The sequence below is a fragment of the Mytilus trossulus genome, chromosome 12, assembly GCF_036588685.1.
Source record: "Mytilus trossulus isolate FHL-02 chromosome 12, PNRI_Mtr1.1.1.hap1, whole genome shotgun sequence".
NCBI lineage: Eukaryota > Metazoa > Mollusca > Bivalvia > Mytilida > Mytilidae > Mytilus > Mytilus trossulus.
The window spans coordinates 27,802,127-28,090,484 of record NC_086384.1 but is presented as its reverse complement, the minus strand read 5'-3'; the positions used below and the strand labels follow the sequence as shown (position 1 = coordinate 28,090,484).

At 32.8% G+C, this 288,358-nt stretch overlaps 4 protein-coding genes and 1 long non-coding RNA gene across 6 annotated transcripts; 2 read left to right on the top strand and 3 right to left on the bottom strand.

The window, feature by feature from the left end:
• Nucleotides 1-53,436: 53,436 nt before the first annotated feature.
• LOC134692337 (uncharacterized) lies at nt 53,437-56,975 on the bottom strand. The gene is made up of 5 exons (XM_063552792.1): nt 56,624-56,975; nt 55,914-56,008; nt 55,115-55,286; nt 54,583-54,684; nt 53,437-53,591 (listed from the first exon to the last, which is right to left on the bottom strand). The coding sequence occupies exons 1-5, from the start codon at nt 56,973-56,975 to the stop codon at nt 53,437-53,439; spliced, it is 876 nt and encodes a 291-aa protein (XP_063408862.1).
• A 19,226-nt stretch (nt 56,976-76,201) lies between these two features.
• LOC134693091 (uncharacterized) lies at nt 76,202-180,405 on the top strand. Of its 2 annotated transcripts, none has more exons than XR_010102334.1 (3): nt 76,202-76,275; nt 177,757-177,844; nt 180,013-180,405. It is a non-coding gene; the product is annotated as an uncharacterized LOC134693091 (long non-coding RNA). The 2 variants fall into 2 exon arrangements; XR_010102333.1 differs by lacking the exon at nt 76,202-76,275 and adding an exon at nt 177,118-177,340.
• Nucleotides 119,260-121,031, bottom strand: LOC134693486 (uncharacterized). Its single transcript, XM_063554321.1, has 3 exons — nt 120,728-121,031; nt 119,913-120,088; nt 119,260-119,505 (listed from the first exon to the last, which is right to left on the bottom strand). The coding sequence occupies exons 1-3, from the start codon at nt 120,852-120,854 to the stop codon at nt 119,260-119,262; spliced, it is 549 nt and encodes a 182-aa protein (XP_063410391.1). The 5' UTR covers nt 120,855-121,031.
• A 15,626-nt stretch (nt 180,406-196,031) lies between the features above and the next one.
• On the bottom strand, nt 196,032-200,032 carry LOC134692336 (ATP-dependent helicase wrn-1-like). Its single transcript, XM_063552790.1, has 3 exons — nt 199,946-200,032; nt 198,680-198,821; nt 196,032-196,504 (listed from the first exon to the last, which is right to left on the bottom strand). The coding sequence occupies exons 1-3, from the start codon at nt 200,030-200,032 to the stop codon at nt 196,032-196,034; spliced, it is 702 nt and encodes a 233-aa protein (XP_063408860.1).
• A 13,394-nt stretch (nt 200,033-213,426) lies between these two features.
• Nucleotides 213,427-278,807, top strand: LOC134692335 (uncharacterized). Its single transcript, XM_063552789.1, has 8 exons — nt 213,427-213,518; nt 217,500-217,577; nt 219,253-219,455; nt 229,727-229,803; nt 238,449-238,517; nt 248,960-249,086; nt 277,476-277,546; nt 278,254-278,807. The coding sequence occupies exons 1-8, from the start codon at nt 213,427-213,429 to the stop codon at nt 278,506-278,508; spliced, it is 972 nt and encodes a 323-aa protein (XP_063408859.1). The 3' UTR covers nt 278,509-278,807.
• The last annotated feature ends 9,551 nt before the right edge of the window (nt 278,808-288,358 follow it).

Here is a 288,358-nt window from a genome sequence, read left to right as displayed (position 1 = left end):
CTAGATAGAGTTGTAGCTTTTCATCAAATTAAGCAGCAGCTTAAAGTGTTGCTTTGAAATGCAATGATTGCCACCTTTGATTGATACCTTTTCTGAAACTGTTGACAGTAATCTGCTAAATGATAAAATACAAAATGAGTTTCTTTCGCAAATAGGGGAAGGACACGACTAATTCATGGTCCCATTACTTTCTATGTTAAATTCCTCCGTTCAAACCCTACCAGCAGGCACACCTCTTGTTTTAAGTTCAAATAAAGTGGCAATCATTGCATTTCAAAGCAACACTTTAAGCTGCTGCTTAATTTGATGAAAAGCTACAACTCTATCTAGCTACTGAGAAGTGATACAATGTTTATATATAAGCACCACATAGACAGTAACAAGAAAGGCTGATAACCTGTGAACTTTTAGACGGCAGCAATTTCAATATTTAGACTTATTTAAATGTTTTGACTTTTGAGCCTCCTCACTCTCAGTTCGTACAAGTTATAGCAGATACTAGTATGTGATACGTATGGTAGGGGACGTTTAATCTATACCTATAAAATGCATCGGATCGGAGGTATAGTAACTGTGAACCCTAAACACAGTGCCAAGCTTAACTTCACCATACGTATCATGAATAGTATCCAACTACTTCCTGTAATTGACTTTTAGGTCAATTTAAGTTTGTCCCGTTCAATAGTTTGTCCCGTGCATAATTATGTCATATTGCATGCAACTTTAAAATACTAGAATACAGCTTAATTGTATACTTACTGTTTAGACTTGACGTGTATTTTCTGTCTTAACTACTTTCTTCATAGACACAAAAAATGTGGTGCAAACTAGAATTTCAATGCCTTTGATTGATACCTTTTCTGAAACTGTTGACAGTAATCTGCTAAATGATAAAATACAAAATGAGTTTCTTTCGCAAATAGGGGAAGGACACGACTAATTCATGGTCCCATTACTTTCTATGTTAAATTCCTCCGTTCAAACCCTACCAGCAGGCACACCTCTTGTTTTAAGTTCAAATAAAGTGGCAATCATTGCATTTCAAAGCAACACTTTAAGCTGCTGCTTAATTTGATGAAAAGCTACAACTCTATCTAGCTACTGAGAAGTGATACAATGTTTATATATAAGCACCACATAGACAGTAACAAGAAAGGCTGATAACCTGTGAACTTTTAGACGGCAGCAATTTCAATATTTAGACTTATTTAAATGTTTTGACTTTTGAGCCTCCTCACTCTCAGTTCGTACAAGTTATAGCAGATACTAGTATGTGATACGTATGGTAGGGGACGTTTAATCTATACCTATAAAATGCATCGGATCGGAGGTATAGTAACTGTGAACCCTAAACACAGTGCCAAGCTTAACTTCACCATACGTATCATGAATAGTATCCAACTACTTCCTGTAATTGACTTTTAGGTCAATTTAAGTTTGTCCCGTTCAATAGTTTGTCCCGTGCATAATTATGTCATATTGCATGCAACTTTAAAATACTAGAATACAGCTTAATTGTATACTTACTGTTTAGACTTGACGTGTATTTTCTGTCTTAACTACTTTCTTCATAGACACCAAAAATGTGGTTCAAACTAGAATTTCAATGCCTTTGATTGATACCTTTTCTGAAACTGTTGACAGTAATCTGCTAAATGATAAAATACAAAATGAGTTTCTTTCGCAAATAGGGGAAGGACACGACTAATTCATGGTCCCATTACTTTCTATGTTAAATTCCTCCGTTCAAACCCTACCAGCAGGCACACCTCTTGTTTTAAGTTCAAATAAAGTGGCAATCATTGCATTTCAAAGCAACACTTTAAGCTGCTGCTTAATTTGATGAAAAGCTACAACTCTATCTAGCTACTGAGAAGTGATACAATGTTTATATATAAGCACCACATAGACAGTAACAAGAAAGGCTGATAACCTGTGAACTTTTAGACGGCAGCAATTTCAATATTTAGACTTATTTAAATGTTTTGACTTTTGAGCCTCCTCACTCTCAGTTCGTACAAGTTATAGCAGATACTAGTATGTGATACGTATGGTAGGGGACGTTTAATCTATACCTATAAAATGCATCGGATCGGAGGTATAGTAACTGTGAACCCTAAACACAGTGCCAAGCTTAACTTCACCATACGTATCATGAATAGTATCCAACTACTTCCTGTAATTGACTTTTAGGTCAATTTAAGTTTGTCCCGTTCAATAGTTTGTCCCGTGCATAATTATGTCATATTGCATGCAACTTTAAAATACTAGAATACAGCTTAATTGTATACTTACTGTTTAGACTTGACGTGTATTTTCTGTCTTAACTACTTTCTTCATAGACACCAAAAATGTGGTTCAAACTAGAATTTCAATGCCTTTGATTGATACCTTTTCTGAAACTGTTGACAGTAATCTGCTAAATGATAAAATACAAAATGAGTTTCTTTCGCAAATAGGGGAAGGACACGACTAATTCATGGTCCCATTACTTTCTATGTTAAATTCCTCCGTTCAAACCCTACCAGCAGGCACACCTCTTGTTTTAAGTTCAAATAAAGTGGCAATCATTGCATTTCAAAGCAACACTTTAAGCTGCTGCTTAATTTGATGAAAAGCTACAACTCTATCTAGCTACTGAGAAGTGATACAATGTTTATATATAAGCACCACATAGACAGTAACAAGAAAGGCTGATAACCTGTGAACTTTTAGACGGCAGCAATTTCAATATTTAGACTTATTTAAATGTTTTGACTTTTGAGCCTCCTCACTCTCAGTTCGTACAAGTTATAGCAGATACTAGTATGTGATACGTATGGTAGGGGACGTTTAATCTATACCTATAAAATGCATCGGATCGGAGGTATAGTAACTGTGAACCCTAAACACAGTGCCAAGCTTAACTTCACCATACGTATCATGAATAGTATCCAACTACTTCCTGTAATTGACTTTTAGGTCAATTTAAGTTTGTCCCGTTCAAAAGTTTGTCCCGTGCATAATTATGTCATATTGCATGCAACTTTAAAATACTAGAATACAGCTTAATTGTATACTTACTGTTTAGACTTGACGTGTATTTTCTGTCTTAACTACTTTCTTCATAGACACCAAACATGTGGTTCAAACTAGAATTTCAATGCCTTTGATTGATACCTTTTCTGAAACTGTTGACAGTAATCTGCTAAATGATAAAATACAAAATGAGTTTCTTTCGCAAATAGGGGAAGGACACGACTAATTCATGGTCCCATTACTTTCTATGTTAAATTCCTCCGTTCAAACCCTACCAGCAGGCACACCTCTTGTTTTAAGTTCAAATAAAGTGGCAATCATTGCATTTCAAAGCAACACTTTAAGCTGCTGCTTAATTTGATGAAAAGCTACAACTCTATCTAGCTACTGAGAAGTGATACAATGTTTATATATAAGCACCACATAGACAGTAACAAGAAAGGCTGATAACCTGTGAACTTTTAGACGGCAGCAATTTTAATATTTAGACTTATTTAAATGTTTTGACTTTTGAGCCTCCTCACTCTCAGTTCGTACAAGTTATAGCAGATACTAGTATGTGATACGTATGGTAGGGGACGTTTAATCTATACCTATAAAATGCATCGGATCGGAGGTATAGTAACTGTGAACCCTAAACACAGTGCCAAGCTTAACTTCACCATACGTATCATGAATAGTATCCAACTACTTCCTGTAATTGACTTTTAGGTCAATTTAAGTTTGTCCCGTTCAATAGTTTGTCCCGTGCATAATTATGTCATATTGCATGCAACTTTAAAATACTAGAATACAGCTTAATTGTATACTTACTGTTTAGACTTGACGTGTATTTTCTGTCTTAACTACTTTCTTCATAGACACCAAAAATGTGGTTCAAACTAGAATTTCAATGCCTTTGATTGATACCTTTTCTGAAACTGTTGACAGTAATCTGCTAAATGATAAAATACAAAATGAGTTTCTTTCGCAAATAGGGGAAGGACACGACTAATTCATGGTCCCATTACTTTCTATGTTAAATTCCTCCGTTCAAACCCTACCAGCAGGCACACCTCTTGTTTTAAGTTCAAATAAAGTGGCAATCATTGCATTTCAAAGCAACACTTTAAGCTGCTGCTTAATTTGATGAAAAGCTACAACTCTATCTAGCTACTGAGAAGTGATACAATGTTTATATATAAGCACCACATAGACAGTAACAAGAAAGGCTGATAACCTGTGAACTTTTAGACGGCAGCAATTTCAATATTTAGACTTATTTAAATGTTTTGACTTTTGAGCCTCCTCACTCTCAGTTCGTACAAGTTATAGCAGATACTAGTATGTGATACGTATGGTAGGGGACGTTTAATCTATACCTATAAAATGCATCGGATCGGAGGTATAGTAACTGTGAACCCTAAACACAGTGCCAAGCTTAACTTCACCATACGTATCATGAATAGTATCCAACTACTTCCTGTAATTGACTTTTAGGTCAATTTAAGTTTGTCCCGTTCAATAGTTTGTCCCGTGCATAATTATGTCATATTGCATGCAACTTTAAAATACTAGAATACAGCTTAATTGTATACTTACTGTTTAGACTTGACGTGTATTTTCTGTCTTAACTACTTTCTTCATAGACACCAAACATGTGGTTCAAACTAGAATTTCAATGCCTTTGATTGATACCTTTTCTGAAACTGTTGACAGTAATCTGCTAAATGATAAAATACAAAATGAGTTTCTTTCGCAAATAGGGGAAGGACACGACTAATTCATGGTCCCATTACTTTCTATGTTAAATTCCTCCGTTCAAACCCTACCAGCAGGCACACCTCTTGTTTTAAGTTCAAATAAAGTGGCAATCATTGCATTTCAAAGCAACACTTTAAGCTGCTGCTTAATTTGATGAAAAGCTACAACTCTATCTAGCTACTGAGAAGTGATACAATGTTTATATATAAGCACCACATAGACAGTAACAAGAAAGGCTGATAACCTGTGAACTTTTAGACGGCAGCAATTTCAATATTTAGACTTATTTAAATGTTTTGACTTTTGAGCCTCCTCACTCTCAGTTCGTACAAGTTATAGCAGATACTAGTATGTGATACGTATGGTAGGGGACGTTTAATCTATACCTATAAAATGCATCGGATCGGAGGTATAGTAACTGTGAACCCTAAACACAGTGCCAAGCTTAACTTCACCATACGTATCATGAATAGTATCCAACTACTTCCTGTAATTGACTTTTAGGTCAATTTAAGTTTGTCCCGTTCAATAGTTTGTCCCGTGCATAATTATGTCATATTGCATGCAACTTTAAAATACTAGAATACAGCTTAATTGTATACTTACTGTTTAGACTTGACGTGTATTTTCTGTCTTAACTACTTTCTTCATAGACACCAAACATGTGGTTCAAACTAGAATTTCAATGCCTTTGATTGATACCTTTTCTGAAACTGTTGACAGTAATCTGCTAAATGATAAAATACAAAATGAGTTTCTTTCGCAAATAGGGGAAGGACACGACTAATTCATGGTCCCATTACTTTCTATGTTAAATTCCTCCGTTCAAACCCTACCAGCAGGCACACCTCTTGTTTTAAGTTCAAATAAAGTGGCAATCATTGCATTTCAAAGCAACACTTTAAGCTGCTGCTTAATTTGATGAAAAGCTACAACTCTATCTAGCTACTGAGAAGTGATACAATGTTTATATATAAGCACCACATAGACAGTAACAAGAAAGGCTGATAACCTGTGAACTTTTAGACGGCAGCAATTTCAATATTTAGACTTATTTAAATGTTTTGACTTTTGAGCCTCCTCACTCTTAGTTCGTACAAGTTATAGCAGATACTAGTATGTGATACGTATGGTAGGGGACGTTTAATCTATACCTATAAAATGCATCGGATCGGAGGTATAATAACTGTGAACCCTAAACACAGTGCCAAGCTTAACTTCACCATACGTATCATGAATAGTATCCAACTACTTCCTGTAATTGACTTTTAGGTCAATTTAAGTTTGTCCCGTGCATAATTATGTCATATTGCATGCAACTTTAAAATACTAGAATACAGCTTAATTGTATACTTACTGTTTAGACTTGACGTGTATTTTCTGTCTTAACTACTTTCTTCATAGACACCAAAAATGTGGTTCAAACTAGAATTTCAATGCCTTTGATTGATACCTTTTCTGAAACTGTTGACAGTAATCTGCTAAATGATAAAATACAAAATGAGTTTCTTTCGCAAATAGGGGAAGGACACGACTAATTCATGGTCCCATTACTTTCTATGTTAAATTCCTCCGTTCAAACCCTACCAGCAGGCACACCTCTTGTTTTAAGTTCAAATAAAGTGGCAATCATTGCATTTCAAAGCAACACTTTAAGCTGCTGCTTAATTTGATGAAAAGCTATAACTCTATCTAGCTACTGAGAAGTGATACAATGTTTATATATAAGCACCACATAGACAGTAACAAGAAAGGCTGATAACCTGTGAACTTTTAGACGGCAGCAATTTCAATATTTAGACTTATTTAAATGTTTTGACTTTTGAGCCTCCTCACTCTCAGTTCGTACAAGTTATAGCAGATACTAGTATGTGATACGTATGGTAGGGGACGTTTAATCTATACCTATAAAATGCATCGGATCGGAGGTATAGTAACTGTGAACCCTAAACACAGTGCCAAGCTTAACTTCACCATACGTATCATGAATAGTATCCAACTACTTCCTGTAATTGACTTTTAGGTCAATTTAAGTTTGTCCCGTTCAATAGTTTGTCCCGTGCATAATTATGTCATATTGCATGCAACTTTAAAATACTAGAATACAGCTTAATTGTATACTTACTGTTTAGACTTGACGTGTATTTTCTGTCTTAACTACTTTCTTCATAGACACCAAAAATGTGGTTCAAACTAGAATTTCAATGCCTTTGATTGATACCTTTTCTGAAACTGTTGACAGTAATCTGCTAAATGATAAAATACAAAATGAGTTTCTTTCGCAAATAGGGGAAGGACACGACTAATTCATGGTCCCATTACTTTCTATGTTAAATTCCTCCGTTCAAACCCTACCAGCAGGCACACCTCTTGTTTTAAGTTCAAATAAAGTGGCAATCATTGCATTTCAAAGCAACACTTTAAGCTGCTGCTTAATTTGATGAAAAGCTACAACTCTATCTAGCTACTGAGAAGTGATACAATGTTTATATATAAGCACCACATAGACAGTAACAAGAAAGGCTGATAACCTGTGAACTTTTAGACGGCAGCAATTTCAATATTTAGACTTATTTAAATGTTTTGACTTTTGAGCCTCCTCACTCTCAGTTCGTACAAGTTATAGCAGATACTAGTATGTGATACGTATGGTAGGGGACGTTTAATCTATACCTATAAAATGCATCGGATCGGAGGTATAGTAACTGTGAACCCTAAACACAGTGCCAAGCTTAACTTCACCATACGTATCATGAATAGTATCCAACTACTTCCTGTAATTGACTTTTAGGTCAATTTAAGTTTGTCCCGTTCAATAGTTTGTCCCGTGCATAATTATGTCATATTGCATGCAACTTTAAAATACTAGAATACAGCTTAATTGTATACTTACTGTTTAGACTTGACGTGTATTTTCTGTCTTAACTACTTTCTTCATAGACACCAAAAATGTGGTTCAAACTAGAATTTCAATGCCTTTGATTGATACCTTTTCTGAAACTGTTGACAGTAATCTGCTAAATGATAAAATACAAAATGAGTTTCTTTCGCAAATAGGGGAAGGACACGACTAATTCATGGTCCCATTACTTTCTATGTTAAATTCCTCCGTTCAAACCCTACCAGCAGGCACACCTCTTGTTTTAAGTTCAAATAAAGTGGCAATCATTGCATTTCAAAGCAACACTTTAAGCTGCTGCTTAATTTGATGAAAAGCTACAACTCTATCTAGCTACTGAGAAGTGATACAATGTTTATATATAAGCACCACATAGACAGTAACAAGAAAGGCTGATAACCTGTGAACTTTTAGACGGCAGCAATTTCAATATTTAGACTTATTTAAATGTTTTGACTTTTGAGCCTCCTCACTCTCAGTTCGTACAAGTTATAGCAGATACTAGTATGTGATACGTATGGTAGGGGACGTTTAATCTATACCTATAAAATGCATCGGATCGGAGGTATAGTAACTGTGAACCCTAAACACAGTGCCAAGCTTAACTTCACCATACGTATCATGAATAGTATCCAACTACTTCCTGTAATTGACTTTTAGGTCAATTTAAGTTTGTCCCGTTCAATAGTTTGTCCCGTGCATAATTATGTCATATTGCATGCAACTTTAAAATACTAGAATACAGCTTAATTGTATACTTACTGTTTAGACTTGACGTGTATTTTCTGTCTTAACTACTTTCTTCATAGACACCAAAAATGTGGTTCAAACTAGAATTTCAATGCCTTTGATTGATACCTTTTCTGAAACTGTTGACAGTAATCTGCTAAATGATAAAATACAAAATGAGTTTCTTTCGCAAATAGGGGAAGGACACGACTAATTCATGGTCCCATTACTTTCTATGTTAAATTCCTCCGTTCAAACCCTACCAGCAGGCACACCTCTTGTTTTAAGTTCAAATAAAGTGGCAATCATTGCATTTCAAAGCAACACTTTAAGCTGCTGCTTAATTTGATGAAAAGCTACAACTCTATCTAGCTACTGAGAAGTGATACAATGTTTATATATAAGCACCACATAGACAGTAACAAGAAAGGCTGATAACCTGTGAACTTTTAGACGGCAGCAATTTCAATATTTAGACTTATTTAAATGTTTTGACTTTTGAGCCTCCTCACTCTCAGTTCGTACAAGTTATAGCAGATACTAGTATGTGATACGTATGGTAGGGGACGTTTAATCTATACCTATAAAATGCATCGGATCGGAGGTATAGTAACTGTGAACCCTAAACACAGTGCCAAGCTTAACTTCACCATACGTATCATGAATAGTATCCAACTACTTCCTGTAATTGACTTTTAGGTCAATTTAAGTTTGTCCCGTTCAATAGTTTGTCCCGTGCATAATTATGTCATATTGCATGCAACTTTAAAATACTAAAATACAGCTTAATTGTATACTTACTGTTTAGACTTGACGTGTATTTTCTGTCTTAACTACTTTCTTCATAGACACCAAAAATGTGGTTCAAACTAGAATTTCAATGCCTTTGATTGATACCTTTTCTGAAACTGTTGACAGTAATCTGCTAAATGATAAAATACAAAATGAGTTTCTTTCGCAAATAGGGGAAGGACACGACTAATTCATGGTCCCATTACTTTCTATGTTAAATTCCTCCGTTCAAACCCTACCAGCAGGCACACCTCTTGTTTTAAGTTCAAATAAAGTGGCAATCATTGCATTTCAAAGCAACACTTTAAGCTGCTGCTTAATTTGATGAAAAGCTACAACTCTATCTAGCTACTGAGAAGTGATACAATGTTTATATATAAGCACCACATAGACAGTAACAAGAAAGGCTGATAACCTGTGAACTTTTAGACGGCAGCAATTTCAATATTTAGACTTATTTAAATGTTTTGACTTTTGAGCCTCCTCACTCTCAGTTCGTACAAGTTATAGCAGATACTAGTATGTGATACGTATGGTAGGGGACGTTTAATCTATACCTATAAAATGCATCGGATCGGAGGTATAGTAACTGTGAACCCTAAACACAGTGCCAAGCTTAACTTCACCATACGTATCATGAATAGTATCCAACTACTTCCTGTAATTGACTTTTAGGTCAATTTAAGTTTGTCCCGTTCAATAGTTTGTCCCGTGCATAATTATGTCATATTGCATGCAACTTTAAAATACTAGAATACAGCTTAATTGTATACTTACTGTTTAGACTTGACGTGTATTTTCTGTCTTAACTACTTTCTTCATAGACACCAAAAATGTGGTTCAAACTAGAATTTCAATGCCTTTGATTGATACCTTTTCTGAAACTGTTGACAGTAATCTGCTAAATGATAAAATACAAAATGAGTTTCTTTCGCAAATAGGGGAAGGACACGACTAATTCATGGTCCCATTACTTTCTATGTTAAATTCCTCCGTTCAAACCCTACCAGCAGGCACACCTCTTGTTTTAAGTTCAAATAAAGTGGCAATCATTGCATTTCAAAGCAACACTTTAAGCTGCTGCTTAATTTGATGAAAAGCTACAACTCTATCTAGCTACTGAGAAGTGATACAATGTTTATATATAAGCACCACATAGACAGTAACAAGAAAAGCTGATAACCTGTGAACTTTTAGACGGCAGCAATTTCAATATTTAGACTTATTTAAATGTTTTGACTTTTGAGCCTCCTCACTCTCAGTTCGTACAAGTTATAGCAGATACTAGTATGTGATACGTATGGTAGGGGACGTTTAATCTATACCTATAAAATGCATCGGATCGGAGGTATAGTAACTGTGAACCCTAAACACAGTGCCAAGCTTAACTTCACCATACGTATCATGAATAGTATCCAACTACTTCCTGTAATTGACTTTTAGGTCAATTTAAGTTTGTCCCGTTCAATAGTTTGTCCCGTGCATAATTATGTCATATTGCATGCAACTTTAAAATACTAGAATACAGCTTAATTGTATACTTACTGTTTAGACTTGACGTGTATTTTCTGTCTTAACTACTTTCTTCATAGACACCAAAAATGTGGTTCAAACTAGAATTTCAATGCCTTTGATTGATACCTTTTCTGAAACTGTTGACAGTAATCTGCTAAATGATAAAATACAAAATGAGTTTCTTTCGCAAATAGGGGAAGGACACGACTAATTCATGGTCCCATTACTTTCTATGTTAAATTCCTCCGTTCAAACCCTACCAGCAGGCACACCTCTTGTTTTAAGTTCAAATAAAGTGGCAATCATTGCATTTCAAAGCAACACTTTAAGCTGCTGCTTAATTTGATGAAAAGCTACAACTCTATCTAGCTACTGAGAAGTGATACAATGTTTATATATAAGCACCACATAGACAGTAACAAGAAAGGCTGATAACCTGTGAACTTTTAGACGGCAGCAATTTCAATATTTAGACTTATTTAAATGTTTTGACTTTTGAGCCTCCTCACTCTCAGTTCGTACAAGTTATAGCAGATACTAGTATGTGATACGTATGGTAGGGGACGTTTAATCTATACCTATAAAATGCATCGGATCGGAGGTATAGTAACTGTGAACCCTAAACACAGTGCCAAGCTTAACTTCACCATACGTATCATGAATAGTATCCAACTACTTCCTGTAATTGACTTTTAGGTCAATTTAAGTTTGTCCCGTTCAATAGTTTGTCCCGTGCATAATTATGTCATATTGCATGCAACTTTAAAATACTAGAATACAGCTTAATTGTATACTTACTGTTTAGACTTGACGTGTATTTTCTGTCTTAACTACTTTCTTCATAGACACCAAAAATGTGGTTCAAACTAGAATTTCAATGCCTTTGATTGATACCTTTTCTGAAACTGTTGACAGTAATCTGCTAAATGATAAAATACAAAATGAGTTTCTTTCGCAAATAGGGGAAGGACACGACTAATTCATGGTCCCATTACTTTCTATGTTAAATTCCTCCGTTCAAACCCTACCAGCAGGCACACCTCTTGTTTTAAGTTCAAATAAAGTGGCAATCATTGCATTTCAAAGCAACACTTTAAGCTGCTGCTTAATTTGATGAAAAGCTACAACTCTATCTAGCTACTGAGAAGTGATACAATGTTTATATATAAGCACCACATAGACAGTAACAAGAAAGGCTGATAACCTGTGAACTTTTAGACGGCAGCAATTTCAATATCTAGACTTATTTAAATGTTTTGACTTTTGAGCCTCCTCACTCTCAGTTCGTACAAGTTATAGCAGATACTAGTATGTGATACGTATGGTAGGGGACGTTTAATCTATACCTATAAAATGCATCGGATCGGAGGTATAGTAACTGTGAACCCTAAACACAGTGCCAAGCTTAACTTCACCATACGTATCATGAATAGTATCCAACTACTTCCTGTAATTGACTTTTAGGTCAATTTAAGTTTGTCCCGTTCAATAGTTTGTCCCGTGCATAATTATGTCATATTGCATGCAACTTTAAAATACTAGAATACAGCTTAATTGTATACTTACTGTTTAGACTTGACGTGTATTTTCTGTCTTAACTACTTTCTTCATAGACACCAAAAATGTGGTTCAAACTAGAATTTCAATGCCTTTGATTGATACCTTTTCTGAAACTGTTGACAGTAATCTGCTAAATGATAAAATACAAAATGAGTTTCTTTCGCAAATAGGGGAATGACACGACTAATTCATGGTCCCATTACTTTCTATGTTAAATTCCTCCGTTCAAACACTACCAGCAGGCACACCTCTTGTTTTAAGTTCAAATAAAGTGGCAATCATTGCATTTCAAAGCAACACTTTAAGCTGCTGCTTAATTTGATGAAAAGCTACAACTCTATCTAGCTACTGAGAAGTGATACAATGTTTATATATAAGCACCACATAGACAGTAACAAGAAAGGCTGATAACCTGTGAACTTTTAGACGGCAGCAATTTCAATATCTAGACTTATTTAAATGTTTTGACTTTTGAGCCTCCTCACTCTCAGTTCGTACAAGTTATAGCAGATACTAGTATGTGATACGTATGGTAGGGGACGTTTAATCTATACCTATAAAATGCATCGGATCGGAGGTATAGTAACTGTGAACCCTAAACACAGTGCCAAGCTTAACTTCACCATACGTATCATGAATAGTATCCAACTACTTCCTGTAATTGACTTTTAGGTCAATTTAAGTTTGTCCCGTTCAATAGTTTGTCCCGTGCATAATTATGTCATATTGCATGCAACTTTAAAATACTAGAATACAGCTTAATTGTATACTTACTGTTTAGACTTGACGTGTATTTTCTGTCTTAACTACTTTCTTCATAGACACCAAAAATGTGGTTCAAACTAGAATTTCAATGCCTTTGATTGATACCTTTTCTGAAACTGTTGACAGTAATCTGCTAAATGATAAAATACAAAATGAGTTTCTTTCGCAAATAGGGGAAGGACACGACTAATTCATGGTCCCATTACTTTCTATGTTAAATTCCTCCGTTCAAACCCTACCAGCAGGCACACCTCTTGTTTTAAGTTCAAATAAAGTGGCAATCATTGCATTTCAAAGCAACACTTTAAGCTGCTGCTTAATTTGATGAAAAGCTACAACTCTATCTAGCTACTGAGAAGTGATACAATGTTTATATATAAGCACCACATAGACAGTAACAAGAAAGGCTGATAACCTGTGAACTTTTAGACGGCAGCAATTTCAATATTTAGACTTATTTAAATGTTTTGACTTTTGAGCCTCCTCACTCTCAGTTCGTACAAGTTATAGCAGATACTAGTATGTGATACGTATGGTAGGGGACGTTTAATCTATACCTATAAAATGCATCGGATCGGAGGTATAGTAACTGTGAACCCTAAACACAGTGCCAAGCTTAACTTCACCATACGTATCATGAATAGTATCCAACTACTTCCTGTAATTGACTTTTAGGTCAATTTAAGTTTGTCCCGTTCAATAGTTTGTCCCGTGCATAATTATGTCATATTGCATGCAACTTTAAAATACTAGAATACAGCTTAATTGTATACTTACTGTTTAGACTTGACGTGTATTTTCTGTCTTAACTACTTTCTTCATAGACACCAAAAATGTGGTTCAAACTAGAATTTCAATGCCTTTGATTGATACCTTTTCTGAAACTGTTGACAGTAATCTGCTAAATGATAAAATACAAAATGAGTTTCTTTCGCAAATAGGGGAAGGACACGACTAATTCATGGTCCCATTACTTTCTATGTTAAATTCCTCCGTTCAAACCCTACCAGCAGGCACACCTCTTGTTTTAAGTTCAAATAAAGTGGCAATCATTGCATTTCAAAGCAACACTTTAAGCTGCTGCTTAATTTGATGAAAAGCTACAACTCTATCTAGCTACTGAGAAGTGATACAATGTTTATATATAAGCACCACATAGACAGTAACAAGAAAGGCTGATAACCTGTGAACTTTTAGACGGCAGCAATTTCAATATTTAGACTTATTTAAATGTTTTGACTTTTGAGCCTCCTCACTCTCAGTTCGTACAAGTTATAGCAGATACTAGTATGTGATACGTATGGTAGGGGACGTTTAATCTATACCTATAAAATGCATCGGATCGGAGGTATAGTAACTGTGAACCCTAAACACAGTGCCAAGCTTAACTTCACCATACGTATCATGAATAGTATCCAACTACTTCCTGTAATTGACTTTTAGGTCAATTTAAGTTTGTCCCGTTCAATAGTTTGTCCCGTGCATAATTATGTCATATTGCATGCAACTTTAAAATACTAGAATACAGCTTAATTGTATACTTACTGTTTAGACTTGACGTGTATTTTCTGTCTTAACTACTTTCTTCATAGACACCAAAAATGTGGTTCAAACTAGAATTTCAATGCCTTTGATTGATACCTTTTCTGAAACTGTTGACAGTAATCTGCTAAATGATAAAATACAAAATGAGTTTCTTTCGCAAATAGGGGAAGGACACGACTAATTCATGGTCCCATTACTTTCTATGTTAAATTCCTCCGTTCAAACCCTACCAGCAGGCACACCTCTTGTTTTAAGTTCAAATAAAGTGGCAATCATTGCATTTCAAAGCAACACTTTAAGCTGCTGCTTAATTTGATGAAAAGCTACAACTCTATCTAGCTACTGAGAAGTGATACAATGTTTATATATAAGCACCACATAGACAGTAACAAGAAAGGCTGATAACCTGTGAACTTTTAGACGGCAGCAATTTCAATATTTAGACTTATTTAAATGTTTTGACTTTTGAGCCTCCTCACTCTCAGTTCGTACAAGTTATAGCAGATACTAGTATGTGATACGTATGGTAGGGGACGTTTAATCTATACCTATAAAATGCATCGGATCGGAGGTATAGTAACTGTGAACCCTAAACACAGTGCCAAGCTTAACTTCACCATACGTATCATGAATAGTATCCAACTACTTCCTGTAATTGACTTTTAGGTCAATTTAAGTTTGTCCCGTTCAATAGTTTGTCCCGTGCATAATTATGTCATATTGCATGCAACTTTAAAATACTAGAATACAGCTTAATTGTATACTTACTGTTTAGACTTGACGTGTATTTTCTGTCTTAACTACTTTCTTCATAGACACCAAAAATGTGGTTCAAACTAGAATTTCAATGCCTTTGATTGATACCTTTTCTGAAACTGTTGACAGTAATCTGCTAAATGATAAAATACAAAATGAGTTTCTTTCGCAAATAGGGGAAGGACACGACTAATTCATGGTCCCATTACTTTCTATGTTAAATTCCTCCGTTCAAACCCTACCAGCAGGCACACCTCTTGTTTTAAGTTCAAATAAAGTGGCAATCATTGCATTTCAAAGCAACACTTTAAGCTGCTGCTTAATTTGATGAAAAGCTACAACTCTATCTAGCTACTGAGAAGTGATACAATGTTTATATATAAGCACCACATAGACAGTAACAAGAAAGGCTGATAACCTGTGAACTTTTAGACGGCAGCAATTTCAATATTTAGACTTATTTAAATGTTTTGACTTTTGAGCCTCCTCACTCTCAGTTCGTACAAGTTATAGCAGATACTAGTATGTGATACGTATGGTAGGGGACGTTTAATCTATACCTATAAAATGCATCGGATCGGAGGTATAGTAACTGTGAACCCTAAACACAGTGCCAAGCTTAACTTCACCATACGTATCATGAATAGTATCCAACTACTTCCTGTAATTGACTTTTAGGTCAATTTAAGTTTGTCCCGTTCAATAGTTTGTCCCGTGCATAATTATGTCATATTGCATGCAACTTTAAAATACTAGAATACAGCTTAATTGTATACTTACTGTTTAGACTTGACGTGTATTTTCTGTCTTAACTACTTTCTTCATAGACACCAAAAATGTGGTTCAAACTAGAATTTCAATGCCTTTGATTGATACCTTTTCTGAAACTGTTGACAGTAATCTGCTAAATGATAAAATACAAAATGAGTTTCTTTCGCAAATAGGGGACGGACACGACTAATTCATGGTCCCATTACTTTCTATGTTAAATTCCTCCGTTCAAACCCTACCAGCAGGCACACCTCTTGTTTTAAGTTCAAATAAAGTGGCAATCATTGCATTTCAAAGCAACACTTTAAGCTGCTGCTTAATTTGATGAAAAGCTACAACTCTATCTAGCTACTGAGAAGTGATACAATGTTTATATATAAGCACCACATAGACAGTAACAAGAAAGGCTGATAACCTGTGAACTTTTAGACGGCAGCAATTTCAATATTTAGACTTATTTAAATGTTTTGACTTTTGAGCCTCCTCACTCTCAGTTCGTACAAGTTATAGCAGATACTAGTATGTGATACGTATGGTAGGGGACGTTTAATCTATACCTATAAAATGAATCGGATCGGAGGTATAGTAACTGTGAACCCTAAACACAGTGCCAAGCTTAACTTCACCATACGTATCATGAATAGTATCCAACTACTTCCTGTAATTGACTTTTAGGTCAATTTAAGTTTGTCCCGTTCAATAGTTTGTCCCGTGCATAATTATGTCATATTGCATGCAACTTTAAAATACTAGAATACAGCTTAATTGTATACTTACTGTTTAGACTTGACGTGTATTTTCTGTCTTAACTACTTTCTTCATAGACACCAAAAATGTGGTTCAAACTAGAATTTCAATGCCTTTGATTGATACCTTTTCTGAAACTGTTGACAGTAATCTGCTAAATGATAAAATACAAAATGAGTTTCTTTCGCAAATAGGGGACGGACACGACTAATTCATGGTCCCATTACTTTCTATGTTAAATTCCTCCGTTCAAACCCTACCAGCAGGCACACCTCTTGTTTTAAGTTCAAATAAAGTGGCAATCATTGCATTTCAAAGCAACACTTTAAGCTGCTGCTTAATTTGATGAAAAGCTACAACTCTATCTAGCTACTGAGAAGTGATACAATGTTTATATATAAGCACCACATAGACAGTAACAAGAAAGGCTGATAACCTGTGAACTTTTAGACGGCAGCAATTTCAATATTTAGACTTATTTAAATGTTTTGACTTTTGAGCCTCCTCACTCTCAGTTCGTACAAGTTATAGCAGATACTAGTATGTGATACGTATGGTAGGGGACGTTTAATCTATACCTATAAAATGCATCGGATCGGAGGTATAGTAACTGTGAACCCTAAACACAGTGCCAAGCTTAACTTCACCATACGTATCATGAATAGTATCCAACTACTTCCTGTAATTGACTTTTAGGTCAATTTAAGTTTGTCCCGTTCAATAGTTTGTCCCGTGCATAATTATGTCATATTGCATGCAACTTTAAAATACTAGAATACAGCTTAATTGTATACTTACTGTTTAGACTTGACGTGTATTTTCTGTCTTAACTACTTTCTTCATAGACACCAAAAATGTGGTTCAAACTAGAATTTCAATGCCTTTGATTGATACCTTTTCTGAAACTGTTGACAGTAATCTGCTAAATGATAAAATACAAAATGAGTTTCTTTCGCAAATAGGGGACGGACACGACTAATTCATGGTCCCATTACTTTCTATGTTAAATTCCTCCGTTCAAACCCTACCAGCAGGCACACCTCTTGTTTTAAGTTCAAATAAAGTGGCAATCATTGCATTTCAAAGCAACACTTTAAGCTGCTGCTTAATTTGATGAAAAGCTACAACTCTATCTAGCTACTGAGAAGTGATACAATGTTTATATATAAGCACCACATAGACAGTAACAAGAAAGGCTGATAACCTGTGAACTTTTAGACGGCAGCAATTTCAATATTTAGACTTATTTAAATGTTTTGACTTTTGAGCCTCCTCACTCTCAGTTCGTACAAGTTATAGCAGATACTAGTATGTGATACGTATGGTAGGGGACGTTTAATCTATACCTATAAAATGCATCGGATCGGAGGTATAGTAACTGTGAACCCTAAACACAGTGCCAAGCTTAACTTCACCATACGTATCATGAATAGTATCCAACTACTTCCTGTAATTGACTTTTAGGTCAATTTAAGTTTGTCCCGTTCAATAGTTTGTCCCGTGCATAATTATGTCATATTGCATGCAACTTTAAAATACTAGAATACAGCTTAATTGTATACTTACTGTTTAGACTTGACGTGTATTTTCTGTCTTAACTACTTTCTTCATAGACACCAAAAATGTGGTTCAAACTAGAATTTCAATGCCTTTGATTGATACCTTTTCTGAAACTGTTGACAGTAATCTGCTAAATGATAAAATACAAAATGAGTTTCTTTCGCAAATAGGGGAAGGACACGACTAATTCATGGTCCCATTACTTTCTATGTTAAATTCCTCCGTTCAAACCCTACCAGCAGGCACACCTCTTGTTTTAAGTTCAAATAAAGTGGCAATCATTGCATTTCAAAGCAACACTTTAAGCTGCTGCTTAATTTGATGAAAAGCTACAACTCTATCTAGCTACTGAGAAGTGATACAATGTTTATATATAAGCACCACATAGACAGTAACAAGAAAGGCTGATAACCTGTGAACTTTTAGACGGCAGCAATTTCAATGTTTAGACTTATTTAAATGTTTTGACTTTTGAGCCTCCTCACTCTCAGTTCGTACAAGTTATAGCAGATACTAGTATGTGATACGTATGGTAGGGGACGTTTAATCTATACCTATAAAATGCATCGGATCGGAGGTATAGTAACTGTGAACCCTAAACACAGTGCCAAGCTTAACTTCACCATACGTATCATGAATAGTATCCAACTACTTCCTGTAATTGACTTTTAGGTCAATTTAAGTTTGTCCCGTTCAATAGTTTGTCCCGTGCATAATTATGTCATATTGCATGCAACTTTAAAATACTAGAATACAGCTTAATTGTATACTTACTGTTTAGACTTGACGTGTATTTTCTGTCTTAACTACTTTCTTCATAGACACCAAAAATGTGGTTCAAACTAGAATTTCAATGCCTTTGATTGATACCTTTTCTGAAACTGTTGACAGTAATCTGCTAAATGATAAAATACAAAATGAGTTTCTTTCGCAAATAGGGGAAGGACACGACTAATTCATGGTCCCATTACTTTCTATGTTAAATTCCTCCGTTCAAACCCTACCAGCAGGCACACCTCTTGTTTTAAGTTCAAATAAAGTGGCAATCATTGCATTTCAAAGCAACACTTTAAGCTGCTGCTTAATTTGATGAAAAGCTACAACTCTATCTAGCTACTGAGAAGTGATACAATGTTTATATATAAGCACCACATAGACAATAACAAGAAAGGCTGATAACCTGTGAACTTTTAGACGGCAGCAATTTCAATATTTAGACTTATTTAAATGTTTTGACTTTTGAGCCTCCTCACTCTCAGTTCGTACAAGTTATAGCAGATACTAGTATGTGATACGTATGGTAGGGGACGTTTAATCTATACCTATAAAATGCATCGGATCGGAGGTATAGTAACTGTGAACCCTAAACACAGTGCCAAGCTTAACTTCACCATACGTATCATGAATAGTATCCAACTACTTCCTGTAATTGACTTTTAGGTCAATTTAAGTTTGTCCCGTTCAATAGTTTGTCCCGTGCATAATTATGTCATATTGCATGCAACTTTAAAATACTAGAATACAGCTTAATTGTATACTTACTGTTTAGACTTGACGTGTATTTTCTGTCTTAACTACTTTCTTCATAGACACCAAAAATGTGGTTCAAACTAGAATTTCAATGCCTTTGATTGATACCTTTTCTGAAACTGTTGACAGTAATCTGCTAAATGATAAAATACAAAATGAGTTTCTTTCGCAAATAGGGGAAGGACACGACTAATTCATGGTCCCATTACTTTCTATGTTAAATTCCTCCGTTCAAACCCTACCAGCAGGCACACCTCTTGTTTTAAGTTCAAATAAAGTGGCAATCATTGCATTTCAAAGCAACACTTTAAGCTGCTGCTTAATTTGATGAAAAGCTACAACTCTATCTAGCTACTGAGAAGTGATACAATGTTTATATATAAGCACCACATAGACAGTAACAAGAAAGGCTGATAACCTGTGAACTTTTAGACGGCAGCAATTTCAATATTTAGACTTATTTAAATGTTTTGACTTTTGAGCCTCCTCACTCTCAGTTCGTACAAGTTATAGCAGATACTAGTATGTGATACGTATGGTAGGGGACGTTTAATCTATACCTATAAAATGCATCGGATCGGAGGTATAGTAACTGTGAACCCTAAACACAGTGCCAAGCTTAACTTCACCATACGTATCATGAATAGTATCCAACTACTTCCTGTAATTGACTTTTAGGTCAATTTAAGTTTGTCCCGTTCAATAGTTTGTCCCGTGCATAATTATGTCATATTGCATGCAACTTTAAAATACTAGAATACAGCTTAATTGTATACTTACTGTTTAGACTTGACGTGTATTTTCTGTCTTAACTACTTTCTTCATAGACACCAAAAATGTGGTTCAAACTAGAATTTCAATGCCTTTGATTGATACCTTTTCTGAAACTGTTGACAGTAATCTGCTAAATGATAAAATACAAAATGAGTTTCTTTCGCAAATAGGGGAAGGACACGACTAATTCATGGTCCCATTACTTTCTATGTTAAATTCCTCCGTTCAAACCCTACCAGCAGGCACACCTCTTGTTTTAAGTTCAAATAAAGTGGCAATCATTGCATTTCAAAGCAACACTTTAAGCTGCTGCTTAATTTGATGAAAAGCTACAACTCTATCTAGCTACTGAGAAGTGATACAATGTTTATATATAAGCACCACATAGACAGTAACAAGAAAGGCTGATAACCTGTGAACTTTTAGACGGCAGCAATTTCAATATTTAGACTTATTTAAATGTTTTGACTTTTGAGCCTCCTCACTCTCAGTTCGTACAAGTTATAGCAGATACTAGTATGTGATACGTATGGTAGGGGACGTTTAATCTATACCTATAAAATGCATCGGATCGGAGGTATAGTAACTGTGAACCCTAAACACAGTGCCAAGCTTAACTTCACCATACGTATCATGAATAGTATCCAACTACTTCCTGTAATTGACTTTTAGGTCAATTTAAGTTTGTCCCGTTCAATAGTTTGTCCCGTGCATAATTATGTCATATTGCATGCAACTTTAAAATACTAGAATACAGCTTAATTGTATACTAACTGTTTAGACTTGACGTGTATTTTCTGTCTTAACTACTTTCTTCATAGACACCAAAAATGTGGTTCAAACTAGAATTTCAATGCCTTTGATTGATACCTTTTCTGAAACTGTTGACAGTAATCTGCTAAATGATAAAATACAAAATGAGTTTCTTTCGCAAATAGGGGAAGGACACGACTAATTCATGGTCCCATTACTTTCTATGTTAAATTCCTCCGTTCAAACCCTACCAGCAGGCACACCTCTTGTTTTAAGTTCAAATAAAGTGGCAATCATTGCATTTCAAAGCAACACTTTAAGCTGCTGCTTAATTTGATGAAAAGCTACAACTCTATCCAGCTACTGAGAAGTGATACAATGTTTATATATAAGCACCACATAGACAGTAACAAGAAAGGCTGATAACCTGTGAACTTTTAGACGGCAGCAATTTCAATATTTAGACTTATTTAAATGTTTTGACTTTTGAGCCTCCTCACTCTCAGTTCGTACAAGTTATAGCAGATACTAGTATGTGATACGTATGGTAGGGGACGTTTAATATATACCTATAAAATGCATCGGATCGGAGGTATAGTAACTGTGAACCCTAAACACAGTGCCAAGCTTAACTTCACCATACGTATCATGAATAGTATCCAACTACTTCCTGTAATTGACTTTTAGGTCAATTTAAGTTTGTCCCGTTCAATAGTTTGTCCCGTGCATAATTATGTCATATTGCATGCAACTTTAAAATACTAGAATACAGCTTAATTGTATACTTACTGTTTAGACTTGACGTGTATTTTCTGTCTTAACTACTTTCTTCATAGACACCAAAAATGTGGTTCAAACTAGAATTTCAATGCCTTTGATTGATACCTTTTCTGAAACTGTTGACAGTAATCTGCTAAATGATAAAATACAAAATGAGTTTCTTTCGCAAATAGGGGAAGGACACGACTAATTCATGGTCCCATTACTTTCTATGTTAAATTCCTCCGTTCAAACCCTACCAGCAGGCACACCTCTTGTTTCAAGGCAATCATTGCATTTCAAAGCAACACTTTAAGCTGCTGCTTAATTTGATGAAAAGCTACAACTCTATCTAGCTACTGAGAAGTGATACAATGTTTATATATAAGCACCACATAGACAGTAACAAGAAAGGCTGATAACCTGTGAACTTTTAGACGGCAGCAATTTCAATATTTAGACTTATTTAAATGTTTTGACTTTTGAGCCTCCTCACTCTCAGTTCGTACAAGTTATAGCAGATACTAGTATGTGATACGTATGGTAGGGGACGTTTAATCTATACCTATAAAATGCATCGGATCGGAGGTATAGTAACTGTGAACCCTAAACACAGTGCCAAGCTTAACTTCACCATACGTATCATGAATAGTATCCAACTACTTCCTGTAATTGACTTTTAGGTCAATTTAAGTTTGTCCCGTTCAATAGTTTGTCCCGTGCATAATTATGTCATATTGCATGCAACTTTAAAATACTAGAATACAGCTTAATTGTATACTTACTGTTTAGACTTGACGTGTATTTTCTGTCTTAACTACTTTCTTCATAGACACCAAAAATGTGGTTCAAACTAGAATTTCAATGCCTTTGATTGATACCTTTTCTGAAACTGTTGACAGTAATCTGCTAAATGATAAAATACAAAATGAGTTTCTTTCGCAAATAGGGGAAGGACACGACTAATGCATGGTCCCATTACTTTCTATGTTAAATTCCTCCGTTCAAACCCTACCAGCAGGCACACCTCTTGTTTTAAGTTCAAATAAAGTGTCAATCATTGCATTTCAAAGCAACACTTTAAGCTGCTGCTTAATTTGATGAAAAGCTACAACTCTATCTAGCTACTGAGAAGTGATACAATGTTTATATATAAGCACCACATAGACAGTAACAAGAAAGGCTGATAACCTGTGAACTTTTAGACGGCAGCAATTTCAATATTTAGACTTATTTAAATGTTTTGACTTTTGAGCCTCCTCACTCTCAGTTCGTACAAGTTATAGCAGATACTAGTATGTGATACGTATGGTAGGGGACGTTTAATCTATACCTATAAAATGCATCGGATCGGAGGTATAGTAACTGTGAACCCTAAACACAGTGCCAAGCTTAACTTCACCATACGTATCATGATTAGTATCCAACTACTTCCTGTAATTGACTTTTAGGTCAATTTAAGTTTGTCCCGTTCAATAGTTTGTCCCGTGCATAATTATGTCATATTGCATGCAACTTTAAAATACTAGAATACAGCTTAATTGTATACTTACTGTTTAGACTTGACGTGTATTTTCTGTCTTAACTACTTTCTTCATAGACACCAAAAATGTGGTTCAAACTAGAATTTCAATGCCTTTGATTGATACCTTTTCTGAAACTGTTGACAGTAATCTGCTAAATGATAAAATACAAAATGAGTTTCTTTCGCAAATAGGGGAAGGACACGACTAATTCATGGTCCCATTACTTTCTATGTTAAATTCCTCCGTTCAAACCCTACCAGCAGGCACACCTCTTGTTTTAAGTTCAAATAAAGTGGCAATCATTGCATTTCAAAGCAACACTTTAAGCTGCTGCTTAATTTGATGAAAAGCTACAACTCTATCTAGCTACTGAGAAGTGATACAATGTTTATATATAAGCACCACATAGACAGTAACAAGAAAGGCTGATAACCTGTGAACTTTTAGACGGCAGCAATTTCAATATTTAGACTTATTTAAATGTTTTGACTTTTGAGCCTCCTCACTCTCAGTTCGTACAAGTTATAGCAGATACTAGTATGTGATACGTATGGTAGGGGACGTTTAATCTATACCTATAAAATGCATCGGATCGGAGGTATAGTAACTGTGAACCCTAAACACAGTGCCAAGCTTAACTTCACCATACGTATCATGAATAGTATCCAACTACTTCCTGTAATTGACTTTTAGGTCAATTTAAGTTTGTCCCGTTCAATAGTTTGTCCCGTGCATAATTATGTCATATTGCATGCAACTTTAAAATACTAGAATACAGCTTAATTGTATACTTACTGTTTAGACTTGACGTGTATTTTCTGTCTTAACTACTTTCTTCATAGACACCAAAAATGTGGTTCAAACTAGAATTTCAATGCCTTTGATTGATACCTTTTCTGAAACTGTTGACAGTAATCTGCTAAATGATAAAATACAAAATGAGTTTCTTTCGCAAATAGGGGAAGGACACGACTAATTCATGGTCCCATTACTTTCTATGTTAAATTCCTCCGTTCAAACCCTACCAGCAGGCACACCTATTGTTTTAAGTTCAAATAAAGTGGCAATCATTGCATTTCAAAGCAACACTTTAAGCTGCTGCTTAATTTGATGAAAAGCTACAACTCTATCTAGCTACTGAGAAGTGATACAATGTTTATATATAAGCACCACATAGACAGTAACAAGAAAGGCTGATAACCTGTGAACTTTTAGACGGCAGCAATTTCAATATTTAGACTTATTTAAATGTTTTGACTTTTGAGCCTCCTCACTCTCAGTTCGTACAAGTTATAGCAGATACTAGTATGTGATACGTATGGTAGGGGACGTTTAATCTATACCTATAAAATGCATCGGATCGGAGGTATAGTAACTGTGAACCCTAAACACAGTGCCAAGCTTAACTTCACCATACGTATCATGAATAGTATCCAACTACTTCCTGTAATTGACTTTTAGGTCAATTTAAGTTTGTCCCGTTCAATAGTTTGTCCCGTGCATAATTATGTCATATTGCATGCAACTTTAAAATACTAGAATACAGCTTAATTGTATACTTACTGTTTAGACTTGACGTGTATTTTCTGTCTTAACTACTTTCTTCATAGACACCAAAAATGTGGTTCAAACTAGAATTTCAATGCCTTTGATTGATACCTTTTCTGAAACTGTTGACAGTAATCTGCTAAATGATAAAATACAAAATGAGTTTCTTTCGCAAATAGGGGAAGGACACGACTAATTCATGGTCCCATTACTTTCTATGTTAAATTCCTCCGTTCAAACCCTACCAGCAGGCACACCTCTTGTTTTAAGTTCAAATAAAGTGGCAATCATTGCATTTCAAAGCAACACTTTAAGCTGCTGCTTAATTTGATGAAAAGCTACAACTCTATCTAGCTACTGAGAAGTGATACAATGTTTATATATAAGCACCACATAGACAGTAACAAGAAAGGCTGATAACCTGTGAACTTTTAGACGGCAGCAATTTCAATATTTAGACTTATTTAAATGTTTTGACTTTTGAGCCTCCTCACTCTCAGTTCGTACAAGTTATAGCAGATACTAGTATGTGATACGTATGGTAGGGGACGTTTAATCTATACCTATAAAATGCATCGGATCGGAGGTATAGTAACTGTGAACCCTAAACACAGTGCCAAGCTTAACTTCACCATACGTATCATGAATAGTATCCAACTACTTCCTGTAATTGACTTTTAGGTCAATTTAAGTTTGTCCCGTTCAATAGTTTGTCCCGTGCATAATTATGTCATATTGCATGCAACTTTAAAATACTAGAATACAGCTTAATTGTATACTTACTGTTTAGACTTGACGTGTATTTTCTGTCTTAACTACTTTCTTCATAGACACCAAAAATGTGGTTCAAACTAGAATTTCAATGCCTTTGATTGATACCTTTTCTGAAACTGTTGACAGTAATCTGCTAAATGATAAAATACAAAATGAGTTTCTTTCGCAAATAGGGGAAGGACACGACTAATTCATGGTCCCATTACTTTCTATGTTAAATTCCTCCGTTCAAACCCTACCAGCAGGCACACCTCTTGTTTTAAGTTCAAATAAAGTGGCAATCATTGCATTTCAAAGCAACACTTTAAGCTGCTGCTTAATTTGATGAAAAGCTACAACTCTATCTAGCTACTGAGAAGTGATACAATGTTTATATATAAGCACCACATAGACAGTAACATGAAAGGCTGATAACCTGTGAACTTTTAGACGGCAGCAATTTCAATATTTAGACTTATTTAAATGTTTTGACTTTTGAGCCTCCTCACTCTCAGTTCGTACAAGTTATAGCAGATACTAGTATGTGATACGTATGGTAGGGGACGTTTAATCTATACCTATAAAATGCATCGGATCGGAGGTATAGTAACTGTGAACCCTAAACACAGTGCCAAGCTTAACTTCACCATACGTATCATGAATAGTATCCAACTACTTCCTGTAATTGACTTTTAGGTCAATTTAAGTTTGTCCCGTTCAATAGTTTGTCCCGTGCATAATTATGTCATATTGCATGCAACTTTAAAATACTAGAATACAGCTTAATTGTATACTTACTGTTTAGACTTGACGTGTATTTTCTGTCTTAACTACTTTCTTCATAGACACCAAAAATGTGGTTCAAACTAGAATTTCAATGCCTTTGATTGATACCTTTTCTGAAACTGTTGACAGTAATCTGCTAAATGATAAAATACAAAATGAGTTTCTTTCGCAAATAGGGGAAGGACACGACTAATTCATGGTCCCATTACTTTCTATGTTAAATTCCTCCGTTCAAACCCTACCAGCAGGCACACCTCTTGTTTTAAGTTCAAATAAAGTGGCAATCATTGCATTTCAAAGCAACACTTTAAGCTGCTGCTTAATTTGATGAAAAGCTACAAGTTGTATCACTTCTCAGTAGCTAGATAGAGTTGTTACAACTCTATCTAGCTACTGAGAAGTGATACAATGTTTATATATAAGCACCACATAGACAGTAACAAGAAAGGCTGATAACCTGTGAACTTTTAGACGGCAGCAATTTCAATATTTAGACTTATTTAAATGTTTTGACTTTTGAGCCTCCTCACTCTCAGTTCGTACAAGTTATAGCAGATACTAGTATGTGATACGTATGGTAGGGGACGTTTAATCTATACCTATAAAATGCATCGGATCGGAGGTATAGTAACTGTGAACCCTAAACACAGTGCCAAGCTTAACTTCACCATACGTATCATGAATAGTATCCAACTACTTCCTGTAATTGACTTTTAGGTCAATTTAAGTTTGTCCCGTTCAATAGTTTGTCCCGTGCATAATTATGTCATATTGCATGCAACTTTAAAATACTAGAATACAGCTTAATTGTATACTTACTGTTTAGACTTGACGTGTATTTTCTGTCTTAACTACTTTCTTCATAGACACCAAAAATGTGGTTCAAACTAGAATTTCAATGCCTTTGATTGATACCTTTTCTGAAACTGTTGACAGTAATCTGCTAAATGATAAAATACAAAATGAGTTTCTTTCGCAAATAGGGGAAGGACACGACTAATTCATGGTCCCATTACTTTCTATGTTAAATTCCTCCGTTCAAACCCTACCAGCAGGCACACCTCTTGTTTTAAGTTCAAATAAAGTGGCAATCATTGCATTTCAAAGCAACACTTTAAGCTGCTGCTTAATTTGATGAAAAGCTACAAGTTGTATCACTTCTCAGTAGCTAGATAGAGTTGTTACAACTCTATCTAGCTACTGAGAAGTGATACAATGTTTATATATAAGCACCACATAGACAGTAACAAGAAAGGCTGATAACCTGTGAACTTTTAGACGGCAGCAATTTCAATATTTAGACTTATTTAAATGTTTTGACTTTTGAGCCTCCTCACTCTCAGTTCGTACAAGTTATAGCAGATACTAGTATGTGATACGTATGGTAGGGGACGTTTAATCTATACCTATAAAATGCATCGGATCGGAGGTATAGTAACTGTGAACCCTAAACACAGTGCCAAGCTTAACTTCACCATACGTATCATGAATAGTATCCAACTACTTCCTGTAATTGACTTTTAGGTCAATTTAAGTTTGTCCCGTTCAATAGTTTGTCCCGTGCATAATTATGTCATATTGCATGCAACTTTAAAATACTAGAATACAGCTTAATTGTATACTTACTGTTTAGACTTGACGTGTATTTCTGTCTTAACTACTTTCTTCATAGACACCAAAAATGTGGTTCAAACTAGAATTTCAATGCCTTTGATTGATACCTTTTCTGAAACTGTTGACAGTAATCTGCTAAATGATAAAATACAAAATGAGTTTCTTTCGCAAATAGGGGAAGGACACGACTAATTCATGGTCCCATTACTTTCTATGTTAAATTCCTCCGTTCAAACCCTACCAGCAGGCACACCTCTTGTTTTAAGTTCAAATAAAGTGGCAATCATTGCATTTCAAAGCAACACTTTAAGCTGCTGCTTAATTTGATGAAAAGCTACAACTCTATCTAGCTACTGAGAAGTGATACAATGTTTATATATAAGCACCACATAGACAGTAACAAGAAAGGCTGATAACCTGTGAACTTTTAGACGGCAGCAATTTCAATATTTAGACTTATTTAAATGTTTTGACTTTTGAGCCTCCTCACTCTCAGTTCGTACAAGTTATAGCAGATACTAGTATGTGATACGTATGGTAGGGGACGTTTAATCTATACCTATAAAATGCATCGGATCGGAGGTATAGTAACTGTGAACCCTAAACACAGTGCCAAGCTTAACTTCACCATACGTATCATGAATAGTATCCAACTACTTCCTGTAATTGACTTTTAGGTCAATTTAAGTTTGTCCCGTTCAATAGTTTGTCCCGTGCATAATTATGTCATATTGCATGCAACTTTAAAATACTAGAATACAGCTTAATTGTATACTTACTGTTTAGACTTGACGTGTATTTTCTGTCTTAACTACTTTCTTCATAGACACCAAAAATGTGGTTCAAACTAGAATTTCAATGCCTTTGATTGATACCTTTTCTGAAACTGTTGACAGTAATCTGCTAAATGATAAAATACAAAATGAGTTTCTTTCGCAAATAGGGGAAGGACACGACTAATTCATGGTCCCATTACTTTCTATGTTAAATTCCTCCGTTCAAACCCTACCAGCAGGCACACCTCTTGTTTTAAGTTCAAATAAAGTGGCAATCATTGCATTTCAAAGCAACACTTTAAGCTGCTGCTTAATTTGATGAAAAGCTACAACTCTATCTAGCTACTGAGAAGTGATACAATGTTTATATATAAGCACCACATAGACAGTAACAAGAAAGGCTGATAACCTGTGAACTTTTAGACGGCAGCAATTTCAATATTTAGACTTATTTAAATGTTTTGACTTTTGAGCCTCCTCACTCTCAGTTCGTACAAGTTATAGCAGATACTAGTATGTGATACGTATGGTAGGGGACGTTTAATCTATACCTATTAAATGCATCGGATCGGAGGTATAGTAACTGTGAACCCTAAACACAGTGCCAAGCTTAACTTCACCATACGTATCATGAATAGTATCCAACTACTTCCTGTAATTGACTTTTAGGTCAATTTAAGTTTGTCCCGTTCAATAGTTTGTCCCGTGCATAATTATGTCATATTGCATGCAACTTTAAAATACTAGAATACAGCTTAATTGTATACTTACTGTTTAGACTTGACGTGTATTTTCTGTCTTAACTACTTTCTTCATAGACACCAAAAATGTGGTTCAAACTAGAATTTCAATGCCTTTGATTGATACCTTTTCTGAAACTGTTGACAGTAATCTGCTAAATGATAAAATACAAAATGAGTTTCTTTCGCAAATAGGGGAAGGACACGACTAATTCATGGTCCCATTACTTTCTATGTTAAATTCCTCCGTTCAAACCCTACCAGCAGGCACACCTCTTGTTTTAAGTTCAAATAAAGTGGCAATCATTGCATTTCAAAGCAACACTTTAAGCTGCTGCTTAATTTGATGAAAAGCTACAACTCTATCTAGCTACTGAGAAGTGATACAATGTTTATATATAAGCACCACATAGACAGTAACAAGAAAGGCTGATAACCTGTGAACTTTTAGACGGCAGCAATTTCAATATTTAGACTTATTTAAATGTTTTGACTTTTGAGCCTCCTCACTCTCAGTTCGTACAAGTTATAGCAGATACTAGTATGTGATACGTATGGTAGGGGACGTTTAATCTATACCTATAAAATGCATCGGATCGGAGGTATAGTAACTGTGAACCCTAAACACAGTGCCAAGCTTAACTTCACCATACGTATCATGAATAGTATCCAACTACTTCCTGTAATTGACTTTTAGGTCAATTTAAGTTTGTCCCGTTCAATAGTTTGTCCCGTGCATAATTATGTCATATTGCATGCAACTTTAAAATACTAGAATACAGCTTAATTGTATACTTACTGTTTAGACTTGACGTGTATTTTCTGTCTTAACTACTTTCTTCATAGACACCAAAAATGTGGTTCAAACTAGAATTTCAATGCCTTTGATTGATACCTTTTCTGAAACTGTTGACAGTAATCTGCTAAATGATAAAATACAAAATGAGTTTCTTTCGCAAATAGGGGAAGGACACGACTAATTCATGGTCCCATTACTTTCTATGTTAAATTCCTCCGTTCAAACCCTACCAGCAGGCACACCTCTTGTTTTAAGTTCAAATAAAGTGGCAATCATTGCATTTCAAAGCAACACTTTAAGCTGCTGCTTAATTTGATGAAAAGCTACAACTCTATCTAGCTACTGAGAAGTGATACAATGTTTATATATAAGCACCACATAGACAGTAACAAGAAAGGCTGATAACCTGTGAACTTTTAGACGGCAGCAATTTCAATATTTAGACTTATTTAAATGTTTTGACTTTTGAGCCTCCTCACTCTCAGTTCTTACAAGTTATAGCAGATACTAGTATGTGATACGTATGGTAGGGGACGTTTAATCTATACCTATAAAATGCATCGGATCGGAGGTATAGTAACTGTGAACCCTAAACACAGTGCCAAGCTTAACTTCACCATACGTATCATGAATAGTATCCAACTACTTCCTGTAATTGACTTTTAGGTCAATTTAAGTTTGTCCCGTTCAATAGTTTGTCCCGTGCATAATTATGTCATATTGCATGCAACTTTAAAATACTAGAATACAGCTTAATTGTATACTTACTGTTTAGACTTGACGTGTATTTTCTGTCTTAACTACTTTCTTCATAGACACCAAAAATGTGGTTCAAACTAGAATTTCAATGCCTTTGATTGATACCTTTTCTGAAACTGTTGACAGTAATCTGCTAAATGATAAAATACAAAATGAGTTTCTTTCGCAAATAGGGGAAGGACACGACTAATTCATGGTCCCATTACTTTCTATGTTAAATTCCTCCGTTCAAACCCTACCAGCAGGTACACCTCTTGTTTTAAGTTCAAATAAAGTGGCAATCATTGCATTTCAAAGCAACACTTTAAGCTGCTGCTTAATTTGATGAAAAGCTACAACTCTATCTAGCTACTGAGAAGTGATACAATGTTTATATATAAGCACCACATAGACAGTAACAAGAAAGGCTGATAACCTGTGAACTTTTAGACGGCAGCAATTTCAATATTTAGACTTATTTAAATGTTTTGACTTTTGAGCCTCCTCACTCTCAGTTCGTACAAGTTATAGCAGATACTAGTATGTGATACGTATGGTAGGGGACGTTTAATCTATACCTATACAATGCATCGGATCGGAGGTATAGTAACTGTGAACCCTAAACACAGTGCCAAGCTTAACTTCACCATACGTATCATGAATAGTATCCAACTACTTCCTGTAATTGACTTTTAGGTCAATTTAAGTTTGTCCCGTTCAATAGTTTGTCCCGTGCATAATTATGTCATATTGCATGCAACTTTAAAATACTAGAATACAGCTTAATTGTATACTTACTGTTTAGACTTGACGTGTATTTTCTGTCTTAACTACTTTCTTCATAGACACCAAAAATGTGGTTCAAACTAGAATTTCAATGCCTTTGATTGATACCTTTTCTGAAACTGTTGACAGTAATCTGCTAAATGATAAAATACAAAATGAGTTTCTTTCGCAAATAGGGGAAGGACACGACTAATTCATGGTCCCATTACTTTCTATGTTAAATTCCTCCGTTCAAACCCTACCAGCAGGCACACCTCTTGTTTTAAGTTCAAATAAAGTGGCAATCATTGCATTTCAAAGCAACACTTTAAGCTGCTGCTTAATTTGATGAAAAGCTACAACTCTATCTAGCTACTGAGAAGTGATACAATGTTTATATATAAGCACCACATAGACAGTAACAAGAAAGGCTGATAACCTGTGAACTTTTAGACGGCAGCAATTTCAATATTTAGACTTATTTAAATGTTTTGACTTTTGAGCCTCCTCACTCTCAGTTCGTACAAGTTATAGCAGATACTAGTATGTGATACGTATGGTAGGGGACGTTTAATCTATACCTATAAAATGCATCGGATCGGAGGTATAGTAACTGTGAACCCTAAACACAGTGCCAAGCTTAACTTCACCATACGTATCATGAATAGTATCCAACTACTTCCTGTAATTGACTTTTAGGTCAATTTAAGTTTGTCCCGTTCAATAGTTTGTCCCGTGCATAATTATGTCATATTGCATGCAACTTTAAAATACTAGAATACAGCTTAATTGTATACTTACTGTTTAGACTTGACGTGTATTTTCTGTCTTAACTACTTTCTTCATAGACACCAAAAATGTGGTTCAAACTAGAATTTCAATGCCTTTGATTGATACCTTTTCTGAAACTGTTGACAGTAATCTGCTAAATGATAAAATACAAAATGAGTTTCTTTCGCAAATAGGGGAAGGACACGACTAATTCATGGTCCCATTACTTTCTATGTTAAATTCCTCCGTTCAAACCCTACCAGCAGGCACACCTCTTGTTTTAAGTTCAAATAAAGTGGCAATCATTGCATTTCAAAGCAACACTTTAAGCTGCTGCTTAATTTGATGAAAAGCTACAACTCTATCTAGCTACTGAGAAGTGATACAATGTTTATATATAAGCACCACATAGACAGTAACAAGAAAGGCTGATAACCTGTGAACTTTTAGACGGCAGCAATTTCAATATTTAGACTTATTTAAATGTTTTGACTTTTGAGCCTCCTCACTCTCAGTTCGTACAAGTTATAGCAGATACTAGTATGTGATACGTATGGTAGGGGACGTTTAATCTATACCTATAAAATGCATCGGATCGGAGGTATAGTAACTGTGAACCCTAAACACAGTGCCAAGCTTAACTTCACCATACGTATCATGAATAGTATCCAACTACTTCCTGTAATTGACTTTTAGGTCAATTTAAGTTTGTCCCGTTCAATAGTTTGTCCCGTGCATAATTATGTCATATTGCATGCAACTTTAAAATACTAGAATACAGCTTAATTGTATACTTACTGTTTAGACTTGACGTGTATTTTCTGTCTTAACTACTTTCTTCATAGACACCAAAAATGTGGTTCAAACTAGAATTTCAATGCCTTTGATTGATACCTTTTCTGAAACTGTTGACAGTAATCTGCTAAATGATAAAATACAAAATGAGTTTCTTTCGCAAATAGGGGAAGGACACGACTAATTCATGGTCCCATTACTTTCTATGTTAAATTCCTCCGTTCAAACCCTACCAGCAGGCACACCTCTTGTTTTAAGTTCAAATAAAGTGGCAATCATTGCATTTCAAAGCAACACTTTAAGCTGCTGCTTAATTTGATGAAAAGCTACAACTCTATCTAGCTACTGAGAAGTGATACAATGTTTATATATAAGCACCACATAGACAGTAACAAGAAAGGCTGATAACCTGTGAACTTTTAGACGGCAGCAATTTCAATATTTAGACTTATTTAAATGTTTTGACTTTTGAGCCTCCTCACTCTCAGTTCGTACAAGTTATAGCAGATACTAGTATGTGATACGTATGGTAGGGGACGTTTAATCTATACCTATAAAATGCATCGGATCGGAGGTATAGTAACTGTGAACCCTAAACACAGTGCCAAGCTTAACTTCACCATACGTATCATGAATAGTATCCAACTACTTCCTGTAATTGACTTTTAGGTCAATTTAAGTTTGTCCCGTTCAATAGTTTGTCCCGTGCATAATTATGTCATATTGCATGCAACTTTAAAATACTAGAATACAGCTTAATTGTATACTTACTGTTTAGACTTGACGTGTATTTTCTGTCTTAACTACTTTCTTCATAGACACCAAAAATGTGGTTCAAACTAGAATTTCAATGCCTTTGATTGATACCTTTTCTGAAACTTTTGACAGTAATCTGCTAAATGATAAAATACAAAATGAGTTTCTTTCGCAAATAGGGGAAGGACACGACTAATTCATGGTCCCATTACTTTCTATGTTAAATTCCTCCGTTCAAACCCTACCAGCAGGCACACCTCTTGTTTTAAGTTCAAATAAAGTGGCAATCATTGCATTTCAAAGCAACACTTTAAGCTGCTGCTTAATTTGATGAAAAGCTACAACTCGATCTAGCTACTGAAAAGTGATACAATGTTTATATATAAGCACCACATAGACAGTAACAAGAAAGGCTGATAACCTGTGAACTTTTAGACGGCAGCAATTTCAATATTTAGACTTATTTAAATGTTTTGACTTTTGAGCCTCCTCACTCTCAGTTCGTACAAGTTATAGCAGATACTAGTATGTGATACGTATGGTAGGGGACGTTTAATCTATACCTATAAAATGCATCGGATCGGAGGTATAGTAACTGTAAACCCTAAACACAGTGCCAAGCTTAACTTCACCATACGTATCATGAATAGTATCCAACTACTTCCTGTAATTGACTTTTAGGTCAATTTAAGTTTGTCCCGTTCAATAGTTTGTCCCGTGCATAATTATGTCATATTGCATGCAACTTTAAAATACTAGAATACAGCTTAATTGTATACTTACTGTTTAGACTTGACGTGTATTTTCTGTCTTAACTACTTTCTTCATAGACACCAACAATGTGGTTCAAACTAGAATTTCAATGCCTTTGATTGATACCTTTTCTGAAACTGTTGACAGTAATCTGCTAAATGATAAAATACAAAATGAGTTTCTTTCGCAAATAGGGGAAGGACACGACTAATTCATGGTCCCATTACTTTCTATGTTAAATTCCTCCGTTCAAACCCTACCAGCAGGCACACCTCTTGTTTTAAGTTCAAATAAAGTGGCAATCATTGCATTTCAAAGCAACACTTTAAGCTGCTGCTTAATTTGATGAAAAGCTACAACTCTATCTAGCTACTGAGAAGTGATACAATGTTTATATATAAGCACCACATAGACAGTAACAAGAAAGGCTGATAACCTGTGAACTTTTAGACGGCAGCAATTTCAATATTTAGACTTATTTAAATGTTTTGACTTTTGAGCCTCCTCACTCTCAGTTCGTACAAGTTATAGCAGATACTAGTATGTGATACGTATGGTAGGGGACGTTTAATCTATACCTATAAAATGCATCGGATCGGAGGTATAGTAACTGTGAACCCTAAACACAGTGCCAAGCTTAACTTCACCATACGTATCATGAATAGTATCCAACTACTTCCTGTAATTGACTTTTAGGTCAATTTAAGTTTGTCCCGTTCAATAGTTTGTCCCGTGCATAATTATGTCATATTGCATGCAACTTTAAAATACTAGAATACAGCTTAATTGTATACTTACTGTTTAGACTTGACGTGTATTTTCTGTCTTAACTACTTTCTTCATAGACACCAAAAATGTGGTTCAAACTAGAATTTCAATGCCTTTGATTGATACCTTTTCTGAAACTGTTGACAGTAATCTGCTAAATGATAAAATACAAAATGAGTTTCTTTCGCAAATAGGGGAAGGACACGACTAATTCATGGTCCCATTACTTTCTATGTTAAATTCCTCCGTTCAAACCCTACCAGCAGGCACACCTCTTGTTTTAAGTTCAAATAAAGTGGCAATCATTGCATTTCAAAGCAACACTTTAAGCTGCTGCTTAATTTGATGAAAAGCTACAACTCTATCTAGCTACTGAGAAGTGATACAATGTTTATATATCAGCACCACATAGACAGTAACAAGAAAGGCTGATAACCTGTGAACTTTTAGACGGCAGCAATTTCAATATTTAGACTTATTTAAATGTTTTGACTTTTGAGCCTCCTCACTCTCAGTTCGTACAAGTTATAGCAGATACTAGTATGTGATACGTATGGTAGGGGACGTTTAATCTTTACCTATAAAATGCATCGGATCGGAGGTATAGTAACTGTGAACCCTAAACACAGTGCCAAGCTTAACTTCACCATACGTATCATGAATAGTATCCAACTACTTCCTGTAATTGACTTTTAGGTCAATTTAAGTTTGTCCCGTTCAATAGTTTGTCCCGTGCATAATTATGTCATATTGCATGCAACTTTAAAATACTAGAATACAGCTTAATTGTATACTTACTGTTTAGACTTGACGTGTATTTTCTGTCTTAACTACTTTCTTCATAGACACCAAAAATGTGGTTCAAACTAGAATTTCAATGCCTTTGATTGATACCTTTTCTGAAACTGTTGACAGTAATCTGCTAAATGATAAAATACAAAATGAGTTTCTTTCGCAAATAGGGGAAGGACACGACTAATTCATGGTCCCATTACTTTCTATGTTAAATTCCTCCGTTCAAACCCTACCAGCAGGCACACCTCTTGTTTTAAGTTCAAATAAAGTGGCAATCATTGCATTTCAAAGCAACACTTTAAGCTGCTGCTTAATTTGATGAAAAGCTACAACTCTATCTAGCTACTGAAAAGTGATACAATGTTTATATATAAGCACCACATAGACAGTAACAAGAAAGGCTGATAACCTGTGAACTTTTAGACGGCAGCAATTTCAATATTTAGACTTATTTAAATGTTTTGACTTTTGAGCCTCCTCACTCTCAGTTCGTACAAGTTATAGCAGATACTAGTATGTCATACGTATGGTAGGGGACGTTTAATCTATACCTATAAAATGCATCGGATCGGAGGTATAGTAACTGTGAACCCTAAACACAGTGCCAAGCTTAACTTCACCATACGTATCATGAATAGTATCCAACTACTTCCTGTAATTGACTTTTAGGTCAATTTAAGTTTGTCCCGTTCAATAGTTTGTCCCGTGCATAATTATGTCATATTGCATGCAACTTTAAAATACTAGAATACAGCTTAATTGTATACTTACTGTTTAGACTTGACGTGTATTTTCTGTCTTAACTACTTTCTTCATAGACACCAAAAATGTGGTTCAAACTAGAATTTCAATGCCTTTGATTGATACCTTTTCTGAAACTGTTGACAGTAATCTGCTAAATGATAAAATACAAAATGAGTTTCTTTCGCAAATAGGGGAAGGACACGACTAATTCATGGTCCCATTACTTTCTATGTTAAATTCCTCCGTTCAAACCCTACCAGCAGGCACACCTCTTGTTTTAAGTTCAAATAAAGTGGCAATCATTGCATTTCAAAGCAACACTTTAAGCTGCTGCTTAATTTGATGAAAAGCTACAACTCTATCTAGCTACTGAGAAGTGATACAATGTTTATATATAAGCACCACATAGACAGTAACAAGAAAGGCTGATAACCTGTGAACTTTTAGACGGCAGCAATTTCAATATTTAGACTTATTTAAATGTTTTGACTTTTGAGCCTCCTCACTCTCAGTTCGTACAAGTTATAGCAGATACTAGTATGTGATACGTATGGTAGGGGACGTTTAATCTATACCTATAAAATGCATCGGATCGGAGGTATAGTAACTGTGAACCCTAAACACAGTGCCAAGCTTAACTTCACCATACGTATCATGAATAGTATCCAACTACTTCCTGTAATTGACTTTTAGGTCAATTTAAGTTTGTCCCGTTCAATAGTTTGTCCCGTGCATAATTATGTCATATTGCATGCAACTTTAAAATACTAGAATACAGCTTAATTGTATACTTACTGTTTAGACTTGACGTGTATTTTCTGTCTTAACTACTTTCTTCATAGACACCAAAAATGTGGTTCAAACTAGAATTTCAATGCCTTTGATTGATACCTTTTCTGAAACTGTTGACAGTAATCTGCTAAATGATAAAATACAAAATGAGTTTCTTTCGCAAATAGGGGAAGGACACGACTAATTCATGGTCCCATTACTTTCTATGTTAAATTCCTCCGTTCAAACCCTACCAGCAGGCACACCTCTTGTTTTAAGTTCAAATAAAGTGGCAATCATTGCATTTCAAAGCAACACTTTAAGCTGCTGCTTAATTTGATGAAAAGCTACAACTCTATCTAGCTACTGAGAAGTGATACAATGTTTATATATAAGCACCACATAGACAGTAACAAGAAAGGCTGATAACCTGTGAACTTTTAGACGGCAGCAATTTCAATATTTAGACTTATTTAAATGTTTTGACTTTTGAGCCTCCTCACTCTCAGTTCGTACAAGTTATAGCAGATACTAGTATGTGATACGTATGGTAGGGGACGTTTAATCTATACCTATAAAATGCATCGGATCGGAGGTATAGTAACTGTGAACCCTAAACACAGTGCCAAGCTTAACTTCACCATACGTATCATGAATAGTATCCAACTACTTCCTGTAATTGACTTTTAGGTCAATTTAAGTTTGTCCCGTTCAATAGTTTGTCCCGTGCATAATTATGTCATATTGCATGCAACTTAAAAATACTAGAATACAGCTTAATTGTATACTTACTGTTTAGACTTGACGTGTATTTTCTGTCTTAACTACTTTCTTCATAGACACCAAAAATGTGGTTCAAACTAGAATTTCAATGCCTTTGATTGATACCTTTTCTGAAACTGTTGACAGTAATCTGCTAAATGATAAAATACAAAATGAGTTTCTTTCGCAAATAGGGGAAGGACACGACTAATTCATGGTCCCATTACTTTCTATGTTAAATTCCTCCGTTCAAACCCTACCAGCAGGCACACCTCTTGTTTTAAGTTCAAATAAAGTGGCAATCATTGCATTTCAAAGCAACACTTTAAGCTGCTGCTTAATTTGATGAAAAGCTACAACTCTATCTAGCTACTGAGAAGTGATACAATGTTTATATATAAGCACCACATAGACAGTAACAAGAAAGGCTGATAACCTGTGAACTTTTAGACGGCAGCAATTTCAATATTTAGACTTATTTAAATGTTTTGACTTTTGAGCCTCCTCACTCTCAGTTCGTACAAGTTATAGCAGATACTAGTATGTGATACGTATGGTAGGGGACGTTTAATCTATACCTATAAAATGCATCGGATCGGAGGTATAGTAACTGTGAACCCTAAACACAGTGCCAAGCTTAACTTCACCATACGTATCATGAATAGTATCCAACTACTTCCTGTAATTGACTTTTAGGTCAATTTAAGTTTGTCCCGTTCAATAGTTTGTCCCGTGCATAATTATGTCATATTGCATGCAACTTTAAAATACTAGAATACAGCTTAATTGTATACTTACTGTTTAGACTTGACGTGTATTTTCTGTCTTAACTACTTTCTTCATAGACACCAAAAATGTGGTTCAAACTAGAATTTCAATGCCTTTGATTGATACCTTTTCTGAAACTGTTGACAGTAATCTGCTAAATGATAAAATACAAAATGAGTTTCTTTCGCAAATAGGGGAAGGACACGACTAATTCATGGTCCCATTACTTTCTATGTTAAATTCCTCCGTTCAAACCCTACCAGCAGGCACACCTCTTGTTTTAAGTTCAAATAAAGTGGCAATCATTGCATTTCAAAGCAACACTTTAAGCTGCTGCTTAATTTGATGAAAAGCTACAACTCTATCTAGCTACTGAGAAGTGATACAATGTTTATATATAAGCACCACATAGACAGTAACAAGAAAGGCTGATAACCTGTGAACTTTTAGACGGCAGCAATTTCAATATTTAGACTTATTTAAATGTTTTGACTTTTGAGCCTCCTCACTCTCAGTTCGTACAAGTTATAGCAGATACTAGTATGTGATACGTATGGTAGGGGACGTTTAATCTATACCTATAAAATGCATCGGATCGGAGGTATAGTAACTGTGAACCCTAAACACAGTGCCAAGCTTAACTTCACCATACGTATCATGAATAGTATCCAACTACTTCCTGTAATTGACTTTTAGGTCAATTTAAGTTTGTCCCGTTCAATAGTTTGTCCCGTGCATAATTATGTCATATTGCATGCAACTTTAAAATACTAGAATACAGCTTAATTGTATACTTACTGTTTAGACTTGACGTGTATTTTCTGTCTTAACTACTTTCTTCATAGACACCAAAAATGTGGTTCAAACTAGAATTTCAATGCCTTTGATTGATACCTTTTCTGAAACTGTTGACAGTAATCTGCTAAATGATAAAATACAAAATGAGTTTCTTTCGCAAATAGGGGAAGGACACGACTAATTCATGGTCCCATTACTTTCTATGTTAAATTCCTCCGTTCAAACCCTACCAGCAGGCACACCTCTTGTTTTAAGTTCAAATAAAGTGGCAATCATTGCATTTCAAAGCAACACTTTAAGCTGCTGCTTAATTTGATGAAAAGCTACAACTCTATCTAGCTACTGAGAAGTGATACAATGTTTATATATAAGCACCACATAGACAGTAACAAGAAAGGCTGATAACCTGTGAACTTTTAGACGGCAGCAATTTCAATATTTAGACTTATTTAAATGTTTTGACTTTTGAGCCTCCTCACTCTCAGTTCGTACAAGTTATAGCAGATACTAGTATGTGATACGTATGGTAGGGGACGTTTAATCTATACCTATAAAATGCATCGGATCGGAGGTATAGTAACTGTGAACCCTAAACACAGTGCCAAGCTTAACTTCACCATACGTATCATGAATAGTATCCAACTACTTCCTGTAATTGACTTTTAGGTCAATTTAAGTTTGTCCCGTTCAATAGTTTGTCCCGTGCATAATTATGTCATATTGCATGCAACTTTAAAATACTAGAATACAGCTTAATTGTATACTTACTGTTTAGACTTGACGTGTATTTTCTGTCTTAACTACTTTCTTCATAGACACCAAAAATGTGGTTCAAACTAGAATTTCAATGCCTTTGATTGATACCTTTTCTGAAACTGTTGACAGTAATCTGCTAAATGATAAAATACAAAATGAGTTTCTTTCGCAAATAGGGGAAGGACACGACTAATTCATGGTCCCATTACTTTCTATGTTAAATTCCTCCGTTCAAACCCTACCAGCAGGCACACCTCTTGTTTTAAGTTCAAATAAAGTGGCAATCATTGCATTTCAAAGCAACACTTTAAGCTGCTGCTTAATTTGATGAAAAGCTACAACTCTATCTAGCTACTGAGAAGTGATACAATGTTTATATATAAGCACCACATAGACAGTAACAAGAAAGGCTGATAACCTGTGAACTTTTAGACGGCAGCAATTTCAATATTTAGACTTATTTAAATGTTTTGACTTTTGAGCCTCCTCACTCTCAGTTCGTACAAGTTATAGCAGATACTAGTATGTGATACGTATGGTAGGGGACGTTTAATCTATACCTATAAAATGCATCGGATCGGAGGTATAGTAACTGTGAACCCTAAACACAGTGCCAAGCTTAACTTCACCATACGTATCATGAATAGTATCCAACTACTTCCTGTAATTGACTTTTAGGTCAATTTAAGTTTGTCCCGTTCAATAGTTTGTCCCGTGCATAATTATGTCATATTGCATGCAACTTTAAAATACTAGAATACAGCTTAATTGTATACTTACTGTTTAGACTTGACGTGTATTTTCTGTCTTAACTACTTTCTTCATAGACACCAAAAATGTGGTTCAAACTAGAATTTCAATGCCTTTGATTGATACCTTTTCTGAAACTGTTGACAGTAATCTGCTAAATGATAAAATACAAAATGAGTTTCTTTCGCAAATAGGGGAAGGACACGACTAATTCATGGTCCCATTACTTTCTATGTTAAATTCCTCCGTTCAAACCCTACCAGCAGGCACACCTCTTGTTTTAAGTTCAAATAAAGTGGCAATCATTGCATTTCAAAGCAACACTTTAAGCTGCTGCTTAATTTGATGAAAAGCTACAACTCTATCTAGCTACTGAGAAGTGATACAATGTTTATATATAAGCACCACATAGACAGTAACAAGAAAGGCTGATAACCTGTGAACTTTTAGACGGCAGCAATTTCAATATTTAGACTTATTTAAATGTTTTGACTTTTGAGCCTCCTCACTCTCAGTTCGTACAAGTTATAGCAGATACTAGTATGTGATACGTATGGTAGGGGACGTTTAATCTATACCTATAAAATGCATCGGATCGGAGGTATAGTAACTGTGAACCCTAAACACAGTGCCAAGCTTAACTTCACCATACGTATCATGAATAGTATCCAACTACTTCCTGTAATTGACTTTTAGGTCAATTTAAGTTTGTCCCGTTCAATAGTTTGTCCCGTGCATAATTATGTCATATTGCATGCAACTTTAAAATACTAGAATACAGCTTAATTGTATACTTACTGTTTAGACTTGACGTGTATTTTCTGTCTTAACTACTTTCTTCATAGACACCAAAAATGTGGTTCAAACTAGAATTTCAATGCCTTTGATTGATACCTTTTCTGAAACTGTTGACAGTAATCTGCTAAATGATAAAATACAAAATGAGTTTCTTTCGCAAATAGGGGAAGGACACGACTAATTCATGGTCCCATTACTTTCTATGTTAAATTCCTCCGTTCAAACCCTACCAGCAGGCACACCTCTTGTTTTAAGTTCAAATAAAGTGGCAATCATTGCATTTCAAAGCAACACTTTAAGCTGCTGCTTAATTTGATGAAAAGCTACAACTCTATCTAGCTACTGAGAAGTGATACAATGTTTATATATAAGCACCACATAGACAGTAACAAGAAAGGCTGATAACCTGTGAACTTTTAGACGGCAGCAATTTCAATATTTAGACTTATTTAAATGTTTTGACTTTTGAGCCTCCTCACTCTCAGTTCGTACAAGTTATAGCAGATACTAGTATGTGATACGTATGGTAGGGGACGTTTAATCTATACCTATAAAATGCATCGGATCGGAGGTATAGTAACTGTGAACCCTAAACACAGTGCCAAGCTTAACTTCACCATACGTATCATGAATAGTATCCAACTACTTCCTGTAATTGACTTTTAGGTCAATTTAAGTTTGTCCCGTTCAATAGTTTGTCCCGTGCATAATTATGTCATATTGCATGCAACTTTAAAATACTAGAATACAGCTTAATTGTATACTTACTGTTTAGACTTGACGTGTATTTTCTGTCTTAACTACTTTCTTCATAGACACCAAAAATGTGGTTCAAACTAGAATTTCAATGCATTTGATTGATACCTTTTCTGAAACTGTTGACAGTAATCTGCTAAATGATAAAATACAAAATGAGTTTCTTTCGCAAATAGGGGAAGGACACGACTAATTCATGGTCCCATTACTTTCTATGTTAAATTCCTCCGTTCAAACCCTACCAGCAGGCACACCTCTTGTTTTAAGTTCAAATAAAGTGGCAATCATTGCATTTCAAAGCAACACTTTAAGCTGCTGCTTAATTTGATGAAAAGCTACAACTCTATCTAGCTACTGAGAAGTGATACAATGTTTATATATAAGCACCACATAGACAGTAACAAGAAAGGCTGATAACCTGTGAACTTTTAGACGGCAGCAATTTCAATATTTAGACTTATTTAAATGTTTTGACTTTTGAGCCTCCTCACTCTCAGTTCGTACAAGTTATAGCAGATACTAGTATGTGATACGTATGGTAGGGGACGTTTAATCTATACCTATAAAATGCATCGGATCGGAGGTATAGTAACTGTGAACCCTAAACACAGTGCCAAGCTTAACTTCACCATACGTATCATGAATAGTATCCAACTACTTCCTGTAATTGACTTTTAGGTCAATTTAAGTTTGTCCCGTTCAATAGTTTGTCCCGTGCATAATTATGTCATATTGCATGCAACTTTAAAATACTAGAATACAGCTTAATTGTATACTTACTGTTTAGACTTGACGTGTATTTTCTGTCTTAACTACTTTCTTCATAGACACCAAAAATGTGGTTCAAACTAGAATTTCAATGCCTTTGATTGATACCTTTTCTGAAACTGTTGACAGTAATCTGCTAAATGATAAAATACAAAATGAGTTTCTTTCGCAAATAGGGGAAGGACACGACTAATTCATGGTCCCATTACTTTCTATGTTAAATTCCTCCGTTCAAACCCTACCAGCAGGCACACCTCTTGTTTTAAGTTCAAATAAAGTGGCAATCATTGCATTTCAAAGCAACACTTTAAGCTGCTGCTTAATTTGATGAAAAGCTACAACTCTATCTAGCTACTGAGAAGTGATACAATGTTTATATATAAGCACCACATAGACAGTAACAAGAAAGGCTGATAACCTGTGAACTTTTAGACGGCAGCAATTTCAATATTTAGACTTATTTAAATGTTTTGACTTTTGAGCCTCCTCACTCTCAGTTCGTACAAGTTATAGCAGATACTAGTATGTGATACGTATGGTAGGGGACGTTTAATCTATACCTATAAAATGCATCGGATCGGAGGTATAGTAACTGTGAACCCTAAACACAGTGCCAAGCTTAACTTCACCATACGTATCATGAATAGTATCCAACTACTTCCTGTAATTGACTTTTAGGTCAATTTAAGTTTGTCCCGTTCAATAGTTTGTCCCGTGCATAATTATGTCATATTGCATGCAACTTTAAAATACTAGAATATAGCTTAATTGTATACTTACTGTTTAGACTTGACGTGTATTTTCTGTCTTAACTACTTTCTTCATAGACACCAAAAATGTGGTTCAAACTAGAATTTCAATGCCTTTGATTGATACCTTTTCTGAAACTGTTGACAGTAATCTGCTAAATGATAAAATACAAAATGAGTTTCTTTCGCAAATAGGGGAAGGACACGACTAATTCATGGTCCCATTACTTTCTATGTTAAATTCCTCCGTTCAAACCCTACCAGCAGGCACACCTCTTGTTTTAAGTTCAAATAAAGTGGCAATCATTGCATTTCAAAGCAACACTTTAAGCTGCTGCTTAATTTGATGAAAAGCTACAACTCTATCTAGCTACTGAGAAGTGATACAATGTTTATATATAAGCACCACATAGACAGTAACAAGAAAGGCTGATAACCTGTGAACTTTTAGACGGCAGCAATTTCAATATTTAGACTTATTTAAATGTTTTGACTTTTGAGCCTCCTCACTCTCAGTTCGTACAAGTTATAGCAGATACTAGTATGTGATACGTATGGTAGGGGACGTTTAATCTATACCTATAAAATGCATCGGATCGGAGGTATAGTAACTGTGAACCCTAAACACAGTGCCAAGCTTAACTTCACCATACGTATCATGAATAGAATCCAACTACTTCCTGTAATTGACTTTTAGGTCAATTTAAGTTTGTCCCGTTCAATAGTTTGTCCCGTGCATAATTATGTCATATTGCATGCAACTTTAAAATACTAGAATACAGCTTAATTGTATACTTACTGTTTAGACTTGACGTGTATTTTCTGTCTTAACTACTTTCTTCATAGACACCAAAAATGTGGTTCAAACTAGAATTTCAATGCCTTTGATTGATACCTTTTCTGAAACTGTTGACAGTAATCTGCTAAATGATAAAATACAAAATGAGTTTCTTTCGCAAATAGGGGAAGGACACGACTAATTCATGGTCCCATTACTTTCTATGTTAAATTCCTCCGTTCAAACCCTACCAGCAGGCACACCTCTTGTTTTAAGTTCAAATAAAGTGGCAATCATTGCATTTCAAAGCAACACTTTAAGCTGCTGCTTAATTTGATGAAAAGCTACAACTCTATCTAGCTACTGAGAAGTGATACAATGTTTATATATAAGCACCACATAGACAGTAACAAGAAAGGCTGATAACCTGTGAACTTTTAGACGGCAGCAATTTCAATATTTAGACTTATTTAAATGTTTTGACTTTTGAGCCTCCTCACTCTCAGTTCGTACAAGTTATAGCAGATACTAGTATGTGATACGTATGGTAGGGGACGTTTAATCTATACCTATAAAATGCATCGGATCGGAGGTATAGTAACTGTGAACCCTAAACACAGTGCCAAGCTTAACTTCACCATACGTATCATGAATAGTATCCAACTACTTCCTGTAATTGACTTTTAGGTCAATTTAAGTTTGTCCCGTTCAATAGTTTGTCCCGTGCATAATTATGTCATATTGCATGCAACTTTAAAATACTAGAATACAGCTTATTTGTATACTTACTGTTTAGACTTGACGTGTATTTTCTGTCTTAACTACTTTCTTCATAGACACCAAAAATGTGGTTCAAACTAGAATTTCAATGCCTTTGATTGATACCTTTTCTGAAACTGTTGACAGTAATCTGCTAAATGATAAAATACAAAATGAGTTTCTTTCGCAAATAGGGGAAGGACACGACTAATTCATGGTCCCATTACTTTCTATGTTAAATTCCTCCGTTCAAACCCTACCAGCAGGCACACCTCTTGTTTTAAGTTCAAATAAAGTGGCAATCATTGCATTTCAAAGCAACACTTTAAGCTGCTGCTTAATTTGATGAAAAGCTACAACTCTATCTAGCTACTGAGAAGTGATACAATGTTTATATATAAGCACCACATAGACAGTAACAAGAAAGGCTGATAACCTGTGAACTTTTAGACGGCAGCAATTTCAATATTTAGACTTATTTAAATGTTTTGACTTTTGAGCCTCCTCACTCTCAGTTCGTACAAGTTATAGCAGATACTAGTATGTGATACGTATGGTAGGGGACGTTTAATCTGTACCTATAAAATGCATCGGATCGGAGGTATAGTAACTGTGAACCCTAAACACAGTGCCAAGCTTAACTTCACCATACGTATCATGAATAGTATCCAACTACTTCCTGTAATTGACTTTTAGGTCAATTTAAGTTTGTCCCGTTCAATAGTTTGTCCCGTGCATAATTATGTCATATTGCATGCAACTTTAACATACTAGAATACAGCTTAATTGTATACTTACTGTTTAGACTTGACGTGTATTTTCTGTCTTAACTACTTTCTTCATAGACACCAAAAATGTGGTTCAAACTAGAATTTCAATGCCTTTGATTGATACCTTTTCTGAAACTGTTGACAGTAATCTGCTAAATGATAAAATACAAAATGAGTTTCTTTCGCAAATAGGGGAAGGACACGACTAATTCATGGTCCCATTACTTTCTATGTTAAATTCCTCCGTTCAAACCCTACCAGCAGGCACACCTCTTGTTTTAAGTTCAAATAAAGTGGCAATCATTGCATTTCAAAGCAACACTTTAAGCTGCTGCTTAATTTGATGAAAAGCTACAACTCTATCTAGCTACTGAGAAGTGATACAATGTTTATATATAAGCACCACATAGACAGTAACAAGAAAGGCTGATAACCTGTGAACTTTTAGACGGCAGCAATTTCAATATTTAGACTTATTTAAATGTTTTGACTTTTGAGCCTCCTCACTCTCAGTTCGTACAAGTTATAGCAGATACTAGTATGTGATACGTATGGTAGGGGACGTTTAATCTGTACCTATAAAATGCATCGGATCGGAGGTATAGTAACTGTGAACCCTAAACACAGTGCCAAGCTTAACTTCACCATACGTATCATGAATAGTATCCAACTACTTCCTGTAATTGACTTTTAGGTCAATTTAAGTTTGTCCCGTTCAATAGTTTGTCCCGTGCATAATTATGTCATATTGCATGCAACTTTAAAATACTAGAATACAGCTTAATTGTATACTTACTGTTTAGACTTGACGTGTATTTTCTGTCTTAACTACTTTCTTCATAGACACCAAAAATGTGGTTCAAACTAGAATTTCAATATATATGGTTTAGGGGTGGGGATCTGGAACGCTTACAAGATAATAGCATATTCTGAAAATGAAGGGGTGGGGATGACCCCCCAGGTACTCCCCCTATATTTCATATGATTTGTTTTATTGTCCTATAATTATTTCTGAAGACTGCATGTATCTATCAATTACAGTTTTCAAGTTATATTCATTTGAAAATTTTAGAAAATAAAATCCCATAGGGTTCTATAGTAAACCACTCCCTCCTTTCTACCCCCCAAAATACCCCTTAATAGACCCCAATGCACAAAAGAAAGATTGATGGCTCACCTAGACATATTAGTCTACCATTTTATGAAATCCTAAGTCAATCTGAAAACGGTTTTGGAGAAATGCTGCGGACAAGTTCATTTTTTAAAGTGGCGGAAGAAGAGGAAGAAGAAGAAGAAGAAGAATTATAAAAATAATAAGAACTGAGCAAAAACAATAAGTCTCCAAACTTTGTGACCCTAGGGACTTCCCTTTGATTTCATATGATTTTTTTTATTATCCCCTAAAAGAATATATATGGTTTAGGGGTGGGGATCTGGAACGTTTACAAGATAATAGTACATTCTCAAATAGAACCGGGTAAGGGCGACACTCAGGAACTTTCATTTAATTTCATGTGATTTGGTTTGTTGTCCCATACAAGAATTTATATGGTTTAGGGGTGGGGATGTTGACTGTTTACAAGATAGTAGCACATTCTCAAATTGAACGGGGTGGGGATGACCCCTCGGGGACCTCCCTTTAATTTCATTTGATTTGTTTTATCGTCCCATTCAAGAATATATATGGTTTAGGGGTGGGGATCTGGACATTTACAAGATACAAGCACATTCTCAAATTGAAGGGGTGGAGATGACCCCCAGGGACCTCCCTTTTATTTCATTTGATTTGTTTTATTGTCCCATTCAAGAATATATATGGTTAAGTGGTGGGGATCTGGACCGTTTACAAGATAAAAGCATATTCTGAAAATGAAGGGGGTGGGGATGATATTTTTGAAATTTTTGGTGTAGTATCCATGGCAACATAGCAGTTCCAATGATTGCCAAAATCATCCTTAATTTTTTCACGATTTTTCTGTTTCCATGGTGATGGCAGCCATTTTTTAGTTCCAAAGTCAAAAAGTCTAAAGGAAAATCAGGGTTCCTTGTTATAGTGCACCATCATTCTGATTGGTTCCTTTGGCTCTGAGAAAGGGGGCGGACAAAATTAGGTGGAAGAAAAATAATAATAATAGGGAAAAAGAAACAGAGGAAAAGCAATATGTCACCCGACATTGTCGATCGGGTGACATAATAATAAGAAAAAAAGAAACGAACAATAACAATATGTCACCCCAACTCCGTTGAGGGTGCCATACTCCGTTGAGGGTGCCATAATAAAAATAATAAGAACTGAGCAAAAACAATAAGTCTCCAAACTTTGTTTGGGAGACTTAATAAAAGAAAACAGCAAAGAGGTTGTTTCTGTTCTGTTATATTATTCAGTCTCATTTTCATGTCCAATTTTTCAAGTTTTGTCGATCCCATGAAAAACTGGAAATTGTTGTTTTTTCAGATTTTCAAAATTGCACACAGGTTAGATTTAAAACTATTTTTTATTTTAGTTGCTTCATGTATAATGATGAAGTAAATTAAAAAAAAAATTGGGGAAACTTGACCTTTTTAGTAATAAAACCCATCAAAAATTGGGAAAAACTAAAAAAAATCTAAAAATCACATTTTCCAAAAATGACAAAATAAGGTAAAATATATGAAAACAGAAATTAATGCAGGTACTATTTGCCATCTTGCTTATCAATAAGCTTAACTTACAGTGCAGACCTTTCATTCAGAAAAAGACATAAAAATAAACAAAATTTAGTAAAAAATGGTTGCCATAGTAACAAAAATGAAAAAAAAAAATATTTAAGTTTTTTTTCTAAATTTTATCTGTGTTTGTTTTAAAGTATGATGTTCATATGATATTTCTGCATGAGATTTGCACATATTATGGAATTGTTTTATGATTGTTCAAGGCTATCAATATCATAGGGTAATTGTAATTAGAACATAGAGTGGGGCGCCCATATTCGCCGGGGACACAATTTCGTTGTTTTATGATTTTAAGGTGTAAAAAAATCAAAGGATGGCTGAAATGAAAAACATATACCAGTAAATGATATTGTGTAACAAATATGATTATTTTCTAAAACTGAGACAAAATTGCGGCACCTCCAGAAAGGACAGAAAAACGGACAAGGATTTTCGGCCAAATTCCTGAAGAACTAACACGAATTCAAAGAAGCATTTCTTAGTAATTTTTTGACTGAATGCCCTAAATTTCAGTTCTTTACACCTTTGAAATGTCTGCTATTCATCTATAATAAAGAAATTGATTTAATCAATGTTTTTAAAAGCTGCAGTTATTTGGTTTTAAATAGATGTGTAAAAACGGCGAATATGTGTCCCCCATTGACAAAAAATCAGGAAATTTCAAACACTCTTTAATCTAACTTTTCAGATGATTGTATTCAAACAAACACGTTTTCAAGCTTAAGAATATTTTGCATTTGAAGTTATCTTCATATAGAAATATCAGTATACTTCAAAAACATTTAGACCTGAACATAAACTGTAGAAAACATGAAGATGTTGGGAAAATGAGCACCCCACTCTAAACAATGAAATTGAAAATGAAATTCCTTATGACACGCCCTTTTACAAAATAACATAACTAAGTTATTTGGGTCAAGTGATAACCTTATCTCTAGTAGATATACTTTAACTGGTTTTCATCACCATGTGGTTTTCTAAATCAATTTTCATCATTATTGGCAGATTCTGTAGAGGGTTGGTGAGATCAGGGCTAACCGGTATGCCCTCAACCCCCCATAAAATATCAAATAAAAAACATGTTGGGTTCACATGATCAGAATTTTTTTTAAATATTTTGCGTTTATAATCAAGCCACTACCTTACACCATGGAATAACTCTGGAACATTTTGTTATTGATAGTCAAACTGAAATACCTTAAACCCCATATCATATATTTCAGGTATTCAACAAGTCCCCATCTTGAAAAATGGACTCTCCTTACCATTATTATCGAAAACAACCATATAAGTTAGAAGAGTATATGATTTTATTTTTTTGCACATAAAGCTAACAATGTACAAGTCAGATATATTTAAAATTTCCTGACTTGTATTTACTTTAAAAAATTTGACAACATATTACATAGGTTATTTATGTAAACATGTAGGTCAAAGTGACCAAACATTTGATATTTGTCTAAAATGTGTAACCGAAAATTCGTCTGTCTTATACATTATTCATATGATTCTGACTTTTAACTTTTCAAGTGGGCCAAGGAAAGCATGAAATGCCCATACATATACTAAGTAAAATTTCTTCAAAAGATTAAGGCATTTAATTCAAAGTTTGTAAAATAGCATTGTTAAAAACTACCATGAAGGAATTAAAATATTTAAGGAATAACTAATATTTTTTCTGTCTATGAAGAAATAACATAAAAAATTGGGTGCACACTGAATAAAGCGCATAGCGGGTTATTTATCAGTGTGGACCACATTTTTTTATGTTATTTTGAATAAGAAAAAAATATTACAGTTATTTCTTATAATTTAATTCTAAATTCCATTTTAAACTGTAGAAAACCATGAAAAAACGTTGATGATGTCATGATCAAATTACTAAATTATGTCTATGAGTTCATAACAAAATAACGTCAGCCAATCAGAAGACGCCTTACATCCAAAATTAAATTACATGTATTGCCTAATAAACAATTTCTTCCCTGTATATAATAACTAACATTCAATCATGTGCAAAAAATTAAACCTAATTTTGATTAGGTTTTAACAAAATGACTAAAAAATTAATTTCACATTTAAAATTTACAATCTGATTAAACCAACAAGCATTCTGTGTGAATTGCATGGCAGTACATAGTCCCCTACCGAATTAAAATTCTTTGTAATGAAAAAAAAAATAAAACTTGATAAACTGCATATCAAATATAAGGTTTATATTTTTAAGCATGAGTGGAAAACTGATTATTTAAATTATTTTTTTTAAGTTCAAGAATCACAACTCTGAACAAAACCATCAGTTGATCAGACCAGAACAAAATTTGAATTTGATCAGTAATGAGAAATCAACATACCTAATATCAAATCATTATCCTCACACATAACATAAAAAGGTGAAAACTGATTATATGACTGAAGTTCAAAAACCATAACTCTGCTGAAAATCGTTAAACCGGAACAAATTTCAAATTTGATCTGTAACTTGTCATGATAAAACAATATACCAAATATCAAATCAATATCTTCAATCATAAAGAAAAAAGTGTGGAAAACTGATGTGCCAGACTGACAGATAGACAGACAGACAGATGGACCGAGTGCAAAACTAAAGTTGCCTTGCACTTCTCCAGAAGGGGACTAATAACATGCATTTACAAGGAATCCATTTTTTAAATTACACACATTTTCAAGTTATATTTGTCATCTTCATTTTGAGAAACTATAATGTCCTCTTTACACATTTTTCTATCCTTTTGAGACAGCCTAGAGAAATAACCAGAAATCTGGGAGCCAGTTAGATATTCAGATTTCTTAAATCTTCTCTCTCCATTTTTTACTTCCACCATCATTAACTTAGCTGCCTCAAAAGGATCAACCTTCCTGCCAGTGTGTTTGCCTATATCAAACTGGTCTTGCATGAACTGTTTTTGTTCAACATTAAAAATCGTTTTCTTTTTCTTCATTTTTAGAGCCCAACCAATTTTTATTGCATTTGCTGTTTCAGAAGTAGTAGAACATGAAATATTAACAGTTTATCCAATTGAACACTTCACTCTGATTTTGATCTGTTCATCAATGACTGCTTTTTCAACTGATAGTTATAATTTCCTAAGAGATTGTTCTAGACCACTATTATTTTTGAACGACCTGTCACAACCCTCTATAGGACAACTGTAAATATTTCCTTCAGATTTTGCTTTCTTTGCTGGTGGCTCACACTCTTCCACTTCTTCTTCTTCCTCTGTGATATCATCTGAAATGCAATTATGAAATCCCAAAGGAGTATGTTCGATAAGGTCCTAAAATGGCCCCCATTTTTAGCGTAAATTTCAAACTCAGATTTATCGACCAATATCACGATAAATTACTGGTAATACATTGACTAGCTAGGATATAAACCATTTTGTTGAAAATTTTACGTTTCTGCGTTTCATTATGACGTCACAAGTTGTACTCATATTGATTTTTTACTAAAAAATCAATGAAAATGGGTAAATTTCTATAGATCATTGGACAGGAAACATAGAGCGCATACGTCGACAACAAAGATCTTTTAAAATAATGTTTGTGAAGACATATAGCATGTCTTATTTGAATCCTAAGCTTGTCGACGCCTGCACTATATGTTTCCTGGTCCTTCATTTGGTTGAAATATAGCTGATTTTGTCAAATTTCACCAAAATCCCTTATGTTGACTTTATTTGGAAGTAAAAATCAAAGTGTTAGAATTAAACTTTGACAAAAACAGTTCAGTTCAACTTCCTAACATGTCTTAAAGGCAACTTAAAACAGTTATTGTCTTGTAACTATGAACTTTAGAATTGGGGCCAAATATGGCCCTTACCGAACTTACTCCTTTTAGAGAAGTTGATTGCAGAGAAAATTTTAAGAGCTTCATATTAACGTAGGCAACTGCCACCAAGAGAAGTACAATCTATGACAAACTCTGTTATACAATGCATGATATGATTTATTTATGCACTCCATTGCAGGTTTTATTTTGGAAAAATGCATTAAGTAAATTAATTAACATAATTAATTTAATATAAAAATCCAAACATGTGATTTGAATTCCACTGAGACAAAATTTTCAATAGAGACCAAAGTATGATGATGAAAGCATCTATAGGGCCACCATATATCCTTTAACAATGGCATAAACATACTGTTGGTAAAGCACTAACATTATATTTCTGTAATAACAGGGTTTTTTTATCACAATTTTTATGTACACATTATCCTACCTGCAGAAAATACATTGCAAGATTTCTCCAACCAATTTTGAACTGTTTTCAACTGGGAAACATTCATATCTTGACAGATATCTGTCCATGGAATTAATTTCCCTGAAATAAAGGTTAAACAAAGTACATACATATGGTCGTATAAATTTCTATATTTAAAACCACAATTTAACATCTTTTCTGATAATTTTATCATAAATTTGACATTATAAAAACAAGTGAGGACACACAATAATGTCACAAACGTGTTTTATGTTCCTATCGTAAAGACTCTTTTTCCATACTTTTCTATACTTTTTCACCTACAAGAACTAAATAATTTCTAATCAGACATTATTAAATTTATGTTATTATTGATGATTCCTGATGTGGGATTTTAGAGATGGAGTTATTGTTTTTCTAGAAGGCTGTTTCAGAATTTATTTAATTAAGAGTATTTGAGGTACTTCTTTTATATATAAAAAAACACTTCTGTGAGCGACTCCAATCCTCTAATATAATTAATTTTGGATTATCATTTGATATATTTTACCTGCTCCTATTCCATATGCTTTCCACACTCTCAAACACGAATCCTCAAATTTGAAATTATGCAACTGTGATATTCCTGGTATTGATTTAATGATATTTTGAACAGGATCTAGGTCAATTACAGGAGTTACCACTTTAACTCTATAGTTGAAGTTCTTTTTCAAATCAATAGCCTGAAATCAAACAAATATAGACATAACCCATATTGATTCAACTACTAAAAAATAATGTCCTTATGGGAAAATAGGATAATCCACATATACCTAAAACTCTTTTAAGATTTATGACTTATACCAAAATAAATACAATAGGTGGATTTCTTCAAATGTCAAATTTAAACTTGCCCAACCAAGATGTCAACATTAGAGATATAATTTGGTGAAAGCACTTTGCTAATGCAATATATTTCAATTTGTTTTGTTGAAACCTTCTCAAAAAATTAAAAAGATAACTCAAATTTCTTATTTTTACATTACCAAGAACCATAACTCAGGAATAATGAACAATAAAAATACTTTAAATAAAAAATCTGCTTGTGCTAAATGGTCTGTCACAAAATTTATGAGCACCAAATAATTTCTCGATGGATTTATGATGCTCAAATCATTGAATGCAAATCAATTTGCCAATGTCTACATTTATGTAATGAGAATGTAAACTGAATGACATCTATGCCTTTTTTTGTTAGGATATATTACATTTAGCAATAATCATTTTAAAAATTAAAAAAAGAAATTAATTAGAATTGTAAACCCTTATATTGTAATATTATATTTGACCACAAACTATGCAATACAAACCCTTTTCATCTGTTCTGCTGTTACTACATCATTTCCTTCATTCACATATCTCTTAATGATCGACTTTAAATGTGATGCTCTACGATCACAAGGTCCTACAGAAAAAAGCAAAAACATCCTGGGTAATCAGTAATTTCAGGACTGACATTGACTTGCAACATGAACCCATTCATATTTGTTAATATTGTCATTATTCTATTTCAATGCATGTCATAGCTTACTTTATAATATGGAATTTTGCTTATTCTTAATGGCCATACAGAGATACTAATCAGAAAGTTGTCTCATTGACAATTGTACAAAATCTCCCAATTTTTACATATAAAACATTCTCTTCATAAATTTGGCCAATAGTTTTCTTGTTTGAATTGTTTTAGATTGTCATTTCAAGGCCTTTTATAGGCTTGCTGACTATGCTGTGTAGACTTTGCTCTTTTGTTGAAGGCCAAACGGTGACTTATAGTTAGTAATTGGTGTATTTTAAGGTTTCTTGTGGAGATTTGCCTCAGTTGCAATCATACCACATTTTCTTTTTTACATCTAATCATCATCTTGAATTGGCAGCTGTCTTTTCTTATTTATCAAGATTGTGTGAAATACTTTTGCTTTCATGGTGATTAATTCAGGCAAATTTTCCATTACATCAAGGGTTATTGAATCTGTCGTAACAATTTCACAGCTAATAATCATGAAAACAGAATGAATATTACCTTTCCCATCTTGTGCTTCACAAAAGTTATAGGTTTTGATTGTCCCTTTCAATGTTTGGTGTAAGGCAGCTATGGTATTGGTACTTTTGTAGCAGCCTGCATTGTCAGAAAACAAATGTACATTTGGAAGACCTTGGTTCATTTGAATTAAATCTTGGACAACATCAGAAATGATAGAAGATGTGACCCATGAATCTTCAGTAACAGTTGAAGAGAACAAATGTACATGAGTGATAGACTGATATGTGGCAGATGGTCCTTTCATCAGTGTAACACTGATATGCCAATTTATGCCTCGTTTTGCAAACCAATCTGTTTGCCCTTCTCTGAATTTGTGAGGCACGAACTTCATTGCCAAGTCTATGGTTATTTTAGGTTAACATTTTTTTTTTTCTTCAAAGATTTCCAGAGTATGCCTCCTTGCCTCTTCCTGATTTCTTGAGCATAATATGTGTCCTTTCCACTCACTAATGTCATCAACTGCTTTTTTTATCTGTGTTAATGAAAATAAAGGTGATTATATTTCAAATAAAGCAGTCTATATGTAACAAATACTCACATTATCTTAAAAATGTAAGAATAATAATAAATTTTGATCTTACACTTTATGTTACGAATATCGAAAAACATGTTTATTGAAAACAAAACTGTTCCTTGGAAGGACACTGTAGCCAGCTTCATTCTTTTGATTTATTGCATTCAAATTTTAGGAATTAATTAATAGGTGAAAAAGACTACAATTTTAAGTTGATCTAAATTCATAAACTAGTAGTAGTCTTGAAATATTAATATAACCATTTCAAATAAACTTTGATTCTAATAAATCTCTACAACTATCTCAAATAAACATTGACCCTACAAAATGCTAGATTATTTGATAGTTTGGTTTTGTTCCTGTCAAAAATTGTGCATTAAGTAATAGGTGAATAAACACATTGTCAGTTCTAACTGTAAAATTCAGATGGTAACCATAATAAATGTCTATTCATTTTTTTCTGGGCGTAAAAAAAGGATCAGAAACAAAAATGTCAAAATATCCATTATTTTTACCGGGGTTCAGAGATTATGGGCATATGCAATGTTTTTAAAGGTGAGATTTATCATATAAGTATAAAATACCTTATAATCAGACTTTAAGTATATTTTAACTTCAAGAAGATCAGCCTTCATCTTTTTGATATCCTCATCTTCACATTCAAATCCTTCCAAAATTCTTCAATATCTCTAAACACTCTTCCCCCTTCAGCCACATAATAGTCCAACCCTTCCACAATATGTCTTACAGAAGCAGCACATTCTTCCAGAATCTTATACATTGTGCTTGTGCCTGAAATAAACAATTCTACATTATTATTTAGAAATTTGAACATGTTGTTTGATTAGTCATTAAATAATATTATATGTTTATCATGTTAATGAATTAAGATTAAGAACTCTGCTTTGTATAAGACCAACCCACACGTTGAGCCAGATTTTTAACATGCTACTTCACAGGGTAACAGTCTGCAAGAAAACTGGTCACCTGACTCATACATTTTCTTCTGACTCTGAGCTGACCAGTCTTTGTTCTTACTCCTTAATTCCACATGTTTAGCAGAGAAGCAGCATATACCAACTCTAAATGTGTTCGAACCAACTTTGTAATATAAAATAATTTCTCTTAATTTCAAAGCAAACAGGATAAATCTGGTAAAATAAAAACTAGAGGCTCTGTCACTCACCTTGGTATATGTGAATTAAACAAAGGAAGCAGACAGTTCATGACAAAATTGTGTTTAGGTGATTGTAATGTGTTTATACATCTTACTTTACTGAACATTCTTGCTGCTTACAATTATCTCTATCTATAATGAACTTGTCCGTGTAGTTTCAGTGGAAAATGTTAGTAAAAATTTAAAAATTTTATGAAAATTGTTAAAAATTGATTATATAGGACAATAACTTCTTAGGGGATCAATTGACCATTTTGGTCATTTTGACTTATTTTTGAGTCTTAAAATGCTGTACATTGTTGCTGTTTACAGTTTATCTCTATCTATAATAATATTCAAGATAATAACCAACTAGAGGCTCCAAAGAGCCTGTGTCGCTCACCTTGGTCTATGTGAATATTAAACAAAGGAAGCAGATGGATTCATGACAAAATTGTGTTTTGGTGATGGTGATGTGTTTGTAAATCTTACTTTACTAAACAGTCTTGCTGCTAACATTTATCTCTATCTATAATGAACTTGGCCCAGTAGTTTCAGTGGAAAATGTTAATAAAAATTTACAAATTTTATGAAAATTGTTAAAAATTGACTATAAAGGACAATAACTCCTTAGGGGGTCAATTGACCATTTCGGTCATGTTGACTTAATTGTAAATCTTACTTTGCTGAACATAATTGCTGTTTACAGTTTATCTCTTTCTATAATAATATTCAAGATAATAACCAAAAACAGCAAAATTTCCTTAAAATTACCTTAAAAGGGGCAGCAACCCAACAATGGGTTGTCAGATTTATCTGAAAATTATAGGGCAGATAGATCTTCATCTGATAAACAATTTTACCTCATGTCGGATTTGCTCTAAATGCTTTGGTTTTTGAGTTATAAGCCAAAAACTGCATTTTACCCCTATGTTCTATTTTTAGCTGTGGCGGCCATCTTGATTTGATAGTCGGGTCACCGGACACATTTTTAAAACTAGATACCCCAAAGATGATTGTTGCCAAGTCTGGATTAATTTGGCCTAGTAGTTTCATAGGAGAAGATTTTTGTAAAAGATAACTAAGATTTACGAAAAATGGTTAAAAATTGACTAAGGGCAATAACTCCTAAAGGGGTCAACTGACCATTTCGGTCATGTTGACTTATTTGTAAATCCTACTTTGCTAAACATTATTGCTGTTTACAGTTTATCTCTATCTATAATAATATTCAAGATAATAACCAAAATAGCAAGATTTCCTTTAAATTACCAATTCAGGGGCAGCAACCCAACAAAGGGTTGTCTAATTCGTATGGAAATTTCAGGGCAGATAGATCTTGATCTGATAAACAATTGTACCCAATGTCAAATTAGCTCTAAATGCTTTGATTTTTGAGTTATAAGCCAAAAACAGTACTTCACCCCTATGTTCCATTTTTGGCCGTGGCGGCCATTTTGTTTGGTGGACCGGGTCACCGGACACATTTTTTGAACTAGATACCCCAATAACAATTGTGGCCAAGTTTGATTGAATTTGGCCCAGTAGTTTCAGAGGAGAAGATTTTTGTAAAAGATTACTTTAATTTAAGAAAATGGTTAAAAATTGACTATAAAGGACAATAACTCCTTAACGGGTCAACTGACCATTTCGGTCATGATGACTTATTTGTATATCTAACTTTGCTATGGGCGTCAAGTTGGTTACCTATTCCCTATTCCCTATTCGTTACCTATTCCCTATTCCATATTCGTTACCTATTCGTTACCTATTCCCTATTCCCTATTCGTTGCCTATTCGTTACCTATTCCCTATTCCATATTCGTTGCCTATTCGTTACCTATTCCCTATTCCCTATTCGTTGCCTATTCGTTACCTATTCCCTATTCCCTATTCGTTGCCTATTCGTTACCAATTCGTTACCTATTCCTTATTCCCTATTCGTTACCTATTCGTTACTTATTTGATTTTTAATATCCTTCCCCCTTTTTAATTATGGCATGGCATAGTTTAATATGGCTGCCGTTACCATGGAAACGGCACAATTTTGAAAAAAATCAGTTTTTGTTTTTTTGTGAACTGTTTGGATATGCTTCAACTCAGAATCATCATATTTTAAAACAATGTAGGTGCCCACTATGTCAGGTGTTGGATGATTTTGGCGATCATTGGAACTACTATGTTACTATGGAAACTACACCAAAATTTTCAAAATTCGAGTCTCTTGTGGTAACAATGTGTTCTTAGAGATGAAATGACCATATAAGCGCGCATGTACCCGTTCCAGCGCTCGGTAAATAACCTGTTACCTGTTCGTTACCTATTCGTAACCTATTCACTTTTATTATGTTTGTTGTACGTTGCACCTTTTAGAAAAGGATTTTCAATTGTGACATAAGTCTGGTGGTAACAATGTGTTGAAATGACCCTATTAGCGCGCATGTACCCGTTCCAGCACACGGTAAATAACCTGTTACCTATTCGTTACCCATTTGTTACTTATTCACTTAAATAAAACGTTTGTTGTACGTTGCACCTTTTAGAAAGCAATTTTCAATTGTGTTCGTGTCTCTGGTGGTAAAAATGTGTTCTTAGAGATGAAAATACCCTATTAGCACGCATGTACCCGTTCCAGCGCTCGGTTAATACCCTGTTACCTATTCGTAACCTATTCGTTACATATTCACTTATGATACGTTTGTTGTACGTTGCACCTTTGAGAAAAGGATTTTCAATTAAATTCATATCTCTGGTGGTAATAATGTGTTCTTAAAGACGAAAAACCCCTATTATCGCGTATGTACCCGTTCCAACGCTCAGTAAATACCCTGTTACCTATTCGTTACCTATTCGTTACCTATTCACTTATAGAACGTTTTTTGTACGTTGCACCTTTTAGAAAAGGATTTTCAATTAAATTCATATCTCTGGTGGTAATAATGTGTTCTTATAGATGTAATACCCCTATTAGAGCGCATGTACCCATTCCAGCGCTCGGTTAATACCCTGTTACCTATTCGTTACCTATTCGTTACCTATTCACTTATAATACGTTTGTTGTACGTTGCACCTTTTAGAAAAGGATTTCTTAATTGTGTCCGAGTCTTTTGTGGTAACAATGTGTTCTTATAGATGAAATGACCATATAAGCGCGCATGTTAACGTTCCAGCGCTCGGTAAATAACCTGTTACCTATTCGTTACCTATTCGTAACTTATTCACTTTTAATATGTTTATTGTACGTTGCACCTTTTAGAAAAAGGATTTCCAATTGTGACATAAGTCTGGTGGTAACAATGTGTTGAAATGACCCTATTAGCGCGCATGTACCCGTTCCAGCACACGGTAAATAACCTGTTACCTATTCGTTACCCATTTGTTACTTATTCACTTAAATAAAACGTTTGTTGTACGTTGCACCTTTTAGAAAGCAATTTTCAATTGTGTTCGTGTCTCTGGTGGTAAAAATGTGTTCTTAGAGATGAAAATACCCTATTAGCACGCATGTACCCGTTCCAGCGCTCGGTTAATACCCTGTTACCTATTCGTAACCTATTCGTTACATATTCACTTATGATACGTTTGTTGTACGTTGCACCTTTGAGAAAAGGATTTTCAATTAAATTCATATCTCTGGTGGTAATAATGTGTTCTTAAAGACGAAAAACCCCTATTATCGCGTATGTACCCGTTCCAACGCTCAGTAAATACCCTGTTACCTATTCGTTACCTATTCGTTACCTATTCACTTATAGAACGTTTTTTGTACGTTGCACCTTTTAGAAAAGGATTTTCAATTAAATTCATATCTCTGGTGGTAATAATGTGTTCTTAAAGATGTAATACCCCTATTAGAGCGCATGTACCCATTCCAGCGCTCGGTTAATACCCTGTTACCTATTCGTTACCTATTCGTTACCTATTCACTTATAATACGTTTGTTGTACGTTGCACCTTTTAGAAAAGGATTTCTTAATTGTGTCCGAGTCTTTTGTGGTAACAATGTGTTCTTATAGATGAAATGACCATATAAGCGCGCATGTTAACGTTCCAGCGCTCGGTAAATAACCTGTTACCTATTCGTTACCTATTCGTAACTTATTCACTTTTAATATGTTTATTGTACGTTGCACCTTTTAGAAAAAGGATTTCCAATTGTGACATAAGTCTGGTGGTAACAATGTGTTGAAATGACCCTATTAGCGCGCATGTACCCGTTCCAGCACACGGTAAATAACCTGTTACCTATTCGTTACCCATTTGTTACTTATTCACTTAAATAAAACGTTTGTTGTACGTTGCACCTTTTAGAAAGCAATTTTCAATTGTGTTCGTGTCTCTGGTGGTAAAAATGTGTTCTTAGAGATGAAAATACCCTATTAGCACGCATGTACCCGTTCCAGCGCTCGGTTAATACCCTGTTACCTATTCGTAACCTATTCGTTACATATTCACTTATGACACATTTGTTGTACGTTGCACCTTTGAGAAAAGGATTTTCAATTAAATTCATATCTCTGGTGGTAATAATGTGTTCTTAAAGATGAAAAACCCCTATTATCGCGTATGTACCCGTTCCAACGCTCAGTAAATACCCTGTTACCTATTCGTTACCTATTCGTTACCTATTCACTTATAGAACGTTTTTTGTACGTTGCACCTTTTAGAAAAGGATTTTCAATTAAATTCATATCTCTGGTGGTAATAATGTGTTCTTATAGATGTAATACCCCTATTAACGCGCATGTACCCATTCCAGCGCTCGGTTAATACCCTGTTACCTATTCGTTACCTATTCGTTACCTATTCACTTATAATACGTTTGTTGTACGTTGCACCTTTTAGAAAAGGATTGCTTAATTGTGTCCGAGTCTTTTGTGGTAACAATGTGTTCTTAGAGATGAAATGACCATATAAGCGCGCATGTTAACGTTCCAGCGCTCGGTAAATAACCTGTTACCTATTCGTCACCTATTCGTAACCTATTCACTTTTAATATGTTTGTTGTACGTTGCACCTTTTAGAAAAGGATTTTCAATTGTGACAAAAGTCTGGTGGTAACAATGTGTTGAAATGACCCTATTAGCGTGCATGTACCCGTTCCAGCGCACGGTAAATAACCTGTTACCTATTCGTTACCTATTCACTTATAATACGTTTGTTGTACGTTGCACCTTTAAGAAAAGGATTTTTAATTAAGTTCATATCTCTGGTGGTAATAATGTGTTCTTATAGATGAAATACCCCTATTATCGCGTATGTACTCGTTCCAGCGCTCTGATAATACCCTGTTACTTATTCGTTCCTTATTCGCTTTTAATGCGCGGGGTAAACATTGCACCTTGATATACATCGTTTTTTAATTGTGTTCATGTCTATGGTGGTAATAATGTGTTATTAGAGATGAAACGACCCTATTAGCGCGCATGCACCCGTTCAAGCGCTCGGTTAATACCCTGTTACCTATTCGTTACCTTTTCACTTATAATACGTTTGTTGTACGTTGCACCTTTAAGAAAAGGATTTTTAATTAAGTTCATATCTCTGGTGGTAATAATGTGTTCTTATAGATGAAATACCCCTATTAGCGCATATGTACTGGATCTAGCGCTCGGATAATACCCTGTTACTTATTCGTTCCTTATTCGCTTTTAATGCGCAGGGGTATACGCTGCACCTTAAAATAAATCGTTTTTTAATTGTGTTCATGTCGATGGTGGTAACAATGTGTTCTTAGAGATGAAATGACCCTATTAGCGCGCATGTACCCGTTCCAGCGCTCGGTGAATACCCTGTTACCTATTCGTTACCTATTTGTTTCCTTTTCACTTATTATCCGTTTGTTGTACGTTGCACCTTTAAGAAAAGGATTTTTAATTGTCTCCATGTCTCTTGTGGTAACAATGTGTTCTCAGAGATGAAATTACCCTATTAACGTGCATGTACCCGTTCCAGCGCTCAGTTAATACCTGTTACCTATTCAGTTGTAATACGTTTGTTGTACGTTGCACCTTTTAGAAAAGGATTTTTAATTGTCTCCATGTCTCTTGTGGTAACAATGTTTTCTTAGAGATGAAATCACCCTATTAGGGCGCATGTACCCGTTCCAGCGCTCGGTAAATACCCTGTTACCTATTCGTTACCTATTCGTTACCTATTCACTTATAGAACGGTTTTTGTACGTTGCACCTTTTAGAAAAGGATTTTCAATTAAATTCATATCTCTGGTGGTAATAATGTGTTCTTATAGATGTAATACCCCTATTAGAGCGCATGTACCCATTCCAGCGCTCGGTTAATACCCTGTTACCTATTCGTTACCTATTCACTTATAGTACGTTTGTTGTACGTTGCACCTTTTAGAAAAGTATTTCCAATTAAATTCATATCTCTGGTGGTAATAATGTGTTCTTATAGATGAAATACCCATATTAGCGCGCATGTTCCCGTTCCAGCGCTCGGTTAATACCTTGTTACCTATTCGTTACCTATTCGTTACCTATTCACTTTTAGTACGTTTGTTGTACGTTGCACCTTTAAGAAAATAATTTTTAATTTTCTCCATGTCTCTTGTGGTAACAATGTGTTCTTAGAGATGAAATGACCCTATTAGCGCGCATGTACCCGTTCCAGCGCTTGGTAAATAACCTGTTACCTTTTCGTTACTTATTCGCTTTTAATGCGCGGGGTATACGGTGCACCTTGAAATGAATCGTTTTTTAATTGTTTTCAAGTCTCTGGTGGTAACAATGTGTTCTTAGAGATGAAATGACCCTATTAGCGCGCATGTACCCGTTCCAGCGTTCGGTTAATACCCTGTTACCTATTCACTTATAATACGTTTGTTGTACGTTGCGCCTTTTAGAAAAGGATTTTTAATTATCTCCATGTATCTTGTGATATCAATGTGTTCTTACAGATGAAAATACCCTATTAGCACGCATGTACCCGTTCCAGCGCTCGGTAAATATCCTGTTACCTATTCGTTACCTATTCACTTATAGAACGTTTGTTGTACGTTGCACCTTTTAGAAAAGGATTTTCAATTAAATTCATATCTCTGGTGGTAATAATGTGTTCTTATAGATGAAATACCCCTATTAGCGCATATGTACCCGTTCCAGCGCTCAGTTAATACCCTGTTTCTTATTCGTTCCTTATTTGCTTTTTATGCACGAGGTATACGTTGCACTTAATTTGAAATAAATCGTTTTTTAATTGTGTTCATGTCTCTGGTGGTAACAATGTGTTCTTAGAGATTAAATAACCCTATTAACGCGCATGTACCCGTTCCAGCGCTCGGTTAATACCCTATTACCTATTCGTTACCTATTCACTTATAATACGTTTGTTAAGTACATTGCACCTTTTAGAAAAGGATTTTCAATTGTGTCCATGTATGTGGGGATAACAATGTGATCTTAGAGATGAAACAACCCTATTATCGCGTATGTATCCGTTCCAGCGCTCGGTTAATACCCTATTACCTATTCGTTACCTATTTGTTACCTATTCATTACCTATTCGTTACCTATTCACTTATAATACGTTTGTTGTACGTTGCACCTTTTAGACAAGGATTTTTAATTGTGTTCATGTCTCTGGTGGTAACAATGTGTTCTAAGAGAAGAAATGACCCTTTTAGCGCGCGTGTACCTGTTCCAACGCTCGGATAATACCCTGTTGCCTATTCGTTACTTATCCGCTTATAAAAAATGTATTATAAGCGAATAGGTAACGAAAAGGTAACGAATAGGTAACAGGGTATTAACCGAGCGCTCGAACGGGTACATGTGCGCTAATAGGATCATTTCATCTCTAAAAACACATTGTTACCACCAGAGACGTGGACACAATTGAAAATCCTTTTCTAAAAGGTGCAATGTACAACAAACGTATTATAAGTGAATAGGTAACGAATAGGTAACGAATAGGTAACAGGGTATTAACCGAGCGCTGGAATGGGTACATGCGCTCTAATAGGGGTATAACATCTATAAGAACACATTGTTACCACCAGAGCTGTGAATTTAATTGAAAATCTTTTTTCTAAAAGGTGCAACGTACAACAAACGTATTATAAGTGAATAGGCAACGAATATGTAACGAATAGGTAACAGGGTATTAACCGAGCGCTGGAACGGGTACATGCGCTCTAATAGGGTCATTTCATCTCTAAGAACACATTGTTACCACCAGAGACATGAACACAATTAAAAAAACGATTTATTTCAAGGTGCAACGTATACCTCGTGCATATAAAGCAAATAAGGAACGAATAAGTAACCAGGTATTATCCGAGCGCTGGAACGAGTACATATGCGCTTATAGGGGTATTTCATCTATAAAAACACATTGTTACAACCAGAGATATGAACTTAATTGAAAAATCTTTTCTAAAAGATGCAACGTACAACAAACGTATTAAAAGCGATTAAGTAACGAATAGGTAACGAATAGGTAACAGGGTATTAACCGAGCGCTTGAACGGGTACATGCACACTAATAGGGTCATTTCATCTCTAAGAACACATTGTTACCACCAGAGACACGGACACAATTGAAAATCCTTTTCTAAAAGGTGCAACGTACAACAAACGTATTATAAGTGAATAGGTAACGAATACGTAACAGGGTATTTACCGAGCGCTCGAACGGGTACATGCGCGCTAATAGGGTAATTTCATTTCTTAGAACATATTGTTACCACAAGAGACATGGAGACAATTAAAAATACTTTTCTAAAAGGTGCAACGTACAACAAACATATTATAAGTGAATAGGCAACGAATAGGTAACGAATAGGTAACAGAGTATTAACCGAGCGCTGGAACAGGTACATGCGCGCTAATAGGGTCGTTTCATCTCTAAGAACACATTATTACCACCAGAGACATGAACACAATTAAAAAAACGATTTATTTCAAGGTGCAACGTATACCTCATGCATTAAAAGCAAATAAGGAACGAATAAGTAACCGGGTATTATCCGAGCGCTGGAACGAGTACATATGCGCTAATAGGGGTATTTCATCTATAAGAACACATTATTACCACCAGAGATATGAACTTAATTGAAAATTCTTTTCTAAAAGGTGCAACGTACAACAAACTTTTTAAAAGCGAATAAGTAACGAATATTTAACAGGGTATTTTCCGAGCGCTGGAACGGATACAAATGCACTTATAGAGTTATATCACCTCTAAGAGCCCAAATCTTCCACCAGAGACAACAAAACAATTGAAAATGATGTTTTAAAAGGTGCAACATAAGATACTCGTATTATAAGCGAATTATAAGCGAGTGATGGAACGAATTAAACAAGGTAATAGCATGCTCCGAAACGATGTACACCCTGCTTACATGTTTAACTCCACCACATTATGTTAGTATGTGCCTGTCCCTAGACAAGAGCCTGAAATTAAGTAGTTATCTTTGTTTTTGTGTTACATATTTCCGTTTATTTTTTTGTATATGAAAAACGGCCGTCAGTTTTGTTGTTTGAATTGTATGAGGTTGTCTTGTCTGGGCCTTTTATAGGTGACTACACGGTTTGGGCTATGCTCATTGTTGAAGGCCGTACAGTGAACTATAGTTGATAATTTCTGTGTCATTTTGGTCTAATGTGGAGTGTTGTCTCATTGGCAATCATACCACATCTTGTTTTTTATGCAAGCGCTAACACGGTGATTTCATCCAGTCGAACCAAGATCCATCTTCAAACATACGGACATAAAGCAGTTAAAAGGTAGAACGTATAAAAAACAAGTAAGGAACAAATGCGTATCGAACATGAAGTAAAAGGATCGGTTGAGCACAAACACATATAAATAGGTCATAAAAAGATCATTTTACCTCAACAAATTTAGAACTATTACCATATGTAAGAGTATTAACAACTAGATTTGTAATTGCTAGCAATAACGGATGGCACCCTTCCCCCTATTACCAGGAGAGCGGAAGCCATTTTGACAATTCCAAAGTGAAAGAGAGCATCTACAGATGTCTAGTAACATTTTTGCAAAGTTTCATTAAGTTTGAACATTTTGAATTTTTTTATATTTTTGCTGTTTCCATGTTTACGGCGGCCATTTTGAAAATTCTAACTTCAAAATCCAACTCTGCCTATGCCAGTTACCATCCCTGTAAATTTTCATCCAGTTTACGCAAAATTCTTATTTTTGAAATTTTTGACCTTTTTGCATTGTTTCCATGGTAACAAGACCTATTTTGGAAATTCCAACTCCAAATGCCACATCTACCAATGTTGCTCATCATTACTGTGAAGTTTCATGAAGTTTTGAGCATTTGGAGAATTTTGAAAATTTTGGTGTAGTTTCCATAGCAACATAGTAGTTCCAATGATCGCCAAAATCATCCAACACCTGTACATAGTGGGCACCTACATTGTTTTAAAATATGATGATTCTGAGTTGAAGCATATCCAAACAGTTCACAAAAAAACAAAAACTGATTTTTTTCAAAATTGTGTCGTTTCCATGGTAACGGCAGCCATATTAAACTATTCCATGCCATAATTAAAAAGGGGGAAGGATATTAAAAATCAAATAAGTAACGAATAGGTAACGAATAGGGAATAGGGAATAGGTAACGAATAGGCAACGAATAGGGAATAGGGAATAGGTAACGAATAGGCAACGCATAGGGAATAGGGAATAGGTAACGAATAGGTAACGAATAGGGAATAGGGAATAGGTAACGAATAGGGAATAGGGAATAGGTAACGAATAGGGAATAGGGAATAGGTAACCAACTTGACGCCCATAACTTTGCTGAACATTATTGCTGTTTACAGTTTATCTCTATCTATAATAATATTCAAGATAATAACCAAAAACTGCAAAATTTCCACAAAATTACCAATTCAGGGGCAGCAACCCAACAACAGATTGACCGATTCATCTGAAAATTTCAGAACAGATAGATCTTGACCTGATAAACATTTTTACCCCTTGTCAGATTTCCTCTAAATCCTTTGGTTTTTGAGTTATAAGCCAAAAACTGCATTTTACCCCTATGTTCTATTTTTAGCCGTGGCGGCCATCTTGGTTGGTTGACCGGGTCACGCCACACATTTTTTAAACTAGATACCCCAATGATGATTGTGGCCAAGTTTGGTTCAATTTGGCCCAGTAGTTTCAGAGAAGAATATTTTTGTAAAAGTTAACAACGACGACGGACGACGGACGCCGGACGCCGGACGCCGGACGCCGGACGCCGGACGCCGGACGCCGGACGCAAAGTGATGGGAAAAGCTCACGTAATTGGCCCTTCGGGCCAGGTGAGCTAAAAACAGCAAAATTTCCTCAAAATTTCCAATTCAGGGGCAGCAACCCAACAACAGGTTGACTGATTCAACTGAAAATTTCAGGGCAGAAAGATCTTGACCTGATAAACAATTTTATCCCATGTCAGATTTCCTCAAAATGCTTTGGTTTTTGAGTTATAAGCCAAAAACAGAATTTTGCCCCTATGTTCTATTTTTAGCCTTGGCAGCCATCTTGGTTGGCTGACCAGGTCAGGCCACAAATTTTTTTAACTAGATACCCCAAAGATGATTGTGGCCAAGTTTGGTTTAATTTGGCCCAGTAGTTTCAGAGAAGAAGATTTTTGTAAAAGATTACTTTAATTTACGAAAAATGGTTAAAAATTGACTATAAAGAGCAATAACTCCTAAACGGGTCAACTGACCATTTTGGTCATTATTGCTGTTTACAGTTTATCTCTATCTATAATAATATTCAAGATAATAACCAAAAACAGCAAAATTTCCTCAAAATTACCAATTCAGTGGCAGCAACCCAACAACCGATAGACAGATTCATCTGAAAATGTCAGGGCAGATAGAAATTGACCTTATAAACATTTTTACCCCATGTCATATTTGCTCAAAATGCTTTCGTTTTTGAGTTATAAGCCAAAAACTGCATGTTACCCCTATGTTCTATTTTTAGCCGTGGCAGCCATCTTGGTTGGTTTACCAGGTCACGCCACACATTTTTTAAACTAGATACCCCAAAGATGATTGTGGCCAAGTTTGGTTTAATTTGGCCCAGTAGTTTCAGAGGAGAAGATTTTTGTAAAAGCTAACGCCGGACGACGACGGACGCAAAGTGATGAGAAAAGCTAAGTTTGGCTTATAACTCAACGATAGACGCAAAGTGATGAGAAAAGCTCACTTGGCCCTTTGGGCCAGGTGAGCTAAAAAAAGGGACACAATTAAATTCAAAAAATATTTTCATCAACTTCTAAGAAAATATAAAATCAAGGATTTGTATAGTTAGACTAACTACACATCCTTGATAATATGGAGAACTATATAAATTGATATTTTGAACAATATCTTTTAAGTTTTAGATCTTGTGTTGTTGATTAATTTAGCTCTTAAAATTTCTGTTATTCTATCAAAGTTAGAAATAATAATAATATGAGGCAGGTATTACATGTGAAAGAGGGTGAAGTCTATATAAATTACTGTTAGAATTGAAACATCATTTAAATTTTTGAATCTGTTGAAAATGAAACCAAAATACTGAATCATTTCTGATATTCGACCTGTTGTTGGGATTATAGTTGTCAGACGCGGATCCAGAGGGGCGGTTCCGGGGGTTGGAACCCCCCTTTTTTTTTGGACGATCAATGCATTTGAATGGGGACATGTAATTGGACCCCCCCCCCTTTCCCCCCTTTGTCCTGGGTTAGGAACCCCCATTTTTAAAATGGCTGGATCCGCCCCTGGTTGTGACATCATTTACAAATGTGAACAAAGTAACGCAATCATCAGGTATTGATGTTTTGTTTTTTTTTCATTTTATAGAATTATCAAATTATCATTATTGTCAGCTCATTAGTAAATTGGATTTTTTTTATTAAATTTTTCTACTTCAATTCCAACAAGAAGATTACAAAAATACACCTAAAAATTGTTAAAATTAACTATAAAAGGCAATAACTTCTTAAGGAGTCAAATGAAAATTTTGGCAATAGACACTAATTTTTAGATTGTACTTTGCTAAACAATTGTCTATCATAGTTTGTCTCTATCTATAATAATATTCAAGATAATAACACAAAACAACAAAATGTCCTTAAAATTACCAATTCAGGTGCAGCAACCCAACAATAGGTTGTCTGAATTGTCTGAAAATTTCAGGGCAGATAGATTTTAACCTGATAAACAGTTTTACGCTGTCAGATTTGCTCAAAATGCTTTGGTTTTAGAGATATGACCTAAAAACTACATTTTACCCTATGAGCTATCTTTAGCCATGTCGGCCATCTTTGTTCACAAGCAGGGTCATGGGACACATTTCTTGAACTAAATACCCTAACAGCGATTGTGATCAAGTTTGGATAAATTTGTCTGAACAGTTTCAGAGAAGAAGATTTTGACGGGAATTTGCCCCAAAGTGGGTCAACAGGTGCAAAAAACGTCAATTTTGCCGATTTTTCACCCCTTCTCTTGACCCAGAAGACCCAGGGTTGCTGGTTAAGGTATCCAGCTGTAGCCTGCGTGTAGAGTGGACCCTAGTGAACAAATTGACCCCAACAGTTGTTAGGGTGGAGTGAATCTGATCTTGATTCATCGGTCTACAGAAGGTCATTTGGACCCAAAATACCGAATTTCACGATTTTTGACGATTTTTGACTTCGAATGAACCCACAACCCGAAGTAGTTGTTTCCTATGCGTATTTCAATAATAATAATGATCAGTAGTTATATGGCTGTGGGTTTGCACTATCTTTGCCAGTTTTATGCCTCTGAACTTCTTGTGTAAGATACAGATGTGAAGCCTACCCCTCCAGAAAACCGAGTTTTAGCCAATTTCAATTTTCCAAGTCCGTATTTGTGCTCAAAATGCTACTTATACATGAGAAACGTGAATATGGATAGCCTAAGGTTGACAGAACATGCATAACTTTTAAAATAAGTATCATAAAGTGGACTTCTAAAAGTATGGAACGCCATTGGAGCCAAATAACTGTTATTAGGGTCCGCCCGTCAAAAGACGGGTACCGCATGGTAAGGGTTAAAGGGCAATAACTCCTTAAGGGGTCAACTGACCATTTTGATCGTGTCAACCTTTTTGTAGATCTAACTCTGCTGAACATTATTGCTGTTTACAGTTTATCTCTATCTATAATAGTATTCAAGATAATAACCAAAAACAGCAAAATTTCCTTAAAATTACAAATGCAGGGGTAGCAACCAGCAACGGGTTGTTCGATTCATCAGAAAATTTCAGGGCAGATAGATCTTCATCTGATAAACAATTATACCCGGTGTCATATTTGCTCTAAATGCTTTGGTTTAAGAGATATAAGCCAAAATCTACATATTACCCCTATGGGTGCTATAAACAGTTTCGTATAAACAAGAGGCTCTCAAGAGCCTGAATCGCTCACCTTAATTCTTTTGGTTAAATCTCTCATCAATGATTATGTTGGCTTTTCAATTTATTTACCGGTAAATGTTCTTTGGATCCTCCTATTTTCTTCAAAAGCAAAAAAAAATCATTTTCTCCTATGTTCTATTTTAGCAATAGGAGCTATGTTTCTTTACATACAAGGAAATAAAATTTATACTAAATACTCTGAAACTCATTTAGCCTAAGTTTAGCTGCAGTTTCAAAGGAGATTTAAAATAAGTCAACATGATGAACAAATTGTAAAAAAAGTCTTTAAAGGGCAATAACTCCGTAATGGTTCAATTGACAATTTTGGTCATGTAGACTTATTTGTAGATCTTACTTTGCTGAACATAATTGCTGTTTACAGTTTATCTCTATCTATAATAATATTCAAGATAATAACCAAAAACAGCAAAATTTCCTTAAAATTATAAATTCAGGGGCAGCAACCCAACAACAGAATGTCTGATTCATCTGAAAATTTCAGGGCAGATATATCTTGACCTGATAAACAATTTTACCCCCTGTCAGATTTGCTCTAAATACTTTGGTTTTTGAGTTATAAGCCTAAAACTGCATTTGACCCCTGTTCTATTTTTAGCAATGGCGGCCATGTTTGTTGATAGATCAAAATTTCGGATACAATTTATAAACTAGATACCCCAAGAAACATTCAGTTAAAGTTTGGAAGTATTTGGCCCAGTAGTTATAGAGGAGAAGATTTTTGTAAAAGATTACTAAGATTTACGAAAAATGGTTAAAAATTGACTATAAAGGGCAATAACTCCTAAAGGGGTCAACTGACCATTTCGTACACGTTGACTTATTTGGAGATCTTACTTTGTTGAACATTATTGCTGCTTACAGTTTATCTCTATCTATAATAATATTCAAGATAATAACCCAAAACAGCAAAATTTCCTTAAAATTACCAATTCAGGGGCAGCAACCCAACAACGGGTTGTCTGATTCATCTGAAAATTTCAGGGCAGATAGATCTTGACCTGATAAACAATATTACCCCCCCGTCAGATTTGCTCGAAATGCTTTGGTTTTTGAGTTATAAGCCAAAAACTGCATTTGACCCCTATGTTCTATTTTTAGCAATGGCGGCCATGTTTGTTGATAGATCAAAACTTCCTATATAATTTATAAACTAGATACCCTAAGGAACATTCAGTTAAAGTTTGGAAGTATTTGGCCCAGTTGTTTCAGAGGAAAAGATTTTTGTAAAAGATTACTAAGATTTACGAAAAATGGTTAAAAATTGACTATAAAGGGCAATAACTCCTAAAGGGGTCAACTGACCATTTCGGTCACGTTGACTTATTTGTAGATCTTACTTTGCTGAACATTATTGCTGTTTACAGTTTATCTCTATCTATAATAATATTCAAGATAATAACCAAAAACAGCAAAATTTCCTTAAAATTACCAATTCAGGGGCAGCAACCCAACAACGAGTTGTCTGATTCATCTGAAAATTTCAGGGCAGATAGATCTTGACCTGATAACCAATATTACCCCCCGTCAGATTTGCTCGAAATGCTTTGGTTTTTGAGTTATAAGCCAAAAACTGCATTTGACCCCTATGTTCTATTTTTAGCAATGGCGGCCATGTTTGTTGATAGATCAAAATTTCGGATACAATTTATAAACTAGATACCCTAAGGAACATTCAGTTAAAGTTTGGAAGTATTTGGCCCAGTAGTTTCTGAGGAGAAGATTCTTGAAATAGTTTACGACGACAGACGACGGACGACGACGGACGCCAAGTGATGGCATAAGCTCACTTGGCCCTTCGGGCCAGGTGAGCTAAAAACTAGGGGTTATTCTCCGACTAAAAATAACCATGGAGGGAATCCCCTGTTTATTAACTCAATTCGTGCAAAAGTATCATGTTTTTTGTGTTTGATTGTAAAAAATAGTTAATTAGCTTTCAATTAAAACAGGTTGAATGATTGAAATATTTTCAAAAATTAAATTAACTTTACATGTTTTGAGAGGAGACAACTTTGTTAACATCCTGTTTTTTTGGCAGTGAAAATTGAAAACTTATTTGCAGCTACTGTAGCTCTTTTCGGAGCAGGAAACCGTACCCTGAAACAAGATTTTTTTGAAAGGCCAGGTAAAAACCTACAAATTACATACAGTTTTGATTATGAAAAATGTGCATGGATCATGTCTTCACGTCTGTGCACATGACCTGGTTTCAAGTTTTTTCTGTCAAAATTAGAGCTTTTTCCCCCCATGTTCATTGGATGGAATGTTTTTAATATATTAAAAGTACACATTATTTTTATTTCATTATAAACTAGAGAACATTCTGATTCCAGTGATATCAAGTTTTATACAAGTATCTTTATTAATCAGTCCACCACTAAGGGTCACTTATGCATGGTCCCTAAAAATGTGACGTCATAGAAAAAAACTGTTGATTGCACCCTATGTTCTATTTTTAGCCATGGCGGCCATCTTGGTTAGTCGGCTTGGTCACCGGACACAATTTTTTTAAAAAGATACCCCAATGGTAATTGTGGCCAAGTTTGGTTAAATTTGGCCCAGTAGTTTTAGAGTAGAAAATTTTTGTAAAAGATAACTAAGATTTACGAAAATTGGTTAAAAATTGACTATTAAGGGCAATAAATCCTTAAGGGGACACTGACCATTTCGGTCATGTTGACTTATTTGTATATCTTACTTTGCTGAACATTATTGCTATCTATAATAATATTCAAGATAATAACCAAGAACAGCAAAATTTCATTAAAATTACCAATTCAGGGGCAGCAACCCAATAATGGGTTATCTGATTCATCTGAAAATTTCAGGGCAGATAGATCTTAACCTGATAAACAATTATACCCCCATGTCAGATTTGCTCTAAATGCTTTGGTTTTAGAGATATAAGCCAAAATCTATATTTTACCCGTATGTTCTACTTTTAGCCATGGCGGCCATCTTGGTTGGTGGGCTTGGTCACCGGACACAATTTTTAAAATAGATACCCCAATGGTGATTGTGGCCAAGTTTGCTTAAATTTTGCCCCGTAGTTTCAGAGGAGAAGATTTTTGTAAAAGTTAACTAAACAGTAAAATTTCCTTAAAATTACCAATTTAGGGGCAGCAACCCAACAATGGGTTGTCTGATTCATCTGAAAATTTCAGGGCAGATAGATCTTGACCTGATAAGGGTGCTATAAACAGTTTCGTATAAAAAACTAGGGGTTTTTCCCCCCGACTATAAATAGACGTGGAGGGAAGTCCCTTTTTATCAACATAATTGGTAAAAAAGTATCATGTTTTTTATATTTGATTGTAAAAATAAGTTAACTGGCTTCAATTAAAACAGGTTGAATGATTAAAATAATTTTTAAAAATTAGATTAAATACACATGTTTTAAGGGGAAACAAACTGTAAACATCCTGTTTTTTTGGCAGTGAAAATTGCAAAACTTATTTGCACCCAATGTAGCTCTTTTCGGAGCAGGCGAACGTAGCCTGAAGCATAATTTTTTAGAAAGACCAGGTAAAAACCTATGAAATTCATACAGTTTTGAATATGAAAAATGTGCATGTATCATGTCTGCATGTGTGTGCACATGGCCTGATTTCATGTTTTTTATGCATAGATTAGGCAATGTTTTCCCCATTTTCTCTGGATAAAACTTTTTGGTACTATTAAAAGTACAATTCATTTTTATTTCATTATAAACTAGAGAAAATTCTGATTCTAATGATATCTAGTTTTATACAAGTATCTTCATTAACATTAACACCACTAAGGGTCAATTATAGATGGTCCCTCAAAATATGACGTCATAGAAAAAAACTGTTGATTGCACCCTAAACAAAACCCGGTCAGATTTGCTCTAAATACTTTGGTTTTAGAGTTATAAACCAAAAACTGCATTTTACCCCTATGTTCTATTTTTAGCCATGGCGGACATCTTGGTTGGTCGGCTTGGTCACGGACACAATTTTTAAAATAGATAACCCAATGGTGATTGTGGCCAAGTTTGGCCCAGTAGTTTCAGAGGAGAAGATTTTTGTATAAGTTAACGACAACAGACGCGCCAATTGATGAGAAAAGCTCACTTGTCCCTGTGGGCCAGGTGAGCTAAAAATGGTTAAAAATTGACTATAAAGGGCAATAACTCCTAAACAGGTCAACTGACCATTTTGGTCATGTTGACTTATTGGTAAATATTACTTTGCTGAACATTGCTGTTTACAGTTTATCTCTATCTATAATATTATTCAAAATAATAACCAAAAACAGCAAAATTTCCTTAAAATTAACAATTTTGGGGTAGCAACCCAACAACAGGTTGTTTGATTCATCTGAAATCAGGGCAGATAGATTTTGACATGATTAACAATTTTGCCCCGTCAGAATTGCTCTAAATGCTTCGGTTTTTGAGTTATAAGTTATACTGATCACAAAACACAATTTTTAAACTAGATAGCATAATAATGATTCTGGCTATATTTAGTAAAATTTGGCCAAGTAGTTTCAGAGGAGAAGATTTTTGTAAAAGTTAACTAAGATTTATGAAAAATGGTTAAAAATTGACTATAAAGGGCAATAACTCCTATAGGGGTCAACTGACCATTTTGGTCATGTTGACTTATTTGTAAATATTTGTAAATCTTACTTTGCTGAACATTATTGCTGTTTACAGTTTATCTCCATGTATAATAATATTCAAGATAATAACCAGATGCTCCGCAGGGCGCAGCTTTATACGACCGCAGAGGTTGAACCCTGAACGGTTTGGGCAAGTATGGACACAACATTCAAGCTGGATTCAGCTCTAAATTTGGACTGTGATTAAATAGTTGGCACAGCATTGGTTTCTGACACAGAATGAATGTGGTCTAATGAACTTAAAATTTTTGTTTTGCCTTTGAGCAATTCACTATGCTGTTGAATATTAATCCTCTCAAAAAAATGTTTGAAAAATTTTCTTTTTATTTATGAAATTTCAAATGAGAAAAATTGAACCCCCCCTCCCCAATTTTTTTTCTCACATCCCCCTATCCTTTATTCCAAAAACGATCTCAATTCAAATTTCTAATGGAGTTTGCAACAATAATCACTCATTTAAATACATCATAAAATATCAAAATGTAAAAAAAGTGCTTGTTATCACTGAATGGTAAAGATTGTTTTAATTTATCAGTTGGTAGTAAAAGTGAATATACATTGTATATTGTATAAAACATTGATTTAAGTTGATTCAACTACTATTCTGGACAATGATATTTCTTGCTATTGTCCAATACTGTGCAATTGAAAATACTTGCTATTGCACAATACTGTGCAATTGAAGATTTCTTGCTATTGCGCAATACTGTGCAATCGAAAATTTCTTGTTATTGCTGAGTACTGTGCAATTGAAGATTTCTTGTTATTGCTGAGTACTGTGCAATTGAAAATTTCTTGCAATTGCACGATACTGAATATAATAATTTTCGATCCTGATTTGGACCAACTTGAAAACTGGGCCCATAATCAAAAATCTAAGTACATGTTTGGATTCAGCATATTAAAGAACCACAAGAATTCAATTTTTGTTAAAATCAAACTAAGTTTAATTTTGGACCCTTTGGACTTTAATGTAGACCAATTTGAAAACAGAACCAAAAATGAAGAATCTACAAACACAGTTAGATTTGGCATATCAAAGAACCCCATTTATTCAATTTTTGATAAAATCAAACAAAGTTTAATTTTGGACCCCGATTTGGACCAACTTGAAAATTGGGCTAAAAATCAAAAATCAAAAATCTAAGTACATTTTTAGATTCAGCATATCAAAGTACCAAACGGATTCAATTTTTGTCAAAAACTAAGTTTAATTTTGGACCCTTTGGACCTTAATGTAGACCAATTTGAAAACGGGCCAAAAATAAACTTGACCTGACCAACGTCGACTCTGCACTGACTAATGTCCTGATCAATATAGAAAATGTTAACTGCTTTTTTGTTATTGAAAGAATTGGACTTAATTATAGAATCTTACCCAGGGAAATTATAATTTTCATAATAAAAGTTTATGAAAAAAAATTTTGTTATTTTTTTAAATGTAAGAAAACTTGACCTGACCAGCTTGATCTTTATATCATGATGAATTTCCTGATCGTTCAATAACTTTTTTGTTATTGAAAGGGATATAATTAAGTTTAATATCACTGAGAAAAGTGATATGTCACTATGTGATTAGAGATGCTGTAGATATTATAAGTTATCTACGTTCATATCCGTAGATATGGATATTTTAACACCCTGAAGTACCCCAGTACACCATGAGGCGCAGCCGAAGGGTGTACAGGGTACTGAAGGGTGTTAAAATATCCATATCTACGGATATGAACGTGGATAACGAATTTATCCCCGGTCTTAGTCCGAATCGGGCGAGTTTTATGGAAATTCGGGTACAAAGTGTAACGTGAAAACAACGTTTTTTTCATTATCTAAATTTTTTTTATTGAAATTCGGAAATTTTACCTTTTTTTTACGGGGTGTAGGGTACTACCTATGGTAGAACCCTACAGGTAGTCAAATATAAGACGTTTTTAATACGGAGACAGAGAAACTGGACTAAGTCGAATATGGCGGTCAATGTTGTGAGAGTTACGTCATAGATGGTGTGACGTCAACTTGGGTCATTTGCATAGCAAGGTCAGTAGTCCCAATCCTTAAAAATGTGGAGTCAAGTGATGCATTTAATGGAATGAGTGTAAATGATCGGCATAAGACAAAATCGTTAATGAATTAAATATTTAATTACAAACATCATGGATAATCTACAGAATTAAATATTTAATTACAAACATCATGGATAATCTTCAGAATTAAATATTTCACAAGGAGCAAGCATGGAACTTAGGAAAACTTGCGTGAAGTTCCCCGGGATAATGGTTAACAACGTCCGGGGATATGGGTTAGCAACACCCAGGGGCTATGGGTTTTGTAACGACGTGCGTTAACCAATCAAAATCCTAGATATATACTAAGCCGGGGATAAAATTTGAGTGTTTACTTAACTATATTTTTCTTATTTATTTCACTCATTTTTTGTTGTTTAGTTAATGAGGGATTGAACATGTCAAATAACATAAACATGATAAATAAGGACAGGAAATGGGCTTCTTTTGATGTCGATATATTGTTTTTACAAGCATTCAAAGTAAAATTATGTTAGAATCACACAGAAATATAAATTTATTATGTCACTGTCTTTTGCCTTTCTTATACACATATATTACGAATAATAAAAAGTGCATCCAAGTTCTTTCTTTACTATGTTTAAATAAAAAAAAATATCAATATGATTTGAAGAATTAAGTATATTCTGTCTTTAGAGAGAGAAAAAAAAACAGTTTTATAATATTTGTCTTTTCTTCATCAGTCAGAACATTGCAAGGAAAGGTAAACATTGGTGATCGGTCACGTTTAAAATATTTTTTTACATGCTTATAGTAAGTGTTGTAATCTTCCCCGATACCTAACTTGGTAGTATCCCAATAAATAACAAAAAGGTTTATTATTGATATCTTTATAACGTTCGGGAAATTCATCATGAATTTACCAGGAGTGTCTCTCACAAACAGGGCTCGACATTACCGTTTGTCCGATTGTCCGGGACAAGTGGAATTAGGTGTCGGGCAAGTAGATTCATCATACTACTTGTCCGATGGGACAAGTGAAAAGATCGGTGTCAGATGTTAATAGATCAAATTCAAGACTTATACATTCCTAAAAATATGAATGATTGTTTTATTGATCATACAAAATGAAATAAATATTCATTGATTGAACCAGAGACATATAAACTTGTATATTATGTCTCTGATTGAACGTTTTGAAAATGCTGGCAGCCATTGACCAGGGGAAAATAAGTAAGGGGAAGGAAACCAAAGCCAAAGGTAAATGTTTCTTCTTAGTATAAGCCTCTTGAATTAGGAGCACCTCCATTTGCATCATATGGAGTTTTACCTTAACTTTAAAATTTTAAATTAAAGTTTGTATCATTTGATTTTGTTTTTAGGCATAACATTAAATTAAAAAAGGTATTATTTAATAAGATCTATAGGTTAAAAAAATAAGTTAAGATGGAAAAATGAGATAAAATCTAAAAGGGCAGATTTTTTACTAAAATGTTTTATGTACTTCATGATCATATATCAATGTATGTAAAAATCAAGACAAATTGTAAAATCTTGTTTGGCACCATCATTGAATTAAAAAGGTTTATTTGCAAACAAGGTGCCAGGTATATTTAAACCATACCACCACTTCAGAATGAATATAGGTCCATGAATAGGAGAACCTAGTGGTATGGGAAGAGATATGATTTAATGAACGACACATGATAGTGACAATGTGCACAGGAATCTCTACGAGAAGCTCTATTGATAGTCGACCTTATTATTTACAGAATTTTATTGATAGAACTTCCGATTCCTGTGATCTGACAGTCACAATGACAATGTTGACTAAAATTCCATGCGAAAAGACAAGTTGAAGTTCAGCTATGAAATTCCTGTATCTTCTTCACGGTAAGTTTCTTACTCTTTGTTTAATCGAAGAATTAAAACCATTTTTAAAAAAGAAATGTTATGAAACGGGCTTTTCTGTACTGGTCCTGTTGTAGTATGTGGATAGCTGTATAATTTTGTATCCGAGACTCGAAGACTGTTCTTGAATGAAGTTGCCTTTATAGTTGGTTAATAAAAGTATCAATATATGGACTTTTTCATATTGGCCCTGTCAGTAGGACAACCGGATGTGCCTTTTAGGCCAAAATGTGATTCGGCGGCGCTCAGTAGTCCTACGCCGAAAATTGGACTATTTTGCGTCGGCCGACGTCAACTGAAAAATGGCGCGCTTTTGTGTATTTTGTTTTATTCGTTTGCGGCAAAGTACTGATGATAAATACGGTCGTTTGTAAGCATATTTTTAATCGAAAATATATAAGTTTACATATTATTTTTATTTTTGAACATTGAAATATAAGGAAATCTTTTTTTTTTGTATCTGAACATAGAATTTCGGATTTTGATTTTCGGCACTGTATGATTAAATGACTATGTCAAAAATGGGAACAAAAAAATACCTATCCTTCGATTTGCTAGAAATTTTTACATCATATTCGCGTGAGCTTTTGGCGTCGAAATTCGTAAAGAACACGGGTGTTCAAGCCAGGGCAAATATTTGTTCCCATTTTAATGCCGGGGTCTCATTTTTTAATCTTTTTCATAGCAAGTGCGGTATATTTTAGAAATTGTTAGCGTTTTAGTGTAAATATGAGTTATTTGATGCACGGAAGTGAAATGAGGAATCCTTAGTAACTAGTGTCCTTGAAAAAAAACATATTTATCAAAAAAAATAATTAAAAAAAAATATTTCTGGAAATAGTTTTCGAAATTTTTTCCCCCCTTTTTTTCCCTAGCGTTTCGGCTCGCCCTCATTAATTAGCAAATTCAAAAAATCGGTCGCCTCAAATTTTTTCATACATTTCGGTAATCATCTTGGGTATATATTGCATGCTTTTTTAAAATTTTAGACAATTCTATCGATTAGATATAGAGAAAAACAAGATTGATTTATATAGTGTAAAGTTCACAGTGGGGTGACACTGTTTTTCATCTTTTCATTTAAAATAAAATAAAAAATAAAATTCTTCGCCTAAACTTTTTCCAATTTTATTTTCTTGGTTCTAAATATATAGAGATAATCTGGTTTAAAATTTTTCTAATTCTACTGAGTAGAAAAAATGTAATGACAACATGAAATTAGGATTCCGAGCAGTCACACACGTAACGTAAGAAGGGGGCGGCGGTCGGACCTGATAGAAGACGGACACTGCTGTGACATTCCAGCTGCATATATTTTTCTTCTGTTACAAATGTTTAAAAATATTAAATTAGCTTTCCTTTAAAGTTTCCAAACTATAATAAATTGTACTGCTATAAATAAACCGGAATTATTTGGTATTCGTACCGCAAGAGAACTGCATTATACTTTATATTTAATATACTTCGTTTCCGGTAAATAAAAGTTGGTGGCTCGATGTTGTTTATAATCGAATCATTGATCATCATTAATCGATAGTACTATCCTGAACTTCCTCATTAAACCCAATCGATCACACTAACACCTGAACTTCCTCAGTAAAAAGAACGCTACACGTAATTTGTCAACAGCGTTCTTTTCTGACGTACATTTTATCTGGCATAATCTGCTATCGATTGTTGGTTGCTCTCAGACTTGTAAAATTTTCTCTTTAACTTTCATCTTTTTAAAGAATTGAATACGTTTACACTTACAAATGTAATTCAGTTTTAAAATACTTCATTTACGAAAATCTGATCGTATACATATATCTGTGGTTTTAATTTTGCTTTTGGGTTCATTTTCTTTATTCTATCTTTTGTCATTTGTATATCATTAAGAATTAATAATAATCATTGTAACAAATTGTTTGTATAAATTATACTGCTCTTTTCGGGCGTCCTTGATTGACAATAAAAATATTGTATTGTATTGTATTGTATAATGTGGTTTTAAAGAAAGTTCCTTTAACTCAAGTATTAAAAGAAGAACAGTTTTGATACTTTTTTTCATCATCATTGTGTGTGTGGTTTAATATTTTAATTTTGTTTTGGCTCTGATATGTCTCTGTTATGATATTATGATATAATTCTATTTTATATTAAATGTAAAATTTGATACTTCTGTCCTGAAATACCATTTTTTTTTGTTTAAAAAAAATACCTATTGACTATTTAAAATGCAATTTCAGTTCAATGTGGAAGATTTTCCACCCCTCATAAACCCAGTTGACAAAATGGGCATCCAGAAATCTCTTAATAATTTTAAATTTTCATCCAATAAGTCAACAACAAAAAATATTGATACTAAATTAACTGAAGCAGTAAATACTTCAATTTCTAAAACAGAACATTACAGAAAGTCCAAACAAATTTTGAGACCAAAGGCTAAACATTGTAATAATGTCAAGGTGTGTCCAGTTTCTAATATTGGTAACAGCTTAAAATATGTTCCCAAAGCCAACCAGAATAATTTTAGTAGTGAGTCTGAATTTTACACAGTTTCTACAAAAAATTCCTTTAATTTACTATCCATCTCTGAGACTGACAAGAAAGAAAAGTGTAATGATGATAAAATGTATGAACCTGGAGAAATTCCTCATGAAAAGAAGATGATAATTACAACTAATCATAATAAAAGAACAAGTATTTATATCCAAGCTTTTGGCAAATCTCTTACATTTAATACATTCCATAAAACTATATCAATATCAACCCTGAAATCATTTGTGGAAAAACATACTGGAATAAAAAAAAAACAGCAACATTTCAGGTTAAAAAATGGTCTCACATTATCCATCATGAAGCCAGTCATCTGTGAGGATGGTCTGAAAATAGATTTATATCAACCTGGTTTGGGGGGTGTTAAAGGTTCAAATGTTCACCCTGAAAGAGAATGTGGTCCATGCAGAATATGCAAAAAAAAGAGCATTTATTCTTATCGCCATTTGTTAAAAAATGATCCATCTGATATAGTTATGAATTATATACAACAAAAATATGAACTTTTTGAAAATGATTGTATCTGCAAGGCTTGTTTTCTTAAGTCAGAGAGGGCAGCCAGTACCAAGAGAAATGAGCAAGATGTACCAATTATTAAAAAGAAAAAGGTTCTATGTACATTACATTCTCTACAGATGTGCTCCCCTGACATATCTCATTTACGTCCCTCACCCATTTCCCTAGATAAAATAAATTCTATTTTTGCTACAAATATAGCTCATTATGAAGGATGTAAGATTTTTCTTTGTGATTCTCATTTTTTGAAGGCTACAAGGTTTGAATCATCACATGACAAATGTAATATATGTAACTCTATTTTAAAGAGAAAATACAAATTGAGGTTGGAAAAGATGGACAAATTACCATACTACTTTCAAGACAAAAATTTGACCCCTGTTGATTTATCTAAAATTTCAGATATATGCAAACAATGTTTTTCTTCTGTTACAAACTTTTTTGATAGTGATGCTTTTGTTGAGATATTAAGCCGTGAAAAAATTATAGACCATTTTGACAAAAGCCACTAACAGCTCTCTTCCAATTTATTTAGATATTGATAGCACCCAATGTTTTGATATACTCATTACTAAAATTTGCAATGATCTTTTAGAAAGAAAGGCACTTCTTATTTCAGACATTGTGCAGTTTTATACAGATTTAGGGGGGAATTTTATCTCAGATCAGTTGAGAAATCAAAACCGTTTATTATGTCACAAATTAAACACATTATTCGGTGATTCCATCAACTGCAAATACGACCGAAATGGTACTATAATACTCATGAAAGGAATTAATATTGTTTCTTGTCTAATTGACTCTTTGGCTGAATTAAAGAAATTTAAAACTTGTACTTCACATGAAGGAAATACACTCCAAGAAAAAGTCGAGACTGATGATAATATTTGCCTCATCAATGATGAGGCAAATATTTTGAAAAAAGCTGCAGAAATGATCAAATCTAAAATACAAACATCTTGTAAAAATATTAAAAATAGTTCCAATAGAAGCTTGTCAAATTTTAAACTTCACCACTTTATAGAGAATTCTATTGACCCAATATTGTGGAATTTCTTGTGTTCCTTAATAGGACAAGAAATACAGCTTCCTTTCGGGGAGAATTCATTAAGTGAGGATTCTGTTCAGTTTTCTCAAATTTTTAATATTTGTTGTTGTTTAATTTTCAATAGAGATTCTAAATGTAATAAATTTCAATTGTTAATAGCTGACATAATTGACAAGTTTACCAATTCCTCTACTGAATGCTTTAACCTTTTAAATAAATTTGGTATATGTGTTTCTAAGCAGACTTATGAGAGATACCAAACTCAAATTGTTGAAGAAAGGAAATCAAATTCAATTAATTCCTCAAAATGTCAATTTCAAATAGCATCTGTAGATAATATTAACAAAAGATCATCTTATGCTGCTGTTAAGTCTACAGATGCCCATCGTGGTTTTGATGGAACCTCTATTCAATTGGTTATACCTAAGCCATCAATAGAGTTATTGCCTGAGGAAAAGCAACAATATTTAAAAGGGCATATATATTCATATGGTCAAGATGAGTATCGTTCCATCAATTTATTTTCAGATAATGATTTTAAAGTTATTTCCCTTTACAAGTCAATTGCAATTTTAATGAATTATGGTTTACTCACATCTGAAAGAGATAATGATGGTATTTGCAATTCTGATATTGAAAAAGTTATGGAAAATTGCCTAACAAATACTGTTATGGATCAATCTCTGAGAGAAATATTGTCAGATCCTTATTATTTAAGTGATGAAAACTTTTCTAAAGTTTCAAAATTTTCTCCAGATGAGCACATTAACCATGAATTATATCTTTTTAATACTAGAAGAGAGTCAGATTTAGTAGATTTAGCCGCTGTATCTTTTGCTACAGGATGTTGTATTTATATTTATGAAATAAACACAAACCATCCCTTAAACCAAAATCACTTACTCCTTAAGAAGAAAATAAATCCCATGTTTTTTTCTAATCATTCTTTCCACATTATGGAGATTGATGGAAAATATTGTCCTTTAATTAATCATAGGTTATACTTTAATAGTGGTATTTTTCTTATGTCAAAAAATATAACTGATGTTTCAGATTTCAGAAAGTAATGGTTTTCATAAAAAATTGTCAAGTATTGCAGCCATTTGCACAGAAGTAATGAAAGAATCAGAAATTCAGCAATTTGCTCGAAACCGAAAAAGAAAGCCAGAAGATAATTATTTCTCTGATCAGTCTATACTAAATTTAGAAAGTTTTGTTACTAAAGTTACTATAGAACATCCAAATAGTAACAGACAGGAATCTAATTTAAAAAAAAAATTCATTGTGAATGATTTTGAAAAATCTGATTCTGAAATTACAGTGGCCCAAAGCTGTGCTTCTACTTTATTTGAATACTGTTTTTGTAAACTGCCCTGTCCAAATAGCCATTCCCAATCCCCTGGTATTCAAGATTTTATAAGTAAAAAAACTAACAATACTCTAATTGAAAAATCTGAGGTAAAATATCTGTCTTTGTTGGATGAACAATGTGACAACAAAGATACCGTCAAACATTCATTAGAGATATTGCATCAAAATTTAAATGTTGGTCAGGATATCAACCATTTAGTTGTTGTTGGTGATGGAAAGACATATGACCTCTTAGTAAAGCTAAAAGAGGAATATGGATCAGAACTTGATTGGGTCCTCCCTTTTCCAGGTGACTGGCACATATTAAAAAATTATCAGAGGATGATTATGAGGTTGTATCTTGATGCTGGTCTCAAAGACTTCATTGAAATTTTCCATCAAGGTGCAACTGCAAATTCAGTTATACAGGCTTTGAACTTTGATAAAACTCATAATTTCTTGTTGCAATTCTGGGAATCACTTTTTCGTTTTCAAATAGAAACTGTTATTAAATATTTTCATTTTCATTATGACCAAACTGACCATTTTATTCATATTAAAAGAGTATCTGACATTTTATCAGATGATACACTTTCCCCTTTAGAGAAAATACAAAAACAAATGAAATTTTTCCAAAATTTTTCATTCGAATATGAAGAATTATTAGATCAGCTTTGTGCGGAAAATGAAAACTGGAGATTTTGGAATACTTTCTTAAGTAAGCACTGCTTCACTTATATTTCATATTTCCTTGCTATACGTTCTGGTAACTGGGAACTTCGTAATTTTTGTATAAAAGAAGTGACCAAAATCACCCAAATCACTGAAAGCAAATATTATGCACGACTTTTACCATATCATATAGCAGACTTGAAACATTTTCCAGCTGGCATTATTAAAAAGTTTGAAGAGGGTGCTTTTGTTGTAAACATATCTGGCAGAAACATTCATAGTCAGGGATTGGATGAAGCCCACGAGAGTTGTATCAACCGTGAAGTAAAGGGTGCAATGACAACTTTTTCCTCTTCTGCTCTGTCAAAACTAGTTCATTATCTTCCTCACAGAGCTAAAGTGTTAACCAATTTAAAAAATGAACTTTCATTCGTTAAGCCAGATCGTCACAAAACTGCAGTTACTCGGACAACTTTTGAAGAAGAAAATATACTTTTATATATACATCATCTCAGGCAAAGCAATTTAGTGCAATTTGAGCATAAAACCTTATCACATTTTTTCAATGATAAAATAATTCTAACAAAATTACAAAAAGATGACTTATTATCATATGAAAATGTAGCCACTACTCATTTGATGACCTACATAAAATCTTGTATGACTGACTTTAAGTTTAGACATAATAAAACCAAAAAAATTACTGGTTTTTCATTTAAACCACAAACTGTTTCTTATGTTAAAAAAGAATTAAAAGACCAACGTTTAGAAAATTCATTGCTTAGGAAACAAATTTCCTGGTCCAAAAATCAAAACATACCAGTTTCAGATTTTCAACAGTTTATTGCTTTACCCAAAGCCATTGTGGACTCTGATGGCTTACCATATAAAGGTGACAAATCAAAAACTTTAAAGATTTTCCGTACACGATACCCAGATTCCTTCACAAATATTTTAACTGAAACCCCTCAATGTGTGGTTATAGATGGAATGTTTTTTTTACATACCAAACCCTTGTTATCTCCACATAAAACTTTCACTGATTATATTATTTACCTTTACAAAAAATGCATATTTCCCTATTTTGATAATAATACTACAGTTGAAGTGCATCTGGTTTTTGATGATCAGTCCCCTCCACTTTCCCCGAAGGACATCGAGAGGAACAGACGTGATTTAAAAAATGAAAATACCTCTTGTGCTTCTTTTACCAAATCTTCCAAACTACCATCAGATTGGTTGAAATTTTTGGCAAATAGAAACAACAAAAAACAATTGGTTTTATTAATAAGTGAACAGTTTTTATTACTGTCACAAAATGCAATCAAATTGAACCAAACATTTGTTGTTGGTGGTGGTTTTGACAATTCTTCTTTATCAAAATGTGTTGTCAAAAATGAGATAAGAATAATTAAGAATTTTCAAACTAATATATCAGAGGGGGACAGTCGAGTATGGTTACACACTGAACAAACTTTGTGTGATACTGTACTTATTTATTCGCCAGACAATGACACATACAATATTGGTTTACCATTTATACAAACTTTAGACAAACAGGTTTTTGTTCAACTTACTTTTAAGAAAGATGTCATATATTTAAACATGAATAAGCTTATTCAGTCCATGAAAAATGATCCAGATTTACAGTGCCTTTCAAACGACAATCTTGACGATATACCATCAATTTTTCAAATGTTGTATATTGTTACTGGATGTGATTATGTATCTTTTTTTAGGGACCATGGTAAAACTTCTTTCTATCAGATATTTTTCAAATATCCAGATTTTATTACTTCCAATAATATTGTAAAGGGGTGGTTGGGAAAATTAAGTGAAAGTGATAACAGAGAAAATACTGGATTCCTTGCTTTTTTACGTTTAGTTGGTTGTGAATATTGGAGGAAATGTTCCTCTGCCTTCTTAAAGGATAGAATCGACTCTCCCCATTATTTATTTCAATCTGCTTTTGTAGAAACATTAAGCCCGTTAGAAAATCACTATATTTGGCTTTCAAAAATTAGAGATGCACTGTACTGTAGAGTGCCATCTGAAGAATTTTTCCTGCCATCTAATGATGCATTATTTTTACACTGGAAAAGGTCTTGTTGGGTTAAACTTGTATGGCAACAAGCTAATAAAAATTTTGTGCATTATCCAATTTTGAATGACCATGGCTGGAAGGTTGACAAAAATGTACTAAGCATTGTTTGGGACTCTGATGAAAATTTAGAAAAAATTTCTAACAATGTAAAATTATGGACAGCTGGGTGTGGGTGTATAAAATCAAATTGTAGTGGCAATCAGTGTGGATGTAGGAAGCAAAGAAAGTCGTGCGGTCCTGGATGTAAATGTGGACAGTCTTGTTTAAATTCAAATGGCCCTACAATGTTACCTTCAGGTGATGCAAATATCCAACAACCAAACGAGAAAACCCAAGATGAACCCCTTTATGACTCTGAATCAGACACTGACACCGACTCAGATAATAATATATTTAATGATTTTTTTCTTGAATTTGAGAATCTTGGCATTAATTTAATTGAACTGGATGAATCAAATTTACAAACTGTCATCACAGATTTCAATACACATGTTTGAAATAATTCCATTCAAATACTATTTTTACATAAACAATTTTAGTTCCAAATATCCCATATCACATGTATTTAAGTAGGTTGTAGCTGTACACTTGAATTCATCTGTTTCCACATTCTGAAAGCAGAATATGTTCAAATATAATGTTCAGTGAGAAATCTTTTTTATTTACATAATACAGTAGAAGTTTCGACTTAGCTGGAAAAAACAATATCGGTTGTATAAGTTGAATTGGTGAGAATCGTATAAAAATATAGATACAGTATGTGTTGTGTTGTATGCTCATATTTAAAATTATAATGTAAAATTAAATTACACTTTTTTAATAAAAAAAAAAATCTTCTTACATAATGAAGAAAAAAAAAAAAAAAAAAGGTTGATAAATGGGTTAATTTGACCAAGTCCAAGTCACACCTCCACGCGGTATCAACTGGAAACTCTTTACTTAGTAAAGTGGCCAACGTGACAGGGCCATATTTTATTTAAATATTTCATTTGGGCTTTTGATGTGCTTCGTGTTGAAAGTTGTATCAAGTAGGGTTTGTGCTACATGTTAAGTTTTTTTCAAGCAGTTTGCCTGCTTCAGATTGACAAGTGTTTCTCAAATAGTTATGTGATTCATATTGGCAAGTGTTTCTCAAATAGTTATGTGCTTCATATTGACAAGTGTTTCTCAAAAAAATATGTGCTTCATACTGACAAGTGTTTCTCAAATAGTTATGTGCTTCATATTGACAAGTGTTCCTCAAATAGTTATGCGCTTCATATTGACAAGTGTTTCTCAAATAGTTATGTGCTTCATATTGACAAGTGTTTCTCAAATAATTATGTGCTTCATATTGACAAGTGTTTCTCAAATAGTTATGTGCTTCATATTGACAAGTGTTTCTCAGTTTCTCAAATAGTTATGTGCTTCATATTGACAAGTGTTTCTCAAATAGTTATGTGCTTCATATTGACAAGTGTTTCTCAAATAGTTATGTGCTTCATATTGACAAGTGTTTCTCAAAAAAACATGTGCTTCATATTGACAAGTGTTTCTCAAATAGTTATTATTGACAAGTGTTTCTCAAATAGTTATTATTGACAAGTGTTTCTCAAATAGTTATGTGCTTCATATTGACAAGTGTTTCTCAAATAGTTATGTGCTTCATATTGAGTGTTTCTCAAAAAGTACAGACTCTGGTACAAATCTATCTCATTAATCTCATTGGCAATCATGCCACAGGTACTCTTTCATTATTGTAAAATATTAAGGAAGTTACCAAGTTTGAATGAAATCAAATCTTAGGCCAATGTGTGGCTGCGTACTTATACATCCCTCTTTTGTTATATGAATTGACTCTTGGTACTCAATTAACGAACTATTTTTTTCTTGGTATTGTTTTCTTCAAACACTATTTATCTGAAATTTTATACAATTTATTTGATTGTAAAGCAAATCTTGTAACAATTAATATGAATTGAGGTATACTTATTTCCGGATGGAAATTATCACAATAAGTCTGTCATAATTAAAAAGAACTATTTACCCTTTCAAATATTTCCTGTTTTGGACTGTATTATCGTTTTCTCTTTATTCTAGTGGTCCGAATGTATGCTTTAATGTAAACATCTTTTGATATGTTCTTAATCACCTTGTAATACTTGCTGCTGAACATTGTCCAATATGAAATAATAGCTTTATCTATAAAACATTAAAATAAAACAAATAGAGACATATTAGAAGTATAATATAAAGGTGCCAGAATTTGATATAAATTATAACTAAGAAAATAATATTAAACCACAATCTGTAAGCAAGTTTTTTCCAATAAGAAATGCTTAAATCAGTATCCCTGATGAAGAGGACAAGAGACACTTAAAAGTACTAATTTAAAGCACTTTGGTCTCTGGTACAAATCTATCTCATTAATCTCATTGGCAATCATGCCACAAGTACTCTTTCATTATTGTAAAATATTAAGGAAGTTACCAAATTTGAATAAAATCAAATCTTAGGCCAATGTGTGGCTGCGTACTTATACATCCCTCTTTTGTTATATGAATTGACTCTTGGTACTCAATTAACGAACTATTTTTTTCTTGGTATTGTTTTCTTCAAACACTATTTATCTGAAATTTTATACAATTTATTTGATTGTAAAGCAAATCTTGTAACAATTAATATGAATTGAGGTATACTTATTTCCGGATGGAAATTATCACAATAAGTCTGTCATAATTAAAAAGAACTATTTACCCTTTCAAATATTTCCTGTTTTGGACTGTATTATCGTTTTCTCTTTATTCTAGTGGTCCAAATGTATGCTTTAATGTAAACATCTTTTGATATGTTCTTAATCACCTTGTAATACTTGCTGCTGAACATTGTCCAATATGAAATAATAGCTTTATCTATAAAACATTAAAATAAAACAAATAGAGACATATTAGAAGTATAATATAAAGGAGCCAGAATTTGATATAAATTATAACTAAGAAAATAATATTAAACCACAATCTGTAAGCAAGTTTTTTCCAATAAGAAATGCTTAAATCAGTATCCCTGATGTAGAGGACAAGAGACACTTAAAAGTACTAATTTAAAGCACTTTGGTCTCTGGTACAAATCTATCTCATTAATCTCATTGGCAATCATGCCACAGGTACTCTTTCATTATTGTAAAATATTAAAGAAGTTACCAAATTTGAATGAAATCAAATCTTAGGCCAATGTGTGGCTGCGTACTTATACATCCCTCTTTTGTTATATGAATTGACTCTTGGTACTCAATTAACGAACTATTTTTTTCTTGGTATTGTTTTCTTCAAACACTATTTATCTGAAATTTTATACAATTTACTTGATTGTAAAGCAAATTTTGTAACTATAAATATGAATTGAGGTATACTTATTTCCGGATGGAAATTATCACAATAAGTCTGTCATAATTAAAAAGAACTATTTACCCTTTCAAATATTTCCTGTTTTGGACTGTATTATCGTTTTCTCTTTATTCTATTGGTCCGAATGTATGCTTCAATGTAAACATCTTTTGATCTGATCCAAATCACCTTGTAATACTTGCTGATGAACATTGTCCAATATGAAATAATAGCTTTATCTATAAAACATTAAAATAAAACAAATAGAGACATATTAGAAGTATATTATAAAGGTGCCAGAAATTGATATACATTATAACTAAGAAATAAATATACTTTAAACCACAATCTGTAAGTAAGTTTTTTCATGCTTGTATCAGTATTCCTGATATGTGGACAAGAGACACTTTTCAGTACTCATTTAATGCTCTTTGGTCTCTGGTACAAATGTATCTCATTAATCTCATTGGCAATCATACCACAAGCACTCTTTCATTATTGTAAAATATTTGAAAGAAAGTGGCATCAAATCTCAGTCAGCCCAATGTGTGGCTGCGTACTTATACATCCCTCTTTTGTTATATGAATAGACTCTTTATACTCAATTACCAAACTTATTTTTTCTTTTTATTGTTTACTTCAAACACTTTTTATCTGAAATTTTATACAATTTATTTGAGCGTAAAGCATATTTTGTAATAATAAATATAAAATGAGGTATGCTTATTTCCTGATGGAAATATTCATAAATTTATTTCGTCATCAGTATATTATAAAAAAAATACATTGTATTTAACAAAGAAATGATTACCATGTTTACCCTTTAAAATATTTCCTGTTTTTCACTGTCTTTCCTTAATCTCTTTATTCATGTTATTCTATAAGTCGGAATGTGTGCTTCAAGATTTACATCTTTTGATCTGATCCAATCACTGTAATACTTGCGGCTGAACACTGTCAAGTTTGAAAATAATAACTCGACCTGCAAAACATTTTACATAACATATTTAGAGGTTGAGAATTGAAACAGATGCCGTCATTTTCATTTTTGACAAAAAAACATCTCAAAAGTTATATATCATGGCATATTTGATAATTGTTTCATATCAAACCTAGCCCAAATAATTAAGACGTCTTGAAACGCTTTAACATTTTTTTCTTTGACGCTTCGAAGTAAAGTGTCAAAGAAAAAAATTATAATAGCCTTTTAAGACGTCATAATTGTTTGGACTTTGTCAAAGCTTGAATTTGAGCATCTTTTATAGCTAAATCAGTTAAAATCTTTCATATATGAATTAATTGAATCAACTATTACAATGTACTATTAATTAAAAGTCAATGAATGTATAGACACTTAAATTTTGAAAGTGTTTTATAAAAGTGGCCAAAATATTTCATCAATTAAGATTAACCTGAAGATTGAGACAAACATCGACCCTTGCTCCTTTTCTTAATATATGGTCCCTTCCTTCCAATTTTCACTTTTTTGAACATATATTAAAAATTGAGAATGGAAATGGGGAATGTGTCAAAGAGATAACAACCCAGCCAAAAAAAAAAACCACAACAGCAGAAGGTCACCAACAGGTCTTCAATGTAGTGAGAAATTCCTGCACCCGGAGGCGTCCTTCAGCTGGCCCCTAAACGCCATACTAATTTCCAAATTGTACACAAGAAACTAAAATTAAAATAATACAAGACTAACAAAGACCAGAGGCTCCTGACTTGGGACAGGCGCAAAAATGTGGCGGGTTAAACATGTTTGTGAGATCTCAACCCTCCCCCTATACCTCTAACCAATGTAGAAAAGTAAACACATACAATATTGATCATGTTGATATATAATATAAATTTGTTTTACTAACCAGTTCAATAAGAGGACAACTTAAAATCAGAAAACAAGTTAATGTAGCTGATTGCTTATTGATAAATGACATAATTGTAAGGTTAAAAAAATATGTGAGTGTTTCCTGTTACATCTTTGAATACAATGTAAATTTTAGGGAATCCAGGTCCGTCCGCCCTGATTCTGGTTCGCCCTAGTTTATGTTCGCCCTAATACCTGTTCGCCTTGAGTCCGCTCGCCCTGATTTTATTTGTTAGTATAGTATAGTGTTACGTTGTGTGTATATAATTGAATGTGTTGAAGTAAGTCTACAATTTCGCCAAATATTTACGATGTATCATGTTAACTTGTCTAAAACTAGCTGCTACTAGGTTATAAGTTTTTGTACAATTCAGTAGTACAAGATATTGCGACTTCAAGCTGGGAACAGTGTCAATATATATGTTCCTGCTTCAAGGTATTTGCAGGACCAAGTTTGTATCTGTATGTAATGACGTTACTAGGAAAATATAAGTTTCTGTGAATTTCAGGCTGCAGTATTTTTAAATGTAAAACAACTGAAGACTAAGTTATTATGTTGTCTTGCTGCTACGAGGATAAGTTTTTGTGAATTCAAATTAAAGTATTTGACATAAAACAACTAATCAGCAATCAAAACGCAATCAACAGTAATTAAAAGTTTTTATTTCGTTCATTGATGTCATGGATGTAAGATATACATAACATATACATATCATAGAATATAGGGCGAACGAACCTAGGGCGAACCACTACCAGGGCGAACAAACTCAGTGCGAACGAACCTAGGACGAACATGTAATTAAGGCGAACGATCCCGATACCATCCATTTTAGGTACATGTAGGTAGGAATTTTTTCTTTCATCTAGACCATTTTTTTTTTTATACATTGACTGATTGGGTCTATTGGAGGGACATTATGACTTTAACATTGCGTCAAGAAAAATTAAACTTCAAGTAGACTTTTTTTCCGCTTAAAGAAATGGAAGGTAGGTTTTTAGAAAAGTTCAGACCACGCATGTTTTTTGTTTGGCCTATAATTGTCAATTCACCGGGATCATAATACATATTAGAGACAAATTGCAGTGGTGCCAGGTGTTAAAAGTAATTCTTGGTATGAACGGATCCCATATGGATTTTAATCTCACTCACTTTGTTCAGTATTTGGTGTTTATCTTCCAAGATAAATTCAAGAAATAGAAGTGCCATGTGGGTTCAACTCTGGAAAACGGATGTCTTGTGAATTGGTTTATCACCGGAGTCAAACACGGATAGCTTGAGTTCCAATCCGAATTTTATCTTTTTCATGTTGGTGGTTTACGATGAATAAAAATGAAATTAATGTTATTTCCTGCATCAAGTCTTTTACACGTCGGTTTGAACATATTTTTTTTTCAATTTTGCAGTCTGTAAATTTAGATGAACGCACTTTCTTGTAAAATATTTTAGCTAAAATTATAAAGTAAGCCATTCCTTCTCAAGTTATCGTGTATAGTATAATGTTCAAGCATCAAATTATGATAACATTAACTTATCAGCCTGAAATGCAAAAATCAACGTAAAGTTCTGGCCGCCATTACGTGTTGACAACGTCGTCTAGTGAACCGTATCACTGAGCGCCGAAATCCTTACTCAGGCGCTTCCGGTTGTCCTACTGTGTAACATGCCCTTGATATTGATAGTTGCCTCAGGGCCATTACAACCGTCCTTGGCCATTATCAACACCTCGGGCATGTTACAGGGCCAATATGAAAAAGTCCATACATTAATACTATAGTATTTAAGGTAAAGTTATTGTCGAGGCAGGGCCGTAGCGTAATGGAGGCAAATGAGGCAAATGCCTCACATTTGAAACGACGATCAAACTTTAGAAGTGTCATTTTTTTTAATTTCATATATTTTACATTATCAATATGCGAGTTTCGAGTTTCAAACTATCTACCGGCACACTTCATACAGTGTTTCCAATCTGCAGCAGCGATTTTGAATATAATTATTTTACCATAGCGGTGACGGTAAAAAAAAATAAGTGTCCCGATTACAAATCAAAATACAAAAATTGAAACAAATCTTATTTATGTCGTTACAAAACTGGTTGAAGACGGGTTCTTTAAAGAGAAAAAAGATGAAAAGGGAAACTCATGAGTATGCTGGCTTATAACTTTCTTGGTTTATTTTTGAATCTACCAATGTTTACACACTGAACAACAAACATGCTGCAAATGAAAATCGATAAAATAATTCATTGACCAAAAAATATAATGATTATTTATAATTGATTTACTGAACAAAATCACGAAGCGCCGTTTTCATAAATATGGAAGTCTTTAATGTATAAGGCAATTCATGATTTTTATTTATTTTTAATAAAAGTATGAAATATATTTTTGGTATTGTTTGAAAATATTTTTTTCGTGTTTCTTTTTTTCTATTATTATTATTAACATTGTCTGGTTGTATGCTAGCGTGTTCCAATGATTCTATTGTGGTAGGCCTGGAGTTCGAACCCCTAAACGGTAGGTCAGACTAATGACTTAAAAATTGGTAGAATAATGTGTCCAGGTAAGTTGACATGTCTTCCAGTGGAATGTTTACATTTTTACAGATAAATTGTGATCACTTGTGACATTAGAACGTCAAACATCTGGTTTAGTAACAATGTTGGTCTAGTCTTCTCTGTACCTATTCTTATGGTTAATGATTATGTATAATAAATGTATCCTAATTGCTGCTTATAATATGTTCTCGTCTTTTATAACTTGCTGTTGGAGATAAATATATATGTATACACATCAGAAGGTGTGTTGAAGCTTTTTAATAGTACAAATCACAGGAGAATCGTAAAGTTTTGGTTGACCAACAGAGATTAACTTTAATATTGAAACTCGTTTTGTTACTTACTAGGCTAGCTAATAAAAAAAATCCGCATTTCTGTTATATTTTTTTGTTTTTTTTTATTATAGATAGTAATGCTGAAATAAGCTTCTTCCGTTTCATGCATCCGAACCCCCCTAAAAAAAAAGGGCCCAAAATTTTTTCGCCTCGCTCCGCTCGGCGAAATGCCTCACTTTAAAAGGAGATGCGCTACGGCCTTGCGAGGTGGAAGCAAATTGATTCCGTGACTTATGGTAGCCATTGTAGAGAATATCGGATCATATAATAAAAGATCAATCGATGCAAATCTTGAATGTTGAACGTAAAAACGTACAGCATAGTGCCATAAATAAGTCAACTTTTTTAATGGCGATTGATTTTCGTTGTCCGACCTTTAAGAATGTCATTATCGATGTTGTGTAAAATCAATAACATGTGTTCAAAGGGGAATTACTCGAACTAAACTTTTTAAATACAGATTTTTAAACTGGAATCGTAGCGAAGTTTAGCCATTGTTGATATCAACAAAAATAAGGGGTTAAATGTTAAAGTTATTTTTAGAATAACACTTTTGCATCTGTGTGGGCATCAATTACGTCTCTTTATTGTAGCGAAGTTTGGTCTCTGTATATGATTAAAGATATTACAAATCTAGAGTCAAAATATTGGTCATTGGCTACCATCATTTGAAGTCCAAATTAAATTTGCAAAAACTTTAATTGGAGTAAATAAATCAGCTGTCAATTTAGCAGTACTAGCTGAACTTGGTATGTATCCAGTTTTTATAGAAGCTTTAAAACTGTCAATTGGCTTCTGGTTGCATGTCATAAAATCTGATAACAATTGTTTACTAAAAGATGTATATTGTTCCAACTTGCAATTAACCAATGGATTTGCTAAAAAGATTGAAGTTACTTGCTACATTAAATTTTTCACATGTTTGGAAAAATCATGATACTATTTCAAAAAAGCGTTTATTATATGCAATTCATACCAAACTTAATGATAGATATCTTAATTATTGGAAAGAAAATATATTTTGTGATAATAAATCAGTACATGGTAATAAGCTGAGAACATATAGACAGCTTAAAGAAAATTATAAATTGGAAACCTATTTATTGTTAAATATAGACAGAAAAGTAATAGGCCATTTTGCTAAAATTTGTATTAGTAATAGTGTTCTTAGAATTGGACAAGGGCGTCACACTAAAACCCCTGTAGAAGAAAGAATTTGTCCTCTGTGTCTCTTAGAAGTAGAAGATGAATTTCATTTCACTTTAAAATGTACAAAACTAAATATAATTAGAGACCAACTGTTTTCCAGAATTAGTGAAATAGTTCCCTCTTTTTTCAATATGACTAATGAAGCAAGATTTAAATTTTTGTATACGTGTGTTGAGACTGATTTAATTAGAATTATTGTTAAATTTATAAGCGACATGTACATTTCTAGAAATGCTCTATTAAGCACTAAATAACTTTGTGGTACCACCTCCGCATATAATGTTTATAAATTTTGTATGATATATATATGTTTGTATGTTTGTGTATAACAAATTTGTATTGTCTTGGTATTTTGGATTTTAAACCAATAAAAATTACTTACTTACTTACTACCCAGATACAATAATATCTCAAAGAAAGTCATAAATTGACTTTTCTATAATATAGTTACTTCAGAGTGCAGTTTTTGAGCGTCACTTTGTATAGTTTTTCTTTAAATCTTTTAAAAAAATGTGAAATTTTGCTTCGCTTTCTAGTATACAACATATATTCCGCTTTCTGAATTATACCCTCCCCCTTTTTTTTTTTGGGGGGGGGGGGGGGGGTATTTTGGAACTGCCCCTCCTTTTTTTTTACATGATACAGATATCATTCAAAGGGAATGTTGGGTCAAACCTAGCTATATAGCAAGCACAAGTTAACCTGCCACTTGTATAAATTTGTTATCTTTCTATTTTTATATAAAAACAATGATGCTTCTAAAACTGATGAATTTAAGTTATTTAAGTTATTTCAGGGAACCCCCCCCCCCCCCCCCCCCCCCGGAAGTTGGTCGCGGGAACCGGGAGTAAAAGGGTGCGGGCAGACGGGAGCCGGGAATAAAGGGGTGCGGGGAGACGGGAACAGGAAGTTGGGGGCGGGATTCAATATGGCCGAACAAAATAGGCGGAGAATGTATACAAATGGAAATAATTAGATAATAGTGTTAAGGAAATGAATATTCAAACATAAGTAGGTACGTCATATCCTAGAAAAATATCTAACGAAACGAACTAGATATATTGACAAGCTTTGCATGGATTATAAAGAATAAATTTTAGGGAAATAAGTGCGACCTGAACCTGGGTCGCAATTCCGAACGTTTTGAAATAGGAAAAATCCGTAGCTCTATGGTCCGTAAATAGTCAAAAAATAACAAAAGGACCTAAAGAGCTACGATACCGCAGCTAGGTCGGTGCATGTAAATCTTTATTTTTAGTGAGAGACTGTTTCTTATAAATGTATTGAGGAACATGTGAAAAGGAAATTTCTTAAGTACAAAAAGACACACTTTGATAAATATTTGAAATATTACTTTCCGATGTATAACTAAATGAATACCGGCATGTCGTGTCGTTGTGAACCTTCAACAGTGGTCGCCATTTTGAAAATATTGATGAGGACTGCCAAAATATGAAATTCAAACAAACTTCGAAGCAAAAAGTTTAATACCTGAACTGATATGGTTTGGGATTTACATTAAATAAATATGTTGTCGATCTTTTTAGGGGTTTGAAGGATATAAGCAACAATAAATTAGTTGAGAAAATTGATTTTACAAAAAGGTCCCATTGCAATTTTGTCAATTTTTTACGAAGATGTCAACGGAGGCTGTGTGGCTATGTCACCTCAATTTTCAAACTTTTTTCGAAGCACGAAATCATATTTCTGAACTGAAACTTAAAACATATTAAAAGTCATATTTAATTGTAAAAAAATATAAACTGTAAAACGCAGGGTTAGAAGGAAAAATATACATTATAACAAAAAAGTTATGACCGTTTTATTTAGGCTGTACCCGTTCACTTTCATGGATAATCTGTCGGCCATTAATAATATACATCTTAAGGGCATACGATACAGTTACAGAGAAGGTAATGACGTTGCTAACGTAATTTGTTATTTTCGCGACGTCAAACTGTGACATATCGGGAAAAGATGCATTTTTCGACTGATATTTATCATTCAAACTGATTTAATTTGAAAACGAGTTCATGGACCCCTATTTTTCAAAACGGCATTTGGTCTCATTTTGCAGGGAGATTACGTGACCTAAATTTTATAAAACTGTAAATAGAGGATTTTTTTTAATTGTGATAAACATGCAGTAAAAAATTACGTTTTTTCCTCAATTCGTAAACATTTGATAAATTTGAGTTATTTCTGAATAAAAAAATGCATATTTTTTAAAGATATTTATAAAATACAGAAATTACCGATTATTTAACAAAAAACAATTTGTTTTTATCTTTTGTAACAAAAAAGTTATGTCTTTCTTTCGAAAAAGAAATTACAGCCACAAATCTGAATTTCGAGCAAATATACAAAATTTCGACCTCATTTAACTCAAAAAGTAGCACATGAAGGTATATTTTTTATGACATATTTGATTTAATCAGGTAAAAAATAGCCTATATGCAAATTTTCATGAACTTGTAAATACAGGATCAAAACTGTATCGTATGCCCTTAAGGGCATACGATACAGTTACAGGGAAGGCAGTGACGTTGCTAACGTAATTTGTTATTTTCGCGACGTCAAACTGTGACATATCGGGAAAAGATGCATTTTTCGACTGATTTTTATCATTCAAACTGATTTAATTTGAAAACGAGTTCATGGACCCCTATTTTTCAAAACGGCATTTTGTTTCATTTTGCAGGGAGATTATGTGACCCAAATTTTATAAAACTGTAAATAGAGGATTTTTTTTAATTTTGATAAACATGCAGTAAAAAATGACGTTTTTTCCTCAATTCATGAACATTTGATAAATATGAGTTATTTTTTAATAAAAAAATTGCATATTTTTTAGGATATTTTTAAAACACAGAAATTACCGATTATTTAACAAAAAACAGTTTGTGTTTATCTTTTATAACTAAAAAGTTATGTCTTTCTTTCGAAAAAGAAATTACGGCCACAAATCTGAATTTTGAGCAAATATACAAAATTTCGACCTCGTTTTACTCAAAAAGTAGCACATGAAGGTATATTTTTATTACATATTTAATTTAATCAGGTAAAAAATAGCCTATATGCAAATGTTCATGAACTTATAAATACAGGATCAAAACTGTATCGTATGCCCTTAACAACTTCCGAAGCAAGGTTGTCGGCTCTCCGAACTTTCCCGAAGTCCTGCGTTTGATTGCCGAGTTTATGAGCTTCGGTCCTTGCTTGGAAGTTGACATCTTAAGTGTAAAAGTCACGTGATGACCGAGATAGTTGGATATGTTATAAGCAGCTGCAGTGTTTTTAAGATACATGTACTAATAATTTAATTTTGGATGTAAGATGTCTTTTGATTGGCTGACGTTATTTTGTTATCAGCCCATTTACATAATTTAGTTATGTGACCTTGACATCATCAACATGTTTCATGGTTTTCTACCTTATAATTAAAAGAAATGATTGTAATATTTTTTCTGTCTATTCAAAATGAAATAAAAAATGTGTACACTGTTAAATAACTCGCTACGTGCATTATTCAGTGTGCACGAAATTTTTATTTTATTTCTTCATAGAAAGAAAAAATATGACAGTCATTCCTTAAATAACCTATTATAAAAACAATCATAATAACCATAATTAATAGTATGCGGTGTGTCAGTGTAAGACAGAGACCTAACACTGACACACCAATTCTGAATGGGATAACTATTTTACATTCCAGCTCATTCAGATTAGAGAAAAAAACATTTTCATTTACAATTCATAAGATCTAGTTTAGAATGCCACACAACCATTAAAATATACTTTATATATTACTAGGATGAAATTTGAAAAAAATAGGCACGACAGAAGTTTTGAGTAAAAAAAAAAGGCAGGATAAGACACTTGCAAAAAAAAGTCAGGACGTCAATTTAGTTAAAAAAAAGTCATGATAAACTTTAAAAAAAAAAAGGCAAGACCAAACAGAGTGAAAAATAAAAAGGCAGGACAGAGATTACAACTAAAAAAAATGCAGGACAGAATTTTTCATCCTAGATAAGGATTTGAATCAGATAAAAGAGGGACGAAAGACACCAAAATGATTGCCCATATTGCATGAAACTGGCAAAACTTCCAGTGAATAAACTTAAAGACAGACTAGCTGAGGTTAACAATTATTATTTCTTTTAATAACAATATTCTAAACATGCTAAATAGTATATCTGATGAGTTAATATTTTTAATTCTAAGTTGCTTAGTGAGTAGTTTCAAGTCATGCACTAGTGATTGTCTTCATGGACCAATGAGTTAGGTTTGTTATAACCGTTTAGGTTTTACAAGTTTGGGGTATGACAACTCTCTCTTCTTTATAATGATTGGTTCATTAAGTCACATGTCTTTTTGGGAGGGAAATTCTATTGTCTTGGTTAGAATTTGCTTATATCTTGAACTGTGGGGTGCTGATATAGTTTGTACTCATATTTAATGGACATCTTTGATTTTATAAATAAAAAAGGTAAGTTTTCTATAACATGTTATACATTTGTAATATGTCATATTTCAACATATATAACTAATATGATTTTATTGCATAAAATGGTCAAAATGAAAGATTCTAGATATTTTGAAGGTTAAACATGTCAGAAATAATTATCAATTTGCCAAGTTTTGTAAATCAATTACATGAATTGTGGAGAAATGTCATATTTCTGATATTGGGTCCATTCACCCTGAGTTCGTTCGTTCGCCCATTTTTGTTTGGGGGGGGGGGGGGGATAAAACTTTAAACATGCTAATCATTGAAAAAAAATATTAAAAACAATCATTTTGTTAGACAAATTACATTATATATCTCGGTTTAAAAGTGTATAAACAAATTTAACTTTTAGCAGCAACAGTCATGATTATGTTTTTATTGCAGATATTAAACCAGGCTAAGATTGTACATGATGTAGTACCACAAGGGTTCCAGAGTTTTGTTTATACAGGACATTTGTACCTCATACAAGGTAGGTTTGCATTCTGTTTATTGTCTCGACTTGAAAATTATATAAATCAATAGTACTGACGTCACGCTATGTTTCTTTTAATTCATATATTGATGATCAATATGAAATTCTAATGCAATTATTTTTAAACGAGTGTTTTCATTGGCTGTTGTCGGTAGTCAATTCCACAGTTGACCTGCCCCGGGAATGTGTATATTACTACGCAGTCTTGCGCACTTGTTTATTTTGTAAACAATGGCTGACCCAGATATTGCCGATACGTTCCAGTACAATGATGAAGACAATGCATTCCTATTAATCCCTTTAATATTGCCGCAATTTGAACTGGAAGTAACATATCCAGACACAGCATCAGAAGATGAAGAGAATGGGACAAACCAATTAACTAGGACTGCAGACATCAGTCGTGAACCAGATGAAGCAGACGATGACCATCTTGACCAAGTTGTGCTTGCCGAAGTTGAACCACAGGAGGTTGAAATCCTATCAATGAGGGTCTATAAATATGTCAACTCGACTATCACAGTAGAGCTTCTCTCGTAGAGAGAAGCTTCTCTCGTAACTGTGATAGTCGAGTTGACATATTTATAGACCCTCATTGATAGGATTTCAACCTCCTGTGGTTGAACGTACGTTGAAGGATACATTCAATGAACAAATTAAAGTGCATACAGCACACGGCAGCTATACCCCTGTCCATTCCTTTATCAATCTATCTGTACACATTAATTACTCAAACACAGAAAATCTTTCATTTCTATTTTGAAAGAAAAAAGAGGGTAGGTTAAAAAAACACATTTTAACTTATAAAAACTCTGTTTTCAAGGCCGTAGCGCATGTTCTTTTAAAGTGAAAAATTTTTGGGCCCTTTTTTTAACGGGGTTCGGATGCATGAAACGGAAGAAGCTTGTTTCAGCATTAGGCTACTATCTTAAATAAAAAACCAAAAAATATATAACAGACTGAATGCGTTTATTTTTATTAGCTAGCCTAGTAAGTAACAAAACAAGCTTCAACTCTGTTGGTCAACCAAAACTTTCCGATTCTCCTATGACCTGTACTATCAAAAAGCTTCAACACACGTTCTGATGTATATATATATATATATTTATGTCCAACAGCAAGTTATAAGCTTCGAAAAAAGACGAGAACATATTATAAGTTTTAAGTCTTTGGTCTGACCTACCGTTCGGTGTTCCAACCCACGGCCTACCGCAATATAATCAATGGAACACGCTAGCATACAACCAGACAATGCTAATAATAATAATAAAACAAAGAAACACAAAAAAAATATTTTCAAACAATACCAAAAATATATTTCATGCTTTTATTAAAGATAAATAAAAATCATGAATTGCCCTATACATTAAAGACTTCCATATAAAAGGCGCTTCATGATTTTGTTTAAATTAATTATAAATAATCATTATTTTTTGGTCAATGAAATATTTTATCGATTTGCATTTGCGGCATGTGTGTTGTTCAGTGTGTAAACATTGGTAGATTCAAAAATAAACCAAGAAAGTTATAAGCCAGCATGAGTTTCCCTTTTCATCTTTTTTTCTCTTTAAAGAACCCGTCTTCAACCTGTTTTGTAACGACATAAATAAGATTTGTTTCAATTCGTGTATTTTGATTTGTAATCGGGACACTTATTTTTGTTACCGTCACCGCTATGCATGTAAAATATTATATTAAGATTCGCTGCTGCAGATTGGAAACACTGTATGTAGTGTGCCGGTAAATAGTTTGAAACTTGAAACTCGCATATTGATAATGTAAAATACATGAAATTAAAAAAAAATTGCCACTTCTAAAGTTTGATCGTCGTTTCAAAAGTGAGGCATTTGCCTCATTTGCCTCCATTACGCTACGGCCCTGGTTTTTCAACTTATAAACTATCTGTTTTAGACGCCACACATAACACAGAATGCTTCAGTGGTTCCCTATATAATCAACCAAATTTTTCCCAAAACACAGAACCCTCCCCCCCCCCTTGATTCGCCTGGTTTCCTTTTATAAATTGTGACTTGCAATTTAAATAAAAAAATGTATTTTTTTTATGCCCCACCTATGCTAGTAGAGGGGCATTATGTTTTTTATGCCCCACATAGGATAGTAGAGGGGCATTATGTTTTCTGGTCTGTGTATCCATTTGTTCATCCGTCCATTCGACTGTTCATTCATTCGTCCCGCTTTCTGACAGGTTACTTAAGTTTTTGGTCAAGGTACTTTTTGTCGAGCCTTCGACTTTAGTCGAAAAAGTGAGACTAAGCATCCTACATTCCGTCGGTGTCGTCGTTGTCGGCGGCGTCCACAAATATTCACTCTGTGGTTAAAGTTTTTAAAATTTAAATAACTTTCTTAAAATATCCTTGATTTCTACCAAACTTGGACAGAATCTTGTTTATGATCATAAGATAGTATCCAGAAGTAAATTTTGTAAAAATAAAATTCCATTTTTTTCCGTATTTTACTTATAAATGAACTGAGTTTTTTTTTCGCAGGGAAACATTACATTCACTCTGGTTAAAGTTTTTTGAATTATAATAACTTTCTTAAAATATCCTTGGTTTGTACCAAATTTGGACAGAAGCTTATTTATGATCATAAGATAGTATCCAGAAGTAAATTTTGTAAAAAGATAACTCCATTTTTTCTGTATTTTACTTTTAAATGGACTTAGATTTTCTTCCTGGTAACATTACATACAGTTGCAGTTAAAGTTTTCAAAACGTTTATTAGATTCATTAACTATCCTTGATTTTTACCAAACTTGGACAGAAGCTTCTTACATTCAAAAGATAGTATCAAGAGGAATATTTTTATTGATTTTTTCCCTCATTTTTGTTGAGCCTGCCATTTATAGCCATCTTCGCTAGCCAAGGGTTACGATCCACTCCCATTCTCTTCACTTTTGATTGGATGCAGCGAGTTTTGACTGCAACCAATGAAAATCCTTACCTTGTGTCTCCGAAATTTTATCTCAATCCGCCAAGGGTGAAGAGAGCGGGAGTGGATCGTGACCCTTGGCTAGCGAAGATGTTTATAGCAAAAGAAGGCGAGACACTGGGTTGTGCTGAACCCTTACAAATTTTTGATGAAGTTGAAGTCTAATCAACTTGAAACTTAGTTCACATGTTCCCCATGGTATGATCCTTCTAGTTTTATTACCAACTTAAAGTTTTGACCTTAATTCCACAGTCCACTGAAAATAGAAAATGATAGTGCAAAGTTCATGCAGGTTAAAGTTTTTGACACACATTCTTGTTATGTTATGTCATATCTTATTTTAATTTGAGGTTTACAAAGTATGCAAATATTTACTTTAAAAAATATGTTTTGAATGTATGATATATCTAATATGTTATTAATTTCAAATTAAATAAGATATCTCATTGAAAATACAACATATATTTTAAATTGATAGGATATCTTAAAAATTGAACGATATGAAAATGACTTCCAATGCACAGGACAGGGATATTAGCCTGTCTTCATTTATCTGGCACATCACATACCTACTATTCTGATTGCAATGTAATAAACTTTTGTCCAGGCCTGTGACTTTTGACGCAATAGGTAGACATAGTGTTCCTACATTGTGTCATCAGCTTCGTCCACAAATATTCACTCTGTGGTCAAAGCTAATGAAATTTTAACAACTTAAATTTTTGTTAAAAAAAAATCTGTTTAACAGTAATTCATTATGTAATTTATACTTATAAATGGTCTTAGTTTTTTCTGCCAGTTAACATTATGGACATTAACTCTGTGGTTAAAGTTTTTAAAATTTAAATAACTTTCTTAAAATATCCTTGATGTCTACCAAACTTGGACAGTAGCTTGTTTATAATCAAAGACTAGTATCTAGAAGGATTTTTTTAGTTTTTCCAAACATTATTTATAAATTGACTTAGTTTTTGTCGAGCAGAAAGTCTGACATAGGGATAGTGATCCGGTGGCTACGGGGGAAGCAGTGGCGGATCCAGAACTTTTTCTAAGGGGGGGGGGGGGGCACTCCAATCATGCTTCAGTGATTCCCGATATAATCAACCAAATTTTTCCCATGAAAAGGGGGGCCCAGGCCCCTCTGACCCCCCTCCCACTGGGCGGCTATGTTAGCTAACTTAGTCTTTTAAAAAGCTTTATAGTTTAGAATGTAGAAGACCTGGATGCTTCATGCTTTGTATATATATGCCTCATGTTACGAACTTTCTGTCAGTCACATGTCCAATGTCCTTGACCTCACTTTCATGGTTCAGTGACCATTCTCTCTTATGATAAGTAATAGGATAATCATATTTGGTATGTGCATACCTTGCAAGGTCCTCATGCTGGTCAGAAAGTTTTCACTTGACCTCGACCTCATTTCATGGATCAGTGAACAAGGTTAAGTTTTGGTGGTCAAGTTCATATCTCTGATACTATAAGCAATAGGGCTAGTATATTCCGTGTGTGGAAGGACTGTAAGGTGTACATGTCCAACTGGCAGGTGTGATCTGACCTTGACCTCATTTTCATGGTTCAGTGGTTATTGTTAAGTTTTTGTGTTTTGGTCTGTTTTTCTCATACTTTATGCAATAGATCTACTATATTTGTTGTATGGAATGATTGTAAGGTGAACATGTCTAGCGGGCATCTAACCTTGACCTCATTTTCATGGTTGTGGTCAAAGTTAAGTTTTTGAGTTTTGGTCTTGTTATCTAATACCTAGGTCAACTATATTTGGTGTCTGGGCTGGAAATATTTTATGATCTATATGTCAGTCGCACAGGTTTCATTTGACCTCAACCTCATTTTCATGGTTCATTGCTCAATGTTAAGGTTATGTAATTAGGCATATTTTTCTTAAATGTCTGCCTGGCATTGTTCATCTGACATTGACCTCATTTTCATGGTTCATTGGTCTTTGTTTAGTTATTTTGGTTAATGTTAAGTTTATGTGACAGTTTTTAATAAAGCTTTTTACTTAGGACTTTCAACATAATATCAATGATTAGTAAAGAAGGCGAGACATTTCAGCGTGTGCACTCTTGTTCTTCTAGATAACATTACATATAGTCTGCAGTATAAGTTTTTAACATAACTGAGCTTGGATTTTTACCTAACGTACTTTGTTGAACCTGGGACTAACAGCAAAAGTAGGCCAGACACTGTTTTTTTATATTACTTTTTCATTTTGTCTAGTTTCTATGTACGAGTGATAGATCCAGAAATTTTCATCAGTGGGGGCCCATTGAATGCCTAAGAAGGGACTCGCTCTTGTCAAGGGACAGTGATTCCCTATATAATCAACAAAAATCTCTCCAGAAAAGAGGGCCCCTTTTATTGTATAAGCATTAGCACATCTCATTTCCATGGAGAATATTTGGCCAGTCCCCTCAGTCATGGTCTATTGACTTTGAAACTTTTGCTTAGTGTACATGTATTAGTTTGTGATTAGATTAGTTTAAGATGAACTGCTAATGTTAAGTCAATGATATTTGGTATACAAATGTATTAGCATTTGAAAGTATCATTTCCATGGAGATTATATAGCCCCACCCCTGATCATGGTTCATTGACTTTGAAACTTTAACATAGTTTACAAGTTAATGTTTGTGTTTAGGTTTGTTTAAAGGGAACAACTTATAATGAGTCAATGGTAATTGGTATGCAGTTGTATAAGCAGTGGCACATCTCATTCCATGGAGATTGTTTAGCCATGTACCTTCAGTCATTGTTCCTTATTTTGTACTTTTATTATAGGGCATTAGTTTTTCTCGTTTGAATTATTTTACAATGGAAATTTTGGAGCCTTTTATAGCTGACCATGTTGTATGGGCTTTGCTTATTGTTGAAGGCCATACTGTGACTTATACTACAGTTGTTAATTTCTGGTCATTTGGTCTCTTGTTGAGAGTTGTCTCATTGGCAATCATACCACATTTTTTTTTTTATAAAAAATTACCAATTCAAAATGTATCAAATTAAACTTTTCATATGAATGGCTGATTAAACTCAAACAAAAGGTATAGGAAGGTGTGGTATGTGTGCCAATGAGACGACTCTCCATCCAAATAACAATTTATAAAAGTAAACCATTTTAGGTCAAGTATACTTTAGGAATAATAAATGTTATTTTTACTTTTCAGTATGTTGAGAGAAGTTCAGAACAAGCTATTATGTTTGAAGAGGAGTTGTCAGCACGTCATCTTTGAATAAAGTCAGTTGTATTAGAAGTGAAGCCTAAACAGAAATGAGACATTTATCAAATAATTCAAAGACTACATGGATTTTATCTGGACTAGCATTTGTATGACCCAAATGTGGTATTTTTCATATGAAGACTTACAATGCAAATAATTGGCTGTGGCAAACATGTGTATATATTTGACATGTTTAAAGACTTGAAGAACTTGTACTGCCTCCTTCAGATTTCAGTAGAATTTCTTTAAGACAGTAAATTTTGAGTATGAATTGGAAAATTTTGCTCATTTCTTATTTTCTTTCTTGAAACTTATTACAAAATAAATTCTTATATACTAATTCTTGAAATTTACAAGTTTATTTTTAGCCTGAACGTACAACTCAATGCACTGGTTATTCACACAGAAAACTACATTTATCTCTCAGCCATATTAAAAGAAAATGATAAATGGTAGGATTTCAAATGAGACAACTATCCTTAGAATAAATGCCAATGATCAAAGAGAATGAATACCTTATAGTGTATCATGGATTCCATACGAAAGAGAGATTACTATATAAACATATTTTATATAAGGTATCTTATATACTTTATTATATAAGATGTCTTATACAATTTATAAGATATCTATGATATCTTCTATATTATAAAAGATATCTTATATAATTTATAAGATATCTAATAAAGAAAAGCATTAACTTTATAAGATATTTTATATAGTTTATAAGATATCTCAAATAGTTTAAAAAGATATCTTATATAGTTTAAAAAGATATCTTATATAGTTTTAAAAGATATCTTATATAGTTTAAAAAGATATCTTATATAGTTTATTAGATATCTTATATAATTCATTAGATATGTTATATAGTTCATGCAATATCATACATAGTTTATGAGATATCACATATAGCTTATGAGATATCATATATAGTTTATAAGATATCTTATATAAAATATGTTTATAAGATATCTAATAAACTTAAGAAGATAAAGTATATGTACTATATCTTATATACTACATAGGATATCTTATAAACTATATAAGATATATAATATCTTCTATATTATATTAGATATCTTATAAGAAAAACAGATTATATAAGATATTGTATTTGCTATATGAGATATCTTATTTATTTTATGAGTACATTATATTTAAGATATCTTATTAATTATATGAGATATCTTGAAATTGGAATAAATAGTAAAACAGCTTGCCATATAATAAACTTATAACAATTCATTGTTAGATAGATATGAGTATGTGGTATGAGTGTCAATGAGGCAATTCACCATACAAGTCATAATTTGTAAAGATAATGATTAAATAAAATTGAGAATGGAAATGGGGAATGTGTCAGAGACAACAACCTGACCATAGAAAAAAACAACAGCAGAAGGTCACCAACTGGTCTTCAATGCAGAGAGAAATTCCCGCACCCATAGGCATCCTTCAGCTGGCCCCTAAACAAATATATACTAGTTCAGTGATAATGAACACCATACTAATTTCCAAATTGTACACAAGAAACTAAAATTAAAATGATACAAGACTAACAAAGGCCAGAGGCTCCTGGATTAAGACAGGCGCAAAAATGCGGCGGGGTTAAACATGTTTGTGAGATCTCAACCCTCCCCTGTATTTTGAAACTTTCTTGTTTTACTCTATAGTTGAGTTGCTGTCACACTGTGTTTACCAGAATGCAACATCTTATTCAATCCTAAAATAAGATATCTTGTATAGAAAAGTTATTTCACTTCTTAACACAGGCAACTAGGAATCAAGGTTTTTGTAATTATTTCAGTTGTTACATTTAAAAATTATTTTCAGTGTCTGACATGAAAAACATGACAACGTTATGTATCAGTTAGCATTGGATACTTGTGTACACGTATGGGAAGTTAAGTCGCCTTCTGTGTTTAGGGTTCACAGATACTATACCTCTGCTCTATGTATAGTAACGTCCCCTACCATACGTATCAAGTATCCATTCTTACTGATACAAACTGAGAGTGAGGAGGCTCAGTTCGACTGATGTGCGGTGGCTCAGTCTGACTGATGTGCGGAGGCTCAGTCAAAACATTTTTGCTTTTACGGTACAAACTGAGAGCGAGGAGGCTCAGTCTGCATGTGAAGCTCTGTAACATGCTTTTAAGGGGAAATGTGTATTTTAATTGTTTTTATCCAAATTTTAATTTGGGGTATTTTACTGTTTTTACTGATACAAACTGAGAGTGAGGGGGCTCAGTCTGCATGTGAAGCTCTGTAACATGCTTTTAAGGGGAAATGGGTATTTTAATTGTTTTTATCCAAATTTTAATTTGGGGTATTTTACTGTTTTTACTGATACAAACTGAGAGTGAGGGGGCTCAGTCTGCATGTGAAGCTCTGTAACATGCTTTTAAGGGGAAATGGGTATTTTAATTGTTTTTATCCAAATTTTAACTTAAGTTATTTTACTGTTTTTACTGATACAAACTGAGAGTGAGGGGGCTCAGTCTGCATGTGAAGCTCTGTAACATGCTTTTAAGGGGAAATGGGTATTTTATTTGTTTTTATCCAAATTTTAATTTGGAGTATTTTACTGTTTTTTTCTGATACAAACTGAGAGTGAGGGGGCTCAGTCTGCATGTGAAGCTCTGTAACATGCTTTTAAGGGGAAATGGGTATTTTAATTGTATTTATCCAAATTTTAATTTGGGGTATTTTACTGTTTTTACTTATACAAACTGAGAGTGAGGGGGCTCAGTCTGCATGTGAAGCTCTGTAACATGCTTTTAAGGGGAAATGGGTATTTTAATTGTATTTATCCAAATTTTAATTTGGGGTATTTTACTGTTTTTACTGATACAAACTGAGAGTGAGGGGGCTCAGTCTGCATGTGAAGCTCTGTAACATGCTTTTAAGGGGAAATGGGTATTTTAATTGTTTTTATCCAAATTTTAGTTTAAGGTATTTTACTGTTTTTACTGATACAAACTGAGAGCGAGGAGGCTCAGTCTGCATGTGAAGCTCTGTAACATGCTTTTAAGGGGAAATAGGTATTTTAATTGTTTTTATCCAAATTTTAACTTAAGTTATTTTACTGTTTTTACTGATACAAACTGAGAGTGAGGGGGCTCAGTCTGCATGTGAAGCTCTGTAACATGCTTTTAAGGGGAAATGGGTATTTTATTTGTTTTTATCCAAATTTTAATTTGGAGTATTTTACTGTTTTTTTCTGATACAAACTGAGAGTGAGGGGGCTCAGTCTGCATGTGAAGCTCTGTAACATGCTTTTAAGGGGAAATGGGTATTTTAATTGTTTTTATCCAAATTTTAATTTGAGGTATTTTACTGTTTTTACTGATACAAACTGAGAGTGATGGGGCTCAGTCTGCATGTGAAGCTCTGTAACATGCTTTTAAGGGGAAATGGGTATTTTAATTGTTTTTATCCAAATTTTAACTTGGGGTATTTGACTGTTTTCATCTAAATTTTAATTGGAAATATCTTATTGTTTTAAAAGGGACTGGGTATTTTATTTGATTTTTATCAAATTCGAATTGGGAATGTTTTTTCCAAATAGTGGATGTTTTACTGTTTTCAGCATGTGAAAGCTCTGTAACATGCTTTTAAGGGGAAAAGGGTATTTTTTTTTATTTTATCAATCCATTTTGGGAATGGGGGACAAAGGGAATATTTTACTTTTAAGACTTAACATTTAACTTGTACAAGAGACTTGTTTTTTTTTGTTTTTTTTTTATTTAGTAAAAATGTTATGCCCCCAAGTCAAATCAAAGACTTAAAAACTGGTACTCCAAAAGGAACAGATAAGTGATCTAACTGTGGGCATTTGTCTTGTTGAACTAGCACCTTAAAGTCCAGCTAACCCACAGGCCAGCTGGCTAGTACAAGCAGACAGGTTTTTAATACCATTTGGCATTTTTAAACTTTGGCATTTTTCAATTGGCTTTTTGCTTTATGTGTTTTGAACTATTTGGACTTTTATACCATTTGGCATTTTTCATGTATGTTTTTTTTTCAACAGATTTTTTCATCAACACACCCAAACACTTAAAAATGAAAGTTAAATATACACTTTTGGCATTCATAATGTTTATCAATCAAGGTAGCATTCTATTTTTAAAATTTACATTACACAATTTGGCTTTCTGTAACTTTGGCTGTTAATCTTTTGTATGAATGCTATGATAACCATTATGTGTAGAAAAAAAGACTACATTTCTAAAAGTGGCTCAGGATCATATTTTTATGTTTGGTATCAAAATTTCCTTCATATTTCTAAAATTTAAGTTCTTCCATATCTGGTACATCTTATAATATCATATTCATCTACTAACCAAATTTTCTCATAGGGACTTAACATGAGGCTTAAGGAGTATTATAGGTGGTAGGTGGTTAAGGGTGTCATGAAAGTGTGAACGAGCGAGAAAGAGAGGGAGAAAAATAAAAAGATTGGGAGGGTGAGGGTATATGAATGTAATTGGAATTTAGAGAAGGAGGACATCTGTGAGAGAATGTGATTTCATAGTAAGGGTAGGATGTACTAGTCTAATGGAAGTGCACTTTTTCTGTTTTGTTTCATGTAGTTTGTGTTTCCTTCATCAATCTGATAACTTTAAATATTGAAATTGCTGCCGTCTAAAATTTTAACAGCCTTTCTTGTTACTGTTTATGTGCTGCTTATTTATAACTATTGTAGCATTTCTCAGTTACTAGATAGAGTTGTAGCTTTTCATCAGTTTTAGCAGCAGCTAAGTGTATTCTGTCTATTTCGGATTGACCAGGTTGTGAGACTCAAACGTGTTTTCTTTGATTATGGAGACATTTTCTTTTCTTCCCATAAGCTGATAAGTTTCTATTTTAATCATTTACAGGCTGACCAAACATGATTTTGCACAAATTTAATAACAGCTAGGATAGTTATATAACTGTTGTTCAACTACTGAGTCTGTTTTTGATATGCTCTCTAGTCTAAATAAATGCATGTGGCATATTTATATATAGTATGCTAAACTGTTGGTAGGTTGGGATACTGCACTTAATATGACCTCTGCCATACATTGTCCGGCCCCATGAGGAAATTTCCTGAGCCACTTTTAGAAAGGGCCGACAAGCATTCGGTTTTCTCTGCAAAGTCCCTTGCCTGATACAAGAATAAGAATAAGAATATTTTATTTCCAATTAAAGGGCCCTATGAAGAGCTTTCATGACATTATATACAAGTACATATGATTAGACATAAATTAGAGACATATAATATAAGAAAACAACATTGTTTAGTACTATTAAAAATGCTATAAAAGGCCAGGACAGAACCAGACAATACAATTTTGATCTTTAAAATATACCATTTAAAATCATATACCACTCAAAATATGTATATTTGTGGCTAATTTGTATTCATTATTTTTGAACTTCTCCTTATCTCTAGATTTTTAGATAAATACTTTCCTAAACATTTATTAATACACATTTAAATTTTCTTGTGTAAATAGCCATAAAACTTTGAAAAATTGTCTAAAGATTGAAAATGATTACAATTTAGAGATATTTCAGTAAAAAAATCATTTCTGTTATCAATATATAGGGGACATTCAGTTGCAAAGTGTATCTCATCTTCAACTTTATTTAAAGTACAGGATAAACATTTTCTGAGTGTCCTATTCACATAAAGTTTGGCATATCTATCAGTCTCAATCCTTAATGGATGAGCGCTTATTCTAATTTTACAGATTGATTGTCTTAATCTAAAATCTTTTAGATCCAAATATTTTTCAAAACAAAATAGAGTTTTACACAACCAAGCGAGGATTGTCGAAAAAAAAAATTGCGGAAGGTAAGGAGTAATCAGGTAAAGAGGGATGGTGGAATTTATGAGAATCATCTCATTGCTTCCATCTACTTCAACTAGGATTGTCATCAAATTGAAGTTTAAAAATTACTTTGACGAAACGTGCATCCGACGCAAAGACAAAATTTCAATCCTGGTAACTATGAGGAGTATATTTGAAGCGAAAAAAGAAGAAATTCTATGAATTTTGCTACATGTAGGCTACGGCAATCTTGAGTCTTTCAAGTATTTTATCACTCGGTTAGCACTTTTGATCCTGGTCTTGGATGGTAGTTGTTCATTCAGCAGCTCTGTTTGCTCCACAGGGGTTTGTTACAATTTGCCGGGTTTATATATACACAAGAAACCCCCAAAAATCACAGTTTACATGTCATAGTGCCGTGCTAGACATATTAATAGAAGATAGAAGCATAGGCGGATCCAGGGACCTTGCCTTCCCTTTTCTTGAGAAAAAAAATTGTTGATTATATAGGGATTATCTGAAGCATGACTGGAGTTAACTCCCAGCACATTGTAACAAAAGCCCTCCCTGTGTTCCAAAGTTTTTGCAAAAAGAAAATATTTAGAAATAAAGAAAATCTAAGGTTGGGAATTCTGGAATAAAGTGGTAGGTATTACTACAAGGCCACTGTTAGAAATATTTTGGTTGAGACAGTGGGTATGTAGGTAGGTAGACATTTCCTTTTTTTCAACAAAAAGAAATTGAAGTATCAGATGTTTATTAGTCTTCCTGCATATCTGATTAAATAAAGAAACTTCTTCAAATCAAGACAATAAAAGATTTTGATTAGGCAGCTATTTTCTGGGTAGGTAGGGTTAGGGAAAATGTATCCATACCATTAGGAATCCATTAAACTTCCATTATAAAAAGGTAAATGGTAAATATTAACAAACCTCTGTGATACCTGTATATTAAACAGCATAACCCTTTGTCAGAGGGAAAGCCTCTCATAGCTTGTTGGGGTTGTTCCTTACCTTATAAAAGTTCCTACTACATGTACCAAATGAGAAAAATATATTGCTTTGATGCTATATAGCAAGCATTCTACAGTACATAGACACCTACATGTATATAAAATAATTCTTTCAAATTCTGAATCTTGCAGTAAAACACATGACAATGATTTTATTACTCTACTTTTATTCTTGCTTTTTGACCCCTTCTCTAATGTATCATATAATCTTGACTTTTACTGCACATTAACCAATTTCAATGATTTAATATACATGATTGGGGACTGGGTTTAAGCTAACAGATACCTTGGTAGATGTTACACCCAAATTATGTCCTGATACTCTTGGCATTAACAATAATTGATATTGGAGTTGTGTGCATTAAACCAGTGATGAATGTATGTACTGTTTATAATCAATTGTAGAAGTATAATTGAGGCCAATAGGTTCAAAGGGGAATAACTTCTAGAAAAAGAATTAAATCACAATTTCCTGTTGATATGCACATCTATAAATTTTCATGAAGTTCTCCTACAAGTGTGTTTTCAGAGGAGTTGTGATGACAAGTTGTTGAAGACCAGGACTGACAGACAGACAGACAAATGCATGGGTCAAAAACATTATCTCCTCTGCCAGTTCATTGTGTGGGGTCATGAAATAATTGTCATTGTAAGAGGTAATAATACTGAACTTTCTTATGCATCAATACAACCATTTAATCAAGCACAGACATGATGTTCATGTATCCAGTTTGAGATGCATTTAACCCATTAAAATGTATTTGCAATACAACTGTTATTACTGTTTTCTTTTTGTTGATGGCAGATTTTTATTTGTAACTGAAGTATTTTATTCAGATTTTTGTGTTTTGGAATGCTGTCCAATTGACTCATACCAGATACATTTGTATTGCTTAAATCTCAAATCTTAGGTAAAAAGTTAAATCAGTTTTATCTGAACATTACTGAAGTTATGAGTAGTATAAAGCAAAAGGCTTTTGGGGAATTTTTAAAAATGTAAACAATGTGAAGGACATTCATATTTCCATACTACTTGGCTAAAACTGATAAAAAGTATTCCTTATTTCTATTTTAATTGTTAACAACAATATGTTCATGATAGATTTAAAAAGACATACAAAATTTTCAAAACAACAATTTATAAAATTCATTGTATAAACCAGAGACATATATTATATGTCTCTGTTGTAACTAATACATGTACATGTATTTAATGCACACAAATTTGCATGTTCAATTAGAATCACTCCAATTCACTCATTGAAACATGAATCATTTTTTTTATCAGTTCTTAAGCATGTTTAGTCTTGTTAGTAAGTTCTTTTAAGTGAGGGTCTATTCCATTTGTGTGTATAATCTATGCAGGTTTGTAATGCTTGATAAACCTCCTATGATCAGGTTAACAAAATTGTGATCTGAAAATATAATAAAACCAGATGATCCGCAGGGCGCAGCTTTATACGACCGCAGAGGTTGAACCCTTAATGATTCAGGAAAGTATGGACACAACATTCAAGCTGGATTCAGCTCTGAATTTGGATTGTGATTAAATAGTTGACACAGCATAGGTTTCTGACACAGAATGAATGTGGTCTAATGAACTTAAAAAAACATGTTTGCCTTTGAGCAATTCACTATGCTGTTAAATGTTAAATATTAATCCTCTCAAAAAAAAGTTTGAAGAAATTTTCTTTTTATTTACAAAATCTGAAATGAGAAAAGTTTTTAGTTTTAAACATATTTGTTTATAGTGGATTGGGAAACAAGTTTTGCAACTTATATTAATCCCTTTCCACTTTGAGGGTGCGAGTGCTGCCTTGTAGCGGCATTAGCCTACTCTTTTTCGAAATCTACAAGGGTGTCTTTAACGTGCAAGAGATATGGCTCTCTCTTAACACGGTCAGCCATTTATCGTCCCTTCCGACGGACTATCATCGTTTCCTCAAGACCATACTCGCAAATGGTGTCGAGGGAGAGCCCAAAAATTGAGTTCCTGAATTTTTCATCCCGAACGGGAATCGAACCAGGAACCTTTGTGTTAGTAGTCCGATGCTCTAACCACTCCACCACGGCTCTCTCACATGTGTCAGTGTGTAACGAAAATTTATTGACAGATAATAGGAATAATATTCCTCCTATGCAAATTGGTGATTGTTATGGAAAAAGAGAGTTTATATACAGGAATTTGATTTCATTCACTTTCAATAAAGTCTTTGATCAGTTACTTTACTTTTTTGTTAATTTGTTGATCTTACACCCTTTGCTGTGAGGTATTACATTCATTTCGATATTCCTTATACTGTTATGACAATGTTTAATGTCTTTTAAAATGGAAATTATATTCATTATATTCTAAAATTAACTGTAAATCTTGGAGAATATGTGACTCAGCACAGTATCTCTATTTTGTTCTGAGCTGTGAGGTAGGTCATCTGCCACTATGCAAATCAACGCTTTAACAATCAGCAACAGCAACTCTTCATGTGCTTTGTAGTTAGACTTCACATTGCCATTTGCATTCATTCTCCTTAGAACAGTTTTCAAATGGAACAAAGTCCCACACTGTCCTAAGGATTCTTGCTTATAAAGCGCTTTATATGCTTTCTGAAAAAAAAATTATAGGCAGTGTACAAATACCTGAATTACTGTTCAAATTACATAGCTAACATACAGTTGATGGCTGCTATACATTATTTGATAAATTAAATTTATACACTTATGTTTTTTGTGCCTTAAAGAGATATGAAGATTTGTTCACCCAAGAATATTCACATTCCATCAGATTCCAAGTGAATTTGAATATGGTATATGTCTAAGCTGCATTACCCTGTGATTAAAAATAGAGATACAAATGGTTGTGTACATGTTCTCCCTTTCAAATTTCAGGGAATTTGATTTTAATTTCAAAATTTCTTAAAAACAATGTTTATGTAACATTCTTTTTAGGACTACCCAAAATCAGTATAGAAAGGGAAATATTAACTATTATATATATATATAAAAAAACATACGGCCAAAAGATCTTGCTTGACATGCCACAGTTCACATGTCACTGGAGCCAAATGTTGAAAGCGACACCTTGGTGTCAATGCTAACAGTCTTATATTTTTGGCATTTTGCAGCCTCTCCCTGGTCAGCATATCTCCACCCAAAACAACCCCATGCCTATCTAACATATCTGCATTACCTGTTAAAAAAATCTGATATTTTCTATTTCTCAATATTGATATACAAATGTATTTATTAAAACTTATTTTTCTGCACATTTTCAGGTTGCCGTTTGTAAATGTGTTACATATTTGTTTTTCCTTCATTTTTTTTTAATATAAATAAGACTTAGTTTTCTCTTTTGAATTTTGAAACATTTTATTTTGGGCCCTTTTAAGCTGACTATGCTGTACAGGCTTTGCTCATTGTTGGGGGGCCGTACAGTGACCTACAGTTGTTAATCTCTGTGTAATTTTGTTTTTTTATGGAGGGTTGTGTCATTTGAAATCATACCATATCAATTCTGATTAATATATTGTCTTGTATGTGATATAATTTCAGATCATTTATAGGTTTGGGATTGTGACGTCCATTTTCTCTGAATAAGAAACACAATTTCATATAATTTGATGCCAGCTGATGACATGCTTGATTTTATTGCTGTGCTAAAGACTTAATATTCCCCATTTCCATTCTCAATTTTATCGTATACTAATTTTATTTTAATGGATGTTTTAATTAGAAGATAAACTGATCATATATTAAAGAAAAATCAATTAAGCACAATTAAAAGAAAAGGTTTCCTGACTCTATTGTAAAACTATGATCAGGTAATTACCATATGCCTTTGTGTACAACTCTATTATTTGGTCCTCATAGTCACTCATGATATTTAAACAATCCTCATTTTTTGACTCATCTTTGAACATGATTTTTAATGTAAAAACCTGTTGTTTTTTTGACATACTGTCACTGTAACTTAAAAAAAGAAAGCATATACACTTTATATTAAATGCAAGAAACAGGATTTCTTGAATGAAGGAGAAGACATTGGTTCTAATACATTTAAATTGAAATGAGATTGATGATTTATCATATAACAGTAAGTACACCAAAGAGATTCAGGTATTATTATTATTATATTCCAGTTATCTAATATTTGATATGAAATTTTAGAAAAAACTGTTTTCACAATTTGAAACAGACAATCTGTACAGTATATCAAATATTTACTATTACTAGTGTAACTATTGACATCAATTTGTGTTTGGTAAATTCTAAAATGTGTAAAGAAATCATAAGGATATTTTTTGCAAAAGTTAAGAGTTAATATTGGTACAGATGTGGTATGTGTTGTGGTAATTTTCTGTTCAGCCACTCAAATTCCTCACTGTCGCACAGAAGACGCCCAATCAGTACTTTCTTCACATCAATCATTTTAACAGTTTCACATTGATTCAACACAAACATTTCTGCATCTATGTCTTGTAGTCTTACCTAAAAAAAAATGATTTTTTAAATTATTTTTTATCCATTAATTTATTAAATACTGAACTAAGGGAAATAATCCCTTCTATAATCATTTTTTAATAATTGTCTCCCCTAAATTTTCTCATTTCAATATTAAATTTTGCAATTTAAAGTTTGTCATGGAAGGAGTTAATAATCAGATGCACTCTAACATAATGAGACAGATTTTAGAGACACTTTACATATATTGAATTTGAAAATAAGTATGTAAAATTGGACAAAAAAATGACAGTTCACTAAAAGACTTGTTTTGATGAGCACAATTTCTTTTTAAATAAAATTATTCAGAACAATGACTTTCTCTACCTCAACAAGTACAATGTAAAAATAGTAATAAAGAAGCTGTTATAGATAATTCATTTCAGCTTCTTAGAAATATAATTTAAAAAAGAAATTGTATGAACAAATGATTTTCAACAAGTAACCATGGTAACATTAACACCAACAAAAACAGGACTAACTTCTGGCTTATTCTCAGAAAGACCTTCATAGCTTAGTCTGGCAAAAAATGCATTTGAAGCAAACCAGTGTATATCCTGGTTGCTATTTTCAGTGATCTGGTGGTTAGTTCTTATGTAGAAGTCTAGATTATCGCCAGTAATTTTCATTAGAGGGTTTGATCGAATTTCTTCAACTAACTGAATTTTAGAAGCACTGACAGCCTTGTCTAATATCCTTATTTTCCCAGAACGATGAAAGGCTCAATGACATCCTGTTTAATCTTCTAATGAACTGTGAAATAGAATACCAAAAAAAAAGAAAGGTATGAAAATATGGTTTGAAAATCAACACAATACATTACAATCCAAACTTTAAGTAAAGTTAGCAATATTGTATTTTTAACTTAAAAATGAAATATAAAATAAATGTTTTGTTAGTCTGAAAAAAATGAGTTATTGATCAAAGACAGTTCTATAGGCATGCAAGAAATAAGCATAAAAAGCAAAGCAATAGCTGTTGTATTTCTGTTAGTTTAAACACCAACACCATATAATATAAAAGCATGTTAATTCATGTTAAGCTATCTGTGAAATCATTCTTTAATATCTATTCCTGATCAATCTATTATATTTCATATTCCATTTTTTTGCAATGTGGCATTTAAATGAAAAGTGTGGGTTTTTTTTCTTTCAATTCATATCAGTTTAAAAATGGGCTATTGTCCTAAAAACCATGGCTTTTTTGTAAAATGTTAAAGAATGCTTTCACAAGTAAGTGTTAATAGCATAAATGGCATACATTTATTTGTCTGCAGCTGGATTCGAACCAACCTACAGCAAGTGTATTTCCCTTAGGTACAGACTTATATATAATGTACTTTGTTAGTAGTATAGAACATAAAGAGCATACATTGTAATTCAAGCAAAAAAGCAATTAGGAAAACAGGCCAAATGAATAAATGGAAGCAAAAACAAAACAATATAGCAATATGTGAGTTGCAAGGTATCAAATGGTCTTAATTTGCATTATGGTGGCTTGTACTTGATTAGCGGTTTGTATCTATAGCCTGCAATCCCAAGTATGTGAACACTATAATATTGGTTGTCTGCAAACGAAAAAAACAAATTAGTATTTTTGATGGTGTATTTCACTTCAGTGCTTCTCTTTATCTTTAGTTTGATTATACTAACCAGCTTTTTTTTTCAAGAAAAAGTAGAAATTGTGATGAATTGTTCATACCTCATCATTAGCATCTCCTTTCACAGCCAATAGAGTCAAAACTCTCTGAATAGCAGAATTTTTATTATTCCTGGAGAACATCAGGCATGAGTACACCACTGCTACACTTGTTATTTGTCTAACTGTAACTTTTTCCTTATTCTTTACACATACTGATATAAGTGTATCAAGCAAACTGGGACAGCTGAAGATATTTCAAAAGTAAATAATTAAGAAACACTAAGTACATACCGGTATATTTTAAGCAATAGAGGAAGATCTGTGCTATTTTAAAATTTCTTTTTTCCACTGAATTTTTTTTTGGTGTAAAGCATAGAAAAGCCACTCATTAACCAGTTATTACTGTCTATACCTGAAATATTATTTAAAGAAGCCTGTTTCAAGTCAGGAGACTTTAATAAGGGGTTGTCAGTTGGTATCATCAATAAATTTATGTCAAATGTACAGTATAAATCATTATTAAATGTATCTCTTTAGTTTTCTGCTTATTATGTACCACATGCAGTATGAATAATTATCAGTCTGATCGTTGTAAAAAGCTTTACAGTTAACTGTCACTGTTCACATATTATACATGTATATCAACATTTGGAGTTTCATTGACAATCATGCCACTTAACCTTAATCATTTGTATTGTATTAAATATGAAATGACTAAATGAGAGTGTTAATAATACCGCTCTTCATTTCGTGAATAATGACCATAAAAATATCTTGTTCACTCAGGTCTCTTTGGGTACTTATTCGTAATAAACTGGCATAGTCTTAATCTTTGTTACTAGTTATAGTCAACATATCTGTAATTGTTTTTGTACGATCAATGCATTCCTGTCCATCTTCTTCTTCCTCGTCTTCTTCTGTTAACAATTTACAAATAAACTCATGGTCATGGCCATTTGAAGGACTGCCATTTCTATGGTATTATGCATGGTCACTGAAAGACAGAAACAGTACATTTATAAATATTTACTGGTAGATAAATAAACCTTCAGTACTTTGTTGCATTAGGTATGATGAGTGATATTAAGAAAGGTATAATGTAAGTATTGTGAATCTTATGAATGAAACTTTTTAAGTTATGTAATATTTGTAATTCAAGTACTATTTTGGAGAAATTACTTAGTCTTTACTTAAAAATGTTAAACTGAAGTTGAAAAATGAAAATATTAAAATAATTTATAAATTGATTATGTCATTGTTATTATATGATATAGCTATTTCAGTAATCGGTCTTTTTACTCCAGATGCCCCCTTTAAATCATCTATTGGGATAGTTGTGTTGTAACTGCTTAAATAAAATGAATTGGTACAAGCAGCAGTTAATGAAAAATATAACCACATTCTGTTAAGTTTAAAACATTCAATAAGAGTTATAAAATATAAAATTTTTCATATTCATTATAAACTTAATCAAATCTAAAGTTGTTTGTTTGTCTAAAATAAATAGTGCTCTAATTTCAAGGTTATCATTTTATTGACAGCATACAGTCAAGCAATTAATTGTATAACTTGGCCTTCTGTAATAATTCATAGAATATTTTGTTTGTTAGGTGATGTCTAATGCACATGAACCACCTATAAACTATGCTTTCTACCTTTATAAATGAATTCACAAAACCAGACACAAATTAAATAGGCAAAACTAAGCACTTTTTAGTGTAAAAACTAATTTGAAACTTGTGTAAAGAGTTTTATTTTAAAACAAATTATGGTAAATCTAACATTATTATTAATGTAATTATTCATCTACTATCATGACTATCATATTTATTACTCAAATTTGTCCCTTCATAAACATGCACATGTAAATATGTCGTGATCATATCTTTTCCCTTTCACTTTCTAATCTTTGCTAGAAAACATATTAATACATGTATGTTGATACTGAGTACATCACTTACTCTGTTTTGTCAGTTGTACTTGCATCCCCTGCTGGACCAACTGTATGGGAAAATACTTGTGGTGGACTTTCTGGACATACTGTATTGGACACAACTGGTGGTAGTCTTTAAAAACAAATATATAAAATGACTGTCTCTTCAATTTACAATGTACAACATCGAAATGTTATTTTAATACATGTACATATAGAATTTTCGAATTTCGAGATATTTAATTTGTATAATAAATTCAGAACCTCAGGATTTCATGATTTAAAGCCCGGGATATTGGGATCAGGGCCCCTCCGCAGTGGCAGATCCAGAAATTTTCATACGCAGGGGCCCGTTGACTGCCTATGAGGGGCCCGCTCCGGTCATGCTTCAGTGATTCCCTATATAAGCAACCAATTATTTTCAAGAAAAGGGGGGGGGGAACCGGGCCCCCTAAATGTTCAGAACCTGGGGATTTCATGATTTTAAGCCCGGGATATTGGGATCAGGGCCCCTCCGCAGGGGCGGATCCAGAAATTTTCATACGCAGGGGCCCGTTGACTGCCTAAGACGGGCCCGCTCCGGTCTGGCTTCAGTGATTCCCTATATAAGCAACCAATTATTTTCCAGAAAAGGGGGGGGAACCGGGCCCCCTAAATGTTCAGAACCTGGGGATTTCATGATTTTAAGCCCGGGATATTGGGATCAGGGCCCCTCCGCAGGGGCGGATCCAGAAATTTTCATACGCAGGGGCCCGTTGACTGCCTAAGACGGGCCCGCTCAGGTCTGGCTTCAGTGATTCCCTATATAAGCAACCAATTATTTTCCAGAAAAGGGGGGGGAGGGACCGGGCCCCTAAATGTTCATAATATATACAGATAAGCGCTAAAAAAAAATTCAAGTGTCATTAAAATTAATAGAGAAAAACCAAAAAAAAAGGATTTTTTTGTAGAAAAAGGAGGAGCCGGGCTAGAAAAACAATTATCCTGTCCCAAATTACCTATGACTTTAGATACCTTTTATGAAATCCTCAAGTCACTTAATGTTTAACAAAAAAAAAGGAGAAGTGGTATGAATGCCAATGAGACCAAAATGACACCGAAATTAACATTTAAAGGTCACCTTACGACCTTCAACAATAAGCAAAAGCCGATACTGCAGTCTGATATAAAAGGCCCCGAAATGACAATGTAAAACAATTCAAATGAGAAAACTAACAGCCTTATTTATGTACAAAAAAAAAACGAAAAACAAATATCACTGAACCACTGAATTACAGGCTCCTGACTGGAATGTTCATAATACATGTACACTAAATGTGTGTTCATAATGAAATTAATAGAAAACAAAAAATGGGGATTTTGGAAATAAAGGAGGAGGGTTAAAAAGAAACATATTCCTGTCCCCAAGTACCTATGATTTTTGATATTTTTCCTATTCTCAAGTCATTAAATCTTTTACAAAATTCTTCCTACAACACTTTACATCCTTCCAAAGACGCTCTGAATGCCTGCGATTTTGCGGGTGTGTTCTAGTAACCTCTAATGGAAATGGAACTGGAAGTATAAATTAATAAACATAGCGATTTTTTTCAATTTTGCATCAATGTAAATTAGTTACCTTCTTTAAAACGATAATTTCCATACTTTTCTCAAGAACAGTATCTTAAATAAATAAACATTACTGTTAATTTCCTTTAGAGATTGGGAACAAAAAAGTACGCAAAAAAAGGTATGGCAGAGGTCATATTGAGTGTAGTGTTACAAAGTATTGAACGGAACGGATATGTGATCTCTGCGCTGGAGATTGATGGAGGGGACCAACCTATATTGAGTGTAAACTGGTCCGCCGTTCTAGGGGACCAACCTATATTGAGTGTAAACTGGTCCGCCGTTCTATTTTAAGCTTTGCACCGAAGTCAGTGTAGCGATAAGTGAACACAACACGGGTCCAGTTTATATTGAGTGTAGTGTTACAAAGTATTGAACGGAACGGATATGAGATCTCTACGTCAGAGATTGACTCTGGAAGGTTTTAGTCTCGATCATCCAGCCGCTTTATTTTTCAAAGTAGAGCGTCTGGATGACAAGTGATATAAAAATGATATTTATGACATTCGGAATAGTATCGGATTTTTTAGCTTGTATTTAAAGATAATGTCCAAGACGAATAACCAAGAAGTTGGTTATTGACTTCGGAAGAAATTATATTACGATAATACTATTGAAAAGCCCGAGTGTACCGATTGTTGTTTAAAGCTATTTATATTTTTCTGTGACGACATACAAGTCGTGGAAAACACCAGACAGCATGGCTTCCATCACCGCATAGGAAAATAACAGCACATCAAACTTTGGTAAGATATAATCATAATATAACAACACAAACTGTTACATAAATTTTAATACAACCTGAAACACTGAGTAGTTATATTCTTTCATGTATGTCCGTGCTACGCAAGCAGTTAATAATATAATAAATGGCAATTTTTGTATTGACTGGGACCACTCGAACAGTCGTGTGTACGCTATAAATACATTTTGTGGTTGATTTGTATTATCTTTAACTTTATAAATTTTATTGAAAGTGCTATGGAATATGAACTTCATCCAGGATTAGTTTGTTGTATCTGTCTGCAATGTATAATGGAGTACGCATTTTGATATGTGTAAAAAAAAAAGGGGGAGGAATGATGCGCAATGTGTACACATTTAAAAGAGGGAAAGCAATCCAAAACCATTAGCAGAAGAAAACCAAACAAAGTATATCTAGAAGATGCCAATTTGAACATATACCAAACGGTGTAAATGATTTGTGCTCGATTTTTTTTAAACAAATGCATTTAGCTTAAACAAACAAAGAAGAAGTGGGACACGTTGTTATAAAAAGTAGTTTAAATATACTGTTAGTAAACAAAGTCTGGACTGGTCAACTGGACAATACTTTTTTGCACTTTTAAAAGGCATTTTTTCCATACTAAAAAAAAATCATAAAAGAAATCATACAATGTTGTCGGTGAATATATACCAATTGGCTTTCTAAACCTTAAAATAAAAACATGGCATGAGGAAAACACTGAAAATTCGATTTTATGCAAAACAATAGATCCAGCATCAATGAAAGGAGGTCTCAATGAGGCAACAACCGATGACTGATCCCAGTGATATACATTACCAAAAGTAGACATCAACATAATTAAGAGGACATACTGTTGACTTAAACAAAAGTTGAGAATAAAAGTACCAAAAGGTCAACATTATAAAAATAAGAAGATGTGGTTTGAATACCAATGAAACAGTTATCCACCCCAAGTTCAAACAAGGTGGATGTGAGCACTTATAGGCAACGGTATGGCCTTCAATAATGATAACAGTTCATGCATGATTTTGATAGAGATTACAAACAGGGAATGTGTCAAAGAGACATCAACCCGACAAAAGAACAGGAAACAACCCAATGCTACCAATGGGTTGTGTCATCAACACAGCGAGATAATCTTGCATTCCGTAGCGGGATTCAGCTTGCACCAAGACATTTTAAAATGTTTATTTATATATGATGTTTTTTCCAAACATTTTGTTTTTCATATATGCTATGCTGGTGACCAAAAATTAATATGATTTTAACATTTACCTTCTTTTGTAGACAAACCAATGAAGATTTCTGGACACAGATATTATGTGTAAAATGTGAAGAATTAAAAAAAAATCTATAATACTTGAATTTTCATTGTATCATAAACAGCTCCAATTTTATAAGAAAAAAATATTCAAAGATTTGTTTTGAAATTATTTATACTGAAGCTGCCAGCAATCATTATAATCACAGTATAAACATTATACTGACAGCAACCATAAAGCGAAAAAAAGGTACACAGACAGTCATTAAGTAAATAAAACAAAAATCAAGAATCACATTGTTGTCAGATATGTCAGAGAAATTTAGCAAATCAACAATCATATAAGAAATTTAACAGTTTTCACGTTTGAATTTATCTCATTTACATGTCTGGCCCTTCTCAGTTATTTATATGGTATGGAGTTGTCTTAATATTGAAGGCCCAGCAGTGATTATATTTGCGAACATCCATGTCATTTGAACTTTGCTAGGTTGTTCTCATCAGCAATCATACCAATCTACTTATTTTATGTAAAGGTTCGCATGTACAGGAGAATTTCTGTGAAGCTGCCCTTAAATACATGATGGATATTGGAATCAAATTCGTATATAATATATTACGTGTGAACTCAGCATAATAGTTTGTAGTAGGAGAATACACTTTTCAGTTATTTTTTTTACAAGTTATGCAGTATGGGACAAATCCCATTCCATCTTTTCCATGTGATTGATTTATACATGTATTCAGAGAGTATTAAATTGGGTTTCATGAATGACTGGTTAACTTATGTATTTCCTCATGGACACGGAGACTGACAAAGTGGTATTGTGTGAACATTGATTGGTCCCTAAATGTTTTCTTCCCAAAAGGATTAGGCGATATAGATTATTGTGAAACATTCAGACTATTCTGTCGTTTGCAATTTTAAGATCAGTTAATTTTGTAAATAAAAAGTTGGCTCATTGTATGATCTCACTAATCTGCCAGTAATAAGTTGTTATGGAGGATTTTCTACATTGAAATCTCAGTATTTGTATGAGTTGTTTTTCTTTCCATAAACGTAACTTGATGTGTGCTTTTCGAGTTAGGTAAGTGCGTCAGATATCTGAAAGATTATATAAAAAGGAAAGCATAAATTATAACAAGGATTTACAGAAATAAGAATAACGAGACACAACTAAGAAAAAAGGGGGGAAAATAAAGAATACAGACTAATGTGGATACAATATAAATTGTTGGTTGCTTATAACGTCAAGTGGAAAATATTTCATAGAATAGAGAGTGTATGCTATAATACAAATATAGAAAAATGACATTTTATCGAGCATTTTATAGTATGAAGATAAGAGAATATTAAACGTGGTGTTTTATAATATAAAAATAGATTGATTTTGGGTTGCTTGGTTATCGTCTTGTGGTAAATATTGGTATTAAATGTTCAGGACTGAAAAAATGGCAATAAATATAAAGATGAGGTCCTAGATTATAGGCCGTTCGGGATACATGTCGGAGAAACTATAATTCACCAGAAAAATAGGGTATATTGTATGGCTTTATGTACAACGGTCCACCTATACGGATACCTGGGCTCTCTTAGCTCATAGCGGAGCGTGATACTACCTATACACAAACAGTGGCTGATCCAGACCTTGTTATAATGAGGGCACTCTACAGTCATGCTACATTGTTTCTTTATATAATCGACCAAATTTTTCCCACGAAAAAAAATTCTGTCTTAATTCTTAATTATTTTTTTTTACATGTGACACAAAATTCAGGAAAAATGACCACCGCTATAAATTACAGTTTTCGATCGTTCTTTTAAATTTGCCCATCTGCAAGTTGGGCAAAATAGGGTCAACTACAAAATGTCAGTTTTAATAATCACATAACTTTTATACATGTAACGTTACACTGTTTACTGTTTGCATTAATTGTTTTTAAATAGAATGGGGATACCGGAAGTGCTATTTATAGATATGTTCTATATTTAATTATTTGTTACGCCCCCTATAAATATCTGACCAGTCCGGTTAATCACCCCAGACGCTATATTTAAATATGCGTCTGGGTTATCGAGACTATGGAAGGTTTATGTTAAAAGGAATAAGGTAAAAGCAGTTTATGAATATTCATCGGTTTGCAGAATGCATTGTGGTTTATCGTGAAGAAGATAACATTGGGATAGCAATCCCGACAATCATATCAGCATGTTGCACAGTATTATTTATTAATAGATTATAACTTTCCGATAAATTATTAATTGTATTTTTCTAATGAAACTTACATGCGTACTGCTGCGTAACACAATTATAAAATAATGTTTTTCTTAAAAGCATAATAATAATTTTTCGAATTGTCTTTTATCTTTTTATTAATCACAGATAGAAAGTCGAGCACTGATTAACTTTTAAGAAAACACATATATCTGGAAGCAGTAAATGCTTTTTTCTTCTTAGACCTGTTGGGCTGAAGTTTATTTCAAAATTTAGGAAAACGGCAGATGCTGATAAATCGGTTTCTTAAGATAAAAAAAAGCATGGTCGTGAAAGAAATTAGAACAGTTGATTGCGAATTGTAATATCATCCCAATTTTAACATATATTAATAAAAGTGTCTTAATAAGTTCATTTACGCAATGTCACGGTTCACTGACTAATAAAAATTATCGATTTAGAAAATATCAGATTATATATCCCCTGCATATGTATAAACCATGTACAAAAAAAAGAGTCACTCCGCCTGTTTACATGGCCCTCAGATCCCTACATTCTTAATGTTCTTCTCTTGAAGTATTGTATAAAAAGGAACAAACAGTGCTAAGAACATGAAGAAAGTGATTTAGGGTAAACGACTAGCTGTTAAATCAAAACATCGAGAGAAAAAAAAATATGCCCCCCTCCCCTTTCTCCCTCATTTATTCCCCTTGTCCAAAACACAGACACACAAATTCCCGTTTGAAGCTTATCCGCTACTAAAATTATGTATTGTGATCTATACTTATTTTTATATTAGTTTCTTGTGTACAATTTGGAAATTAGTATGGCGTTCAGTATCACTGAACTAGTATATATTTGTTTAGGGGCCAGCTGAAGGACGCCTCCGGTATGCGGGAATTTCTCGCTACATTGAAGACCTGTTGCTGACCTTAAGCTAGCTTCTGCTGTTGTTTTTTATTTGGTCGGGTTGTTGTCTCTTTGACACATTCCCCATTTCCATTCTCAATTTTATTGCTTAATACTGTATGTTGTCATGTTGGGTTTTGTTTATCTTCCTACCATTGTATTCAGATTTAAAACACTTTCTGCTGCTGTGTGCTCACAAGCATTTAAGATCGACTCGCTTACCATCTCCGCTTAATTTTGTGTTAAAAACTGATGAGTAAAATCCATCTATAGATTAAGCTATGTTTTAAAGGACCAGGTTTTCGCGACTTTCTCGAGTAGAAAAATAACGGGAATATAAATCGTCTCGAATATGTAAAATTTTCATTTCTTAACAAGCTACAAGTTAATGAGAAAATACCGACAGGAAATTGCTACGAAGTAGACATAATAGTAAATATAATTTAAAAAGAAAGCTAATTTCCTGATTCATAAAACAACACGGTATACTATTAGGTTAAATGTTTTATACATTAAATATTTTAGTTGTACAATGCAAAGATCGGCACTATGATAGGTCATATATAAACGAGGGAGAAAACGGATGGAACAAAGTAAGATAGAAAACGAAATGTATATCCACATCCAATAAAAGGGATCCACATCCAATAAAAAGGGATCGTATCTATATTGATAGACATATATATATATAAGGAAATACCCACTGGGTATTTGGCCACATCACGGACTTGAATATATATCCTCGTGGGATACAGTGCAGGCGATGAGGTGTTACAATAGCTCAGTATATATATACAACTTGTCTAAACATCAACCCAACAATGAAAGATCAGTGAATATGCTTTCACAAATGAAGCCCAGGTGGTCAAGTGGTCTAGCGGAATGGCTACAGTGCAGGCGATTTGGTGTCACGTTATCTCAGTAGCATGGGTTCGAATCCCTGCGAGGGAAGAACAAAATATTTGCGAAAGCAAATTTACAGATCTAACATTGTATGGTTAATGTTTAGACGAGTTATATATAGCTTAATTTATTTATTTCCCGTTCCGGAGGGAGATATGTAGATTTATTCACCCTAGAATATTCATATTTCACGAGGTCTTTGTCTGAGGGAAATGTGAATTTTCGAGAGTGATCAAATCTTTATATCTCTCAAAGTTTAAGGTCATCAACCTTTCTTTCATAGCCTCGGACCTCTTTTTATATTTAAACCAAATATGTCGTTAAATAAAATTAGATACCTTGCATTTTTTCCAATGCTCTTCAATTATTGTAACATATGGTCAAATCCTAGTATAGTAGTATAGAAGTGAAGTAGAGATATACAGTTCTTTGAATCAACTTCGATTTGTATCAACTTCGATTAAATACATCACAGTTCGATATAGGACATATATGACTGAGTAAGGCTTAAGCAAAAAGGGATGGAATAAAAGCAGATGTATACCACGGTGTGTAATGTTGTCCTGCGAGAGAACGTTCTGTGCCGATGATTCGGTCCTGACGATGCTGGTAATAAATGAAAAATGTAAACAAAGACGAAAATCATGATTTTTTACGTTTTCTCTCATAAAAATTGTGCGGAAAATATTGAGATTTTTCAATTTGTTTCTTATAGGTCATTGGCAAACTATTAAAAAGTTGACCCTCTAAACTGTTTCAGTATGCGAAACACAAAAGTGCTCATTTTCAGAAAATCAAAAACTGAAAAAATAAAACAACAAGAGTGCACACGCTGAAATGTCTCGCCTTCTTTACTAATCATTTTAAATGATTATGTCGATAGACCTAGATATAAAGCTTTCTTAAAACTGTGACATAAACTCAATATTAACCAAGAAAACAATACATTGATCAATGAACCATGAAAATGAGGTCAAGGTCAGATGAACCATGCCAGGCAGACATGTACAGCTAACAATTCTTTAATACAACAACTATAGTTGATTGATAGCTTATAAATTAAGAAAAACAGACCAAAACACAAACACTTAATACTTAGCATTGGACCGTGAAAATGAGGTCAAGGTCGAATAAAACCTGCGTCACAGACATATAGATCATTAAATATTTCCATACACCAAATAAAGTTGACCTAATTCCTAAAGTATTAGAAAAATAGACCAAAATTTAAAAACTTAACTTTGACCACTGAACCATGAAAATGCAGTCAAGGTCAGATGACCCCTGTCAGCTAGAGATGTACACCTTACAATCATTCTATACACCAAATACAGTGGACCTATTGCATATAGTATAAGAAAAACAGACCAAAACACAAAAACTTAACTATAACCACTGAACCATGGAAATGAAGTCAAGGTCAGATGACACCTGCCAGTTGGACATGTACACCTTACAGTCCTACCATACACCAAATATACTTGACCTATTGCTTATAGTATCTGAGATATGGACTTGACCACCAAAACTTAACCTTGTTCACTGATCCATAAAATGAGGTCGAGGTGGAGTGCAAACTGTCTGACGGGCATTAGGACCTTGCAAAGTACGCACATACCAAATATAGTTATCCAATTACTTATAATAAGAGAGAATTTAACATTACAAAAAATCTTAACTTTTTTTCAAGTAGCCATTGAACCATGAAAATGAGGTCAAGGACATTGGACATGTGACTGACGGAAAGTTGGTAACATGAGGCATCTCTATACAAAGTATGAAGCATCCAGGTCTTGTATCTTCTAAAATATAAAGCTTTTTAAGAAGTTAGCTAACGCCGCTAGATCACTATCCCTATGTCGAGCTTTCTGCAACAAAAGTTGCAGGATTGACAAAAATGCTCACAGAGTCCGCTTTATATACAGCAATCCACAAGACATAATTATTATGTGAAAAAACTATGGAATTTATTAAAATTTTACATTTTCTCAATTTATTCATGTCCTGATACTGTGCTGGTGGGTACTGATACGGTGCTGGTGATTTTGGATAAGAAGTTGGTCATATTTGAAACAAATGTTACAAAATCAATAAAATTGAGCAGATAATTGTTATCAATAGGATCTCTGTGACACCTATTTTTACCTTTGTGCATTAATTTGGCTGTTTAATATGTGTTTTCAAATTATCGTAACTTGTATTACATAAAAGGGCAACATGTTCCGTACAATATCAGATAACAATATAAATCTAAAATAAGAATAGATTAAGATATTAAATGCCTCTTAGATGCTTCAAAAATGATTAAAGCCCATGCCGCATAGTCATAAACATCATCACGGTTTGTTTGCGCTCCACATACCCCTCCCCACCTCCACCCAAACAACCCCTCCTCATTTCCTCCTTCATTGTTACAGTGGTATACATACAAAACAATTTATCACATCAAATAATAACAGAAAGTCACACATTATTGAACATATATAAAAATGTTGAAGGTCGTACGAAGACGTATGGTTGTTAACACATAGTTCCTTTGGTTTTTTTATTGAAATTTGTCCATTGACAAACATACCGCATCATCTTCTTCATATAAGTATTTTGTAATTTACAATGTATTTTGGTGATCATGCAAAAAGACCCGGCGTAATCCCGAAAATCGTTAACATAACTCTTATCTTAAAAGGGACAAGAGGGGTTCCGTTAACAGGTCAAGAAATAAGATTACAGTTAATTTTTTTTTTTAAATAAAAAAATAGGGGTATTTCTTTCTCTCGTGATAACAGTAAACAGATTACAACAATGTCAAGTTCAACAAAGCAGATAACAGTTTTATAGGTCAATAACAGTAAAGCATCAATGATCCTGAATATATGCCACTTTTAACTAACACATAAAGGCACAAAACCAGGAAATAGGAGAACAGAACCAGGACATCTTTAGGACAATTTCGTTTGGCGAACTTGCACGACTTTTGCAATTACAAATTGTTGTAATATTTATTCAATGGTACTAATGACGTGTTAGAGAAAAAGTTAAGCAACAAAACGGTTGTTTCATTGCCGTTCTGATACAATGTAAACAAACCCACCAGCACCTGACAGGACCAAATCACCAGCACAGAACGTTCTCTTGCAGGACAACCTTACCCACCGTGTATACACTAATTTTATACCAAGTCCTGTTAGTTAATGGAATTGAGATTGTTAAATCAGAGTAGCCTATTTCACAATCATGCGAATAGGAGTGAGCAAATATATGTAAATAAAGTAAAGCTGCATTTCGACAACTTATTAGGAAGGTATAGTAAATTTATATAAATATACAGAATGAAGCTAAATGTAGATATAAGAAAATTTGGCGTGAGTGCCAATGAGACAACTCTCCATCCAAGTCACAATTTGTAAAAGTGCATTATAAGGACATTATAGCATTTGAACAGATTTCACGTCCAGCAGCGAGTATAACATACAAATTAACATGATTAAGTACAACAGATGTGTATACATAAAGTTTGCTATGTACTAGACCATGATATACCTGTATTTGTTATTGTTGAGAGGTTGATACATATGAGAACCTATCTCGTTAACAAAACGAGTCATTCAAGATTGTATTTCCGAAATTTGTGTTTCATTGATTTGCCAACAAGTGGTCTATTTTATACAACAAACTTATCTTTGGTCAGTTTCATTTATGAATCGAGCCCCTACCTCTACATGAATACGATCAGTTGAAACTGTTACATTGCTTGTACTAGTGAAAATCAAAGAACAAAGGTAGTTGTTTTTCTGTTAAAAAAATCACCTCCTCCCTAAAGAAAAAGAGATGGAGTAAAGGCAGATGTATACAGTAAGTTATATCCAAGCCCCGTAAAATTGCCTTTTAAAATGAAGGAGTTTATAAAACAAGTGAAACTGCGAGCTACTGCTCACTGATGATACCCCGCTGCAAGTGGATAATATTAATAGTGTAAAAATATGCAAGTGTTCGGTAAACAGGAAGTTGTCGAGTGATGAATCTGAAAACGCATCACAAGGTATAGCTGACTTATATAAATCCTGAAACCAAATTTCAGAAATCCTTGTAATGTAGTTCCTGAGAAAAATGTGACGAAAATATTCATGGGACAGACGGACTGACTGACGGAAGGACAGACAGAGGTAAAACAGTATACCCCCCTTTTTTAAAGGTGTAATACCACCATTGATTTTCCCCTATTAGTCTTTGTTAAATTTGCACTTTTCAAAAAATTGTGAAGAATTTACCTTTGTTTCAAATAAAGAAATACTTGGCATGAGTAAAGTTTTATCCTGTCCAGTTCTATAGAAAAAGTTTCACATAACATTTCATTGCATATAAGAAAATAACCATCATTGGAAGTAAACCAATCAAATTTCTCCCCTTATTCTATCTGTGTACAAGGTTTAGTCACCATGTAACCTCAAGATTACAAAATTTTCTATAGAAATCACAAATAAAAAATAATGGTGTTTTGAAATACCCTAGACATATGTTTATGACACAGAAATAGTTATACTGCAATAAAATTTAGAATTAATTACCTACAAAGGTCAAATTCAAGGGAATACTTTTTTAGACCTACTTTCGTATGCAACCGGATGTGGCGTACCATGATTTGGTGGTATTACACCTAAAGCGGGGGTTTAACAAATTATCAATGAAATGAAAATAACTAGGGATGAATGAAGCAGAAAAAGTTTTGTAGATTTGTTAAGCTTTACTTACTTTGATTTGGATTAATTGAATCTTTAACAGGCTTTTCTTCCAATTTTCCACCTAAATCTATTGTGTCTGGAATCATTATATAAAAAAAATATGTGGTTAAATAATATTTCAATTTTATTTTTATTTGATGTCTGGTTAATAATGATATCACTTTTTTAAGGAGTGTTTTCAGCTCTTCTGTGATTTTTTTTATTGACTTCTAACAACAAATTAAATTGCTGGTTGTAATAACAATTTTGAAATAAATGAAAACAAAATATATATTTTATAATTTATATTTTTTTCTTAAATAGGATAAAAACAATTTCCATTTTCAATTAAATTTAAATTGCAGAAGATAAAACATTACCGCATAAAACAATTACTAAGTTTAGTATGTTGATATATAACAAGTTATCTGGAAAAAAAATAAGAATGTTTGACAAACAACTGATACATCACAAAAGGTTAAAAGGGTCTGCTTTTCAAATCCAGAATTCATGTATATAAAGTTTTGGTATACCAATTGTACTTTGATACCCCTTTCCCTCATTTCAAAACTGATCTCAATTTAAATTTCTAATGAAGTTTGCAACAATAACTACTCATTTAAATACATCATAAAATATTAATATGTAAAAAAAGTGCTTGTTATTTCTGAATGGTAAAGATTGTTTTAATCTATCAGTTGGTAGTAAAAGTGAATATACATTGTATATTGTATAAAACAATGATTTAAGTTTATTCAACTAATATTCTGGACAAAGAAAGATAACTCCAATTGAAATCCAATTGGAATTTCTTGCTATTGAACAATATTGTGCAATTAGATATTTCTTGCTATTGTGCAATACTGTGCATTCTAATATGACGTTCTTCTTTAGCTTTGAATACAAAGCCAAGTTCTAATTCGAAAAGAACATGGGCTGCACGTGATTGAGTCACAATTGAAATTGCAACGTCAGATGAATTTTGAACAACACCAGAGATCAAAATGGACATTTTTTATGGTGTTGCTCGCTAGGAAATTAAATAAAAACATTCTAAAAGTAAGTTTAAATGTTTTTGTTCTTTTCTTATTGATAAACTGTTGATTTTTCTGTAACGTTTTTGTTCACCAAATCAAAATGGCGTCATTTCGAGGGTCTACTATAGGTCCGCTTCGAAGTACAAAACTTCAAAATATCCCTATAAGAATCGAAATAATTCTATCATGCCATGCTCTATGCTCATTTTAACATGGGTAGGCATTATATTTGTAAACATTTAATACCTCACTAACGCTCGGTATTAAGATATTAACAAATATAATGCCTACCCATGTTAAAATGAGCATAGAGCATGGCATGAAAGAATTATTTCTTAAATTGAAAATATTTGCTATTGCACAATACTGTACAATTGAAGATTTCTTGCTATTGCACAATACTGTGCAATTGAAAATTTCTTGCTATTGCACAATACTTAATATAATAATTTTGGATCCTGATTTGGACCAACTTGAAAACTGGGCCCATAATCAAAAATCTAAGTACATGTTTAGATTCAGCATATCAAAGAGGCCCAAGAATTCAATTTTTCTTAAAATCAAACTTAGTTTAATTTTGGACCTTTTGGACTTTAATGTAGACCAATTTGAAAACAGGACCAAAAATGAACAATCTACATACACAGTTAGATTTGGCATATTAAAGAACCCCCATTTATTCAATTTTTGATGAAATCAAACAAAGATTAATTTTGGACCCCGATTTGGACCAACTTGAAAACTGGGCCAATAATCAAGAATCTAAGTACATTTTTAGATTCAACATATCAAAGAACCCAACCGATTCATTTTTTGTCAAAATCAAACTAAGTTTAATTTTGGACCCTTTGGACCTTAATGTAGACCAATTTGAAAAAGGAACCAAAAGTTAAGAATCTACATACACAGTTAGATTCGGCATATCAAAGAACCCCAATTATTCAATTTTGATGAAATCAAACAAAGTTTAATTTTGGACCCTTTGGGCCCCTTTTTCCTAAACTGTTGGGACCAAAACTCCCAAAATCAATACCAACCTTCCTTTTATGGTCATAAACCTGGTGCTTAAATTTCATAGATTTCTATTTACATATACTAACGTTATGGTGCGAAAACCAAGAAAAATGCTTATTTGGGTCCCTTTTTGGCCCCTTATTCCTAAACTGTTGGGACCTAAACTCCTAAAATCAATCCCAACCTTTCTTTTGTGGCCATAAACCTTGTGTCAAAATTTCATAGATTTCTATAAACTTTATAAACTAAAGTTATAGTGCGAAAACCAAGAAAATGCTTATTTGGGCTTTTTTGGCCCCTTATACCTAAAATGTTGGGACCAAAACTCCCAAAATAGTCCAGGCAATCTATGAAAAACGTTAAACTAATTGCAACAGAATATATTATTGCTTAAATGTTGTCAAATGACTGCCATATAAAACATATAAAAAGTCTTTGAAAATCAAAAATGTATAAAGGGGTCAATTCGGGAGATCCAATTTGTGGATTTTGGCTTGCAGATATTGACACCAAAAGATCGCCATAAACACAAAGGGAGACAACTACAACAACAAGACTTTTAGTGTCAGTACAAACGATATCGTTGATTTATTCTGCAAACTTATTATGTAATGTGACCAAAGACTTCAATTGATGGTAAGTATCTCTATATAAATTATTATACGAGTTACAACCTGTTTAACAACGGTAGAAGCAAGAACCGGCAAAAGTAAACATTCCCGAGTGCATCACTACGCGGGTTTTTACATGCTATTTTCGGCATTTTTCAAGTAACTAATCAGTATTACACATATTTACAGAAATATTGAACCCATTCATACGTTTTATTTCTAAAATAGTAACAATTCTACATACGTCCTTGTCAAAATTTAAAAACTATGGAACGCCATTCGGGACAAAAATCTAACAGTTATAAAATATATACGGATTAGAAAAGTTGCATGAGTTTGATCAAATTTGAGTTACTGCAACAAAAAAATAAGAACTTTTAGAAAAATATAAATGCATTTGTGTAATCCTGATGCAAAAAATACAAAAAACAAATTAATATTAAACATTTTTTAAAAATAAATCAGCAAATTGGAAATTACAAAATTATTTTTCTTTTGCAGATTATATGGATGAATTGAATGACATAAGCAAAATTAATGCAGTATCATGTATGCCACGATGAGATAAAATCCAACAGTGATTTAATAGTTTTAAGGTAATTTATAACGAATTGTAGAGTTACATGTACACTGCACAGATATTTGATTTACAGTAAATATACGTAAATTACTATTGAAAAATCAATTATCAGTCTCAGTATTGAAAAGATAATCTGATAGCCACAAGTGCCGGTCGTTTTGAATATCTGCCAGGTAAAACAAAGACTCATAGAGTATACAATTTGTTTTTCTGGTTTCATAAATCACAAATCAAACTAGAGGCTCTAAAGAGCCTGTGTCGCTCACCTTGGTACATTTGTATATGTGAATATTCAACAAAGGACACAGATGGATTCGTGACAAAATTGTGTTTTGGTGATGGTGATATGTTTGTAGATCTAACTTTACTGAACATTCTTGCTGCGTACATATATCCCCATCTATAATGATTGGCCCAGTAGTTTCAGTTAAAAGTGTTAGTAAAAATTTACAAATTTTATGAAAATTGTTAAAAATTGACTATCGATTCGTCTGAAATTTTCAGGGCAGATAGATCTTGACCTGATAAACAATTTAACCCATGCCAGTTTTCCTCTTAATGCTTTTGTTTTTGAGTTATAAGCCAAAAACTGCATTTTATCCCATGTTCTATTTTTAGCCATGGCAGCCATCTTGGTAGGTTGACCAGGTCAACAGACACAATTTTTAAACTAGATACCCCAATGATGATTGTGGCCAAGTTTGGTTTAATATGGCGCAGTAGTTTCAGAGGAGATGATTTTTGTAAAAGATAACTAAGATTTACGAAAAATGGTTAAAAATTGACTATAAAGGGCAATAACTCCTAAAGGGGTCATTTGACCATTTCGGTAATGTTGACTTATTTGTAAATCTTATTTTGCTGAACATTATTGCTGTTTACAGTTTATCTCTATCTATAATATTTTTCAAGATAATAACCAAAAACAGCAAAATTTCCTTAAAATTACCAATTTAGGGGTAGCAACCCAACAACAGGTTGTTCGATTCATTTGAAATTTTCAGGGCAGATAGATCTTGACCTGATAAACAATTTAACCCAATGTCAGAATTACTCTAAATGCTTTGGTTTTTGAGTTATAAGCCAAAAACTGCATTTTACCCCTATGTTCTATTTTTAGCCATGGCGGCCATCTTGGTAGGTTGACCGGGTCACTGGACACAATTTTTAAACTAGATACCCCAATGATGATTGTGGCCAAGTTTGGTTTAATATGGCGCAGTAGTTTCAGAGGAGAAGATTTTTGTAAAAGATAATTAAGATTTACAAAAAATGGTTAAAAATTGACTATAAAGGGCAATAACTCCTAAAGGGGTCATTTGACCATTTCAGTAATGTTGACTTATTTGTAAATCTTATTTTGCTGAACATTATTGCTGTTTACAGTTTATCTCTATCTATAATATTTTTCAAGATAATAACCAAAAACAGCAAAATTTCCTTAAAATTACCAATTTAGGGGTAGCAACCCAACAACAGGTTGTTAGATTCATCTGAAATTTTCAGGGCAGATAGATCTTGACCTGATAAACAATTTTACCCCATGTCAGAATTGCTCTAAATGCTTTGGTTTTTGAGTTATAAGCCAAAAACTGCATTTTACCCCTATGTTCTATTTTTAGCCATGGCGGCCATCTTGGTTGGTTGACCGGGTCACTGGACACAATTTTTAAACTAGATACCCCAATGATGATTGTGGCCAAGTTTGGTTTAATTTGGCCTGGTAGTTTCAGAGGAGAAGATTTTTGTAAAAGTTAACGCAGGACGACGACGGACGACGACGACGACGGACGACGACAGACGCCGGACGCAAAGTGATGAGAAAAGCTCACTTGGCCCTTCGGGCCAGGTGAGCTAAAAATTAATTCTAATACACAGTGATCTAGTGATTAGATGGTCGTATACATACTAAACATTGTTATTAAGAAATATGATTAGTATTTTCTTCTGTTTAAGGGTATATATTTTTATTCTTGCAGGTATCAGTGGCTGTTATGGAAAAATGCATCATATGCCTTAAAGATGACGATACACCATCATTAGTCAAGCTACGTGAAAAAGGAAGTCAAGGAATAAATAAAGCGAGTAGAGAAAGAGAGGGTCAGATACTAGCTTCTGCAGGACAGTTTGTTCACCAGGAATGTAGAAAATCATATACCAACCCAACAGAAATCACAAAAACCAAAAGGCAGCAAAATATACTACAGGAATCTAATATACCACCTCTACGATCAAAATCAAATTTTAGTCATAAAGATCATTGCTTATTCTGTGGGAAAGAAGCACAGCTTAAAAGCAAATTAAAAGGAAACGATGTTTTTCCTGTCCGAACGGATGATTTCCAGAAGAGAATTGAACAAGTATGCAATGACAGAGACGATGAGTGGGCAGTGGAAGTACGGGGAAGATTAGAATTTGTAGGCGATCTCCATGCTGCAGATGCATTATACCATCAAACCTGCAGTGTTAACTTCAGAACCAGTAAGAAGATTCCAAAAGCATTTTCACCAGACAGCAAAGGAAAGGAAAATAACTACCAGGGAAGACCAGCAGCTTATGGTGAACAATTCTTAAAAATTGTAGATTATCTCAAACAGCACGATGATGAACAGATAACTATTGCAGAGGTGGTTAATAAAATGAACGAGTTGTGCGGAGAACAGGCATACAGTTCAGTTTATATGAAGAAAAAACTAAGAAACCATTTTGGAGAAAATATAATAATAACAGATATTTGTGGGAAAATTAGCGTTGTTATGTTGAGAGATACAGCATCCTGTGTTTTGCAAGAGTTTTACCACAGACCAACATATCAAAATCCAGACGATGAAAAAAAAGCCATAATAGATGCTGTTGCAAAACTAATCAAAAGTGACATCAGATCTTTGAAAGGAGACAAGGAAAATTATCCATTGGCATCAGATGTATCATCACTAAAATCAAATTTGCAATATGTAACTGAGAGCTTAAGCTATCTACTAGAAACAATGTTTGCTGAAAAGGACTCCAAAATGAAAATAGCTTCTATTGGACAGGCAATAGTACAGGCATCAAGACCCCGTGTGCTTATTGCTCCTTTGCAAATCGGTCTTGGCATTCAACTTCATCACAACTTTGCATCCCGTTTTCTGGTTTCTACTTTAAACAACTTAGGATTTTGCTCATCTTATCAAGAAATTCAAAAATTTGAATCAAGTGCCGCTTTAACACAAGGAGTTGACATCCCTGGCGAAATATGTAATAGTTTTATTCAATTTGTAGCTGACAATGTAGACCATAATGTGAGAACACTCGATGGCAATAACACATTTCATGGAATGGGAATCATAGCCGGCATTACACCAGGCACTAAGAGAACAGCCCCTATTCCTAGAATATCTGTTTCATCTGATGATATCAATTTAATAGCAAAGGTTAATATTCAGTATTACAAACCTCAAAACGACTTTATGACAAAGCTAAATTTTACAGAGCTTTGGGAATTAAGGGGAATGGACAGGACTGCATGTCTGGATTTACTGTCACTGGTGGTATGGCCCTTAAAGAATCCAACACCAGGTTGGTCTGGTATTATGCAGATGATACATAAGGGAGAATACCCAGGCAAGTCAACAGTTGTATTTCTACCTATGATAGATATGAATTCAAGCGATATGTCATGCATATACTCAACTCTACTCTTTGTTTCAAATCAAGCACATCGTTACAACAGAACACCAGTATTGACATTCGATCAGCCGTTGTATTGGAAAGCCTTGACCATAATTCAAAATGAACATTCAAATAGTCAGTTGAAGTCTGTAGTATTGTGTTTAGGAGCGTTTCATACAGAAATGAGTTTCTTAGGTTGCATTGGTCACATTATGAGGAGTTCGGGGCTTCAGGAAATTCTGGAACTTATTTATGCACCAAATGCAGTTACACACATGCTAAGTGGTAAAGCTGTAGCTCGTGCCATTAGAGGACATATGCTAGTTGACACTGCCATACACAGCCTTCTTGTATCTAAAATTTTCAACTTTGATTTCCCAGTAGACGAAAATGAAGAAGGAAACATAAATAATAGTGTTGACAAAATCTTATCTAAGGCAGCAGATGTATATTCTGAATTGTTGGAAATAACACTGTCCATAGCTTCTGCATGTCAGAGTGCTGTACTTCAGAGCATCAACGAAACAATTTACAGACCACTTGAAGAAATGAAGAAAAATCGAACCTCTAAATTATGGCTTCAGTATACAGAAATGATTCAGATCCTTAGACAGTTTATCAAAGCAGAACGGACTGGCGATTGGGAATTGCATTTAAAAAGTGTTAAAGATATGCTGCCTTACTTGGCTGCCTCTGGTCACAACTTGTATACTAAATCTGCGTATGTGTATCTAATGATGATGCAACAACTTGAAATAGATCAACCGGAAGTATTTGCTGCTTTCAAAGATGGCCATCATGTAATGAGACGTAGTGACAGATATTGGGTAGGATTGTCATCAGATCTAATGATTGAGCAAGTGCTCATGAGGAGTGTAAAAACAGCAGGAGGACTGACATGTGGCCGTGATATGGGTAAAAGTCAGAGATCACAGTGGTTTTTGTCCATGCCCGCTTGTGCAGACATGAATCAAGCTATTCAAGAGCTCACAGGAGTAGGTTACTACACAAGTGATCAGCACATGGAAGAATCAATTGCACGTCAAAAGCGAGACAGAGAAGACATTATGTCAATTCTTACATTTATGAAAGAACACAATCCATTCACTGGAGACAGTTCACTGCGCAATATTGAAACTGGAGTAACAGCTGATAGCTCTGTTAATGTAGACAACTCAAAAGATGTGGGGACAGCAATAATAGAATCTCTCGTTGGACAAAATGTTATTGACTATACTTTCAAGAAAAAAAATCAAGTAATAACTTTAAATAGCAAAACTAGTATCAAAGTAGACGGGGAATTAATACAAGTCGACCCACAGCTTCTGTTTCAAAGATGCACCACCATAGCTAATGGACTATTTGAAGACATATCAGAAATATTCAAATATGAACTCTGTAGTGTTCCATCTACGTATTTGACAATAATGGCTTACCAAGACAGGCAAATAAATCAATTCTAGCAGACTCAATTTGGGACTTTGATGGATGCGGATGTTTGACAACATGCACCAATGTTCACTATGTATTAGATGGTGGGTCTCTCATACATCGCATACCTTGGACAAAGGGAAACTCATTCAATAGTATATGTCAAGCATATATTGATTACGTTAAAAACCACTACTCTGAAACAACTATAGTATTTAATGGTTATCCAGATGTACCTACTGTCAAAGATATTACTCACATACGACGATCAAAAGGATGTATTTCTCCCAAAATAAATTTTTCGGCTGAAATGCCCTGTAAAACTAAAAAGGATGCATTCTTGTCAAATGAAGAGAACAAACAACGATTTATCAACCTTCTAAGTGAAAAATTTGAGGCAAGTAATTAGGCAGTAGTCCATGCCTTTGACGATGCCGACTTGAATATCGTTCAGACAGCAGTCTCAATTTCGGAAGAACAACATGTTGTAGTTATAGGTGAAGACACAGATTTGCTTGTTTTACTTTGCTATCATGCCACGATGCGCAACAAAAACGTTTATTTCAAGTCAGAACCAAAGCAAAGTATTCAAAAGATCCGAATATGGGATATCAAAAAGACAAAGAAACATTTGGGTGAAGATATCTGTCGGTTGTTGCCATTTATACATGCATTTAGTGGGTGCGACACAACATCACGAGTGTTTGGGTTAGGAAAAGGAGCACTATTGAAAAAAGTAAAATCATCTGCATTCTTAGAAGATCAATCACAGCTTTTCCTTCAGAAATCAAGTAAAGATCAGGTTGTCAAAGCTGGAGAAGAGGTTTTGGTTGATTTGTACAGCGGTGTTCAGTCAGTAGAAGGCTTAGATTTACTTCGATACAGGAAATTTGCGTCAAAGGTCGTTGTCGGGAACATTTTTGTTCAAGTTCACACTCTGCCGCCAACATCGGATGCATCTAAACTCCATAGCATGAGAACCTTCTATCAAACACAAATTTGGATTGGAGAAGGACATGATTTAGATCCTAACCAATGGGGTTGGTATACATCAGAGAATAAACTTATGCCTGTTAGATGTTTATTACCACCGGCACCCCAAAAACTTCTGAAAGTAATACGATGTAACTGCAAACAGAACTGTGATTCAAGAAGATGTTCGTGTCGAAAACATGGAATTGACTGTTCTGCTAGTTGCGGAGAGTGTCGTGGCATTAACTGTTCAAATTCCAGCATAGTAACACAAAGTGATTTGGACGAGGTTTAGAATTTTGTTTGTTGTGTATGGTGGGAAATGGCTATGAATATTATTTTAAACAACAAAAAAGTGTTATATAAACAGGTTAAAGAACTAGACATGTCACTTTTAATATGAACTATAGTATGGACATTGTCTCATGAATGTGTAGCTGATATTGTTTTTTCCTCTCCAACTTCTGATTAATATATCTATAAAGTTAGAAAAACTGGCCAGTAAAAAAATATATAATTGCATATTGTTTTTTTCAACTAGAATTAAAAGTACTAATTTAACACTTTTTTCATGATCTTTTTTTAATGAACATCTTATTTTTGACACGTGTTATTTTTTTTGTCATGTATTTACTATTTAAAAATTTTGTTATAGGCAGGCAATTCAATTAACAGGTAACAAATATCAGCATTTTTTTATTTTGAGTAGTACTTAATTTAAGCATTCCAGTGATTAATAGTTATCCATTAAAAAAAATGTTATTTTCGATGAAAAATTTGCAATTTTCAATGAAAATTTGTAATGTTCAATGAAATTTTAAACTCAAATGATGGACCACAATTTTATAGTTTATCATATAATGCCTTTTATATTTATAACACAATTAAAAAGGAACAATACAAATCCAAAACACAAAAAGTTTCATTGATGTACTGCCAAATTAATTATTAAGAGCATATTTCCAGTTTTCTTCGATTTTTCCATAAAAAATCCTATTTTTACCCCAAAATAACGTCTTTGACATATAAATATCCTTTCTTGCTATAAAGAATTTCTTTTTATATCATTGTCAATTGAATCACACACTGTTTGAATGATTTTACTTCAAAATAAACTTGTTCTGGTCTATTTCCAGTTTTCAGTGATTTTTCTATAAAAACCTGTATTTTACCCCAAAAATATCGTTTTTCCGCACTTCAGATTTTGCAAGACTTTTGATATGTAATAGAAGCCATATTAACCTTTAAAATGAGACCAAATTTCTTTCTGTTGCAATTTGTTTAAGGTTGAGCTATTTTTGGGGTAGAATGACTGGACTAAAATCAATACCAACCTTCCTTTTATGGTCATAAACCTTGTGTTAAAATTTCATAGATTTCTATTCACTTTTACTAAAGTTAGAGTGCGAAAACTAAAAGTATTCGGACGACGACCCCAACGTGATAGCAATATACGACGAAATTTTTTTCAATATTTGCGGTCGTATAAAAACAAATAAAAATAAAACAGTCAGAGTTGTTAATTTCAGATCAGCCAAATGGTTGATATATATTTGAATTGAATGCAACAGTTCAACTGCATTTGGGTTTTGAGTGACACTCTTTGTTGAAGAGAGGTTGAGTGTGCTCAGATGGTTCAATTATGAAATAAGGAAAGAATATAATTGAAGTTTACTTGAAAATATGCTGATAACAATGAAATCATTTGATGGACAAGTTACAATCAAAAAACAATTTACATTTGTAAAGATCTAATTTTCCAAACAGAATTTGCTGAGCACTGATATTTTCTGAAATCACAAGACTGTTACACATGTGTAGAATCTAAATAGAAATTTTCAATGTTTACAAAAATTATATATAAGATGGTAAAAGAAGATTTTATCTCTTCCCCAATAACTGTGGATTATAAAATACTCATTTTAAGGTTGGTCTTTGAAAAAATGAGGGATGAATGCATCTGAATTTGTGAAAATTATCAAATATTTCCATCAGATTATACAAAAACATACATACAAAGGATTTTTTTTTTTAAAAGTACTGTTCAAAGAGAGAAATACTCTGAAAGTAAATTCTTCATAAGATATTTTAATTTCTATATAATTACCTTCATACAGTTACAAGGTCTCTGCAATTTCTTTCCTTTTTTCCTGGACCTCTATTTGTGTAATGCCTGTTAATTCTTTTTCTGACAGTATTCTCTCTGCAAACTACAATATTTGGCAAACCTTATAGTTCATGGTGTTTATTTCACATATTTCCATGAAAATAATTATATGTGAATATCATCATTTATAATTATTTACAAATATATTAATATCTCCATATCATCCCTTATTAATAACTGTACAAAGTGGTTGTAATTTGTTGCTGTGTTACATATTTATTTTTGGTTCATATTTTTGTACATTAATTAGGCTGTAAGTTTTCTTCTTGAATTGTTTTACATTTGTCATTTAGGGGCCTTTTGTAGCTGACTATGCTGAATGGTCTTTGATCATTCTTGAAGGCTGTACGGTGACCTATTTATTTCTGTGTCTTTTGGTCTTATACATTGATACAATTTTCATTCATTAAGATGTTGTATCCAAAGCATTTGAATGATTACATTAAGCATTACAATTGGAAAAAGATAACAGACTAATTACCATTAAACAATATACACCACAATTGTAACCATCTAACTGCAATGCATGTTTTTCAACAAACAATTTCCATTCTATTGTTTTTTTCTGCAAATAAGTGGGTTCTATATGCCAAATAGTCACTGAAAGAAATGAAAAAATGTTGTCAAATCATATAAAAAAAAGTCATTTGACCTTCAAAAGAAAACTATATGTTGTCTGCTGTATTCAAACTGATAATAGAATTATTTTACAATAGCAATTTTCACTTATTTGACTAGATATATAACTTTTTTCATGTTGTATACATAGATTTGCAGTAAAAATATATACATTTGTAGTTTGCTCTAAATATGCTGTTGTAATATCAAACTAGTTGGATCTTATAAAATATTCTGCTGTGCCAGGATCCCATGATAAGCTCCTTGCTTTTTAAAGAATAAAGTTACATAAATCCTAAATGTCATATCAGAAATAGTCGCACATGTGGAGGATGGACAGTCAAACAGATGGACAGACAATGGTAAAACATAATAAGTCCAATAAACAGCCATACAACAATCAGTACATAAAATATAAAGTACCTCCAGTTTCTTTGAACTTGATACTCAACTGGTGCCTCGAAACCCATTGGATTGTAAAACTGTATTTGTCCATCAGTTGGTGTTAATATCTAAAAAAAAAAAAAAAATTAAAAATACAAGTAGAACTGTGAGCTACTGCTCACTGATGATACACTCGTCGAAATATTTTGGTTAACAGGAAGTAGTTGAGTGATAAATCTAAAAAAAAAAACACGCGATATGGCTGACTTTTATAAACCCTGAATCCAAATTTCAGATGTCCTTGTATTATAGTTCCTGAGAAAAATGTGATCAAAATTTGGGACTGACAGACTGACAAATAGACAGACAGAGTTATAACAGTATATCCCCTTTTTAAAGGGGGGAGGGGTATAAAACAAGAGGCTCTCAAGAGCCTGAATCGCTCACCTTAATTCTTTAAGATCTCTCATCAATGATTATTTTGGCTTTTCAATTTATTTAAATGTTTTTTGGATCGTCCTATTTTCTTCAAAAGCAAAAAAAAATCATTTTCTCCGATGTTCTATTTTAGCCACAGAAGCTATGTTTCTTGACATACAAGGAAATAAAATATAAATTTACTTAAAGACTAGTTACTATGAAACTCATTTAGCCTTAGTTTGGCTGAAATTGATACAGCAGTTCCAAAGGAGAAGATTTTTTTAAAGTAAGTCAACATGATGAACAAATTGTGAAAAAAGTCTTTAAAGGGCAATAACTCCTTAAGGGGTCAATTGACAATTTTGGTCAGATAGACTTATTTGTAGAACTTACTTTGCTGAACATTATTGCTCACTTTAAAGTTTATCTCTATCTATAATAATATTCAAGATAATAACCAAAAACAGCAAAATTTCCTTAAAACTAACAATTCAGGGGCAGCAACCCAACAACAGGTTGTCTGATTCATCTGAAAATTTCAGGGCAGATAGATCTTGACCTGATAAACAATATTACCCCATGTCAGATTTGCTCTAAATGCTTTGGTTTTTGAGTTATAAGCCAAAAACTGCATTTGACCCCTATGTTCTATTTTTAGTAATGGCGACCATGTTTGTTGATAGATCAAAACTTCAGATACAATTTATAAACTAGATACCCTAAGGAACATTCAGTTAAAGTTTGAAAGTATTTGGTTCAGTAGTTTCAGAGGAGAAGATTTTTGTAAAAGATAACTAAGATTTACGAAAAATGGTTAAAAATTGACTATAAAGGGCAATAACTCCTAAAGGTCATTTCGGTCATGTTGACTTATTTGTAAATCTTACTTTGCTGAACATTATTGCTGTTTACAGTTTATCTCTATCTATAATAATATTCAAGATAATAACCAAAAACAGCAAAATTTCCTTAAAATTACCAATTCAGGGGCAGCAACCCAACAACGGGTTGTCTGATTCATCTGAAAATTTCAGGGCAGATAGATCTTGACCTGATAAACAATATTACCCCCATGTCAGTTTTGCTCTAAATGCTTTGGTTTTTGAGTTATAAGCCAAAAACTGCATTTGACCCCTATGTTCTATGTTTAGCAATGGCAACCATGTTTGTTGATAGATCAAAACCTCGGATACAATTTATAAACTAGATACCCTAAGGAACATTCAGTTAAAGTTTGGAAGTATTTGGCCCAGTAGTTTCAGAGGAGAAGATTCTTGAAATAGTTTACGACGACAGACGACGACAGACGACGGACGAGGACGGACGCCAAGTGATGGCATAAGCTCAGTTGGCCCTTCGGGCCAGGTGAGGTAAAAAACCTTAGATTTCCAGTGATGACTGCTACATGCTATTCCTAATATCATCTTAAAAGGCAGTAAATAAGAAATGAGGGTACATCATGTAAAAATCAGAAATCATAATCACAAGAAGCTGACATGCATGTTATAAAATGTCAACTACCACTAGGTCCCAGTGATTCCCTGCTTGATTATATACTCCACATATCATCTCATAATCTGTTAAGATTTTCTAAAATATTTAAAAAAAATATCTTACATGTAGATAATGGTTTGTTGTTTTTTCTATATAGATTTTAAGTTTTACGTCTCTTTGATCCTTGTTATTTTTTTGGTTGTTAATCATTAAACTAGAGGCTCTAAAGAGCCTGTGTCGCTCACCTTGGTCTATGTGCATATTAAACAAAGGACACAAATGGATTCATGACAAAATTGTATTTTGGTGATGGTGATGTGTTTGAAGTTCTTACTTTACTGAACGTTCTTGCTTCTTACAATTATATCTATAATGAACCTTGCCCATTAGTAACAGAGAAAAATATTTGGTAAAAATTTACATAAATTTACCGAATTAATGAAAATTGTTAAAAATTGACTATAAAGGGCAATAACTCCTTAAGGGGTCAATTGACCATTTAGGTCATGTTGACTTATTTGTAGATCTTACTTTGCTGAACATAATGGCTGTTTACAAATTTCAGGGCAGATAGATATTGACCTGATAAACATTTTTATCCCTGTCAAATTTCCTCAAAATGCTTTGGTTTTTGAGTTATAAGCCAAAAACTGCATTTTACCCCTATGTTCTATTTTTAGCCGTGGCGGCCATCTTGGTTGGTTGACCAGTTTACGCCACACATTTTTTAAACAAGATACCCCAAAGATGATTGTGGCCAAGTTTGGATTAATTTGGCTCAGTAGTTTCAGAGGAGAAGATTTTTATAAAAGATTACTTAGATTTATGAAAAATGGTTAAAAATTGACTATAAAGGGCAATAACTCCTAAAGGGGTCAACTGACCATTTCGGTCATGTTGACTTATTTGTAAATCTAACTTTGCTGAACATTATTACTGTTTACAGTTTATCTCTATCTATAATAATATTCAAAATAATAACCAAAAACAGCAAAATTTCCTCAAAATTACCAATTCAGGGGCAGCAACCCAACAACAGGTTAACCGATTCATCTGAAAATTTCAGGGCAGATAGATCTTGACCTGATAAACAATATTACCCCATTTCAGATTTCCTCTAAATGCTTTGGTTTTTGAGTTATAAGCCAAAAACTGCATTTTACCCCTATGTTCTATTTTTAGCCGTGGCGGCCATCTTAGTTGGTTGACCGGGTCACGCCACACATTTTTTAAACTAGATACCCCAAAGATGATTGTGGCCAAGTTTGGATTAATTTGGCTCAGTAGTTTCAGAGGAGAAGATTTTTGTAAAAGATTACTTAGATTTATGAAAAATGGTTAAAAATTGACTATAAAGGGCAATAACTCCTTAAGGGGTCAACTGACCATTTCGGTCATGTTGACTTATTTGTAAATCTCACTTTGCTGAACATTATTACTGTTTACAGTTTATCTCTATCTATAATAGTATTCAAGATAATAACCAAAAACGGCAAAATTACCAATTCAGGGGCAGCAACCCAACAACAGGTTAACCGATTCACCTGATAAACATTTTTACCCCATGTCAGATTTCCTCTAAATGCTTTGGTTTTTGAGTTATAAGCCAAAAAAAATAGACTTTTACCGTTTGGAATAGACTCTAATTTCCAATTGAATCTCCTTTGCATATGTTGGTCATTACTGCAGCAGTTATATGCAAGATATTTCTTCCATTGTCTTGTTGTGTTTGACAAAGTACAGTAAAGTAGGCATCAATAACCTTAATAAAAATGTGATGTTTTTAAAATTTAAATATATCAGCACTTAAATTACTGTTAGAACCTTAGTTTAGAATAATAGTATTTATAATTTTAAAAGAATATACAGTTTTCAATTGTAACCACTTTAATGCAGGTATTAGTATAGTATTACACCATCAAAGTCCTAACATTTGTCCACACCTTGAAGTGAATATAGTATATACATTAAAACTAGTATGTATCTTCAATACAAAATGTTGTTAAAAAAGTCATTAAAATATCCATCAATTTTACCCTTTTAGATCTTTTGAAGGCACCTACTAATGATCAATCCTACAAAGAGAGTTTGCATTAAACCACATCAATTGAAATTAGAGATTTAAAAAAAATCAAAAAAATCTATGGAGTTTCTATAAAAACTATGGCCTCCTTGGCCATTTTCAATTTTCAATGTCCACCAAAGTAAAAAAGAAAAATTCTTGACCATGATAGGTTTCAACCCAAAAATGTAATAAATAAAATATTAGAATTAATCTGGAATATTTGAATATTTTAAAACTTACCTGATCAGTCAACCAACGATTCCCAAAAAGTGATGCGATATCAATGTCTGTTACATTTAACCCATAAACCTTGGCCAGAATATAATGGGATGCATTTTCAATTGACTGAATTTTTCTCAACAAGTCAGTTGCTGAAATTATACAAAGTATACAAATGATAAAGTTGAATTCCAATTTCATTAATACTTCACAGACACAGATCTAAACCAGATGCTCCGCAGGGCGTAGCTTTATACGACCGCAGAGGTTGGGGCAAGTATGGACACAACATTCAAGCTGGATTCAGCTCTTAATTTGGATTGTGATTAAATAGTTGACACAGCATAGGTTTCTGACACAGAACGAATGTGTTCTAATGAACTTAAAATTTTTGTTTTCTCTTACAGCAATTCACTATGCTAATGAATATTAATCCTCTCAAAAAAATGTTTGAAGAAATTTTCTTTTTATTTATGAAATTTCAAATGAGAAAATTGAACTCAATTTTTTTAATCACATCCCCCTTTCCCTTATTCCAAAACTAATCTCAATTAAAATTTCTAATTGAGTTTGCAACAATAACTACTCATTTATATACATCATAAAATATTAAGATGTAAAAAAACTGCTTGTTATCACTGAATGGTAAAGATTATTTTAATTTATCAGTTGGTAGTAAAAAGTGAATGTACATTGTATTTTGTATATAGCAAAGATTTAAGTTGATTCTGGACAAAGAAAGATAACTCCAATTAAAAAAATTCTTGCAATTGCACAATATTGTGCAATTAGATATTTCTTGCTTACTATTCTGGACAAAGAAAGATAACTCTAATTAAATGAAAATTGCTATTTCACAATATTGTGCAATTAGATATTTCTTGCCATTGCGCAATACTGTGCAATTGAAAAGACTTGCTATTGCACAATACTTTATATAAAAATTTTAGATCCTGATTTGGACCAACTTGAAAACTGGGCCCATAATCAAAAATCTAAGTACATGTTTAGATTCAGCATATCAAAGAACCCCAAGATTTCAATTTTTGTTAAAATGAAACTAAGTTTAATTTTGGACCCTTTTGACTTTAATGTAGACCAATTTGAAAACAAGACCAAAAATGAAGAATCTACATACACAGTTAGATTTTGCATATCAAAGAACCCCATTTATTAAATTTTTGATGAAATCAAACAAAGTTTAATTTTGGACCCCAATTTGGACCAACTTGAAAACTTGGCCAATAATCAAGAATCTAAGTACATTTTTAGATTCAGCATATCAAAGAACCCAACCAATTCATTTTTTGTCAAAATTAAACTAAGTTTAATTTTGGACCCTTTGGACCTTGATGTAGACCAATTTGAAAACGGGACCAGAAGTTAAGAATCTACATATACAGTTAGATATCAAAGAACCCCAATTATTCAATTTTGATGAAATCAAACAAAGTTTAATTTTGGACCCTTTGGGCCCCTTTTTCCAAAACTGTTGGAACCAAAACTCCGAAAATCAATACCAACCTTCCTTTTATGGTCATAAACCTTGTGTTTAAATTTCATAGATTTCTATTTACTTATACTAACTTTATGGTGTGAAAACCAAGAAAAATGCTTATTTGGGTCCCTTTTTGGCCCCTTATTCCTAAACTGTTGGGACCTAAACTCCCAAAATCAATACCAACCTTCCTTTTGTGGTCATGAAATTTCATTGATTTCTATTTTCTTTAACTTAAGTTTTTGTGCGAAAACCAAGAATAATGCTTATTTGGCCCTAATTCCTAAACTGTTGAAACAAAAACTCCCAAAATCAATACCAACCTTTCTTTTGTGGTCATAAACCTTGTGTCAAAATTTCATAGATTTCTATTAACTTAAACTAAAGTTATAGTGCGAAAACCAAGAAAATGCTTATTTGGGCCCTTTTTGGCCCCTAATTCCTAAAATGTTGGGACCAAAACTCCCAAAATCAATACCAACCTTTCTTATGTGGTCATAAACCTTGTGTTAAAATTTCATAGATTTCTATTCACTTTTACTAAAGTTAGAGTGCGAAAACTAAAAGTATTGGGACGACGACGACGACGCAGCCAACGTGATATAGCAATATACGACGAAAAAAATTTCAAATTTTGCGGTCGTATAAAAATTACAATATTATAACCCAGGTAGGCAATGTGTAAATTTCCAACAAATCTATGGCTTATAAATTTATGAATTATTTTCAAAGAAGTATATTGTCAACTAACATTAGTAGATTGTTAAATCAAATACATGTAGCACTATAATTTAATTGTGTGAAAAATTTCAAAATGCATTACTGTGCCTACACAATCATTTATTTGTTTGGGAAAATATAAATTATTGTTGGAACAATTAAATTCCTACTTCATTTCTTCTATCTATTTCTGTGAGGCTGATTGTCATTGATTTCGTTGACTCTTCGTTGCATAGCCCTTAAAAATCAATGGCAGCTGTAGTATTCATTTTCTGTTAAATTCTTTTATGCATTAGCAGGTTTGTTCCTTGAACCATATATCAAATAATAGAAGTATGTGCTGTTTTACATTTTTTAACTGCTTGTTAATAAATCTTTCTTTTAACTCTTGAAATGTCTGTCCTTGGCAAATGATTTGTAAATTCAAAAATTATTCAATGTCATTTAAGACTAAAATGAGATATTAATTTTTGTGTATCCTGAAAAATCCTTTTTGATTCATATAAAAAATTTCAAAATTGGATTTTTTTTAATTATTGCATCTATAACCCTGTTGCATTTTTTGCAATAATAAAAACATCAAAACTTTTTTTATAATTTTCAGTACCGTATTTCTCCACTCTCAACAGTTACATTTTACTGTGACTTGACTGTTAGTGTTGCTCTCCATCTATTGCAACTTATGGTTTTATATAACAAATTGCAATTTGCTTAGAATTGTAAATGAGTTGCAATAGTCATAGAGCAGTACTAACAGTCAAGTCAGTGTAATCAATTAAAAAATTCAGAAAGACTCAAGCTTTATCAAAATTCCATGGAGGAGATATATTGTAGTACACTTATATGAATGTAGGAATATATGATTTCCATTAGAAATTCAATAAAAAAAAACTTATGCAGTGAAATTAATGTGCATAGGCTATTCTCATATTTTTTAATAGGGGGACATAAATGTTGATCTATCTGATTACATACATCATGTAAGTTTGTATATTATCATTTTTTTGAGAATATGTGGTAAAAGAATTATAAGATAAGAAAAGGAAGGTAACACAACAATCCTCAATGAATGATCTAGAAAAGATCATTTATAATATCAAACAATCTAAATGATTTTCATATTTTTACACAATAATTGATAAATGTAAGATTTGTCTCCCTTAAATTCTTTGTACAATTATAAAAGAGTAACTAATTCAAACAATGTATAACTATTACCTGCAGAATATACATTTGAACTCATTTTAACTTATGAACATGAACATCAATGCTAAAACACATTTAATCTCAAATATCTTTATACATGAAATAATTTTAGTGTAAGAAGCACTTTTACACACTTTCATTTGAAGTGTTTATATTTATGCCCTCAATACTATAGAAAGTACCAGGACATTATGTTTGCCGGTCTGTGTGTCCATCTATTAATCATGTTCATTTATCCTGTATTAGGTCAAATTTTTGGTCAAGGTGAAGCAGCATCAACTTTAAAAAACTTATTACACTTGTTCCTTACTGCTTTTTAATTGCTTTTTTCCTAGCAGATCTTTTTAATACAAACTGTTCTTGATGTTTTAAATAGGTGATCATTAAAATCAACAATTTAATCATATTTTTATCCCAAAAAATTGTATTAAAGACAAATCCTTCTATTCAGATCTACCAATAAAAAGTAAAATCACAAAAATACTGAACTCAGAGTAAAATCAATTGGGAAAGTCCATAATCACATGGCAAAATCAAATAACAAAACCCATCAAAAACGAATAGACAAGAACTGTCATATTCCTGACTTGGTACAGGCATTTTCAAATGTAGAAAATGGTGGATTAAACCTGGTTCTATAGCGCTAACCCTCTCTCTTTATATTTTATATTTACTTTAGGTTAGGTAAAAGCTTCAAAATAAGCAAATAAAAAAAATGGGGTCACCAACCTCATTTTCGATTTAGAACGCCGTCTTTTTCGTGGAATTTGGAAATCGGGACCTCTAGTCAATAGCAGTGTAATATTTTTTTTAAAAGTTGGTTTCCAATAAAACTTGTTTGTTCTGTTAACCAAGTTGTTAATACAAACTATTTTAATAATATTACCAATTTCTGAGGTGAAAATAATAGCGATAGGTTGCTATAATAATAATTTTCCCGCCTTTATGCATTGTGAAATAACTATAAAAGAATGAAGTTTAATAAAAATTGACCAATAATTTCTCGATGAGTATTCAACAGAATATGCGTTGTTTATATCTAGATAAAATCATGAATTAAAAAGATGGGGTCACCGGAAAGGAAAAAGAGATATTTCGATAAAAAGTGTTAACAATTTGAAATGGCGAGAATACATTGCGCCAATTCTAAAACAACGTCGAAAGCCGTTCCGCCCGTTTTGGGCGATATTCCTATACAAATTACGGACAACACAGTTCTCATTATTTGCTGTTATGTTGTTTGTTTGTTTTCAACTACAATAAATGCATATTAATTTACACGTGATAGTACTTAGTTTTCAGTCAGTTTCACAGACACGTAATATAATTGCAGTGGTTGGAAAACAATGCGTTGAACAAATGTACACGCGAATGGATTATGCTTCTATGAACAACCTTTTTTTCTCAAATCTACTATTGATTTTTTTCATATGCATTCCTTTTTTATTCTTCATTTCGACAACTTTTAAACACAGGCAGGATTATGTTGTTTTTTAAATAAAAATTGCGCACCTAGTACATAAATATAAAATTTGGCAAATCGGATCATACTCGGAGTGGTCAAATACAACAACCTACAATGTTAGAAGCGTATATGTAAACTTCTCTAGATGGGCTTTATTTTACACGTATGCGTCGTTGGGTTACTGTTTTGTTGATGTTTATCAGAAACCTAAATATTATATTCGTGTAAAAATGTAATCGCCTTACACATTCAAAATATGTTTTGTCTGTACAATTTGCCATATCCATATAGGTACGTTAGGTTTCTATTTCTATAGATATCATGCATTGAGTTTTGATGACATGATTGATGATTTTCGTACTTTTTTATGATTTGTGGAAATATAAATACAATTTAAAATCTACCAAAGAGATTGACTCTTTAAAACAGATAAGTCTATACACGTAGCAAATTCTGAAAATTAGTTTTATTTTATAAAATGATTGGCTCATATTGAGGGGGAATAGGAGGGTCCTGATCACATAATCCCGGACTTAAAAAAAAAAACGAAATCCCGAGGTCCCGAATTTAAATAAAGTAAAGTTAAAAAGGATTCCCGGATCCCAAAAGGGTCAATCCCGAAATCCCGAGCTTAAAAACAGCCGATCCCGGAGTTCCAATAAAGGTCCTATCCCCCCTCCATCTTGTTGTCGAATATCCAGATTTTGTTTCATTTCTTGACAGTTATTATATTGTTGTATAGTCAGTGACTCTCTTTTTATTCATATATATATTTTATCATTTGCTATTTTGTTGTTTGTTTCAGATACACTTAATTCACATAATTAATGTATATATCCTATTCTGGAACATGTCTATTATATAAAAACATTTTTTTATTTTCCTCTCGAAAAATCTACTTATCAAAACGTTTGTCACTCTCTTCATCGGCTTAAAGAGGAATAACTCTTATTAACGTTTCGAGTTGGCGGTAACCACGACGTCACAAAACGCTGACGGCATAGTATTGTTACGGTTGTATATGCGCATAAACAATAGAGGGATTTGTCTTTAAAGGAGAACTTACTTTTTTTTTGCTGAAGGCTGTTTTTCAGCCTTCTACTTATGTTCTTCTTTTTGGTAGCAGGCAAATTTAATTGAAGACCATTTTGATGTGGTGCTTCCATTTCCGTCTCCTTTACCAACACTGCCAGTCTATTATTGAACTCTTCTAGGTATTGGCTGTTATTAATACAAAATAAATTGGATGTAATTTGTTTAATGTTGTCTAAACATAAGTTTCAAGCTTTGGAAGAGGAATTTTCTACTGTGTTATCTCTACAAGCAGTTGAATCTTGTTGACAATCATCTTTCATTGAGCTGCTTGCATTGTTAACAATCAGTGTTTCTGTTCTGTTTGTTTCTAGGAGTCCAAAATCAATGTTAAAATGAGGGGTTGCTTTGTAGTACTCTGGCAGTGTATTCCAATCTTTGTTCATTTTGACTGCCAGCATATGCTTACATGGCCAGTGATGTTTTCTCAAATCTGGACATGAACATGTTGGTAAATCATCATTCAGTCTAACTTGGTATAAATTGTCAGACTCAACACTTCTAACCAGCATATCATGGTTAACTTCTTCCATATTTTTAATGGGGATCAGTGTAGCCGCAGGTGGAATTCTGGCTAAACAATGGTCAACAAATTTTCTTGGACGGCTTCTTAAAAACTCTGGAACATCATTAGAATACTTTCTATAGTTATCCAAGGACTGAATGTTGTATTCTTTATACCTGGAAAATGGAACCATCCTTAATTGATGAATGGGATTTGGTAAATAAGATAGAATGACATTTTATAACATTAGTTTTCAAATAAAACGAAAAAAGTGAATGAACAAAATTAAAAAATATTTGAACTTTTGTCTTGTGAGTTTCATCCAATCTATTTGATTTAATTAAATTTGTGTAAAAAGTATTAATTTGAAATACAGTAAAACAAGAATGTGTCCAAAGTAAATGGATGCCCCACTCGCACTATTATTTTCCATGTTCAATGGACCGTGAAATTGGATAAAAAATATAATTAGGCATTAAAATTTGTAATTTTATTGGTGTAAAAGCATTGACAGAAACACACACAGAATGTCAGAAGGATGGAACACTTCATTCTTAAAATGTGCTTCAGTCAACCTTTTTAAAACATTATTAGATTACAATAGAGGTATTCATAATACAATATACCAAAAAAAAAATAAACTGACCCAAAATTAACATGGTTTTAAACAAATATATGCAGTCAATAATTGCATTAAGTAGGTATTCCCTAACTACTGATAAATAATGAGAGTAATCATTTTGGGGATTTAAAGTGGCTGCAAATAGTCTCAAACAATAAATTAATTTCTTATCAGAGTAAAAATTACCTCTCATAACTATCTGGTAAGTATTTGGTTACCAATGATGTCACCATACTTGACAGAGATTTATCTATATACTGTCAAAGTAGTTTTTCTTGAGTTCTTTGTGTTGTCTTTCAAGGCCATTGGTTGTATTCACTCGGATGTTAAAGAGTGAATTTCTGAAAACTTTTTACCATCTCTGAAAAAATTTATAATAAACAGACACCTAATAACATTGTGTAATAAACAACTTTTCAATTGTATAAAATGTGTGATAATGTTGCAAGTTATTTGAACTGTTCAACTGTTGATAATATAAAAATAAGAAGATGTGGTATGATTGACAATGAGACAACTCTCCACCACAGATGCATAATTAATGAGAAGACTAGACACACAACACAATATTTATAATGAATTATTACCACGTCTGTAGTTCATGTTAACATTACAACAATCTTATTTTATATACATATCTTTGATTATAACAGCTATAAAACTTGGTTATAATTTTGTCAAAATTGTAGCTACTATCCCTTTTATATACATGTACTATGCAAAAAAGTTAAGCTGGTGGTAAAGGGAGTGTCAAAATTTGATTTTAAATTAACAAACCTTGCAGTTCAGAAGCCATTTGTTTTCGAGCCAATTTCTCAAGGAGACCTTTGCCTTGAAAATATCACTGCTTCTTAATTGTTGCAAATTATTTGCATATGACTCTGCAGAATCAGCATCAGCTATTTCTCTTAACCTGAAAGTAAAATTATTCAATCAAATCATTTGAAAAAATATGTAACTAATTCATGTAACTAACAAACGGATATGTCACAATTTGATAACTTTGAAATTTTTGTCTAATTGGTGCATTCCAGAATTTATTCACAACTGACAGTATGACAAAATCAATATATGTTTCCTAATTGAGGGCTATGTTTTCAGGGAGCCTACTTTCGTTTAAACATGCTCATTTTCCTTTTATGCACTCTAAAAGATTTGTCATGGATTGAAAACTGTTACTCATAGTCATGTGCTGTATGCAAACTAAATACTTTAAATAATTGATTGTTTGAAATATAATTAAACATCCTAACGTTTGCATGTTGCTGGTAAAATGCAATAAGTAACATTTAATCTTAACCATCATGTAGCATCAACTGCATTATATAATTTAGTATTTTTTTATGAGTTCAGAAGTACATGTGACAATGAATATATCTTTTTAACTTTATAAATAAGCATTACATTTTTTTAATTTCATCTTTCTCATCAATGCAATCATGCTTAATTTCTCTTAGCCATCTGTGCCAGGCTTGTTCCCTATGGAAGTCACAAAGATACACCATTAAACCTAAAACATACAAATCGTTCTATTCAATTACAAACTTAAAATATTATTAGGCTATGTATTTAGGTGCTCAATGGCACACTCCAAAAGAATTTTTTACATAAATCAACACATCTAAACACTTGATAACTAAGTAACATGCATTCATACTTTAATTTGCAACTGGCATAAATAATAAATTCACTTTTATAAAATCAATGTAAGGAGTTAACTATATGGTTTTATTTCGTGTTAAAAAATAAATCTATTCAAAAGGAATAAAATTCTTTTAAAATATCAGCAAATAATTGTAATAAGGAATTAAAAGTAAGATGCAACAAGGTAGACCAACCATATAATTGCAGTAAAATTATCTATTTTGTATTTTATTTGCATATGTGTTTTAGAAAAACCATATATGCCAGAATATTTACTTTTTTAATGTGATTTATAAACTTTCAAAAACAATGAAGGTTTTCTCTCTGATAGTTAGTTCATCAAATTATACTAAATTATTTCTCTAAAATATCAATTAAAATAAGAACACTGAATGTAACACTACACTATATCAGTGGCAGATCCAGGGGTAGTCCAAATAATTATGACGTCTTGAAAGGCTATTATAATTTTTTTCTTTGACGCCTTACATAGTAGTAAGGAGTCAAAGAAAAAAATTATAATAGCCTTTCAAGACGTCATAATTATTTGGACTAATCCAGGGGGGTCCTGGTGTTGGATCCCCCTTTTTTTATGACAATAAATGCATTTGAATGGGAGTATAAAGTTGAAATCCCTCTTTACTACTTTTTTAAAAATTGCTGGATGATCTGCCCCTGACTATATATAACATATATATTGAAACATTAAGCCACCAATAAGAAAAGTATAAAGATGACAATATTAAAGCTGAAAGATTTCCATAATGTGTCCATTTTATGATATTAAACTGGAACTGAAAATCATAAGAAATAAAATATATGAAATTTATACTCTTAAGGAAAACAATCAGGTAAGTTTGAATTTTAGATATATAATATTTTTAAATTTTTAAGAACTAAAGCAATGGTAAAACTAATAATAAATTAATCAGGAAAATAACACTATCCTAATTCTTCATCCAAACTATAAGTTTACCTTCAATGTATATGTATACAACATTATAATAACTTTCAGCCATAATATGAAGGATTGACATGAAAATGTGCTCTTCATGATATAAAGAAAAGAGCATAAATCTAAAGAAAAATAATAAGCAGGTGATATAAACAAAAGCTTGTGTGATAAAAAAAAAGCTTGTACAATGTATGTTCATGATGTATGTATGTATGTGAATATATAGTGATATAAATGCCAGTACAACAATTAAAAAGCACAACCACCCACTTACCAAATAATATGTACCAACAAGTAGAGGTTATAATCTAGAAACAAAATTAAAAATTTAAGCAATGTATTGATATTCAAAAATTAAAGTTAATCATAAATTCAGGAAATGATCAATAGTTTGTATAATATTTTCAATTTGCACAAAATCCACTAATTCTGAATAGTTATGCTGATTATTTTATGAAAGTAAATATGTAGTGATATTGAAGGTAATTTGTAAAACATGAAATTGATAATTCAGTTACAATGTTTCATGATTTTTTTTTAGTTTACCTTCAAATGTTTGTTCAAGCGCCCAAATTTCTCTCAAATCAAAATCACACATGAAATATTTGGGCTTCCACATAGGATTCCAATCTCTCAATTTAATGAGTGCCTCTTGAATGGTGTAGCGATTCTCATTAGCAACTATAAAAGAAGCTACAACACTATATCCAACATTAGTATTGACGCACACCAAGAACAGAGGAAGGTCATATCTCGATGTTTTATATGTTGCATCCAACAAGCAAATCTCCTGGCCATAAATATTTAGAAGCCTCTTCTGTGTTTCCGATTGATGAACAAAAAGAAACTGGGGAACTTCCTCAACATCATCATTACTTTTTTCTTTTTGTTTACCATCTGATCTGCATATTGTAAGAGAAAAAGAAAGAATAAGAAACACCACTTGGCATTGCAGTCTCTCATTTACATCAAACACTATTTTTTTTCACAAAGAGCATACTTATTGTCAAAGGAAGAACTTTAGAGACCCTCCCATATCTATTAATTTTAGAAATGGGTTTAAGTAGCCAAGATATGTTACTGTATAATGGAACTCTAATAGCGTAAAGGAAATCTATCAAACATAAAGGATGTGTTCTCAAATATTTTTGGATATCTTCCACACAAAACTTACAATATCATAAACTTCAATCTCCTATAAACAAAACAAAAAGACAGAAATCATCAAAAACGCATTGATAATCTTTCCTATTTCTTATATTCATAAGGTAACTTATAAATTATAATTCTCACCCCAGTCTTAAAAAAAAAGTATCCAATGTATATTCAGCCTCTAATTTCCTCACCAAACATTGTAAACTCTGTTGATCATTCTTTGAAAACCTGAAAAAAAATCATAAATACAAATTTCGTACTTTTAAAACTCTATTAGGATCTGGTCATCTGACAACGACAACGGAGATTATGACCACATCATACCATTAAACAATCCAAAAAAATGTTTTGTGTTTTTTATAAATGGTATCCCCCTTTTGCAAAAGACTTCATTCTTGAACCATATCATCGACAATATTCAGGTGATAAATTAAAAAAAAATATTGGAATGATTTATCATGTTTATAGGGAAAAAAATGAATAAAATGATAGGAAACTAAAGGCTCTAAAGAGCCTGTGTTGCTCATCTTAGTCTTTGTGCATATTAAACAAAGGACACAGATAGATTCATGACAAAATTATGTTTGGTGATAATGAAATTGGCCCAGAAGTATTAAACAGTGGGAAATATTTTGTAAAAATTGTTAAAAATAGAATATAAATACCAGCTCCTTAAGGGGTCAATTGACCACTTTGATCAAGTGAACTTTTTGTACAGTAGCTCTTAATTTGCTGTACGTTATTGCTATCATAGGCTATGTACAGTTTATCTTTATTTGTAATAATATTTAAGATAAAAAACAAAAGCTGCCCTCCCTTCAGGCAAGGTGAGCTAATAAAAATATGTTAAAACCAGATGCTCCTCAGGGCGCAGCTTTATACGACCGCAGAGGTTGAACCCTGAACTGTTGGGGCAAGTATGGACACAACATTCAAGCTGGATTTAGCTCTAAATTTGGATTATGATTAAATAGTTGACACAGCATAGGTTTCTGACACAGAATGAATGTGGTCTAATGAACTTTAAAAAAAAATTGCCTTTGAGCAATTCACTATGCTGTTGAATATTAATCCTCTCAAAAAAATGTTTGAAGAAATTTTCTTTTTATTTATGAAATCTGAATTGAAAAAAATTGACCCCCCAATTTTTTTTTCACATCCCCCTTTCCCTTATTTCAAAACTGATCTCAATTCAAATTTCTAATGAAGTTTGCAACAATAACTACTCATTTAAATACATCATAAAATAATAAAATGTAAAAAAAAGTGCTTGTTATCACTGAATGGTAAAGATTGTTTTAATCTATCAGTTGGTAGTAAAAGTGAATATACATTGTATATTGTATAAAACAAAGATTTAAGTTGATTCAACTACTATTCTGGACAAAGAAAGATAACTCCAATTGAAATCCAATTGGAATTTCTTGCTATTGCACAATATTGTGCAATTAGATATTTCTTGCTATTGTGCAATACTGTGCAATTGAAAATATTTGCTATTGCACAATACTGTGCAATTGAAGATTTCTTGCTATTGCTGAATACTGTGCAATTGAAAATTTCTTGCTATTGCACAATACTTAATATAATAATTTTGGATCCTGATTTGGACCAACTTGAAAACTGGGCCCATAATTAAAAATCTAAGTACATGTTTAGATTCAGCATACTAAGGCCCAAGAATTCAATTTTTGTTAAAATCAAAATTAGTTTAATTTTGGACCATTTGGACCTTAATGTAGACCAGTTTGAAAACGGGACCAAAAATTACGAATCTACATACACAGTTAGATTCGGCATATCAAAGAACCCCAATTATTCAATTTTTGATGAAACTCCCAAAATCAATACCAACCTTCCTTTTATGGTCATAAACCTTGTGTTTAAATTTCATAGATTTCTATTTACTAATACTAAAGTTATGGTACGAAAAACCAAGAAAAATGCTTATTTGGGCCCCGTTTTGGCCCCTAATTCCTAAACTGTTGGAACCAAAACTCCCAAAATCAATCCCAACCTTTCTTTTGTGGTCATAAACCTTGTGTCAAAATTTCATAGATTTCTATTTACTTAACTAAAGTTATAGTGCGAAAACAATGATGCTTATTTGGGCCCTTTTTGGCACCTAATTCCTAAAATGATGGGACCAAAACTCCCAAAATCAAATCCAACTTTCCTTTTGTGATCATAAACCTTGTGTTAAAGTTTCATAGATTTCTATTCACTTTTACTAAAGTTAGAGTGCGAAAACTAAAAGTATTCGGACGACGATGACGACGACGACGCCAATGTGATAGCAATATACGACGAAATTTTTTTCAAATTTTGTGGTCGTATAAAAAGGTGAACTTTTCCAGCAGCACAACCTATCACCTTGTTTATAGGAATTGGACCCAGTATAAAAGGTTGCACAATGTACTTCCTAAAATCTACCAAACCTATGTAAGAGATAGGAGTATTATAAATTAAACTAATTCTATTCAAAACTGTCAAAATATATTAACTATCGAAGACATTAAAAGTACATATATATTTAGTTTGTATTTAACACATCAATCTGTAAAATGTACAATGTATTTCAAGTTAATAAATAAATTTCTCTTTTTTTTATTGCTAAAAAGAAAATTTTGAAAAACCTTTTTGGCAACAAGTTTCTTTTTATCATTCACGTGTCTGTCTGGCCCATGATGACAGTCCCACACTTCAGACCCCAAAAGGCAATACGGAATACCATTGAAGGGGATATGGTTATCCCACCAAATTTTTTTCTTGTCCAAATTATCCAAGTCTACAAGAGAAACTGAACCTGTTAGCACATGCAATATTGCCAGGGCATGTTATATAATTTTGGACTTAATTACACCTTATGTAAGAATCCTTGGTTTTGATTGGTTGATAGCCAGTGTATTTTTCACCAATTTACTGTTATCAAAAGAATATCGTTCATTTTTTAACTCTGCCTAGGTATATGCAAAAAGGATCAGACTTTTTTACCCTCTATGCCGTGTTATTTGCCAAAAATACTCTATCCGACTGGATGTTTGTAATGTCAAGATCATCAATGTGTTTTTTAACGTTAACTACCAGTCTTGAGAATGAATTTTCCTTGCCTTATGACTCTCGAAAATTAACATTCTCTCGACTGGTATTTTTTGCAAATATCCCTCCTTTAATTACATGATTTATCTGTTAAGTATATATATCAAAATTATAATTTACCTGTAATTATCAAAGAATTTAACGCAATATTTTTTTTCTGCTGTTAAATGGATTTACAAAATCAATAAGAACAAGCCTGTTGTATGAACATGATGAAAGGAAAGAAGATAACTATGCCATAACTCAATTATTACATTAGATGTATGTTTCACTTTAATACCTTATTCTGATTGGCTAACTGCACACCACATGTTATTCCATAATAAATAAATTTGGTGTTTTTACTGTCTTCTGATTGGTTAAAATTATTAGTTTTATTTTCAATGTTGTCAATTTTGATGGCGACACGCCCACTCTGACGTTGAGTATTCATACGCCAACATGTGGGTACGCTTGTTATTGTTAATATAAATAATATTAAAAGTTGTTTGAGCCTTATTTTTGATAGAAATTTATTTATAATGAATGGCAATGATCTATTTTGATTTTATTGAACCATAAAACTAATTTTTGACTCTTCACATTTTACATAATCCGCTTCGCGGATTATTCAATGTGAAGAGTCAAAAATTAGTTTTATGGTTCAATAAAATCAAAATAAATAATAGCCATTCATTAAAGCAATTGCATTAAACAATAACATTTATCATTCACGATGACACGAGGTCTCACAATAAAGTGCACAGGTGAATTAAACAAAACTTAATATAAATCGTGTTTTCATGATCCTAGCTAAAAAAAAGTCTAAAAAATGTAATTATAAGTATTGAATGCTTCTTTTTGTAACTTTATAGGGTTGTAAAAGCGTTGAACGTGCGTACATTTTCAGAATGAAGTGCTTCCGCGCTTCATACAAAATGTACTTAGGTCAACGCTTTTACACCCCAATAAATTTACAAAAAGAAGCATTCAATTCTTAAATGTTTCTAACTGCTGTGAACTTTACAAATAAGTTAAGGTCTATATATATGTATGAGTATTGTTGTATTTAGCAGGATGAAACAAAAAGCTTAAAAAATATTAAATATATTTCCTGCCACAGTTACCTTTCTGATTGAAACCAGCTTCTCTGTAGTATAATATGTACTTATAGAAGTGGTCTCCAGTTCATACTTTCTAATTGCAGCATAAGAAGATTCAATGTCTGGATGATGTTTTAAGTTTATGGTAGACATTTTACTTAATTTTAGACCTGAAATGAAAAAAATATATACATATCTTCATGTACATGGTAAATGTTGCAAACAAAGACTTTTTTTTATTAAAATGATGTCAAGGTAACATTGATTCAAGGTGTCTTTTACCATTTAATTATAACATTAGATGTATGTTTCATTATAATACTTTATTCTAATTGGCTGTAGCACATCATCTGTTATTCCTTAAGCAATTGCATTACTCAATAAAACTTTTCGTTCAGGATAACATGTCATGCATGTGGTCCCACAATAAAGTGCAAAGGTGAATTAAATAAAACTATTATAAAATTTGTGTTTTCATGATTATAGCTAAAAAATGTAATTATAAGTATTGAATGCATCTTTTTGTAACTTCATAGGGTTGTAACAGTGTTGACCGTGCACACATTTTTAGAATGAAGCGCTTAGGACTAGCTGTCAACACTTTTACATCCCAATGAATTTACAAATAGAACCATTCAATAAACCTGTTTACACTCTTGGTATTTAGCTGTATTTTGCCTCCGAATGACCTTATATCAATCACCTCCGAATAACCTTTTGACGGCATGCAACAATCACATTTTAGTTGTGACATCAAATGTTTTGAATTATGATGTCAAAGTTTACGGGAACCTGTGTGATTGTATGTAATAGCGGAAAAAATTTGCATACAAGTGTAAATATGTCTATTCTTTTATTTATAAAAATACATACATGTAAAAAAAATTCTAGCCTGCATGTTTAAAAATTTTGAAAAAAAGGATGAAAGAGAAAGTAAATTGGTTTATTTAAACAATTATATAAAGTATGTTCCCTATTGGAATTTTGAAAACAAGGAGAAAGTAAATAGACAATCATGACAATAGGTCCAATCATTAACTTTATGGCAAGGTTTTGGTTATTAAAACATTGATAAACTCACATGTGGTTAAACTTACATGTAAATACATAACATTGATAGAGTGGGGTGCCCATATTCGCCGTTTTATGATTTTGAGGTGTTAAAACTTCAAAGGATGGCTTAAATGGAAGAAATATACCTGTAAATGATATTATATAACAAATATGATTATTTTTTATAGCTGAGAAAAAATTGCGACACCTTACGAAAATCACCGAAAAACGGACAACGATTTTCGGCCAATTTCCTGAAGAAACAAACACAAATTAAAGAAGTAATTCTAAGTAATTCTTTGACTGAATGCCCTAAATTTTGGTTCTTAACACCTTTTAAATGTCTGCTATTCATCATGAAATTGATTAGATCAATGTTGTTGAAAGCTGCGGTTATTTGGTTTTAAATTGATGTGTAAAAACGGCGAATATGTGTCTTCCATTGACAAAAAATCAGGAAATTTCAAACACCCTTTAATCTTACTTTTCAGATGATTATATTCAAACTAACACGTTTACAAGCTTAAGAATATTTTGCATTTGAAGTTATCTTCATATAAAAACATCAGTATACTTCAAAAACATTTAGACCTGAACATAAACTCTAGAAAACATGAAAAGATGTGACGAAAATGAGCACCCCACTCTATTTGAAAACATTTGGAAATCATCTCACACTAGAGCTGATCTATTATATTTAATAAACAAAAGTCCGTTCAATTATTACTACTGTGACCTGAACTACCAGTAAATGTCTAACAACAGGAGTTGTGTCAAAGAGACAACAACCCGACCATAGAACAGACAACAGCAGACGTTAATATTTTGTATGAAAACTGTCATATGATCTGCACTTGTATATTGGTAATGACTTTTGTCTGTGTGAGGGTTTTTTTCTGCTGTTCATGTGCAAGTATGGTTTTGTGTTTTTTGTACCCCATATCATTTTGTTTTATTATAAAATTTAGAATGTAAATAGGGATTGTGTCAAAGAGACAACAACCCGACCATAGAACAGACAACAGCAGACGTTAATAGTTTGTATGAAAACTGTCATATGATCTGCACTTGTATATTGGTAGTGACTTTTGTCTGTGTGTGTTTTTTTCTGCTGTTCATGTGCAAGTATAGTTTTGTGTTTTTTGTACCCCATATCTTTTTGTTTTATTATAAAATTTAGAATGTAAATAGGGATTGTGTCAAAGAGACAACAACCCGACCATAGAACAGACAACAGCAGACGTTAATATTTTGTATGAAAACTGTCATATGATCTGCACTTGTATATTGGTAATGACTTATGTCTGTGTGTGTTTTTTTTCTGCTGTTCATGTGCAAGTATAGTTTTGTGTTTTTTGTACCCCATATCTTTTTGTTTTATTATAAAATTTAGAATGTAAATAGGGATTGTGTCAAAGAGACAACAACCCGACCATAAAACAGACAACAGCAGACGTTAATATTTTGTATGAAAACTGTCATATGATCTGTACTTGTATATTGGTAATGACTTATGTCTGTGTGTGTTTTTTTTCTGCTGTTCATGTGCAAGTATAGTTTTGTGTTTTTTGTACCCCATATCTTTTTGTTTTATTGTAAAATTTAGAATGTAAATAGGGAATGTGTCAAAGAGAAAACAACCCGACCATAGAACAGACAACAGCAGACGTTCACCAACAGGTCTTCAATGTCATTCAAAGGATTTTTTTTGTAATGTTACTGATACATGTTTTGTTGTAATTATTTTTGTTTCATGTGTTTTTACCAGAGAAGCAAATTATACAGCTTAGCATATGTTTCTACAAAAGCAAAAGAAACCCTGTACAAGCTCGTGAACTGATACAATGTTTTGTTGTTATAAGTTTCGTTTCATATCTTTCTTGAATGATGCTAGTTATAGACAGCTAAGCGTATTTTTCTACAAGTCTTATGCTCTTTTGCTTTGGAAATTTCACTTAAAATCGCAAAGCAAAAGAAAACCTTTTCAAGCTCGTGTATTGATATATTAAAAAAGAAGATGTGGTACCCAACTGTCCACAAGAGACCAAAATGACACAGAAATTAACAAATATAGGTCACCTGTACAAGATCGTGTGCTGATACATGTTGAAGTTCTTTTTGTTTCATACCTTTATTTTTTATGTATGACCTGTTGATATAGTGTTAAAGAAATAAATTAAGCAAAACGAATTGAAGACGTAGTAATGTAGATTTAATGTATACATCATAATAATATAAGTCAATAACAGCAACATAATAAATAATCAAGTACAAATAAATGTCTTTATCAATGAACAACAGATAATGAACATGTGATGCACATAGTTTTACTTAAAGTTCACTTGATATATATATGGCATAGATGACAACTAATGGTTAAGTCTTATGTTCCAACCAACACCCCTGAGAAATTCTGCAATGGTCTTGTTGCCTGATGTCAAGTCTCTGCACAAGTTCTGAAGTCTTAGTTGAAGTTGGACCCGTTTAACTGGTGGGGTGCCTACAGCGTCTTGTTGTATCAAGGTTCTCACTGTAGCTTCTTCTTTCTGGCACCATTCTACTACTCTCCATATTGATTGGTGGGCATAACCTACTAAGTTGAAGAATTTGTTGTTCCAACCTTCACATACATTGTTGGTTCTTGAATCACAGTTGACTGTTGCGTCATGGACATTCAATATAGTTGGTTGGACCATGGGTGGAGTGCTTCTGGTGGGTCATCTGGACACAAAGTTCTTAGCAGGTGGACACCATTTGGCAAATCAGCTACAGGCAGAAAGGCAAGGCCGTCCATCATACCACAGAACAGGCTGAAGTCATCGCTAATCTTTGAAGTCTGTTACCACAGTCTGAACATTTAATTGTAGGTGGCTGGCTTGGCATTTGTCGACCAATGACTGAAATAACTCTCTGTATGTATCCTGATTCTTGTTTGGCAAGAAAGCATACACTGTGGTGACTGTAACATCTTTAAAGGGTACTCGGATGGTGTACAGCTGTTTAAAAGGATGTGGAGCTACAGAGAAAGTACCATTCATGTAAAGGGTATGAGCTTCAGCTAGACGTCTTAAACTGTTAGGAGTACAAAAGACCAACATTCTGTTATCAGCATTCTGTCCATTGTCATACAGTAGGAACTGTTGGTTGTTGGTTGTAATGGTGAATTCTGCTGGCAGTGTGACATCTACGAAGCTCTGGGGAACAGGTGGTGCTGGACGCTGGTAGGGCATGGTGCGTTTATAATTCTCTTCTCTGGGCATCATTGCTTGCCCATCATATTCACATGTTGAAACAACCTGGGCAAAGATCTGGCTTGGTTTGTCTCTGGTGAGAGCAGCCTGTTCTTTCATTGCGTACCTTGACTTAGTGTACTTTATGCTGATATCAGTTGGATCATGGTTGTGTGGCTGGCCAGGAGTTGGATTTTCATTCTGAGAGAAGTTGTAATGGACCCTTTACATGCAGTGCTGGATCGCTTCACACATTTCCACCACTGTACTGTCTTTCTGGTAGTATGCTTAGTGTACATGTACCCCTGGTAGCAAAGTTTGGAACCGCCTTTGTTGCTCTTGATGACTTCTTGATGACTTCCATACTTGATTTAATAACACTTGAAATTATTTTTTCTTTTATAGAAAAGTAAATGAAGTCATGCATTATCTTCAAACTTCAAACTTTTTTTGGTAGGGGTGAGCAGCTGAGACATCAAGTACCCCACCCTTTTCATATATTTTGTTTATCAAAAATATATACCTTATCATATATTAATGAACAAAAAACAGACCTATACACATATTTGGATATTTTTCATCTTCTTGTACATTTATAGTATATGCATAAATTTTTAGGTCCCGCTCATTTTACGTTCTTGTTTAGAAGCAACGCAGTCACAATAATCACACCTTGCTTTTCCAATGAATTCGTTACATCTTAAACACTTTCCTCTATTTGCCCCTTTTTTATCTTTATTAAGAAGAATTTTCAATTTCAAAAGACAATAAAATATGTTTTGTCAGATAAACGTAGTAGCACTTCACATAGTATCACTTTTACTGAGATTAACATAACTTAAAAACTGATAAAAAGTCACATTTGCCGTTCCCTCTTGAACGACGCTGACACTATATTATGGAATTTCTTTAAATGTTTCATGTATACAAACTTTTCAATGTTAATAAGGTGGAAATGTCAAAATGATTGGATTTATTGCATCTATAACTAACCTCAGTGGAAATACCACATTGTATAAATAGAGTTTAATTGGGTTGACAAATAGCTGATGCATTTACGACTGTGGTTTAACCGCATCAAAAATAAATACGAACATTTGATTAGTTTCAGATCATATGGCAAAATTTGGGGTAATATGCTAATTTGCATAGCGGCCATTTTGCCTTTTCATGACGGCAGCCATTACAATAGGATTATATAAGCCCCTTAAATAAAAATATTAATATGCCAATGCCTATCTCGAATGAACAATTTGTTCGCATATAGGTGAATTGTACATGTTTTTAGGCGTCTGTCTGTATACAAATGGACATTGTCTACTCTGAAATCTTTCGGCCTTTTTAGTTTAAAAATCGGAAGCGTAGTCATAGTATAATTGCTATATAAGATCATATAAAATGACGGAAAATCGTAAAATAGCAAGATTCAAAACAGAAATACATATGCAAGAAGATATTGTTCATGATTTGTTCGCATATAGGGAAACACCTTGCAGGTTGAATTTTAAAGTCAAATAACTTTAAACTTACCTGCTATCTTAAGTTTTCGGCCAAATTCTTTAAAAAAAAACATGATTTCAACCTTTCCATTTCGTAAAAAGTCAAATTTTAAGCGTTTTCCCTTTTGTAAATATCCGCCAAAGGAAGTTTTTAAAGATACATTAGTTTTAGATACATGACCGAAAAGGACATGATTATCCGCAAATCTAAAATAAATTATATTTTCAATCTTAAGCTAAGGGAGGTAATTTGATCAAAAGGGACAAAGTCACGTGGTGCAAATCATTTGAATAAAGTACCTTTGATTTTGCCATATGTACTTATGATATAATCCAGCAAGTGATAATATCAACCTATTGATATATTTAATCTGATTTTCTCACCCTTTTCATATATCATGAAGCATAAAATAGTGACCTATTCCAGCGGCTCATCCCTACCAGTCATTACATAGGAAGTTCAAACTCTTGTGGCCTAACGTAACTTACCTTATCGTCGTACCCAGTTAGAATATATATATATATAAATGTTATTAGCTTTGTTTAATCATGCAAAATAATAATTGTAATCATAAGTAATCTGTAATATATAGTCTTTCTTCTCGTAGATGTCCCCACGTGCATGTGCGCGTGCGTTTTTCTATTTTGTTTACTTGTTTTACCACGACCCATATTTACTTCCGTTAAGAGAACTTCCGAATGTACATGAATATTCATCACCAACATGCTACTCATATAGAGTTATCTCACATTAGTTCCATCAAATGGCACTTTGGACAGAGAACAAACAGCAAAAAAAGCCGACACAACGCGAACAGAAGTTTGGATAAACGATCATAAACAAGGCAGGAAAAGAAATTTATACAGAGAGAGCTTGCTAGTACTAGCTAGTAATTGCAATTGTACAAATATACAAATATTTTATTGGCACAAACACAATTACAATAATTGGCAATGGCCCATACAACTGGTATACAAATAGTCCAAATAATTATGACGTCTTGAAAGGCTATAATTTTTTTCTTTGACGCCTTACATGTAAGGCATGTAAGGCGTGAAAGAAAAAAATTATAATAGCCTTTCAAGACGTCATAATTATTTGGACTAGTATATGCATAGAATATCAATAGGCATATTTCGAACAATATCATCGAACGATATCAATATCATCAACAGTAAATGATTAAAATAAGATATATCAATTACATTGTATGTTGTATAAAAGAAAACAAAATGAATAGAAACACAATTTCTGAGTGAGCTCTATTTTAACTTGCCCAATTTATAAGCAGCTGCAGTGTTTTTAAGAAACATGTACTAATAATTAATTTTGGATGTAAGATGTCTTTTGATTGGCTGACGTTATTTTGTTATCAGCCCATATACATAATTTAGTCATGTGACCGTGACATCATAAACGTGTTTCATGGTTTTCTACGTTATAATTAAAAGAAATGATTGTAATATTTTTTTCTGTCTATTCGAAATGAAATAAAAAATGTGCACACTGTTAAATAACTCGCTACGTGCATTATTCAGTGTGCACCAATTTTTTTATTTTATTTCTTCATAGAAAGAAAAAATATGACAGTCATTCCTTAAATAACCTATTCTAAAAACAATCATAATAACCGTAATTAATAGTTACCCCACAAGGATGCGGTGTGTCAGTGTAAGACAGAGACCTAACACTGACACACCAATTCTGAATGGGATAACTATTTTACATTCCAGCTCATTCAGATTAGATGAAATTTGAAAAAAATAGGCAAGACAGGAGTTTTGAGTAAAAAAAAGGCAGGATGAGACACTTGCAAAAAAAAAAGTCAGGACGACAATTAAGGTAAAAAAAAGTCAGGATAAACTTTAAAAAAAATGCAGGACCGAACATAGAGAAAAATAAAAAGGCAGGACAGAGATTACAACTATAATGTTACAGAACAAAGGAAAGCATGCACAACAAAGAAACTCAAACTCTCAGATCACCCCTGTTAGAACAAAGGAGCTGGGATGTAATCTTTTGGTATTACATAACACTTGTATGCAATATTTTTGCAGATACAGATACAGATAAAAAAAAATTGAATCAGATAATGATTGCCCATATTGCATGAAACTGGCAAAACTTCCTGTGAATAAACTTATAGACAGACTAGCTGAGGTTAACAATTATTAATTATTAATTCTTTTAATAACAATATTCTAAACATGCTAAATAGTATATCTGATGAGTTAATATTTTTAATTCTAAGTTGCTTAGTGAGTAGTTTCAAGTCATGCACTAGTGATTGTCTTCATGGACCAATGAGTTAGGTTTGTTATAACTGTTTAGGTTTTACAAGTTTGGGGTATGACAACTCTCTCTTCTTTATAATGATTGGTTCATTAAGTCACATGTCTTTTTTGGAGGGAAATTCTATTGTCTTGGTTAGAATTTGCTTATATCTTGAACTGAGGGGTGTTGATATAGTTTGTACTCATATCTAATGGACATCTTTGATTTTATAAATAAAAAAGGTAAGTTTTCTATAACATGTTATACATTTGTAATATGTCATATTTCAACATATATAACTAATATGATTTTATTGCATAAAATGGTCAAAATGAAAGATTCTAGATATTATGAATAATTCAGGAATAATTATCAATTTGCCAAGTTTTGTGAATCAATTACATCAATTGTGGAGAAATGTTTAAAGTCATGTTCCAATATTTCTGGTTTCGGGTCCATTCACCCTGAGTTCGTTCGCCCATTTTTGTTTGGGGGGGGGGGGGGGATAAAAACTTTAAACATCGTAATCATTAAAAAAAATATTAGCACAGTAAAAAAATAATTTTGTTAGACAAATTACATAATATATCTCGGTTTCAAAGTGTATAAACAAATTTAACTTTTAGCAGCAACAGTCATGATTATGTTTTTATTGCAGATATTGAACCAGACTAAGATTGTACATGATGTAGTACCACAAGGGTTCCAGAATTTTGTTTATACAGGACATTTGTACCTCATACAAGGTGGGTTTGCATTCTGTTTATTGTCTCGACTTGAAAATTATAAAAATCAATAGTACTGACGTCACGCTATGTTTCTTTTAATTCATATATTGATGGTCAATATGAAAATGTTATGACGCCACACATAACAACCACAATGCTTCAGTGGTTACCTATATAATCAACTTGATATTTCCCACAACACGGGGATTTTCAAATTAAATAAGATATCGCATTAATATACAACATATATTTTGAATTGATAGGATATCTTAAAAATTGAACGATATGAAAATGACTTCCAATGCACAGGACAGGGATTTAACCTGTCTTCATTTATCTGGCACATCACATATATACCTACTATTCTGATTGCAATGTAATAAACTTTTGTCCAGGCCTGTGACTTTTTACGCAAAAGGTAGACATAGTGTTCTTACGTTGTGTCATCAGCCTTGTCCACAAATATTCACTCTGTGGTCAAAACTTATGAAATTTTGACAACTTAAATGTAAAAAAAATTCACTCTGTGGTCCAAGCTAATGAAATTTTGACAACTTAAATGTAAAAAAAAAAATCCTTTTAACAGTAACTTACTTATAACTTTTCTGCCGGTTAACATTATGGACATTAATAACTGTGGTTAAAGTTTTTTAAATTTAAATAACTTTCTTAAAATATCCTGGATGTCTACCAAACTTGGACAGAAGCTTGTTTATACTAATAATCAAATACTAGTATCTAGAAGGAAATTTTTCGTTTTTCCAAACATTATTTATAAATGGACTTAGTTTTTGTTGAGCCTGGAACCTTTGTTGCAGAAAGCTCAACATAGGGATAGTGATCTGGTGGTGGCGGCATTAGCTAACTTTTTTTAAAGCTTTATAGTTTAGAAGGTGGAAGTCCTGGATGTTTCATACTTTGTACATGTATATAGATGCCTCATGTTAGGGAATTTTCGTCAGTCACATGTCCAATGTCCTTGACCTCATTTTCATAGTCCAGTGACCACTTGAAAAAAAAGTTAAGATTTTTTGTAATGTTGAATTCTCTCTTATAAGTATTAGGATAATTATATTTGGTATGTGCGTACCTTGCAAGGTCCTCATGCATGTTAGTCAGACAGTTTTCACTTGACCTCGACCTCATTTCATGGATCAGTGAACAAGGTTAAATTTTGGTGGTCAAGTCCATACCTTAGATACTATAAGCAACAGGGCTAGTATATTCCGTGTATGGAAGGACTGTAAGGTGTACATGTCAAACTGGCAGGTGTCATCTGACCTTGACCTCATTTTCATGGTTCAGTGGTTATAGTTAAGTTTTTGTGTTTTGGTCTGTTTTTCTCATACTTTATGCAATAGATCTACTATGTTTGTTGTATGGAATGATTGAAAGGTGTACTTTCAACATAATATCAATGATAAATAAAGAAGGCGAGACATTTCAGCGTGTGCACTCTTGTGAAACTTTTACATAGTTTACAAGTTAATGTTTGTGTTTAGGTTTGTTTAAAGGGAACGACTTATAATGTCAGAGACAATGGTAATTGGTATGCAGTTGTATTAGCAGTGGCACATCTCTTTCCATTGAGATTGTTTAGCCATGTTCCTTCAGTCATTGTTCATCGACTTTCAATATTTGCATAACTTACATGTTAAAGTATTGCTATTTTAATTTCAACATTTGCATTATCAAAATTACAAAAGGCGAGACATATCTCTGTGATAACAATTTATGTTCCTTATTTTGTACTTTTATTAGGGCATTAGTTTTCTCGTTTGAATTATTTTATAATGGACATTTTGGAGCTTTTTATAGCTGACCATGTGGTATGAGCTTTGCTTATTGTTGAAGGCCATACTGTGACTTATAATATACTACAGTTGTTAATTTCTGGTCAGTTGGTCTATTGTTGAGAGTTTTCTCATTGGCAATCATAACCACATCTTTTTATAACAATTTAACAATTCAAAATTAATCAAACTAAATTTGTCATATGAATGGCTGATTAAACCATCCAAATAATGTTGGGTCAAATTGTGCTTTGTTGACTCTCACTACATAAATTTTTTATTGACACAATGTTGCAGATGAAATCACTATCAATCCAAATCACAATTTATTAATGTAAACCATTATAGGTCAAGAATACTTTAGGAATAATAAATGTTATTTTTACTTTTCAGTATGTTGAGAGAAGTTCAGAACAAGCTATTATGTTTGAAGAGGAGTTGTCAGCACGTCATCATTGAATAAAGTCAGTTGTATTAGAAGTGAAGCCTAAACAGAAATGAGACAATTATCAAATAATTCAAAGACTACATGGATGTTATCTGGACTAACATTTGTATGACCCAAATGTGGTATTTTTCATATGAAGACTTACAAGGCAAATAATTGGCTGTGGCAACATGTGTATGCATTTAACATGTTTAAAGACTTGAAGAACTTGTACTGCCTTCTTCAGATTTCAGTAGAATTTGTTTAAGACAGTAAATTCCGAGTATGAATTGAAGAATTTTTGCTCATTTAAATGAATTATGAAAATGTTTTACATCTTAAATATACAAAAACAACATACCGGTAAATTATTTTTTCTTTCTTGAAACTTATTACAAAATAAATTCTTATATACTAATTCTTGAAATAAACAAGTTTATTTTTAGTCTGAACGTACAACTCAATGCACTGGTTATTCACACAGAAAACTACATTTATCTCTCAGTCATATTAAAAAAAATGATATATGGTAGAATTGCCAATGAGACAACTATCCTTAAAATAAATGCCAATGATCAAAGATAATGTATACATATATAGTGTATCATGGATTCAAAGCAAAAGAGAGATTACTATATAAACATATTTTATATAAGATATCTTATATACTTTATAAGATATCTTATAATATATATATAGATATCTTATACAATTTATAAGATATCTATGATATCTTCTATATTATAAAAGATATCTTCTATAATTTATAAGATATCTTATAAAGAAAAGCATTTGAGATATTATAGATATCTCGTTAACTTTATTAGATATCTCTTTAACTTCATAAGATATATCATTAACTTTATAAGATATTTTATATAGTTATAAGTTATCTCAAATAGTTAAAAAGATATCTTACATAATTCATTAGATATCTTATATAGTTCATGTGATATCATATATAGTTTATGAGATACCTCATATGAATAATGAGATATCATATTTAATTTATAAGATATCTTATATGAAATATATTTATAAGATATCTAATAAACTAGGAGATAAAGTACATACTATATCGTATATACTATATAGGATATCTTATAAACTGTATAAGATATCTAATATCTTTTATATCATATAAGATATCTTAGAAAAACAGATTATATAAGATATCATATTTGCTATATGAGATATCTTATTTATTATATGAGATATCGTATATAAGATATCTTATTTGTTATATGCGATATCGTATATAATAAATAAGATATCTTATTAATTATATGAGATATCTTGAAATTCGAATAAATAGTAAAACAGCTTACCATATAAAAAACTTCAGTGTTAAATAGATATAAGAATATGTGTCAGGTATGAGTGTCAATAAGGCAATTCACCATCCTAGTCATATCTTTCTGGTTTTACTCTTTAGTTGAGTTGCTGTCACACTGTACTGTGTTTACTAGAATGCAACATCTTATTCAATCCTTACAAAAACCTTCAAGGATATCAAAACTAGATATCTTGTATAGAAAAGTTATTTCACTTCTTAACACAGGCAACTTGGATTCAAGGATTTTGTTATTCTTTTAGTTAATTTAAAAATTATTTTCAGTGACTGAAAATGAAAAACATGACAACATTATGTATCAGTTAGCATTAGATACTTGTGTACACGTATGGGAAGTTAAGTCGCCATCTGTGTTTAGGGTTCACAGATACTATACCTCTGCTCTAGGTATAGTAACGTCCCCTACCATACGTATTAAGTATCCATTCTTACTGATACAAACTGAGAGTGAGGAGGCTCAGTTCGACTGATGTGCGGTGGCTCAGTCTGACTGATGTGCGGAGGCTCAGTCAAAACATTTTTGCTTTTACGGTACAAACTGAGAGTGAGGGGGCTCAGTCTGCATGTGAAGCTCTGTAACATGCTTTTATGGGGGGAAAAGGGTATTTTATTTGTTTTTATCAAATTTTAATTGGGGGTATTTTACTGTTTTTACTAGAACAAACTGAGAGTGAGGGGGCTCAGTCTGCATGTGAAGCTCTGTAACATGCTTTTATGGGAAATGGGTATTTTACATGTTTTTATCAAATTTTATAGGGGATATTTTACTGTTTTTATTCAAATTTTAATTGGGGGTATTTTACTGTTTTTACTGGTACAAACTGAGAGTGAGGGTGCTCAGTCTGCATGTGAAGCTCTGTAACATGCTTTTATGGGGAAAAAAGGGTATTTTATTTGTTTTTATCAAATTTTAATTGGGGGTATTTTACTGTTTTTACTAGAACAAACTGAGAGTGATGGGGCTCAGTCTGCATGTGAAGCTCACATACTTTTATGGGAAATGGGTATTTTATTTGTTTTTATCAAATTTTATTGGGGACATTTTACTGTTTTTATCCAAATTTAAATTGGAAATATCTTATTGTTTGAAAAGGGACTGGGTATTTTATTTGATTTTCATCAAATTCTAATTGGGAATGTTTTTTCCAAATAGGGGATGTTTTACTGTTTTCAGCATGTGAAAGCTCTGTAACATGCTTTTAAGGGGAAAAGGGTATTTTATTTTATTTTATCAATCCATTTTGGGAATGGGGGACAAAGTGAATGTTTTACTTGGTTTTTTTTTTATTTTTTTTTTATTTTATTTAGTAAAAATGTTAAGCCCCCAAGTCAAATCAAAGACTTAAAAACTGGTACTCCAAAAGGAAAAGATAAGTGAACTAACTGTGGGCATTTGTCTTGGTGAACTAGCACCTTAAAGTCCAGCTAACCCACAGGCCAGCTGGCTAGTACAAGCAGACAGGTTTTTTTAATACCATTTGGCATTTTTAAACTTTGGCATTTTTCATTTGGCTTTTTGCTTTATGTGTTTTGAACTATTTTGGATTTTTATAACATTTGGCATTTTTCATGTACTTTTTTTTCAACACACCCAAAACACTTAAATTGAGAGTTAAATATACACTTTTGGCATTCATAATGTTTATCAATCAAGGTAGCATTCTATTTTTAAAATTTACATTACACAATTAGGCTTTCTGTAACTTTGGCTGTTAATCTTTTGTACGAATGCTATGATAACCATTATGTGTAGAAAATAAGACTACATTTCTAAAAGTGGCTCAGGATCATATTTTTATGTTCGATATCAAGTTCTAAGTTTCCATCTTATTTCTAAAATTTAAGTTCTTCCATATCTGATACATCATATAATATTGTATTCATCTACTAACCCAATTTTCTCATAGGGACTTAACACGAAGCAGAACAGAGGGGTATAGGTGGTAGGTGGTTAAGGGTGTTACGAATAGATGAAAAGGCGAGGAAGGGAGGGAGAAAAATAAAATGATTGAGAGGGTGAGGGTATATGATTGTGAGTGGAATTTGGAGAGGGAGGAAATCTGTGAGAGAATGGAATTTCATGGTAAGGGCAGGATGTACTGGTCTGGAAGTTCAGTTTTCTGTTTTGTCTCATGTAGTTTGTATTTTCTTCATCAATTCTATAAGTTTAAATATTGAAATTGCTGCCGTCTAAAATTTAACAGGGTTAACAGCCTTTCTTGTTACTGTTTATGTGCTGCTTATTTATAACTATTGTAGCACTTCTCAGTTACTAGATAGAGTTGTAGCTTTTCATCAGTTTTAGAAGCAGCTAAGTGTATCCTGTCTATTTCGGATTGACACAAGAATGACCAGGTTGTGAGACTCCAAAGTTTTTTTGATGAGTGTTTTCTCTTGTGATGGCAGGTGTCATCTGACCTTGACCTCATGTTCATGGTTCATTGGTCAATGTTTAGTTTTCTTGGTTACTGCTAACTTTATGTGACAGTTGTAATAAAGCTTTGTATTAAAACTAGTATATTTTTGTTCAGGGACCAGCTGTAAAAAGGACGCCTTCGGGTGCATTATTGCTACATTGAAGACCTGTTGGTAACCTTCTGCTGTTGTTTTTTTCTATGGTTGGGTTGTTGTCTCTTTGACATACTCAATTTTCCATTTCCATACTCAATTTTATTATATTTAGGACTATCAAAATAAAATCAATGATTAGAAAAGAAGGCAGGACATTTCAGTGTGTGCACTCTTGTTATTTTAGTTGCTTGAAGTTGAAATTTAGGTATACCAGAAAATGTTTTTTAAACAGATGTTGGATTGAGTGCCATTTTCAGTTTTAGGCATACAGTTGTTTTTGATCGGGTATTTATTTTTGTAAACTTAGAGGACAGATTATTCATTTTCTGCACTATTGAAGCAAGATTTTTCATTTTCATTAAAGCAAGGGACTGATTATTCATTTTCACAACTATATTTATGATATTCGAAAAAACATACAATTTTGAAATGATTTGTTTATTATAAATGTTACATGTATAGTCAAGTGATTATATACCATTTAACTAGAGTTAATCATCATCCTCTGCAGAAATGAATCTTTGTTTTAAGGGTTTTGGAGCCACTGAAGGTCTAAGAAGCTATAGAACAAAGGATGCATTCATGCTTTCTTGGTGTTCAAAAGACCCTTTCATAATCTGAAAATGCAATTTTAATAATTTTTTGACAATATTTTGGTATTCTATATAAATGTATAAATGGCTATTGGTACTTTACAGAACGGAACGGAACGGAATTTCATTTAAGGTATCCAAAGGGGGCATTTATCAAAATTTCGAAAAATCTTTAAAACAAAACAAACTTTAAAATTTCTGTGTTTTACGGTTTTCCATATACAAATAACACAAATGTATACTTAATCTCATCTTCACAGGTGAAATGTGTAATAATGTATAACATCGGGAAATATTCTGTAGATGAATATGTCATGAATATGTCGGATTGCCCTGATAAATTATCATGAAATTAACGCATTTGCAAGTCATGCATTATGATATCTAGACTGACCTCACGTCGTCCTTGATTAGAGACAGTGATCAAGTTGAATCTGATTTAAAACTTTTTAATTTATTTTTCCGTTCTGTCCGTTCCGCAAAGTACCAATTGCTCTGAGAAATTGGTATTTAACGGAAAAAACGGAAACAGACATCTTTAATGTAATTAAAGCAGTATGATAAAAAAAATTGTCTGACACCTCTTTTTGCATTAGTGGTATGTGTTTTAGATAGCATTTTCGACTTCATCAATAATAAAAAATTTAACACAAAGGCAGGTTACACAAAAAGTCTTTCTCCTTCCATCGGTAATTATATTTTAAAAAAGAGGCCTTCAACAGCCCGTTCCGACGATGATTAGAGACAGTGATCAAGTTGAATCTGATTTAAACTTTTTAATTTATTTTTCCGTTCCGCAAAGTACCAATTGCTCTGAGGAATTGGTATTTAACGAAAAAAACGGAAACAGACATCTTTAATGTAATTAAAGCAGTATGATAAAAAAAAAATTGTCTGACACCTCTTTTTGCATGAGTGGTATGTGTTTTAGATAGCATTTTCAACTTGATCAATAATAAAAAAATTAACACAAAGGCAGGTTACACAAAAAGTCTTTCTCCTTCCATCGGTAATTATATTTTAAAAAAGAGGCATTCAACAGCCCGTTCCGACGATGATTAGAGACAGTGATCAAGTTGAATCTGATTTAAACTTTTTAATTTATTTTTCCGTTCCGTTCCGTTCCGCAAAGTACCAATTGCTCTGAGGAATTGGTATTTAACGGAAAAAACGGAAACAGACATCTGTAATGTAATTAAAGCAGTATGATAAAAAAATTGTCTGACACCTCTTTTTGCATGAGTGGTATGTGTTTTAGATAGCATTTTCGACTTGATCAATAATAAAAAATTTAACACAAAGGCAGGTTACACAAAAAGTCTTTCTCCTTCCATCGGTAATTATATTTTAAAAAAGAGGCATTCAACAGCCCGTTCCGACGATGATTAGAGACAGTGATCAAGTTGAATCTGATTTAAACTTTTTAATTTATTTTTCCGTTCCGTTCCGCAAAGTACCAATTGCTCTGAGGAATTGGTATTTAACGGAATCAACGGAAACAGACATCTATAATGTAATAAAGCAGTATGATAAAAACAAGTCAGACCCTTCTTTTTTGAACGAGTGGTAAGTGTTTTAGATAGCATTTTGACTGGATCAATATTTAAATAAACAGCTGCGCCATGAGCGCATGATACGCCCGTCGTCTTGTGAAAAAACATTTTAATGTAAGTGCGGTTCTACCCCCACATCAACCTATATTAGAATGAAAAGGACCTTTATTTTACACATGGGGAATGTCAGGGAATGAAACTGTACGTGTATTGCTTGGCCGCTCAAGTCCTCTTGATTTATAACGGATTAAGAAACAAATTGAAAACATGTAAGATTATTTGCAAAAGTAATTGCATACATTTAATTCACTCTCCGTGTCACTGCTAGTCATGATAGCCCTACGATACAAACATTTCACTACATACATAATTTGGGGTGTTAAACATGTTAGTGGGATCCCAACCATGTCTCTAACCTGGGACAGTGGTATGACAAAAAAATCTCAGACCAATAAGGCATTTGTGAAACTAGTAACTGGTATTTTTGGCAAACATCCTTTGTTTGCATGATGTAATTGTTTATTGTCATCGAAAGTTCTATGTATCTTTTTTACCTCAGAAATTATCAGGTACCATATGGAGTATTGACTGTATAACTTTTTTATATGTATACTGCAGTTGAGCTATTTGCACAGTCAAATTGAATATGCTATATAATCATATCTGATGCAAATGCACTGACCCTGTCCTAATCTGTATTTGATTATGACGTTGATAATATATTTCCATTGAGTTTGCCATTTGCTCCCAATAATGATGGTTTTTATACTAATGTGAATATTTCAACAGCTGTATAATGAATAACACAAAAATTGTCTATAATAATAGAAATGATTTATTGGGTTATGCAATATAGTATTCCACATCTGCCATGGTATTGGCTAGCAAATATCCTAGCACAGGAAAATCACTAATGACAAATACACTAGCAGAGAAATAATTGTCAGTACTTAGAAATAGCATTTTACCTTTCATTCAATCAAAATACAGCATTATACATAAGTTGGAATTGATAAAAAAAAATGCATTAATGATGAATTATCTGGATTTTAAAATTTGAACTAGAATCGGCTTAAATTTTGATAACTGTCCTTTTGTTACCTATTGCATTGTTACTCAATGTATATAAAAAGAAAAATGGTTGTAACAAGGCTAAATATTTAACACTGAATTGTAGAAAAAAAGAAGGAGTTTGAACATCTGACAAAATTTCATCATTTTACCCTAATAGGCGAGTGACATTCAGACCTAAAAAATATTTTTAATGCACCTATCTAACACACGGCTAAATTATATATCTTTGGAAAGGGGAAAATGTGTACAATGCATTTCACCCGGTCGTAAAAGTGAAATATGGTGCATTTTTTTTTAAATCCGGGTCAAAGGTCAGACGCGAAAATTATCGAAAATCACATCATTTTAGATTTATGAATTAATTTGAATCAGCAGGGTTACGAAATATATTTTATTTTACTTTATACAACATAATAATGTTGTTTGTCCGATTAAAAATTACATACGCTGTATGCAAGAACGGTAATTGACGTCATTTTGACGTTTCTACTCTGATATCAGAATACGATTCTTTTGGCAAGATATGAACAAATACGAATGAATTTGGCATTAAAAATACTATTTTATGTTGCAATGTTTGTTCTAGCGTGCACAATAATGATGTTTGTTCAAAGATACAAGTATAAAAGTGAGATAATTATCTAAATACAATGGTGTCAAAAGTAGACGTTTTTTCGCTTCAACTATAAAGAAGGCCTCCTGTTTGTGTAAAGCCTACCAACCACGTCAAGGTCGGAGACCGTCTGGCACGTTATTTTTTTAATTTCTGTTTATATTTTTCTATTTGTAAAATAATTTTAGGGTACACCAAAGTTTTGTTTTAATCTTAAAAGTGTTCATGTCCATCTCTTGAACACAATGTAAAAAAAAAAAAATTACAAAATGCGACATTTCATCTCGCGATTTATTTACATTAAAACTCATTTTTTAGAATTTAAATCAAGTCTGAAGAACTTCCTCTTCTTCGTCATCGTCAGGGCTCTGTTGGCTTTTCAATATATTACAACAGAGATCGCTTCCCTGGCAAGGACATAGTTCTGTACAACAAAGGTTTTGTTCAACACAAACACATTTTCTACTGCAAATTTTTTTTCCTTTGCAAGAACAAATTAAATCCTGAAGAAAGTCTGATGACATAAGTCCAGTGAACATAACTGGGGTTGGACCATTGCAACTTTTTTTCCAACCGTATTCATAGGGTGAACCTATTGGCGGCTTTGCCTGATGTGATGTCATCCATATCTTTGTTTGAATGCTGGCTCTTAGAACATGTTGTTTAAATGAAGATTCGCTTGGTGGAAGGCGAACAAGAGAGCAGTCTTGTGCCTGATGTTCATATATATGATGAAATCATAATCTTTCAGTCAGTTTAATTGAAGTCTGGAGCTGGCATGTCAGTTAACTGCTAGTAGTCTGTTGTTATTTATGTATTATTGTCATTTTGTTTATTTTCTTTGGTTACATCTTTTGACATCAGACTCGAACTTCTCTTGAACTGAATTTTAATGTGCGTATTGTTATGCGTTTACTTTTCTACATTGGTTAGAGGTATAGGGGGAGGGTTGAGATCTCACAAACATGTTTAACCCCGCCGCATTTTTGCGCCTGTCCCAAGCCTCTGGCCTTTGTTAGTCTTGTATTATTTTAATTTTAGTTTCTTGTGTACAATTTGAAAATTGGTATGGCGTTCATTATCACTGAACTAGTATATATTTGTTTAGGGGCCAGCTGAAGGACACCTCCGGGTGCGGTAATTTCTCGCTACATTGAAGACCTGTTAGTGACCTTCTGCTGTTGATTTTTTATTTGGTCGGGTTGTTGTCTCTTTGACACATTCCCCATTTCCATTCTCAATTTTATTTGCTAGTTGCAAGTCTTACACGTAACTTTTCAAATCATGGTAACTTGGCTTATATTTGCCTTTTGTATCATACAACTTAGATACAAGTTTTCTGGCAACACAGATGGAGGTATCAATATCTGAGTTACCTAGCTGTGATAGACCCGCCAGTTCTGCAGATGACGACTTTAAAAGCTTAAACACAGACTTTTTCCCAATGCCAAAAAGACTTGATGTGGTGTCACAACCAGTAAGAGCATGAGCTGCTGGTAGTATTTCACGGGTAATGTTTGTAAGGGAACTCCACAGCTCATGCACTGGGATGTATCGCCTACCATCCTTACCACTAGTAACAGCACCCATGTATAGCCATATCCGTGTTAAGCATCCGAGGGAAGTAATGCACAGCGAGAACTAAAACATCAGTGTCAGAACATTTAACAATCGTTCTCCCTCTTACATTACACATCTTAAAGTGTTCGTCAGCATGAAGGGCATGTAAAACTAGTCTTGTGTCGGCTTCCTCTTGTGTGCTAAATAAGCTGGTACAGTCAGTTATTTGATCGTTAGTTATTTTTTTTACGATTTCTGGATTTGGGAAAGTGCCTGCCAGAAATAATGTTTGTCCGACAGGCAGTGTGTTACTTGCACAATAAGATTTTGAAATAAATTCCCCGATGAAGCAGACCAAAGCTTGTTTATTTCTTTTGTTTGCCAGAATTTTTTTCCAGTCGGGGATACTGCTTCCTTCATTTACATGATAGACCCTGTGTCCACCAGCTGCTTGAGACCGACGTTCCCTTTCAGTCGATTTGATAGAGTCTGGTAAGTCATACCTATCAAACACATCTACAATTGTTGATGCCGACTGAAAGAGAGTTGACAGCTGCTTCAAATAGAAATTAAGCAAATCACCAAAACTAGAAAACATTTTCACATCTAACGATTGAATAATAGCCATGCCATCCCTAATCACAACCGTGAGTAATGGGTCAAATGCTGGAAGGTTAAAATATGGACATATTTCGCGTTCAAGCTCATGTGCAAGATCAGATTTAACACATTTTCGCATCGTTCCATCGACACGAAAAAGAGAAGTGAGTATGGGTCCAATAGGGAAAGAGTGCAATTTTTCAACGGTAACATCATCTCTGCATTTCGTCAGTGCTAGTGCTATGAGCTCTGGGTTAATGTTACCTTGAACTGTCTCCCCTGATCTGCATTTTAACTTTGTTTTTTTTGTTCATATCTGAAAACGTCTTTATATTAGAGCGTTGAATTGGCCCATAGAAGCTTCTATTCAAATTCGACAAAGGCACTTTCATGCTCTGACTTTCAATTTCAAATTTAACTGGATTTCTCAACAAATATTTTGTGATGCAAGCTGAGTGGTATAAAGCATTTAGAGCAAACATCTCTGATTTTATTTTCAAAACCATTTCACTGTCGGATATATTTTTGCAGTACGCATAATGCATTGGATTCATTCGGCCGATGATATCTTGCGTAATTTTTTATCTTGCCTAAACGATTTGTATTTACAAAATATGCAAACCATCCGATCTATCTCAGGCAATCTAGATCGTGTCAATATGGTAGACTGAGTATCATCTTTGCACAAGGGTATTTTTGTACAGGAAGATGTAGATTGTCCTGTTAATAAATTATTGTCTGCAAATGTGGTCAAATTTTGTTAACTTGTAAAAGCTTTATAACAGCTTTTATGATATTTTATTCAATCAAGTGGTGCTTCCTCGACCGTTTTGTATTCATCAACAAGTCTCCTATAAACGGTGTCCTTCCGTTTATTTACGGCAGAAAGAAAGTTGTTTTTCCCTTTGCAGCTGGAAAACATAGCCGCTCTGTCGTAAATACTTGACTAACGATACATCGTTGCCAGTCAATGGACAGTCTGCCTTTTTAGCAGCAGGAGAGGTAAGTTTAACAGGACTACACGTCAAGTTTGACATTGTCCGGAAAAATACTAGAGTTGTTCCCGTTAATTATTTTTCTATTACTGTGTCACAATAACTTTCAAACTAATACTTATCAAATACCTCTATAAAACACTATCTTTTTTAATGTAATAAATTCATTAAGCTTACATCCATTATTCAATCAATTTAAGAAATTTATATTTCAATTGGTCTTGTGAGTTTTGTCAAATTGACATGCTCCTTCTTCACGAATAAATGATTATAATATACAGGTGAAGAAATGAAAACGGACAAAATGAATTCCGTAATTGCGGTGGAATATTGATGAGTGCGTAAAAATGCAAAAAATACAGAAAAATACAGCTAAAACAATATGTATCAAATTAGTTATGAACTAAGAATAATTATTAGATATGATTCAGCTTTAAACTAAGATCAAATAAGAAAAAACGACTGAAAGATATAGAAAAGAAGTGGTCGGTTTTTGAAATAATGACAAAATTGCTACAAAAATGATTTTTTTTATGCAAAATAACACAATATTATTTATTAAAAACTATTTGATAATACTTAAATATGCAATGCGCTAAAAATCAATGCATTTCATTTATAAAAAAGAGAAGTTTAAAGCAATTAATTTACGTTGAAATACAGGTGGTAAATTTTAATTTTGGAAAGATTTCTCGATTTTAATTCAATTTTTACAAAAATTGCACCGTACGATTTTTTTACGACCGGGCAAAAAATGAAGTTCGGATATTCATCTATCACTTGTAAAAAATTCAGCCGTGTGTTAGGTGGGTGCATTAAAGTCGTTAACTAGACGTCTTTTCTGAAAATGTCACTCGCCTATAATTGGAACATCTTCACAATAAAAACTAGAGAAAATTATTCTTCAGATTTAGGAGCTACAAAAATATACAAATACTTATGAAATACATATTGAATAAGACATCAAATAATTTTCCTTTCATCTAAATTATGTACAAATGGAATTTTTAATATATTATGCAGCATCATACGACTGCAGAGGTAGTAACCTGAACAGTTGTGGCAAATTTGGACACAATATTTAAACTTGATACTGCCTGAATTTGGATTCTGATCAAATCTTTGACATCACATTTAGGTTTGAGACACAAAATAAATGTGGTCAAAGATATTTACTGTTTCAATAAAAAAAAAGTATGGAAAAAGATATGAACCCAAGTCAAACTGAACTGCTATTATTAGCTGTTTTTTAGCTGTTATTTACCAGTTTTTCATATTTTTAGCAGTCCTTTAGCTGTTCTAAGCATTCAATCTAATAGCAGTTTGAAAAACTGCCACATTTCACCATTTCTTAGCATTCATCTTAGCATTCGTCTTAGCATTCGGCTTAGCATTCGTCTTAGCATTCATCTTAGCATTCCTCTTAGCAGTCGGGACAACAGTTATGACAGCAGTTCGATAGCAGTTGACCTATTAATCTTTGTTATAAAAATGCTTGGATCTGGCTATGTTTCAGCTTGAAGTTAAACATTTATTTGAAGATAATTTGATCATTTTCAAATGTGGATTTTGGCTCCATGTTGTGTGGAAATACTTGCTAGTGAAAAAGTGTATTTTTGTCAATATAAGCTTAATTTTGGATGAATTGAATACTTTTACACACCTGCAGTACAGTAAGTTGAAAGTTATAGTTAATGCTTGTGTGTATTCTCAATTCTGACATAACTTTGAAGGGGGAAACAGAAATCATACAGAAAGCCCAAAAAAGGGGGATTGTAGTTTATTTAAATAGAATATCTGATGTTGACAGGACTGTAATAGAATGTTAGCATATATATATACTTACAGCTCAAGATGTTATTTGAAAAAAATGGATATGAATATCATTTTAATCTATTATTTTGTAAAAAAAAACAATCTTATCATATTCCAGAGTTGAAAAAAGGGGGAGGTAAACCAGTAGACTGTGAATAGCTGATTGGTTAAAATTGTCAAAACAATCCATTTAATAAAATTAATTTATAATATATAATTTTACTTTAGTTTGTTTCAGAAAAAGAAACATAATATGTATTACATGTATCAAGAATTTATTTGTTTAAAATTCCAAAAGAGAAAGAGGATATAACTGTTGTCTTTTTATCCACATTTAATTGAATAAAAACAGTACATTTGGCATGTTTGGTAATAAAATAATGATAAATGAAATAACTTCTAATTTGAAAATCACTTAGTCAAGGTAGAAATTAGCCTCTTAGCAGTAATATCTCTTCAATAAGTTGCTTTTTTAAATGTCTTGATATTCAAAGTGCTTTTTTAATTGTTCCTATATCATTACGGCCACTATAGTCTAACATAATTAATAAGGGATCTAAGACCAGCTAAAGTAAGTGCTTCTCACATTTTTGTTTACATTCCCTTAAAATTAAGTCTGTTATTAGATTGGATAGTTACTGCTCTAATTACAAATATAAGTTTAAGTACAACTTTTTGAAATTTCACAAAGACTAACAGTAAAATATTAGAATTTTAATAATTTTTGCTTTTGTATCTTGTAAACTTTATATTGATTACCGGTATTCATGTGTCACCTTTATGTATTGCAACTTTTGGCAGATCTGATAGCATTCCACAGCAGTTATTAGCAGTTTATAAAACCATATAAGGATGTATAACTTAGCAGTTGCCATGAATATTCATTATTGACAGCTGTTATTATAGCAGTTCTCATGAATATTCATTATTTGATAGCTGTTATTGTAGCAGTTCTCATGAATATTCAGATCTCATTTAAATTTTTCGTTAAAAATAACTGCCAAAGAACTGTGAAGGCTAAATAAACTGCTAAGAAACAGCTACGGAATGCTATTGGAATGCCTTTATGCAAATTAATCATTGCCTTATATTTGGTAACTGTGAATGCTAATAAACTGCCAAATAACTGCTGTCAAGTGGGAACTCACTACAGTGAATGCTAATAAACTGCTAAATAACTGCAGTTCACTTTGACTTGGGAACCCCTTAAGCTTAAATTCATTCACTTAAAACTAAAGATATTATAACTGGAAACCCAATGTGTCTTTGCAAGACAACATCTTAGCTTTATGTAAAACCCCCAAAAATGTGTGCGGTCATATAAAAATCAATCCCAACATTTGTTTTGTGATTTATACATTGTGTTGAATTATTAATTTTTCTATTGAACTGGTAACCCACATTTGCAAATTATTTTTCAGTTAATGGACAGCCAGTTGTTGTACAACTAACTGATGGAAGAAAAGTAACATTAATGAAAAAGTCAAAAGCACCAAAATATGACTATGTAAAAAAATTATGCACAGATGATGCTAGAGCTTGGTCTGCTTTTCAAAGATCTGATGGATATGATAAAATTGCAAGAGCGAACCTGAGGCATTAGGCTTTTGAAAGTAGCTATGCTTTATTTCAAAAGTCATAAAAATTGTGTCAAAGTATGCACTTGACATACTACGCTTTCTGGTTCATCAACTCAAACTTCTGTCTGAGAAGGAAGCAAATGAAGAATTTTATGGGCTTTTTGTCAACACAAATGGTCACTTTAATGGCCACATCCCTGCAGACTTAGCTATGGAACATCTAGTCAAGAAAGTCAAAGATCACTTAAAACATATGTTTTCAAATAAAACAGAAAGCAACATCATGAATAGAACAAAAGCTTTGGGTGCCATTCAAGACATTGCGGAAAATTTTGAAAAACAATCAAAGGTTATTGTTAGAGCCAAAAAACATTCTGACAAATCTGCTGCAGATGATGAAAAGATCATTTAAAAGACCTCAGGAAATTGAAATCATTTCAATTTGAGGCTGGCAGAGCACATGAACATTTCTCCAAGATTCCTAGTACTATAGTGAATCAGCTTAATACTAGCCATTACTTTGAATGGATTGAACCAAGGATACAGATGTTTGCAACAGAAATTGGAAACTGAAGATTTTTGAAGTCACATACTAATTTCAAATTGGTTTGCTTTAATGTGGTACCTAACACTACAGGGAGATAACTGTGTAAAATCAGCTAAACATTTGTATTACGTTGTATTATTAATTAAGGTAAAATTAAGCTTTGCAAAGATCAAAATAGGTTTTTATCAAACTGCTATATAACCAGTGTAATTTTTCTGATAAAAGGGTTGGGTTGGTTCAAATTTTTTGAAATTTTTATATTTTTGTCAAAGGGTCAAAGTAAATACTTTGTCAAAATTTTAAGAAAATTAAACAAGCCAAATTAATTTTAGTGAAAGTGTTGGGTACCACCTTAAGGTAGTATGTGGAATTGAGAAGTAAATGACAAATTTTTTTAATATTTTGAAAATAATGATATAAAATTGTATGACTCCATATACTAGGTTTTACTGATTAAACATGATCAAAACAAGAGAACTGAATAAGTAAATTTCCAGTTTAGATTGCCAGAAGCCCTCACTTATCAAAGCTTATGAACAAGTTGAACAAATATTATAAAGAATTTTAAAGACTTATTTATTAAATAGTAAACTTTTAAGATATTTTTGAATGATAAACTATATTAATGGTAGTTAATAAGTTTCAGTTTTAAAGTAAATGTAAAGAAGAAAATCCTTGTGGTTTTATTTCCACCAATTTTTTAATTGGGGAAAAAATTTAAGTGAGTTCTTGGTTTTTTTTAATTCTCATTTCAAAGTATTGAAAATTATTTGATTTGGTCATACATTATCAATTAACAACATGCTTATTATTTAAAAAGAAAACACAATTAAATGTCAAAATCTGAAGCATTTGTAGAAATTTTTTTTTAACAGATGTCTATTAAGTACTGTAAATTCACAAGTTTAGTATGAATTAAACTATAAATGAAATATGGCTTATTCTAAGGAATTATATAATGTAAAAAAAGCATATGAAATTGTTTGACAAAATGTATGCAAATTAGGGTCTTTTCATATGAATTTTAACAAATTTTATCATAAAGCACAATGTAGAATGAAGTTAAACCTCAGGACATTCAGATTTGACATTCAATATTATTTTGTATATATTACAAGCATATTTAAATTTCAAGGAAATTTTCTACATATCTCCTCAGCTGATTTATAAGATAAACCATTTTTAACTATCTCGTGAACAAGCTCAGAAGAAAGACCTGTAAAAATTTCTGATTTTGGCATATCAACTAAATCATTTTCCAGTTGAAAATATGCTGCTAATAGAGTTTGAAGCTGTGACGGAGTACCTTCTTTATCATCTTCAGCAACACCAAGGTCATCAAATGCTGAATTTGATAAGCACTCAATACAATTACAGTCCACCTTACAAATGTCACAACAGTTGTGTTTTATCAACAAAGCCACACATTCCCAGTCAAAATGTTTACAGAGAAATTGCCTTTTGCATGATTTAAGTCTACAAAATTGTTTGACTTCATCTCTAACTGGGGTGTTACCACCTAGGTCATTGTTGTTAAAGTACAATACAGCTTCATTTTGAAGACCATCTCTGCCAGCACGGCCAATCTCTTGCTTTCTATAAGCTAGAAAAAAATGCATTTGATTTAAGCAAAAATTAATACTGTTTATGTAGATAGCATTCTTCTTGATAAGCAGATACTATATCAACTGCTAAAATATAGTAAAAAGGTTTTTAAACATTTACTATGTAATTGCTGTCCTTTCATCCAGCTTTATAGATTCCCGTACGAAATTATAAGGCGTATTACGCCTGGAAATAAGGCGTAAACCAGGCGTAAGTGGTAGTTACGTGCCTAGATCCAAGCGTAAGGGAGCAGGAAACGTAAATTTGAAGTCTTGACGGGCGTAGAAAAAAGAAGTTAACCTGGCGTAAATTGAAATAATCAAGGCGCAAGTTTTCTTACGGGCGTAAATTGAAATAAGCAAGGCGTAAATTTTCTTACGGGCGTAAAACTGCTGGTATGGCGTAAATAGAAATACCCATAATGCTTTGTGCAAAGGATCATGGGAATTTTTTTTCAAAATTTGGCTCTCTGATTTTAGTTTTCAAGAGTTGGACACATGGCAGCTTCATATATTCAGGGATAATTTGCTTGTTTTGTGCTTTTTGGAAGAATCTGAAATTGGAAATACTGAATCAAATAAATTAATGGAAATTGTGAAATATAAGGAAAGTTAGTAATACATGGTTAATAATAATTAATAATGTGAGTATAATTAAGTATTATGTTCTATCAGAAATTTTGAAATTCCAAAACCTTTATAGTTGGATAATTACATTAAAATATTTTACTTTAAGTTAAACTGTAGTATTAATTATCATTTATATTTTAGTTCAAAAGACAATAATTTTCAAAAACAAAAAAATAATGGTCATATTTCTTATTTAGACTTAAACTTATATGAGCCATTGTATTCACAAAATGTATTTATTGCTATATTAGCTTCTTCAATGGTTATATAATATTTCAAGTTTTTTGTCAAACAATAAGAAAAGTACAGAAGTTTGTATCAACTACACAAAAGTACACAGCTAGGTTAATACACTGAAATAAAATAAGTGTAGTATTAATGTAAGGATATTACGCCTGGTTAATTTATTGACCAGGCGTACTCATTTGCATATTACGCCTATTTTTTTGGTGAACCAGGCGTACTCATTTAAATATTACGCCTAATTTTACGCCTGGTTTACGCCTTAGTTACGCCTAATTTACGCCTGGTTGACGCCTGGTTTACGCCTGGATATGCATTTTGTAAACACTGCAATGCCGCCAGGTTAAAGTATGATTTTTACGCCTGGTTTCCGTGTCATATACGGGCGTCACAGTTCGTACAGGCTAGAAATAAGAATAAGGAGATGTGGTGTGATGTCCATGAGAGAAGTATCCTCCATAGACCAAAGGACATAAATGTAAGCTTTTTTAAGTCCCAATATGACATTTAACCAATACTATGAGCTAATTCCACAGCGTAATGTAATATATAAAAGGTTCTGGCATGCCAAATTTAGCTAATACAAACTGTGTGATAATTTAGGCTTTTGCTGATAATATCTTCTCTTAAACAATTTGTTATTTGAATCATGTTGGATGGACCATAATAGGTAAAGCCAGCCCAAGATATTTTGTAATCAATTTGTATAGATAATTTAAATTGTTTGTTTCACTTAGGGAAGACAATCAATAATAATGCAAGAACTATCTCCCTTTGCACAATATCTAATAATCTTTTAAAGAATTGGAAAAAGACAAGCCCAAACTGATTAAAAATGAGGGTAGTTTGTCCTAATAAACTTAGCACTCATCTATGCAATATTTATGTATGTGATATTTAAATTGCAAAAACTTCATTAGCACCTATACAAATTTGACACTGTGACTGCAGTCTAACACTTAAACATGTTCAATGTATTAGCATTAGCATATTTACATGAAAAATGCATACACATAGATATAATTATGTGTAATTATTTTTTAAAGAGATTATAAAGCCATGTCCAGAAGATTTGTTATCCATACATGTATGTGTTACAGTCATTTTAACCATCTGCTCTATCACCCTCTCAGCTTTGTGTTATTTATATACTGTTAAGCAGTAAGAGTGCTATTGACACCATAGGCTGATCTGATTATCTATTCATACAAAACATAGAAATGTATGATAATGCACCTTTTAAATTATTGCAGTTGAATGATATGTATAATATTTATTAGCTTGTAAGTTATCAATCTTACTTTCTACAGAAGTAGGTGGTCCATAATGTATGATTCTTCTTATATTTGGTGCATCAGCACCCATCCCATATGCTTCAGTTGCAAACAGTAGTGATATATTTCCATTCACATCAGCCATATCATCAACAATTATCTTTTTCATCTAAAAAAAAAATATTTTTTTAAAGCTTAAGGTGGTACCTAACACTACAGGGAGATAACTCTGTAAAATCAGCTAAACGTTTTAATTACGTTGTGATGTTAAGGGAATATTAAGCTTCTCAATGATCAAAATAAGTGTTTGTCAAACTGCTATGTAACCAGTGTAATTTTTCTGATAAAACGGTTGGTTCAAATATTTTGAAATTTTTATATTTTTGTAAAAGGGTCAAAGTAAATACTTTGTCAAAATTTCAAGAAAATTAAACGAGCCAAATTAATTTTAGTTAAAGTGTTGGGTACCACCTTAATTGACATAACCAAGTTCGTTTTATGATTGATATTACAAACTAGTCAGTGTTACAATCTTATCAAGATGTTTTCTGTCAAATAAAGAATTGTATGATTAAGATGCATTTTGAAAACAAGTTTACTTTATGTCTGTATACATATATTATGTTGTGTTATCTACTGAATTTTTGTATGAATTATCAATATTGCTGTACATAAATATTTTACCTGATATAAATTATATAATATTGTTATTTATAAACTAAATTGATGTAAATTGAAAAGCATATTGTACAAAAACTGATTTAAAAAGCTCATCATATTAAGTATGTACAAATACTATTTTTATCTATATGAACAATATAAATAACTGTTAAACTGTTCAACTTTTAGAATTTCAATTGACCTGCATATCTATATCTAGAATTAAATTTTAAAAAAAAACAAGATTATTGATTTGGTCCTTTGAATAGGTATTTAAACCAAAAAATGTGAGAAACATGAACTTTCTCTTTTGTTTGACAATTAATTGCTAGTATACATTGTACCTTCACTTTTAGAACTTTAAAGATAACACCAACTATTCAAGTTAAATAAAGCATTTAGTATGTTTATTTTAAAGATTTGAAGGAGAATAAAAAAAAAATTCATTATGATGGCAATGCATATATATGTAATTATAAATATATCAATTAATTGTACATTAAATGTTTTTATCTATTTGGAAATATTGTAATAAATGTTTATTGAAGTTTATTGATGTGTAATATGTGTTCAGTCATTCCAAAAATTAAAAGGAGCCAGCCTAAAGCAAATACCAGTATATGTTATACAAACCTTATCTGTACATGCTGAATGATACTGTGAAACTCTTTGAATCACAGCATTTGGGTCACTTTCTTTTGCTGCTTCTTGGCATACCATGTTATACCAATTTCCACACCACTTTAGTTTGCTGTAGACTATAGTTTTTTGGAAAATTAGCTTCATCATCACACAAGCTTCTCAACAAAGGTTCCATTACCTGTTTAAATGATTCTTCTGCTGCATTTTTTCCTTTAGCTGATGGTAATCTCTTTATTATTGTAATTTTCACATTAGGCCGATCAACACATGCAGATATGGTTGTAAAGGTTTTCATAAGAAGTATGTCAGTTATTTCTCTTATAATAAGCTTTGTTGCTGTAGCAGTTAAGGCCACAAATTTTGACTCTGGAAAAACTAACCTTAGTTTACTAATTTTCATTTAGTCTGGTCTGTGTCCCCTGTCTGACTACACAATCATCTACATGATCTATAAATATGTCAGTTATCTCTTTTTGCCAAGAGTCTGAACATAGAATATCACAAATTTCCTTCTTCAAAATATCTTCTAGGTGGCAAAGTAAGTAGGTATAACTACTTTTTAAGATATCACTAGAACCTGGACTAAAACATTTTAATATTTTTTCTCATGTGTATAAGATGACATCTATTTTTTATAGAACTTAGAAGATTAAGTGCTGAAACTTTAATAAGGTGCTTAAAATTTGCTTACATCAAGACTTTTTAATTTAGATTAAACAATAAAACTAATCAGGCAAATCATGGTAAAGATATAGGACAATATTACATATGGTGTAGCATTCAACTGTTTTCATTGGATGTGACGATCACGTGCTTCATAAGTTATTTTTATAAAAGTATCTGTCACCAGGCTAATTTGGACTTAATTTTTATTTTATCATTTTATTTAGAAATTGGACTTTAAGAAAAGATATTATTTTACAAATTTAAATATTTACATGTATAGACAAATAATGTGTTAATCTTGATTAGTGACATATGATTTTCAAATGTTTGAGACAGATTAATTGAGTTACAGAAATTAATATGAAAGACATTGATCATACTAAAGGTGTGAAAATTATTGTATAGAAAAATGAAAGAATAAGATTATACAGTATTATAAATTATAATTATCTTTTATATTAATTAATGTGAATGCTGTCACTTATAGCTTAAAGTTATGAAATGTCATTTTAATTGAGTATTGTCTATTTTCGATATTTAGTATAAATATGTATTGTAAACTATGTAAAATCAGTATACCTTGAGTACGAGAACATCTGATATAGTACAGTAGGAGTCATATTGTATTGACTTTAACCTTAGTATATGTTATACTAGCATTTGGCTTGGAATTAAATTATATAACTTTGAAAAAAAAAAAAAAAAAAAAAAAAAAAAAAGGCCTAATGATCAATGATTTAAACCCTTTGGAGTTGGACTGGTCATTCAACTCCACACCCTGCACTTGTATAGGGCCGACCACCTTATACAAGGAGCATACAGCATAACATTTTATTTGCTTTTATGAAATTTTCAGTTTAAAACTCTTCTTTGCATATGTCTTGTCTTATTTTTTATTTTCATTATAGTTTTGCTTTTCATATTTCATCTGGCAATTTTCTTAAATTAGTAATTTTCTTAATATAGCAATTTTGTCTTAATATTGAATATTTCGTCTTATCTGAAAAAATAAGCTATCTTTATCTAAATATTTTCTGGTATATAACATTTTATTCTTCATGATTATTGTATATATTAATTAATGTTTAACGTTTAATGTTTTTGTATATTTTCTCATGTTTGAGGACAAACATATTGGAGAAGGGGGGAATTTGTCATAGGTGTTCTTTTAGGTAAAAGTTTTTAAAGTGCATTTTATTGAGAAAATATATTATTTTAGAAAATATGAAATTATTAAATATTTTATCACAAATCTTAATTTAATTTCTCAGGTAAATTTTGTGAAACATGTCACTTGTCAATAATTGCTCAAAGCAACACTTTGGTACCTTGTTAATTGTCTTTAATTAATCTGAGCAATATTATATTTTAATTAGGATTATAAATGTAATTAACTTGTATCTCTCTAATTGACATTATTCATATTTCACCTTTGGACATTGTAAACAATATTATTAATACTCAAATTATCTCAATTATCAAAATTATCAATGTCTGTCATTTATGAGTAGTTTTCAGCATTCGCCTTAAATATCGAAGTCGAACAGTTATTCGTCAGTGTAGTCTCGTCGGTGTGATCCAGATAGGAGTGCTTCCAAAGCCAACCAGGCTCAGCTACTCAGGAGAAACGCTAACTCAAAAGACAGCTCAACACAACTGTACTGCTCAAGCCAGACAACATCAACTTGGAATATTACAAACATTTTGGACTTTAACTTTAACTGTGAATTAGTGAAATTAGTGACTTTATTATTTGGAACATTTGGACTTTATTTATTTGTAAATTGTTTTGGCATCATTATTATTATTTGGACCATTTACTATATAAAATTGTTACAACTTGCTGCTTGCTTTATAGTTTTGCCTGCCATTGCTTAAGTCTTGCGAAAGACTGACCTCCTGTGCCTTGGGCTGTGCATGTTCGATAGTCCCCCTTAAACTCGACGTGCATTGGCTCTTGGTGACATATCTCTATGGTCTGGTTGTTGTCTCCTTGTCACATTCCCCATTACCATTCTTAATTTTGTTATATCTATTGTTTCATATATTCATTGTTGACGCTATGTTTCTATTTATATGTTTATTGGTGGTCAATATAAGAAATATGTTACTAAAATTAGAATCATGACGTCACACATAACAACCATTGGGGAACCACCACAGCAGTCATTAAAAAACTTTGCAAATTTTAAAAGATGTCTTCAAAGAATGTTAAAAAAAGAGTGGAAATCTGATTATTTATGTAAAATTTCAAAGTCAAAGGACCATAACTCCACACAAAATCATCAGAATGGGACAAATTTTGATCCTGGTCTGGAACTGGTCATGATAAAATAATATACCAAATTTTAAATCGCTATCTTTAAACATGAAGAAAAAAGTGAGGAAAACCAATTTGCAAACCTGAAAGATGGATGGACACACAGACAGACACCATTGACTTCATGGGTAGAGCTAATTTGACAAGACCATGCATTTTTTTTTACAGTGAAGATAAAAATATATGGTGGCATACAGGAATTTATTTATGTCAATGATGTGCATGTTCATGTATTTAGTTTAAAGTTACAAAAGATAGAGAAATTTTCAATTTTAATGCATATTCTTTCAATTTAATTTTATTTAAAGAATGGTGAATGATTTTTTGTACATTTTCTAAACATGTCAGAAATAATTTGAAACCTATTGAAAGATATTATGAGTGCTTTCAAAAGATTATGTTCTTTTTTTTAATTCAATTAAGGAATTTGCATATCCCTGTAAAAAAGTCATAGACAACAGAAGATTAAAAAAAATACACCTAATGTTTTGAGAAAAGGGACAAAAATTTCACAGGACTACATTGTTGTACATTTGTTTGTCTACAGTTGGATTCGAACCAACATACACCAAAGTGTATTCTCCAAAGATATAGACTTTATTTAAATGTACTTTGTAAATCATAATTGATCATAATTTTTTAAAAAAACTTGTACATGCATATACTTGAGTGAAAAAAATTTCAATGAGAGAATAATTCAAAAGAACAGAAATAACCAGATGCTCCGCAGGGCGTAGCTTTAAACGACCGCAGAGGTTGAACCCTGAACGGTTGGGGCAAGTATGGACACAACATTCAAGCTGGATTCCGCTCTAAATTTGGATTGTGATTAAATAGTTGACACAGCATAGGTTTCTGAAACAGAATGAATGTATTCAAATGAACTTAAAATTTTTGTTTTCTCTTAGAGCAATTCACTATGCTGTTGAATATTAATCCTCTCAAAAAAATGTTTGAAGAAATTTTCTTTTTATTTATGAAATTTCAAATGAGAAAAATTGAACCCAATTTTTTGATCACATCCCCCTTTCCCTTATTCCAAAACTAATTTCAATTAAAATATTCTAATGGAGTTTGCAACAATTACTACTCATTTAAATACATCATAAAATATTAAGATGTAAAAAAACTGCTTGTTATCACTGAATGGTAAAGATTATTTAAATTTATCAGTTGGTAGTAAAAAGTGAATATACATTGTATATTGTATATAACAAAGATTTAAGTTGATTCTGGACAAAGAAAGATAACTCCAATTAAAAAAATTCTTGCAGATATTTCTTGCTTACTATACTGGACAAAGAAAGATAACTCTTAATTAAAAAAAAATTGCTATTTCACAATATTGTGAAATAAGATATTTCTTGCCATTGCACAATACTGTGCAATTGAAAAGACTTGCTATTGCACAATACTTAATACAATAGTTTTAGATCCTGATTTGGACCAACTTGAAAACTGGGCCCATAATCAAAAATCTAAGTACATGTTTAGATTCAGCATATCAAAGAGGCCCAAGAATTTAATTTTTGTTAAAATCAAACTTAGTTTAATTTTGGACCCTTTGCACTTTAATTTAGACCAATTTTAAAACTGGACCAAAAATTAAGAATGTACATACACAGTTAGATTTGGCATATCAAAGAACCCCATTTATTCAATTTTTGATGAAATCCGCTAAATAGCAATACGCTAGATTAAAACTGACGTGGAAAGGTAACATATGGCCACCGAAAGCTCTTTTTTTGAGAGCCCAGGTGGTCGTGTGGTCTAGCGGGACGGCTGCAGTGCAGGCGATTTGGTGTCACGATATCACAGTAGCATGGGTTCGAATCCCGGCGAGGGAAGAACCAAAAATGTGCGAAAGCAAATTTACAGATCTAACATTGTTGGGTTGATGTTTAGACGAGTTGTATATACATTATGTACACAGCCATGTATCACCATCATTGATGGCGATCCGATGGATACATCTGTTGTAGGGTTGTCACTGACTCAGACGTACTTATGAATATAATTATTTTCTGTGACTGTATCTTACATTAATTTGTAGGATCCTTTACTATAGATAATTTAGCTGATCTGTAACAATAACATCTTCATGCCTTATATATCATGTACTGTAGTACGCCGCTAGATTAAAACTGACGTGGAAAGGTAACATATGGCCACCGAAAGCTCTTTTTTTGAGAGCCCAGGTGGTCGTGTGGTCTAGCGGGACGGCTGCAGTGCAGGCGATTTGGTGTCACGATATCACAGTAGCATGGGTTCGAATCCCGGCGAGGGAAGAACCAAAAATGTGCGAAAGCAAATTTACAGATCTAACATTGTTGGGTTGATGTTTAGACGAGTTGTATATATATATATATATATATATCTATTAATTTTCAAAAGTTTTATAAACTTGTATTTGTAATAAATTTATTTATTTATTTATTAAGTATATTCATTTTATCAAGTCATAGTGACAAGACTTCTTCTCTACAGCATTTAGCTTTTTTCAAAAATACAGCCAGATTTTTCAAAGTAATTAAATTTTCTGTTCTAAAAAGACTAGTTAAAGTGTCTCTGTTACAATTACTTTGATACCATAATGGTAAAAAATTTCTCCTTATGTCAGCCAAAATTGGACAAACAAGTACAAAATGGAATTCATCTTCTATTTCATTTGTATTACAAATTTTACACAACCTATTTTCCCTTGGTTGGTTTTCATGTCTACCTTGTTCAATAGCTAGCTTATGGTTTGAACATAAAATTGAAAAAAATTCATATCTAAGATAATATGACAGTTTCTGTATATTTTCATTTATACAAATATAATCCTTAACTTTTGAATAAAAAGCACACTTTGATGAGTTGCCAATATAATCTGACCAAGATTGTAAGTTTATATCTGTAAGTCTCTGTTTAAATAAATGTAAAAACAATTTTGTATCTCCAACACTTTGACTTTCCCATACAACACCAAATCCATTTGAAAATAATAGTCTTTGCACTTTAGAACACCAATTTAAACGTCCATTTTCATTCATTTTATACATCATACGATAGCATAGTTTTGGAAGTCTGTTATCATCCATGCATTGTAAGTGTAGAAAATACTTAATAGGTTTACACACATAATTTATATATAGTTCATGACGGCCACATTCACCTCTTGCTATGTGATTATTAGTCTTTTGGCCCATTCCAAGTAGCCATTTACAAAATTTATTTTGAACAGTTTCAATGTCTTTCACTTTCTCTGTTCCCCATAATTCTGCACCATAATAAAGAATTGGAGCAACCATAGAGTCAAATAACTTAAATCCAAGATTTATATCTCTAGTTCCAAGTTTACACATACAAGGTTTTATCATGTTCAGAGCCTTTTCACACTGCATTCGTAATGTTTTGCAACAGTAAGTCCATTTCAGTCTATTGGAAAAATATATTCCTAAATATTTATAATAACTGACAACTTTTAAAGGTTCATTATTGAAGTACCACTTCTCGTTTTTAGATAATTTACCTCCATTTTTAAATACAACAATATTTGATTTGTCCATGTTTATAGTCATATTCCACTTTTCGCAATACTTTTCTAAATTGTTTAATCTTCTCTGTAGATCAATTGGTGTATCGGCTATAAGTGCAAGATCGTCTGCAAAGAGTAGTAGCATAACGTTATGAAAGTTCTCATGTATAAAGATGCCATTTCCACCACTGTTCTCAATTTCAGTTGCAAGTTCATTTATATACATTGCAAATAACCAAGGACTTAAAGTACAACCTTGTCTCACACCAGAATTACATGTAAAAGTTTCTGATAATCCATCAGTTGTTTTAACTTTTGCTTTGACATTGCCATAAATATTTTGCAATAGCTTTATCATTCTGCCATGTAAATTTTTACTTAACAATATATAAAAAAGTTTTGAACGATTGATGCCATCAAAGGCTTTGCTAAAATCAATGAATGCACAGTACAGAACACCCTTTTTCTTTGATAAATATTTCATAATAATACTACACAGTATGAAAATATTATCTATTGTGGAATAGCCACTGCGAAAACCAGCTTGTTCTTCTATTAAATGATCGTTCAAATCTGACCATACTTTTAATCTATTACAAATAATACCCCTAAAATTTTTACTTATAACACATAAAAGTGATATGCCACGATAGTTACCACAATCATTTCTATCGCCTTTTTTGAACAATGTAATAATAATAGCAGTAGACCAACATTCTGGAAAATCTCCAGTGTGAAATATTTCATTAAATAATTTTAACAACACTGGCAGAAGTGTTGAAGATAAACATTTATAAAATTCCCCTGATAAACCATCTTCACCTGGTGATTTATTATTTTTAAGCTTTTTTATTTCACTTAAAATTTCTTCACTAGTAATATCACTGTCTAAATATGAAAAATTTTCATCAATACATAAATCACATTCAGTATTATGAGCCTGTACAAAATTATCAACAAATTCAGAAAAATTTACATCTTTATCTATTATTTCAGGGTTCAAAAGGTCAGAAAAATAAGTTTTCCATTCTTCACTAGAAATATTTGACCTAGGTATATTAGATTTACTAATAACTGATTTTATCAATTTCCAAAATTTACAAGAATCTCCAGTTTTAGCAATATTACATAATTCAGTTTTCTTATTCTCTTTGTGTTGTTTTTGTTTAGTTACACACAACTTGTTAAAATTTTGTTTCGTTTTAACATATTCTTGTAGTATGTCAGCATTGCTAGTTGCTCGAAAATCATTTAATAATTTACACTTTTTTCTTTTCATAGACACACATTCCGAGTCAAACCATTCCTGATTGTTAATAGCACGTTCACTGCTTTTATTAGTCAAATTCAGTCTTCCTTTTTTTGTTAATTGCGGCCAATGCGATTTTCGCCATCGCGGGCTCCGTTAAATACTTGGGATCTCATGTCGCATGCACTGGTCACATGTAACTGACAAAAACGGGCGATATTTACTAAACTCTTCAATAAGGAGGTATAAGAGATAAGATAAGATAAGATATTTTATTTTCCAATTATGGGCCCCAAAGGGCATAAACATTACAACATCAATATTTTTTTCATAATACAATACAAACAATGAGATAAAAAAAAAAAAAAGTTAAACGAGAACTATTTAAGTTCTTAAAGAATACGTAGATAAAGAATCTATAGAATGTTTTTTTTTTAATACTAATGCATTTTATTGCAAGTGTGGTTGATATAAACAAGTAGCCCAAAAAGAAATAAAGAAAAATAGATATCAACATATGTATAGTACACAAAAAGTTGGATCAATTAAATATATAATAATTAGCCAAAAAGAAAGTAGAAATTAAACATGTCTATGACTCATCCTGTGTCAGCAGCAAATAGGAAAGCATTATGGTTTCCTAAAGGCAGCTGACACCAGGGGGCGATACCTTATGGGCCATAGGCATGTAAAATGTGTGTAAATGTCTCTTTCCTACCTGTATCAAAAGCAAACAAGGAAGCATCATAGGTAACTTAAATGCAGTTGATACCAGGGGACGATGCCTCAAGGATATAAGAGAACATTTGAATAAATAATATATCTTAACAATTATTTTTTTTTAATCGGCTAGTATGTTTGTGATATTCAGATGAATATAATTTTCTATGTCCAATCAAATGTATATACACACATAGATTTCCTTTAACTAATCTTCACTAAGGAAGATGTTTGTATATAAAATTACATATTATTTTAAGTAACTCAACATTTTCTACACTAAATAACCAGATAATTTATATATAATTGTTAATAGACAGACGAAGTTCAAACAGCATGTGAAAGTTAGGAGACAGAGACATATTATATCATAGATACAAGTTAATACAGGTAATTAACACTTACCCCAAACTTACACAAAAGAGATGATAATAATACACCTTACATTTGATATTCATAATAGAAAAAACAAACCGTTACAAATTAAATTTACATCTATCATCTGAGACTACACTCTACAGTACTAGTTTACACTAAAATGGGAAAATTATTATCATATGAAAAGGGCAGAGTGGTTAGTCATGTGTAATTTAAAAACTTGAGTGAAGAATGTAAAAGAAAGTATATTTTTGAAAATCATTATAAGATAAGATAAGATAACTTTATTAGCACTTACAATTACTTAGGCATTAACAATAAATGGTTATGACAACAAAAAACACTGACTACAGTACTGAGCTGATGATACCCTCGGGGACTGATAGTCCACCAGCAGAGGTATCGACCCAGTGATGTAAAAAATGGAAAACAACACGTTTTATAATTTATTGCGTCCGAAGCGCTTTTCTGGATTAACCTTCATCAGGAACGCTCAAAGCCAAACATTTGAAATCCGAAGATGTATAAGTATCGAAAATCGTTGAAGAGCTATATGTCAAAAATACCAAAAATTAATAGCCAAATTCGTCTAAAGCCAACTTTGCCTGAGGGAGTTGAAACCTTAGTTTCATAATAATTTATAAATTTATAAACAGACAATTTTAGTAAAGTCTGTTAAATCATGTCAGTACCGAAGCACTGACTACTGAGCTGATGATACCCTAGGGGACTGCTAGTCCACCAGCAGAGGTATCGACCCAGTGATGTAAACATTTGAAAACAACACGTTTTATAATTTATTGCGACCGAAGCGCTTTTCTGAATTTACCTTCATCAGGAACGCTCAAAGCCTTTCTCAATAGAAAATAAGGCTTTAAATGAGTTGCGGCAAATATATTCGCATTCAATTTTACAAAAACGACCATGTTATTAAAAAGGAAAATTTAGTTTCATAAGATTTTGTCGAAGTGTAGTGGAAAGAGTTGAAAGTCGAAACTGTCAACATAACGAAAAAAATAAAGGATTTGAAATCTGGTCTTGGACCAAAAGGTTTAATTACTTAAATTTCAACTAAATAATTGAAATATACATGTTCATGTTTAAACATTTGTGGCATTTGACTTTCCTTTGTCAATTAATATAGTAGAATAGAATGATAAAAAAATGGATAAAAATGATATATACATAAAACTGTAATATACAAATATAAATATGATATATAACGACAAACCAGAGTATACTTATTTTTATCATATACTTAGACTAAATAACATATGATTTTTACCGTATGATAATAGCATTGAATTAAAGTATTTTCTATATTTTTCGAATTGGTGCTTAGCGGGCTGATATGAAAAGTTTATCACATGCTTCGATTGTTATCACATGTCTTTCCGTAACGTTATCACATGGCATTCAGGTGATACTCGGGCAAATTACACTTCAATGCTACGTTTTCAGGGAAAAACATTACAAAGTAGTGTAAAAAACAATTATTTGAAAACTGGAAAGTATATTGTGTAAAATAATAAAATTGAATTACAAAAAAATATATTAAATAAATGCATAATTAAGTTTTTTTCTGAAACATAATTTAGAAAGTAACTTTAAAAAAGTTGACTTTTCTAAACAATGTTCATTATGTAAATTGTTGAATTGTGTTTTTGTCGATTCGTCCATACATCAATGTAGTTTTTTTCTCTGTTGAGGCATATGATAGAAAGATTTCATATTGAATGTTACAAATTTTGGGGTCCGACGTCTGTGAACTTTTAACTCTTTCAACTTCTTTTCGGGAACCACGTAAAAGGATCAATATATGAATCTGTTATTTTTCTCTACTGTTGAAGCATATGATAAAAGATCATAACATGTCATTTTCATATCACATGTATTATCAGCCCTCGGTCAATATCAGCCCTCGAGCCATGCGGCTCTTGGGCTGATATTGAACCTAGGGCTGATAATACATTCGATATGAAAAATGCAATGTAATAATCTGATAGTATCACTACATTATAATAGTTATAACGATTAGATTGAATTCCCTGTCATTTATTCATCAGCCATGCACAACCTTTTCTCAGAATAGAAAATATGTCTATACATTAACCTCACTTTCAGGTTAAGAGATAAAAAAAATTCTAAGACAAGTGTTTTTGGCCATCCATAAGAACTTGCGGCCATCTAATATTCATTACTTCAGTACTTTGATAACAAAAAAGTATGAAAACAACACTTAAAAAGTTTCAATCCAGAAATCAGAAATCAGTCAATCATGTAAAAATGACAATTTAACATATTCAAGACAATATCTGAAAATTTGGTATGGCAGAATGTTTTTTTTCTTTCAGGCAGTAACTATTTTGATCATATCCAATATTCTGGTACAACATATTCTCAGGATAATGAATGTTACGGGTACATAGGATTTATATTTGGGTACCAGTCAACACAGAAATACTATGTTGCACTATGGAGACATAGATATATAATAACATGGATGACAGAGGAGGCACCAAAGGGGTACAAATAAGGGTATGTTCTTGATCTTTAAATTGTTTTGAATATGACCAGGATTTGTATTGTGTCACAAATCCTTAAATAAAACAATAACAGTTGTATTATAATTTGAGTTGGTCACCAAAATAGCAAGTAGTGAACCAGTACCACAATTGAAGTTAAGGGGGCTCGAGGTTATACATCCATTTTTTCTATTTTCTTTTCTATAAATGAACACTATCATATACAGTACTTTTAGGAAAATGAAATAAAAAAAATGGTTCAGGATTCATTAAGCTCACAATTTGCCTTCGCCGGAATCATGCATTTTTGTTAAGGTGCTTTTTAGTGGTGAATTACTGTGACTTGACGGTTATAGTCCGGTCGATCGGTGAAAAAAATGCTCAAATAATGAGAAAAGCACCAACTTTTGCACGATCGTACATTTTTGTGTACTGAGAAATAATAGCTAGGGTCCCACCCTCAACATTTGATATGGGGGCTTATTTTAAGATGGCCACCATGCATTCTAAAAAATTTCCAGTATTGCACACAACACAGATGATTTGATGCCGGAAGCACATTTGAATGACTTAGTGTACTTTGCAAGATTTAGTTTTGATCTATCTATCAAAATGGCGTCTTTTTTCAAAATGGCCGCCTTTAAAATTAAGCAAATATTCATAATTGAGAATTAACCTGAATTTAAGCATTTTATCAAATTTAGTATCTATTCCGGTTCTTTACTTTTGATTTTGCCTGGCTTGTCATTTCATATACAAAGTAGTAGCTTTTATAAAAAGCTGCTGTAGTAAAAGCTGTGAATTGAGATTTATCTGCTTTAAGTTATTATTAAGTGCCTATCTTAATTCTTGGGTTGCAATATTTTGCAATTTGAGATATTCTACTGTGATTTGAGATTCTTATAAACGTGTATTGGTGAAATGGCAGGAATTGAGAACAAAAGGATTAGAACATTGAAATGGCAGGAACTGGATCACTTATGGATATGGAGAAACCCACAGTTGAAGAAACTTTAACAGAGGACAACTCATAAATGACTTTTCAACAATTGTACTAAAAAATTTTAGCAGATAGGAATCTAATGATCAAAGAACAGCTAAATTGACCACGACAGAGCGAGACGCGAATTGATAAAATATGTGTTGGTCTCATAACGATGCAAACTGAACATAAAGAAGCAATGAATATTAATAATGAACAGATGATAGTAATATCTCAGCAACTTCAGCAGTCTGAAGACAGGATAGACCACAAGATAGTGGTAAACGCTTGGCAGAATGGGCAGTCAGACCAAAGAAAAACTTAATGTTGTGGTGAAAAGGATGGACAAGCTGACAAAAACCAAGGTAGAAGACACAGTTCAATTCAAATGTGTGTTTTAACAGCAGGGTAGTTTCAAACAAATGGCATCTGTTGTAATTGATTTAGTGGACAAGAGAGAAAAAAATAAAAGTCCTTGCAATGGACACATCATCTAAGCCAAAATTTGACCTTAGCCAGTAATAGCTAGTAACACAAAAAGTACAAAACAAATTTCATGCCTTGGGTCTTTCATAAGGTAGTTTGCATGAACATTCAACCGCATCAACTCTGTTGAAGGCAAATTTGGTGCCTTCATCTCAAGTCGGATATCCTATGTCAGGGCCCATGGCTAGAAATCTCTAGTACTGATCTAGGATACCAGCATATGGCTTATGAGTCTTCTTAGGCTCACTTACCACCTACTACGAGTCATTCATATTTGGTTCAGAGCAGCACATCATTACAGAAACAGTTGGCTGCAAGTGAATACTAACTAGTTTCTCCGATGCTGACTGCAGTGTCTACTAAAAGTACAATCCCTGTCGAGTCAATGACAATCCTCCTCCCACATTTATGACTCCAATTATGTCAACCTCATCAGCTCCTGTAGCTCTAACAGGCTTGTCACAACAGCAAGCTGACTCCACTGACCAATCCAGGAAAGAGCAGAGGAAGCCAAAAAGAGCAGAAGAAACCAAAAGAGCGTGCAACATCTTTCTTGAGAGAGAATATAATAGTACCCGATGGCAACAAGATTCTGTTGACACAGACTAAGCCCGCAGCTCCCAAAGATGAAAATATTCAATGGAAGAGGATCCATGACTTGTTCATTTACCAATTTGAATGGACTGCTGGAAGACGACAATAAGAATACAGGAAAAAGGTGTGTATTAGGCTCCTAGATTGCCTGGCCGATGTTAACTTGGAGTATACTCACATGGTAAACACAGATGATGATTCCAAGACTTTAAGAAAAGCATTGAAAAAAGCGCTTCAGCAAGAAAGATGATCAGACCAGATTGGAACCGAAGCATTCCTCCGAGGATGTAAAGACAAATATGCTGCATGGAATGTAATAGAGACGAACCCAGAAGCGATCAACAAGGCGTAAAAACAATTCAAAACCTTAATATCCCACCAGATGGAAATATATGGATCAAAAAGTGCCAATTATAACCATCGGCAAGTCTTCTTTGCTGATGGCGCAGTATCACCGACCATTAGATTTGTAAATAAGGAGATGTGGTGTATTTACTAGGATCGGGAGACATACTAGATTTGAAAATAAGGAGAAGTGGTGTATTAACTAGGATCGGGAGACATACTAGATTTGAAAATAAGGAGAAGTCGTGTAATTACTAGAATCGGGAGATATACTAGATTTGTAAATAAGGAGATCTGGTATATTTACTAGGATCGGGAGACATACTAGATTTGAAAATAAGGAGAAGTGGTGTGTTTACTAGAATCGGGAGATATACTAGATTAGAAAATTAGAAGATGTGGTGTGTTTACTAGAATTGGGAGATATACTAGATTTGAAAATAAGGAGTTGTTGTGTGTTTACCAATGAGACATTTTTCCACCAAAGTCCGAATGAAGTGAAAGTTAGCAATTGTAGCCAATTGTACAGCCTTGAAATGAGAAATGAGAAATAAAATACACAGTTTAGTGGGCTATAAAACACCCTTACAGGAAACATATTCAACAATTCAAAATTTTACAGCACATCATAAACACAAACTTAAAAATCAGTTGAAAAAGGGCTCATCAGATTAGTACAAAGCAGAAAAACAAAAAATACGGTCCAGACATGCCAAGGTATTTAAATATTTATACATCCCTACAAAAAATACAGATCTGAGAGATAACTTGCGGATACTGACAGCTAGAACATACCCATTAAAACTTACAAAAGAATTATGAATACACTTAGTTTAATGTCCACCCCTTATAATTTGTATAAATATTATCAGAGACATGTAATACAATGTATTATACAATGTATTATATGTCTCTGATATTATCTAAAGAATTCAATTAACTGTTTGCTAATTTCTTTAACTCTTTACCTGTCATCATCAACTTCAATTTATCATTTCCTCTGAAACTATTGTCTTGAAGTTAATTGAATTTGCAGGTATCTTCTTTCGACCGTAAAAACTTGACCTTTACTAAAAATAGAAAATAAGGGGGAAAATACCGCTTTTGACTTATATCTCAAAAACTAAAGCAGAAAGAGCGAATCATACATGAGTAAAATAATCAGCAGGTTAAGGTATGTCTTCTTTGGAAATTTTCAGAAAAATTGGACAAACCATTGGGAGTTATTGTCCCTGAAATTTCAATTTATTATTTTTTGGTTTGTTGGCCGTGAAAATTGCAGAATTTCGAGACTTAGGGATTACAATCTTGAAGTGGTGGTGTAAACTATTTGCAGGGGATTTCCTCATATGGAAATTTTGAAAGAGCAAACTTGTCCCTTATTTAAAACGAAGCTATTAATTTTATAATGGCTATAGGCTTGTGTAAGTATAATGACGCCCCAAAACAACATTAAAATGTATTTGATGGCCCCGTGATGGTTTTAGGACCATAGGAGCCATCTTTCATGTAAAACCCCCATGGGCATTTTAAAAAGTTTGCAGGTACGATTTCAAAAGACTGAGAGTTGTGTCATACCTTATTTTCAGAAACCTATATCAATATATAATAAAGAAGATGTGGTATTATTTGCAATGTTTTTCTTGGTTTAAGCCTATCATGTTCAGTGACTGCTTGAACAGTCAGATAAATGTTAACCTGACCCCAACCTCATTTCATATACCACTCATCAGCCTATTATCAGCCGAATCGGGTATCTGAATTAAGAGTATAATCTAACAGGTCGATGTATAGTATGGAATTCAATGTTCTTAAGTTATGTGTTTTTTAGCTCACCTTGCCTGAATTTCGGGCCAAGAGAGCTTTTCTCATCACTTGGCACCCGTCGTCGTCATCAAATTTTACAAAAGTCTCCTCCTCTGAAACTACTGAGCCAAATTTAACCAAACTTGGCCACAATCATCATTGGGTTATCTAATTTGAAAATTGTGTCAAGTCAGACCCGGCCAACGAACCAACGTGTTTGGTTATTATCTTGAATATTATTATAGATAGAGATAAACTTAAACAGCAACGATGATCAGCAAAGTAGCATCTACAAATAAGTCAAATGACCAAAATGGTCAGTTGACCCTTTAAGGAGTTATTTCCTTTTTAATCAATTTTTAACAATTTATCGTTAATTATTGTGATCGTTTACAAAAATATTCTACTCTGAATATGCTCAGATAAATTTAACGAAACTTGTCCATAATCATCATTAGGGTATCTTGTTTTTAAAATGTGTCCGATGACCCGCCTCAGTGAGAACCAAGATGGTGGACATGGCTAAAAATAGTACATAGGGGTAAAATGCATTTTTGGAACATATTTCTTAAACCAAAGTATATAGAGCAAATCTTACAAGACAAATTATTCATTAGATTGAGATCTATCGGCCCTGAAATTTTCAAGCCATTTAGGCAACTTGTTGTTGGGTTGCTGTCCCTGCAATTTTAAGAAAATTTTGCAGCTTTTGGTTATTATCTTGAATATTATTATTGAAATAGATAAACTGTAAACAACAACGATTTACAGCAAAGTAAGACCTAAAAATAAGTCAACACAATCGAATGGGTCAATTGATCCCTAAAGGTGTTATAACCCTTTATAGGCAATTTTTAACAAAATCGTTCAAACAAATTTGTGTCCCATTTTTTGAATTTCCAGATCTGCGCAGAAATCTACTTCCGTTTCCAGTCTTGTTTGCATGAGACTTTGAATAAAATGTATATTTATCATTCTAAGAAAGGAACTCAATAAAAATTCATTTAAAAAAAATGTTTGTTATAAAAAAAGACGTGTATACCTAATGACAGCGTTTCTTTGTTAACATTGAATATGACGTCATAACTTAAATAATGTCACAACAAAATCCCTAACAACAGAATCAAAATCGATAACGTTACAGTATTTCCGTTTCTCCATTTGTATGCCCTCTCAACTGAAAGTGGGGGTTATATTGTTTTACCCCTGTCCTTCTGTCCGTCCCATTAACGGTGTATAGTTTTTCAGCTTAACAGTTAGAATCTTAGGAAGTTTCCACTTTGTTGTCTGTTTGTACATATATTGAAAGTGTGCATGTGGTCATGTTTTGATTTTTAGGCAGTACTAGCTTGCACCATAGATTTCTATTTACTCATTGATGCTGGAAAAAGTGCCATTGCATCTAGCAGGCTTATATGTCAAAAAAACAATTGTATGAAAAATGAAAAATAATTCTTTCCTGAAAATCACTGATTACAAGTCGTTTACATTTCCAAAATGGCAAAATGCGCAGAAATATTTTTCATGTACACCAAATCTGTATGATAGGGGAAATAAAGTTATATAAAGACATCTAAGTTGGTCATAATTTTAACTTGCACGAATTGTAATTACAGTAAGTATACATTAATACTTTCTGATAAAAACCAGAATAAAGTACTAAGTATTGTGAAGATTGTATGCACATGTAAATTCCTTTCTTTAATTACATACATGTAATTCCATTTATCACTGACCTTGCCAAATAAAGTTGTTGTTAATTTTTAAATACAAAGAAGCTTAATGTATCTCCCTTACTACAGCAAAGTATATCAAAACCATATATATTTTGGAATCAGAATGAAAAAACTGATAGAATGCAAAAAATAACTTTGAGTAAATCTGAAGTTCTTATGAATTATTAAGACATTTAATGTGTTAAGACCTTTTAATTCTACTTTATATTATATTTCAGAGAAAACAAGGCATTGTATTTGAATGGTTCCAGTTATGGGACTCGAGGAAACTTATCATCATTGGGAATTGAAAAGAGGTAATTGACAACAATAAAGCAAATAATAAATGAATATGTTTCCAAACTCTTAATCTGAAGTTTTTCATAAGAAACCATATTGGTATCACGTTGTCAGGGTCAGGCTTTGTTTCTTGACTATAACTTTAGTATAAGTAAAGAGAAATATATTTAAACACAAGGTTTGATAACACAAAAGAAAGGTTGGGATTAATTTGGGGGTTATGGTCCTAAAAGATCAGGAATTTGGGTAAAAAAGGGGCCCAACTAAGCATTTTTGTAGCTTCTAAACAATAACTTGTGTAAGTGAATGGATCTGTGTGGAATTGTACCACAAGGTTCAATTAATATCACAAAGGGAAGTCTGGGATTGAGTTTGGGGGTAATTGCATCAAAAGTTTAGGAATATTGGATCAAAAGGGGCCCAAATAAGCATTTTTAGCTTCAAGCCTGTAATTTGATTTTTGAAATTATTTTTAATTATGGTATTTGCATAAGTTCTTGTACTTGAAATTTTGAATGAATCCCATGTTTATTTTGTATCATAATGTTCTGTACGGTGCTTAACATTTTCTATAGAATGTACTGTGCTGGGCAATACACTAATCTATGCTTGTTGTTCGGTGTGAGCCAAGGCTCCGTGTTGAAAGCCGTACTTTAACCTATAATGGTTTACTTTTAAATTGTTATTTGGATGGAGAGTTGTCTCATTGGCACTCACACCACATCTTCCTATATCTATCTACAAAATACATTGTGCAGAAAGTGTTATGCAAATAATAGCCTGTTAATACTACATTAAAGTTAGAGGTCTTCTTTTACATAGTATTGCATAATAGCAAGACATTTTCAATTGCACAGTATTGCGCAATAGCAGGAAATATCCATTGCATAGTATTATGACGGAGTACCCAATTACTGTTATTTGACTTCATTAATGGCTTTCAATACTTTTAGAAGTCAACTGTTATTTCGAAATTTATGCATGTTCTCTCATTCTGAGGCTATCTATTGTCATGTTTCTCATATATAAGTTGCATTTTGAGCTTAATTATGAATTTTTAAAATTAAAATTGGATTTTCTGGAGGGGTTTGCTTTCTTTCGGTGCCTTACACAGGAAGTTTAGAGGCCTAATACTTCCAAATATGGTGCAAACTCGCTGATCCTAATTTTAATTGAAAAACATATAGAAAACAAGTACTTCCGGTTTCATCTCCATACCAGTTGAAGTTTAAAATCTGGAAATAATGTGAAATTGGTTACTTTTGGTACAAATGACCTTCTGTAGACTGCTGAACCATTTTCTGATTCACTCCCACCTAATAACTTTTGGGGTCAATGTGGTAACTATGGTCCACTTTTCATGAAGACTACAGCTGGATACCTATACCAGCATAAATATCTGAGTCTTCTTGGTCAAGAAAAAGGATGTCATAATGACGCTTTAGGAACCTGATGACCAACTTTGGGGCAAATTCCCGCCCACCCTTTTTATTGATATGCATGATTGTCATGAAGTAATAACAAAAAGCAGACAAGTAGTTTTCAGTGAAACAACTATTCAAAATCCCTTTAGATTCAACCATTTTTTTTCCCATTGTTGTACCTGATGTTTTATTATGAATTGAATTCCTATTAAAAAATATCCTTGTTTTGTTTCAATGTTCTGCATTATAATACTCTTTACCATTTCAGTTTTACTGTAGAGGGTTGGATTAATTTACCAATAGGATATTCTTCTGCTAAACTTCCATTTGTATGTTCCAATTCAAGTGATTTTTGTGTGTATATAGAGAATTGGAATTTGCATACACAAATAGGAAGCAGAATTGTCAGTGGATCAACTGTGTTACCAGCAAATGATTGGACACACATAGCAAGTGTGTATAATGCACAAGGTAAGTCATGTCAGTGCATTTTAAAAGGTATTTGAAAATTTAAAACCAAACCAGCAGTGAAAGCAGTTGTTTCTTTTAAATATATTCATACCTGCATTAAACCAGTAAGTCTTTGATCAATTATGTTACAAAGTAAAAAAAAAAATTCAATTTAAACATGACATTTTCTTTTTATAAATGACATTATATTTATATGAAAACTCCTGATGCCTTGTTATGTCTGAATATACATCAACCATTTTAAGCTGACCTTAGTAAATCAATTTAACACAGAAGTAATATAGTTAAATATTGTTTTATCTGTACCAACATTGTCTTGTACATGAAAAAATAAAACAAAAAAATAATGTAGATTCATAGTATGCTTCAATCTTGGATTGTGCAATAGATGTACAACATCGGTACAGTTATTTGCCCAAATCTGCAAATTTGAAGACAGATTTGCAATTTAATGGTTAGACTGTTTATTAATATAAACAAAACTTGCTGATTTTTTGTATTATTCAAAATATTTAAACAAATATCAAAGGACCAAGTGAGTTTTTCTCATCACTTGGCGTCTGTTGTCTTCGTCTTCGTTAACTTTTACAAAAGTCTTCTCCTTTGAAACTACTGGATCAAATTTTACCAAACTTGGCCACAATAATCATTGGGGTATCTAGTTAAAAGAATGTGTCCGGTGACCTAGCCCACCAACCAAAATGGCTGCCATGGCTGAAAATATAACTTAGGGGTAAAATGTAGATTTTGGCTTATATCTCAGAAACCAAAGCATTTAGAGCAACCAATCTGACTGGGTAATTTGTTTGTTAGGTCAAGGTCTATCTGCCCTGGAATTTTCAGACTGTGTTGCTGCCCCTGAATTGTTGATTTAAGAAAATTTTGCAGCTTTTGGTAATTATTTTGAATATTATTATAGATAGAGATAAACTGTAAAGAGCAATAATTCACAGGAAAGTAAGACCTACAAATAAGTCAACATGATCAAAAAGGTCAATTGACCCCTTAAGGAGTTATTGCCCTTTATAGTAATGTTTTACAAATTTTGTAAATTTTGTAATTTTTTACAAAATATTTTAACTACTGGGCGAAGTTTATTATAGATAGAGATAATTGAAAGTAGCAAGAATGTTTAGTAATTAAAGTAAGATCTTCAAACACATTACCATAACCAAAACACAATTTTGTCATGAATCCATCTGTGTCCTTCGTTTATGATATGCACATGGACCAAGGTGAGCGACACAGGCTCTTTTGAACTTCTAGTTTAAGCTCAATTGTGCCAAGGGACCAAGATAGCTTTTTTATCAGTTGACGTCGACGTCCTCATTTACTTTTACAAAAATCTTCTTCTCTGCAACTACTGAACCAAATTTAACCAAACTCGGCAAAAATCATCATTTGAATATCTTGTTTGAAAAAAAAAAAAATGGACATCATGACAATAATAGAACATAGGGGTAAAATGTAGATTTTTGTCGAGCCTGCAACTTTTGTTGCAGAAAGCTCGACATAGGGATAGTGATCCGGCGGCGGCTATGGCGACGGCGGTGTTAGCTCACTTCTTAAAAGCTTTATATTTTAAAAGGTAGAAGACCTGGATGCTTCATACTTTGTATATAGATGCCTCATGTTACGAACTTTCTGTCAGTCACATGTCCAATGTCCTTGACCTCATTTTCATGGTTCAGTGACTACTTGAAAAAAAAGTTAAGATTTTTTGTAATGTTAAATTCTCTCTTATTATAAGTAATTGGATAACTATATTTGGTATGTGCTTACCTTGCAAGGTCCTCATGTCTGTCAGACAGTTTTCACTTGACCTCAACCTCATTTCATGGATCAGTGAACAAGGTTAAGTTTGCGTGGTCAAGTCCATATCTCAGATACTATAAGCAATAGTTCTAGTATATTCGGTGTATGGAAGGACTGTAAGGTGTACATGTCCAACTGGCAGGTGTCATCTGACCTTGACCTCATTTTCATGGTTCAGTGGTTATAGCTAAGTTTTTGTGTTTTGGTCTGTTTTTCTTATACTATATGCAAAGGGTCTACTATAATTGGTGTATGGAATGATTGTAAGGTGTACATGTCTAGCTGACAGGTGTCATCTGACCTTGACCTCATTTTCATGGTTCAGTGGTTATAGTTAAGTTTTTGTGTTTTGGTCTGTTTTTCTTATACTATATGCAATGGGTCTACTATAATTGGTGTATGGAATGATTGTAAGGTGTACATGTCCAGCTGACAGGTGTCATCTGACCTTGACCTCATTTTCATGGTGCAGTGGTTATAGTTAAGTTTTTGTGTTTTGGTCTGTTTTTCTTATACTATATGCAATAGGTCTACTATAATTGGTGTATGGAATGATTGTAAGGTGTACATGTCTAGCTGACAGGTGTCATTTGACCTTGACCTCATTTTTATGGTTCAGTGGTCAAAGTTAAGTTTTTTAGTTTTGGTCTATTTTTCTAATACTTTATGCATTAGGTCAACTATATTTTGTGTATGGACATATTTTATGATCTTTATGTCGGTTATGCTGGGTTTATTTGACTTTGGCCTCATTTTCACGGTCCATTGCTAAGTTTTAAGTGTTTGTGTGTTTTGGTCTGATTTTCTTTATTTACTAGTATAAGCAATAAGTCAACTATATTTGTTGTATTGAAGAATTGTTAGCTGTTCATGTCTGCCTGGCATGATTCATCTGACCTTGACCTCATTTTCATGGTTGATTGATCAATGTTTCCTTTTCTTGGTTAATGTTGAGTTTATGTGACAGTTGTAATAAAGCTTTATATTAAGGTCTATCAAGATAGTATCAAGGATTATTAAAGAAGGCGAGACATTTCAGTGTGTGCACTCTTGTGACTTATATATCTGAATCCAAAGCAATTAGAGCAGATCTGACATGTAGATATTGTTTATCAAATCAATATCTATCTGCCCTGAAATTTTCTGACCAATCAGAGGCAACCCGTCAGGTTGCTTCCCCTGAATTGGTAATTTTAAGGAAATTTTGCCGTTAATGGTTAGTATCTTGAATACACAGCTACTTTTGCTATTTCTATACAAAAAATCCGTAGTACTTGAAATATACTTTTTATATTCAGTACTATTTTGTTACTTAAGAATTATTGTAATGTTCAGGAACCTGTATTTTACAGTACTTGATTTGCTCTTGAAATTTAAGTACAGATTTTTGGTTGCACGGATACATTTTCAGCATTTTGAAAGTCTGTTTCTTTTTAATCTCTTAAAGTTATGATGTTCAAACATGGAATACTGTGATCATTGCTGTATTTTTTTGTACAAATATTCAGAGTACAAATCAAATCTTAGTAAATACAAAATATTACAACATTTCTTAAAATAAAGAAATAGTACTAAATATTAAAAGTAAATTTCCAATACTACAGATTTTTAGTACAGAAATAGTACATATGCACAAGTAGCTGTGTATTATTATAGGTAGAGATAAACTGTAAACAGAAATAATGTACAGCAAAGTAAGACCTACTAATAAGTAAACAATTATTATACTTATTAACATAGAACATAAATGGTCAGTTGATCCCTTAAGGAGTTATATTCCTTATTAGTACATTTTTAACAAGATTTTGTAAATTGTTGTTATCTTACAAAAATCTTCTCTAAAACAATGGAGACCAATTTAACCAAACTTGGTCACAATCATTATGACGTAATCTAGTTGAAAATTTTTACCAATGACCCCAACTGCCAACCGACATTAACATACAGCCATTACAAAAAATAGAACAATGGGGTGAAATGCTCATATCTGTTGTGTTCTGTTCTGTGGTCGGGTTGTTGTCTCTTTGACACATTCCCCATTACCATTCTCAATTTTATTATATCTCTGAAACTAAAGCATTTAGAGCAAAGAAGTAGGTTCGATAAGGCCCTAAAATGGCTCTTTTTAGCTTAAATTTAAAATTAGAATACGGGTATATACTGATATGGTCGGGGTAATCAACACGTATACTTTTAAACTCTTCATTAGGTGTGACTCTTCTGGTTGTTACGTCCCTAAAATGTCATTTTATTATATAATAAAAAAAACTTATTAAAAAAAACAGTTTCACACAATTAATATTACTTACTATTTGTAAGTACAATTATAAAAAGATGTGAAAATCAAATGAACATATTGTAAAAGGAATTGTATTGTTTAAAGTAGGTGCCATCACCGGCAAGGATCATGATATTTTTTAATGATTATCATATTTTTTAAGACAGTTTTGATAAGTAAAATATTAAAAGTTTATGTTTCTTCCTTTTTTTCTATTCTTTATTTCTATACTTCTATCTTAATCTTAATTATAAGACCGGTAAAATAGCATTTAAGAGGCACGAAATAGCCACAGCCTTTATTTAATTTGACCTGTGATATTCATTTTACGATTTTAAAAAATACCGTAGACAAATCGCAGTAAAGCTACATGTATGGAACCGTGTGAATGCCATTCTAAGTACACAAAAGCATACATAAATACAACTAGCGATGAAAACTAAGATCAACTGACTGTGGCATCTACATTTTATGTTTAGGTAGCTTTTGAAATGTAAAATTAATACATTTTTATGTAAACACATTTGGTATTGTTTATTATATATTTGAAAAAATACCCATATGGTCCAAATACTCATATGGTCTGGCCCGTTAATAACTAAATGAGTATAATACTCATATGGTCCGACCATACGCGTATGATTCATTGTGATATATATGAATATATATATGTTCCGGCCCATATGAGTATTTGGACCATACGTGTATGGTCATGACCATATGCGTATACTCATATGGTCCGACCATACGCGTATGGTCCAAATGCTCATATGGTCCGGAACATATATATTGTGATATATATGAATATATATATGTTCCGGACCATATGAGTATTTGGACCATACGCGTATGGTCATGACCATATGCGTATACTCATATGGTCCGACCATACGCGTATGGTCCAAATGCTCATATGGTCCGGAACATATATATATTCATATATATCACAATGAATCATAGCTATTAGTACAGTGACTAGATCGGAAATGAGCCTTTTATTGAAAATTTACGCACCTGTGTTTTATTCATGACCTCATAAATAGTGCTTATTTTGATTTTTCATTAAAAAATCAATGAAAATGGTGAAATTTTCATGGATTTTTGACAGGAAACATAAAGAGCATATGTTGACAAATAAGATCTTTTAAAAAAATGTTTGTTCAGCCATTTTACATTTTTAATTATAACATGAATTAGGAGATTACTGTATTGTATTTTAAGCTTGGAATTTCGTAAAACGTAGATTTTACTGTTGCAAATTGAGTTTACCTAGCGACACGGAGCGGAGATAGGTAAACGGATATTTGCGACAGTAAAATCAATTTTACGAAGGCCAAGCTTAAAATAAAATACAGTTATCTCCATTCTAATGTCACATATTAAAATGAATTTCATTTAATAAATATTTTGGCTTAAACATGCCATAAATGAACCAGATGCTCCGCAGGGCGTAGCTTTATACGACCGCAGAGGTTGAACCCTGAACGGTTGGGGCAAGTATGGACACAACATTCAAGCTGGATTCAGCTCTAAATTTGGATTGTGATTAAATAGTTGACACAGCATAGGTTTCTGACACAGAATGAATGTGTTCTAATGAACTTAAAATTTTTGTTTTCTCTTAGAGCAATTCACTATGCTGTTGAATATTAATCCTCTCAAAAAAATGTTTGAAGAAATTTTCTTTTTATTTATGAAATTTCAAATGAGAAAAATTGAACCCAATTTTTTAATCACATCCCCCTTTCCCTTATTCCAAAACTAATCTCAATTAAAATATTCTAATGGAGTTTGCAACAATAACTACTCATTTAAATACATCATAAAATATTAAGATGTAAAAAAACTGCTTGTTATCACTGAATGGTAAAGATCATTTAAATTTATCAGTTGGTAGTAAAAAGTGAATATACATTGTATATTGTATATAACAAAGATTTAAGTTGATTCTGGACAAAGAAAGATAACTCCAATTAAAAAAAATCTTGCAATAAGATATTTCTTGCTTACTATTCTGGACAAAGAAAGATAACTCTAATTAACACAAAAATTTGCTATTTCACATTATTGTGAAATTAGATATTTCTTGCCATTGCACAATACTGTGCAATTGAAAAGACTTGCTATTGCACAATACTTGATATAATAATTTTAGATCCTGATTTGGACCAACTTGAAAACTGGGCCCATAATCAAAAATCTAAGTACATGTTTAGATTCAGCATATCAAAGAGGCCCAAGAATTTAATTTTTGTTAAAATCAATTTTAGTTTAATTATGGACCCTTTGGACCTTAATGTAGGCCAATTTGAAAACGGGACCAAAAATGAAGAATCTACATACACAGTTAGATTTGGCATATCAAAGAACCCCATTTATTCAATTTTTGATGAAATCAAATAAAGTTTAATTTTGGACCCAGATTTGGACCAACTTGAAAACTAGGCCAATAATCAAGAATCTAAGTACATTTTTAGATTCAACATATCAAAGAACCCAACCGATTCATTTTTTGTCAAAATCAAACGAAGTTTTATTTTGGACCTTATTGTAGACCAATATGAAAACATGACTAAAAGTTAAGAATCTACATACACAGTTAGATTCGGCATATCAAAGAACCCCAATTATTCAATTTTGATGAAATCAAACAAAGTTTAATTTTGGATCCTTTGGGCCCCTTTTTCCTAAACTGTTGGGACCAAAACTCCCAAAATCAATACCAACCTTCCTTTTATGGTCATAAACCTTGTGTTTAAATTGCATAGATTTCTATTTACTTATACTAACGTTATGGTGCGAAAACCAAGAAAAATGCTTATTTGGGTCCCTTTTTGGCCCCTAATTCCTAAACTGTTGGGACCTAAACTCCCAAAATCAAAACCAACCTTCCTTTTGTGGTCATAAACATTTTATTGAAAATTTCATTGATTTCTATTCAATTAAACCAAAGTTATTGTGTGAAAACCAAGAATAATGCTTATTTGGGCCCTTTTTTGGCCCCTAATTCCTTAACTGTTGAAACCAAAACTCCCAAAATCAATCCCAACCTTTCTTTTGTGGTCATAAACCTTGTGTCAAAATTTCATAGATTTCTATTAACTCAAACTAAAGTTATAGTGCGAAAACCAAGAAAATGCTTATTTGGGCCCTTTTTGGCCCCTTATTCCTAAAATGTTGGGACCAAAACTCCCAAAATCAATACCAACCTTTCTTTTATGGTCATATACCTTGTGTTAAAATTTCATAGATTTCTATCCACTTTTACTAAAGTTAGAGTGCGAAAACGAAAAGTATTCGGACGCCGACGACGACACCAACATGATAGCAATATACGACGAAATTTTTTTTGCGGTCGTATAAAAAGTCCGCGAAACTGTTGCATTGTCTTTAGCATCTAAGCAATGTGACATCATGTGTATACTCTGGATGTCAAAGATACATACTAAACATATTTTTACTTTTTGTACGCTTCAAAAAGGTTTCAATATAGACAAAAAGAAGATTTTGAGGCTCCAAATGTAACTATCTTGGGTTTGTTTTTTTTAGAAATTACATACCCCAAAAAAATCGGAAAACAAAATGGTGGCTTTCTTAGTTACGGACTGGTAGAACGTGGAATCTAACCCCTCAAAATATTTGTCAATGTCCAATGAAAATTATCGTTACAAACTAATTGCATTAGAATGTTTAGTTTGTCGACGAATGCTCTTCTTAGTTAGTAATTTAACAGCAATTTTGCAGTTTTTAGCTCACCTGGCCCAAAGGGCCAAGTGAGCTTTTCTCATCACTTTGCGTCCGGCGTCCGGCGTCCGTCGTCCGGCGTCCGGCGTTAGCTTTTACAAAAATCTTCTCCTCTGAAACTACTGGGCCAAATCAAACCAAACTTGGCCACAATCATCAGTGGGGTATCTAGTTTAAAAAATGTGTGGCTTGACCCGGTCAACCAACCAAGATGGCCGCCACGGCTAAAAATAGAACATAGGGGTAAAATGCAGTTTTTGGCTTATAACTCAAAAACCAAAGCATTTAGAGCAAATCTGACATGGGGTTAAAATGTTTATCAGGTCAAGATCTATCTGCCCTGAAATTTTCAGATGAATCGGTCAATAGGTTGTTGGTTGCTGCCCCTGAATTGGTAATTTTGAGGAAATTTTGCTGTTTTTGGTTATTATCTTGAATATTATTATAGATAAAGATAAACTGTAAACAGCAATAATGTTCAGCAAAGTAAGATCTACAAATAAGTCAACATGACCAAAATGGTCAGTTGACCAGTTTAGGAGTTATTGCCCTTTATAGTCAATTTTTAACCATTTTTCGTAAATTAAAGTAATCTTTTACAAAAATCTTCTTCTCTGAAACTACTGGGCCAAATTAATCCAAACTTGGCCACAATCATCTTTGGGGTATCTAGTTTAAAAAATGTGTGGCATGACCTGGTCAACCAACCAAGATGGCCGCCACGGCTAAAAATAGAACATAGGGGTAAAATTCAGTTTTTGGCTTATTTCTCAAAAACCAAAGCATTTTGAGAAAATCTGACGGAATAAAAATGTTTATCAGGTCAAGATCTATCTGCCCTGAAATTTTCAGATGAATCGGTCAATAGGTTGTTGGGTTGCTGCCCCTGAATTGGTAATTTTGAGGAAATTTTGCTGTTTTTGGTTATTATCTTGAATATTATTATAGATAGAGATAAACTGTAAACACCAATAATGTTCAGCAAAGTAAGATCTACAAATAATTCAACATGACCAAAATGGTCAATTGACCCGTTTAGGAGTTATTACCCTTTATAGTCAATTTTTAACCATTTTTCGTAAATTAAAGTAATCTTTTACAAAAATCTTCTTCTCTGAAACTACTGGGCCAAGTTAATCCAAACTTGGCCACAATCATCTTTGGGGTATCTAGTTTAAAAAATGTGTGGCGTGACCTGGTCAACTAACCAAGATGGCCGCCACATCTAAAAATAGAACATAGGGGTAAAATGCAGTTTTTGGCTTATAACTCAAAAACCAAAGCATTTTGAGGAAATCTGACATGGGATAAAAATGTTTATCAGGTCAAGATCTATCTGCCCTGAAATTTTCAGATGAATCGGTCAATAGGTTGTTGGGTTGCTGCCCCTGAATTGGTAATTTTGAGGAAATTTTGCTGTTTTTGGTTATTATCTTGAATATTATTATAGATAGAGATTAACTGTAAACATCAATAATATTCAGCAAAGTTAGATTTACAAATAAATCAACATGACCGAAATGTCAGTTGACCCCTTTAGGAGTTATTGCCCTTTATAGTCAATTTTTAACCATTTTTCGTAAATCTAAGTAATCTTTTACAAAAATCTCCACTGAAACTACTAGGCCACAATCATCTTTGGGGTATCTAGGTTGAAAAATGTGTCCGATGACCTGGCCATTCAACCAAGATGGCTGCCACGGCTAAAAATAGAACATAGGGGTAAAATGCAGTTTTGGGTTTATAACTATGAAACCAAAGCATTTAGAGCAAATCTGACAAGAAGTTAAATTGTTAATCAAGTCAATATCTATCTGTCCTTTTTCAGATGAATTGGACAACTGGTTGTTGGGTTGCTGCCCTCCAATTGGTAATTTTTAAAGAAATTTTGCTGTTTTTGGTATTCTTGAATACTATTATAGATAGCGATAAACTGTAAACAGCAATAATGTTCAGCAAAGTAAGATCTACAAATAAGTCAACATGACCTAAATGGTCAATTGACCCCTTAAGGAGTTATTGCCCTTTATAGTCAATTTTTAACAATTTTCATTAATTTGGTAAATTTATGTAAATTTTTACCAAATATAGTTCTCTGTTACTAATGGGCAAAGTTCATTATAGATATAATTGTAAGAAGCAAAATCGTTCAGTAAAGTAAAAACTTCAAACACATCACCATCACCAAAATACAATTTTGTCATGAATCCATTTGTGTCCTTTGTTTAATATGAACATAGACCAAGGTGAGCGACACAGGCTCTTTAGAGCCTCTAGTTTGTTATTATTTTAGACATATCAACTGTAATACTATTAATTATGATTTTAAGCTTATTTTACATGATTTCATCAGCATCAGTAAATACAGGTGAGCGACACAAGCTCTTGAGAGCCTTTAGTTATATTATGCTGGTTTTTTTAGTTTTTATTTCAGAAAAGTCAGTAACATTGTATGTCAATGGTGTAAATGGATTAGATGTTCAGATCACAGATGCTACAGAAATTGTTTGGGTAAACATATATCTATTATTCACATAGCACTTTTAGTCGTCAAATTGTTATACTGTAATTTCATCTGAAAATGTACTACAAGGTTCCATACCAACAAAGGAGGGTTGGGATCGATTTTTTGGGGAAAAACATGCATGTTTCTAGTTTAAAGTCATATAAAACTTAAAAATAAAAAAAATGATGCAAATGTTTTTTTTAAAACCAAATAGTTACTTTTAAAACTTATGTACATATACATTTTTCTAAAAAAAAAATCTATAATTTGTCCCAATTGAAATACTAAGGCTTTTCTACCTCAGGCATAGATTACCTTAGCTGTATTTGGCAACACTTATAGGAATTTTGTTCTAATGGCTCTTCAACTTTGTACTTTTTTTGGCCTTTTTAACTTTTTTGGATTTGAGCGTCACTGATGAGTCTTTTGTAGACGAAACGCGTCGGGCGTATATACTAGATTTAGTCCCAGTATCTATGATGAGTTTATTTAGGAGAAGTGTACTTGTTTTAATAGCTTGCTTCCAGTTAATAATTGGCCAAAATGTTTTTTGTATGCTGTGAACTCATCAATATACGCATAGAACTGTCATTGAAATAAACTTTTATCTAATCATTATATGTTATACATGTGTTCAATATCCATGCTTCTTTGTTGATTGTTTACTAAGGTGACAATTGGTAAACTACGGCTTCAATTAATTAGCTGCCATATTTTCACATCATAACAGACTGAAAGATTTTTGTTTTTTATGATTATACAATATGGATGCGTAAAAAATGATAAAATTATGCACTAAAGACTAAGTTTATGATAAAAAACATCCATTGGTTCAAGAAATTGTTAAACATTATTTTTCACTAGTCACTTGGTTCATACTTTAATCCCCATGTCCAACTCTAACCTTTGGGACTGATAAGTAAAATCATAAAAATACTGAGCTCCGAGGAAAAATTTAAAATGGAAAGTCCTAAATCAAATGGCAAAAATCAAAAGCTCAAACACATCAGACGAATTGATAACAACTGTCAATTCCTTACTTGGTTTAGGCATTAAGAAAATTGTGGATTGAAAGCTAAGCTATTTGACCTCTCACTTGTATGCCAGTGGCATTAAATTCCATTATGATGACAATAATGCTTGAGGAAAACTAACAAACATAATAGGTACACACAAAATTAGAGGTATATCAGTCAACATTTTGTTATGATCTTAATCACTATAAAAACAATCAAATAACAAGGAAGCACAAAAAGGCATATAGCAATGCTTTCTTTTACGTGTATTTCATAACAAAATTTTGTTAACTGTAATACTTCCTTTTATTGTCGAGCCTTCGACTTTTGGCGAAAAATCGAGACCAAACGATCCTTCATTCCGTCATCGTCGGTGTCGTAGGCGTCGTCCACAAATATTCACTCTGTGGTTAAAGTTTTTGAAATTTTAGTAACAATTTCTAAAACTATATTGGATTTAATTTACTTCCAAACATGGACAGAAGCTTGTTAATGATCATAAGATAGTATCCAGAGGTAAATTTTTATAAAAATAAAATTCCATTTTTTCCATATTTTACTTATAAATGGACTTTTTTTGCGGGGAAACATTACATACACTCTGTGGTTCAAGTTTTTAAAATTTTAATAACTTTCTTAAACTATACTGGTTTTGTACCAAACTTGGACAGAAGCTTGATTATGATAAAAAGATAATATACAGAAGTAAATTTTGTAAAAAAATAAATCCATTTTTTCCATATTTTACATGTTTTACTTTTAAATGGACTTAGATTTTCTGCCAGGAAACAACACATTCACTCTAAGGTTAACTTTTTTTTTTTAAATTCATAACTATCTTATGCTACTTTTAATTTGTACCAAACTTATATTAGACATAAGCTTGTTTATGATCATAAGCTAGTATTTAGAAGGAAATTTTGTTAATAATTTGTAACTGTGTATCTGTATTTAACTTAAAATTGTTTTTCTTCCAGTTAACATTACATACAGTCAGCAGTTAAAGTTTTTAAACATTAATTAGATTCAAAAACTGTCCTGGATTTTTACTAAACTTGGACAGAAGCTTCTTACAATCAACGTAAAGTATCAAGAGGAATATTTTTGTTGATTCTTTTCCTCATTTTGTTGAGCCTGTGATTTTCAGCAAAAGTAGGCGAGACACTGGGTTCCGCGGAACCCTGACAAATTTTATGTGTATACTTTAAAATAATACAATGGCATGTAGCAATCATTTTTTATAAAGGTTTCTAATACATATTATTGAATAAATACCTATATGGTCCACATACTCATACGGTCCAGCACGTTTATTAACAAACAAGTATATACTCATATGGTACGACTATATGTGTATGGTTGGACCATATGAGTATATGCATATGGTCATGACCATACACGTATGATCCAAATATTCATATGGTCTGGAACATATACATAATAATGCTTGACAATAATCATGGTCCATTGTTTCTGATGTTATAAAGACATAATAATGCTTGACAATAATCATGGTCCATTGTTTCTGATACTATGTAGACATAATAATGCTTGACAATAATCATGGTCCATTGTTTCTGATGTTATATAGACATAATAATGCTGGACAATAATCATGGTCCATTGTTTCCGATGTTATAAAGACATAATAATGCTTGACAATAATCATGGTCCATTGTTTCTGATACTATGTAGACATAATAATGCTTGACAATAATCATGGTCCATTGTTTCTGATGTTATATAGACATAATTATGCTTGATAATAATCATGATCCATTGTTTCTAAAGTTATGTAGACATATAACTGCTTGACAATAATCATGGTCAATTGTTTCTGATGTTATACAGACATAATAATGCTTGACAATAATCATGGTCCATTGGTTCTGGTGTTATAAAGACATGATAATGCTTGACAATAATCATGGTCCATTGTTTTTGATGTTATATAGACATTAATAATGCTTGACAATTGTTTCTGATGTTATAAAGACATAATTATGCTTGACAATAATCATGGTCCATTGTTTCTGATGTTATAAAGACATAATTATGCTTGACAATAATCATGGTCCATTGTTTCTGATGTTATAAAGACATAATTATGCCTGACAATAATCATGGTCCATTGTTTCTGATGTTATACAGACATAATTATGCTTGACAATAATCATGGTCCATCGTTTCTGATGTTATACAGACATAAATAACGCTTGACAATAATCATGGTCAATTGTTTCTGATGTTATAAAGACATAATTATGCCTGACAATAATCATGGTCCATTGTTTCTGATGTTATACAGACATAAATAACGCTTGACAATAATCTGACATGGTCAATTGTTTCTGATGTTATAAAGACATAATTATGCCTGACAATAATCATGGTCCATTGTTTCTGATGTTATACAGACATAATTATGCTTAACAATAATCATGGTCCATCGTTTCTGATGTTATAAATACATAATTATGCTTGACAATAATCATGGTCAATTGTTTCTGATGTTATAAAGACATAATTATGCTTGACAATAATCATGGTCCATTGTTTCTGATGTTATAAAGACATAATTATGCTTGACAATAATCATGGTCCATTGTTTCTGATGTTATAAAGACATAATTATGCCTGACAATAATCATGGTCCATTGTTTCTGATGTTATACAGACATAATTATGCTTGACAATAATCATGGTCCATCGTTTCTGATGTTATACAGACATAAATAACGCTTGACAATAATCATGGTCAATTGTTTCTGATGTTATAAAGACATAATTATGCCTGACAATAATCATGGTCCATTGTTTCTGATGTTATACAGACATAAATAACGCTTGACAATAATCTGACATGGTCAATTGTTTCTGATGTTATAAAGACATAATTATGCCTGACAATAATCATGGTCCATTGTTTCTGATGTTATACAGACATAATTATGCTTGACAATAATCATGGTCCATCGTTTCTGATGTTATAAATACATAATTATGCTTGACAATAATCATGGTCAATTGTTTCTGATGTTATACAGACATAATTATGCTTGACAATAATCATGGTCAATTGTTTTTGATGTTATAAAAACATATGTATGCTTGACAATAATCATGGTCAATTGTTTCTGATGTTATACAGACATAATTATGCTTGACAATAATCATGGTCAATTGTTTCTGATGTTATAAAGACATAATTATGCTTGACAATAATCATGGTCCACTGTTTCTGATGTTATATAGACATAATAATGCTTGACAATAATCATAGTCAATTGTTTCTGATGTTATAAAGACATACTCTGATTTAATCATGCTTGACAATAATCATGGTCCATTGTGTCTGATGTTATACAGACATTAATAATGCCTGACAATAATCATGGTCCATTGTTTGTGATGTTTATCAAGACATAATTATGCTTGACAATAATCATGGTCCATTCCCCTGTCAGTGTGCAGTTTGTACCATGGTTAGAACCATGGCTAACCATGGTCAACCATGGTTTTTGAAGACTGATCGATAACCATGGTTGTAACCACGGTTGACCATGGTTGACCCATCAATAACCATGGTTCCAACAATGGTCAACCATGGTTCCAACCATGGTCAACCATGGTCATTAAAACCATAATTTGCAAAAATAACAGATTTTAAGGATCAATAATGTTTTTATCTTCTTTTGCAAATTTTCAATAAAAAAAAACCATAACAACAAAATAAACATTATGAACATGTTTTTGTTTTAACAAATAATTGTAACCCCTTTTTTTTTTGGTTTACCTTTCAAACAAAAGAATGATTGTGTAAATTATTTTACCATAGGAATTATAAATTGACAAAATTTTCATATTGTACAGTTTTATCAGTTACACCTGGAATTAAAAACAATTAATTTATCTTAAATATAAAATTTATGTTGATATGGATAACTGACACTGAAAAAAAAATTTAAAGACCCATTTCAGGTGGCATGTGTTCAATTAATGAAAGCCAAATCAAATACTGTAACAATTTTTATATCTTTTAAACAAAAAATCTAACAGATTTCCTGTGAATGTACTTATCTGATAACAAATCTTCTTAACGTGACAACAACTGGACATCAAATCCTTCACTTGAATTTTAAAGCGCGAAATAACTTTACTGAGATCGCGTGACGTTTGTTCCAGGTCATTTAAATGTTTCGCACTGAGTGAATCATAGTTAACGGTTAGTGATAATAATTGATCATGACGTCGCATGTGTTTCCGGCTGGGGAATAAACATAAACAATAAAGACTATAGATATGACTCTGAAATGTTTTCAAGTTCTTAAAATATGCCGTATAATGATAAAGAAAGGCAGATTTATGAACTTGGAGAGAAAGTCAGAAATTACGTCTTTGGAAGAAAGAAATACATCGTTAAATGACAGCGTACAACTGTTAAAAACAAGAATACTGAAAGTAAGTTCCAACTTCCAGTTTGTAAAACTTAGTCTCAAAATTGACCCGACTGTAACAAGCATTCTCTGCCACTATAGCTTTACTGCTCAGTGTATGTGTGTTTTAAAATGTATAGAGAATATATTGTTATTGAAATAATCATGAAAGGTCACAATTTACCTCTTGGGAAGAAAGAAATTAAAAATTGTCAATAACATTGTTTTTAATGTTGAAAGTCTCAAAGTAATCTACTGTTTGTTATAAATTCCCATGGGTATAATCCAGATCAATTTTTATTCACCATGGTCCAGGTTATCAAGTTGACCATGGTCAGGTGCAAGACCATGGTTTTTAAATTGACCACGGTTGATTAGACCATGGTGAACCATGGTCACAAACGTGGAAAACCATGGTTAACCATGGTTAAATAGAGCATGGTCAACCATGGTAAGATGTTGACAATGGTCACAAACGTGGAAAACCATGGTTAACCATGGTTTTCAGCACATCCAACCATGGTTTGACCATGGTTATCAATGGTTAGCGATGGTAACCATGGTCAACCATGGTTGCATTTTGACAGGGTCAATCATGGTCCATTGTTTCTGAGGTTATATAGACAGGATAATGCTTGACAATAATCATGGTCCATTGTTTCTGATGTTATATAGACAGGATAATGCTTGACAATAATCATGGTCCATTGTTTCTAAAGTTATGTAGACATATTAATTAGTGGTGTCAACAGTTAACCGGTTAACCAGTCGAACGACCGAATACCGAATACCAAAAACACTAAACGGTTAACCGGACATTTTTTCAATTTTGGTAGTTTTGATATAAAGGAGTAGGGGCATTAAGGCCTAGTTTGATAACCATTTCAAATTGGCTCATAATGTTTAGAAATGCATAGGGTCAAGAAATATAAATTAAAAACAGAAAGATTTTTATCTGCTGACGTCACAAGTACGTCATAATATGTATTGTTTTCACAAAAACGATGAAAAATATAGAATTAATGCAGTTTTGTATCATTATTTCCTGTGAGGAAACATCCTGCGCAGCCGAGAAAAAACAAAATAATTTAACAGAAGCTTTATTATAACTATTGGCATACTCTCATCAAATGTAAAGTTGTTTCTTGGGTGCGCACATACTTTTTCACTCTAAAATATACTTAAAATTTGATGAAAAAACAAGGAAAATCACAAAATTTAACAAAATATGCAAATCAGGTTATGATTCGTTGCCATGGTAACTTGTTCGAAGTCAATTTTTTTTGTTTTTCTTAGTACCTTATACCTTAGTCAAGTTTTCAGTAATTTAAAAATATGTATGATAACTTTTAAATTTGCAGTAATTTTTGGGCCAAATAAGGGCCTTATTGCCCCTACTCCTTTATATTGAAATCATCAAATAGCTATGTTTTATTCAAAAATTGTCATCGTGGTAATTAATTTGACAGATGAATTGTACAGTATATTGATTGCTATTATTAATCCTAAAAACATGGAATTAATAAGAGCTCAATCAAGATCTTAAAGAAACATAATTAGTATAAATGTTTGTTTAACAGTAACTTAAAATCAGTAATTTCGATTAAACTTTACTAATTACTTCATTATTTCATTGTTGATCTTATATTGTGTACACCTACATCTAAATGTGCAACCTCCGTAGTGCAAGACTTAGTCTTAATTTAAACGAAATACTAACTCAAAACTTGTGAAATGCAAACCAATGTGAATGTACTCAATGTATACATGATAGTACGAGTAATATGCTTAAAGAAACAAGCAAACAAAGCATAGAAACAGGTTGTACGGTGACCTATAGTTGTTAAAGTTTGTGTCATTGAAACAATTCAAATGAAAAAACTAAAGTCCTTATTTATATACAAAAATGAAAGAAAAACAATTCTGTAACAGTCATCAACTAAAGTCAACCACTGAATTACAGGCTCCTGACTTGGGACAGGCACATACAAACAGAATATGTTAGGAGGATCCCAACCTTCCCCCTAACCTGGGACAGTGTTGTAATATAACAATATAAAAACCATCTATAAAAATTAGTTGATAAAGACAAAACTCATCAGATGGAGACAAATAGAAATCTACACAGAATGGAAGTGGCTGCATGGGTAATTGTATATTCCAACAATAACAAAAAGAGATCTGATGTACTCAAAGTTACTGACGGCTTGTTCAAAGCCACTAATAAAAAAATCATGCATCTAAGACTAAATTATAAATCAGTTCAGATCCAACGTCCAATGAATTAAGTGTAAAGATGTCATAAATTAATAGTCTGAGAAAACATGACCTTGTGCAACCAAGATACAGGTATCAACAGATTGTAGATTTGTGAATGTGTATATATATATGTATATAACAATTCCTTTTGATTTACTGATAACAAAATCAATAATAATACCAATAAAAACAATATTAAATGTTCTAATTAAAGTGTTGAATTGGTAACCTTTTAGAATAAATTAATAAAGGATCAATAAGCATGATAAGTTTACCAGTATCATTCTCAAATTTCTGGAGACGGTAAACAACATTCCCATAAAAATGAGGATGTGCTACATTTGCTATCCAGTTTGAAATAAGTTTCTACAGGTTCAGCCGAACTTCAAAACCAAATCTTTACATTCATGAGAGGATTTGGTAAAGGTTTTTAGTAATTTGTGGTACATAATCCATGTCTTAATAAATTACCACAGATTACGTTCATTAAAATTAAAAATGTCACAACAGACACAGGCATAGGAAACATATGCCTACTGTATACTCAACATTATTAAGGCTCAATAACTGTTGTAGTAGGCTATATACCTAGTGCAAATGTACAAATTGTACCGAATTAGACAATTTACATGCTTTATAATAACGAGCAACACGTTGATTGCCACCTGTGGAGCAGGATCTTTTTACCTTCCTGGAGCACCTGAGATCACCCCCAGGTTTTTAGTAGGGTTCATGTTGCTTAGTCTTTAGTTTTCTATGTTTTGACTTGTGTACTATTATTTGTCTTTTGTCTTCTACTTTTAAGCCATGGCGTTGTCAGTTTATTTTTTATCTATGAGTTTGACTGCTCCTCTGTTTCTATCGCCCCTTTTCGCTTGTCCTGATGTGAATTTCTTGTCAAGTCTACCAAAAGTATTATACAAGTATTTTTATTTGCAGGATGGTAACATGGCATTGTATCTAGGATCAGATCTTGTACACTACATGCAGAATGTGAAGGTTGATGATGTAAGTTAAGATAACTGTAGATTCATTTCTTTTTTGTGGGTACCAATTTTTGTGGAACGAGGAACTTTTCGTCTTTAAGCCATAGTTATTATATTTTTAGTTTTACGAAATTTTTTGACAAAACCAATGGGTAGGAGGACGAAAAAAAAAAAAAACTGCTGCCAAAATAGAAAATTTACCTCATGGAACTGTTTCTGACATGGTATTATAACCACTCTTTCTTATGATATGAAAATAAGGAGGTGAGGTATGATTGTCTTTGAGACTATAACTCTGACACCAAAGTCTTTAAAAAAGTGGATGTAAGGAATTATAGTCAACTGTACAGCCTTCGACAATTAAAAAATAAAATGCTCCCTGGGGAACAGCTTGATACAACTGCAGAGGTAGAACTATGAAAAATTGGGGCCAGAATGGACACAACATTCAAGCTTGATACAGCTCTGAATTTGGACTGTGATTAAATATTTGACACAGCATAGGTTTCTGACACAGAATAAATGTGTTCTAATTGAACTTAAAATATAAATTTACCCCTATTATGGTTCAATATTCAAAATCTAAATACATGGATTATTCAGCATATCAAAGAATCCAAAGAATTAAATTTTTGATGAAATAAAAAAAAAACTTTAATTTTAGACCCTTTGACCTCAATGTGGACCAATTTGATAACAGGGTCCAAAAATCAAAAATATAAATGTATGGTTAGATTAAGCATACCAAAGACTTTAATTAAGTGGCATTAAAAATAGAAAGATCATATCATGGGGAACATGTGTACTATAAGTTTAAAGTTAATTGGACTTCAAATTTATCTAAAACTTTAACCTGAATCCTGGCGAATGGACGCACAGACAGACAGACAGACAGACAGACAGACAGACAGACAGACAGACAGACAGACAGAACCCCAAGATTTCAATTTTTGTTAAAATCATATAAAGTTTAATTTCGGAATCTTTGTACCTTAAAGAAGACCAATTTGAAAACGGGACCATAATTAAAAATGTTAATTCATGGTTTGATTCAGCATATCAAAGAACCTCTGTTATTCAATTTTTGATGAAATCTAATAATGTTTGGAGCCTTTGGACCTCATGTGGACCAATTTAAAAACGGGACCCAAATTCCAAAATCTTTGATAAAAGGTTAGATTCAGCATATTAAATTAACCCCAAGAATTTGAGAATAAAACCCCATTGAAATTGGTCAAGGAATAAGCAATTTATACAAAATATAAGAAAAGTATTGTTTTTGGCCCCTAATTTCTAAACTATTTTGACCATAACCCCCAAAATCCATCCCAAACTTCCTGTTTCGGTATGGAACCTTATGGTAAAATTTCAGAAATATCCATACACTTTTACATAAGTTTCTGTCCGGAAACTAGATGTTGGGCCCCTTGTTCCTTAATTCTTGGGCCCACAACCCCAACCTTTCCTTTGTTATTTCAAACCTTGTGTTAAAATTTCAAATAGATCGATTCACTTAAACTTAAGTTATTGTCCGAAAACAAAGTGTCTTCAAACGACGCTGACAGGGAAGATGTGATACCAATTAGTGATTTTCCCAGTGTTTAGGGATTATGCAATTTGGAATTAAAGTTTGTGAAATGTTGGATTTTTGGAAAAATATATAAGTTCACCCCAGCCTATGCAACTTGGAAGTGGTCCCCAAGAAAATTTTGAAAATTGATGGGGGAAAATTCCGCATTCTGAAAATGAATAAGTTATTATTGAGAGTTGTAAACAAAATACCTCATTATGACCCAAACAAAAGCTTGCAACAATGTGTATATACAATTGGGAATTTAAGAGCTGAAATGGGAAAAAAGGGTATAATTCTCTTTGGGACAGGGGCCCAAATTATGACCTAAATATGAGGGTTGGAAAATCCCTGTGCCGGCATGCAATACACGACCACAATATTTTTTGAGGTCGTACAATATCAGATTATTGCATGGCATTTTTCATATTGCATGTGTTATCAGCTCTAGGTTCAATATCAGCCCAAGAGCCACAAGGGCTGATAATACATGACATGTTATGATCTTTTTCTCATATGCTTCAACAATAGAGAAAAATAACAGATTCATATATTGATCCTTTTAAGTGGTTCGAAAATAGAAGTTCAAAGATTGAAATTTCAAGGAATTGGGACCCCAGATTTAGTACATTTGATATGAAATCCTTCTATGATATGCCTCAACAGGGAAGAAAAATATTTGATATGAAAGAATCGACAAAATAAATAATTCAACAATACATAATGAACATGTGCTGTTTGGAAAAGTCAACTTTTTTTAAAGTGAATTTCTGAATTATGTTTGAAACTTTTAAAAATTTAATGCATTTGATTGATATTTTGTTTATGGCCCCGCTACTAAGTGGTCAGGGACATATAGCTTTACCCTTGTCAATCATTCTGAAATTCAGTAATTCCGTCATTCCGCAACAAACCATTTTACAGAGTTTTTTTTCAAAACACATTCAGATATTGGGCTCATTTTTGGTATGTGAGTTAACAATGAAAAGTTACAGATCAATTAAGTTTAAGTTTTGTAAATCTGCTCCACTAATTTTTCCCAAATTACGGGCTTTTGACTTTGAAAAATTGTTGAAAATAACAGATGAACAGACTTTTTTGGCAAACGCCTTCAGATATTGGGCAAATTTTTGATATGTGAGTTAAACATAATAAGTTACAGATCAAGTTTAAGTTTCGTTCCGCTCCACTAATTTTTGCCGAAATTACAAGCTTTGGATTTTGAGAATTTGATGAAATTGTTGAAAATCTTAGTTATACAGCTAGACTGTTTTTCTTAACGCCTTCAGATATTGGGCTGATTTATGTATGTGAATTAACCATGATGAGTTACAGGTCAAGTTTAAGTTTTGTTCTGGACTTGAAAAAGTGTTGATAATCACAGTTATACAGACTTTTGTTAATATGCCCCAACTACGATGGTAGAGGGGCATTATGTTTTCTGGTCTGTGCCTCCGTTAGTCCGTTCGTTCGTCCAGCTTCAGGTTAAAGTGTTTGGTCGAGGTAGTTTTTGATGAAGTTGAAGTCCAATCAATTTGAAACTTAGTACACATGTTCCCTATGATATAGTCTTTCTAATTTTAATGTCAAATTAAAGTATTGACCCCAATTTCATGGTCCACTGAACAAAGCAAAAGATAGTGTAAAGCTCAGGTTAAAGTTTTTGGTCAAGGTAGTTTTTGATGAAGTTAAAGTCCAATCAACTTGAAACTTAGTACACATGTTAACTATGATGTGATCTTTCTAATTTCAATGCGACATTAAAGTATTGACCCCAATTTCAAAGTCCAGTGAACATGTAAAATGATAGTGCGAGTGGGGCATCCGTGTACTATGGACACATTCTTGTTTGGAAATTATTTCAGGTATTGGGCTAGTTTTTGATACGTGAGTTAACCATGATGAGTTACAGATCAAGTTAAAGCTTCTTTATGCTCCACTAATATATTCTGAAATTACGGGCTTTGATAAATTGTTTGAAATCACAGTTATACAGATTTTTTTTCTGTACGCCTCCAGATTTTGAGCTGATGTTTGATATGTGAGACTACCATCATGTTTGTGTCCATATGTGTTTATACTGAAATTGCAAATTTTTCAACTTTTTGGGACAGGGCGATTCATGTTGATTTGACACATCTAGTTTGTTTTTTTTGTTTTTTTTACGACTGCAAAATGTTTTTGCGTCGTATAATGGTATCATGTCATCGTCGTCTGAAGACACATTTAGTTTAAGGACAATAACTTTAGTTTTAGTGGATTGATCTCTATTAATTTTGCCCAGAATGTTCAATACCACAAAAGGAAGATTGGGATTGATTTTAGGGGTTGTGGTCCCAATATTTAAGGAAAAAGGAGCCAGAAAGGGGGCCCAAATAAGCATTTTTGAAGTTTTCATGCAATAACTTGTGTTTAAGTGTTTGCTCCTCTACTTTTTGAATTTTTGCCAGATTTTCGTAATCCTCTGTTTTTATCCATTTATTAACATTAAGAAAAATTGCCCACTAACCCCTACTTCTCTTTTCATATTTTTATTACATATTTTTTAAAAAGCCATATTTCAAAATCTCATGAAATCCTTGTTATTTTTTCAGTTTTTGTAAACAGAAAAGGTGCCAATGTTAAGTAACAGAAAAATCTACACCACATCTTCCTATATCTATTTTAAAAAGCTTGTTGTTTTTAAATAGAGAAGCAAACATCCTGAAGTGTATGAATCTCTCTGAAATTGTAGGGGGGGGGGGGGGGGGTTGGCTCAAAATGTAAGGAAGGTTATTCATAAAATGTTATGTATAAACAAGAGTGCACACACTGAAATGTCTCGCCTTCTTTACTTATCCTTGATACTATCTTGATAGACCAAAATATAAAGCTTTATTACAACTGTCACATAAACTCAACATTAACCAAGAAAAGGAAACATTAATCAATCAACCATGACAATGAGGTCAAGGTCAGATGAACCATGCCAGGCAAACATGTACAGCTAACAATTCTTCAATACAACAAATATAGTTGACTTATTGCTTATAAATAAAGAAAAAAATAACAGACCAAAACACACAAACACTTAAAACTTAGCAATGGACCGTGAAAATGAGGCCAAAGTCAAATAAAACCAGCGTAACCGATATAAAGATCATAAAATATGTCCATACACCAAATATAGTTGACCTAATGCATAAAGTATTAGAAAAATAGACCAAAACTAAAAAACTTAACTTTGACCGCTGAACCATAAAAAATGAGGTCAAAGTCAGATGACAACTGTCAGCTAGACATGAACACCTTACAATTATTACATACACCAATTAAAGTAGACCTATTGCATATAGTATAAGAAAAACAGACCAAAACACAAAAACTTAACTATGACCACTGAACCATGAACATGAGGTCAAGGTCAGATGACACCTGTCAGCTAGACATGTACACCTTACAATCATTCCATACACCAATTATAGTAGACCTATTGCATATAGTATAAGAAAAACAGACCAAAACACAAAAACCTAACTATAACCACCGAACCATGAAAATGAGGTCAAGGTCAGATGACACCTGCCAGTTGGACATGTACACCTTACAGTCCTTCCATACACCAAATATACTAGACCTATTGCTTATAGTATCTGAGATATGGACTTGTGACTTGACCACTGATCCATGAAATGAGGTTGAGGTCAAGTGAAAACTGTCTGACAGGCATGAGGACCTTGCAAGGTACGCACATACCAAATATAGTTATCCAATTACTTATAATAAGAGAGAATTTAACATTACAAAAAATCTTAACTTTTTTTTCAAGTATTCACTGAACCATGAAAATGAGGTCAAGGACATTGGACATGTGACTGACAGAAAGTTCGTAACATGAGGCACCTACATGTATATACAAAGTATGAAGCATCCAGGTCTTCCACCTTCTAAAATATAAAGCTTTTAAGAAGTGAGCTAACACCGCCGCCGGATCACTATCCCTATGTCGAGCTTTCTGCAACAAAAGTTGCAGGCTCGACAAAAATGTCAGGTTCTGGTTAATTGCAACAACAAAAAAAGGGGGTGGTAGTTTTTAATTATTTTTTCTTTCAATTCCAAATTTGTGAAAAGTTTGAAGAAGAAATCTTTAATTGCACAGTATTGCACAATAGATTTGTAAGATCTTGACATTTGTTTTGCATCAGAAACCCATATTATGTCAATTTGTTTTATCACAATCCAAATTCAGAGCTGTATCAAGCTTGAATGTTGTACATCCATACTTGTCCCAACTGTTCAGGATTCAACCTCTGTGGTCGTATAAAGCTTGCCCTGCGGAGCACCTGGTTTATTATTTTACACAATATACTTTCCAGTATCAAAATAATTGTTTTGTATACTACTTTGTAATGTTTTTCACTGAAAATGTAGCATTAAGGTGTATATTCCGAAATTTGCCGAGCATCACCTGAATGCCATGTACTTGTAATAACGTGAAAGGCATGTGATAACAATCGAAACATGTGATAAATTTTTCGTATCAGCCCGCTAAGCACCAATAAAAAAATGTAAAGTTTTCGTTAATTTAATGTTGTTATCATACAGTAAAAATCATATGTTATTTAGTCTAAGTATATGATAATAACCAATAGTGTAAAGTCAGTTAAAACAGCGCTCAGACATTAAAATATGAAAGACTTGGATAGAGATAACTCACAACCCAAGTATAACTCAACAAAATTTAACGAAAAACAAATACAACAGACATGGTTGGATGGAGAGTAGTCATTGGCACTCATACCACAACCTCTTATATCAATGAACCAATGACATCTACATGAGTACATACCCCTGACTTAGGACAGGCACACAAAGAATGTGAAGAGTTAAAATGTTTGCTGCCACTCCATCCCCATCCCCTAAGTTTGTACAGTGGTGTTACAGCACCAACTTAAAAAAATCACATTGATACCAAGCGGGAAAACATCAAACAAAACAGTCCAGACATGGAAGGGTATTTTTTAGAATACGTACTGATTATCAGCATGTTGATAACGTAAAATTAAAGTAAGTTCAGGCAATATATTGTAAAATATCAGCTGCGAGTCACAATATGAAGCTTTTTGTTGAGTGAGAGCAGAGAACGAGATAAAAAATCCTTCATATTGTGTCAAGAAACTAATTTTTCAAATGTCAAAATGTAGATAATCTGATGATTGATTTAGTAGGCTGTTTTTGCGTATATTTGAAGTGTTTTCTTAGTTTCACCAGCAACCATAAGATGACTTTATAAGTCCGGGTGAGATTTATCCGGTTTGGTTCAAACATTATGACATGGCTGATATGTCCTCATGAAAGTTATTGATGCTGGGTAAACGCATTTGACATCGCAAAGCCGTGATATGCAATTTTATTAAGAGCTGAGTGATATAGACATTGGGACGATTAATAACAACTGATAAATAAAATCATTTACAATAACTAAAATATCAATCAGTACACATCCCAACCAATGAATTTAGTGTAAATACATCATTAACAGTTAGGTATCAACAGATTGAAGGGCATGCACTTATTGCTGTTAATATTTGATTTATTTAAAGTATTAAAGTAAGTTTCTGTGGTAAATTCCGGCTATATTTTAAGAAAATTCTTGGTTATTTACTGAATTAATAACCATTATAATATTTTATGTTTTTAACCGGATTTTTGTGACAAAAATGTCGGTTATTGATTTAAGGATGCTCTGCGGGCGGGCGGGCGCCAATCAAATGTTGTCCGTGCATTAACTCATGAACCATTCAACCAAAGCTTTTAAAATTTTAATATGTTATTACTGACAACTAAATGAAGGTCAAGTTGAATAATGGCGATTTTGTCATTTACCGTTCAGGAGTTATGGTTCTTGAAAGATTGAAAAATGGCGTTTCCAGTCGTGTCCGTGCATTAACGCATGAACAGTTCTACCAAAGCTTCCCAAATTTTAATATGTTGTTACTTGTGACAAAATAGAGGTCAAGTTCAATAATGACAATTTTGACTTTTACCGTTCAGGAGTTATGGTTCTTGAAAGATTGAAAAATGGTGTTTCCAGTCTTGTCCGTGCATTTTCTCATGAACCATTCAACCAAAGCTTTTCAAATTCTAATATGTTGTTACTGATGACAAAATAGAGGTCAAGTTCAATAATGATGATTTTGACTTTTACCGTTCAGTAGTTATGGTTCTTGAAAGATCGTAAAATGGCGTTTCCAGTCGTGTCCGTGCATTTACTCATGAACTGTTCTACCGAAGCTTCCCAAATTTTAATATGTTGTTACTGATGACTAAATGGAGGTCAAGTTCAATAATGACGATTTTGACTCTTACCGTTCAGGAGTTATGGTTCTTGAAAGATTGAAAAATGGTGTTTCCAGTCATGTACGTGCATTTTCTCATGAACCATTCAACCAAAGCTTTTCAAATTTTAATATGTTGTTACTGATGACAAAATTGAGGTCAAGTTCAATAATGACGATTTTGACTTTTACCGTTCAGGAGTTATGGTTCTTGAAAGATCGTAAAATGGTGTTTCCATTCACGTTGTTGCATTTACTCAAGAACCATTCAATCTAAGCTTTTCAAATTTTAATATGTTGATATTGATGACAAAATAGAGGTCAAATTTGATATTGACGATTTTCACTTTCGCCAATCATCAGTAATGGTTCTTGTGATATTGCCAGGACACAAATAAATGCCAATAAATCCGGTTTGCTGTCGTTGTGACAGCCTCTTGTTTATGAATATTATGTCATTATCATATTTTAAGATCTCTCAGTAAGATAGATTAGTTTTAACTAAAGAATTTCCTCTTGTACTTATAAACCACTACGAATTTCAGCTGACAGCGACTATAGGTGTTTTTTTTTTTATTATTTACTTAAACATTAGTCAATTATTGGATAAAATGCATGAGCATGTCACCGGGATTTTCATTCTAAAATGATGTAAAATGTTGTTCAATTATTCTGTGTTGGATTATAGGGGTGTCAGACTATTGTGTCAGCAGACAAATGGGGTGACAGACTAATGAGGGGGGATGTCAGAGAAAAAGGTATCGGACAAATGGGGCGTCAGAATAACCGGGCTGCCCCCTTTAAGTTCAGCATCCCATTCCTCTTTTTCTGTTCATTTGTCCTCAACATGTAGAAAAACAAGCTATAATTATTAAAAAAAAAACAGTACTATACCTCAGCTAAACACGGAAGACTAGTTATTACTTTTTATACGACTGCAAAATAATTTTGGGGATTGTATAAAGCTGTCATGTCTCCCTTAGTCGTTGTCTTCTGAAAACATTTGGTTTCCAGACAATAACTTTTAGTTTAGGTGTATGGATCTCTTTGAAATTTAAGCAAAAGGTTCAATAAAAAAGGAAGGTTGGGAAGGAAGGGGTGATGGTTCCAACCTTTAAGAAATTATTGACCAAAAACAGTCCCAACACAAACATTTTTCTAGTTACAGTACAATACTTCGATTACTCTGAAATTGTACCACAAGGTTTAATACCACAAAGTTGTAGTCACAATTGGTAACTATTTGTATATAGTCTGGAAACAGATTTACTAAGTAGTGTGCAACAACTATGGCGCGGAATCAGGGTCAAAAATACTTATTTACGTATAAACATAATTATTTCTGTATATACGGAATTCGATTTATGTATATACGTAAATCGAATTCCGTATATACGTTAATCGAATTCTGTATATACAGAAATAATTACGTATATACGTAAATCGAATTCTGTATATACATAAATCGTATTCCGTTTATACAGAAATAATTATGTATATACGTAAACAATTATGTATATACAGAAATAATTATGTATATACGAAATTCGATTTACGTATATACGAAATTCAATTTACGTATATACAGAATTCGATTTACGTATATACAGAATTCGATTAACGTATATACGTAAATAAATCTGTGTATACAGAATTTGATTTACGTATATACGTAAATCGAATTCCGTATATACAGAAATACTATCTTTCTGTCTTTACATAAATATTTCTGTATATACGGAATTATTTTTGTATATACGTAATTCGATTTCTGTATATACGTTATTCGATTTCTGTGTATACAGAATTAATTTTGTATATACGTAATTCTATTTCTGTGTATACGGAATTATTTCTGTATATACATAATTGGATTAACGTATATACGTAATTATTTTTGTATATACGTAAATCGAATTATGTATATACACAAAGAAGTATTTTGACCCTGATTCCGCGCCATAAACAACACAGTGCACAGTGGATTGTACAATAGCAAGAAATTTTGAATACAAATTCAAATCATAAAACCAATATTAAGTACTTTGACTTTATTTATTATGTGTCAAATAATTTATTACGACCTAAACTCATACCTGTACCAAGCTTGAATATTGTGTCCATTTTTGCCCAACAAGTTAGGTTTGGACCTCTACCGTTGTATCCACTGTGCTCGGGACGCAGTTTAATTAAATTGCATTTGAACTGGCCTGTTTCTGATTGGCTAAAATCTGTTACACTCCTGGCATAGAAGTTTTGAGAAACAAAGCAGTGAAGGTCTTAATAACGGCATACTAATTACTGATGATCTGTAGTTAGTTTTAACATATTGATTAATAGTGGATTAGGAAACAAGTTTTGCAACTTATATTAATCCCTTTCCACTTTGCGGGTGATCTGTAGAATCACTGAAATTCAGGACAAATGTCGCAGGCTTGACAAAAATAGCATCTAAACTTGGTTACAAAATTAGATTTCAATCATTTGATAAAGTGAACGATAAAAATCTTTTTTTTTATGTGGACCATTATTAAAATTATTAACAAATACATATTGAATTGTTTGCTTTTGTTACAGGTAAGAATCTACAACATCCAAATTCCAGGCTCAGATTTAGATTTGTATTGGCAGACTGTTGGTATGGAGAGGGAACAGTCGAAGCAAATTATGGCAGCACATTATAACATGAACAATCAAACTGAGCGTAAGCTATAACATGAACAATCAAACTGACCATAAGCTATAAATGAACAATCAAACTGACCGTAAGCTATAACATGAACAATCAAGCCGACCGTAAGCTATAACATGAACAGTCAAACTGACCGTAAGCTATAACATGAACAATCAAACCGACCGTAAGCTATAACATGAACAATCAAACTGACCGTAAGCTATAACCATAAACCTGAAGATTACCAGACAACTGAGTGAATGTACTTTGTACTGATTATCAGGTTCACTGTGTCTAAACCACACCGGCAAAATTTGATCGGACTCGATTGTAATTAACATCTGGCACAATGATGGAACATCAATTGGCAGAAGAAAGATAGGTTTCTCCTTTTTAGCTCACCTGGCACAAAGGGCCAAGTGAGCTTTTCTCATCACTTGGCGTCCGTCGTCGTCCTGCGTCCGGCGTTAACTTTTACAAAAATCTTCTCCTCTGAAACTACTAAGCCAAATTTAACCAAACTTGGCCACAATCATCATTGGGGTATCTAGTTTAAAAATTGTGTCCGGTGACCCCGCCAACTAACCAAGATGGCCGCCATGGCTATAAATAGAACATAGGGGTAAAATGCAGTTTTTGGCTTATAACTCAAAAACCAAAGCAAATCTGACATTGGGTAATATTGTTAATCAGGCTAAGATCTATCTGCCCTGAAATTTTCAGATGAATTGGACAACCTGTTTTTGGGTTGCGGCCCTGAAGTGGTAATTTTAAGGAAATTTTGCTGTTTTTGGTTATTATATTGAATATTATTATAGACATAGGTAAACTGTAAACAGCAATAATGTTCAGCAAGGTCAGATTTACAAATAAGTCAACATGACCAAAATGGTCAGTTGACCTCTTTAGGAGTTATTGCCCTTTAAAGTCAAATTTTAACCATTTTTCGTAAATTTTATATATCTTTTACTAAAATCTTCTTCTCTGAAACTGCTGTGCCAAATTGATCCAAACTTGGCCACAATCATCTTTGGGGTTTCTTGTTTAAAAAATGTGTCCGGTGACCTGGCCATCAAACCAAGATGGCTACCAGGGCTAAAAATAGAACATAGGGGTAAAATGCAGTTTTTGGCTTATAACTCAAAAACCATATAATTTAGAATCTGACATTCCGTTGTTAGGTTGCTGCCCCTGAATTGGTAATTTTAAGGAAATTTTGCTGTTTTTGGTTATTATATTGAATATTATTATAGATATAGGTAAACTGTAAACAGTAATAATGTTCAGCAAAGTAAGATCTACAAATAAGTCAACATGAACGAAATGGTCAATTGACCCCTGTAGGAGTTATTGACCTTTGTAGTCAATTTTCAATCTGCTTCCTTTGTTTAATATTCACATAGACCAAGGTGAGCGACACAGGCTCTTTAGAGCCTCTAGTTTACTTATTTTTTTTCTGATATCGAAGAATATTTATACATATACAACTATTTTCTATTGTGATATGCAATATTTTCTACAACCGTTCTATATTAACGGAGAAATAAGTAAAAATGCACGCAAAAATGACGAATTGAGTGAACCTTGTCTCGAAATTGTTTAATTTCTCGTTAAATTGTTCACATTGCACGGAAAGAAAGGTACGGTAAGATAGATACTGACAAGGAGATTGCAAAACTAGTCATTATGAGCATCTCAGTTCTTGTATTTCTTTGTATGGAACCGGTTTCGTCATTGATGTTTACTAACAATCACCTGGTTTCGTCTATATATATCACCCGGTTTTTAATATATTTTTAAAACCAACAATTTATGAATAGCAACGTTAACACGGATCTGAAAATTGTCTTTAGAAAGAATTTAAATATATATGTATTATAAAGTAAACTTGGCGTGTTTACATTTATTTACATAGGTAATTATAGTACTACACATTTTCCTAATGAAAGATGTATCCGTTATTTCACTGATCTTCAAACTAATTTTAAATGGAATATAAATACTCAATAGCAACAAACAAATGGAAGTTTTTAACGACCTTGACTGGCTATACAGCCCTTGCACGGTCGGATCAATAGCAAACACTGATATCTAATTATTTATTTAACATTAACATTATGAAATTTTTTTATTTAGGTTTTGAGATACATCGCAATATGTGACCCCCCTTTTTTTTACCAAAAAAATAAAAATAACACTTAATAAACAAACATCACAAAAAAGTATGCAGAAGTTAAGATTTATATTACTAAGAAGTGTGTAAAGTTTAATGCAATAATGATAAATCGTTTTCAGATATGGCGCGACATGTTAAAAAAAAAACACACTCCTGTTTAACTTGTCCATTCGTTTTTGATGCGTTTTGTTTTTTGATTTTGCCATGTGATTATGGACTTTCCAAATTGATTTTCCTCTGAGTTCAGTATTTTTGTGATTTTACTTTTTACAAACTTCTGTAACTCAAAAAGATTTCATTTGATTTTCACAAAAAGGTTTACAGATCGTTTGACCATTTCAAGAAATAACTTAATGTTTCGTGAAAATTAGATAAGCTGTTCTCAAGTTACGGTGATACATGTTTACGCTGGACGGAAGGATAGACGGACGGACAGAATGACTAATAGATGGAGGAACGGACGGATGTATACAATTATACGTCCTGTCAAAATTTTGACGGGCGTGGAAAAACGCAATGAAATGAAAAAAAAACCTCTTAATTAAAGGTCAAAAGATTTATTAGGATATCGGCCAAGCCGATTTATTTGCATATCTTATAGCAATTCGAATTGTCTATGTCTACGGCTGTTTTTAAATAATTGACGTCATGCATGCACTTGCATGCCTCCTTTTGTTTATTTCTTAGCCATGAAGGCCATCTTGGTTGACAAACTCTCTAACTTTTGACATATGCAGCTTTATACAAATACATGTAATTCAAAACGCTGTGAATTCGAATCACTAAATAGCGCTTGTTTAAAAATATCAATGAGAATGTTTATAATAAAAATAATCAGACTCACATAATCCGATTTCGCGGGTGTCCCTGTTTTCTTATTTCTTACAATATTTTAATTTCGATATACACTTTATAATATAAGTGGCGAATCTAGAAGACGTATAGATAGCCCCCACCCCCACCCCACCCCACCCCCCACGACCCCACCTTTGATGCATGGTAGTTGTAATCCTTTTCTTCCTATAAACATTCATTTTCCATGTCGATTATGCATGCATGCATATATACATAAGAAGATTTACTTTTAACGATCATAGAAAAGACTACATACATTGAATGATTAGATTACTTATAAAGGTGTCCATCCTATTGTACGAGAAAATCACATATCAATTGTGTGTTTCGATTTTTTAAGACCGTATAGTTTAACTCTAATTTCAAGATTAAACATATTTTCCATAATTCATATAGAAAAGGCATATTTGAGAGTTTTAACCTCAATTTGCGTTATAACCTTCATTTATAGGAATTTTTCTGTTGAAAATTTTTGAATGCAAAATTATTTGTGTTCTAGAAGAGTAGGAATTCTAGTGTTTGCTTATTATTTATTTGAATCTGAGACTAATCATATAAATAATAAGCCGTTGACCTGTGAAAGAACTTGTTTTCCAACGACCTGGTCACAAAACACCTTTTTAATACTGAAGTTAAATTATCAATTATAATGCAATGCGATTATGATTTTTTTTTATTTGACCTAACTGGGTTATGCATTGTGAAATCTATGACCAAACCGGGTGGTACACATTGACGAAACCGGCCAGTTCCATTTTGACATGACCCATTTCTTTCGTTCCATACACAGAAATACAAGTATTCAGATGTTCATAAAAACAAGTTTTGCAGTCTCTATGTCAGTATCTATCTTCTCGTACCTTACTTTCCGTACAATGCGAACAATTTAACGAGAAATTAAACAATTTCGAGGCAAGGTTTACTCAATTTGGCATCCCCCCCCCCCCCCGACCCCACATTTGATGCATGGTAGTTGTAATCCTTTTCTTCCTTTAAACATTCATTGGCACCCCCCCCCCCCCCCCCCTTACGGCTCGTGAAATATAACATTCTCTCGACTGGTATTTTTCGCAAATACCCCTCCTTAACATGATATATCTGTTTAAAATTCTTCGATATCATAAAATGAATAGGAAAATAAGGAGAAACCTAGCTTTCTTCTGTCTATTAATGTTCGGGTCATTGTGCCGGATGTTAGATAACTTCGAGTCCGAACAAATTTTGCCGGTGTGGTTAAGACACAGTGAGGTTGTCTGCAGATTGATATTGTAAAATGTCAGCTGAGAGGACAATATCAATCTATTTGTGGGGTGAGCTTAGAGATTCCTATTGTGTGCTCAGCAGTTGATATATTTGTGGGGTGAGCTTAGAGATTCCTATTGTGTGCTCAGCAGTTGATATATTTCTATATAGATGTGATAATCAGTTTATCAGATTGTATTAGTGATATAAAACAGGAAACAGGAGAATTACTTGAATAGATAAATAAATGAATAAATAATCTTTATTTCAAGATGATAATCTTCCTTAGAATTCTCAAAGTAATAATAACATATTTATAAAGTACATTTAATAGTTTTTCATCAGTTGAACTTAACATAATTTTGATTACCTGTAACTATAATGAAAATGTTCTTGTAAATAGTTAGAAACCATTTTTTTTTTTGATGATTTAAATATAATTGATATAAGTATTGCCTTTTGATATTGAAGTCGTTTTTTCCACATTTAACCAGTTTAAACTGTTAAACAATTATAAACTGGATGATGTCATTATGCCAGCTTCTACTTTAATCCAAGCAGATTTCTTTGATTACTTAAGAAGTTTATTTATTCCATTTTCATAACAAGTTAACAACTACCCCATATGTTGCAACAATAATCAAACAATGGCAGGATATTATGGCTAGCCGTTTTGCTATTTATTTTTACTTCAAGATATCTGATAAACTTTATAAGATATCTTATATAGTTTATAAGATATCTTATATAGTTTATAAGATATCTCATATAGTTTATAAGATATCTTATATATAGTTTATAAGATATCTTATATATAGTTTATAAGATATCTTATATATAGTTTATAAGATATCTCATATAATTTATCAGATATCTTATATAATTGTCTTCATAAGATATCTCATATACTATATAAGATATCTTATAAACTATATGAAATATATTATAAACCAAATATGATATCCTATAAGATATCTTATATAAAAATTGTTTAGAAGATATCTCATATACTTTATAAGATATCTTATAAACTTTAGAAGATATCTTATAAAGTATATATAAGATATCTTATAAATTTCAGGAGATATCTTAGATAATATAAGATATCTACGGAAGCCTGGAGCTGCCTTGTATTATTGTTTATAACTAAACCATATATGATAATCATCGCGATAATATTTTGTATATTGCAATACGACGACTTATTTATCGCAATATTTCGCTATATTTAACAACAAGGCACTTTATTTAGCGCAATGATTTTTTATATTTAACAGTAAGAAGACTTAATTATCGCAAGAATTTGCTTTATGTAATAAGACGACTTATTTATCGCAATAGTTTCGCTATATCTAACAACAAGGCATCATATTTAGAGCAATGCATTGCTATAATTAAAACGAAGAAGCCTTATTTATCGTTATTATTAGCTATAAATAACAAGACGCCTTATTTATCGCAATATTTCGCTATATCTAACAACAAGACGTCTTAGTTATCGCAATGATTTGCTCTAGACACCTTATATATCGCCATACTAACAAGACGCCTTAGTTATCGCAAGATTTTGATTTTAATATATATTCCCACACTTCAGACTATCTATCAACTCCTGTGTACATTAACCTCAATTTCAGGTATAGAGATATGGTCTTCTATGACATGTGCTTTTGACCAACCACAAGAATTTGCGATCATCCGATGTTCAGTACTTCAATACTTTGAATAAAATCTTTTATTGTATATCATGGATCTATATGCAAGTATACAACGTATACCAGACGTTTCTTAGATTGATTATTTTTCTCCCTCTCTCTTTTTTTTTTATAAATCCCTTGTATCTTGTATCTGTATGTATTGGCACAAGTCAGGAACCTGTAGTTTAGTGGTTGTCGGTGGTTCCTGTCTCGACCCACAGTTAATATTTTGTAACTGTTTTTTATGTTTAATTTGGCCAATTGCGTGTGTAAATTTTCATGTCAAGCCTTTTATAGACGACTTTACTGTATCGGGTTTAACCATTTTGAAAGTTTCCTTTTATTGTTTGAATCCATCATATTTAAATTAGAAATATATCACATCTCCTTGTTTTTAAATTATAAATCTAACTTTTAAAGTCTTGTTTTCCTGAACAAGCATGACATATTTTTCACTGGGGGTTAAATTTTGCAAAAAGCAGTCAATCAAATTACACTTTTGTTAATAAAGAGGAAAACCATTTTAAATTTATTCGCTTGTTAGGTTGGGAGATAGGAGATTTCATATATGGTTACCTTGTAAGAGCTGAAAAATAGACATAATTTGCGACATATTAAAATGAATAATAACGCCCTCTTCCCTTTCCCATCCTCCGAATTCATCTATATATTTAAACCGACTATCACGAAATAGCACAATAGTGTTGAAAGTAGAGTTAAACACCATCAGTCATAATCCCTTCCCTAGAATACCTCAACTGGTTGTTTCCGTGTAGTCTTATATTTAAGAATTGAATGCTTCTTTTTGTAAATTTATTGGGGTGTAAAAGCGTTGACCGAAGTACATTTTTTATGAAGCGCGGAAGCGCTTCATTCTAAAAATGTACGCACGGTCAACGCTTTTACAACGCTATAAAGTTACAAAAAGAAGCATTCCATACTTATAATTACATTTTTTAGCTAGGATTATAAAAACACGATTTTCATGAAGTTAAATTTTTAAATTCACCTGTGCACTTTATTGTGGGACCTCGTGTCATCATGAATGAAATGTTATTGTCTCATGCAACTGCTTACGGAATAACATGTGATGTGCAATTAGCCAATCAGAATAACGTATTATAATGAAACATACATCTAATGTAATTATTTATCCATAAAAAAACCATTTAAAAACACTACTCACATTCTAGTATATCCGCATTCATAAATTTATTAATGTAATTTAGACTAAACGACACCATGTTTGTTATGAGCATCTGCCATCCAAACTAACTATAAACTAGAGGCTCTCAAGAGCCTGTGTCGCTCACCTTGTTCTATGTGCATATTAAACAATGGACACAGATAAATGCATGACAAAATTGTTGGTTTGGTGATGTTTATGTGTTTGTAGATCTTACTTTACTGAACATTTGTGTGCTACAATTATCTCTATCTATAATGAACTTGGCCCAGTAATTACAGTGGAAGGTATTTTGTAAAAATTTACAAAAAAATATGAAAATTGATAAAAATTGACTATAAAGAGCAGAAAGATCTTCACCTGATAAACAATTTAACACTCTGGTTTCAGAGATATAAGCCAAAATAAACATTTTACTCCTATGTTCTACTTTTATCCATGGCGGCCATCTTGGTTGTTTGGCCGGGTCATCGGACACATTTTTTAAACTAGTTACCCTAATGATGATTGTGACCTAGTTTGGGTAAATTTGGTTTATTAGTTTCAGAGGAGAATATTTTTGTAAACCCTTCGCTCAATAACAAGATAAAAGTCTATGGGGGCGCTTGAAGTACATGTTTCCCTAAACCACCAGGGTATTCTACTAACACATTTATGCAGTCTGTATGTATGGTGTCTGACTGTTAAATGCAGCCTGTATATATGGTGTCTGTGGTTATAAGATGTTGTCTGTGGTTGTTAGATGTAGTCTATATATGCCTGTTGTCTGTGGTTGTAAGATGTAGTCTTCGTATATATAATGCTGGTGTGACAGTTAGTTAAAGTCTGTATATATATGACGTCTGTGGTTGTTAGATTTGTCTTTACATGGTATCTGTTGTTGTTAGATGTAGCCTATATATGGTGTCTGTGATTGTTAGATTTAGTTTTTATATTGTGTCTGTGGTATTTAGATAAAGTCTGTATAGATATGATGTCTTTTGTTAGATTTAGTTTTTATATGATGTCTGTGGTTGTTAGATGTAGTTTTTACATGGTATACATCTATAGTTTTTAGATGTAGTCTATAAATGGTGTCTGTGGTAGTTAGATAAAGTCTGTATAGATATGGTGTCTGTGGTATGTAGATAAAGTCTATATATACATGGTGTATGTAGATATAGGAAGATGTGGTGTGAGTGCCAATGAGACAACTCTCCATCCAAATGTGGTTGTTAATTGTAGACATATTATGGTATATGTTGTTGTTATATTTAGTCTATATATGGTGTCTGTGGTAGTTAGAAGTCTGTGTATAAATGGTGTCTGTGGTTGTTAAATGTAGTCTTTATAAGGCATCTGTGGTAGTTAAATGTAGTCTTTATAAGGCATCTGTGGTAGGCAGATGTAGTCTGTATATATATGGTGTATGTGGTAGTGAGATAAAGTCTTTATATGGTGTCTATGGTAGTTAAAAGTCTGTGTATATATGGTGTCTGTGGTTATTAAATGTAGTCTTTATATGGTATCTGTGGTACGTAGATGTAGTCTTTATATGGTATCTGTGGTAGTTAAATGTAGTCTTTATATGGTGTCTGTGGTTGTTAAATGTAGTCTTTATATGGTATCCGTGGTAGTTAGATGTAGTCTTTATAAGGTGTCTGTGGTAGGTAGATGTAGTCTTTATATGGTATCTGTGGTAGGGAGATGTAGTCTTTATATGGTATCTGTGGTAGGTAGATGTAGTCTTTATATGGTATCTGTGGTAGTTAAATGTAGTCTTTATATGGTGTCTGTGGTTGTTAGATATAGTCTTTATATGGTGTCTGTGGTAGTTAGATGTAGTCTTTATAAGGTGTCTTTGGTTGTTAAATGTAGTCTTTATAAGGTGTCTTTGGTTGTTAAATGTAGTCTTTTTATGGTATCCGTGGTAGTTAGATGTAGTCTTTATATGGTGTCTGTGGTTGTAAGATAAAGTCTGTATATATAAGGTGTCTGTGGTTGTTATATGTAGTCTTTATATGGTGTCTGTGGTTGTTAGATACTATCAACGTATAACAAAATAGAAGTTGTTTTTATATGGTGTCTATTTTTGTTAGATACAGTCTGTATAAGGTGTCACTGTTTGTTAGTTACAGTCTGTATATGGTGTTTTTGGTTATTAGATGAAGTCTGTATATGGTGTCTGTGTTGTTATATACGGTCTGTATGGGGTGTATGTGGTTGTTAGGCACAGTCTCACTCTGTATTTGGTTTCTTGGGTTGCAAGATGCATTCCGTATATGATGTATATGGTTGTTAGATAATGTCTACGTATAACAAAAACAAGTAGAACATGTGGTGTGATTGCCAAAAATACAGTCAAACTCTCAAGGGGAACCAAAACAATCAATTGTTACAACTTTGAAATCGTATAAGGGGAAAAGAGGAGGGTAAACGTAATAGTAAATGCATGTTTTCAATTATTTAGTGACAAGGATTGAGTTTTAAAGGTATGCAAAGGAAAGTTATTGCTTTTCATATGTTTATTATTTACAATCAAGTCTATACAATATGGCAGCGAACACAATCATGGAACATGATGTAATGTGATTTAAACCCGCTTTGAAATTAAGCAACACTGATCTTTATTTTAACTTGATACTCCGAAAGGTTTTATTGCAGAAGGACACAGGTCACCATACCAAGTCCCATTAACTAGTACGATTGGACTGACCAGTATTTTTCCTATTGAACAATTACTTGCTTTGAATCGAATGTTTGTCCATAGTACGAACATATAATATGATAAGTGCATGTCTTTTGCTGGACTTCTGATGCACGTAGTTTTACATTTATGTCAAGATAGCACTGTACAGTTAGAAAAACATTAATTAAAATTGAACCACAAAATGTTTCATCATCCTCTATTCATATTTTTCAAATACATTAACATAACTGTTTGTGTTATACATGTTCAAATGTATCTTTCATAGATTTGATTTTCAAAAGTTAAAAGAGAGAAATATAATTCCTGTTTTGTGTATCCATGGGAACATTTTGCATTTATTTACGTAACATTTTGCAAAAAGAAGGGTGAAAATGTCACATATTCCCCAAAAATTTGAATCAAACTAGAAGTTCAATGCCTTTGAGTGATACCTTTTCAGAAACTGTTGACAATAATCTACCCAATGATCAAATAAAAAATGGGTGTCTCTCGATCCATTTTTGACGCAAAATTAATCACAAAGTTCGTGCAACAAAAAGTTGTAAAAATATATTACAATAATTGACAAACCATTGCCTGGTCTGGATATGCAAAGACAGACTGTCATACAGAAAACAGGCCACATTTCATACATTATATACTCTTGATGCTCACTATGAAGGCTATTTTAATCATCTTAATCATCAGCTATCCAAAAAAGAATTTTATTGAACACTAGCTCTTATATTTGAAAAAGTGATCAAAATGCGAAACTACACATCGAACTGTGAAGTGCTACCTAAATCATAGTTGTGGTATAAATAGGAAGAATTAATGTACATGAATGTCGTGTATTTTCAGTACTCATTATATCACTGTATTGATCATGAGTTCTTTCTGTAAAACTATTAGTAAATTGCGTTGCTTTAAGCTTAGTCCATTATTATGCAAATGTATTTTTTGTGAAACAAAAATTTGACAAACTCAGTGGCAGATCCAGAAATTTTTATGAATGGGGGCCAATTGAATGCCTAAGTGGGGACCCGCTCCGGTCATAATTTGTTCATTTCCTGTATAAGCAAATACAATTTCTCCCAAAAATAGTTCATGCATGTAGGTTCTCAGATACTATCAGATACCATCTCGTAAATTTAAACCAAATCATTCTGAAAAGCACCTAATGTATTATATTACTCTCCTCTCTGGTTTTAACTGGCATTTAATTTCGGTTATTTTATAAGAATCATTTGGTAATGCATGCAATTAGCGTCTCCTACGTGAAGTCTTTAACAATAAAACTTACTATTAGAAACAAAAACACACTAATAATTGTAGTGTTTGGTACAGGTAAAATTGAGAAAGGAAATGGGGAATGTGTCAAAACGTTAACAACCCGACTATAGAGCAGACAACAGCCGAAGGCCACCAATTGGTCTTCAATGTAGCGAGAAACTCCCACACCCGTAGGCGTCCTTCAGCTGGCCCCTTAAAAATATGTATACCAGTACAGTGATAATGGACGTCATACTAAACTCCGAATTATACACAAGAAACTAAAATTAAAAATCTTACAAGACTAACAAAGGCCAGAGGTAGAGTGTCACTTTGCTACCGTTGAACATAGGACAGTTTAATGCTGAATAAAGGAGAGAACTTTTTTCTCAGAAAACACAGGCAAACCTTCAAACAATCTACCCACTCTGAACTGTGTCCACAATTGTTTCCCTAGTAAAACTTGACATGTTTTCTTTAATAAGTCTATAGATGGCTGCTTGCAGACGTAATGTGCAGGTTGAAAAAAAACATAAATAGTTAAAACGGCTTAAACAGACAAATATATGTAACAATAAAGCAACATTAGGTACTAGTAATATGACTCTATGAATTTCATTAGCCAGGTTATTTCTACACCAACTTTTATCTATTGTGTAACTACAATAACATGCCCTAGATACATTGGAATCGAAAGTGGATAATGACAAAATCTTAAGATTTTTTAGACTACATATAACCAAAGTATTGTTTTATTGTGCAGTGATGTAAAAGAATTGACACGAATATTCACCATTCCGATGTTGAGGAAACATTTGAATAATTGGTCTTGCACTAATCTATACCAACATACATAAAACAATATAGATTCAAAGACGTTGAATTAACCAGAGATAAATCGTACTATAGAAAAATGAAAACCCACTCAAATCAGAAATAAATGATCATTATATCTTAAATTGATGCTATAAAGGTTTCTTAATTTTTGTTACGTTCGAAAGATGTGTTTTTCAATACTTTAGTAACCAATCGGCATTGTAATGAGAAACAAACGTGTTTCTCTTCTTCTCGACTTTTCATGCATTTACCTGTTTACATTATCTTCTAAAGACGAATGAAAAGCAGCTATACAGATATTTGCATCTCACTGAATAAGTCAAGTTTGATGACTATGTTACGTTGAACGCATTGATCTCATCGATCATGAAATAAAAGGATAAAACATATATACAATTAAGTCTGTCTTATATCATAACTTGCATCTTTAATTGACAATGAGGGTCGGTTAAAAACAAATCTGTTGATTTTTACTGTTTTTGTATATTTAAATATGTTCAGCAATGTAGAATGACGTGTATTGTATCAAATCATACATATACCCCGAAAAATACCCAGGGTTTAGACTCAATGAAAACAAGTAAGATTTCCTCAGTATTTTTGTTGAATACTAGTAGGTGCAATTTTGGTACTCGGTGCGATTCGGGTACTGTGACGTTAGATACCTTCCAAATATCGTGGTGTATGTGAAACCATGCCCCCTTTTATACTCAGTGACGTGAACGACAGACATGATACATCGTATATTGTGTTTCTCTTTAGTTTAGCTACACTCTGTCCAGTTCATTAAGAATGAAATGGATTGATTGAGTTGACACCAAAAAAGATTTGATTGTTCTTAATATTTTGATTATGTATGACACGTTAAATTTTATGGAAAAGTGTTTGGTTATTGTAACAGATATGAAAAATGACTGAATGATACTCAGCTACATCATGAAGGAATAGACCAGTATGGCATATTTAAATGTGTCGGACTGTTATCAAATTAATGATGACTCGGGCATAGGAAAGACTTGTTAAAAGAAACAGTAGGCATTTATTCTTAACTATTTTTATAATACTGAATACAACAGAACATTTTCATTCAATATTTATATCGATTCTGACAAAATGGAAGCATAATCAACGAAAAACAAGAAAATTAGTATGTACACATTATGCACTTCAATGTTGTTCTTTGCATCAACAGATCAAATAGCTCATGCGCGAATATATATTCGGGTCCATATATTCGACAACATGGTGACATAACAGATACTTATCATGAATAATAAATGTTAAATCTGTAATTTTTTTATCGATTTAACAAATGTTGTGATATTACGCCTGATAATAAGTTGAACAATTCTTTGGCCTGTGTTGGAGTTTCAATGACATCGAATTCTTCGATATCTAAAAACGTGAGAGTATTTATTAATTGTCTAAATTCTTCTTTAGTGCCTCTAGGTAGAACAGCATCCGCGTATATATCAGTTAAGTAATCCAATACAACTATGTCACACGGCAATTCATAAGAGCAGTCATATTTATCGTAAATAAAAGGTTGGTAGTACATAACGTCAGGTATACCATGTGGACATTCAACATTTCTTTGAGATCTCATTCTGTGCGAGTTCCATGATTGTAGAAACATGTCTAAATGTCTCTGAATAAGTGGTAGGAAACAAAACCGTATGCATTCAAGATGCACAGGGTCGGCATTGTTTAGTATACCTTCATCTACCATATCTTAAAACAAATTCCTCCAAAATGTTGTGAAATTTCGCATCAGAAAACTCCATAGCATTTCGATCTTTTGGTTGGCAGTTGATCTTCCTATTGAAACACTTCTATGTCCTGCCATGCTATCAGCATGAAATGATCTCAAAGCTATTTGAATACGTTCAATTATAACATTTTCAGTTCCTGCATCCATGCGTACTACCCTTGGAACCCTCTTGCTTGTCTTCAAATACTCAAGAAAATGTCCTGCAACTATACGGGGATTTTTATTTGAACTTGTAGCCTTCAGCCAAAGTATCTTTCTTGAAAAACCGTCGATTCCACCATGAACAGATATTCCAAACGGCTTTAACTTATCATATCCATCGACGTGGATGCAAAAGCTCGGTCCGTTACTAGTGTATCGTCTTCTTGTAAGCCTATGTCTTTGTCTCCTTAAAACGCCTTCTCCGTCAATAGCTTTCAAAACTAGCCTAACCGTGTGTTGTGAAGCTCTTACGCCTAGGCAGCGAAGTACATTCCATAAAGATCGATAACCTATATTGGTATATCCTGCATTTCTTAACTGTAGAATTTTTGTAACAATATCAGATATAGCACTTTCAACTCCTCTTTTTTGCAATCTCAAACGTTTTTTAATTCTATAAAATGATCTTTCGCTCAGCATTATATGATGTATGTTTAGTAAAAACCCGAGTACTTCTTTTGTTGTAAATGAAAAACTTGTATAGTATACAACTAGTTCGTCTAATGAGGCATCTATGTCTGGATATGGAATAGCACTGGCCTTGCAGAACAGGAGAAGAGCAAGTACCATCTGAAACATAAAAGTGTACAACTTAGAACTTTAGACTGTTATTTTATTGCATTTGTTCCACTGAAATGGTCTTATTTGATGTATAGTAAACTTGGGGAAGATGTTCAGATAGCCTTAAAGATTGGATCAAAATGAATGTATGCAAAGATATTTATCAGTAGATAACTGTATTATATTTTAAGCTGCGACGGCAGCATTTCGTAATTGGATGGTCGCAAATTAACTTTACTGGCGTTGGCAGAGCCAGTAATGGGTATTTGCAATCTTCAAATCACCAATTGATGCCGTGGAGCTTAAAATACATATTGTTATCTTCATTCTTATGAAACTGAGAGAAAACTCAAATCATAAATTTTAAATCTGCCATGCATCGTTTGCGCTTGTGTGTACATTATCATAACATCAATTGTCAATTGATGCCATGAAAATTAATGACGTTATCCTATCAAATGGAACTAAAATACTGAACTCCGATGAAAATTCAAGACGGAAAGTCCCTTATCAAATGGCAAAATCAAATGACAAAACACACCAAACGGATGGACAACGACTGTCATATTCCTGACTTGGTACAGGCATTTTCAAATGAAGAAAATGTAGGATTGAACCTGGTTCTATAGCACCAAACTTCTCACTTGTATGACAGTCGTATCAAATTCCATTCTATATAAAACGATGTACATGTATGAACAAAACAGACATAATAGGAAGCTGAAGGACGCCTCCGGGTTCGGGAATTTCTCGCTAAATTGAAGACCTGTTGGTGACCTTCTGCTGTTGTTTTTTTATTTGGTCGGGTTGTTGTCTCTTTGACACATTCCCCATTTCCATTCTCAATTTTATAATGGGTCACATAGCAATAAAATGGGTATATCAGTCATACTTGTGTAACAATCTCAAAACAAATAAATATTTAACAAAAAGTCACCTATCAAATTAAAAACCCGCAAAGGGTTGCTAGCGAACTCGTACAAGCTTTCTAAAAACTGTTTTTTTTTCAATGCCAATTTATAGGTCTAATTTTGAGATTAATGTTGAAATATGCAAACGACTTAAGGTTGATTTTGTTCTACCAAACAGATCATATTGAAATTCTATCACGATGTTAATGTTGATTAAAGAGAGGTTTGTGTGGAAAATTTGGATTGTAATTTCAACCGTTTTTAAATCACAGTTACCTTGTTGACCAGACTAACATCCGCCCCTTTTTATTTTTGCTTATTTCTAACTTCCTCTGTGGTAGTTTTTTTTACATAAAAGTATTAATTAAAAACATTTTAAAATAAAACCACGGAAAGTCATAATCAATACAAACCTATTTCAAATAAGTCATGCTCTTAGTAGTTCAAATGTAAAGAAACTGTATTTTTGCTCATTTTGATATGCATGCAAGGTGTAACAAGAGTGCACACACTGAAATGTCTCGCCTTCTTTACTAATCATTGATATTATGTTGATAGTCCTAAGAATAAAGCTTTATTACAACTGTCACATAAACTTAACATTAACCAAGATAGCTAAACAAAGACCAATGAACCATGTCAGGCAGACATGTACAGCTAACAATGCTTCCATACAACAAATATAGTTGACCTATTACTTAAAGGTAAAGAAAAATAGACCAAAACACAAAAACTTAACACTGTGCAATGAACCGTTAAATTGAGGTTATTGTCAAATAAAACCTGCGGGACTGACATTCAGATCATAATTCATTTCAGTACACCAAATATAGTTGACATTTGGCATATAATATTAGATAAAAAGACCAAACCTTAAAAAATTAACTTTGACCACTGAACCATGAAAATGAGGTCAAGGTCAGATGACATCTACCCGCTAGACATGTACACCTTACAATCATTCCATACAACAAATATAGTAGACCTATTGCATAAAGTATGAGAAAAACAGACCAAAACACAAAAAACTTAACTATAACCACTGAACCATGAAAATGAGGTCAAGGTCAGGTGACACCTGCCAGTTGGACATGCACACCTTACAGTCCTTCTATACACCAACTATACTAGCCCTATTGCTTATAGTATCTGAGATATGGACTTGACCACCAAAACTTAACTGTGTTTACTGATCCATGAAATGAGGTCGAGGTCAAGTGAAAACTGTCTGACGGGCATGAGGACCTTGCAAGGTACGCACATACCAAATATAGTTATCCTATTACTTATAATAAGAGAGAATTCAACATTACAAAAATTCTGAACTTTTTTTTCAAGTGTTCACTGAACCATGAAAATGAGGTCAAGGACATTGGACATGTGACTGACGGAAACTTCATAACATGAGGCATCTATATAAAAAGTATGAAGCATCCAGGTCTTTAACCTTCTAAAATATAAACCTTTGAAGAAGTGAGCTAACACCGCCGCCGGATCACTATCCCTATGTCGAGCTTTCTGCAACAAAAGTTGCAGGCTCGACAAAAACTAGAGTTGATTATTTTCCTTTCTTCTTTTCAGGCTGAATCGGAACCAAACAATTTATTTACCCTTTTTCCCTTGGGATCAGAAAGCACTACTCAAAATGATTATTTGATGACACAATTAAAATTGTATATGATTTGATATGGTTAACCATATATGCCTGTTATAAACAGGTCGGGAACTCTAGATTTTCTGACGTGAGAATATATTGCATAGTAAAAATGTAGTAACTTCCAAAAACGGAAGGCTGTTGTGGCCTTAAAATACTGACCAATCGACTCAATGAACTGCAATGCATTGTAGGCTATTTCGAGTTTACTATGACTCGGAAACACGTGGAATTAGTAGGAAAACTGTCAACTATTATAGTTTCTGGGACTCTCATAATAGATGGTGTTGTTCTGTGAATGTGTCTAATGTAAAATACATAACATAATATTCAATTTGCATGTTCAGATTAAAATAAGTCTTGTTTACTGGCGTCACGTTTCTATTTTCCTTTTCGGCTTGTAAAAGTAGTTGAACTGTTTTTTTATACGCCTGTCGAAACTTTGACGGACCTACAAATGTATTATGGTATATAATTGTCGTCTGTCCGTCAGTTTTGTTCAGTGGTTAAGGTTGATCTTGCAGTTGCGAATAAGAAATGAATACCCTTTGGCAAGGGATGGAAAAGTCCTTGTTTTGCTATGGCAAACCCAAAAAATATAAATTTCAATCAATATATGAAATAAAAGGTGCACAGAGGCATTATATTATAAAGAATTTGTGAAATTTTTATTAAGTTTTGTTCAATGGACAAGGATGAGTCTCGCAGATAAAAGGTACCTCCTTCATGGCTACCATAACGGACGGAAAGACGGGTGGGGGCAACGATTTCTATATACCCCCACGTTTCAAGTTGGTGGTATAAAAAGAACAAACAGTAGCTATTATGTTGATACCATGAAATATTTACTTACCAAAAGCATTGTTCAGAATGAGGGTAGCTTCCTTTGTATGAAAGTCCACTTAGTCTTCTCTAGTCAAATGAAGAAATTATTAAAATGGTCTGGTTGATCGGGTGTTGATCATAACGAAAATGGCCGTTGAATGGCTGCTCACGCTACATATGTAAATTGAAATGTGCTATCGCCATAATTATGATGACTTAGCTTTAACTTCCGAAATTTAAAGCGAAAAAAAATCGTAAATCGCGTTAATTAAGTGGTACCGTTTTTACACAATAAAATCATCGCAATAACAAAGACGTCTTGTTGTTAGATATAACGAAATATTGCCATAAATAAGGCGACTTGTTGTATATATATAGCAAATATTGCGATAATTAAGTCTTCTTAGTGTTAAATTTAACAAATCATTGCGCTAAATAAAGTGCCTTGGTGTTAGATACAGCGAATTATTGCGATAAATAAGACGTCATTTTGCAATATACAAAACATTATCGCAATGATTATCAAATATGGTTTAGTTATAAACAATTACACAAGGCAGCTCCAGGCTTCCGTAGATATCTCATAAAAATGAAAGTATATAAGATATCTTATATATAATAGGAGATATTTTATTTAGTGTATAAGATATCTCATAAAATTTATACAATATCTTATAAAGTTTATATGATATCTCCTAAATGCTTATAAGAAAACGTATATTGTTTATAAGATATCTTATATTGTTTATAAGATATATCTTATATTGTTTATAATATATCTTATATTGTTTATAATATGTCTTATATTCTTTATAAGATACCTTGTATAGTTTATTAGATATCTCATATAATTTATCAGATATCTTATATAATTGTCTTTATAAGTTATCTCATAAACTATATAAAATATTTTATAACTATATGAGATATCTTATAAACTAAATAAGATATCTTATAAACTAAATAAGATATCTTATAAACTATATAAGATATCTTATCTTATAAACTATATAAGATATCTTATAAACTATATAAGATATCTTATAAACTTTCCATTCTCAATTTTATTTAGAAGATATTTTATAAAGTATACAAGTGTGGACACAGATGAGTGTGGATAGTGTGTTTGGATGTTTGACAGTGTCTTATGACAATAAAGTTCTATGTTTTTCCTATATGGTGTTATTAACTGTGTTGCACGGTGACAACCAATCTGAGCATTAGGAGTGTTATTTATTTGATATTTTTTTATGTTCAATACAGACATGGGGAGACAGTAATTACATTAGTTACCAAATGATTATGATAGAACATGTTCTACATCTTTGGTTTTGAATACATTTGATAGCTGGGAATTGTTAATTTCTGTGTCGATTCGGTCTCTTGTGGAGAATTGTCTCATTGGCAATCATACCTCATTTTTTTTTATATGTATTTGCTTACTATTGGTATGGTTCTATAATATTAACATTACTTTGCGGTGGATCGTCAGTATCATTAGTAAAAAAAAAAAATAAAAATGTTGAATTTCTTCCTCAGATTAGAATACATTTATTGGTTTTAAGTAATGACAATGGCTTAAGTCTGACATGATTATTGGGGCTAAATAAGATCGGAAGTAAACCTCTGTGCTGATTTATATCTATTCTTTATATCTCCTCAAAAGCTGGTCGAAGCAAAGAAAAATTTTGACCAAAATAAAAATGATTTCACCAAAAGAACCTTTGTGAGCATGCTTCAAAGACTCATAACTGCTCCAAAAGTAATCTGATCGAATTTGAAGCATGTCAAGCAGATATCATCAACATCTACTTAATAAGTCTTAAAATATGTCTAAATACCTAAAAAGCTATTTAGTACTCAAAAGGTATTGCAAAATTATTCCTTTTCATTTTTTGTTTTGTTATATGGATACAAATATAAGTGATACATGTACCAATACAGTTTTTTTTGTGGTATGCAAGTGTTGTAATTAGCATTTACTGTATAAACAATGTTAATTCACACAAATTAAGAAAAAACAAATGAATGGAACAGATACTCCGCAGGGTGCTGCTTTATACGACTGCAGAGGTGGAAACCTGAACTGTTGGGGCTAGTATGGACACAACATTCAAGCTAGATACAGCTCTGAATTTGGATTGTGGTTAAATAGTTGACACAACATAGGTTTCTGACACAGATTGAATGTGGTCTATAAAGAACTTCAACTTAAAAATTTTAATTGGACATTTACCTATTTTGGTCCAATATCCAAAATCTAAATACATGGTTAAATTCAGAATATCATAGAACCTGAAGAATTCAATTTTTGATCGGACCGACTTGAAAACTGGGCCCATAATCAAAAATCTAAGTACATGTTAAGACTCACCATATCAAAGAACCCCAAAAATTTAATTTTTGTTAAAATCAAGCTGATTTTAAATTTGGACCCTTTGGAGCTTAATGTAGATCAATTTAAAAACAGGACCAAAAATTAAGAATCTTAACACGTTAGATTTGGCATATCAAAGACGCACAATAATTCATTTTTTTTATGAAAGCAAACAAAGTTTAATTTTGGCCCCTTATTCCTTGGGACCAAAACTCCCAAAAATAATCCAAACCTTCCTTTTGTGGTCATAAACCTTTATAGATTTCTATTAACTTATGCTAAAGGTATTGTTAAAAAAACCAAGAAAAATGCTTATTTGGGACCTGTTTTTGGTTCCTAAATCCTACCCTGTTGGGACTAAAACTACCAAAATCTATTCCAACCCTCCTTGTGTGGCCATAGACCTTATGTTAAAATATCATAGATTTCTGTTTACTAATACTTGAGTTATAGAGCAAAAACCAAGAACAATGCTAAATTTGGGCCCTTTTTCCTAAACTGTTGAGACCAAAATACCCAAAATCAATCCCAGCCGTCCTTTCATGGTCATAAACCTTGTGTCTAAATTTCATATATTTCTATTGACTTTTACATAAGTTAGAGTGCTAAAACCAAATGTCTTTGGATGAAGACGATAACGCCAACGTGATACAAATGTACAACCAAAAAGTTTTCAATTTTTGTGGTGGTATAAAAAAGATCTCAAATCAAATTTCTAATGGAGTTTGCAACAATAATTATTCAACTACTCATTTTAATAAAACATTAAGTATTAAAATATAAATGTCATACAGTCATGGTGATGATGCCCCCGCTAGCATATAACGTTAAAAAGGTACATAAAGTGAAGCTGCCAAAAATTGAACTTAAACTGAGTTTAGAGGTAATAAGCATTATATACACATTTCACTAAATTTAGTTGAGACAAACTTGAGAAATTTTTCCATTTGTGAAAGGGCATAACCCTAGAATGATCATCAAAGTGCTTGTAATCACTGAATGGTTATTAAAGACTGCTTAAATTTATCAGTTGGTAGTAAAGTGAATTTTGCATTGTATAGTGTATATACATGTATAGCATTATTTTAAGTTGATTCAACTACTATTATGGACAGAGAAATCTAAACTCCAATTTTTAAAGAAGATTTCATAAAGCATTGGTTTTAGGTAATTCAGCCACCATTCTGGACAAAGAAATAACTCAAATTTATTGTCTGGAATCTACAAAAATGTTTGTTTTTGGCCCTTAATTCCTAGACTGTTTGACCCATAACCCACAAAATAGACCTCAACCTTCTACTTATGGTATTCAATATTATGGTACAATTTCAGATCAATTGAAATACTTATACACAACTTTTTGTACGGACACTAGATTAATGCTTGTTTTGGTCACCTTTGGAACCCTAATTCCTAAACCTTAGGGACTATATATATAACCCCCCAAAACAATCCCAGGCTTCCTTTTATGATTATAAATATTACTGTGGATGCATTATTATTCTTTGGATACCAATTTTCGTGGCTTTTATGGCTAGAGTCTTACCACGAAATTAAATGTTCAAGGATTAACAAATTTTCTATAGGCTTGTATGCAGACTTCGGCAAAACCACGAAATTAAATATCCACAAAAATGCAAACTTTCTTTAATCCACGAAAATTGGTACCCACGAAAATAAATGAATCCACAGTATGTTATAATTTTAAGGCTTCCTTTTTACTTATACTGAAGTTATTATCTGGAAACCATCCGTCTTGGGAAGACGACGACAGGATACATACATGCATTTCAACTTCAAAAATTTCTGTGGTTGTTTAAAAATTTCAAACATGTACGATGAAATATTGTTTTAGAAATTGATAAGCCTAGATATGCCTTATAATTTTTCCCTGCATAGTTGAAGGACCATTTACACTCAGAACCGAGTCATCAGTAGGCAGCTAGTACAGATGTATTAAAACAACCTAGCATCATATTGGTAGTAGTGGTAGTAGCATTCTCGGGTAAATTTGTTCTTTTTTTTTTATAATATATTTGGTTCAAATCAATATAGAATGCTTTTATCTCCCTAATACTTACATTGTAAATAGAGGTGATACTACTTTGACAAATCCTTGTACATGAGAGTTTTCTGTCAAATCTTTATTTCACAAAGAATGATTTGCATAACAATGAACTGAGCTCAAAGCAAAGTATTCAATAAATACACTTAGACAAAGAGCTAAATTCAGTGATATACTTTGTACTACAGGTCCTTCATTAACATCCATCGACCAAAACCACATCTCAAAAATATTCCATACTTCATGGTTGGATTCAGAAGTCCTGAAAAAGACAAGATTTTTTTTATCATATTTTAAGTATATACACACAGGTTTAAACTTTCTTGTGGTACAATCATTCCGTATCTAGCAACTATCAATTTGCTTCATGCACATATTGATATGTGTTGAGTTTACCTCTGTTGGAAATAAGAACACACAAACCTCCACCTAATTTTAGTCAACAGACAAAACATTCAAAACTATAAAATATTATCCAAGACTTGTCAGTGTCTATTTACCATTGCCACTGAATCAGTGATATATGTACACATAATTATGTACATGCAAGACTAAAATTATAAAGTACACTAGAACAGACACGTGGTATCGCAGGTCCATGACTGAGTTAACATATATAACTATGCGCAAGCCTTATTTTAGTATTAGTATTTTTATCTGATAAAGTTATGCCGATTAAACGATAAACAGTTTTCTCTGCTTTCAAATCTTTCTGATTGAAACCGTCGAACTGGAACTTATAAATTATTGGTAATATTAATTATTTGAAAAACAAAAGTTCCTGGAATGGAGTATTTTTTTAATCAACAGCATTGTCATACATGTACAAATGTATATACATACATGTATTAGTTGTAAATAAAATTGAATTCTTTGATTCACTGTTTTATGTCATGCCGGCTAACAAATTGAAAACTGTACCTATACGCCTTATTTTTAGTCCAGATTTTAGTATTTGTATTGTTACAATGTATCTTAGAAAGTCTAAACTGATTAAAATTTGACAATTTAGTAGTTTCAACCCTGTGGATACGACCCGTGTATATAGCATATTAATCCTGAATACACCGTTTGGTGGTGCACCTGTCAGACGCGGAACGTACAAATAAGGTAATCGGTAACAGGTGATTATACTATTAATTTTTGGTATCGGTATCGGACTCCATCCGGAACTTCTTAATTATTGGCAATATTAATTACGTGGAAAACAAAAGGGCCTAGAGTGGTGTAATTTTTAATCTACACCTTTGTACTATATTAGTTGTATATAAAGTCGAATTCTTTGATTCGTCGTTTTTACGCGATGACGGCTGACAAATTGGACCTCGTAATTTTAGTATTATAGATATATAAGACTAAAACTGACATTCAGTCTTTACGATATCTTCATTCCCAAAGTCATTTTCAAATCTGACTTCAAGGTAAAATAAGATTCCATATCTACTACAACCAATGAAAAGGAAATATCCCTCTAATAGACTAGCATTTAAATCACAGTTTTCGAAAATGGAAGCTAGGTCACCGTGGAACCTAGAACAAAAAAAAGGGAAACAATATATCTTAAATATTTCAAATGCATGTACATGAAATAATATTAATCTCTAAAATTCACCATATTGTTCCGTTTTTTTATCTTCTGTTCGATACTGTATATCCAGTGGTGAATCCAGAAATTTTCTAAAGTGGGAGCCCACTGACTGACCTAAGAGGGGGCTCGCTCCAGTCACGATTCAGTGATTCCCTATATAAGCAACCAAATTTTTTCTCAAAAAGCAGGGGCCCACACCCCCCCCCCCCCCTAAATCCACCTCTGATATCAACCTCTAGATGTCTTTCAATTACATTCAGTTTAGTGTGGGTTGATGTTTGATTGTTGTGCATGTTACAATTACATTCAGTTTAGTGTGGGTTGATGTTTGATTGTTGTACATGTTACAATTACATTCAGTTTAGTGTGGGTTGATGTTTGATTGTTGTACATGTTACAATTACATTCAGTTTAGTGTGGGTTGATGTTTCATACCGCAGTCAGCTATAAAAGGCCCTGATAAGACAATGTAAAACAATTCAAACGAGAAAACTAACATGTCTGTTTAAGGTTACATCATCAAAATATGTAGGGTAGGTAGGTAGGTCGGTATTTTCTTTTTTTTTATTTTGTCCATTTTATTTTTTGTGCCATGATTTTGAATTGTGTGGTCCGAGTTGTCCATGGGGCGAGAGTTCCCCTATTTATAATGATTGGATTATTTCTTACGACGGCAATAAAATGGCTTAGGGTGGGTGCTCAAAATAGGATCGGTCAGGTACCCATAATCAAACATATATTTTTTGGCCTTACCGAGAGCACCATTGAAATATATACAAATCACGGATCGGATACGCATCAACTATGTAAGACCTAATTTCAACACCCCTAAACAGTGAATATTTTTATCGCAAACAGTAGAATTTTATTACATAATGTGAAATGTGTGGGATTGTGCAGCACCGTGTCATCATGACATGTGTCCCTTCGCGGCCTTCAGTTTTGATTATAGACTAGAGAAGAGACTAAATGCGTACAAACCTGATGTCAAATGAAGATATACGGAATTTAAATAACGTTGATCCTTTAAATGTATGAAAAACAAAAACATATGACAATTGTTCACATAAAATAGATAGTAAAATTTTCCAAATGAACGTCCATTAAAATTAAAGTCTCTGATGAATATTACCCGCGCAAATGTCATGGAATAGACCAAAACGAATTTTAGGTGTGTGTTGCATTTAAATATTCGGGTCTGAACACAGTTAGATTAAATATATAAATATGTTAACTATATTTATATTGGTTTTTCAGAAAAGTGACTTTACCAGATTTTTTTTGTGGCAAACAACGGTAAATAGCCTATATCATCTTGACATGACATATGAAAACCCCTTAAGCATAATTGTGTGTGTATGGAATAGTCCATGGAATTGTCCAAACCGATACAGGTGAAATACGTAGAATAATATTGTTGTGTCTATTGTGGACACAGCAATAAAATCAGATTTAAGATCCTTATGAGCCCGTAGTAAAGTAAAAAAACTGTAAAAAGCCTTATTAAATAAAATTTGCTCGATTAACCTTGAAGTGAAGACTAATAAAAATTTGCGTGTATAGTGAACCCCCTAAATAAAATAATATTGTGTTCTACACCACTTCCCCTTTCGGTGATCTACTGAAATGATTTTTTACTATATAGTATGTTAATTAGATATTATATAAACTTTATGAGATATCTTATATTACATTAAAGATATCTTATATAACATTAAAGATATCTCATATAACTTTAAAGATATCTTATATAATATATGAGATATCTTATAAAAATGAAATTATATAAGATATCTTATATATTAAAGGAGATATCTTATATATTATAGGAGATATCTTATATATAATAGGAGATATCTTGAATTTCAAATAAATAGTTAAGCGGCTTGCCATAGAATATACATATTAGAATAAAGTATAGGTATATGCAGAGGTTATCTTCTGTAAAAAGTTGATTCCAATTGATTTTATCTATTTGCTCATTCCAATTTAGGTTTTTGTCAATATGAAAATAAACCCAAGAAGTTTTTATAATCTACATTCTCTATTTGTTCATCTGCAATATTGATATGTCTAAAAACAAATACTGTTCCCAAGTGAATAAAGCCTGTTTTGAATCAATAATCATTGATTTACATTTTTTGGCATTTACTTTCATACAATTTTGCAAACACTAGTTTTCAATTGCATAAACCTATTGATAAATTTTCAATGTTCATTGGTAAATTATTGATATATAAAATGAATAACAGAGCCTTGTAAAACACTAGTTTTTGTCATGCCTTCCATACAAGTTGCAGAAAGCTTGACATAGGGATAGTGATTCAGCGGCAGTGGCGTTAACTAACTTCTTAAAAAAACTTTATATATTTAAAGGTAGAAAACCTTGATGCTTCCTTCTTTGTATATAGATGCCTTATGTTATGAAGTTTCCGTCTGTCTCATGCCCATTGTCCTTGACCTCATTTACATGGTTCAGGGACTAATTGAAAAAAAGAAAAGATTTTTTTAATGTCAATATCTCTTTTATTATTTATGAGTGACAGGGTAACTATATTTAGCATGTGAAAGTTTAGTTTTTGAGTTTTGCTCTTTTTTCTAATACTTTATGCAAAGGTTCAACTACATTTTGTGTATAGAAATATTTTATTATTTACATGCAGTTTCACAGGTTTTATTTGACCTTGACCTCATTTTAGCGGTTCATTGCTTAATGTTAAGATTTTGTGTTTATGTCTGTTTATCATAAACTTTAAGCAATAAGTCAACTATACAAGTTGTATGGAAGGATTGTAAGCTGTATATGTCTGAGTGACTGGTATCATCTGACCTTGACCTCACTTTGGTGGTTCATTAAGCAATGTTATGTTTTAATGGTTAAGCTTAAAATTGAGAATGGAAATGGGGAATGGGTCAAAGAGACCCGACCATAGAAAACAACAACAGCAGAAGGTCACCAAATTGTTTCTTCAATACTATAAGCAATATGTCAGCTATATTAAATGCATAGATTGATTGCAATTATATAAGGTGTTAAAGGGGCACTACCTGCCAAATTCATATTCATCGATATGACTCAAATATTCATTTTTTAATTAATGATTGAACAAAAAAAAAATCATACTTTTGATTTTTTATATCTCTCGTAGCCTCATGAGTGCCCCTTAAATGTGTGAGGTCAAGTGAAAACTGTCTCACAGGCATGAGGACCTATCAAGGTAGGCACATACCAAATATAGTTATCATATAACTTATAATAAGAGAGTTTTTAACATTACAAAAAATCTTAACTTTTTTTTCAAGCAGTCACTGAACCATGAAAATGAGGCCAAGGACATTGGACATGTGACTGACGGAAACTTCATAACATACAAAGTATAAAGAATCCAGCTCTTTCACAATAAAGCTTTTAAGAAGTTAGCTAACACAGCCGCCGAAACACTATCCCTGTCGAGCTTTCTGCGACAAAAGTCTTAGGCTCGAAAACAGACTATAGGAGCTAGGTTTGACTTGTGAATTACAAGAATGACGAGAAACCAGGGGTTGAATTTAAGATTTTTGGAATACTGGTCAGCCGGACCAGTGGACTGAAAATCTACTGATCCGGCTCCAAATCTACTGGTCCTGCACAAATGAAGTTCATTTGACAAACACTAATAAAAATGAGAGATGTTTATACGTTTATTTTCATGATTTCCCCTTCCTTTGTTTCCTCTCCTTTATTCTTGAAGTGTTTTAGTGCTTCTGGTTGTTCATTTGCATGTACTAAATTTAACTTAAAATTTGAAGATCACGTTACAAAACAGATACTACAGTAACTCTTTGGGTTTCTCACAGGGGTCGAAATTATTTTTACTTATTTATAAATTGTCAAAACAGATACTACAGTAACTCTTTGGGTTTCTCACAGGGGTCGAAATTATCGCTTAATAAATTGTTAACATGATATACATAATACAATCCCAACTATATAATTAAACCATTCGCGTTTTTTTACCTATGATTTTTGATATATACGTTTCTTTTCGACAATTTCATAAATTTTATTCAGATCATCTATTTGAATGTCACTTATTTTTTTATTTTTTTGTCCGTCGATTTGACTCATTCCAAAAATTTCCACATTTGTGTTGTTGTGAAGGATGCTCAACCTCGATATTAATAAAAACTAAATCAATACCTCCAGCACTGTGTTATTGATTTCTCAGGTAAATTTTTTGGTAATAAAAATGAAATTGCGATTCAAACAGGGATTTTATCGACAAATTTCTACTGGTCCGACTGACCATCATGTGACAAAATATACTGGTCCGACTCAATTTCTACTGGTCCCAGACCACCAGACCAGCGATAATTTCGACCCCTGTGAGAAACCCAAAGAGTTACTGTAGTATCTGTATTTGGAAGTCCTAATAAGGGAACTGGTGAACAGCTGTGTCAGTGGTTAAAAATTTGCAGCCAATTTTGATACCTACGTCAAAAATAAGAGATCTATCAAATTATTGTGTCTTACCTATTGTAATTTTTTTTCAGCATCAATCATTATGGACTTAGGACAAAGAAATATAGATATGATCATGACTGGTAGTCCATTTTTTGTAGAGGTAAGATGTTCAGCAAAGTAAGATCTACAAAAAAGTTTATATGACCATAATTGTCAATTGACCCCTTAAGGAGTTATTGCCCTTTAAAGACAATTTTACACATCAATTTGTTCATCAAGTTCGATAACATTTGAAAAAAAATCTTCTTCTCTGAAAGTTCTTGGCCAATTACTTTTAAACTTTAATTAAATATTCCTTAGGGTATCTTGTTTATAAATTTTATCCGAAGTTTTGATCCATTAACAAATATGGCCGCCATGGCTAAAAATAGAACATAATGGTCAAATGCAGTTTTTGGCTTTAATATATCTAAAAAAAATAAGCTTTTTAGAGGAAATCTGACATGGGGTAAGATTGTGCAATTGGTCAAGACATAATCTCACCAGATGAAAAGTTGTTTCTTGGGTACTTTTCCAAACTTGAACATACAAATTTGATGAAAATCATGGAAATTCCAAAAAAATTTTTTAAAAAATGCAAATTTATTCATGGTTTGTTGTCATGGTAACTTACTTCAATGTGAAATTTGTTTTTATTTTCTGAATACATTGTAACTTAGTCTAGTTTGGACAAATTTATTGATATGTGTGATAACTTAAATTGGGCCGTATTGCTCCTACTCCTTTACATCTTAATCCCCAAAATAATGCTTTTTACATACATTTAAAACTTATAAATATTGATGTGTATTTTCTTCTTTTTTTCAGAGTACAACAGATTATTCCAGAAATCCAGATATAATCTTCACTACAACTAAGAAACAGTTGACAATTTTAAAGAATACACACGTACTATATATAAATACAACTATATCCATGATTTACAATAAACAACAGTCTTTCTGCATCATGTTTTTGAAACTTTCGTCTTTATATTTGTTCTGCCGTAGATTCTGTAGCTTTTCAGTAAAGGGTAGATCTCAGGGTAAACATTTTGGTGTGAATTCTGCCAATAGCATCTGACCACTTGTTAGTAAGCAGTTGACACTGCTGATATAATCAAGTACTTATAGCATGGTGACCAGACCCAATATTGTTTAGATTTAATCAACAAACATACTATATGGCTACTTTATATATATCATTGGATTCAGAAAAATGAGTACTATTGAAATATCGATGTCGTCAAAAAGAAATGTGTTAACAGTTTTGCATAAAATGAGGTCAAAGATCAAATTTTGTTTTTATTTTTTTCTTCCATTCTTTCAAGAAATTGGAAGAAATTCCTAACAATTTAGGTTAAATTCTAGATACATACATTTTCTTATAGCAATTATCAATGAATTATCTCGAAAAATGTTAAAACAAAATGAATAAGAAATCTATTTATTCTGGAATTTGGCGTTTTTCAAATATTTGTTCTATTACACAAGATCAACACCCATTCTGTTACAATTACAGATGTTACCTTGCCAGCTGACATTCAACCTCATCAATAAATGATAAATATTATTTTTACCTGCATCCTACTGTCATGAAGGCATATTTTGCATACAATCATTCATGAAATTCATTAAAACTAAAATGCACTCAATACTTCGAAAATAGTTACAATTCAACATTCCAATCGAAGAGATCCATATAACAGCATCATATCTTCTGGTAAATTGTCAAGGAACATGATTTGAAATTTCTACATAATTTTGACCTTTTACGGGATCAAACCTGACTAAATTTACATCTTAACTAGTGGCAAACTTGAATAATTATTATGATGGAGTGGTTTTAAATAGATAGTTCTGATCATAATAAAAGTTTTAAGATTTTCTTTCATGCCAAAAAAAGGGCCTCATCAATGTCAATATTACCGAAACTCTAAAAACAACTGAAATAGTCGTGTCTGTCCTTGGAAGTCTTGTAGACAGTTTGTATACCTTCTCCAAAACAGAGACCGCAGTTTCGTCGCATCAGGTTAGTACATGGGCAGTAGGCAATAGTTTACACATTGTTGGTGAAAGACAGACAAATAGTTATTGAATGAGTGAAAATCTCTGCCCATCATTTACACTGCTAATGTTCCACATCTGCAACCACAACTTTTACAAAAATCTTCTCCTCTGAAACTACTCGGCCAAATTTAACCAAACTTGGCCACAATCATCATTGGGGTATCTAGTTTTAAAAATGTGTCCGGTTACCCGGCCAACCAATCAAGATGGCCGCCATGGCTAAAAATAGAACATAGGGGTAAAATGCAGTTTTTGGCTTATAACTAAAAAAACAAAGCATTTAGAGCAGGTCAAGATCTACCTGCCGTGAAATTTATAGATGAATCGGACAACCAGTTGTTAAATTGCTGCCCCTGAATTGGTAATTTTAAGGAAATTTTGCTGTTTTGGCTTATTATTTTGAATATTATTATAGATAGAGATAAACTATAAACAGCAATAATGTTCAGCAAAGTAAGATTTACAAATAAGTCAACATGACCGGAATGGTCAATTGACCCCCTAAGGAGTTATTGTCCTTTACAGTCAATTTTTAACAATTTTCACAAACTACGGGTCCAAGATCATTTTAGATAGAGATAATTGTAAGCAGCAAGAATGTTCAGTAAAGTAAAATGTACAAACGCATCATCATCATCAAAGGAGAATAAATGCCATACCTTATCTTATGTAAGTTGTGAGTGATAGTATAAAGGAGAACAAATACCATACCTTCTCTTATGTAAGTTGTGAGTGATAGTATAAAGGAGAACAAATACTATGCCTTCTCTTATGTAAGTTGTGAGTGATAGTATAAAGGAGAATAAATACCATACCTTATCTTATGTAAGTTGTGAGTGATAGTATAAAGGAGAACAAATACCATACCTTCTCTAATGTAAGTTGTGAGTGATAGTATAAAGGAGAACAAATACTATGCCTTCTCTTATGTAAGTTGTGAGTGATAGTATAAAGGAGAACAAATACTATGCCTTCTCTTATGTAAGTTGTGAGTAATAGTATAAAGGAGAACAAATACTATGCCTTCTCTTATGTAAGTTGTGAGTGATAGTATAAAGGAGAACAAATACTATGCCTTCTCTTATGTAAGTTGTGAGTGATAGGATAAAGGAGAACCAATACCATACCTTCTCTAATGTAAGTTGTGAGTGATAGTATAAAGGAGAATAAATACCATACCTTATCTTATGTAAGTTGTGAGTGATAGTATAAAGGAGAACAAATACCATACCTTCTCTAATGTAAGTTGTGAGTGATAGTATAAAGGAGAACAAATACTATGCCTTCTCTTATGTAAGTTGTGAGTGATAGTATAAAGGAGAACAAATACTATGCCTTCTCTTATGTAAGTTGTGAGTAATAGTATAAAGGAGAACAAATACTATGCCTTCTCTTATGTAAGTTGTGAGTGATAGTATAAAGGAGAACAAATACTATGCCTTCTCTTATGTAAGTTGTGAGTGATAGGATAAAGGAGAACCAATACCATACCTTCTCTAATGTAAGTTGTGAGTGATAGTATAAAGGAGAACAAATACCATACCTTCTCTAATGTAAGTTGTGAGTGATAGTATAAAGGAGAACAAATACTATGCCTTCTCTTATGTAAGTTGTGAGTGATAGTATAAAGGAGAATAAATGCCATACCTTCTCTTATGTAAGTTGTGAGTGATAGTATAAAGGAGAACAAATACCATACCTTCTCTTATGTAAGTTGTGAGTGATAGTATAAAGGAGAACAAATACTATGCCTTCTCTTATGTAAGTTGTGAGTGATAGTATGAAGGAGAATAAATACCATACCTTATCTTATGTAAGTTGTGAGTGATAGTATAAAGGAGAACAAATACCATACCTTCTCTTATGTAAGTTGTGAGTGATAGTATAAAGGAGAACAAATACCATACCTTCTCTAATGTAAGTTGTGAGTGATAGTATAAAGGAGAACAAATACTATGCCTTCTCTTATGTAAGTTGTGAGTGATAGTATAAAGGAGAACAAATACCATACCTTCTCTTGTGTAAGTTGTGAGTAATAGTATAAAGGAGAATAAATACCATACCTTCTCTTGTGTAAGTTGTGAGTGATAGTATAAAGGAGAATAAATACCATACCTTATCTTATGTAAGTTGTGAGTGATAGTATAAAGGAGAACAAATACCATACCTTCTCTTATGTAAGTTGTGAGTGATAGTATAAAGGAGAACAAATACTATGCCTTCTCTTATGTAAGTTGTGAGTGATAGTATAAAGGAGAACAAATACTATACCTTCTCTTATGTAAGTTGTGAGTGATAGTATAAAGGAGAACAAATACCATACCTTCTCTTATGTAAGTTGTGAATGATAGTATAAAGGAGAATAAATACCATACCTTCTCTTGTGTAAGTTGTGAGTGATAGTATAAAGGAGAATAAATACCATACCTTCTCTTATGTAAGTTGTGAATGATAGTATAAAGGAGAACAAATACCATACCTTCTCTTATGTAAGTTGTGAGTGATAGTATAAAGGAGAACAAATACCATACCTTCTCTAATGTAAGTTGTGAGTGATAGTATAAAGGAGAACAAATACTATGCCTTCTCTTATGTAAGTTGTGAGTGATAGTATAAAGGAGAACAAATACTATGCCTTCTCTTATGTAAGTTGTGAGTGATAGTATAAAGGAGAACCAATACCATACCTTCTCTTATGTAAGTTGTGAGTGATAGTATAAAGGAGAACAAATACCATACCTTCTCTTATGTAAGTTGTGAGTGATAGTATAAAGGAGAACCAATACCATACCTTATCTTATGTAAGTTGTGAGTGATAGTATAAAGGAGAACCAATACCATACCTTCTCTAATGTAAGTTGTGAGTGATAGTATAAAGGAGAACCAATACCATACCTTCTCTAATGTAAGTTGTGAGTGATAGTATAAAGGAGAACCAATACCATACCTTCTCTAATGTAAGTTGTGAGTGATAGTATAAAGGAGAACAAATACTATGCCTTCTCTTATGTAAGTTGTGAGTGATAGTATAAAGGAGAACAAATACCATACCTTCTCTTATGTAAGTTGTGAGTGATAGTATAAAGGAGAACAAATACCATACCTTCTCTAATGTAAGTTGTGAGTGATAGTATAAAGGAGAACAAATACCATACCTTCTCTTATGTAAGTTGTGAGTGATAGTATAAAGGAGAACAAATACTATGCCTTCTCTTATGTAAGTTGTGAGTGATAGTATAAAGGAGAACCAATACCATACCATCTCTTATGTAAGTTGTGAGTGATAGTATAAAGGAGAACAAATACCATACCTTCTCTTATGTAAGTTGTGAGTGATAGTATAAAGGAGAACAAATACCATACCTTCTCTTATGTAAGTTGTGAGTGATAGTATAAAGGAGAACCAATACCATACCTTCTCTTATGTAAGTTGTGAGTGATAGTATAAAGGAGAACCAATACCATACCTTATCTTATGTAAGTTGTGAGTGATAGTATAAAGGAGAACCAATACCATACCTTATCTTATGTAAGTTGTGAGTGATAGTATAAAGGAGAACAAATACCATGCCTTCTCTTATGTAAGTTGTGAGTGATAGTATAAAGGAGAACAAATACTATGCCTTATCTTATGTAAGTTGTGAGTGATAGTATAAAGGAGAATAAATACCATACCTTATCTTATGTAAGTTGTGAGTTATAGTATAAAAGAGAACAAATACCATACCTTCTCTTATGTAAGTTGTGAGTGATAGTATAAAGGAGAACAAATACCATACCTTCTCTAATGTAAGTTGTGAGTGATAGTATAAAGGAGAACAAATACCATGCCTTCTCTTATGTAAGTTGTGAGTGATAGTATAAAGGAGAACAAATACTATGCCTTCTCTTATGTAAGTTGTGAGTGATAGTATAAAGGAGAACAAATACCATACCTTCTCTTATGTAAGTTGTGAGTGGTAGTATAAAGGAGAACAAATACCATACCTTCTCTTATGTAAGTTGTGAGTGATAGTATAAAGGAGAAAAAATACCATACCTTCTCTTATGTAAGTTGTGAGTGATAGTATAAAGGAGAATAAATACCATACCTTCTCTTGTGTAAGTTGTGAGTGATAGTATAAAGGAGAACCAATACCATACCTTATCTTATGTAAGTTGTGAGTGATAGTATAAAGGAGAACCAATACCATACCTTCTCTAATGTAAGTTGTGAGTGATAGTATAAAGGAGAACAAAGACCATACCTTCTCTAATGTAAGTTGTGAGTGATAGTATAAAGGAGAATAAATACCATACCTTATCTTATGTAAGTTGTGAGTGATAGTATAAAGGAGAACAAATACTATGCCTTCTCTTATGTAAGTTGTGAGTGATAGTATAAAGGAGAATAAATACCATACCTTATCTTATGTAAGTTGTGAGTGATAGTATAAAGGAGAACAAATACTATGCCTTCTCTTATGTGAGTTGTGAGTGATAGTATAAAGGAGAATAAATACCATACCTTATCTTATGTAAGTTGTGAGTGATAGTATAAAGGAGAACCAATACTATGCCTTCTCTTATGTAAGTTGTGAGTGATAGTATAAAGGAGAACCAATACCATACCTTATTCTTATGTAAGTTGTGAGTGATAGTATAAAGGAGAACCAATACCATACTTTCTCTTATGTAAGTTGTGAGTGATAGTATAAAGGAAAACAAATACCATACCTTCTTTTATGTAAGTTGTGAGTGATAGTATAAAAGAAAGTGCACAAGAGACTTAAAATTCGAATTGCTTCACAAAATCCGACTTACATGATTTTCTCATGGTGCCGTCATTTTGAAAAGGGGACAATGTAATGGGTGCGACCACACATGTTCTATTACAGATAACATTATCTCTAAATTTTGTCGAAATAAGTGCACGTCTATTCACAAGTTATGGATTTATGCGACCTGAAATAATTTCCCCCGATTTATATTTAAGGTTTGTGTTTGACTTTGCTATTTAACTATAAAAAAACTCCTTGTGATCTTAAGAAAGAGCACTAGTGATAAAATGTTTAGACATGTTCAAGCCTTCCTTTATAACTGTGAGCAAAAAGAACCTCGATTATGTCTTGAAGCAGGTTCTTAAGAAGAGATATTGATAAAACATTGGGGTGAGATTCCACACGAAAGGGATCAGTCATGGATCATTTAGATGGTTCACAATGGCAATAATATGTTCTTCATCTCTTTTCATTGCTGTTTGCTTTGTTTCTTCTTGTGAATTTGCATAATTTGCAGCAATTCCGTCCGTTGTCAGCATTACACGACTAATGGATTCAATGAAATGTCTAGTAAGGGTCCATCTAACAAGCGCAGACTTTTGATTTGTTATGCCTACAGTGCCACCTAATCCTCTTGAGGCTTTTATGATATCTTTTATAACGGTCTTTTCTGTTGCCATGTCATAGTACTGTTAAAATGTCCAGGAATCTGTCTAAAAAGCAAAGCAGCCATCTATAAAAGGTGATTGAATGTTCTCAGAAAAATTAGGCATATCGAGTGTGTAAACTGACATCCATCTTCGTGCAGTACGGTTGGTTACAAAAATATGATGTTACATTTGAGATAACAATCTCTAGAAAGAGACCAATTTCCCTCTCGTTCGGCTCTAACATTTGACAGCTAAATGTCTACTGCTTCAAGGAACATATCCCAGTATGTAAATGTAAGTAACATATCACATCCCAATTGCGTATATGTATTTTTAAGAGGCTGTACATGAGCTTTGAATAGCTACGTCCAGGAACATATATATTGACTCGTATACTGTTCCCAGCTCCGTCATATGAGCGTTATAAATTTTGTCTGGCTTGAATTGCTGAAATAGTGCTCGAGACAAATGAATATGCTATAATTAAATAATAATTACATTTGATGTATGTTTCATTAAAAAAATTTATTCTGATTGGCTAACTGCACATCACATGTTATTCCACAAGCAATTGCATCACTCAATAAAACTTTTCATTCATGATAACACGTGGTCCCACAACGAAGTGCACAGATGATTTGAAATTGAGGTGAATTTAAAAAAGTAATAAAATTCGTGTTTTCATGATCATAGCTAAAAAATATAATTATAAGTATTGAATGCTTCTTTTTGTAACTTCATAGGGTTGTAAAAGCGTTGACCGTGCGCACATTTTTAGAATGAAGCGCGTCCGCGCTTCATACAAAATGTACTTCGGTCAACGCTTTTACACCCCAATGAATTTACAAAAAGAAGCATTCAATTCTTAAATAAAGGTACAAATGTATGAAATATCATATAAATGTTAGTTATTTAACATTTTGTGTTAAAAAAAAATATGAAATTAAATTGGAACGTACTCTATTAAATGCAAAGTATTCGTATACATAGTGTTAAACTTTTACAAAAACTCGTTAATAACGAATTAATTTTGCTATAATTTGCTTGAAATTGTTAAAATAACATGAATAAGGTGTAATTACAATGTATATAATAACAAAAATCGTATCACGGATGTTATTTTACAATGTTGACCTCAAAACAGTTCTTAGTCGATTTTTCGTTCAAGTAAAGTAACGTACCTCAAATCCCATTTTACGAAAATTGCACCGTGCGATTTTTTTGGCGACAAGTCAGAATGTTTAGTTTAACCTCTGAACTACCAAAACTGTGATTTATAGCCGTATAGTCCGAATGACAATTAAACTTCTAAAATAGGCGACTTTTCCTTACTCGGTCACCGTAATATTCAGGGGCAGGTATAAATCAATTTTCTTTTTTTAAGATAAAGATTTCGCTATATTTTACTATAAATGAACTTTATCATATACTAAATAGAAAAATGAAGTAAAACAATGGGGTCACAGTTCATTTAAGGTCACAATCTGCCTTCGAAAGAAGCATACAAATTTGTCAATGTCCTTTTTTCTGTTGAACTCAGGAGAAAATAGAGGTAATATCGAAATAAAATAAGAATTTAATTACAGAAATCACTTAAATTTTAAAATTATTTAGTTAATGTACAGCTTATTTGATAACAATAACAAAATACATGGGTCACTGATGAGTTAAAAAAGGTATTTCAATTTTAATGCCAAAAAAATGGCATTTTTGCACCGAAGGGAGATAATTTGGAGCTTTTTTAATGACAACATTTTAAAAGTCATCTTGGACCAAACCGAATCGATTTTTGGGGATTTTTTAAAAACCATATAACAAATTAATAACTTATAGTGTAATAAATAAAATTTGTAATGAAAAAAAACGATTTTTTTTTTTTTGCTGAAATTTTTGTACCTTAAGTTTGACACAAAAGTTCTTGCGGTTGGTCACAAGCACTTTTCTCAGAAACAAATGACATCTCTATACACGAAAGTGAGATTTAGTGTCATCGATGAAAAAATAATCTGAGACATTAGAAAACTAAAGGCCTTATGTATATAAAAAAAAAATGAATGAGTCCTCACGGGTACAATAATTTCAGCAAAAAAAAATAAAAATTCGTTTTTTTTCATTACAAATTTTATTTATTACACTATTAGTTATTAATTTGTTATATGGTTAAAAAAAAATCCCTAAAAATCGATTCGGTTTGGTGCCAGATGACTTTTAAAATGTTGTCATTAAAAAAGCTCCAAATTATCTCCCCTTGGTGCAAAAATGCCATTTTTTTGTATTAAAATTGAAATATCTTTTTTAACTCATCAGTGACCCATATATTTTATTATTGTTTTCAAATAAGCTGTACATTAACTAAATAATTGTAAAATTTAAGTGATTTCTGTAATTTAAAATTATTTTTCTATTTTGATATTACCTCTATTTTCTCCCGAGTTCAACAGAAAAAAGGACATCGACAAATTTGTATGCTTCTTTCGGAGGCAGATTGTGAGCTTAAATGAACTTTTTTACTTCATTTTTCTATTTAGAATATGATAAAGTTCATTTATAGAAAAATATAGCGAAATCTTATATAAAAAAAAAAGATTTATACCTGCCCCTTCAAGTACTTGATTATATCAGCAGTGTCAACTGCTCACTAAGGCAGCAACCATTTGATTTTCGGGGGGTGGGAGGGGCTATTGGTTTTTTTTGGAAAAAAAGTTTGTTTCCAGTTTTTGGAGAAAAAATGATTTGTTTTTGATTCTGAGAAAAAAAATGTTTGTTTTACCCTCAGCTGCCACTATATGTAATGCTTAAATTGTAAGAAAAAAATTGGTTTCGACTTGTGAAAAAAATAATTTGTCCAGAAAAAAAACATAGCCCTCCCCACCCCCCACAATCAAATGGTTGCTGACTAACCAGTGACTGGTCAGCTGCTATTGGCAGAATTCACACCATTATGTTTACCCTATATCTACTCTATACTGAAATGCTACAGAATCTACGACAGAAAAGACGAACGTTTTAAAAAACATGATGCAGAAAGACTGTAAATGCTGTTATAAATAAGGCATTTAGTTTTCTCGTTTGAATTGTTTACATCGTCTTATCCGGGCCTTTTATGGCCGACTATTTTGTATGGGCATTGCTTATTGTTGAAGGCCATACGGTGACCTATAGTTGTTAATGTATGTGTTATTTTGTTCTCTTGTGGACAGTTGTCTCATTGGCAATCATACCTCATCTTCCTTTTTATATACCATTTTTGGAAATATGCCAGTAACCGACTTGTGTACAATTTTGCCGAAAAAATATTGTAAAAATAAAATAAAAATTGTGTCAATGATTTTTTTTTTAAATTGGTGTATAAAATACTTTATATCCATGCTATCACTATTCACTTTTCACTATTTTAAATGCATGAGTAGTAAGGCAGCAACCATTTGATTTTCTGGGGGGGGGGGGGGGGAGG

What these genes read in the sequence shown, in the direction of transcription:
- LOC134692337 (XM_063552792.1), bottom strand. Translation starts at nt 56,975, where the DNA reads ATGAAGTTCGTGCCTCACAAATTCAGAGAAGGGCAAACAGATTGGTTT. An exon ending in TGAAGCACAAGATGGGAAAG is followed by an intron (nt 56,009 to 56,623) that starts GTAATATTCATT and finishes TTTTTTCTGTAG; the next exon opens with GACCTTGTGATCGTAGAGCA. An exon ending in AGCATATGGAATAGGAGCAG is followed by an intron (nt 54,685 to 55,114) that starts GTAAAATATATC and finishes CCTTTATTTCAG; the next exon opens with GGAAATTAATTCCATGGACA.
- LOC134693486 (XM_063554321.1), bottom strand. Translation starts at nt 120,854, where the DNA reads ATGTCAAAAAAACAACAGGTTTTTACATTAAAAATCATGTTCAAAGAT. An exon ending in GTTGTACACAAAGGCATATG is followed by an intron (nt 120,089 to 120,727) that starts GTAATTACCTGA and finishes TTTTTTTAACAG; the next exon opens with GTAATGCAGATATGTTAGAT. An exon ending in TCAAGCAAGATCTTTTGGCC is followed by an intron (nt 119,506 to 119,912) that starts GTATGTTTTTTT and finishes TTTTTTTTTCAG; the next exon opens with AAAGCATATAAAGCGCTTTA.
- LOC134692336 (XM_063552790.1), bottom strand. Translation starts at nt 200,032, where the DNA reads ATGGTATGCCAAGAAGCAGCAAAAGAAAGTGACCCAAATGCTGTGATT. An exon ending in ATTCAGCATGTACAGATAAG is followed by an intron (nt 198,822 to 199,945) that starts GTTTGTATAACA and finishes TTTTTTTTTTAG; the next exon opens with ATGAAAAAGATAATTGTTGA. An exon ending in ACCACCTACTTCTGTAGAAA is followed by an intron (nt 196,505 to 198,679) that starts GTAAGATTGATA and finishes ATTTTTTTCTAG; the next exon opens with CTTATAGAAAGCAAGAGATT.
- LOC134692335 (XM_063552789.1), top strand. Translation starts at nt 213,427, where the DNA reads ATGAAAATATTCAATGGAAGAGGATCCATGACTTGTTCATTTACCAAT. An exon ending in TCATTGGGAATTGAAAAGAG is followed by an intron (nt 217,578 to 219,252) that starts GTAATTGACAAC and finishes TTACCATTTCAG; the next exon opens with TTTTACTGTAGAGGGTTGGA. An exon ending in CATGAACAATCAAACTGAGC is followed by an intron (nt 249,087 to 277,475) that starts GTAAGCTATAAC and finishes ATTTTTTTTCAG; the next exon opens with CATCAATCATTATGGACTTA.